Raw genomic sequence first — 251,093 nt, 5'->3', positions numbered from 1 at the left:
TGTAAAATGTAAGGGGGAGGGGGTCGAGGTCGGGCCGCGAATTTGCCGTCTATATAATTCACTCCGAGGGTATATGTATATATGAGGACGGGTGAAGAGATGATAGACTCGATGGTGGTGGTGGAGGAGGAGGAGGAGGAGCTCTGCTGTGGTACGAGTACGAGGGTTGCACAGCCGAGGTAACAACAGCCGAGCGAGAACTGCTCCACTGTTGCTGCAAGCCGCTCGGGGGTAGCGTGCACGCAAACACACCCCCACACAAGAGAGAGGGTGGCTTTTCCGCGCAGTTAGGGGGAAGGGCATATACCGGAGAGAGGGTTTCCCACTGGTGCGCAGGCGGGCGCGCACTCTATAGTATTATAGGAGCTTGGTACGTTATTTTTTTTTTTTTTTTTTATTTATTTATTTATTTTTTTTTTTTTTTTTCTTATTAAACATACACTATAACTGGTGGTGACGGTTTCTTTCGTTGGAAGGGTACAAGGGGAGCTTTTGCCCTAATAACTTTGTCTGGATACATTTTTTGGCGATTTATTAATTAACATTGTAAGTAAGTAGATACATATTACACCTGTGTTTGACAAATTCTGCAAGTGAATTTGTATCATCGATCAACAAGATTTTGTTGTGGTACAGAGCGCGATTTGTGGAAATATATAGTGAAATTGACTGTTGTTTTGAAAAAATTTCGATGATCGGTAAGAAAACTACAATATATTTTTACATTATACCCATATCAAAATATCGTGACATTTATCGGTATATTATATATTCAAAAAAATAGGATATATAGTACATGGGTTTTTTCAATAGTTTCAGTAGCTATAATATGTACCTATAAACATAGTTATAATCATTGAGATTTACTTTAAACAACCATTAAATTTATTTCGGAAAAATGCGCATCCTTTTGTGATATCTAATTGTTTTCAAATACTGTATACACGAGTGTTAATTTATGTAGCGTGCGTTTGTTACTTTAATAACAATTGTTTTTAAAAAACATAGTTTTTTTTTGTTTCAAACGATTTCCATTAGCAAGGATTTTGAAACTTCAAGTGCACCTCCATTTATATTGAAAATCACTTATACCTGTTGAATAATATAAATGGCACAGCGCTGTTGCCGTACCTTCGTTGCACCAATGAACATCTGAGATCTTTGACGCTTACCGATATCAATACAATGTCGATACAACAACCAACTATGAACACGGACAATATGTAATTTGTATGTACATCGGTATCGGCAATTTAATGACGTATTTAATTATTGTAAAACTAAAAATAGCCTATTTTGTTCACATCGCACCGATGGTGCTTCATCATCAGCAATTATAAAATTGTAATCGTTAGAGTAACGATTAACGATATCAATAGTTGACAGCTATATTTTGATTTGCGATCGTCTTTTTTCTCACATGTATCTATACAAATAGTTTATTTATCAACAGTTCATAAACAATCCACAATCGTCAATGGACAGTTTGATTAGTCAAGGAAATTTTTTTGATGAATATATTTGAGTTGCAACCAAAAAATCGTTTTGCCTTAAATACCATCCTTTCAATTTACAAAAATCGAACTTTTTTTTTTTTTTTACGAAGTTTCTATCGAGCTAGAATGCGCTCCCGCGCAAATTAGAAAAGAAGAAACAACGGCCTCTGCCGCTACTCATATACCGACAGAGCGACGTTTAGTTTAGCCATCTTTCTTTCATTAGACGATCGGATCAGATGTCAATCAACCAAGTCCCCTATTTTTACATAAGTAATTTCGAGTGCATCGGGTCATCCATCGCCGATCAGTCAAACAAATACGCTTTATCACTTAATTGCCAAATTAAAATATACCCGTAGTAGTGAGAAAAAAAAAAAAAAAAAAAAAAACCTATATATTTTTAGGTAAGTATACAAGTGGTGTGTGTAAAATGTACTCTCAGTCATCAACTCCCAACGTCCTGATGCCCAGGACCACGATTGTTAAACAGGCGTTGGAAAAAAAACACACGGCAACTTTGTTCCTGTTTCACGGCTCAGGTGAGAAGAATTTTTTTTTTTTTAATCTTCCTCGCAGCTTTTTTTTTTCCTTTTCTCCCTCTCTCTCTTGGCTCTTACAACATCAGCCCCCTCTCAGCTGTAGCTGTCTTTTCTTAACATTTTAACTGTTTAATTTTATATTTGTATAAGTCTACCCACCACACCTGTGCTGTGTAATAAAAGAAAAAGAAATAATGATTGTACAAATCTACGCCTTTGCTCCGGTTAACTCTCGATTTGTTTGTATTTTCAAAAAAAAATTGCACATCATGCTAGAAGCATTTAATTTGAGCTACGTCTACTTATTTGTCTACATACAAATGAACTTGTTTTGTTTTTTTTTTTTTTTTTTTCTACAGCACTGGTAATAAATGTTAGTGTATTTCCGTGGGCTGTTATTTAACGCTTTTTTTGGCTTTTTGTTTCCTATGTTTTGGCTTTATTATTAAATGAAGGCAGCAACGGCGAGGATTTTAAGCAATGGCTGGATATTCTTAACAGATATGAGCTGAGGTTTCCTCACTTAAAAATTGTTTACGTGACCGCTCCGATTCAGCCTTACACTCCAAACGGAGGCATGGTAAAAACAGTTTTTTTTTCTTCCTTGTCATTTTTATTAATTTTTGTTGTTAGTATATAATTTGAATTGTTTTCAAGCATAACCTTACAAGTACTGTATTTATGAATTACTGTGCATTTTTTCAACAGTCAACAAGATTAAATGTTCATACTTATGTTTTAGCCTAGTCATGTATGGTTTAATCGTTCAGCCATCTCCATCTGTGTTCCAGAGTTGAGGCATTCTATCAACCTGATATGCAATAAGATATCAGAATTGATACACAGAGAAGTATCGGATGGAACTCCCATCCACAGAATAGCTGTCGGAGGGTTTTCAATGGGTGGCTGTTTGGCCACTCATCTGGCATACAGAGTTAACAGGTCTTTAGCAGGTTGTATAGTCATGTCTTCCTTTTTGAATGTCGGTTCGTCTGTGTATGAGGTAATTTTTTGGATATCCATTTAATTTTTTTAAGTTACAGTATAGTAATAAGTAATCAATGTGTTACAGACATTAACATCTCAAGATGCTATCAATGAGTCAAAATGGCCTCAACTATTACAGTTCCATGGTACTGCCGACAAGATTGTGCCTTTAGAATGGGGAAAAAAAACATTTGATAATTTACAGAAACATGGTGTTCAAGGAACTTTTGTGCCAATAGAAGGAGCGGATCATGAAATAGTACAAAATGAATTAAGTTATATCAAAGACTGGTTATCTAATCTCTTTCCTGTGATAGAATAACTAAATAATGTAGTGATGCGTCTTGTTATGTCGTTATAGGCGTCAATGATTTTTGTAGGTTGTTTTGAAACTGAAAGTCAAATATGAATAATTTTTGATCATCAGTTGTACATATATGTGTAAGCATGAATTGAAAGTTTTATTTTTGCTACTAAAAAATAAAATAACCAAAAATGTGTATTGCCACTCCATAGTTCAATCGTAATTTGTAAGTAAAATAGGAATTATCGACATTACCTGCTCAAATTATTCATATCAAATGACTTGACAATTCTTCAATTGAAATTTCATCCATTGAAAATTGAAATACCAATTTTGTATGTTGCTCCTGATTTTATGACATGAGGATTTTAAATTTGTTACAAGTTTTTTTTTTTTGTTTCATACCTGATACTTGATGAGTATGAAAATAGAATGCGCGCAACAGAGCTTGTGTACCATTAAAAATGTTTTCTGAAAATAGAAATTTTTAAAATTATGAACTTGAAATAAAACTCACGATTTTTACAGTATATGTGATACATAATTATTTTACGATGTAAATCAAACGTACTACACGTACACTTACTGTAGTAATTATAATAACATGCATGCCTGAGTTTTGTTCTTAAATTGCGCTTTAGCTGATAAAAGACGGACACGATACCGCTATCTCCCATTGCAGTGTAAACGTCGTGTTTCAGCCAATTAAAGAAAAAAGGGGAGAAAAACGGTTTAAAATTTGTGACGAAAATTATTTATCAGAAAATTAAAAAATAGTTTTATTAGAACTGTTTTAAGAGCCTCATCGCCAGATGGCGTTGTGATGAAAACAGGTAAATAGGGACTCTGATAAACCAACCGATCTTGGTTACCATAGCGAGAGCACCGACAAACTACCTTACCAGTGGTCGGTAAGTACAACAAATCCGCAACTTGCGGCCGCAAACAGACCGGCGGCGCACGCGATCAAAACACCGGGCTCCCTCATAAAGACGAGGGAAAGTAAAAACAGAGGCGGCGTGAAAAAGGACGAAAATGAAGTAAAAAGAAGAAAAAACAGCCGCAGGACAACCCTCGACGAAGCAGGAGTAGAAATTCGCGAGTCATAAAAGTTATTTTTCTCTTGTATATTTGTTTTTGAAAACTCGACGATCGGTGGGAGAAATAAAACTCAACTCAGCTGGGAGGATGCATCATAATTCATTACGGAGCGGTAAGTAACCTCTTGTTGTGTCACGCGATCGAAATTTGAACCGAAAGAGTCCCTTTAAGTCAATAGGTATTTCGTCTTCTACTTTGTTGACATCTTGATCCACCCCGCACTCTCAATTCAATCCCACCGCTTGGCGGCCTTGGCGCTTATTTCTGTTCGCGCATGTGATCTTTCGCGTACAAACTACAAACAACTAAGTACTGTAAAGTACAGACCACTACGATTGTACATATTACGTGAATAGCAAAATATATTGCGGCGTGTGTGGGTGGATCATGTAACAGAAAAGGGAGCCTGGGGTCAATATCGGCGCGCGCGCGACGGACCTAACCTAACCTCGTCGCGCAAACACAGAGCGCGGTCTCCCTCCCTCTCTATCTCTTGATGTTTTTTTTTCTTTCTTTCCTCTCTTTGTCTATGCGTGACATATGTATACTCATATGTTGTTGTCTATTTCTGTACGAGTCCACTCTGATCTCTGTCGTATGAGTCGTGCGTTTTTTCCTACTTTTGGATTACACCCCTTATAAGGAGCAACACCAACAGCCCTGCAGAGACGATAAGAAGGGGTGCTTTAAGTAAGATCGATGATGCACTGCTGCAGAAATGGAGACATTTGAGTTAGCTACGAGCATCGGCAAGGCTGTGAATTCTGGTAAATGTTTAGACTCTTTCTTTTTACCAGTATAAGTACCATAGATACTACCCGTAGTGCACATACACACCTGGTAGCGTACACGCCTATAGACCATTGATTTTCTCATAGCGATGCAAAACCCTTTTTTGTCATCCTGCTTTTATTCATTTCATCCCCGCCCAAATCATTTGTACGTACCTTACCTGTATTGGATTTATTTAATCATACCGAGAATAGGTGACTAATTCTGTCGTGATTTAAGTAACGAGTCCCATTGACATAAGGTCTCGACATTGTTTTGCTCTATAGGATGATTACTCAATCAAAGTTGTATAATCTATTGATTTCGCCCAGCCCGTTCATTACGACTCAACGTATGAATTTTAAATTGACTTTTTTTTCCCTTTACAGACGAAGTCTGTTCCCAATCATTGTTCTATTTAAATTGTGTGATGTTCATTTGAATTCTTTGAAATGTCGTCACTGCATTACTAATACCTACTACTATTTTAACCTTATCAAATAAATTGCCTCGCGTGCTGTTGTACTATCTTGAAATTCCATTCGATAAAAGTATAAATAGTTATAACATGTATTGTTTTTGAACGATACGTAATGTTGAAGAGCTCAAACGTGTAGTTTCTACGAAGTAATTACACTAGGCAGATAAAAATCGTACTTATATTATCGCGGCAGGGAGAAAAGGAGTTGTGAGTAAAATAAGAATAAGATACGGAGCTGTTGCATAATGTGAGCGTCGTTGACGAAGCACCGATGGCGGGGAGGTACAGACAATCGAGACTCGAGTTTTTAGGCTTCGCGGCTATATATTTCAGGACTCAAGTGTCACAAAGTACTCCTTTTTTTTTCATCCTCTCCATTCCACCCCCTCCCCTCTGTAAGTACCTCCTTCCTTAATCCCCTTTCGACCTCCTTTCTCGCTCGGCTCCCAAGGTTTTTGCGGATCAAGCTCTGCCCTTTTTCGAAAATTCACCCTTGCGCTACGATTTATGCATGCGCACCGAAGTGGCGAGCTCTGCATTAGCGCCATTAGAATTTAAAATCCGGAAATTCATCTAAATGCAGTCATCGTGCGACGATATGATTCCTTGCAAATTAAGTTTTTGCCTCGTGAAGCGATCCTTTAAATGGCTGCAACTCGGTGCTGTTCAAACGCGTATTATACAGTCAATGTAATCTTTTCGCGGACGAATTATGGACCGATTATCCCTCAAAGCGTTCATCCGTGGCGAAAGCACGCGTCTTTGGATTTTCATCGCCTTGTGTTTGTACACTTAACGCGAAAATTTATGAATAAATTATTTTCCGAGAAGAGCTCAAGGTGGGGGATAAAGAAAGTTTATATATATATACACTTGGTGTGGTAAACAAAGTGTTGTTACCGACCGCTTTTGGGAAATCTTTTAAATATGGTTTGAGAGCTTCCTCATCTCTCGGGCTAAGGGCAGGATGTAGTACCGAGAGAACAACGACATACTCTTACCTATTTAATGTTTGAAACTACTTCCGACAACTCATTTGTGTATATTAACAAGGTAACTAATAGTTCTCATCAAACGTTCGAGTCACGGGTGTCTCAATAACTATTTAGGATGAGCTTTTTGATGCCAAAACGTAAAAGATATCAAAGTACTAGACACAATGACCTGTTACGAAAGTACGTCGTAAATTCAAAATGTATGTACGAATCAGCTAAAAAAAAACCTAGAAACATACAAAGAAAACTCAATAGTTCAGAGTCGCGACAATTTTTACTTTTTTTCCATACATACACGTATATTTTGGGAACTGGTTCATGTATGACAATAATCGTGGTCGTCCTACCATACTAATGCAGCAAACTTTTTTATATACAAAAAAACGATTTACTCACGGATGCCTCGTGTCTATTGACATAGTACTCCGTACCAATATATATATATATATCTGTATAAAAAGCGTTGAGAGAGAGAGAAAAGCAACTGGAGGAGCAAGGAGACGCGAAACGTGATATACATCGCCCGCGCGGTGACAACAACATCGAAAAGAATAGTAGTTAGTTTTTGTGAAGATGTTCCCGCAACAGTTTATGATAGCTAGTAGGCCAAGAGGGTGTACATTTTCACCTAGGCACACACCAGCCTTTCTTTTCTTCTTTCCAACTTATGTCATTATCCGCTACCGTTTGCACGCAGAGAGTGTCGGATTCATCAGAGCCGTGATGTACGAAATTCGCCAAGGCCACGGGTAATTCTAGATTTTCCACTTACGCGAGCTTTGGTTGAGTCATTTTTTTTGTCGCCACTTCAAATGCCGCTTCCATGTATTATTATACACATACATAATCGCACATAATCATTTGTGCGTCTTTTTTTTGCGAATTTAATAATTAATACTGCTCGTTGAAGTTAAATAAAACAATAATCGGACGAAGGTAAATGACCTTTGTATCCCTCCCATTTGTTCACTTGACAGGAGTAGGTACGGCCCATCGAATCAAGTTCGATCAAAGCTCAATTAACAATATGAGGAGCTGGAAACGAAAAGGGCGCATAAGTTGAGAAACACGTAAAAGTATTGTCCAAGGAGTAAATTTTTCAAACTCACCATATCGATTTTTAAAAAATACTAGCTTGTATAGAATGAAAATCCACACCTTTTTTACATTTACAACTTTTTGAATCAAGTCGTACTTTTTTAAATAAGAAATAAAAACCGCATTTCTTGAAAACTCAAATTCAATCACTTTTAAAAACATAAATTGATGTTTCTCAGTCAATTATGATCGAAATCGTTTGAAATTTAGTACGGGTACGTGAAATGCCTCAGCGCTGGCGATGAATTAATCAGATTTAGTTAAATTTTTTTTAATTAATTAATATTTAATTAGAAGTAGGTAGTACACGGATTACGAAGGTTGTCAACTTCAATGAAATAAAGTGTGCGGGAAAGTTTCAGCTTGACAAAACTTTCAGCGACAAAGTTGTTCCTCAATATTCGAAGAAGTTTTCCTAAAAGTTTCAAATCGATTTATCAAAAAACAGCCGAGATAGAGAACTTTGTATAAATAGAACGTGCACAGCTGACAATAACTGAGCCACGGCGGTCGCCCAGCTCAACAACACCATCAGGTTAGGCCGTCTGCTGCATGCCGATGACAGCTTATTGCCTACCATCCGTGCACGTTGTTACAAAAAGTTCTCTATCTCGGCTGTTTTTTGATAAATCGATTTGAAACTTTTAGGAAAACTTCTTCGAATATTGAGGAACAACTTTGTCGCTGAAAGTTTTGTCAAGCTGAAACTTTCCCGCACACTTTATTTCATTGAAGTTGACAACCTTCGTAATCCGTGTACTACCTACTTCTAATTAAATATTAATTAATTAAAAAAAATTTAACTAAATCTGATTAATTCATCGCCAGCGCTGAGGCATTTCACGTACCCGTACTAAATTTCAAACGATTTCGATCATAATTGACTGAGAAACAGCAATTTATGTTTTTAAAAGTGATTGAATTTGAGTTTTCAAGAAATGCGGTTTTTATTTCTTATTTAAAAAAGTACGACTTGATTCAAAAAGTTGTAAATGTGAAAAAGGTGTGGATTTTCATTCTATACAAGCTAGTATTTTTTAAAAATCGATATGGTGAGTTTGAAAAATTTACTCCTTGGACAATACTTTTACGTGTTTCTCAACTTATGCGCCCTTTTCGTTTCCAGCTCCTCAATTGCAGTGCACAAAACGCGACTGCTGTGGACGGATGGATGGTACTGTAATATACATTGTGCAATACGCAGCCGACCGATATAACTGTCATCGGTTCCAACAACTTTTGACGTACACATAATCCATACCTCCCAAATAACAAAATATCAACAACCTCAACAAAATTAGGGAAAACATGGACGTTACAGTACGATCAAATCGTCCCATATCTCATACGTATCCTCTCGTATAATCTAACGCGAGTTCAACAACCCGTTTGCGAAAACAATGCCAAATGTGCACTCACTCGCGCCAATTGAATGACATCGGCTGCCTCTCTCTCTAAACGCACGTGCGATTGTATAAATATATGCCGTACGTACATAGATGAGTATTTTCTCTCTCGCCTCATATCTATAGGAGTACAAAAGGCGCTTGAACTGTGATGCCCGGCACCATTGCACATTGCCCGCGAATTGAAATTCCGTGCCTCTTGTATTTATGTGTAAGACCTATAAGTACGTATAACATGTAAGGATAAGAGGAGGAGCTTTGTACCTTACACGTAAACCGCTGCCCAATAGGGAATACAATAGGAGACTTTATTGCGCGTAAATGTCTGCTAGTGCAATGGTGCAAGTTCAATGACGGCATTGTTCTGTGTATGCAGTGTTTGCACCGTGATATAATTGGTCTAAAAGTTTGTGGGGGGTCTCAGTTTAATATACCAACATAAACCTCGATTGGTTTTTGTTGACATTTTGTTTGTGAAGATCTCGATGAAGTTTTTCCCCGATCGTGAAACGTCAATCAGGGTTTATACTATGGTTATATACGAGACACGTGCGAGCTTGTGCCATGTATATATAGTGGGTGCGCCGTTAAAAAGGCACAAGTGGCTCTGATTGGATGCGGAAAAAAAGGAACAAGGGGTCATTCTAAGCGCGCACTGATGCTATATGTATATATATATATGTAGAAGATGGTTACGGTGCACGAGTACGTATATACTTGTTGCACTTTTTAGGTTTGGATGGAGTGGTTTTTTTTTTTTTTTTTTTTTGGTTGTTCTTTTATTTTTATCAATTTAAATCGGCTTGCGGTGCGTTGCAGCCATTACAGTCATATTATGTATACAAGCCTCTCTTGAAGGAAAGCCGCTCTGTAACATAAAGTGTAAAAAATACGCGGTACATCGGGTAAATTATGCTAGTGTATGTACCATATAAAAAAAAAACTCGTTTTCTTACAAAGAGTCCTATTAATAAATAAAAGTGTATTTTTGTGAACATTGTAATAAAAATATCGGTACTTGATGTTAATTGTTGATTAATTGTAACGATACGAGAGATAAAGGGGGGGGTGGCTTTAAACTCGACGACTAACTAACAATTTGGTTAATTGTGTCACGTCCTCTGCTGCAGTTCGGCAACACAAGTTACGTTACGTACTTATACGCACTCGCGCGTCTAGCATAGTATGAAGAAAAAGAAACATTGAATCGCGTACGCGTATGATATGTTTACGGAGTATAGTTGTAAAGAGCACGTGCTCCTGTTACCTCCATATATGAATGACAATAACAGGAAGACCGGGGCGCATTATACCGTTTGAATCGATATGGGTACACTATCGTACTCATATATTATATATGATGGTTGTGAATGAAGAATGGAAGGCTATGTACTAGCGGCAATCTGGACAGCTTCGATTGTCTCGATTCGTTTGCAAGTAGGTATAAACGGTCGTATTTAATCTCATCTGGGTGTCGTATTGGTAAGCGGATACACGCGTTGTTTGGATAAAACGGAGTCGTTTGTTTACAACAAAAATCTTAACGTATCGTGCCCTGCATTCAGAGTCTCCGACTCGGGTCTTCTTTCGATCGAATAAACTGCTAAGTCGCAGCAAGCTTGCAAAGTCACGTGTGCGAAATATCGTTACTTGTACTAAAAGCCGGAAGCATGGCCATCAGTGGTTTGCATGTTGTACCATCATGTAAACATGCGCATCCATTTTTGAAAAGAGAAACGAAGGGCAGATGTCCGATTTTTTGCAAGGAAGAAAAGCATGATCGGTAATTGCGCATCGCGCGTGATATACTGCACGTTCGACGAGTTATTACAGCTTTGCACGATGGATATAGGTGTATGTGTGTGAGAGTATATGAATTTATGTACAGATACAGAGGGAAAGAGATGTGCACTTACACGGGCACGGTAGTACATGAGTTCGCGCGGGAGAACAGCCCGCAGCAGCTATACTTACTACTCTCGGGTAACTCGAGGCGCGCGAGGTTTTAGTGCAGCTTCTGGATTCGACACGCGAACCTCTACGATGACTCATACTGTATACGGCTCTTTTACTATTGTCTCGTTGAAGAGAGCGACAAAGAGACCTTTTTAGCTTTTTCTCATAATGCACAGTTCGTAGGAGAGTGGGTGCTGGTGTGCGCGAGCTGCTGCTTAATACACGCGTATATGCATTTAAGTGCAGGTAGAGTGACCGTTGGGTATAGTTGCTGTTGTTGGTACTTCTTACTTTGCTTGTCTTTTTTTTCTCCGTGAAATCTTTGATTTTAGTTTTTCTTTCGTTTCCTCTCTGTTGCAAGTGAAAAAGTGGATTTGTCAGATTCTGATGAGTATTGATTACTGTAATCATTGTTTATTTTGCTTAATAAACTCTACTATTCAGTTTTATAGTGCATCATCTTTCTGAATTTACATTTTATTAACATCCAAGAAATTCGTTACAAGTTGAGAAGAACGTGTTTGATAACATTTATTCATACAATTATTCATATCAGGTAATTTACCCCGTTGTTTTTCTTTGATCTGACGTATAAATGTTATTTTTTATAAAAAAAATAATAATAATTTATCCAAAAAAACTTGATATTACAGACGGGTCATTTATTATTTTCTCACATTTTCATCACTGAAAGTGATTGATTTGTTTTTTATTGTAATTTTAATTGAGTTATATAAATCAACAAGCATTTTTTCCCCCCTTCAATTATCCCTATGAATACATCCAGATTGAAAATATAAATACATTGATTAGCGCTATTGTTGTAGATCTTTCTAACCCCTTTTCTAAAGTGAATCATCAGCGATTTAGTGCAAAACTATACGATGAATCAATTCGAGTAAAAGTACTACACCTACAAATTGAAACGATCCTTGACACTAATTTATTACCATTTTTACTCGAGGCTCATTCAAGAGCAATTTATTATTTACAGATGAACGTTAGATATAGGTACTCGGAACATCTTTTGAAATGACTATTGTGTCAATAATTAATATTTTTTGGCTAATAGTATACAAAAGGTGGTTGTCTGCGTTTTCATTCAAATTTAAAGTGCCAATTTATTTGGCCATTTGACTGATGAAGCGCTCAAGAATTGTTGTTCTTTTTCTCCCTCTCGAAATGAGTTTCCTCGCGCCGTGCTCTTCGGGAAATTACAAAACTGGCGTCACGTTTTAAGGTGGTGCTAAAAATACGAAACGTGATGGCTTACGTGCGACTTTTTTTTATATGTATGGTCGCCGCGAGTTTCTAGAACGTAAATTAAAGCGGATCTGTGGACAAATATTTAATTTTGTTAAAAATTTGCATTAAATGCCGGGCTTCATTAACTTTATTTCATTTTTATGTGCAACTTAATGAATAATTTAAAAAATTGACATTCAAATACTGGCTAGAGTAGTAGATTCGATAGAGTGTATAAATCTTGTAACCAAACGATAATACGTATGAATTTTACAAGCGCTGATAAAAGTTTCAGTGTAACTTAGCGTTCATTGCCCTCCAGGTAATCCGATCCCTGACCTTACCTCTTCGCGGGTTCCCTGACACGTGGAAGCCTTACACACTCGCAAGATAAATCTCTTGGTTCACTGCCAACGCCAATGCGACACGGTTCTCTTCCTCCTTTGAGGTAACGCCCGCGATTCATAACTTCCAACCTCTCGTGAAATCGTTTCGTCGCTATGAATAATCATTCCAAGTGGTCAATCAGGCCTTTGTATCTTTATAATATTTTTCCACCACTTATATATGCATAGCTGTCATTTGCATGATTATAAAACATTCAATTATTCAATTAAACAATTGCAATTTCATCTTCAATCGAATTTTATTACAATTTGGGAATAAATGTAACTGTCAATTTTAAGTTTTTTATAATCAAGAACTAAATTAAAATTTTTAATTGATTGGTATTTTTGAGTTAACAATTAAAATTGATGGTTTCGTGATATTGGTCACAAATGGCACTTTTTTTTACTTACTTATCGCCTTTTTATTCTTCAAACTTACTCCATTCATTTCATTAAAAGTTAATTGTTAATTTAATCGTATTTAAATGTAATCGTTCATTAAAATTTTTTTTCTATTAAGCATTTAATTTAATTGTTAGTTGAATTATACGAACCGATCAAACAATTAACTTTAATTTTCAATTGAACTGTAATTGCATTATTTAGAATTTGTAATTTTTTTTTTTTTTTTTTTTTTCTGCAAAATCCAAGTCTATAAAAAGATTTTATCGAATGGAATGAAGGTATCCTGTGACACAGCTACCAACCAATAATAATGCCGTCACTTGTACAATAACGTACTCCACGTTAGTCGCAACGCAATGAAAGTCGAATGGGTTGCCGTTTGTTTGTTTGTTTTTGTTTGCCTCATAGCCCCTTAATTGTATTAACCCCATTCGTCATCCCGGTTGGAACAATTATCTTGTCAAGACACCAGCCCCCTCACTCTGCGGGCGTCCGTCATGTAACCTAAATGGACCATATCCCTCTCCAAATCAAGTGTGCGATTTGGCTGAGCACAAAAACGACGCGTTGTCCATCAGACACCCATAGTGTGCCCCCGGACGGTTGTTTCGACCAGACAAATTTCTCCTGTTTTGATGGACAACGCGTTCGCACACATGTAGTAGTTATCTACCAGTGTTTAGCGCTAGCGCATCGTCATAATAGCAGTATTATTTTTCAGTTCGCGCTTAACTAGTACAGCTCGATACGAGTGTGAAATGGAAGCATCGGCCGTGAAACCCATGCATCAAAATCCTGCACGTAAGCCAAACGACAGCCATGTAGAGAGATAATTTATCGTAAAATATACTTATAACAGTTACCCCGGCAAATATCATTGCGGTAAAAAAAAAAATTGCAGACGATGTGAACAACAATTTTGAAAGCGTTGGTTATTTTTGAGGGTGCTTTTAGTTTTTCAAGCTCAGTCTTGTGAATTACAATGCCGGAGTTATTGTTTTTTCTTCTTTTTTTTTTTACATAAACGAAGTTATACCTTTTTTATAATTAACAATATTTGTGCAAGAAGTATGTGGAAAAAAATACTCTTCTTTAATACACACATCACCAGATTTAGACAACTAATATTGATTGTTTTAAAATAAGGCTGTGCTTTAAGAGCCAACTCATTAAAAAAAAAAAAAAAAAAAAAAAAAAAAAGTTCCCTATTGTACAAAAAACTCATCACCAATCCCACAAAATATTATGTACGCACACAGCACTAAATTTCAATATTTCTCTCCTCTCTGCTCCTCCTATTATCTCTCATCCTCGTCTCCCCTGACGTTTCCTCCACCTCCTCGACCCCCCTTTTTTTTTTTTTTTATATTCAACACAAAAACAATCTTCCCGCACGTGCGCGTGCGCGATCCTTGCCTGTCCTTGATTTTTTTCCCGCCCCCTCCTCCTCTTTCTCATTGTTTCCGGTGATGCGGCGATCCGTCATCGGATGCTGAACGGCCACACATCCCAACGCGACGACGCTCCGGCAACAAAAAACACATACCACCGTCGTCGCATCTCTCCGGTCTGGATTACTGTGACTTGTCCACTGACCACCACCACCAACTGTACGCCGCCGCAACAATATTCTCTTCTCGCCGAGCAGCGGTAAGTCTCTCTTGCAAACACATTTCATGTATTTATATATCCATACATATGTACGTACAATCGAGGAGCGTGTGTCGTGTTGTATACATATATACATGCACACACACACATACTCTCAACTCTCTGTCTCTGGTCTCTCTGATGGCAGTGAGCGAGCACCACCGAGTAAAGTAAGTAAGCAAAGCGCTTTGCTGACCCGATAACACTTTTTTAATAGCCGCGTACGTACTTAGTTCGACGCCGGAAGCCCAGACGCGCGGATCGCGTATACACGCTGTAGTGTATCGCGCGAGTTGGGAACTCGCTGCTTTTTTTTCTTATCTGTTTGCGCAAGTACTTTTGATTTTTTTTTGCGCCCCAAGTGCTCGCCATCACATACTTTACCTCTGTTTTTGTTGTAAGTGCACTTTTTTTCTTTTTCTTGTGGAATACGTGAGGTGCGGTGTGATGTACAAGATTTCTCGTTAGTTATTTTAGTTTAATTCCTTGGCTAAAGTGTTGAACGGTGTATTATAATTTTGATTCATTTTTGAAGTGGAATAAAAAAAAAAAAAAAAAAAAAAAAAAAAAAGTTGGGGAACGGTCTTTCGATGCCGGCGCCTTGGGTTTAACCCGATGATTACCGATGCTTCGCTAACGAGACGGGAGTAACGGGCGTTAAGTAATTGCAAAGAAGGAACCTCGTTCTCCTTCACCTTCCGACCCGCGCTTCTCGCTTTTTGCGTTCTCTTTCGCCGAGGTGTTAATTTCACGCGTGTCATGCGCGCTCCCGCTGCTGACGATGTGATTTTTATTTTATTTTATTATTATTATTATTATTTTTTTCACCCCAGTTCTTTCGTGCACACACATTATTTTTTTGCTTAAAAGAAGGGGGGGGGAAAAAACTGGAGAAAATAGCGTGCCTTTTCTTTTTCTTGAAAATCGCGAACTGATTCACACGACGTTGCGGTAATTGATAGCCGAGATAACGGTCGACCGTCACTTCTACGTGCAAATTATTATGTGTATAGCGGTAACACACGTTGTTAGTTTCTGCTATGCATCGTTCAATGATTCACGTATACGCACTACACTACAATTAGATGAACGCGTATAGACGAAGTTTTATTAGATCTCGGGAGACTGGGAGACTTTTTCTGACTCACCATGATAAATATATTATACCTTACCTGTAACTTACTCGTTTACCCATGCATACTATACAATAACGAAAAGTGCGAAATTAGCTTGAGCACCGGAAAATCCCAAGCCCGTTAAATTCACGCGAGTTTTAACAATTTTGCTTTCCAACTCTTCGACATCTCAATGGGCCTCGATCACAATGCAAGGAATTTTTACGCTACGTTGCTACAACTGCACATCATAATAAGTATCGGAGCCACAAACTCTAAATTGGTTACGAGGCGCATGCGCCTCCGGTCCTTTTTTCCCTCGTCGCTTCGCGCGCTCATCCGTGTAGGTATATAGGTATCAGGAGGCCCGACGGATTTTACCCGAGCAAATTCCGGCGGGACTTACGTCAGTCCCTCTCGAGCTGGAAAGAGGAGGCTTTTCGATCGGACGCGCCGGAGTGTGTCCGTATTCTCCTCTCGTCGAGCCCGTCGTCGCCGCGTCCTCCTCTTCTCATCCTCCTTCGCTTCAAGTGACTCGACGAAGGCGCTCGATTTTTCTCTTTTTCGACGCGAATCTATTACCAAGACTAAGTATACAAGTATCGGTTTTCTTTCGTTTGAGTCACCGCAGGTCAAAGTGCACACGATGCCCCGTACCACGTACTCACGAGCGAATATCAACCCCGAAGTTTTGCAAAAGTCGCGTTTATCGAGCACATAGCCGTGCCGAAAGACCGTTCCCAATCTATTATATCTCTGAAGGTGCGGGCCCCGTGCGCAATCGGCCGGCCGATAAAGTGCGTCGCGAGCAAACAACGCGTCATCTACATCAGTTTGGGAGAAATTTCACGGTGTAGTGATTGGAGAAAAAGAAATCGACCTGATGAGCAATCCGTTGAAAATGTCGAGTTTGAGCCCCGCGTCGAGGGGGGGCCGCCTGAATCCCAAGGTGCTTGCGGTTTACAGCAGCCAGCAGTTGAATCACTCGGGCGTTCCTGCCGAACATCAGGTACGTGATCCATACACACGTATATTTATGGTGAATCGATTTGTATGTGCGCACATCATGTCCGTGGATCTCGAAATGCGCGCAGTCGGCGTTTAGTTTCTTTTTTTCTTTTTTTTTTTTTTTTTTTTTTTTTTTTTTCCATCTCGTGCTTTTTTGATGCGCTCGACAATTTTGATTTCTGCGAACCATTGCGCGGCTTCGTTCATTCGGTCGATTGAGCCCCTCGGATTCTTGCAGCCGAGGCGATTTTGTTTTAAAATATTACGAGTTACCTTTGATTCGATTATTTTTCTCCATTTCGTGTTTTTTTAATAACGACGAGTGTACAAAATACACGATCGTGTTGGAATTATCGTGATTAACGTACGCCAAAGCGAAATGTTGTTTTATCTCGAGTGTTGAACAATAACCAAAGAAAAAAGCAAAGCCTGAAATGTGCCTATCCTTAAATCGCATCGACCTTCTTTTCGCGCAAAAAAAAAAAAAAAAAAGAAAAGAAAAGAAAAAAAATCGGCGCATTCTCAACACGGCTCTCTTTGAGACGCGCGTTCGTGCTTTTAGTTTTACCATCTAAGGGAATAATTAATCCGTTTTTTCGCCCCGCTCGAGAGAGAATCTGAGCAAAAAACCCTTGGGGGGGTAGGGAGGAGTCGCATTCACGACCTTTTTCAGCGAAAATCCGTACGCACAAACAACTCGAGCCTAAAGCAGTCTTTGTTTTTAAATTTTAATTAAAAGCACAGGGGCTAACGAACGACATTGCAAAGCCTTGTAGCGAATTATAATTGCAGGGCCTCGACATGATGAGCTTTTCCATGCAGTTGTATATATTATAAATATAATTCTTACGTTGCCACATACATCACAAGCATGATGTGTGTCGTCAACTATGAGTCATTGCGCGGAAAGGCACGCACAGATAAGAAATAAAGAGAGAAGCTGCAGGTAACCTTTGTTTGTCAAGCTCGACCAAGTCGAGCGTATTATACACATATATGGCAGTGGCTGTGCTCTCCAAGGCGTAACGTAGATTGTGGTTTTGTAACACTCACTTGTCGGAGTACAAGTAAAAATTAAAAAAGAGGAGGATGACTCGGTTGGTTTAAAATTTATGATAACCATTCATGCATGTGTACGACCGAGCATGTGCGCGACTGCAGATGTACTGGCTTGGAGAAAAAAAAAAAAAAAATACCACTGTGCTCCGTCGTGATAATAAAATGTGTCACTGTGTTATTCGCACGCTTATTGCCTTTTTCCAGTTTTTGCAGTAGTTGTAGACGACAAAAATAAATGTACGCTTGTAGTTTCAGTGAAACGGCATCTAAAAAGTTGAACAGTTAAGGTTGTTATTATAAATATACACGAAATTTCACGAGTCAACACAATGAAACCATCAAAATAATATGGCAATAAGTTTTTGCGTTATTGTTGTGTAAGTCCGATCGAAATCGTGAAAACGCGATGTGCCATCACTTCGACGATCAATTTGAGTTAAATGTATATTCATTAAAATACTCCGATTTCCGGCTTTTTGGAGCTTTTAAAAACCTTACATACGTAAGGAGTTTAAAGATTGATTTGATCATTGTTTACTCAAGTGGCTTATTGGAAAAAACGCCTGGACTTACTAACACTGAGAGAAAAATATAATAAAAATTACTAGAATGGTAATCTGGTAGTGCTCGGTCGTCTAGAGGCTTTTTACTATTGGAACAATAATTTTTGGTGTTTAGAAGTATAGTAATTTTTACTGATTGTACAATAGAAATTACTGTCCAGCAATGAAATGGTAAATAATAGGTTGGTTCAAAGTAAACAGTCCCTAGACGGCGGAACGGCACGAGATTACCATTCCAGCACATTATTATATTTTTCTCTCAGTGTTGATGCACTGAAAATCGAGACGATTATTGGTAAAGTTTCGGAACTTATGGTACTTGAATTGCAAGTTACATGCACAGAGAAAGTTATTGATCTAGAAAATGGATACGTTTAATAATAAAGCAAATATAGGTACAAACGATTGTCTACAAATATAGTTGATTACTCAATTACCTTGACGCTTGTAGATTTTCATTCAACAGATTTTTAGAGCAATTTACAGATATTCGATGTATGTATGAACAACAGTGAAGCTTCAGCTCCCAATAGTAATAACAATAACCCAATAGTAACAGTATCAGCCGTCGAAAACGTCAATCGGAAACTGTATACATGTATTTATACATACCGAGCCAAAGCGGAGCGCTTGAATTCTTGATCGTCCCGGTGATGGCCGTTATCGAAAAGCGCCGGCGGACTCTAAATCGACGCAGTAGGTATATAATATACCCATACAAATCAACTGCATGTCTCGTATTGTACACCGTAAAACCGCAGCCCCAACTAAAGATAGAGACGTAAACACTATGCATAATAGGAGGGTCACGACACACACCAAGCATGCTATACATACGGAGACAGATCTCAGCGGTACCGAGATATATAGATGGGGAAGCAAGTGAGAGACGGAGCCTCTTGCGGAAAGTGCGTTGGGGAGTAATCGGTATCACGATTATAATATGTACGCGTGTCGGTGGAAAATATGCGCCAAACTGACCGCCTTTCTTCACGTATTACGTGCTTAATTGGTGGGTAGTGCGGGCGATCCGAGGGCCCGGAGCTACCTCTTTGTCGTTCTTTTTATTGACATTTACATATACACCGCGCGACGTGAGTCCTTTTTCCTCCGAGCTAACTAGCCAAGATATGCGTCTCTGGTGACCCGCCAGATGCCATTACCCATCCTATTGCCTTACCGATTGTTGACGCATCCTCTTTACTTTTGCCTTACAAAGCTAGATCGTACAAACGAAACGCAAATTTTCTACCTTAGGGTACGTAGAAATAACTTGTGGCACGAAGCTACATAGAATCGATAAGTTCAACACTTTGGGCTCGATTACGGAAGCGTCGGACGAACCAACGACTATTATATTATCATACCTAACGCATAGGCGTACAATTTAATATAATATGGACGCCCAGCGTAACGGGACATTGAACTTGCTCGATTAAACAGTGACTAGCATCCAAATGGCATGGCCTATCGCACGCTCGGAATAACAATCACTTGGAAAAAAAATCCCCCATGATTTAACGAGTCCCATTGTACGTATATGCAATTTGTATGTACTCTCGTTATATATAGGGTGTATATACGACGTACACGTTGAGGAGAGGAAGGAAAAGGGGAAAACGTATAAGGTCGAGAGTAAAAAACGAAAGCATACTATGGGTTAATTGGAGGGTCGTTCTCGAGCCTACACGTCGAGAGGCCAAGTTTGTATACTAGTATCACTACTACGTGTGCTTGTTTCGCCTTGTACAGTGGCAACAGTATTCGTATTTTTGCAGATGAGGGTCTATAGAAAGACGGCCACTGCGACCACTTTGTTTTTCGACCCAAACACATCGTTTATTCCTCTTTGTGATAAAATTGTTGAACCCAATTGGGATACTTTTTTTTTTTTAACTCCCACTCCGTTCGCTGGAATCGAAAAAACAAAGTAGGTATACTCTTTATCCCTCCGGCGGAACGTACACCGAATAATTTCTAATCCTCGTGCTGCTAAGGCTTTGGGCAATAAATTTAGCCACCGTTCTCTCGCTGATGTTTTTTTCAGCGGCCGTGTAGCGCGTGATGCACGGCTCGCTCGAGCTCGGGAGGAGAAATAAGGTCCCAGCCTTTTCAGACAACTCCCTCCGATCGATTCTTGCATTTAAGCCATTTTGGACGCTCAGCGATACTTGTGTGTACACATAAAACACTCTCGACAAAGAAAAGTAGGTAAACACGGTGGGAGGGAGGGAGGGAGGGAGGCAGGGTAAAAAAAGGACGTAATCTCGAGTCCTCGACACAGCAGCAGGAGCACACGAGTAGCTACACGCAACGCAGCACTGCTTGTGCTCGTTCGCGCGTCCTTGACGCTACTTTCCTTTTTTTTTTTTTTTTTTTCTTCGTCGTCGCCGTCGTCTCCACGAGTGTGTTTTGTAGTCACCAACCGGTATCTGTACCCACTGCACCGTCGAGTGGATATGCAGCACACTCATGTCTCTCTGTTTTTTTTTTTTTTTTTTTTTTTCTCATCTCCTCCGTATCCGTTCTGTGCATCGGAGTGTACTACATGTACTGCAACTCGTTAAATCCGTCCGCGTGTACCTGTACGTGTTTTTTGAGGGTGGAGGGAAATGGCACCGGCAATAAATCCAAATTGGATTGGCTGTTTTCATGGAAATTATCACGCCCGCCTTGCTCCCGGTGCAGCCGGTTTAATTGATTAGCCGAGGATTGTTTGTTCTCGGGAAGCAGATACATGCCCGTATACCTCGTAGAGTTGCTCGCGTTAACCATGTTATTGGAATGTTATATTCGTGAGTGATGAGTGAGATACTCTCGTGATACACAATACGTGGTTTAATAGGTATACGCATGTGCTCGTGGAATGTTGAATTTTGATGGGGCGTTGTTTTGGTTTTTAATGCAATCGCGTCGTAAATATAGTGAAAATAATTGCATTGCCTTTTTTCTATTTTGAAGAGATTTTTTTTTTTTTTTAATAACATTTATTTCGTTCTCTATAGTTCCAATATTATTATAATCAAATGAATATTTTAATTGTCAATTTTCAAAGAAAAAATCATTGTATCCATTCACCAATCTCGTCGTGCACAACACCATACATTTCCATTATCCTCCCGTTATTCGATTTAATTAAAGAAAATTCGTCGAGCGTGAAAATAACACCAATCCAGATCTCGATAAAGGATCATGTATGTAATATATGGTGCAGTTTACTCGGTGCTATCGTTGATTTTTTTTTTTTTTCGCATAGTCACGCTGGTCATGATTTTTTTGTGTATATTGAAAGGAGTTGGAAAATAACCGATGTTTTCAATACCTATGGATATTTTTGTATACGCGCAAAACTAATTGGTCCACATTCGCTTCTGTACATCTGAATTTTTCACTATTAATCCAATCAACGCGTCTCGTTGACACCACCCGATAAAAAATCTCGTCCTTCCCGATAAAACTTTGAGACTATCTCACCAGTGATGTTTACCCTACTGTCAGTGGATGATGGGACGAGGCGCACCACGTTTATATATTATATAAGTGACGCGTAGACAAACGATGTCCGTGCCAACACAGGAAATACGAAGAGGAAGGAGGGGGAAAAAAAAGAATACGCTCGGTAGAGATAAACAGAGATCGAGTGCAGAGTACACACGTACAGACCGAGAAAAATATGGAGAATCGTGAGTGCGAGGTGCTAAGGTGGACGGTCGATGTGACGCGTGTTGGCGGAAAGACCCCCGCAGCCCGACAGACTTGGCTCTGGTTCTTCGTCCCTCCCCCCTCATCATCCCCTGTTGCGTGTAATACGTACGTGTGTACTCATACATCACTGAGAGAAAAATATAATAAAAATTACTAGAATGGTAATCTGGTAGTGCTCTGTCGTCTACAGACTTTTTAATATTGGAACAATAATTTTTGGTGTTTAGAAGTATAGTGATTTTTACTGTTGGTACCATAGAAATTACTGTCCAGCAATGAAATGGTAAATAATAGGTTGGTTCAAAGTAAAAAGTCCCTTGACGGCGGAACGGCACCAGATTACCACTCCAGCACAGTAATTTTTGTTATATTTTTCTCTCAGTGTAGATGCATGTATATGTGTAACACCTTCCCAAGGGGGAGAAAGAGAGGCTCTGGGTGTATACACCCGCGACCCAAGGCATCGAAGATCGGCGTATCGATCGTAGGGTAAACTCGGCGTTGGGGGGGTATTGTGTGACTCGTCCGAAACCCATAAATTTCCTCGTTTCTCTTACTCCGGGGGTGTATATGGTGCACTGGCAACGAGGAAAACTCCGTTCACGCCAAACCGAGCGCTTTAAACTTGTACGTGCGCTCGGCCGACGATTTTTTTTTTTCCATTCTCCTTGCGCCGCCGTCCTCGCGAAAAAAGGGGGATGTCCATTACGGGGGAAATTCACGCCTCGTCGTCATTTTAGCAGCGTTTTTCGACCCACCCGCGCACCTAGCGTCCTAGAGTCCTTTTTTCACGGAGTCGCGAAATGTTAACGGGTAGCTCGTTGTTTTATACAGATGCTACGTTTAGCTCAGTTTAGGTCGATCGTCAATCATCGTACGCGCGCATGTTACGTTTTGCATTCAACTATATCTCGAGCTATATTGTATATAAATGCTACAGTCCTGGGGAAAATAACATCCAAAATTGGCTAAGCTTTGCTTCGTAGATCCACTCGAGCGTATACTCGAGTCGGGAAATCAAACTATAGTCACTTCTGTTTGGCGTACACATAATTTTAAGACCGTATGGAGATTACCCGGGTGAAGTTGAAAAAGGAAAAAAAAATTAAAAAAGCTCATCCATAAACTTTGTAAATAATATCACTCGAGGATTTTCTTCCCATGCACGTACGGTATTAGTATAAATAAAATCGATGTCTCCCGAAAAACTTACGTTTACATTGCATTTGTCCTTGCAAAGTTTTATGAAAATCAAAAGTATTTGTAGGTACTCGCAAAGACGCGCAAAGTTCAATTGATTTCTCACTCGATTCGACTTAAAAAATATTAAATTTCAAGCCCCCTCCCGACTAGCCTCTCCCGGAGAGGAACATTTGGAAAATCCATCGCGCGCACGGGCACGAAACAAATTTTCAATGACTTTTCCTCAGACATTTACAAAGTTCTCGAGGAGGATTTGCGTAACTCAAACTTTCCCGTCTCACAGTTTTTTTTTTTTTTTTTTTTTTTTATTCATCACCCTCCCCACGCAGCTGTGCAGTATACGCGGTCCCCAATGTTTCTCGATGCAATTTCCAAAGCCGAGCGTGTCTACCTGAGGCTACCATGTATACCGCACTACCTTGTGCGATAAAGTCGAAAGAGTTGGCGCAGAGAGCGGACTCGGAATGAAATAAAAAAAAAAAAAAAAAAAAAGGAAGGAATAAACACTCGTGTGTAAGTATACATGCACGTGTTTAGACTGACGCGAGGTTTGGATTTATTTTTGGAACTGCGGTGCAAAAAAAACCGAGCAACAAGTCGTGGCAGAGAAACGAAAAGAAAGCCTTCCCTCTGCCCCGTTCGGGAGTATCGTGCACGTATTGGAGGGATCCATCGAGAATCGTATATATATTATTGCATACACAGCTCCTTATTTGTAGCGGTGCATGGTGGTGGTGGTGGTACCTATTATAGTGGAGGTGCGTATAATTAACTTATGCACGAGCACGGATGTATCGGCGGTCGCACCAAACGGCAATTACGTCACGACGAAGAAGAAGCTCACACACATATATGTGCCTGGTATTGTGTTAATTAACAATAACGGGTGTTGTATCGCCGTTTGCGCCAAAGTACAACCGTACACAGTTGTAAGTATACACATGCACCCGAGCTCTGTATTAGCAGGTCTATCTTTATTTTTTTCCCTTTTGTTAGCGCTCGTTATTACGCCCTATGTAATCAGTTCGGTTGAGCTTTGGCAAGTAAATTACGACTGTGTTTTCGCGCTAAAGATATTGCAGAGGTTTTGTGAAAAAAAAAAAAAAAAAAAAAAAAAAAAAAAACACACGGTGCGTATACTTCATTTTTACGAGGCAAAAAACGCGAGCGCCGTAGACAAACGCGGTGCAGTTTAGCGTTATTCGTTGTGCCAATTTCAGAAATAATTGTAACCCAAGCTCGTCCCGCGAGCTCAACTTTTATGCGCGTGCGTCCCACAAAAGGTGTAACATTCCACGAAGCTCAGAGCTAAAAAGGCCATCAATTACGTGCGCGTAAAATCATCGGTGCAAAAGAGCCTATACAAGACGAGTACAACGAAGCCCAAAGTAATAATAAAAAAAAGCCCTTCCTGACCCGTCCAAACAAAGGAACGACAAAACAAACGCTATAAACCCCCGCGTGGTAATAATTCCCCCGAAACTCGCACAACTGGGGTCGAAAAGTCCGTATATATACAGGCAGTAACAAGCGGCGACCACCGCCGTGCTATTAATTAACTCGCTCCACCCTCCCCTGTACTTAGACATGGTCTCTCGTCTGCTCGGCTTTGAACAATTCGCCTTTAGTCCATCCACAGCGGTACAAGGTGTTGTGCGACAAAGTCCACGTAGACTCTCGTGATGTGTTATTTGTACCTCAACGTATGCGCAGAAAGCTCCGTGTGTACGTGCACTATCGACAGGGTATGTGCAGTGGTGCTGTAAATGTATAAATCAGCAGCCCCTCCTGTGAAACGAAAAATATACGCGCACGCACCAAATGACCTATAGATGTCCCGGCAAATGGCTTCGTTGCTTTTTCTTCGTCTCTCGTGTGCACGTAACCCGCAAACAGCAATAGAGCCCAACGTATGAAACGTCAAGCTCTATAATATTACGCGTGTAGATGTGTTTATTGCAATTTGAACAAAAGCAGTCCAAAAAAGCTCTTTACACGAGTATCGATCGCCGCGGCGCATCAGAGAGTTGGCGTCCGCTTACCACGTGGGACTTTTATGGCGAGAGAAATGTCGCACAAGGACCCCCGTTGTCCAAGGGAGCCATGCAATTGCGACCAAACGTCAGATGAAATCCCTAGAATTCAGCGAAGGAGCGTCGCCGTGTTAATTGTACTTGAGCTCATCACGGTTACAAAAGGCCAACATTGAAGCTTATAAGATTATATTGTACGGATAAAGTCTTCCCTTTGGTGCTCCAGGTTAAAAATATCATTTTTGTAGATTTTTTTTTGCTGCCTGGAGTAATATGAGTAAATTCTTGAGGCTCTGTGGTTACTAATCCTCTGGTAAAGACTGCCCCCTGTATGCGAGTCTGGGGCCATTATTTACGTAATGGAAAAAAAAAAAAAAAAAAAAAAAATGGATCAAGAAAACGAGAGCGAGATAAAAACTTTTCTTCCCATTAGAATCGTGCAACTGTGGAAACGCATTAAATTTTAGAAAGACTTATCCACCAAATTCGTAATGGCTGATTACAGCGTGTCTTTCCACTTCTATTTGTCACAAATAAATAAAAAACTAAAAAAATCCTGCCTGAAAATGACGCGTCATAGCAAAAATAATGTTCCTCGAGCCAATTAATATCCCTCTTGCATTTTAACGAAAACCACTGCACCCCCTCATGCTCGTGGATATATGAAATACCCCTTTGAGTGCCCATGTATAGTTGTGAAGGCAGCTTTAAGCTATAACACTCCACACGGAGTCCAGGGCCAGTGGTGGTGCTACACACCCACACCCACATAATGTATATATAAATATACATATATCCCCTCGTGTATACATATACACATATACACATCAACCAACATCCCCACCCGAGAGAGGCAAAAGCAGCGTCTGCAGCTGCGTCAGGCGTGGTCGTCGGTGCCGCTCTCTCGCTCGGGGAAGGAGCAAAAGAGAGAGAGAGAGAGAGTCGAGCGCTCCTCCACCCAACAGAGACGGAGCTTTTTTTTTTCTCTCTATCTCTCTTCCGCGGAGCACACACATCGCTCCGCGCGCTACCACGGCACACACCGGTCGTCAGTCCGGCCCTACGAGTGCTCCGGTGCGCGTCTCTGGCGCAACAGCTTCCCTGCAGCCCCAAAGTCATCATCTCTCTCCCTCGCGCCAACAAAGTATCCCTCTGTGTATTTATACATGTACGTGTCTCTTTGCGCGGGTGGTTGAATCACTCCTGTTATCGTGCGATAGTACTTAATTTCGGAGCAGCTCCGATAAACCGCCGCGCGCCAGACGCGTGCCGTGTGTATATCATATATTATATACACGCATAATCGGCTAAAAAAGGGAGAGTCGGCGACGCGTTGTGAAAGTGCAAGCGAGTATAATATATAGATACGCATAGTACATAGGTAAAAAATGGGCACCGGCAGAGGGAGAGAATCGTGCGGTCCGGCTTTTCGGCCGGTCCGATGACGCCCATCAGCCGCGAAGGAATAAAACAAAGAAAAACCCTCGAGTGTTATTTAGTCGGCAGAGTGTGGTGCAGCTTCTTACGCCCAAGCGACTGTTGAAACGGTCGGGTATTATTTCGGTGCGCGAGTGCGTGCCCTGGTATAAGCGCGTCATTTTTTTTTCTTCTTTTTTTTTTTTTTTTTCTTAATTTTTTGTTTCCCTCCTCCTCAACACCGTCGTGAGCGATACTTTTATCGTAGTGCGTGACGTGCCAACTAATAAGCATATATAGGACTCGTACAGCCCGATCTGCCTACAAGTGTACCGTACGTGTGTGTACCGCTTCTCTGCCGTTGAAAGAGAAGAAAGAGATCTCCCAAGAGAAGAGGAGCCGAGCGGGAGAAGAATTGGCTGCTGTACGGGGGGGGGGATGAGAAGGGCTCGAGTGGAGCTTTTCTCTGTGTTACTTATCTTGAGCGTGTTTGTGTCTACGTGTGTCTATGTAGTATACAACAGGGCATCGCACGAGAACGGCGTGGGCTTTCTTGTGTCTTTGGTGTTTGATACATAAGCACTATAATTTCAACCCGGCGATGCCACTGTGATTAGTGGTACAACATAATATCATATACGGTTGTGGTAGTTTTTTTGCCCGGGATCCAGGATATCGATCATTTTGGTACGTATAAGCGTGGATTTTGTTTTATCATCACTTTCAACCCCATTCCCCGTTGTCGAGCAATTGATGATAAAAAAAAAAAAGTGCGGAGAGGAGCCAACCACCTAACCTTGCCTTGGGTTATACAGCAGCGTGTCTGCTCCGAATAAAAAGGGGGAGGTAGGAAGAACGAATAATTTCTTATACTGTGTACGTTATTTCGGCTTATATAATTATGTTGTGTGCTGCTACTGTGCGTGCAATTAATTTGTACAATAATCAACGAAGAAAAACGAAAAAGATTTATTTCGCATTCGAGATAAAAAATGGTATCAGCGAAATGTCAAAGCAAACAAAAAAAAAAAAAAAAAAAAGAGGCGGCGATGATTAATCGTGAGCTTGGTGCGTTGCCTCGCATCGTGAGATATTGATGGTGTGCAATTAACCTCCCGTTGGACAATTGAATCTTAGTAGCAGCTTGTATCACTGCTAATTGTTATTGTTCGATTCGCCTCGTGAATTGATAACGTTTTATCGTACGTGTTGTATACACTAAACGTAGGAGAAGAAAAAAAGAAAACAATTACAACAACAATAACATTGGTTACACGATGAAAATGTGCGGAAAAAAAATAGCATCATTATTAGGGACCGATAGAACAATCCTCCATTCGCCTCGAGTACGAGTAATTATTTCATCCCAGAGCTCGGTTAACGAGGCTGCCACTCAAGGCGTCGTTTTCTTGAATTTTCGCCCGTCACGTCACCCCAGCCGCCTACACGTTTGTTAAAGGAGAGTAAAAAAGATGTTCACCTTACACGCATCTCGCGTCAAACGAAGGACCCCGTCAGGCCTTTCGCTTTCTCGGGACTTTCATACACGTGGCACATAATATGTACACATCTCGTTGTACAAGGTACCCACGCCGAAATTCGAGTCCGCCCCGAGTTCTGCGCTCGAGACTCTTGCGAGCGCACTCGAGCGGGTATACAATCATGTGGAGGGAAAGAGAGAGAGAGAGAGAGAGAGACGAGTATATAAGTTACAAGCGGATAGTCTCGGATTTGACTTTCACCTCGTGGATACCGGCGCCGATTTTTTTTTTTTTTTTTTTTCATTGAATATCGCATGTGCGCGTAAGTACGCTACGAAGTTTTTCTTGTACCCACCGATGTACATCATCATGAGGTTATTTATTACTTATCTGTAAATGGAAAAAAAAAACCCTTTTTTTTGTTACTCTGCGTAAAGACATGCGTGCCCAAGCACACGTCGAAACTCACCGATGCAGTGTTATGTTCCGGTGGCGCGAAAAGCTTGGAAAAAGCCCCGTGCTCATATCGAGGGAGATAAGATCGGCAAAGATGCGCGATAAACACACACGAGCTTCATCCAGGAGACCACACATGCGTACCTATATAATATTACCTATACGGTTAAAGAGAGGGTGAGCAATTGCCGGACGATACGAACTGGTTCGCTGTTGCGTGGGTATATGGGTGAAAAACATCCCATCGTCGTATATGGATATAACACTGCTGTCGATCCTTTCCCCCTCGTGGAATTCATTACAAGTTCATCAACGTATATTTCGATTGATTTTTGCGTTTTGACATTTTGGGGTTTCACAGGCTCAGATTTATAAATCCATATACCCACGTACTTTTGGACCAATCAATTTGTACGGAAGCCGTGCTTTGCTCTCATGTCGAGATTGATTTCACGCGCTAAATAAAATGTACGTATCAGATATCGTATACGTTTGATTAAAACACGCGTGTATCCATTATTGAATAGTGTCCGACAGTACAGTGCACCCGATGAGTGTAGCTGTAGTTGGTTTGTGCGTCAATCAAATGTTTCAATTTCAGCCGAACAAGAAGCCAAACGATGGAAAACCGGGGGGTTTTCCTAAAATATCCTTCTTTTAGGAATCGAAGTTAAGAGAAAAAAAAAAAAAAAACAATATTCTACGTGGGGTAAAACTCGAACTGCGGACCGTTTCGGTTGGTGCGTGCCGTTTTGCTGAAATTTTGAAAAGAGAGACAGTAGGGAAAGAGCGCGTGCTCGTAAACAAACGAAACCACTACGCGCGCGAAGGCAAGAGGCTGCAGAGGTATCGGCTGAAAAACGAGAAACCAGACGAAGAAGAAGAAGAAAAAGAAAGAGAAAAAAGACGAAGAAGAAAGGGGAAGCGAGGGCGACCGGTTTCCCTGGCTGCAACGCACGCACGTCCAGCCGCAAGCAACGGTGCAGGCTTGCGTGCACGCATATATATACACATACACGCATGTACGCTTGCAGAAATCGAAGCATAGCAGGCAGAAGTCGGGGGTGGTGCACGTATGTTATACCTACGTTGGGTTAGAAAACAAACGCCCGCGAGAGGAGGGGCGAGCCACAATGGGTTTTCAACTATGGCTTTACACAACGCTATCTATCTCTTCCCCCCTTAACGATCGTGCCGAGGAGCGGATTTTGCATGCGCGTACAGTCAACGCGGGACCGGTTTACTTTATATTTATATCATAGCGGCCTTATTTGGGACCCCGTTCTCCCTCTCTCTATTCCTTTTGCCGCGTGCCTCATTGGCATTCTCGTGTTTCTGGGAAGCGCTTGATATTATTCCTCAACTTTTTTTTAATTCGATAGCTCAACTTATCCAAGACTCTTTTTCTGTCCGAGCCAACGCTTGGGCTTTTAATTTCAATTCAAACTATAGGCTCAGGGGTAGGACGCGCTCTCGAATTTTACCAGATAGCGCAATCGTTTTTTTTTCCCCCCCACAGATGTAATTTATAGTTTTTACACTTTTGTATATGACAGAGATTCAGGTGCACACAATGCACACTTTGATACAATAATGACGTTTCGGCGATTAAAAAGCATACGTCATTTCGTTTCTCGAGCTGTGGTATACTTATCGTAAATTCATACGTGTCAGATGGTGCAAGTAAATTGATAATACCATCAGCCGGCTGGTTACGTGTGTTTAATCGCACGACGCTTCACAGTATTGGAGAATCGTAACATGTACGTATTTTCCGCGTACAATGTGGAATTTGTTTCTTTTTCGCTACCTCGATCGGGTGAAATGTCGTTGAACGAATAAAGGAGAAGAAACCTTTTTTCATTACCGTAAGAAACAATGAGAGATTTTAATTACGAGTTTAATTATCACATTGCTGTCCTTTTCCACATTCGTACACCACTTATGTAACAGCCAGCATTGCGGAACAATGTACTCTCTACCGCCTTTCACGTATTAGGTATACCATTGTTGTTCATTGCTGAGGTATTAATATGATCCAAATGTGCCGGGTCGAAATAATTATGTCGACGCGCCGCGACTTCATTCTCGTAAAAGTGTATCAAGGAGCTGTTTGTTCGGAGGGCACTCCCCCCCTCGCGTCTTATCGCAGGAGCTGCGGGATTATTCCGGGACTGTGCTTATGACGAGCGACAAACGCGCTCCGCGTCGCTAGAGACGGGCAGGGATTTTTTAAAAACGAAGCCGGAGAATTTTTCCACTCTTTCGCGATGCTCCTTGGCTGAAGCGGGATTTTCTCGCGCTGCGATTGTATTTTTTGTCATTTTACTTCATCTTTTGGCGATAGTAAGTGCAGAGAAGTCGCTACGTGGGTAAAATACATGTTACGCGCGCAAACTAGGAGCACGAAAAGTTTGGATGATTTAGTTACCCTGGAAACTACGAATTCGGATCGAGAACGAGCCCAAAACACACCACTGTGGCACTAATTCGGACGTAAATGCACGGAAAAACGAAGCGAAAACTTTGGCTATCCTCTATACGCTTGCAACCACTGTTCGAGGTCTCAAAATTAATTGTTTACCGTGTATTATATATCCCGAAGCATGTACGAGAGTTAATTGAGCGAAATGGCGCTGTGACCCAAAACTGGAGTGGGAGAATGATCGATTTTAAGGATAAGCTCGAGGACGAAACCTTCCGGAGGATTTACCATTTTATTCGTCTTTCGCGAAAAGCTCGTCCAATGGGAATGCACGTGAATCTTGATGAAATAATTTTGCGGCCGATATTTTTCGCCACTCGAAATCCATGCGGATCGGCACACGTCAAAGTATACACACGGCCGCGCCCACACGCGGACCAGAGCTTAACCAAACACACATACACCACACAAGCGACACGATAATCGCCGGCACTTTTGCACAAACCTTCCTTTCAAAAGCCAATTATTTCTCAAACGCGGTTTCATCTCTCTCATATATATATACCGACACTGCACTCCCGGCGGTTCACGTATACACACTCCACCTTTACCCGGAATCCGTACAATTACCCCTGACGACTAGCCAGAAGAAGAAGGTGGAGGAGGCCATTAGACGGAATTACACTTTACAAGCGGCGTTTTGTCCGATGGGCCGTGTAAGTATACATCGATCGGCTCTCGTCGGGGTCGCGCTATCTCGAGTCGCGGGCCGTCATCGATCACAGAGGAACGCCAGCGTTCATTATCTCCGCTCTTCCGTTTCTCTTTCGATGGTTCGGTGCGCCAGTGCGAGGCGGCGGATTGTAGGTTATCGCAGAAACCCGCGACTCGAGGAAACCTTTAACGAGGACATGATTGACACTTTTGGCACTCTCTCTCTCTCTCTCTCCTCTTCCGTCCATCAGTTTTGTTAAGTGCTTTTAGAGGATTTGTTGCTTTTTTTTTTTGGTTTTAAGCTTTTGGGCAAACATTGTTGCAACGAAATTGCTCGTAATTGACAGTTCCGAGTGGTTTTCATGCCCGTTCCGAGTAGAGGATATACTTGCTCTGTTTTTGCCCACCTCTAGACAACATTTCGCGATGTCTTGTTTTATTTTTCATTGTTTTTTCGTACACCCAAAGCGGGGGACAACAAAACACGTGCATTCCTACGAAGGAAAGAAAATGTTGTAGACGACAAAGTAGAAGAGAGCAATCAGTACCACCTAAGAATAAGACATGATTCACTGTAACATCCAATTGTAGGTTCATCCAGTAAGTTTCTAAAAATCTCTGGCCATCACGTAACCGCCTCATCCGATTTCCTGCACCTATGGCTCCGTGTGGTGGTGGAGGCGTGCGGTCGCAGCGATGATTTTCTCGGTTTCGCGGTCTCCCTCCCGATATAATATACATGTATTACAAACTCACTAGTCACATGAAATTATATTCGTAAACACGCGTACGAGCTAAAAATAAAGAAAAAAATTAATCCGGGAGGGAGGACCATGGGAGGTATCATACACCGAGGGATAATCCTTTCTTCTCTCCGTTCCGCGCCTTCTTCGTATATCCCTCCACCCACGCGTGCGTTCACGTGAGTGGGTATCTCGATTGTCATTCATCATCCTCGAGCACACTGTCCTCTTGTTCCGCGTCCATGGTGTGTATACAATATCATGAGCCCCTGTTTATCTTATCCCTTCCACTCGCTCTGTGCCTTTTATTTCCTTGTTTCTTTACCCCGCAGCAGCAGCCTCTCCTCTTTGCGTATATATATATATACGCTCTGGTACATCGCCTCGAGGAGGATTATTCGAGTCGTCTAAATCACCGTCCTCATTGAGATGCGCTCAATGCATCCTCCTCTCGCGATGATGTGATTGTAAATGAAGATTTATGTATGGGCTTCCTTTCTGTAGTTAATTTTTTTTTTTTTTATGCACTTTTGTCGTTTTTACGTTTTTTCATCATGTACACGTATACATGATACGATGTCTTTGGAAATTCACATATCCAACCGATGCAAAAAAATGTTGGAATCAATGTTATTGTTGTTGTAAAATAAAAAATTGGTTATTTAAAATAAATTTGATTTATAAGTCGAAATACACGTACCTACGTATAAGAGGTTTACCCTTGATATTACGAGAAAAGCGAACCAAAGTTCTCTCTCTCTCTCTCTATCTACCTTTCCGATGCAAATTGCACATTTATTTGCATTTGCGTGATTAACATGAGTAAGAAATTGTCAATTGCTCGTTTCCAAGTCTCATATACTTGTAAATACGAGTAATAAACGCAGTAAACATGTTTGAAGCGAAATGAAAAAAAAAAAAAAAAAAAGGTCTTCTCCGCACTTTTGAGTTGTTCCCGAAAAATCTTTCCCCCTTCGTCTGATAGTCCCTGTTTCTCTCTCGCGCAGTCCAATGCACTCCAGTGCGAGCCAGAGCTAAACGTACAGTTCTCCAGCCCTCCGTCAGCCCAAACGAACCCCAGCCAACCGAGGACCACATCCGCCCCGACAATGTCGTCGACGGAGAACCACCACCACCTCCACCACCAGCAGCAACAGCAAAACGGCACCGCCACCCAACAGCTACTACAGCAACAGCAGCAGCAACAGAGCAACGGGCACAAAAGTGCAGTGGCATCAGGGGCGGGTCTCGCTTCCGTGAATCCATCGTCCCTCACCTCGACCCGCGCCACGACCAACTCGTCCTTCCTGTACAGCAGCAACTCCCTCCTGGCCAGCACGCGAATGGACAAGGGGAGCGCGACCGCGGCCATGAGGCAGCCGCCACCACCGACCCTGCCCAAGTACACGTCCAGCTTCAACGCCGGGAGCAACGGGACCGCGGGGGCCACGGCGGTCGAGCGGCTGGGCAAGGACCGCGAGGGTGGCGGCAGCTACAGGCTCGCCAGCCTCGACAGGCTCGCCCTCAGGCAGAGGATCCTCGACGGCGAGGCCAAGCCCAACGGCGACGCCAACTCGGTAAGGACTCGCTGATGTATAAAACGTCCAGTTTACGTGTCACTCGGTTTTTCTATGTACACGTGTATATATACACAACCTATATATATGCTCTTTCTCTTCAATGTTGGCGAAAAATAGTGAATTTCGTTCATTTGCAACATCTACCCGGCATGGTACATATTTTCTTGTTTTCATACACGGGAGTTTGGGAAAAGCTCAATCAAAGCCCTTCGTGCTTCTGTACGCACCTATACGTATATGGTGGTGTGCACACGGTATATGTATATAAATACGTGCAGTAGCAGTCGTCTGACCACCCGCGCTTGGGCTCTGCCTCGATCCATTGATTTCTATGGTGTAGCTTCGTTATCGCGTGCGATCACGTGCAGCGCAAGGGCTCAACGGCTCTTTGCATGCTTGGAAGGGGTATATTTGCTGCGGGCTATGTGTACACTCGCACGACTTTGGCTCTAATGAGAAACTTTCCTGCGAACGTTTCAATTGCGCGATTCCTTCCTTCTCGTCCAGTTCGTCCTGTTTGGCATCAGGGCTTTGCCAAGCGATAAAATTTTTTTTTTTTTAATTAGCCATCCAGGCGTGAAACAACAATCTCCGATCGTCTGGTCGATAGTTAAGTACAGGTAGCGATCGATTGATCCATTTTTCCTTGCAAAATAAAAAAACGCCACACTTTTCAAAAAAAAAAAAAAGTCACAATAGACGAGAAGTGCGGAAACCCCTTGGGTTAAACCCACTTCGCACCACACTGTGCGCGATGTGCACTTAAAAGAGAAAAAAAAAACAAACAAAAAAAAAACTTTTGTTCGGCCTCCGACGACGACAAGCTAGGCCGAGCGTATAAAAAGTTGCATTGTTACACGGGATATGGATATACCATCCTCGAGAAGAGGAGCTTACGTGTGAGAGAGGACGGTAGCCGGCAAAGGCCAAAGAAGCAGCAGTTTCGTTGAAAAAAAAAATGTATAAAATAAGTCTTAAAACGTTCCTCGGTGCAAGAAATATCGAGTTGCACATTTATAATGCACAGACACACACGCACGCAGGTCGGCGCGCACCGAGAGATATCACCCTTTCGTCCGTTCACGGTTGCTAGTTGGTATTCCAGGGATCTTCTACTTGGGTATATATTTTTCGAGTTTTTTTTTTTTTTTTTTTTCTGAAGTTAACAGCGCCAGCAGGAGAAAGGGGAGGAGGGTGGAGAAAGATACGCGTTGAAAAATTCGTTTGGCCCGGCCAGCGTACACGCCTGCCCCATTCATTAGAGCCAAGAGAGACGTTGTACTATACTCTGTACGTTGTATACATCAAAATTATTGTACAACTGAACGATGTGTGTATATGTATAGGGTAATGTACGTGCACGATTTTATGAGGGGTAATATAATACGCGTAGCGAGACGCTGGGATACTTATACTATATATAGGCCTGTATGTAAGTTACGTTAAGTCTCGCGAGAAAAATTTTATGGGCATAGCACGATTTTACGTAATGATTGCGATAAAAATGAATTTAGATATCACGTACATCTTGATTGTGCGACCGATAAAGTTTTAATTTTAATTTTCGAGAGAATTTCTAAGACTTTTTTTTACTTGAGGTGAAATGAACATCAAATTCGTAGGTACAAATATGTATTCGTCCTTCGGGCCACCTCGAACCCCCCCACGACCCCTGTTTTTGCAACACACGTCCGACGCTTTATACTTATAGTCTGGGTGCTATGGCATCGATCTACGTTGCGGTCCGAAATTCTAGGGGGGTGGGTTGGGTAGCTCCCTCGTGGGACAGAGAAGCCCCATCACCACGCGGCAGAAATGAGGCGGCTCGTAACTTGCTGTCTCTCGCTTTTTGGGGCCGTTTTTTCAACCCCCCCCCCCCTTCTTCCTTCACCCCCATACACGAAAGTTATTTTTCATTACAACGAAGGTGATGCTTCCCGTACTGATGGGGAATGAAAAATCGCCTCGATAAAATTTTTATGACGCCCCTCTGTCTCTACCCTGTTTTTTTTTTTTTACAAGTTCAGTGTCTGCGAATCTCTTGTGACTTTTATCGATGCTGTAAACAAATTTTCTTCTTCGAGACAAGCGTGGGTGGAACAAGAGAGCAAAGCCATTGTCCTTCTGTCGCGGGTGATACAGATTGGCTGGGACTTCGATATTATATACATAGGTACAGCTCATGAGACCGGAAAAAATGAGAACCAATGCACGACGTCTTCCACGAGTGCTCACAGTCACTGAGCATATCCATACACCCATACTTGCGCACGTGTCTGTCGTCGTTGTACGAAATGTAATTTGTGTGTATATCGAGGGGGAGGATACCTAGTGCAATGGACGAAAAGGACGAAAAAAAATAGTACTAAACAAAAGAGCCTTTTTTCGAGCTTTTGCAAAACAAACCAGCACGATGACGAAAACAAACAAGTTTTGGGGGCTAAAAAGCTCAGAGCTTTCAAATCGTCGAGCGAGAAAAAACAAAGCTGTCCGGCAAAACGTCGTCCACATGACTGGACCGTACGTATATATACACATAAGGCTACTGCAGCATCATATAAGCACCGTATACCTGCAGGGGGGGGTGTACACCTACACCCACGTAGTATAAATCACGAAAAGCAACCTGCGTTAAATCCGTCCATTCAGCGCCGAAGCCGTAATCTCGCGCCTATATACATTTCGCCGTTTGCTCCTTCTTCTTTTTTTTCCCCCCCGCGTCCGAGCCATGCACTCGTGTACGAAAGCCTTTTCCCCAGAAGCGGGGCCAGTCGGATCTGCTGCCTTCCTTCTCGTTCGCTTGGGGAAAAAGCTTTTTTTCCCACTCCCCCATCACTTCTGTACTTTCCATCTTCCTCTTTCCCTACACGCGTATATCGCACGGTATAGTCACTCGGGGGTGGTAGAAATCTTTGCTTATACACGCACCGCCCTGTACACTTGCTATCGGTGTGGGTATCCCATAATGCGCTCCTGTACGTATATACAGCACGCCCGACTGGGAAATTGCGCGAAAGCGAGTCAAGCTCTTTCCTCCCCCCGTTCGACCGTGTGTATGTATGTTGCTTCTCTCGTTTCACCCACTGCGTCCCCTTGTTTCGGCGTTCGAAGCGCGTACACGCGCTTTCGCACCAGCTCGCGGTGTTGCTGATGCCGTTTTTTTTTCTTTTTCTTTCCCCCGTTTTCTTTGTTTCCACCAAAGTGTATGGAGCCGACGCGCGAGGGTTGATTTAATGAACACTTTTCGCCCCGTTTTCCCCGCCACGAGCCTGTGAGCTTTTTTTTTTCTCTCTCCCTTCGTTTACCTTGATAACCAGTCCCCTTTGGTCTGCCGAGTTTGTTAGTGACTGCTATAAGGTATACAATTTAAAAAAAAAAAAAAAATTCATTGCACGAAGAGTAAAAGTTGTAGAGGTAAGAAGTCATTCGAGATTTTCCATCCACGGCGATTAGCTCCGAACGAAAAAAGGAGTCCTCTCGGCGAGAGCTAAGCGCTTCTGGCAGGGGGCAATCGCACGGAGCTCGAAATCAATAATCACCGCGGGTAAGCGCGAGAAGCTCCGGCTTAGACATTGAGAGCCACTGGCTCCCCGTGCCCCATCTCTGCTGCTCCAAGATTTCGCAGCTTGCACGGATGTATACACATCATGATGTATACGCTCGTGTGTACGAGTATTGCAAGTGTTGGAGGGAAAGGAGAGATACAGAGAGCCACGGCGTGTGTATGGTGTAAGGGAGCCTCGAACTGCACCCCATGTATATTATTCCTTGAGCGTATAGAGCACGCACTGTGTGACTCATCGAATGAAATGTAGGGGGAAAAGACTCGAGCTTCGCACGATATACTTACAACCCTCGTTGTGAAGGTCACTGGCGCGACTTTGAGAAAATTGCCTGGCGATGGGGTGGACTTACTATGTATACAGGGGTGCTACTTTCGGTACGTCCCCCAATAAAGCTGAATCCTTCGTTTACTTGTATCGCTGCAATACCAACCTTCTTTTTGTTGATTGAGAGAAATGTGAACGCCGATTGTTTGCAACTAAACATCGAGTGGTAGGTATATAGGTATATATTGCTATAGAAAAATAATGTTATACTCAACAACCTCTTTAAAGCGTCGGCTCCATACGTGTACAGAGATACGATTTTTTTTATTTTTGCCGTGATGATCCTTTGACGCGGTTGTAGAAAATTACATTTTGTTTTCGAGTAGTTGCTTCACGAGATACCTCGAAAACTGCTCTAATTGCTCTTTCGTTTATTGCAGAGGAAAGGATGTACGAGTGCGGTGTGGACCAACGACGTCGTCCCGACTCGCTGGCTCGCGAGTAATTTTTAATCAAAAGAGAGAATTCTCTCTCTCTCTCGTGTGAAATTGTGATTATCACGCGTAGTACCTTTGTTTTGCACCGCATAAATGCGGAGGTATTTTATTTTTTTTCGACAAAGGTGACGCTGCGTTTCCAAGTAAAAAAAAAAAAAAAAAAAAATGCCAAAAAAAAAATTATCAGGGACATAAAATAATATAAAATTTCTCATTTTAGATATTTGGTTTCATTCGAAGATTTGATTTGGATGACACTTATTTTATTGTACCTACACGCTTTGACACAAATAAATACCCTCTCATTTCGAAGAACAAGTCGTTCGTTTATCCCTATATATGCTCGATGTGATAATAAAAGTCTGTGTCTTTAACTTGAATCTGAGTTAAGGCTTTCGTTGACCAAAGCTTTGTATTGGTCCAACAAAATCCATATCTTTGCTGCCCTTCCAGCCCACCACTGACGCACGTACCTCTCTACCCTCGATGTATGCACGTCTCTCGATACTTTGTGGAAAATAGAGAAAGAGCTCCTCCCTCGTCTCGAAGGAACCACCAGAACACGCGTACGGTGCATATCTCGCAAAAAACACCCACCGAGATGCGTATCTTATACTATCAGAAAGAAGGAAAAAAAATAAGAAGAAAAAAAATAGAGCGCCATCCGCGCGTTGCATCTCGACTCGGCGGCGCGCGTTTCCCCGACAAAGACGCTTTTCCCTCTCTCATCTGTGTCATTGAGTCCATCCGAGTTCCGCTCTCTGCTTCGAGTCCCTCTTTCACTCGAGCTCGGCTTTCAAGCTCTTCTCCCACAGTACACACCCATGCTCGCCCGAGCGCACCAGCTTGGCTGTAGCTTTCAAATTATCGCCTCACCCCCAACCACCTCGTGCTTTTTATCTTAATTCTTTGCTTTTCCCGCTGAGGCGAGATTTGCATCCTGTACAGCGGACTCGTTTCCGGGATCGCGGATGTATCTACTCCGATTGAAATTTAATGAGTGCGCCAGAGGATGATACACGTGGATTACTCTTACACCAGCCGGGATAGGTATAGTGAAAATTCTCAACCAACCCCCTTTGTGCTTGAATCACTGTGTTTTTATATTACATAAATATGTGACAAAGGACCCGAGCGAGTCCTGTTTGTTCCGACATTGATGATATACTATTTTTCAGTAAGATGAGGATAAACCAAAATGATCTTCATGTCTCTCCAACTGCGTCAATTCTGTCGGATGGATTTCCCAATTTAGAGCGCCACCGACCCACGCGCAGTGTAGCCTCAACTTTGGGGAGGGGTAAATTTGCATATTTGTCGTCAAACTCGAGCCGAAATTCCCAGTCAAAAGGTCACATGCGCATCTCGAGCTCAAAGTTACCAACCGACCCCCGTCCACAGATGCACAAGTTTTCCAACTCGGCTGAAACTTGAGGGGCTTGTACACGAATTAATCGCGACATGTATACGCGGGCAGAGTTACCTCCGATGCACTCCACGTATATACGACACTGCGGACAGTATACTGTACAAGTGTATATAATAATTTAATTTCGTAGGTAGAGAGACGGTTCCTCGTTAGTTGTGAATCCATCGATGTCACCGCTACTAATATATTATACGTGTTCCCATGTATATAATATAATATACACGTGAAGCGTGTCTTTAAACCTGCATTAATTAAATGGTGTTTCACTCGTGAAACGCGTTGATAGACGGGAACAATTATCGTAGCTCTCTGCCGCAGGTTCTCTCCTCTCCTCGAGGATTTTGCGGGATATATAAATGCACTCTCTGTATATACCCAATACCCAACTAAGATTAGGTACGAGGAGCGAGCCGGGCCTGCACCACGTGAAAGGCAGCTTTGCCCCGTTGGTTCTCTCGCGGGGAATCTCGCCCGTTTTTACGAGCCATTACAATGGAGCTCGTTGCGCCGGCAAGTCAACACCCGGACGCCGAACCTCTGTGTATAGAGGAGGGCTCTCTTTGGGTATACAATATATTATACACTCTCGTGTGGTCATTACGAGTGCGCCAAGAGGAAGGAGGGGCTTCCGGGGTTTTCACTTTGACGGGTTTTACGGGCCAAGGCTGCGTTGTCGAATTCGTGATGTGATGTACGTGGGAACACTGTTTATATACCTAAGCCAAATTACTATATTATTATGCGCTTATCTGTAACGAGATGACTTTTCCGGCGTCCCTCTTTGTTCAATTCGAGCAATCGTTGACTCTCCAAATAGTTTTAATAGTTTACTCGATGTAATCTCGAGGATGTATCCGGTTTACGGGAATAGGTACAATTAAATGCTCCACCACAAACAACGAGAATGTATAATAATTGTGACGTTTTTGCGATTGTGTACGGTGCTGCGTTTCACTTATGGGCGACAAAAAAACAAATAACAAATGGCTTCATTGTGCCGAGATAATCGGAACGTTTTACAAACTCATTGCGTACGTAAGGTCATCGGAGAGCTGGAATTGCAAAAATCCGACGCATACCACGAGTGATCCAATAACTTTCGAGAGTGGCACGCGAGCTTTGTCGTAATACATATCACGTGCACGTCGGGCCAATTTCTCACAATTGAAAAGCCACAGGATACCCATAAGTACCGCTATACCCGTACAAATTCAAATAAAAAAAATTAAAAATGGGTCGGACAAAGGATCGAAAAAGTCGTCTTGTATACAAATATCATATCAGTTACCATGAGATGCGGGCGAGGAAGCGCCACGCGTTTGTGTATGTATGTATACATTGCAGGGGTCAGTGGAGCGAATGCAAGGCACGTGCCTTTAGGACGTATATACTGGTGCCATGCGGGCCATCGGTCGGATACATTTTGTAAGAAATTTTATTTTTTCCAAATGCACCCGTGTACACACTTACACCTTCTATGTACATACGTATTCGCGACGGTGCTGTTCGTACTTTTCCAAATGGGTACACATAACAATTTTATTTCTTTCTTTTTTGCTGGACTGCCGTAGCTGCGATAAATATCGAAAGCCCCAGTGGCGGCTATGCAGCGAAGCCGTAAATGTTTCAGTCAAATTGAATTTTAAAGGTGCACTCCGAGCAATCGAATGCTCCTCTCCTTCGCGCACGTCCTTATACACGACGCCGCTGTACGGCAAATTCCATTTGCCCCCGAGAGCTTTTATGTCTCATCGGTCGCACTTTTTTCTAAGGTCGCGCTCGACGCGTGCACGAGCAAAGGTAGAAAGCCAAAAACCGATGCACCTCAACATTTCCACGGAAGAATCTCATTACTTTGCGAATCACGTGTAGGTACATTATTATTATTCTTTTTGTTTCCGAGTCCCCGTCCGCGTTTAATTACGCGCACGAGCATCAGCGCATGCGAGCAATTTTCTTCGATTAGCTCTCCAGTGACGCTCTTCGCCCTCTCTCCGTTATTAAAAAGTACGAGAAGAAGAAGAAGGAGAGAAAAAGAAAAAAAAAAGGATCATCACGCCGTACAGGTATATATATGTACACAGTTAAAAAAAGCGCTCGTGCGCCGGCATCACCGTCACAGTATACATGTATACGGTATGTACGCTCCCCGACACACATAACTCGCAGTCTAATTAGTTTCATTATCCGACACACAATGGCTCTCATTAGGGCCCCTCCCGCTTGCATTAATTAATCATTTGCCATACATAGTATATACATACCTACCTACATGCTCCTTTCTTTTTTCTCCCCCTTTTCTGTCCTCCCCCCCCCCAACCCCCGTTGAGATAAACGTGATTTCCTGCCCCCGATGATGCTCGCCGTTGCGTAATTCAAAATGCAACGCCGTTTTCGCCCTCTCGTCCAGCTCTTTGTTAATTAAATGCTCGCGCTGACATTACAATGGAACATCGCGCTCGCGTGTTTTGGCATAATATATATATATACACTCGCTCCGTTAGCTGTCGCGGAGCACCCGAGCGTTGATGTATTATTGTGAAATTCGGTACATTATACATATGATCACTGTATGGAGTGTTCCGTAGCGTGTAAATTATTGGATACAAACAACAAGGGAGGGTTGAAAACACTTTCAGAAAATCAAAGTTGGTCCGTCGCGCGTTGCGAGGGAGTAAAAAAGAAAAAGAGGCGCAAGAACGAACGAACGTATTTGTAGAATCCGTGCTCGGCTTCGAGCCAAAGGCAGCTCCGCAGTCGATTTGGATCTTCTCTCTCTCTCTCTTCATCTCTGCAGGGCAGATGTCGGTTGTCAAAGTGTTTCCGTGCCTGCAGCAGTCGAGGGACTCCCCTCGGGAGTCCGTCTGTATTTCGGCAGGAGCCGTGCTTGGATCGATCCTCCGGACGTGCTCCAAATGCGACACTTTGGATGACGATCGGTTGAGATCGTGTCAATAAAAATCGATCGATCGCTCGAGCGCGCGTTTCGTGTCGAGTCGTATCGCACTCGGTGACGAAACAGCAGTGAAAAAATCATCCGGAACGACATCGGAGGAGGATGCAGCGCGGTGCTGTACATGTATGGAGTAAAGGATAAAATAGCACTGCAGTCGAGAGGACTACAAGAGATGCAGGGACTGCGCGACAGTAAACGATTGCCGATCCCGGTGATGCAGGTATATATACGTATGTTATAGGGCACGATCTCTCCCCCGAGGATCATGATGATGGGAGGAAAATAATAATGGGTCATTGTATATAATACCCTTGGCTCGAGCAACGATAGTATGGTGCACGTATACCTACGTACAAGTATAGATGTTTATGTGTACGCGAAAGCGCAAGGATCGTGAGAATAAATATGTACTGTGTTCCGGTGACGTCTAGTTACATGTGGAGCGTGACTGCGCCGCTCTCTTGCATCGGAGAGGAAATTCGAGTCATCGCGCGTCACTCGAGATGCATCCTTCTCCTTGTTTTTTTTTTTTTTTTTTTTTTTCCCTCGCTTTCCGCGATATTACACTCGCCGCGCTGTGTATAAGTATATGTAGCGTACCGAGCTTCTCTCTTGCCGACTCCTGCGAGCGAAAAGTTCATACTTGCGATTTGCGTTTACACCAGCGCGCGACTTTCTTCTCGAATGGACGAGTCGTGTAAATGATTTTTTTTTAAGCTCCGGTGACTTTTGTGTGTCACCCTCTTCTCATTTTTTTTTAAATAGAATTGCTTCGCGTCACGTGCATGTAGGGCGCGAGTTATTGGATTTTACGTTCACCGAGTTGAATTAAAAAAGCTTTTCACAACCGAATGTACGTATATTTGTAAGCTGCGTTGCTCGATGTTGCGAGTCTATCTTCGTTTGTATTTTATTTGCGAACTGCTTTTTTTTCCCTGGTTCGGTGCGACAGTTTCGATATTAAAACAAGATTTCAATGTACAGTGGGGGTGATATTTAAAAAACTGTTGATTCGGGCTTGATGAAATTATACGGTATTGGGATACGATGTGCGCTCGTGGTGTTTTTAAACGCGACACGTAGCTATCTAGTTCTGAATATCAATTAATGTGATTTTTATATTTGACACACGTTCTTTATCGACACATTGATTTTGAATGCTAGCTTGGGGGGAAATTAATGCAAACTCAAGGAGGTGTCGTGATTCGATCGATACATTTAAAAAAATTTAATTACTTCGTGCAATGTACTCATGATGATTTTCCATAAGTTAATACACGAAATGAAACATAATCTTCAAAACAAAACCAATGGGACGACATGAACAAACAACGTTTTTGAGATTTCTAAATCTATATCTATTATCTAGATCAGCACCACGAAACATATATAACAACCTCCCCTCCCCTCGTCATCGTTGTCACCATTGTCTTTTTTCACTCTATTTATCATCTCAGCTCGGCTACCCGTCATTTCACATGATCGCACCTCCCGCGCAGCTACATTTCATCTCCCCATTACCCATATGCATCACAGGAAAAACTCGTTCTCCTTGCCACACATACACACACACACACACGAGAACCTATACGTCTTCGAGAGTTGTTGTAACTCTCCACCCCCGGGGGGGAATCGAATCGCCGACGCGAAATTTTCAATTTTCCATGCCCGATCGCTCGAGCCTGCCCACCGAGAAGTGTGCATTGTATAGATACTGCATAGCGATGGGCCGTTGGCCTCATGGCCCGCTTATTTTTTCCATTTTTGTTGCCCTCCTTCCGTTGAATGGTTGTAGGTCGAGCACTGGGGGTCCTGTTAATTTGCCTTTCGGAGATGAACTCTTTCCCCTACCCTCCCGCAGTATCGTTTGCTTGCCCCGAAATCACTACTCTGGACCTTTTCTCTCTTCTCTCTATCTGCAAATGAAACCGAGTATATGTAGCTGTTTTGGAAGGGACTTTTTGCCACATGAGTCTAACGTTTAACTGTGTCAGTTGTGGTCATTGCACGAGTCAAACTGGAGAAAAAGTGTTACTTTTCTCACCCTCGTCGATAATGGTATATGCGAGATAATAGTCTGGGGCCTCGATTCTCAAACTCAGTGCCATTTTCCGTGAGATTGGTTTTTTTTTTTTTTTTTTTGTTCTTGTTCGATTTGCAGAAACGCGCGAGGACACTTTGTACGTGATGTCATCTTGTAATTTAGATCCCGAGGGTCGATAAACCCGAGTCGTTAAGGAGCAGCGAGCGAGTCGATTAGATCGATGCCGCGGAAAAAAGCTGTCCGGACGACCGTGGAGTCGTTGGTTTTTTTTTTCCTCGGATCGGGAGAGTCGAGAAGACGAGCGGTGTAAAGTGCAGGTGGTAGATGCGAGAAAATATAGCTTTGGCTAGAATTGAGCTGGCCAACTGAAAAACAGGATATTGAAATTTACGATGAATCAAAATTAAATTTAAAATTTGGACGAAATGGTTAGATAAAATACAGTACAGCTCTCGGTATCACCACAAGAATAACCTCTTTTGTGGGGGGATGTTGACACACGAAAATTGGTCCTATGAATAGTATAGGTACAATTCGTTTTGTAACAGTGCACACGTAAACATAGGTAGTTCGATGCCAAGCGTCAACGAAAAAAGGAAAAAAAAAAAAAAAAAAAAAAAAAATTAACAAACGAGTAGTATGTAATTTTCGTATAGGTTGTTACTATATCCGCAGTAAGGAAAAGTATTGGTTCTTTATTGAAACATGTTGTCGATCATTTTTGCATGAAAAATGTGCAATGGATACTTGAATGTTTTAATAGTCAAATACTTACTTTATGTATAACGTCATTAATGTGCCGCAAAATAAAATGTTACAAATCAACAAATACTCATATGTCTAGAATAAAGTGGAAAATATGAATAAACGCGTGACGAGATAAAACTTGGAGAGCAACGAGGGAACGATGGCACGTGAAGATTTAACGAGAATTTGATTGAAAAAAAACAGAGGGTCGCAATAAAACGCGTGCTTCAATTTTCAACGAGAAACGTGTATAAATTTTATTGCATAAAATATATACGGTACAGGGTATGCATCGCCGAACGTCGACTTTAATTTCGTTAAATTTTAATTGAGCCAACGTTTTGACGCGTTATTGCGAAAGTTATAAAGTTTTAATTGGGAAACAAAAAAAAAGTCATTTTTGTTTGTTTCGAAGCTTCGTCTTCTTCGTTCTCTGGTGACGCAACAAATACTGATGATCGATTGTCAGCCGATATCCCGATTCGATTTCGATCGGCTCAACTTTGTAATTTAATTATATGCAATTACATCAAAGTACAAAGTGATGGGTCGTAGAGGGACGGATCCACCGAGAGCCCTCAGCGCTGAATATGGAAAACTTTTCGTTCCCTGTGACACGATTCGCAAATTAGGCCCTCCATAATTAATGACCCACTTAATTAGCGATTGATAAGAGTCGTGTCCCCGATTTTTTTTTTTTTTCGATGATCCGCGCAAAAGAGACTAAATCGCGATTACCTCAGCGTTTCGGTGCATGCACGGCAAAGAGACTCATGAATGCGAGGTCATCGACTTGCGACGATGTATACCAAAGATAATGATAAAGACAAGCGGGGTGGGGGGGGGTATAAAGTTTACCGAAGTTATTCCTCTCGTTATGTATGAGGGAGAAAAATAGCTCTGAAATTAAATGTAAAAGAGCTTCGTGAATTGAGTATATATTGTGTAAATTTTAGTCCTTTTTTTCACGCGTATCTTGCGAATAGTTGATCCGAGTGTGGATTAATGTGGATCTGGTAGTTGCATGGCATTATTTATCAAGGGAGTTGAAATAAATGATCGACTGCACTAATTTAGACTTTCGAGCTTTCTCTCCTATTTTTTAAATTGAGCACGGAATTCGTTACTTTTGCACAAAAGCAACACTGTTGTCATAATGTAGGAGAGAGTCCACGAGAAATTATTTGCTGTGTATGGTCCTGAAAAAAAAAAAATGCTCGAAAAAATGTATATATATAATTTATCTTTTTGTGTGCTGATGGTACTAATTTTCAGTCCAATTGCAGTATCGTGATAAAAAAACAACCAAGTTGCGCGCTTTTTTCGAACGTACACTGTCAAACACACCAGTTACGGAGGCGAGCAATCGAATTCGGTCTGATTGATCGCTCGTTCTGTATCCAATCAACGCCCCTATACAGGGGGAAAACCAATAATCATGGAAGGAGGTAAATTTTTGTTTTCCAATTTTCGAAAATTTGTCATCTCTTACTATTGAATAGCGTATAAATAAATAAACGTTTTTTTTTATATACCTACCTTCGAACCACATGTCTGACAAACAGTTTGTGGGGTACAAGTATATTGTTGAATAAGTTTAAAAACACATCCAATACAAACCTAATAAAAAACGTAATAAGCTAGTAAAATATACATATTTTCCAATTGAAGTATACATCATACAAGTCTGCCGTAACCGAGTCATTCGTTTCATCGATCCGCATACTTACGAATTTTTCGCATTTTATGTCATATACAACGAAACGTCAAGATTTTCCGATACAAAGCAGACAATCGCCAGATAAAGAGCATTTAATTACTGGACGCATGTATGGGGTATACACCAGTATAATGGACGAGCGAAGTGTCAGTTAATGAATCGGTCGATTAAATACGAAACAGAGAGGGAGGGCCGGGGATTGGCGTGGCGAATAAAAGGAACAATGCGAATCGCGTGCGCCGGCGCGATCATTATTTAGTAATTACTCATACAAAGCAGATGGTGATGGCAGCAGCTGCAATCGACGTTTTTGTGTCTATATTGCTACAAAAGAGAGAGAGAGAGGAGAGCGCGACTTTGGAAACTCGTTTTGATCGTCGTTCGTTATCGCGGCGTTATTATGTATGCTTTTGACAGCGGCGAAAATACTATAGACTTTTGAAAAACAAATCCAAGTAGTCGTAATCTTTTTTTTATCAATGAAATGGAAAAAAAAATCTACAGCTCAAGCTCAATCTTTTGAAACTAGAGTTTTTTATTTTTATTTTTTTTTTACCTAGTCAAAACCTGTGGAAGATTACCTACTCAAAATTTAGCTTTGGTCTTCGGTACATTAGGCGATATACGTATTGTATCGTCACACTCGAAACTGACGGTGAGAGCGGAAACCCATCCTTTCTTCGAAACATAAACGTGGTATAAAAGTGTACAACATGTGCACTGTTAAAAAGCACACGCAAGTACACAAAGGCAAGTTAATTGTCGGAACGGCACTTTTTATTTACTCGATTGCCGTAATTTCGTTGACAGTGTTCCGTACAGTGCACATGTATAAGCACCTGACCGTAACATGCAAATATTGTACATACCTGCAATCGCTCTTAGGCCGATTAGCATAAATTTCACCTCTTGCTTTCTTCGTTACAATATTCGGTTTTTTTTCTTCTATTCTTTCTCTTACTTATGTCATCCGGGAAATTTTTACTGTTTTCCACGCTATCCAGAACAGCAAGTTTTACCATCCCATCAATGAAAACAAAAATTACTGTCCCGGTGACCCGGAAAAATTGAGTGAGACGGGGCAAACAGCGAAAAAAAACCCTGGACTACCCAATTTCACCGATTTGCAGCAACTGGGACACAAATGTTCCTCGGTTCCAAGTAGTGCTGCGCACTAACGTCTGATGATTTAACGCGCGGGGGTTGAAAAACGCCGAAGCTCAAAGCGAGCAACTTTGGTAAATTATCTTCCCCGGCACTTGGCAGCCAGCAGTTTCGCCAAGTGAAGAGTCGCCTTCCCACCCTGCCCCTCTCGCAGCGAATTCCAAACTCAATTTCTTCCTCTGCGGGACCCGTTTGTATACGTGTACAGTGTACATGCAGCTGCAGTCGTATACCACCCCTACCCCTCTCGTTTAGCATAAACGCGCATTTAGATATATCGCCCAGAGAGTCTGTGCGATCCTCGGCTGGAGGGTCTCGGCAAACTCATCCAGCGAGAGTTTCAGGGCTCCTTCCCTCGAACCTAATTATTGTCACTGCCATCGCCCACCCCCTCCCCACTTTGGGGCTCAAAGGCCAAAGAAAAGGGGCGGGACGAGGCATATCCACAGACGCGCAGCTCGTCTGTTTGCGGCACGTAAGACCGAGCGAGCCACTCATGACGGAAGCTACTTATCCAATTTGTATTCCGTAATGGATACACGTATACGCTACGTATATGTATATACATGGGTGTGTGCGCGGGAGAGTCTTGTGTGCATTTGCATGTAGGTACCTACGTGCAGCCATAGGGTAGATGTGTATCAAGCACGCGTGTAACGGGGCTCGCGCACGCGTGACGACCCCGACGATGTTTCAACTTCTACGAGTTTATAAACTTAACTTGCATTATAATGGGCTCGACGACAGAGCACAACGCTTCCTCTTGCGATACCTCCTTTGCTTTCTGTTTTTTTTTTCTTTTTTTTTTTGAGCGGCCTCTCGTTTATGTATACACACAAGCTCGCGTAGTCCGATTACGGACAGTGATACCCGAGAGTTGGTGCGCGAGTTTTAAGTGGCACGAGGATGGCTTTTATTCGCTCGTCGCGACCGAGCTTTTCTTTTTCGTATCCGACTGCTCGAGCTTTCGTGGTGGCTTCAGTGTGTGCACAATTTTTTTGTTCTTGCTGTTTCACACACAATTTAATACCAGGTGTAAAACTCGATATTTTCATAGCTAAATGGTAAAAATTGCCATACCACATATTATATGCTTGTGTGAAAAATTTATCGTCTCATACTCATTTGGAGAAACATATAACCTCGATTACTATTGGAAAACACGTAGTCTTGAAATTTTGTTGGATAAGACACGTTACAGTGTATACTTAGGAAACGCATCATCTGTGATATTTATTATCTCAAGTGCAGTATTAACAAAAGTGACTTTTAACATTATTTGATCGGCGCATCATCGGAAAAAACAAACTATGTTTTAAATATAATTGCCAAAAACATAATTTCATCGATCGAAAGAAGCCATTAGGCCAATCGTATGGATCGAAGACGTCGCATTTAACAGTAGTGCTTTTGAAATTGCAAATAAGTAATGTTCCCATTTATATTTATATAGGTATACTGCCGCCCCATTTAACTTGAGCTAATGCTCCATTCGCCTGTATGTTGGCGCGTATTTTTGGCGAAGAGCTTTCTTTTTTTTTTTTTTTTTTTTTTTTTTATTGGACATACATTAGCTACAAAGGGAGAAGGAAAATCGAGCTTTTATAAAAATTCGACTGACTATCCGTTGTTTTTGTTGCGTCTAGGTACGAATAAAAAGAGATACATCGGTCTACGCTGGAGCGGACGCGTTTTATGGCCCTTCACTGGCCCCTGCGTCGAAACAAAACAAAAACACAAAACGTCACGCACAGGCGCGCGCGGGCGTGAAAAGGGAAAAAATCAAATTATGTTCCGCAGCAGCCCGACCCACAAAATTCTCCCTCTCTGCGTATACGAGTTGCGTTTTCCCTCCCGTGTATCCCTCTCTTCCAGCAACTACAACACCCAGGCCATCCCTCAAGCTTATATACATACATATACATCGCGTCCGACACATGTGCCGTCAGCGCGGAACGCTAAAACTGCATTTCCCTCCGCCCCTCTCGTCATGTGGGCGCGTAGGTGCTTTATGTATCTGCATTATGCTGTCTTCCCTTGGCTCTATACGCCTGAACGTCAAACCTAGGCGTCGTCACCGAGGCCTATTGCTCGTGTTATTGCATTTCCCGTGTTGCATGTATATGTACACCGATGACACTGTGCGTACACCTGTGAAACGTGTGCGCCAACTCGTTTGGTCGCTCTCTGGTGGAATACGCTCCCGTGGAACGTGCCGAAGGTACGTAACACAATGCACACACGTGAGGGAGAAGATCGAGTGATACTTGCGTATTTACGGGAATCTGATTTGAAAAACAATACGAGTTGGGTCTGCACGTTTGTTTCACCTAATAAATTTACTCGCAATGAAATGATGCAATGAAAAGTAAAGTGGACGAGCGTCTAACTACACCCCCCCCCCATTTATGTACGTACAACGCGCGTTTAGTTGATTTAGTTGTAACGTTGATTTTCATCAAATTCGACGAATTTTCCACTCACCCACAGCCACCTCCAAATCTACAGCCGACGAAGCGGAAACAACACGCCGTTTGAGCAAACGATATCGGTTGGATTTTCGCGATCGGAAAAATTAAGGTTTTAATTGCACGCGTGAACTTTGCTTTGCGAAATTTCCTTTCCCCAACCCCGTCGGTAGCAACTAAAATGTACACTACTCGCGTACAACCCACCCCCTCTCGTTTTCGTTGAAAGAGGAGCGAAACCAACTTCCGAGTTGATGGCTCTCACTTATTTCCGGCGCCGACTCGTGAGCTGCGAATGGAAATGTAACATGAAATTGGACCGAAAGCCTCTCTCTTCTCTTTTTGCCCTTCTCACCATACCTATATATAGTCCGTGCTGTATATATTGAGGAAATGAGATCGAGCTTATATGGGATCGCTTAGCGCCCAACGCTGATTATAATTACTATGTGGATGCGTGTATTCAGGACTATTTGATGGCGATGAACGAAATCACATTGTACATGTCGGTGTATATTTTTAGAAAAGCCTTTTTTTTTTTTTTTTTTTTTTTTGAGATAGATACAATTTATTCGATTGTGTGCAATAATCTGTTTTTATTCAAAGTATTTTATATAAAAAACATCAAACAAGTTTGTAAAAACTTACAAGTGTGGTATATACCCCCTACTTACTGGAAGGTAAAGACAATCGACATCATTTTTACCATTTGTATAATATTGATTTTTTTTTTTTTTTTTTTTTTTTAAGTTGGCGTAGATTTGGTTACTTTGCAAGCTCGTAAGAAATTATTTGGATTTACATTGTAAGCGCCACACTGTCTCAACTGTTCGTAAGAGGCTCTTGGTCGCGCGCAAAACTTCGCCACGTATACATATCGATCGCCAATAAAAGCTGTATAGGTATACGTATATGTACCATCGCCGGTGCATTGTTTCACGTTTTCAGTCGGACGGACGACGGGCTTTGACGTCGAGCTTCCTGTCCGGAACTCCCGCACGTCCATCAAAGCAGCACATCCGTGCGTGCGATGCACACATTAGGGAGAGTTCAAACGCTTCTCTCCCCCCTTCAAATCATATATACACGTGCCCGTAAGATCGCCTTCAACAAATTCTTCGTCCGCCAAGCTACGAAAAATAAAACAATTTCAACCCCCCGCCCCCCAAAAAAGGGTTGTTCGACAAAAGTGACCTGAAAATGTGCAACGTTAATTTCACCCATACGTAGTTACCGGTTCCCGATTTTTCGATTATCCTCTCTCTGCAGACTGGAATTGCACCGTCAGGCAATCGAGTTTTAATCGACCCCCTTTGAATCCGTACAAACTCGCGACTCGACAGCTCGAGCATATACCAGATAGTGGTATGGGGGGAGGGTAGGGTGCCGGAGAGAGAAAAAATTGCGTCTCTAATGTGTTGCATCGATGTTCTCGTTTCAGCTGCAGTCGAAGCGCGAGTTGTTCTTCAAGGGTGACAGCGGCCTGATAACGTCCCCGGCCGCGGTGCCTGCGGCGCCTACGGTGCCACCCCCTCAGCCACCGACGATCGCCAACAACAACAACAACAACTCGGCGACGGCCAACAACATCAGCAACTCCGTCCACGTCGGTGGTCCCGGCAACAGCGTCACCACGTCGTCGGGCCCAGCGACGGCCCCCGGCCAAGCCCCGGCCAAGCCTCGGCTGCAACTGCTTAACAACAGCAATGCCCAGCAGCCGCCGAGTGACAGTTCGGAGGACAGCAATAAGCGCGAGTCCGCGAGATCCGCGGCCGAGGCCATGAGCGCCAAAGAGGCGGCCGCGCCCAGGGCCAACGTGCCCACCAAGCCCAAGGAGCTCGACGGCTACGTCGGCTTTGCCAACCTCCCGAACCAGGTGTACAGGAAGGCCGTGAAGAAAGGCTTCGACTTTACCCTCATGGTGGTCGGTGAGTACTGAGTTTTTTTTTCTTTTTTTTTCCAACAAATTGCAACTCCGGCTCGTGCATATATTATATTGTATGGAAAAAGTTGCGCGGATATTTAGGTACAAAGCCCGTTGTTATTTTTGTGATTTCCGCAGCTGTGCTTTTTAATTGAAGCAGTTGAAGTGCATATAATCAACGCAAAAGTAGCAGAGCTTGCAAAAGTAATTTATAGCTTCTCTTTGTTGGGAGCAAGAGGGGGAGCTTTCGCGAGTTATTTTTTGTAAAATGTACATATAATTTTTACACCTATACCGCGTCGAGGCAAAACTACAGGATCGACAGTCCTTTCTCGTGTGGGTACCACTGCAGGTCTCTGCGGCCATACAGCAGTCCCGGCACCAGCTGCACGTCCCCGCTGTTTGAGCAACGTGCGCGACAGATGGGAACGCGTATACTTATGTTTTCGCGGTAGCGGACACACTGTAACGCACGCACCACATATATATATATTGTACTGCTCGCTTTAGAAGTCAAACGTATAAACAGATATTGGTTTTTTTTTTTTTTTTTTTTTTTTTACAAACACATTCGTGTAATTATTATTATCTGTTTAAGTTGGTAGACGTGGTCAAGAAAGAAAATCCAACAAAAATACTTCATTTTGACTTGAAAAAAAAAAAAAAAAAACAATCGTACAAAGAAAGTCACGTTTGAAACAAACTCTACAGGTCAATTATTAAATGTCACGTTTGACTGTATATAGTGACATTGATGACACAGGATGAACTACCTCAAATGTAAAAACTAACGCAACAAAGAGTACAATTAATTTGGAAAATATTGTCCTTGGAGTGATGATAGAGATAAATGTATTTCCAGCACAGACAGAGCGATCGAAGAGGTATCTTTTTGTTGGCTCTTCCGTACACTCTCTTGCCTTGACTTTGAGGCAACACACGCCCCCCTTCATTCGCTGCGAGGCGCGTCAAATATCACACACATAGGAGCATCGCGGTAAATCCGAGAATTATCGTTTCCGCTTTTTTCTTTTTTTTTTTCCTCGCACAAACGATACAACCCAAGTGTATGTATATGATACACATCACGTGTACAGGCGTGGCTAGTCTCTTTGTACCCAATGCACCGCGTTCTCCGCGTCTGAGGAATGACGTTTACGATTCATTTAACAACTCCCGATGCTGATTCATGGAGCGCGAATGCCCCGAGACCGTATACATTGCTAATACCGCATTGTGTGCGCTTGTTTCTCTTCCGCGTCACTGAACCATCGGCAAATAATTTTATTGCAACCTTTTTTTTTTTTTTTTTTCACGTCTAACTATGCAACTTTTTACTTACTCGCGGTGCCATTATTGACCATCGACGCTGACGTAAACTTCTGTAAGTACGGAAATAAATTAAAAATGTACAAGAAACAAAGAAATTTTTACGTATCAAAGCACAAAAGCGCAAACAGACGCGTGCCTATTGTTACGCCGACACTCGTCATTTTTATTTGTTTACAGCTCGAGGGAAGTAAAAGATAACTTATACCGTATGCAATACAAAGTCCCGAGTGGACTCGATTCCAAAAGCGAGAGACATTTGGAAACGCGAGTGTCGTTTTATTAATAGCCTCTCTCTCTCTCTCTCTTTTCATCTGCCGCGCGCTGGCGCATACTTATTAAGTATATCGTATGCGCCACACTTACTCCAGTTTGGTAATAAATATCATCGAGGGACTGCAATGAGTATTTTTACAACACGAATGAGCGCAACAAAAATAATCCGTCGTGTAATACTAATGCATCACGTACGTATATATATATATGTATATGGGTAACCCGAGTGTCGATTTAACATTTTTTACAATACCCTTTCTCTGTCCGTTGTGCATAGCGCAGTGGTGGGACTCTTGATTAGCCATCGAGATTATATTATATTTTTGTATTTCCCAACGAGCTCGTTTGTCTTGAAATCAATCCCGTATTAGATACCTTCGGTTTAGCCGTCCAGTGTATATCAAATCAATCCCTGTCTACGTTTAATGGCCACCTTTGAGCTAACGATTACGACAGACATAAGCTAAACCAAATTGGATATACCTATCCGGACAATGAGTTCAGCTTCTGGCTTTTAGTTTCATTTACTTGTACGTTGACGATCATCTCAAGTTTTTACTTTGTAAATTGAGATTAATTTTTTTTTTTTTTTTTTTTTTTTCTGAGAGTCATACCTATACTTCACCATACAATGGCGTATAATGTGTTTTACTTAAATTTAAAGAAAATAAAAAAAGACTCGTGGATTTTTCTCCGTAGGATACATTTCTTACAAAAAAATCAACCACCTATATTTTATCATCCACGAGAGCCCCCCCAAATAAATAACTCTTATTCAAATCACGTATACCTACTCGTACGAGTGTGTGTCACGTGAAATCTTATCTCTATGAGGAAAAAAGCGTCCTTTCTCTCGCAATCCATCGCAATCCCTGACTCAAAAAGAAGAAAAAAAAGCAAAGATTTCCCTGAAAAACCTGCGCCTACAAGCTGGTGCGGGAAAAAGATATAAGATAAGAGAGAGAAAAAAAAATGGAACAAATAAAAAAATGTATACGTATAAAAGTGGCGTGAATGTGTCCTCAGGCGAGTCGGGGCTCGGTAAATCCACGATGATAAATTCGCTCTTCCTGACGGACATCTACGGCGCCGAGAACCCGGGCCCGAGTCTAAGGATGAAGAAGACCGTCGCCGTGGAGACCAGCAAAGTCGTGCTCAAGGAGAACGGGGTCAACCTCACCCTCACGATCGTCGACACCCCCGGCTTCGGCGACGCCGTCAACAACAGCAACTGGTCAGTATACACAATCCTTTTTTTTCCAGTGAAACTCGATTACATCTATACATACGGAGCAAAGGGAGGACATTAATCAATCGTCCACAACATTCTTCCACCCTCCCCCGTTCCTGCCAGAATCCCTCTGAATGGGAGATGCTCGACACTAACCGTAAGGGGGACAGAGTATATAATTACACTGTATAGGTACGCCAGACCGGGCCAATTATAAAACCCAAAGTACAATTGTACTCGTAGGAGTTTTTGGAGCAAGCAGGCGACGCCCTAATTTGCCGCAGTGTCGGTGAAACGCGTTTCCCCAAAAATAGCTCCGCTGAAACTAGAATGGATATTTCGGTCCCTCGATTCAATTGAGAAAACCCTCATCCAACAATAACCTGGTAATTTCATCTGAGAAGAGTAAAATATATAGTTTGTAGTAGTGCATTTGGTCCTTCCACCTGTAGGGAAAGCTCGTCACAACTTGTGTGTATAAGTCGGTACACAAAGTACACAAAGCTTTTTTTTTGTTGTTGAATAGCTGGCAGCCGGTGATCGAGTACATCGAGAGCAAGTACGAGGAGTTTCTGAACGCGGAGTCGCGGGTGGTGAGGCGCGCCATATCCGACAACCGCGTCCATTGTTGCCTGTACTTCGTGGCCCCCTCCGGACACGGGCTCAAGCCCCTCGACGTCGAATTCATGCAACGGCTCCACGACAAGGTCAACATCATACCCGTCATCGCCAAAGCCGACACCATGACACCCGATGAGTGCGTCTATTTCAAAAAACAAGTGCGTTAATACTTTATTACCATCATTACCATTACCATTGTCATGTGTCTGATTGTTTTTTTTTTTTTTTTTTTTTTTTCGTTGAGTGCTTATATATCATTATAAGCTTAGCTGCACGCAGAGTATGTTTAATTGGTCAAGAGAGTGTAATATTGTACTATACTGATCAAGAACATGTAATATATGAAGTTTAATTTCCTTGTTGAAGTACGTGCATTAAACTCTTTTATAAGAAATTGAGTGTACACTTTGGATCGTGAAATTAGAATAGAAAAATCTTATAACAAAAAAATGAAAAATAAATTTAAATAACAATGAACGTTGTAAGGGAACTTTTTGCTCAGCTGATCAATGTAAATGTACAGTTTTTAACATCAATTGTTATACCTCCTTTCTACCTTGAGCCCAATGAATATGTCATTTGTATTTTTCACCTCTTTTATTTTTATAGCATAAAAAACCATACATACCCGGCGTACAAATCAATTTGCACGCGATACCGTAGACACGGAGCATAATGCGTTTCTCCCGCCTTTGGTTTCTTCCAGATACTGAACGAAATAGCACAGCACAAAATAAAAATCTACGAGTTCCCGGACGCCGAGGACGAGGAGGAGAATAAATTGCACAAACCCCTGAGGGACCGAGTTCCCTTCGCCATCGTCGGTGCGAACACGGTCATTGAGTATGACGGCAAGAAGGTCCGTGGCAGAAAGTACCCTTGGGGAGTGGTGGAAGGTACGTACCGTTTTCTTTTCATTTTTCTTCTCCTCTCGACGCTACACGCTCACTTTACCGTGGATCAGCCGATTCGGCAAGCCACGAGCTATGATTTGTGCAGTGGCTGTCGTTGCATCGAAATCTTCGAAGGTTTTGGGTGATAGGAAAAACTAGGGGAACAAATGATGACGAAATTCTTTTGTTTTGCAGTTGAAAACCTGGAACACAACGATTTCATCGCTCTGAGGAACATGATCATCCGAACGCACCTGCAAGACTTGAAGGACGTGACGAACAACGTGCACTACGAGAACTTCCGGTGTCGCACTTTGGCTGGTCTAAGCGTCGACGGCAAACCCACAAGGGTATCCAATAAGTGAGTAACCGCTGAACGAATAAACTCTTTAGATGGATAATACGTATATGAATACAGACCACTGCATCCTCGTGCACATCAATTAGTGCGAAATAGCTGTACATGTCACTCTTTCACTTTTTAATATCACGATTAACTAGAGTGAAATCATATATTTTACTGTTAGCTAGTTAGTCACGTTTAATCGAATATGTTTTATGGTCGAATTAAATTTTAATTCCGTCATTATCAACAGTAGGGATGATCACGCATCATTATCAATATTGATTTATTTAAATGTGTGTGTACTTTCTTTTTCCTTTTTCTTTCTTTTTTTTCACAACGACACAATTGGTAAGAAGACAGGAGAACAAAAAAAAAGCTTGTGCATGCAAACTGATCAAAATGTTGAAAGAGAACAAATTTGTTTGTTTAGCCTATATATTTAGATGTTGTTTTCTTTTTTTGAAAGACTACGTTTTTTTACTAGATGTCAAAGTGTTGCTAAATAATGAAATACGATTAATAGAATTCTAATAAATATTTCACGTTGGTCAGTTTGTGCCCTCCTGGAGTGATGAACAGTTTCATGATGGTATGGTAAGTTTATTTAAGGCTAAAATCCTGTAATACAGTTTTGTGTGCACAAGTCTTATACATAGATATATATATGAAAATCTTGATTTTATTTTACATGTAATACTACTAGACCAGTTGTACGTAGTTTATAGGGACTCCCAATAGCCAATATTTTAGTGAAATTCACGATATTCGCAAACAATTATTTTTTCTTATTTTTAGTTGCATTCATTCATGTTTAGAATTTGCACGATACATATATCATCATCCCAGCTTTATTTATCGTAAAAGATCGTTTTTAAAGCATAAAAAAATCATGCTGTAGAAGGCACGAAAAACATTAAATTTCATTGCAAAAATTTGCAGTTTGCTCATTGTTTTTTTTTACACACCATATACATAGATTTTATTATTAATTTGAATAAGTCTTGATTTTAGGCTACCGTTATTTTTCAGTTTTATGTTATTGCACTATTTTTTCACGGCTTATTAGAAATCATCCAAACCTCGAAACATCAAATCACTATTTATAAGTGTATCCAGTAACACTAAAGTTTATTGGCCGACCGCAGTAGTAATATTATAAACGATTATTATTATTTTTAAAGGAACCCATTGGCGCAGTTGGAGGAAGAAAAAAGAGAGCACGAGAACAAAATGAAAAAAATGGAAGCCGAAATGGAGCAAGTCTTTGAAATGAAAGTACGCGAGAAGAAGCAAAAACTCAAAGAATTGGAAACCGACGTAAGTATTTGATGGTGAACTGTACGATTAGAATTTGAAAAATTGTACTAAAAGGAGTAAAACTTTGTATAATAGCTCCAAAAGAGGCATGACCAAATGCGACGTTCTTTGGAGCAGCAATCAAAGGAGGTTGACGAAAAGAGGCGAGCATTTGAGTCAGAAAGATCAGCTTGGGAGCAGCAGGCTGGCGTCAGTATTGAAGATTTGCGACGAAAAAGTCTCGAGGCTAATTCAAAAGAGTGAGTACATACTTTTAAATAACCTCTAGTTTAGAGATGCAGTTCCTTTTTACTATTTTACCACTCTTTTTGATCTTTACTTCATAATCTTGCAGGCCAAGATTTTATGTATCTGATAAAAGTAACTGCAAAAATGTTTACCTCTTATAATTTACATTTCTATAGTTTATCTTCCTTCGTTTGTTTTCTTCGTAGTACTTTAGTTAACCCTTCATTATTGCCTTTAATAGAAATGAGGTGTAGACTGTGTTATGATTAGAGGAAATTACTAATAATTATTAGATGAATTAGAGCACAATTGCCATTGTAGAGATTAGTTATAGGTGACATCGAAAAAACACGACTAATTACATGTTATTTATTTATGCAATCACTGCTTCTGCTTAGTTTAATTTATCATGTTGTCAATTGCTTGATAGTTTAACGCTTATGTTTTACGCTTCACTGCAATTAGGTTCATCATTTTTTTTTTACTTTGCGCTAATCGCGTCTCGTTCTATTTTCAACTTTACAATCATCCATCATTTCATGACCATTCTAATTTGAACACTAGTATTTTTATCAGTTTACAGAATAATTAACAAACGTGTGATTTATAAAGCTGTTGTTGTATTTAAACGCATGTAATAATTGATTATTGTTCGTTTTTGAATGCGCCTTTGCCGAATGATTTCTCTTTATTTAAGTAATTTTAAGTCATAGCTATATACTTTTTATTGAATGCATAAATATAAAAGTAATTTTAACGGCAAGGCTTCACTTCTGCGATATACTGATGAAATCAGTTAGTTTCTTGTAACATTATATTAAGCTTTGGCTTAAATTCGGCAATCTTTAATTTAATAACAAAAAAATACATAATGCATTTAAGTTTTTTTAACAATCCCAAATCTCTGAATAAGTATATATTATATTCTTACATAAATATGATGAGGTGTGCCTGAAACTAACTAGTTCAGAACGTGTCCTAACAATTTGCATAAAAAGTAATTGTGTCTGCTCTCGTGTGATTTTTAGTTGAGTTTATTTCTCAACCATATTCTGCGCCTGGTTGTTGCTTATGTAGAAATCATAATGGTTATTCTTAAACAGTTAGTTTAATTTTCATTGTAAAACCTTTTTTTTTTAATACTGTGTATCCGTGCTAAATGTCTTTTTTTTTGTTTTTTTTTCTTAGCTACACACTTCCTATTACTTATATAAATAGTACGCGTCTCTTCGTAAATTGAAAAAATAATAATTTTAATACATTATCCCTACACACGTCACACCAAATACATTTTTCATTCTGCTCTTATGTATTTACCACTATGCTCAGTTGTTCATGTTCTTTTCAGTAACGTAACTGATCTTTGAACCTCACCAACTGTATGTTGTACAAATAAAACCTCACGAGCTGTAACAAGTTAACTGTTTTGCTTTAAAATATTCTGAGTATAGTTATTATTGCATTGCTATGTACAACATATCAATTCATTATTCAAGTTGACTTGATTTATATTTTACGCTTTTTTTTATATTCTTGTACTCGTACAATGTATTTTTTTACTATTTTTTCTTAGCCATGTTAAATTGTATCAAAGTGCCTTCTTTAAAAATAAAAAATAATATGCTTCACCTCCGTAAACTTTATTTTAATCCAACTTCTAATTATTTACTAACGTTCTTAACATTTTCACAATAGATAATGTCCTCGTATGTATATTATTACAAAATCAAAAGTTTATAAGAATTTAAAAATCAGTTTGATACACAAGAGATGAATGAAAGTGCCAAACTCGTGAAAACTCATCGCAAAAGTGAAGCCTCGCAAAACCGGTTGTAATAAAGCTTGAAAATTGTCTCGAACGTTTGTATATACATGTTGAATGAGCCTACCTACTTATATGGTATTGTCTTGTCGTGATTCCGAGACTGCGGCATAACGCTTGCAACCTTTTGTTATTATAATTATTACTTTTGAATGTTTTCTTTTTTACCTTATTATTTCCACTGCTCTATATTTGTTGTGTGTTACCAAAAGAAAAAAAAAAAAAAAAATCGAAAACAATGTAACAATCAAAGCAATGTCCGCGTGTCCCTGATCTCTAGGACGGGATCGGTGTCGTCCGATGGCTCCGGTGGTACTTTGCGCGGCGCTCGCGGCATAGGTAGTCTACTGCGCCGGCACACCAGTTTCAAATCGCCGCAGGAGAACCCCATGCCGATACAACACCTTGTCATACAGCATCCCGAGCATCCTCAGTATAATTGATGATAAAAACAACAAAACATTGTCAAAATTTCTTTACTACCATACCATCTTAATACATTCGTTCTCTTTTATTATTATTATTACTATCGTGTTGGCTCTCTGTTTGGAAAATTATTAGTTGAAAGCAGCTTTTTGGGTGTGCGAGCTTTTTTCTTTTTTTTCAATGATGCAAATGCTAAATTGCATTTACATGTATTCTTAGAGTGTAATACATTTTTATAGTATTTTTTGTAGTTTATTACCAATAAATCGAGACTTTACTCAGCATTCCAAACATAAATTTACAGACTAAATATTAAAATATCTGTTGAAACAATATATTTTACTTGGCTGTTGGTGCGTTCGATGCAATTTTCTGACCAAAGAGCCACTCGCGCAAAGAAAAAAAAAAAAAGACTTTTTGTTTTTCACAGTTGATACCATAAGTTTTATCAGTATTTTTGAGGTTTTGTGAAAATTACATTGTGTCGCAAATAAAATAGCATGGTGTCGCTTTCGCGTGAAAAATGTTTTTTTTTTATTTTTTTTATTTTTATTACTTAACGAACTTAATGTTTTGTAAATTAACGCTCATGTCATGAATAATAACAGTAACAACCAAAAATAACATTTTACATTTATCTTTGTCATTGTACATTTAACGGGATGTGAAAGCTTTACGAAAAGCAGCTGTTGTTTATTTACTATAGTAAAATTAAAATGCTTGAGTTTTTTTTTTTTTCAACTCTTTGACCATTGGGTCATAAACTTTCACATCCCTTAAAGATTTAATTGACTTGTCGTAAGCCACAATTTAATATTATCGCCGCTCATTTTTCTGTAAAATTGTACGCGTTCAACTGCAAAAACTTGCAAACATAATTTTCCATGCGAATCATATCAATCATAAATTGTTTGATAAAATCATTTTTGTGTACGACAAAATTCATTACTTAGAAGCTAAAGGGAAACATAAAAATAATTAGTGAAGATTACAAGAGTCAGAAAAATATTTTGTCATATTTTTTAACACGACGAAGTAGCTTGTAGTCCTGTGGCATAATAACACGTAATAATTATATACACGCAATTAGCTAACAAAGTGAAGAAAAGAATGTGAAAAATTAAGAAAGCGAGAGACACTCGCAAAAATATGTTGTAAGTGACACTTAAATTAGCTCAAGACTTTGATCATAGTTAAGCCTAAATAATAGCGTGAATTTAATCACGTGTTTGTATACGCGTTGCGACTTAACGAGTGAGTTCGTTAGAACGTTCCTAGGATATATAATATACACAAATATTATATTCGTATACCAAGTACTTATAGTTATTATAAAGATTATTGAGCATTTAAAGGTGAAAAACTAAATTCACGCACGAGCACGCGCTGCACATAACGCAATGGAAAAAAAAAAGAAATCTATTGTAAACCCCGAACAAGCTGTCCGTCGGGCTTTATATGAAAAATAAATTTTTTTTTCTTCAAAACCTAATGAATCTCGTAAATAATAAGTCAGCGATGAACCGGCGGACAACTTGATGGAGGTGGAGAAAGAAAAGAACACCACAAAAACGCGCACACACAAAATTAACTATAGCTGTTCGATCACGAGTTATATTGATTGGATAATTACTAGATATCCATGGAAAACCTAATGATTTTTTTTCGCCAAAACAAAATGTATTCAGTGCTTTTCCTACGAAAGGAAAGAAAAAAGAAAAAAAAAAGAAAATAAGAATTAAAACCAAATCCTTACTAACCCAAGTTAATATTTATTTCACGCCCCTGTGTAGCGCTACATCCACCACGAAATCGATTATTACATACGCACATCATATACACTTTCAAAGCTCGTTCATTGATGGTTTTTGTTTCCAGCAGCAGTAATAGCAAAACGAAAAGTTTCAGGCGAGCCGTGTCTAAGACATGGTTCAGGCGTAAACGGTCTTAATTCGACGCTTCAAAGCGATCCTTGCGATGTCGCGAGTGTCTTTGGGAATAACCGAAACTTTTCAGTAAAAAATGTTTCTTACCTGTAACAACGAATTAACGAGAGTTGCTCTGTATACTGACAGCTGGCATGTGGCTTGATGATCGTGACCCGTGAAAGAGATATGTACGTTTTTTTTTTTTTTGTTTTGTTCCAAAGCATGTTTTCACTGTGTCCGTTTCAGCTGTGTTGGCATGTTTTTTTTTTTTTTTTTTCTATACTTTCTTCATTCGCAGTACATTTACGTATTTTTGGTGTTTAACGTCAAATGTTGAGATTTTGTTGAGTCAGCTTGAAGAAATAACACGATTTTAACATTTTATAAATTTTTCTTTCTTCTCTTCGTCGCAAATTTTGTAACGCGTCAATAATCTATGAGAAAATGAGTTTTTTTGCTAACATTGTGATAATGTAATGTATTAAAACACGATAACGTGCAGAAACTGTATATATTAGATTCAATTTGCAACAGCCATCCACTTCTCATGTAAACTCATACTTTGTATTCAGTTGTAACTGCAGTTGTGGTAAAGGTGGGCTTTGTCAGTAGTTAGATTCCTGTAAAATGGACACTATCCTAATATCATTTCATCATGTAAAAAGTTCTAACTTTTCATTTATAATTTTAGCTAAACAAAATCACGCATATGCCTTGTACCCTGCCTTAAAATACCTATCGTCTTTACTCATATTTATTGAGAAAAAAAAAAGATTTTACAATTTTCATTTAATTTTTTATTCTAAAAAATTGCTCACACTCGTATATTGGTCATTTTTTTTATTTTTCTCAAACATTGTATGTCGACAACAATACATCGCTCAAAAGTGATCCCTGCATTGCCGACTAAGCTCAAATAATGAAATTCGCGATATCGAGATGTGCTGCCACCTAAGTAGTTGATGTTTTAAATAATGTTAACTGTTGGAAACACCAAAAGTTTGGTCAATTTCATATACTGGTTTATCATCATCGGGACCTCTCATTTAATGTTATTATAGTCATTTTAATATTCTCTCGAACAAGTACTAAGTACAGTTGCATTGAAAATCTCGTTGGGACGGATAAAGGTCAACGTGCCCTAACGAGATCAGCATTTTTTAGTTAAAAAAAATTTTTTTTCACCCCCGAAATTCACTCCCTAAATTTTTCCTCTTTCAGAACCGTCGACGGTAAGGAAAAGAAGAGCAAGAAGAAAGGCCTGTTCTAAAGCGCCCCTGAACTGCGTAATTCAGCCAAAGATCCAAGAGCGTTCGTGTCGCGTATCACCCGCACATATTATACACGCGCGCGCAAAACAAACAACGCAGCGATACGCATCAAAGTATCACTAAATAAAACGACAGCTGTTATTATTTTTCCCCTTGTTTCGCACGACTAATCCGAGCCTGCCATCCCGAGAGAAGAAAGAGCCTTGACGCGCAAGCACGCAAACACCAATATTATAGACCCATGCGTGCATCAGGTAAGTCTTGAACGGAAATATGTATAAACAATGAACTTATCTATACATGCGTACCGTTGATTTCTCACGTACATTTGAATAATGCAACGCAAACGGGCCTGTTGGCATTGCCTACTTCTGTATACAATATTGCTTCGGTTATCGTTACTCTTCTCCAACGAAACTGTCATTCCGGCTCGAGCGACAAGAGGATCAATAGCTTCAAAGTTTTTATAATAAAACATTTTTTTCCGTTATGACGCTCTTTCGATGTTAGGAAAATTGTAGTATAATAATAATAAAAACAATAAAAACAACCAAGTCTTCTGCACCACAGCGTCGTCCACTTTTTTTTTCGTATGGTATAGCGAGACGCGTAAACGCGATGGTAATCATTGCAAAATGAATACTGTCATTATTATTAATTGCAGCTGTCATTTAGTTTTTTCTTTTTTTTTCCCACCAAGAGAAAAACGACGAAAGTATATGTCTATGATTAAGAGTTACTCAACGATCAAGTGCGAAAATTACTCTGCGATTGCGGCGGTCTCGGTTTTTCTGTAAAAATTATTTTGAAATCATGAAAGTAAATCCTCTGGAAAGGAAATTTTTTCGCGCAAGAACATAAATCATCGATTCATGCAGAAATAATTGAGGTGTAGTATTTATAAACGCGTATGCAGGCGCGTGGACGTATTTTTAATCGACTAAATTAACAGAGCGCAAAAGGATAAACAAAACGAGGAAGGGGTTAAGGGGGGGAGGAATCGTGTCATATACCGAGTCAAGTTGATGTGGTTCTTTGGATGTATATTTATGAAATCATGTTTAAAGTGCGAATGAGAGTGCAAGCGAGCGACTGAACGAGTGCGAGTTTTGCGCGCTGCTCGCAAGAGTTATACGATAACGGTAAAGATGACAAAAGTAAAAGAACGCCGATTAAAAATAGCTTGTGTAGCACTGCGTGTAACCGAGGTGAATGCGTCTTAAGGATGTTTGTTTCGTGGATATAATTATGCAGCTGCGCGGGATTGTTTACTTATCGAAGATTCGTGACTGTACATTTACACGCGCATCAAATCATCAAATTCGTTTTTGTTTGTTTTCTTTTTTTTCTTTTTTTTTTTTTTTTCATGAAGATTACATATTTATACCTTTTTATCGTGACAGTGTCATTAATTTTCATTAAAAAAATATAAACCCCCGACTTCGTCCTTGCACCAGTTTAAATATTAATCATCATTTATTTAATCAATCAAAATGATTTAGTGCTGTCTCATACTTTTTTCCCCCTTTGATGTTTTGAAACAATAAAAAAAATCTTTCCTCGGATCGTATTTTATTCATAAAAATTCCACATTTTAATTATTTTTTTTTCCTTTGACAATTTTTCCCTTCCTCAAGCAAGTTTCGTTAGTATTTTGTTCTGTTGAATGAAATTTAAAAATAGTGCCAAATATCTGGACTTGAGTAAAATAACTATTAGTTACCGGCAGAATCAGTGCCATTGGCTATTTCATTTAGCTTAAAACAAAAATATAATTTAGTGCCTAGAAAAAAAAAAACCAGCCATATGTCTAAAAGTCAATTCGTCTATTCCTCGTGTAAACTGCTAGATGTCGTGTCATTTATTTAACGTATTTTAAAATTTCAAACCAAGCATTCATCCCATGGCAGCAAAAATCATTGCGACAAGGAACCATTTGACGAGCGTACAGTTAGATACGAGCGGTTTAGAGCCATAATTGTCTTTGTTTTTCAATTAATTTGTTTGATTTTTACAATCACACATTTTTCTTCGAGTCACCGTAAGCAGTTTTGAACGAGTGGGGCATTCAAAATCAGAATAGCCTTTACGTATTTTTCAATAAAGTAAAGATAAAACAGCGAAAAAAAGAAAGCTACTCATTAGCATAGGTGACGGAGTTTGGGAAACGATTTTGCATTTCTTTTTCGGCTCATACAGTTGCTGGTAGTATTTGGACAAGCCGGTTTTCGGAATGGCTTTGCGATTTTAAAAATTCTTCAATGAACGTGGCCAAATTTTTCTTTTACTTTCTTTTACGAAACTAATTTTCGATTTGTACGATGTATAAAGTCGAGAGTGGCGTTTCAGCAAATCCACATTAAAAGGAATTGTATACATTATACATACAGAGTGAATTGTGAATATATATGTATAATCGTTAAGTTTAGTTTAAAATGATTTTCGAGTAAACTTTTTATAAGTAGATGTCAATGCTTTTGAATTCAATTCAAAAGTTTTTGCTCTGCTGTAGCATTGAAATTTTCAATTAATACGTGATATCTGTAAGCTGTATAATATGTTTGTCAGTATTTTTTTAATGTTTCTCTTTTATACAAGTGAAAAATGTAACAAATTTATTAATATTTTGTACCTAAATTTTTTACAACTTATTTATAAAAGAGTTTATTATCACAAAAATATATTTTTACATACTTTAATTGATGTTGCCTTAAGCGTATTTTAATTGCAAAAATATCACGAGGCACACAATAATTACGTTTGCTTTAAAACATCCAAAGTAAGTCGAATTTTCAACATCGAAATTGCACTTGCTTTAACGTGTGTAATATTGTTAATTTTTTCTTAAATAACAGTTTTAGTTTAATGATTAGAAAATGTATTTTATATGTCAACTCGAAAAAATAAATCAAGTGAAATACATATTTTTGTTTAACATCATAAATGAACGTTATTATTAAATTTTTAAACTGTACATGACTAAAATGTTTCGATGGATTAAATAAACTATATAACCGTATAAATGATGGCCGAAAAAATTTTCTTTCGTAGCAATTGACGAAAACTTTGAGCATAATTTTTATTGCAGGTTGTTTGCGTATGTTTTTGTAAATGTTAAGTGTGATGTTTATGTATTTATCTGTGAAAAAAAACTTGTGTCCTCGCGTATTATTTTCTGAAATAAGTTTATTCGATGGCTTTTTTTTAAACATGTTTGCCAGAATTTTGTACGCTTGCGATTGAAAAAAAACGTAATTTTAAATTAATCACTACGTAAGACTGGAGATATTATGAAGATACAAAAGAAAAATATATCTAAACAGAGCGAAAAACTAAGCTATTGCTGCTGTATGCTTCTCGGGAATTTGTATAATGAATGAAATTCGATTAATTCTAAGCGTCATACTTATATGAATCACAACTATGTATTTGATAAATTAATTATAAAAATGTATAAAAACCAAATTTTATTGTTTTGTTTGAATGTACCTTTTACTTTTCAGAGCTTTTAAATTACCTACATTTGCACATTTATTTGTTCACATTTTTCCTCAAAAAAAAAAAAAAAAAAAACTCATCCCAATAAAATTGTATAAAATTAACTCTCGTATCACTGAGCACAATATTTGTATGCTGTATGGTATACGTATGAGACTAATTTCTGATCTATCGTTCAAGCAGATCATCCTTCAATTGTTACCGAGAATTAATTTTTTTTTTTTTTTGCTTTATTCACGTGTACTGTGTCGTTGCCACGTAGTATACATGTGTCGCATCGATGGAATGCGAGGATCTTAATAAACGAACGTCTCTTCCCAAGAAAGTTGTCCCGACATTCGCCAGTGCACGTGCACACGTTCAGTTTTTATATACCTATTTACACACACTCACCAGCATACATCGCGTGCGATTTACACTGCTGTTGGCTTGTTCTTTGGATGTTAAAACGTTAGCCCCAGATGCTGTCATGACGTGTGTTCAGTTTTTTTTTTTAAGATTAATTAATTTTCAAGTGCACCAGCGGAGCGTAATGCAACACTATATATAAGTACCATTGATACTTTCAACGAGTGAAAGAACTTTAGAGCCGCCTATACGTATAGCTTAATAATTATTATGCCGATGTACCAAGTTTTCCGAAGTATGGCGCAATGAGTTAATATTTATTGCAAATTTTTTATTCATCAACAAATCCTACGGTGAAAAAGTGAACTGCGACATTATATATATATATATGGCTTTTGGGGCAATGATATTTGTTTACAATGATTTTTCATACTCGTGTAGGTACTTACTCGTGCTCGAAATATTTTTAATTATTCAAATTTGGTGGTGACATTCCTAAAGAAAAATTCAAATTTATCGACCGAGTAAAAGCATTTGTGTTTTTTCGAGCCGGGTCGTTCAAGCAACATGGCGGCGGCCAAAGATCTGCAGAGTATACGCGTCTTTTCTATTGAGTTTGTTACAAGTTTATTGTTATTTTGACGTGTTCTTATATACAATTGTGCATCCAGTGTGATTTTATTGTGTTTATTGTTGAAATCGTGTGTTCCGAGTCATCCGTGCTCTTCTCCACTGACATATTCTCGTAGATGGTGAGGAATTCATGCAGATGCAAACAGAACGAAGAAAAGGTTATAGCAGGCAAAGTCGATTTGCGGTGAGTTTTTTTCGGTTAAGTATTTTGATTATTTGCCATTAATCAAAGACATTTATACTTACTTGTTAAGTGATACATGTATTCGTCTAGAATATTGAGTCATCGTTTAACTCGGGAAAATACACTTACACACGTTAAACATCTCTATTTAGCTTGCGAATATTCAAGAATTAAGCATTGCGATGCTGACTTATTAAGTAGGTACGTACTTGTAGTATGTAAAAAAAGTTTTGATTTTTTTTTGCATCGCGTGTTACAAGCTTCTCAACACAAATTGAGTAATATCCCATCAAAGCAATTATTTCACATTCATAGGTTATAAATGGCAACAGCTGTTTTGCGTGTCAAGTCTCGCCCATCATGTGTCCCACAAGACGTTCAATTGATTTGGGAATTGATAGGAGATAAGAGAAGTGCGCGAGCGACTTTCATTTGTGTGTGTATAACTTTCGATTTGGCTAAATGAAGCAGCAGAGCAGAGACCCGCCGGGTGTGCAGGAACTTTCTTTTTTTACCCATTCATACTTGAACGCTGAGCTGCAAATATTCAAATTTTCAATCCTCATTCGAGCTTCTTTGATTTTTTATATTTTAGGCTTTTAATTTGTTGTTAGTTGTCACATAGATAAGCTCAAATTGGCAAATTACTTGTATGTTTGTGCAGTTGCTAGCAAATTGCTAGCTGCACGCGATTCGAGCCGAACTGATTATTTTCAAACAAGTTAAACCTGTCTTTGACGGCTTACGCACTTCCGACCAATTTAACATTAGCTCTAATTTACAAACGGTTTGCAAAACTTCAAAGCATTCGATTGATACAAGGTCACCGGAACTGAATGCTATTATTTTCCATGTTATTTGAGTCAAGTTGATACGAAGTATCTTAAACGTTGTTGCAAAATATGCTAAAAATAAGTACGTGAATGTATATTAATTGATTGTAGCTTAATTTGTCAAGGGTATCAGATAAATATAAAAATGTTATGCAGGTGATTTTTTTTTTTTTTTTAAATATATTGTACTTATAGGAGCTATATTTATTCTTTTATCATGATATTTGGTGTATTGAGATTTACTATAAAATTCGCAGTAAGAGAAAATGAATGATAATGCTGCTTAACAATATCTTGCTTAAAATTCAATATTTTTAAATTTACAAACGCGAACGTGCCGTGCGCTCAAGAATTTTCATTTTTACTTTCAACTCCATGTTTTGCTTTGTGGGAAAAATTGGCTACTCAATGGTAAAATAAATGTATCCATTTGTCAATGTACGACTCGCATATAGGAAGTTTTTCAAAAAGACATTTTTGGCTCATTTTCACTTTCTTGCTATTGTGCAAACCATATTTAAGTGTGTACAAGCATGTATATACTTTGATGTAAAATTTACTTTGGTTGACAATGGTTGTGTGTATTCACGGGAGCAAGAGTCAGGTCACGCGTCCGTGAACTCATATCTCAATTATTGTTCACGCGTTTCTCTGTATGCAGGTTTTTTAAGTGAAAAAATACACCTAACGTTCTCACGAGTGTTGCGGGGGATATCCTGCATATTTCATGATTGCTTGGTCTTCTATTCTTTTTTTTCAACAAAACATTCTAAACGCAGTTTGGGTTAAAAAAAAAAAAAAAAAAAAAATTATCATCACCAAAGAATTCAGCAAGAAGCATTTAATTTCTTTTACCTTGCAAAAAGCCGATTCACAATTGAGATAGCAATTGTTCGTAAACATTATTCGGAGCGCGTGACAAAATGCTATTTATTTTATTCAGTGTGTTATTGTTCGAAATGTTTGCATGTCACAGATTAAAGATGAATCAAGCTTCTTTTTCATTTCAAAATGTCTTGGAATATTTTACATTTTTTCGTAACCGACGCACGGACCAAATCCTACTTTTTCAACGCTCGAATATCTATCAGATGGAGTGCAAACAGAAAACTTCTTTGTGGCATCGGAAACAAGAAAAACTAAGAATCCATCATACTTACCCAAAGCAAAAACATATAAATTGACAAAGAGGTCACCCGAACTCCCAACAATTGCTTTGCAGTAGAACGTTTCAATAATCTCCAATGATGCAATCCTCGTCTTTCAGCTGTACAGACATAAGTACGCATAATAAACAACCCCCAAAGATCTAAAAGCGGAAAGCTCGTTATCATCGTCAGCCGACTGAAGTCAATGAGAAGGAAAAAAGGCACATGATTGATTGAAATAAAGTGTACTCATAATACAGATTCTTTCGCCGAGAAAGATACACAGGAGGAGGCAAACAACTCGCATCTGTGTTTGTACAAGCCTCGCATGTGTAAATGGCATAATCGAGAGAGAAACTAAGTAAATATAATATAACGCACGCACGTACCCCTGCGTTTATGTATCTGCTCCGAAAAGCCGCAACATAATATAGTAGCAGCCGGTCAACTTTTGCGCCATTCGCGCGTTTATCCTCGACCCGAACGGACGTACAATTTTGCAGTGCGTCCTGCGGCGTGCAGTACGTTCATATATATACACATATACATATATTTATTATACACAGCAGACGAAAGAGAGAGGTTTCCTGTGGTTGGCAGGTGTGTTGTTGCTACTGCTGCTGGTGGAGTTGCAGGTGCGGATTCTTTGCCGCCGAAGGAAGTTAAAAGAAGGCAGCAGCAGGAAGAAAGAAAGAAGAAAGTGAAATTGCCAGAGGCGATTGTTCGCTTGTGTATGTGTATTATACGTATATATGTATGTATACATACCTCACTGCTGTCTCTCACCTAGTGACCGTGATTTTCACTCGGGGAACGCGCGCGCGCTCGCGCGCGTGGTTGTATATATACATACTTATCCTTGTACCATAATACACACTCCGATCCGAGTGTTCTGTCTGCAATACTTATACAGGCCGCTGAGCCGCTTCACGAGTGAGTTTCACTTCTAACCTCAATATAGAGTATAGTGGGCCGTGTGTGTTCCGGCTCGCGCTCTCCGCTGTGTGTATACACGCTCCTTTTCTCTCTTTCTCTCTCTGTCTCTTTGCGCGCTTATATTATACTTACTACCACGTTCGTTCGAAGGAAGAGGAGGAGAGAGGAAGCTAAGGAATTTTTTTTCACCGCAGCTGCAGGATTCGGCAATTTCACCTGATACTTGCGCTCTGCTCCTCTAGCGCTGACAATTACGTAAAGACGAGCGGGATCTCGTTTTATTTCGAATTCCCAGCAGCAGTAGCAGTAGCAGCGCATGCAGGACAATGATGTAACGACGAGCTTTTTATCCAAGTGGATTTACCTAGTGCTTTTTTTTTTTGGTTGATTTAAAAAAAAATTTTTTTTATACCTTTAAATTTAACCAGGGGGTTGTTTTTGGTGTTGAATAGAAAAAATACTAGTCGAGAGAGGAGCGTGCAATCATGTGGCCCAAAGATGTGGGGATCAAAGCCATGGAGCTGTATTTTCCTGCCCAGTATGTGGAGCAGACGGAGCTTGAAGAGTTTGACGGCGTGTCAGCTGGAAAGTACACGATTGGTCTGGGACAGTCGAGGATGGGCTTCTGCAACGACAGAGAAGACATAAATTCTCTGTGCCTTACAGTGGTCCAGAGACTGTTGGACAGATACAGCGTGAAGCCAGAGGATATCGGGAGATTAGAAGTCGGTACAGAGACGATACTGGATAAAAGCAAGTCTGTCAAATCGTGTCTCATGCAATTGTTCGAGCCCTTTGGCAATACGGACCTCGAGGGTATTGACACCACCAATGCCTGCTATGGAGGCACAGCAGCGCTTTTCAATGCTGCATCTTGGATAGAAAGTAGTGCATGGGACGGAAGACTTGCTCTGGTCGTGGCTGCTGACAATGCTGTTTATGCCAGTGGTAGTGCAAGACCTACAGGTGGTGCTGGAGCTATTGCCATGCTTGTTGGTCCAAATGCCCCTCTAGTCTTTGACCGTGGACTCCGTGCGTCCTGCATGAGACACGCCTATGACTTTTACAAGCCAGACTTGCGTTCCGAGTATCCTGTTGTCGATGGAAAACTTTCTATCCAGTGTTACCTCAGTTCCTTGGACACCTGCTACCAAAGGTACTGTGACAAAGCAAAAACAAAGGTCAATCAAGATGTTACCCTAGATTACTTTGATGCTGTCCTTTTCCACTCACCATACTGTAAGCTTGTTCAAAAGTCATTTGCTAGATTGGCATTTGTTGACTTTATAAATTCTTCCAAGAGTAAGTCATTTGAGAATCATGTTGACCTGCAAAAGCATAGTCATAAAGCACTTGAGGACACATACTTTGATAGAGATGTTGAAAAAGCTTTCATGACATCGAGTAAAAATGACTTTGAGCAGAAAACCAAGCCTAGCTTATTTGTAGCTAATCAAGTAGGAAATATGTACACACCATCTGTTTATTCTGGACTTGTTTCACTTCTCATCAACAAACCGCTGGAAGCTTTGGCTGGAAATAGGATTGGAATATTTTCTTATGGTTCTGGTCTTGCTTCCAGTATGTATTCGTTAACGGTAGTAAAAGATATTGGTCAAAAATCGGAATTAAGACAGATGGTAACGAATCTGTCTTACATTAAAAGTGAACTGGAGGCAAGGCAACAAGTACAGCCTAAAGACTACACCAATATTCTAGCCTTAAGAGAAAAAAACTGCCACACTGTACCATTTGAACCCCAGAGTAGTATTGAAAATATGTTTCCAGGAACATATTATCTGGTAAAAGTTGATGAACTGTATAGAAGATTTTATGAAAGAGTACCAAATCTAAAATAGTTATTTATATTTTTTGTTAAAAAGAAAAAACGTTGGTGAAATTTCCTTTCAACAAAGCAATTTATGCAATATCAATTACTTTTAATGAATTTAACAATGTTAATACGTTTTGTAAACTATTGAAGCAGTGCCAAAAGACTGTTGAGTTATTTGCTGATGTAAATAGCTTTATTGAAAATTTTGATTATTTTCAATAACGTTTAGTTTTTTTCTAAAGCAAAACTGTCACATTGAATAAATATATTTCACGTAGAAAATGATAAGTTATTCTCGGTTATGTGATGATACAGCCTAGGTTAATTTCATAATTTCATAAACGTTTTTTCTTATGCATTAGTCAAGTAACTGTTTAGTTGACTGTACATTATGTCGTTTTTTTATCATGAAATATTTTTCAATGAGCCAGTTAGCAAAGAATAAAAATCTTTTATTCTTGTCTGTCAATTTTTGTACACAGAATTTATGCAGCTAAATAGAGTATATATTTCTAGATTAATAAATCTATAACGCATAAAAATAAATTAAACATCTCTAATGTGCCTTTGAGCGTTGATATTAAATAGTTTACAGGCTATCTTGAAGATAAAATTGTTATGACTGTAAATATTTTGTATTGCTGAGGACTCCTTAAAAATTGTGTCTGCCGAAGATTTGACATTTTTTAATGACTGTTATGAAGTTCTTAATCTCAATAATTTTTATAAAGATTTATTACATTATCATAATGTAAAAGATTATTTATAATAAGATCTAATGCATTAAAAATAATTACTAGAAAATGTTTTTCTATCTTTTTTTAACATATGAACAGTAATTATTGTTTTATATTTAAGTTTATTCACGTATTGTTTGATAAAAAAAAAAAAAAAAAAAAAAAAAAGATGAAATATAAAGTATTCAATTGATTTAAATTTAAAGCCTATGTAATCTTTTCCTTTAAATTGTGTGGTGAAGGTTTTACAGAAAATTATTGTTTATAGTTATGAAAAAATTGAAGATTATTTAATAAATAGTATTTCTTGTTATTTTGACTTTACATTTATTTTTTTTCCTTGAATTGCATTTTTGTTATCGAAGTTTAAATTACGATATCTAAGAGTAATAAAATGGGCAATTACTTTGTTTGTAATAAAATGTATTAAAGTGCAGCACTTGAAGTATGTAAGAAATATTTGTGAGTACTTTATTGTACAACAATTAGCTTTCAATACAGTATTGTTAAAAGCCTCTTAAAATGATTTTTATACATAAATAAAGTAACAAGTAACAATTTGGTTTTGTATCAACATCTGTAAGATAATATAGTTATTTAAAATTTTTACAAAATATATGTTTTTTAAATATCCATTATTTGAGATTCTAAGCTTATGTAGCAATAAAACATGAAATTCAAAAATTTTGAGATTTAAATCGTTATCACTAAACATGAAAATTCTGACTACTTAGCAGTCAAAAATAACCACTTTAGTATTGCAAATAAACGAGCACATAAAATATCTCGTATGAAATTCATTTTTAAATAATCATATTTACTTTGTAGGTGCTTATAAAATCTAAATTAAGTTAACGTTATCTTGCGTCCCTACATGCATTATAAAAAGAAAATTTACATTTGATCATCACTTGATATATTTTAAGGCAACGTTTCAATTAGTATACGAAAGTTGCAAGCTTTTGATTTGAAATAATGCATCACATGGCATATTTTTGGATTGCAATAAATCTACTATCATTTCTAAAACACTAAAACTAAAACTAATTAAGTATGAAAATCATTAATGAATTATAATTATGTGACACGGCCTAACTTGTGCAAAATAATAAGGCACTGAGTATTTTAAGTCAGGTCACTCAGATATTACAGTTTTCAAACCAGTTTTGGTTACATTTTCCAAAAATACATTTTTAAATGTACTTATTTTAATTTCTATTAGTGCACCTTAATATCCATATGACCAGAGCTCATATACTTTGAAAAAAAGCGACTCCACTTGTACATTGTGTGCTTATTATGCATTGCTCATCGTGATTTCAGACATTTGTAAAGTTGGTATAAAAGTTTTCCTATGTTAATGATTAGCAACAGTATTAGCCTGTTTCTTTGATCATAATTTATAAAAATGAAATTTTTCACATTTCTAAAATTGTTCAAATAACAAATTTAACTGTGCGTTACTTTGTTAATTAAAATAATAACTGGTCAGTTCAGATCTTTTAAATATTCTCCAAAAGTTAAAAAATCTTTACTCTTAATAATTTGTAAAAAGACGCGTCGTAAGTAAAAAAAAAAAGAACACTTGATAAATTGACTCACGAAAATTTATATGAACACATTGAACACGTTGAGAGATTACGTCCGTTGCCCAGTTTCACGGTATTGTCATCTTCAGTGTTGACTTGACGATTTTCGTGACGTCGCTAAAATATATAACGAATTTTAATAATGAACTAATATCCCGAAATCAATATTTTTAATGTGTAATAAACGTTGAAAAATAAAATATTCCAAAATAATTGCTCAAATTATATTAAAAATGGTGCATACCTTCAATTCCGAGGCCAAATAAAAAAATATAGAATCTACATTTGTATTTTCCTTTGCTGAAGTTTCGACGATGCGAAATACCTCTGGTAGGTATTCACTCACAGCTTCAGCTTCTGATTTTTCAACTTGTCGTGCGTCTTCGAGGTCACATTTATTACCTACGAAAAAGAACAACGAATAAGAATATCATTTCATATATTTCGAAAGACAATTGAAAATTGTAAATTAAGAAATACTAGCCTACTAAAATCAGGAGTACGTGTGTCGACGTATACCTCCTGATTTCGTCGATCCACCTTTGTAAATTAAGAAATGTCGAGCGCTTTGTGATATCGTAAACTGTAAATAAAATTATCAACCAATAAATAACATTTGTATTGTCTTACTCGAAAAAGTAAATTATTAATAACCATGTTCGAATTTCACCTAATATCACGCCATTCGCAGACCTGTAGTAGCTCTGCGTTATTGTTCGAAATCTCTCCTGACCAGCTGTATCCCAAATCTGTAACTAAAAAGGACTTCGGCAATGAACAAAAGACTGCAACAGGCGCGCCTTGTCATCATTCGAATACTATGCATCATCTAGCGCTTATCGTAATCTAATTTTTCAACGTATATAAAAGAAAAATAAATCCAATGCAAAGACAAGATCGACCTAACCTCCAAGTCGTGGTATTTGCAATGTTTTATTTGCACAAGTGCTTATAAACGATCGTGAAAAATCGGTACATACCTTGACGCGTTTACCGTCGACGAGGACGGTTTTCATGGAGAAATCGACGCCTATAGTGCTGCCGTGCCTTTGTATAAAGTTACCCGAGCGAAACTTTTGTACAATGCAGGTCTTACCAGTGCCACAGTCACCGATCAGGACGATCTTGAAGAGATAATCGAAGCCCTCGTCGTTACTCGTTGTGCTCATCAGGTTGTCGGGGTCGCGACCCGTCATTATAATTTTTTTTTATTCTAGACAGGTACGCATGAACGTATAATCACACGTTACAAACATACAAACTACACAGGGAGTTCATCAACAACACAACAATTAAAACAAACAACCCCGTCACGATTAAAAAAAAATTTTTTATTCCATAAATACCAAAACTTGCGCGCAAAGGGGAGGAGCGCGTTTGATACTAAGTACGTATTTACCTCTATATTACTACTCTTTGTTTTTATTTTGGATTCCGTGGCTCTTTCGCGCAAGCGTCAAGTTTGCGCCATATTTTTTTTTTTTTTTTTTACTTTTGATTCATTTGCTTTCTAAGTACAGGTCTGGCTTCTCCTTCTTTTCCTCCTACTACTATATTACTACTCGGTAGTATACTACTATCAGTGCCGGATTAAGGAATTTGATGCTCCGAGGCTAAAAACGTACGCAGCTCTGTGGAGAGGCATTGAAAATTAGATTAATATAAATTGATATGAGATTTAATAATGAATAAAGTTTTAGAAGGGTATTTATAGTTGAAAAATTTTATATAAAAAAAAAGAAAAAAATATTGTATTTTATTGGTAAGTTTTTCGAATTTTCAACAAGTATTGGGCAAAAGGTATTTTTGACCTTTTTAAACAATCTTTTGCGCTGTGAATTTTTATTTAAAAGTAAAATGGTCCAGAATCTTATATTTTTATTAGACATTTTCATGATTAATTAATTAGATATCTGTATTTTATAAATTTAGTTCCATTGGTTACATAAATGTTGTCCCAATCATCAAGATAAACATTTATTTATTGAGTTTTAATATTTTAGGAACAAGTTAATAATACTAAAAACATTAATATTTTTTAAATTGTCTACTCTCAATTTATGTATATTAATATAGTGAAACAGTTTTAATGTAGCTAAATTTAGTTTACTTACTTCTGTCATGGCTGATCTTTATATATTATGATTTAGAGTAGAGTGAAAATTGTTTGTAAAAATAAATTCGTAATTGATGTGATGATGTATAAAAAATGTTGTTTTCAAAAGATTACAAATTAATTTATTTTACAAAAGTTAACAAAGTATTTTAATGAGTACAAATGTATGTTATTCATATACAAATGAAACAAAATAATAAATACATAAAGAGAAAATTAGTTAACGTATATTGCGTACGTAATGCTTGAAATTCATAAAATGAGTGTTAATTTTATTTTTTGAGTTCATAGAAGTCATAGTTAATTATTTTTTATGGTAAACATTTTCGTTCCTATATGTCGCCCCCTAAAGTCTGACGCCCCTGGGCACGAACTTTTCATGTCCAAGCGGTAACCCGGCACTTACTACTGTAGTATACGTACATATACTCCTCCATTTCCCACATAGATGTCTACTCTTACGATCTATCTGCGTATTGTATAGGTGTATAGGTAAGTACATGTACGTGTAGACATAATACTAGTCAAAGAGAAAAATAGATGTAGGTATACCTGCACACGTGAATGTATGCGAGAGGAAGAGAGAGGAAACTGAGAACTCGAAGGATATGATGTGGCCTCTGTAGAGTGTACATGTAAGGTAAAACGCCCAATACTTGGACAGATTTTTCGAAACTAATTTTAACGCTCATATTCCGAAGTTAATGTGCAATACTTCCATATTTTTTAAATAATTACTTGTAATTAGGATGCCTTAGGATTATATAACACACAAAAAATGTTTTAAAATAGCTCTTAAATAATAGTTATCGTACATTTTAAAACATGTCAACTTATCGGAGTAGTTGGACAATCATTCTCGACTGTCGTAGTAGTTGGACAACCTTGAAAACCAAAAGTTGGACAATGCTGCAGTACTTGGACAAGTTGGAAAGCAGTACTTGGACAATACTAACTTAAACGATTTTACAGTTGTATAAATTACGATAAGGCACAAGTACTTATTAAAACTAAAGTATGTATTTAGATAAATACCTTATAACGAAAAAATGTTAACGAAGGGGATAAATAATAACAAATTTATTACGTAAAATTCGTAAGTAAAATTATTAATCTTTTTTCCAAAAATAATTTATTAAATGCAAGATAAATCCCTCAGGGTGCATTTTGATTTTCAACATTTTCAATTGTGAGGAATCGCACTTCTCCTTCTTGATTTGAATTTTCTTTAGAAGGAACTGCATCTCTTCAATAGCAAACGAATTATCCAACTCAATTAAGCTCTCACCTCGGTACTCAGTTTTTTCAATTATTCTATCAGTGAGATAGTGTAAAACCAATTTTACTGTTTTTTTTTTAATTTTGTTATTTAAGATTTATTTTTAATAAGACTATAATTTTTCTTACTTTTCTTTTTTGTTTTTGTTGTATGACCTCCACTTTTGTTCTTTTTCATTATTTTATATTTTTTTAAAAACATTTTTCCTCTTTTCAGAACCCATACTTCATCTGTATTTACAGTGAATTGGAGGTTAACTTTTAAAAATGTTGAAAAAACAATTTTCTTAAAGCGGTGCACCCCTTAACAACAAAACTGATTAGTAAAGTGTTTTTTTTCTACAAAGTACTTCACTTTTTATACACTTTTGTTTAAAAAATTCGCATAAAAGATTAACTACGTTAAAAGGTAAACAACTTTGATTGTATGTCCATGTACTGGCTACGACGTTTTTGTGCCTATGACCTGAAGTTGGACAAGAGCTCCACGTCTGTCCAACTACTACGAAATCGTGAGGTGTACTTGGACAGCTAATTTTACATTATAAAAATTTTTTTTGTCCACGATTACATTAGAAATATTGTTAATTAATGTAAAAGTTGTAAAATAATACCATACAGCATTTATACAAATGCATTGGATTAATTTTAACGAGCATTACCTATTATCAAAATCATAGAAAACGGAGAAAAATTATCGCAGTCTTATGGCGCCTACGGTGAAATTTAGAATCATTCGCATGTATTAAATGTTGCTGAAATTTTTTTAAAAATTCAAGTATATCATCAATAATAATCATAGCAATATTAATCTATTACGTTTTTTAAAATATCTCTTTTTTATTTGCTACAATGACTGATTTTCCACTGTCCAAGTATCGGTCTGAATTTCAGTTTTGTCCAAGTATTGGGCGTTTTACCTTAGGCGTGACTCATTTTACTTGCATATATATATAGGAATTTATCTCACTTATTTACGCTGGTTGCAGTGTATATCATCTGTTACCACTTATAACACCGAGCCTTTTTTTATGAAATGTATACAAATATGTAACTTAATGAAACGTTAAAATATTTTTATAACACATATTTTATATTAGTCGTTTTTGTTGTAGAAGCCAAAAACCGATGGATACTCATTATAAGTGTGTACGTCTATAATGTTATACTAAAAAAGATATCAAAATGAAATTATTGTAATTGATCATATTAATGTTAAGTATACACAATCCTTGAGCTAATCATATCCCAACCGTCTAGCTTTTTTATAAAATATTCATGTCGAAGAAGTTGTGGAGGAATGAGTGATCTGTACCCTGTTAATTTTAGCTTGACATCTACTGTATTATATATACCCTTTCTACCTCTTTCACTTAATGTCCTATTTGAAGGTCTTTATTGAGAAGTGGGTAATGTACTATCTTGACGTTTCCACCATAGTAGATTGAAAACAATGTTTTTCAGTTTATTGTACTCTACTAGTCAAACTTTTTTTACATTATACCCTCTTATGAAAGCGGGTGTAAATAAGGTTACAAGATTTTAATGATTTTCAACGACTTAAAATTGTTTGAAAGGAAAGTTAATGGATTCATTAACAACTGAAGAATTATTTTTATAAAACCTCTTTTTTATTGATTCTTTTTGACAATGTGGACTGAGACACACGCACTCCAAAAATTTGTATTTTTTTTGCATTACATCAAGTAGTTTCGTAGCATTAGTGGTACGAAGATATGTAGAACTTAAATTACTCTCATTAATGTGCTAGAAACAAACATTACTTTTTAAAATGTCTTGAGATGCTTAGTAATGATGGATGATTTCAAGTTCACCAGTGTAATTTTTTCAAACAGTTTTTTGAATTTACCAAATTTTTTTTGCATAACGTATTCATTGTAAATTTATGTGCTTGAGCGCAGTATCATAACAATAAAATTATTTATCGATACCTGATATGCAATAGTTGAATACAACACTAGATGTAAGGTTTTTTACACACATTATGCATTTGTTTAATCATTCAACGTATTGTGCTAATGATGGGAGTTGATGAAAGTTTTTGCATTTAAGTTCATAATATTTTTCAAACTGTACTTTGCATTAACGGTTGTATTATTCATTTCAGCAGTCGATATTTTTTAGTTTCAGCACATCGAGACACAAAGTAGTGATATGTTCAAGAAGAGATGCAACTGATTTTATAACTTTTTCCTCGTCGTTCTAATAAAAAAGCTGTCGAAAATGATGAGTAATTATGTACACTTAATTTACGTGGTATACGCTGCAGTGATGTTTTCTATTTACTGCTGATAAATTTTAACTTTGTGTGCCTCGACTTTTATAGCAACATTATTTCACCCATTAAGACACACACACATATACGCAAACTCTCGCCAAGTACACATAGGAAAAACGCTGGTGCTTTTTGCGTGTTACCAAGATTGAGGATCGGGTTCGATAGACTCTAATAGACTTTGCAGGCGGACGTAATAGAAACACTATAGTATATAGCTTTGCTCGTACAGGAAATTTTCAGTTCCTTTTTTCTTAATCAAAAAATCATTATTAGTAGATGATGCGTTGTTGTGCATCGAAAAAAGTCATTAATAGGATATGATATGGTAATTTTTTGTCTGCAGTTGTCTACTGTAAAACATCCTGTACTCGCTTTGACATAATATGTTTTTTTATAATAATACAATCATCTATCTGTATATTTAATACGCTTAATTTATTTCTGATTTGTTTTGTTTCGTTATCTTATTCATATATACATCCAACATATTCAAAATGAAATTTCTGTAAGAAGTTTCTCGTAGAAGACTTGTTCAAGTATTAAAAGCATAGAACGACAACATCTTCGAACGATGACAATTTAATCCATGTCTTGAAGTTTAAGGATAGTGCAATTGTGTTTTCAAGTATGTTATAACCTAACAATATACTTATTTTTAGTTTTTAAGTTTTTTTTTTATAGTTATTAGACACAACACATGATTTATCGCTTTAACTTTTTTATAACTCAATTATTTCTTTTAAATTCAATAAAATAATTGTTATTGTTAACTTTCAGGTAAACAATTTTTATGCTATGTTGAGATCATGGTTACTTATAACGTAGTTCCACACCAAAATTAACTAATTGTAAATAAGATATAACATTGTGAAAGTTAAAGGTTTCATTTACGAGAGATCTTTTCTCACGTTTAGTTTTTTTCGTATTCCTTTTTTTCATTTTTTTTTCTTTTTTTTATATTTATTGATTTTTAGGCATAAGCGTTCTCAACATCTTTAAAAACATACGCGTGAGAAATACCTCTACACAACATCATGTGCAATTGTTAATACAATGAAGATGCATCTAAAAATTTCTTAAACTTAACGAGATAGTTAATTGCATAGTTTTATTACTTTAATTTCCTGTTATTGACAAAAATGATTTTTTTTTAATCTTTTTTTTTTTCAGATCAAAAACCACTAAAGGCAGCAATCTTTTTTTTTATGCCTTCTTCAATTCTGATAAATTGAATAAAATATATTAACTTTAAGTTAATTTTTATTTGAATAAAAAAATTTTACTACTTATTTGTGACGTAATCTTTTTTTAACGCGTACAGTTAAGCTATGAAAGAAACATTGATTGAAAACTAATCAGCAATTTTAAAATTATTCATTTTAATAATCAAAAAATAGGAATAAATAATAGCTCGCTTAATATTTTTAGATACTGTCAGTGCTTGCCTTCTCTTGGTTTATATTATCATATATATTTTTTTATTTGTTCATATCAATCACTTGATATTCATATTTATAATATATCTATCTACTATTTATATATGTATATATGTATTTATATATATATATATATTCCAGAAAATAACACTTGTACAAAATTGACTACAGCCGATTGCTTCTATGTGTGTTTTCAGAATGTGCTTCAAAATAATTCATTTCGTGACTTGACGATTGACATGTTTATTTTTTGTTTATAAGATCTTTTACATCTTCTTAAATTAACTTTTTTTTGCATGTGCATGTCACATGCTCACGATATGGTGGGTGTAAATATTGACCAAGGGTTTATCCAAATGTGTCATACTTGCATCTTTTAAATCAAAATTACTGAGATAAATCCAGGACGTATTCATTATTTTTCTCGTTTAGGTTTTATTTTCTTCTCTTGTAAGCCGTTTTTTATATTGCACCTTTTATTTTGTTTTAATTCTTTAAATTTTTTTATTTTGTTTTTTTATTATTTTTGTTTTGTTTTGTTATTCTGTTGTACTTTTTTCTCAACTACAATTGTTTTATCTGACACACATGTGTTGATGCTGCAGGAAGCTCGTATCATTGCATGAATTATGTGTAAAGGGCAATCACTTTTTTGTATCCCTCATTAAAATACACTTAAAAGAATGACTACTAATGATTTTATAATTATTCTTCCGAGAACATTCCATTATCATTGTTATTATGTTTATTATTATTACAAGCAACGTCGTATCTTTTTAAACACATAAAAGAAAAAAGAAATCTCTTGTCATGGGATGGTAAAAACTTTGTACAGAGATAAAGGTGCAGTAAAGCCGTTACATACGATCACACGTTGACATGAAAAATTGACGAGGGAATAGGTATCACATGTACAAACTTTTTATTTTCTTTTCCTCAACTTAGGCCCACTTTTGTTGCTTTTTTTTTTTACTGTTGCCGAACTGCAACTGTAAACACTGGATATATATTTTTATCTCCAAATTTTAGTTGAAAAATACGCACCTTGAATAGTATTTTAGTATTGATTAATTTCTCGTAAGATGCGCATTTTGTACCATTTACGCGTTCGATACGAGAGCTGCATTGCAATAAGTGCAGATAAAAGTGTATTATTATTCATTAAATATGGAATTGGAAAAACAAGCTGTGACTGGAAACTAGAAACAGCCAGTTTCATTTACACACACAAAGTAATTTTTTTCAGGGTTTTCCTTATAGCTTACATTTATTCCTTCCTTTCTTTTATTATATAAAATATCCTACCATCGATTTACGTACAATCAATTGTCATTATTACTATGCAAATCCATTGGTTAAGTGTCGATGAAGTAAATACCAATAAGTGGTAGTAAAATTTACCATTTCTTTTTTAAATCTTAAAAATTATTTTCTTAAAACACAATTTTTAATTTCTGTGTACTGAAGCATGAAAAATACAAAACTAAATGGAAAGCCTTGTTAGACCACGCGTGAGTCAAATACTTGCTCGCGTATATTTTTGTTTCATAAATAAATACAGCAGCAGCCAGATATCTATTATTACACAGTCCTTTACTTATTCTTATCCTTGTCATATTATATCTAATTTTTTTCTCACACCAAAAAAGAGGAGACTCACACGCAGAAATCGTGTCTCGCGGTTATTTACAAGTCGCTGACTAGAAGTTCATCTAATTTATTAGTTCTTCAAGGATTTTTTGCTCATTGTTTTTAGTCCTTACACCGAGTTCTACCTTATCCTTATACTCTTCTCGCCTCTTTCTCTCTAATCTTTGAATGCATTTTATGACGCATCGTTTTGTACAAAAATTTAGCTTCTCGTTTGCTCTCCGCTAATTGTTATCTATTCCGTTGCCACTGGTTATTTTTATCGGACTCAGCGGTCGTCCTCGGACGGCTCGTACATACGTGGGACTCAGGGAATACACGTGTGCGTATTGGTCGCCTGTCCTGATGACGTCAGTGACACCGAGTAGTCCGAGTCGAGCACTAGATCGCTTATGCAGCCAACGATCCCCTTGAGATATCGACCTCCCGTGGTCCTCGCTATGGACGGCGCACCTCCTGTAATGATACGGTAGACAATTACAATGAGCCTTTTTTTTTTTTTTTTTTTTTTTTTTTTTTTTTTTTTCAATAACTGTGTTTGAAAATTTTTTTTTTGGCCCATCAGTATGGGTTACTGAATTACCAATTATTGTACATAGATAATTTGTTCAATAAAAACATGGAGTCCAAACGTGTAAAATTTATCAAATCACGTACATTAATTGGCGTTAGCGACAATTTAATGTAGGACTTGAATTTTAAAATGAACGAACAATATAATGACGTAAACAAACGCGTAAGTGACGCAAAACAAAATTGTTATACTCTGATTCTGTTGGTTGAAGTCAAAACGTCCAACTGAGCATAATCAACTAGATATACATTTTCCCTAATTAGCAAAAAAAAAAAAAAAAAAAAACGTGAACGATGAATTTGTCATTAAAAATTTGCGCTCAAATAAACTCGCGCTTGTACGAATCGCGTTAACGATCCGATGCGCGATAGTTCCACTCACCTACGAAGAGGCCGGTATCCGTGTTTAATTGTCTTAATTGTCCCGGAGACTCCGCCGAAACGCCATTCCCGTTATCCACGACGAGGGAAGCTCTCTGCTCGTTCCTGGAAATGAAAACAATTTTGTATCTCGAAACGTTGCAATTAACGTCAATCAGTGGCTTATTTTACTCTCGGTGTTAAGTTTTGCACACCAGGAGCCAAAGTAGCTTTTACTTGGAGAGCACTTTGACGCGGCATCAAAAATATAGCGCGCAAATTTACATCCGCTTTGAGGATCTAATGGAAAATCGCCTCAAAGTCGGGGAAAAACACATGCACACAATAGCAACAGACAAGCTATAATAGACAATGAATATTCATGAAGTTAAAAACTGAGGTGGGGGAGTAGAGAGAATGGGGGGTGGTCGCCTCTTCCTCACCTCGTTGCTCTGACCCGGTGCCAGAGATCGTCGTCCAATCTGGTGAGATTGTATCGGAGCAGCGCCCCGCCAGAGCCGAGGTTGTACGCCAGCGTGAGGTAGCCCTGGTCCAGGCCGAGGGCGAGGTAGTCCTCATTAGAATCCCTTTGTTCCCGCGTCTCCGATTGTCTTCCGCTCCAGAGCAGCAGGCCGCTGTTGCTGCTCGCCCGGAACCGCATGTTGATGTCCACTTTGTAGCTTATTATCCTGCGGGTGTGCATTGTAATTACAATTGCAGATTGTCCACGTGAGTTATGGATGGGTATCGATTCTAGCTCGTCTTTCGATTGTGCTGTTTCACGCAACGATGGAGATCATGCTCGTTATTGGACGGCTGCTGGATTATTATCCACGGCTTTTTAATGAATATTAATGATGTTACAGCAGTTGACGATTTATTAGGATTATGCACGTCGCGTTGTACTGTTTTCATCTATGAATCGTGGTTTTGAATAGCATGGGTGTTGCGTTGGTGATAGTTTTTATTTTTATTTTTATTTATTATCAAGTACGTCCTTCGTGAAAATCGAGGATTATGAACACAAATGTATCGGAATATCTCATGCCTGACTCTCTGCAATCCGATCTGCTGGAACGTACGAGTATAGTCGACTCGCAACTTTTCAATCGAGACCACTTACACATATAAAGTGCTCAGTATCAAATTTCACGAGCTCATTCTATACATCGGTAGAAAAGACCACTTGTGTCAATTCCATTTAGCGTTCAAAGTGCATTTATTGACAATTGATGAATAACTTTTGAGCATGACTTCTGAGCATTTAACTTTTTCATTAATGGCTGATAATGAATAGTTTTAGGCTACTTTATAACAATTAAATACCAAAAATCTATGCCATTGATAGTTAGTAGTATAGACGTTTATGCAAAAACAAAGCACAGTTATGATTAGCAAAGTGGATAAACGTGTGTATGTATCTTTATTGAAGGCTTTCTTCAAGTTACAAACAAAATGTTTTTCGATTCGTCCAAGTTTTATTTCATTAAATACAAATTGTTATTTCAAAAACTTAAGTACATGTCAGTATTGCTATTCTCATTTTATCCACATACGAGTAATCCTTATTTTCATCAATCGAGCCATCACATTCACGATTCGCGTACTATCCTCCATAATATTTTCCCCTTGTCATGATAGCTCGTTGTACAACAAAAAAAAAAAAAAAAAAAAAAAAAAATGCAAATCTCACCTTTTCATGATGTCGGCGTCGTCAAAGTGCAGATAGCTGTCGGTTCCAGTGAAGCTGGGCACAGGCGTTTCCGGTTGCGCCGAGCTTATCGCGTACCTCGTCGCTGTTTCCACTTGAGAACTAGTTACCGTTTGCAATTGTTGCTGCTGCTGCTGATCGTCGAGGGCGGGGCAGGGATGAGGCAGTCCGGGTCGACAGCGACAGGTGAAGCGGTCGCGCAGCGGCCGGCACTCCGCGTCACCGCACGGCCGCGCTTCGCACGCGTGACCACAGCTACCCACGTTTACGCCACCCAGAGCCTCTGCCAGAATACCCACCTGACGAACACAAAAACAAGGTTCACGCTGTCATCGATATTTTACTGAGAATGATTAAAAAAAAATTTTTTTTTTTATCATCTTAAGCTGTTTTTTTTTGTAATTGTCATATTTCAATACGAATAAAAAATGCGACGAGTGGTTCAAGTTCTCCTTGGTGAGCTTTTAACTGTTGCAAAAAAAGGTGAATTCTTTCAGTTTGCCCGGTTTCAAAGTTTCGCCTACCTGCCTGCTTTCGTTTGTTTGGCAAAGAAAAACGCGATGATAGACACACACGCCTATATCTCCCGGGGCTACAGTTAACTTGCGGAAAAATGGTAATGGGAATCTAGAGTGGCGGCATGGTAAAGCTAAAACATCGGCTTCGTGCGTTGAAGTTGCGGAGGAGGATGGAAGCGGAGAAAGGCAATGCGTGGAATCTAGATTTACTTTGGGAGAGTTCCTCCAAACTTTTCGGCTCTTTCTTTTTTTACACCACAACTACGAGTGTTTTCAATTTTTCGCCTAAAGAGATCATTTAGTCAGACGAATAGTACATCAGTTGTGGGTAGGTTATTTCCGGTACCGGACAATATATTTTTGGCACACCAACTTTTTTATGTGTCCGTCATCATGTCTATCTTATTTGTTCAAATTTTTTTCGTATACTACGCATTTGTTTGTCTATTTTTGTTACTTTTACGTTCATTATGTCGTTTGTACAATTACGTTCATTGCTAGTTTTTGCCAAAGTTAGCAGTACTTTAATTAATACATTTTCTCGTAGAACGGCAAATTTTGATCCCATTATCATACACCATTTCGAAAAGTGTCATTCCAACATTGCATACGAGTGTAGAGGGTATGTTGGATCGTTTTTTTATTCCAGACAAAGTGTCTCTGAACTGTAGAAAGTTTATAAAAGGATTATTTATGCATGTGAGTCTATACACACGCGCGTTTACGAAAATATTTTAAACTTGCCATATTTTGACTTTAAAAGGCTATGGGGTCATTCTGAAACTACTTTCTTTCATTATAAAGTGTAAAAAATGTATCTCCTAACAAAGATTGGTTCATGACTAATCAAACAAAAAAATTCTTTCTTTCTCAAAGTTTTCAAAAAGTGTTTGCAATCGTCGGATCATTGGCTTACCTCGCGTCGATTCAACACGACAGATTGTACACAGCCAACAAAGCTTGCGTTCGTCTTTAACTTTGGCGAGTACATTTCCGTCGATGGTGTTCCACCCAGGTACATGTTAAGAGGTAATGAAAGTTGGGTAAAAGCACCCGGGGCCATCATCTCTATGGCCGGGTCGTCTTCCACTTCCAAAGAGGCAAGACGACCAGTCCTCGACACTCTGATCTCGATCCACTCGTCCAGTTTAATTGGCCTTTCACTCCTGGAAGTACACATCAGTTGTTTTGTTTAATATTGTCATTCTTTTAATTTTACTGAAGGAAAAAAAAGTTATTGTTTCTTTATAATAACAATCCGATGGTATAAGCTGCTAATTATACATGTGAAAAATTTATGTTCGTCTTACAAAAATTGCTGTATTAATAAGGAAAATTCTTATCATCTAATTGTGTGAAACGGTAATGTTCAATAACCATATCAAACAACTGAAGATGTTAACACCATATTTTAAATATTAAATTGGAAATTCTATTTATAGAGGGATTATCCTTCTATTGGATAAATTATTGTACTGTCCAAGTTTCCAAAAAGCTCTCTAATTTTTTTTTCAAACATTAAATCACACCATCACCTTGTAGGTACCTACTAATTTCCACGGCACCCTGATCGGACTGCCCATAAACAAGAAAACGTTGCGTCTAGTCTAGCTCTTCTATTCCTATTACTGAAAACAGAAGCGTCGCGTGTTGTCGTCGCGGCGCGATATTATTACCTCCCCAGATAATAAGTACGGGTTACACCCCTCGCAAGTGACGTTCAAAAACTCGGAGGAAGGCACATATACCTGTGAACCAAAGAGGAAACTGCGAGAGTATGAATTATCGGTTTAATAAAAGGAGCCACGAGCACCACGAGTCGCGACTGAGCTTTCATCCGCATACATATATAATGTAGCGAGCGAACGAGAGAGGAAAAGAGACCTCGCCCGTTGATTCATGAATATTCGGGGTATTGTCTCGCTCTACCTCTTCATGTATAGAGATATACTACAGGCAACCGTTTCGGGAAGAGGCACAGTGACGGAAAACGAGAGCTACCGCTGTGTACCGATCGATTCCCTCACACCCCCACCCCTTCCGTATACGCTTAGTGCCATTAACATTAATGAACGTCGAATTATTTATACGGCATGCTGCGCTCTCGCGTAATAATGCGTGTACTTTTTTTTTTTTTTTTTTTTTACATTTACGAGCTGTCGCAATAATCGAGGCTCGTGAGCGTCAATGTAAGGCACGGGCGAGAATGATAAATTGTGACTTTCTTTTTTCAATCTTAGTTGCACGCCACATTTGATTTCAACAAGATTTCAATTAAATGAGACTCTGACAGAGTGTTTCCGACGAACGTATATTGATTCGTTTATTTTTAAGTGAAATTATTTTAAAACTGATCACAGCTCAATTTAAATTTCGTTTTGCCTCAGCATATCGTAGCACTGAACTATCGAAAGGAATATTTTGTAATCATAAATACGTTTTAATTCATGTGAAATTTTTATCCATACACAGTAATTTAGAAATTCCTTTGATTTACTTACGATGCAACGCTGTGTCGATTATAAGGAGTACGACAAAAGCAAAAAACATAGTTATGTATTGGTACCGCCTTACCTCAAGGTCGCGCATCCAGTTCCCAGGTCGAACGTAAACTGGACGTGGCCCTGTGCCAGGTAGAGGGCAATAAAGTCGCCGGTCGCGTCGCTGTGATGTCCGTTGTACAGGATCACACCGTCGGGGGCACTTGGCTTCAGCGTCACGGCCAATTCGAGCCAGGAGAGCGACGTCTCGGCCAGACCGGCGTACTTCAGGTACGAGGACCCGTTAAATGATGGCACCTGAGAGAAATGACATTTGCCGGTTATTTTTTGCTTGCCTCTCATATCTGGGATCCTCAGATTTCTTTCCTCTCCAAACGCAATTGTACTCATTCCGAATCACAAGTTGTGCACAAGGATACTTAAGGATGCTTCGTAGAATATATTATTATTATCAATCAAAGTTCAATTTTCACTTTGTTATCTCTGTAAGGGTGGATTTGGCCATAGTACATGGATTTACACGGATAACTTGTATTCTCGGAAGTAAGAAAAAAAGTTTTTAATTTCGTCGGAATGTTTCAAGTGGAAATGTGAAAACTTTTATTCATGTGTGTGCCTTTTGTGCTATTGACTTGGAAATGGGGAAACTTTAGACATTGGTTTTTCGAAGAGCGAATCAATTCGTAACTTTTGTTTTGGAAAAATATATTGAAACTCTTTTATGTTTTATAAGGGTATGACAAATTGATTTAGTTTTTTAATTAGTACCAAAAAATTACCTAATCAATAAAATATTTTTTAAACAGAACAAACTTCTCGAGAACTTTTCAAAAGTGTACTACAATAGTGTGTACTACTTAGTCATTTTTTTCATAGATATTCCAACAATTAAAATCTACATAAAGTTACCAAATATCTAATAACAATTTATGTCTTATATTCAGTTATGTGTTAAGTAAATCTATAGTAAGAAATAACAACGCATAAAACCAGCAAACTGTGATTTTATCAGTTTTATGTTCATTTCATTTTATCAAATAGAAGGATTGTACAACTTGAAGTAATTAATGTAAGAAAAAGATGTAATTTGACTTGTATTTTATTTGAATGAAATGCATTGCATCCACGTTAAAATATAGATTTAATTGTTATAAATTCAAAATTTCTTACTGACTATTTTAGTAATTCTAGAAATAAATTTATTCAATTTCTTAAGTTTAACTGAGTAAATAATTTTAATTGGACGTGGAACGATTATAATTTTATTAATCTCGAAAATTGAGTTCTCGTAAAATAATTAAATTTCAAACGAACGTACACGTATTTAGACTTCATTTTAATGAAATTAGGTTAGCAGAAAGTAATTTAATATCCATGTCAGAAAATTTATAATAATTTTGTATCAAGTAAAATGCATGTTTTAAAAAAATTTTCATTTTTCAAGCACTGTAAAATATGATGAAAAATTTTTTGACTCAAATACACAGCAAAAGAGTCGCAGCGAGTTCGCGTTCATAATCGTAAATTTCAAAATCCCTCGATTGCAGTCAATGAAAAGGGTCGGTGGCAATATTCATCGGATCCCAATGGCAATTTCACCAATGTTCTATTTTGTACCCATCAGTTTAGTGCTTTTCCCACAGCGCGCTGTCCTATCCCTTGCTCTTTGAAATATCTCTTCGATCGATTTATTTACGTATCTACCTATAGAGTCTCTGGACCAACGCGCTCGGTCCGTTTCCAACACTTCAATGTGGAATTCTGATGTTCATTCTGTTTTCGCGTGCAATCGCTAATCACCGAGTGCATACTGTGATTGCGGTCCACAAATACCCTCGTGTGTAGAGGTGAAGGGATCAAAAAAAATTTTTTTATCTACTTTTCACTTTGAATTATATACGGTTTCAAACTTTCCGGATTTAAATACACCAACAAATAAATAAAAAAATAAATAAAATTTTTACGCGATAACATTATTGGTCATTGTGTTTTATAAACTTATCATTACGTAAAATGAATGCCATCAAACGATACTTTACATTATTTATGTAATAAAATTATACCAAATTCAAAACGATGTAGACGAAAAAGTTTATTAAATTGGGTTGTATGGACAGAAAGTTTTAGTTTTACTTTAATATTAGTACACATGCAATGAAATTTGAAAAAAAAGGCAAACAAATGTAGAGAGAGTATTTCGCAACAAACGAAAAACGCACGCATCTCTGTATTACATTTATTCCTCGCGTCACGCTCAACAGAAAAAAAAAAAAAAAATGAAATACTAATGTCAAGCCCAATTAAAATAGTTTATTTCCCTGTTTCAGTCCGTTAGTCCCGAACCCATTTTTATATTCAAATATACTACAAATCGCATATTTTTCACAGCGTACGTCCTTCGTACTTCCACCGCATTATATACAGATACACGTAAGGCAGAAAACCGAGCATATTGCGCTTGCGTTCCATATAAAATCCAACCTGTGGTGCGAATGGCCATCGATGCTCTATAACCGTCCCTGGTACATACCGTGCAGTAAATGTCGGCTCGATTATTATAGCCACCGCTTCGTTAATCGATCGCTGAATTAGCGGCTCGTTCAGTTTTATGACTCAATTATCCCTTTAATATTCGTGAACTGTTATTTTTAGATGAAAAAAATCTCGGAATATAATATACCCATGCACATGAAATTCATTATTTTCCATGAGTTCTGTTTGTAACTACTAGAAATTGTCAAGTGAACGTCGACTTGTTATTAAAGATTTTTCGATCACCTGTAGGCCATGTATACAGCCAAAGACAAACAGTGAAAATTGTTGCATCGTTATTGATCGAAAGAGGATCGGGTGTTTCCAAAGGGTATTTACCTGCAGGTCAACCCTCGTCTCGCAGAGGTCGCCGGTGTATCCGAGTGGACAGAGACAGACAGCCGTGTCCCCGCCGGTGGTCAGGCACTTGCCCCCGTGCGAACAGGGCACTTTGCTGCACCTATCGGCCGTGCACTTTTCTGCAACAACAGAGACACACATTTGCGTATGGGTCTATTATTAAAGCGGTACTTTTCTGGCTTATAAAATACTTGTCGACACACCTCGTCGACAGCTTATTTTAAAAAATCGGAAAGTGCATAATGCATAAGTGGATGATGTGCAGGTTCGAGAGGTCGCAGTTTGAATGTATGTTATTCTAGGAGTTTTTATGATTTTAAACAGTTTTGAATGGACACCGAGTAATTCTCTTGTAAACGAGTATTATCAGAAATAATACGGTGTTGAGTGAAATAAATACGTAATTTGTTGCGCTGTCGATTCGTTTTCTTTACCCAGTGAAGTTTGACTGCACCGACGTCATTTTGCTTCATCAATTTACTCATTTGGATCTAATGTTTATTAATTTTAGATTTTGCTCATTCGAAACGTTATTCATTTTTTTTGTATTTGGACAGTGGATGTAGTAACTTTTTTTGGTATTTTTTTATCATTATTATTATTATTTTTTTTTTTTCAGTTCTCTAGGGATATCCGTTGATTTTCATCCGAATATTGTATCGTAGGAAAAAGAGAAGAAATTAGATAGCTGCGATTGGATCTATGAACAAAAGTCGTTTTAAAAATAACCGGACTATTTTCGAATTTCCATTCATCGACAAAGCTCGATTGAAAACTCACTCAAACCGGATGAAAATTTTACTTTCCGAAAAAACTATTAGGATTGACACAATTTGATTAAAACGTCCTTTAGTTTGGAGGAATATACATACGTCAGTTATCACTAACTGACAATTACAGGGTTTTTATAGATAAGGGAAAACCGAGAAATCTGCGTAATGAAAACCAAAAGAACACCGGTAATTAACTTTTTGATCTTAAAAAAATTTTGGGTCAACTAATACATTAATAAGCAAGACACGAGCACATAACTAAAAGAGATGCTTTTGTTGTATACTTATACCGTGGTTTATGCGTTCGACTAAAAAAATTAGTTATTAAAAAATAATTAGTATTTTTGCATGAATTATAAGTCACATGACAAGTTTACGTTTTATCAAATTTTTGCTGTTCTATTTAAAAACAACTTGTGTACTGACTATTAGTTCATTGTATAAATTTTTTTATTTAAATAAAACATTGAAGAATTTTTTTAATCCAAGCTCTGGATTTTGCATCGAAACTCTAAAACTTTTTCTAACTCAATGGAATTGTCAAAATCCAATCGTGAAAAAGTAATTCTTAGAAGTAAATGATAGTTGAACGAGAAATATCCCAAAAAAATCGTTATTAATTAAATTGATATTCCTATATCGTTCAACTGGTTGTCCCCAGTCATACAGTTCGTGATCCGATTAACATGGATTCCAAAAGTTGTGAATTTTTTGTTCCTCGCAAATTCCGGATCATTACCTTGAATTACTTCTATTCGACTGGTCGTAACTACCAGAGAAAGTGTGTACGTATACTTGCAATTGATAACTTAAAAGTTTTGAAATAAAATCCCGAATGAATGTTCCATTGTCTTCGAAAAAAACAAAAGAAAATCTGTGTAATAATCACTAAAAAAAAAAGAAGCGGTTTCCCGCAAAAGGAAGAGAAAAAAGAAAATTGCGCGTGAAACAGCATTCAAGAGATAATACATCCGTCACCCAACGACAAGGGCAAACAGAAGAGTCTGAAAAAGTCCTGTCACTGTACAGGCGAGCGCGGAAAAAAAAGGAAAAAAAAAAAAAAAAACAAGCACAAGGGGATGAAAGAAAAAAGAGTCGACATTCGATTCCACGCTGCACACGTGTTCGGGGGAGGGACGTGCGAGTGGTACAAAGGCTGTACTCTCTGCGCTCGTTGCAGTGCTTCTTCCGCTTTGATTCGCGCTTATTGTTCCTACCTCTCGTGCAATTATTTCGCACTTATAACTTCGACAGCTGGTATTTTTCTCCTCCTCTGTTTTTGTCTCTTTACGAGCTTGGCCCCCTTTTTGAGCCCCGAAAATAGCGAGACCGAGGTAAAAAGGGGGTGGGGGCGGAGTGGGAAGAAAAATGAGGCGAGAGCAAGTACATTCGCCTCCTTTACCCGGGGCCAAGTACTAATTTCCGCCTCCACCCTTCTTTTCGCGGACAAGGGGAGGCTGCTGCTCGGCAACGTGGCCTCGCTCTGGCTATTTTAATCGCCTGTTCGCTCTTTCGTCTTCATCTTCTCGCGAAGCCCGCGCGCCACATTATTGTTGTAAGCTCGGCCCCGGCTGACGTGAATGACGCCCCTCTTAACGAGATTCCCCTGGCTATACGATGTTGAGTGTCACGCCGGGGGGTTCCTTGATTACGAAATGTTCTCGGTTTAAAAGAATTGCCTACTCCAGGGCGCTACTTTTTTTTTTTTTTTTTTTTTTTTTTTTTTTCATACCCTCGTGACGGGGAAGAAGGGTATAGTATTACCTGATGTTTGTAAATTTTTTACCCTTTTTTTTATTTCATACCTCAAACGGATTTTCTGGGATTTCATAGTTCACTTTAGCAGTAACATCAGACGGTGTGATTGTCGAAATTTCAAAAAAAGCTCGGGCTTGTCGATTTAATAGACCCAGCCAGCCAGATACTGGGTTAACCGACCATCTGCCGGGCATAATTAGAAAATTTACTCAGCTGCGGTTATTCTTGTCTTTTTCAGATAATTAAAAGACCAGCCGAGCCACAGCGAAGGCACTAAATTTTCCTTTTAATTGCCTTGAAATTCAGTAATTTTCCAGAATGTAGCCCATCGTTATTTCTAAAGCTTTTTCTTTGTTCAGAGAAGTTAAACGGTTGCTAAAAAAAAAAAAAAAATCGCACGAAATATTTGATTAACATTTCAACAACATTTTTAACGATGTAATACCCTATAAAATATTAAAAATGTACTATTGTCAACAAAAAATGTCATTGCTAACGCATCATGTACCGTCATACGTGAACTGTACTAATTTTTTCTGAAATTCAAAAAATAACAGAAAATTCCTCCCTTAAGAACCAATCAACTTATTAACCCTCAGCGCAAACGTAATTAGTTGTTTCAGCAAATTTGTTAAGTCAACGTTCTAACAACAATATACAAGTCACCCTAGCCACACATGGCTCTATAATACCCACCGACATCGAAGCCGTTGAGGGCATCGCCTTGAGGTGCCAACGGGAAATGGTAGCGGTGGCCATTGATCTCTAGATTCCTCACGCAGCCGCGGAACCCTGCGCGCACTGGCAGCCGCTCGAGGCCGCTCGTGTTGCCTGGGCCACCGACGAACAGTGGCTCCCGAAACGTGATCCTCGAGAACAGACCCTGAAACGAGAAAAGGGATGAAAGCGTTATTTTTCTTCCTGGAATTGATATGCTCTGTTTTTCTGATTTTCGTGAATTTTGTCCCTTAAACGTGACCAGCTTGTACATCTAGGTGTTGAATAATGTTTGGCATCGTTCGATGGATCGCTTAACACGAATGCCTATCAATTTGGTATACTCTGGTCTGATATGTTTGAACAGGTTGTAACCTGAACGAAACAACGCATCATCCGATCCCATTTCTGGACAATTAAAACAACTAGATGATGCGTTGTTTGTTTTTCAGTTTGAGAATTTCGAAAATTTCCTCCTACGTCATGGACCTCAAAATAGCCAAGGATAGCCATTCCTTCAGAAGTAAGAAAAACTTTGTTTAATCCAACGTCCTTGGATCCCAACTACGAAAACGTAGCCTTCACAGGTATACCATTTTATTTTTCGTTAGCGTCCGTCTACCTTTAGACAAGTTTCCATCGAGTTTTGCCAGCTCGTTTGTCCAATTTCGGACGCGTATTCGGGGAGTCGTCGCTTTACAGACACGGTTGCACCGTTCCAAGCAAATTCCAAAGTAATACTCTTAAATTACGCTTAATTGGCAAACGCTGTATTTCCATCGTCTTATTTATCCGCTAATCGGTTTTAAACTTTGTAAAACTTCCCATCGCTTTGGACACAACAAGCACACCTCCGAGAGTTTGCGTTTAGGTGCGGTGGGTCGAGTTATTCCCTTTCAAAGTCGCCGAGTAAGTATAAAACTCGTCTGTGCCACCCAAAATTGTCGAGCGATGGGTACATTAAATAAACATATACAAGTCATCCAGAGCTCAAACTTTGCTCTCCCTGTCACATTTGACTCGGAAACCAATACCGAACTCAGTGATCTCTCCTCCCTTAGTGCCAAATGCACATACACACACGTGGTGAAAAAAAAAATAACGTACACATAGGACCAAACGTCACTCTCCAGTCAGTCGATTCCGTTCCGAAAATAAAGCGATCAAAGGACGGCAGGGGCAAAAAATATGGGCGCGTGGGCACGAAAAGTGGGTCGGGCGAAAGGAGCGGGTATATTTCGGTCGATACAAACAGAGACGGCAGAAAACGACGGTGGCGGTACAGATACAGACTGCCGTCTGGCAGACGTCGCGTGTCAATGAAATGGAACGCGTTAGCTCCAGCCGGTGTCTCCTCCTCGGCGCTGGCATTTCCCTCCCCCCTCCCCTGGAGATTACGGGTCGAGAGTGCCGATGAAAAATTTAATTTAATTTCCCTCGTCCTCCTATCTGTTATTATTGATTCCGGCTTTTTTGCCGATGCGCAGTCGGGAGCAAAAGGAGGAGGGTTCTGATGTAACGTAACGGAGAGAAAAGGATGAATCGCGTCTGCGGTCGTATTATACAAAGGGGGGCGGGAGGACTCTCGAGCAGGGCGTGCTTAAACGCTGTGCCGAGGGAAATGGGGGATAGAGAGGGAGATGGGGCAAATTAATGGGCTGCTTTCAAGTTCGTTCGTTCGACCCTTCCCGCTTCAATGTATACTCGTACTACCTACTCTCTTGTACCGGTAGATATGAGTGAGTGTATAATATATATACACGTGGATTTCGAAGTCCTTCTTCTACATACACACACGTGTATACTCTTGAACCGAGGGATGAGTGGGTATAGGTGTATATGTATACAATGTACAAGCTTCGACGTCCCTCGTCGCACACTTTGCTTTTTAATCTCTTTATTTTCAATTATACCAGCTTTTTCGAGGGAGAGCACGTACCGACCAACAACTCGTATAATAATTAATCATCGTGTTTCGAGGACCAGCCGCATGTACACGGCGAGCTCGCCCTTTCTGCTCGGACGAGGCTGGTTCAAGGACGAGTAGGTATAAAATTAATTTTTTTTTTTTTTTTCTCTCTCTCTTTACAATCGTGTTCGTGGAGTTTCGGGAGTCCTTGCGATTGAAAAATTATTGCCAAACTCGTTTGGAATAATATTACGTTTGCACGCTCCGTCGTGAAAAACTGTTTTTTCCTTCCCGCAAATGAATACTTATTCACCACTGAACGGCGATGATGAATAATACATACCACTTTTGTATATATACGGTACACGGTGATCAGACACACACCCAAACTTTCATCCCCTCGAGGACCAAATCGCGTACATACATTAGAAGCACGCGATGATTATTATTTTTTCCAAGGACATCCATCACCTTCGGAGAAACCCATGCATATGCCATTGCGCCTCGTACATAACACACCCATCATCGTCACCGCCAATCCTACAACCATCGAGGAAAAACAAAAGAACGACCCTTCTAACCTTCGTCAGTCCGCTGTGAAAAAAAAGCCACCCTCACGCACGCGCGTATAATATATGTATATACGCTAATGTAACTCTTCTCGATAACACTCCCTCGACTCTCCTCTGTTCGTGTTGTGTTTTACCACGTGGCTTACCAGTTTGTCTCACTCTACGGGCAGCCCCCACTATTCTCGCTCGCTTGGCTTGGAAAGGAAATAAAAAAAGAAAGAAAAAAGTCAAGCGGATACGAGAGAAAAAACGCACTCAAAGAAACGTGAATCGAGGCAGGTCGTACGGGCCGATCGATAGCCGCGATGATGTGCCGTCCAGCGGATCTCGCCCCAAGAGCTAAAAACAGTTCCGCTTGCGCGCGTGTGTATACAGGTTTATCGTGTACACACATACTCACGGAGGGTGCTTGTGAATGCGTATACAACATACGGATGGTATGGTGGGATTTTTAAATTGTGCGAAGTAAAGAGCGGGAGGGGGGTTAGAGGATATGATTCGCGTCACGTGGGGGTATCATTTGCCATACACGGTCGTCGTGTTGTAAAAGCTCGTTGGAACGAAACTGCGGCTAATGCGCGTGCGATTGATTTTCCGGTTGACGAGCTTTTTATGATGTCGCTCGGTGCACGCTTGAGATTCTATTTTCGGTCTGTGGTGGTATGAGTTGGAAATAATACGTGTCTTTGTAGGTTTTGTTTTTGCATAATTTTTTTTTATAAGAAATTTTAGTTGACTATTATTGCAGTGTCATTATTTAGTAGGGTATAACGTGTTGCTGATGTTATAGCGCTTATTATAATAATCTATACAGATTTTGCAAGGTTCATCTAAAATTGTATTCGGTAAATCTTCCCGCGGCTTGTAATTAGCATATATTAATCTTGTTTTTGCTCTAATTTGGTCATCAAAATTATAATGTCATTAATATCTGATAAATTAGAACGATAAGTCCTCTGATCATTTACATAATATTACCCATATTTATCGATAAACTGGATGTGTACTGAGGCAGTAACCAATTCGCTCAAAATTAGTTTGGTTCCACTACAGCAACGAGTATTCTGAATTATTAAATGGGAGATAATGTGAAAATAATGACATCCAGTGTATATAAAATTTTCATCGATATAAAGTTTACGTAAAATAATCTACAACCTCATAACATATATTATGGTTTACGCAAAGTCCATTATAAAAATGAGCGGGTTAACGTAGTACCATGATGTGTGTGGAAAAAATCAAGTTAAAACATTAAAACTTGATATAAATTGTTAATTTCGATAATTCTCTAATGAATAAATTTAAGCTAACATAAGAAAAAATTTATAATATTCCTTAGTGAATCTATAAAATAAATGATGTGAATTTTTTATACTTATTCATCGTATTCTATTTCACGTAGAAAAAATAAACTCAAATCTTACATTTTGTATTTTCATTGCATTTAGTAAAGGTTATAAAATTAAATAGTATTAAGTGCACTCTATTGTGTTTATTTGTTTTTGTAGTAACAATAGATAACGTTGATTGAATCATACGTATTAATATTAAGATATCTATTTTTGGTTTGAAACTATAGGCATAAATTTATAAAGTCCATAGATTCTTTTAAGATTTGTTATAACTAATAAACCTTATATCAAGTCTTCATCTTTGAACTTGATTTCCTTGCACAATATTATATACATTTAATAATTAAATTATGAATTTTATTACTTCATTTTATACTGCACACGTATATTTAACCTTTATTTCAACGATAACTGTTATGCTGCATTTGAACAATTTTTAATGCAAATGATCTCTTTTTACACTCAAGTGTAAAACACGTCTGAAACCTGTTTACTTTAAACATTTGCATAAAGTAAAAATACGTTTTCAAGATAATACGGGCAAATCTCTTTCCACGCTGATACAAGCATTTTATGTAAATTCGCCGAGACAACATATTTTCTCAATCTCTGTTCCCCCCCTTTTTTTTCGTACGCAATATTTTTCTTTAATGCCATCCGAGGAATCACATTACACGCATTTCCAACTCAAATTCTTCTCCATCGCGTGTACACGACATCATACACGGGTATGGAAATAAATGTTTCATCGTACCGCTCAACTATAACGTAAAAAAGTTCGGTTTTTACGAAACTGAAAAGCACAAATAAAAGTGTACGTTTGATGGGATCCACGGGCCATTTCATCTCTTCGTCTTTCCGAAAAGAGGAAAAAAAGAGTCGAAAAACAAGTTAACAAGGACAGGCTCACGGAACAGAGAACCAATCAAAGTCCGCAAAACGTTATTTTCCATCACCGACGAGTCCCACATTTTTTTTTTTTTTTTTTTTTTTTTTTCCGGTCCGTCAAGGTGTATAAATAAGAGATGCTGCAACTGCGTGCGGTACAGTCGTCGCTCGCCCGCTCGTTCGGTCGAATTACATTGACGGCTCGTCAAGCGTCGAATCGATCGGAAAGCCTCGCCGCGCCCGCACACACCTGTATCCCAGCCTGCACAGCGGCGGATTTCCAGCGTAGGTGGTGCCGACCGCACGACGACGCGTCCCTGCACACGGAAATCGGCGTCGCACGTGTTTATTAAATTCTGAGCCGCATTTTTATTTCCACTGGTGGTCCTGTTGGCGGTTACCGCCTGTCGGATAATGCGATTCGCGCGCGTCCACTGGCAAATAGTTTTAGACGAATTGCGTTTGGCTCCGCGTGTCGAGTGCCCGCGTGTGTACACCAACGTGACGAATGTTTTTGCGCGGGCTGCACTCGTCCGTTCTATTGAGTTTCAATCTCGTTGCACGGCTCGTGCTGGGGAAAGACTGTTTGTCCCCTTGGATTCGCTCGGTAGTCGATCTTTTTGTTGTTCCGGGGTTGGCTGATAAAAAGCGTCGCAAAGGTTGGCGTATTGGTTAGAGAATCATCAAAGTCCATGTTTTTCTTTTTAACGACTCTTTTTTTTTAACTTTGCACGTAAAGTATTTCACGTCTCGATGTTGTGTCCTCGGTGCATTTATTACAATTTTAAATCAGTTTGAAACCCATTGCCGCTTCAAATTTTAATTTCACAACAATATCACTATGTTGAAAAAGACAAGTAATTAATTTTTCAGGTACTTTTTTTTAGAATTTATGATTGAATGAACTTTTGTGCTTTTTCGTTTACTGGTGCGTAGAAAGATTTGTTTAGTCCGCTTCAAATTCTGGGTTTAACAAAATCGTGCAAATTTACGATACGATAGTAGCTTTTTCTATTTCACCAATACAATAATAAACTTTCATTACCGGATGTCAAACGGAGCACTTGTATAGCGTTGTCCGGTCCTCTTTTTACAACCTTTAAAATTGAAATGCATTTCACATCCATTTTTTGTTCATTTCGAGCTGAAACAATTTTCCAAACAAAAGTGGAAAAACAAAATAGCACGTTTACAACGGGCACTGAAATAGAAACAATGTACGCGAGACGAGCAAAACAAACGAGGACATGAAAAACGAGGCAAGACCACGCGTGTTCGTGATAGAGATTGAGCGCTGTTCTTGTAATGTACGTATAACTCTCTACTGCGTGCCGTTGCATGGAAAAAAGTTATCGAACGTTACCACGTCAGGATCGAAAAATGGCTTCGTTCGCCTTATTGTAATAAAATACTCACTCGCTTCACTATAGGAAGAAATGCAAGTCAAGTTTTTTTTATATTTTTAACCACCTCGACTACCACCTCAATTATGCGCAATTGAATATCTGTTGATTAAATGTCGTATATGATGTGGATTGCAACTATCATAAAAAAAGTTGTACAATTGAAAGTGCTAGAATGATAATTTAGTATCTTTCTGTCGTTTAAGGACTTTTTACTGTTGGTTGTCGAATTTTCGCCATTCCGGACAGTAATTTCTACTGTACTTAAAATAAAAACTACTCTGTTTTTAACAGTAAAAATTATCGTACAAAGAGTAAAAACCAGTGTCAAAATCCTAACAAGTCCAGTACTAAATAGCAATTCCATCGTAGTAATTTGTATAATTTTTTTTTCTCTCAAAGCAACCTAAATTTAAAAACTAAACTGCGTCTGACCGCATACTGACTCGTTCTACTTGAAATCTTCGGATACGTATTTTACGTTTTAATTAAGCTTAAAGAACTCGATGTAAATTCTTTTTTTTATGACAAGTCTAGTACGAAACAACAATTCCATTGTAGTAATTTTTATAATTTTTTTTTCTCTCAAAGCAACCTGAATTTAAAAACTAAACTGCGTCTGACCGCATACTGACTCGTTCTACTTGAAATCTTCGGACACGTATTTTACGTTTTAATTAAGCTTAAAAGAACTCGATGTAAAATCTTTTTTTTATGACAAGTCTAGTACGAAACAACAATTCCATTGTAGTAATTTTTATAATTTTTTTTTCTCTCAAAGCAACCTGAATTTAAAAACTAAACTGCGTCTGACCGCATACTGACTCGTTCTACTTGAAATCTTCGGACACGTATTTTACGTTTTAATTAAGCTTAAAAGAACTCGATGTAAAATCTTTTTTATACCTCGAGTATTTATCTGAAAATAACAAAAAAGAAAAAGAAAAAAACGTTTAAAGGCAAGTAACAACCATCCTTGAAAACAAAAACAACGGAAAAAAGCAACGACGAGCACGAATCAATTAAAACCCTGCCCAGCTCGGCCCGACTCGTAGAAGCGTTGTAAAAGTTTAGTACACAGACAAGGTTCGGCTCCCAGGACGCAATCGATAACGTACACAAGTATAACACACGCACATTGAGCCACCACAGCAGGGGCTGGGTACGCTATACGCTAAAGCATGCGCGCGCGCTCGGACGCGCTCGGACGCCTTTGGCCCGTGCAGCTGTTTTTTCTTTGGTAACAAATTACATGCGAACTATATAGGCGCACGAGTTGTTGGGCGGCGGATAATCGGGTCTGGCTTTTCAGGGACCAAAGGAGCAGCAAAGAGAAATCGAAGACAAAGGCAATTTACGTGTTGCAGCTGCGTGGTGGATCGAGCACCGGAGAACCAAGTTGCGCCACTACTTTGGTCGATCGATCGATCGGTGAGCTATTGTGCCTGTAGGCCTCATTGTTATTGGCCTCGACTGTTTCTCATTCCTTCCTCTGCTCTCTCGGATCCTTGGAGCAGTTTCTTGCGAATCCTTTTCCTTATTTACTTAGTATTTTTATTTGTTTTTGTTAGTTTCAATGGCTTAACCGAATTACAGTGTCGAACCAGCAGTAATTGATGCACGACATGTTGAAAACCATTGATTTTGCGACAGTGGTAATCCTTTCATCACAAATTCTATTTAATAATGATTCCAGGGTTTATAATATATATCTACCGAAGTAGTTTCCAGCAACTCCAAGAGAAATAAGTAATGCACGTTCATCGTGATAATAAGTCGAGTAGGTAAATCTTGATAATGCCTCGGAGGTTCGCAAGTCTGGAGCAAGTTATGTAAGACTAAACTGCTAACCATAATTCCTTCCAACGCGCGGTACAGAACGACCCTGAAGGTGCTTTTACACATCGTGGAGGAAGTACATTTTGCTAGCCTTAAAATTAAAATCGAATAATTTGCCATTCAAATTGAGCATATAAAAAAAAAGGGATGCCGAGAATTTAATTCGATGTGACAAATAAAATTTAAAAAACGTTTATGTGAACTATATCTGGGAAATTGAGTTCTTCAAGCGAAGCGTGATATCCATTTCGAGTCGCAACAATAGACGCAAAAGCGAGCGAGAACAAAATACGAAAACGTGGTTTAAGGTTAAAAAACACAGTTCCACCGTTACATCCGAAGAAAAACAGAGCCCTCGATTATTCGAACAACGTAACATGAACTCGATTACTGGGTGGGAAGATTTTTTGTTTAGCTTTTTAAAATTTCCTCTCGGGATAATTTAATTTTCATAGAATATGGCAGCACCACGGCACTTTTCGATCAAACTCGGGAGATTTGCCTCAACAAGTGTATGGACCAAGCGTGGGAGTGTTCACGTGTATTGAGTCAACAAAGTTAACGAGAAACGAACGCACGGGGGGGGGGAGAAAGGGGAGAGCAAGCAAAAGAAAAGTAAATGAGGTAAGAGAGCACGTGAGCGCGTGAACGCTCTTCTCTTTTGCCGGTGGAGGCTCGAAAAGTCATACCTCCACCGGTGTGCGAACTACTTTTGCCACGTATTTCGGCGAAACTTTGCGCTGGCGATCTCTGTGCGGGTGGTATGCTGTTTTTGAGAAAATTGACTCTACGTTGTACGTCAAAGACTTGAGCCGACGCTCGAGGGGTACGTGCGTGGGTTTGGAGAAAACTTGGGATTGTTCGAACATCTTTGGTGGGAAAATACGTGCGCGCCACTGGCAAAGAAATTCGGGAAACACACAAGCGCATTGGGTATATACCTATTCGCAATACTTTACTTGATTGTCTTGTGCGTCGTTGGTGCAATGCCCACATGTCACTGTACATTACTTCGGTACTTTTTTTTTTTTAATTTCATGATTTTTTGTTGCCCTTTACTACCTCACGATTAGAAGGTGCGTGTGCAAGCTTTTGAAGTTGTGACAAACAAAGAGAAAAAAAATAGTAACATCAGAGGATATCATAAGCACATGTTACATGTGAATAAAGTTTTACTTTCAGTTGCAAACACCATCCGTTTTACGTTTTAAATAAACTCTCTATTGGCGTTCAGAATTCAACTCGACGCAGTATAACTATTATCATTGCTTGAAAAATAGAAAAATCCTACAGAACTTTTGATTGCGTGTCCGATTCTATTTCACCAAAAGTAGAACCGATTAACGGTTGATCGGCTATACCTTTACGATACAGCTATACATATTCCCGTGCATATCTCGATCATGTAACAACTGCGTATGTACCATACAGTATACGTGCTTAATACCATGGACCATTGTCTCCTGTCACCAGCTCGCGAACGCGATATATTCCGAGCTTTCGAAACTTTGGAATTTCATCCTCGCCCCCGCGCCCGTACTCGTGCACCTAATACGTATATCACGGAAACACTATCCGAGCTATCTCTCGCGCCCTTTATAATAATATCGGGAACTCGGAAGCGTTGCGTACACACATATACACGAAGCGCTTGTATGGATTAACGCGCGTGCGAGAGCTGGCGACGAAAACGCCACGGGGGTGTACGTGCGCGGACAAAAAGAGGAGGGGTGGGGAGACCGGCTATTATATACCGCGTCTATAAATACTATAGGTTATGAGTTTCGGCGGCTCAATTGCATAAAGTCTCGGCTACCCGCTTTAACTGGATCGCAACTATATACACCAATAGCAAAGTTTCGCTTCGCGGCTTTTGTTGTGCCAATTACCAACTAATGGCCGGGCAGCTCTTGCTGCTCCAAAGAGGCGTCGAGAAAAAAAAAAACAAAAAAACTTTCTTTATTTTGCGGGTTTTTTTTCCCTTAATTTTATGATTCTTGGTCTCATTTTGTTGAGGCATGTCGTCTGGTTCCTTAACGAGTTATACCTCGAGGCTGTACGTGTGGATACGAGGCATCTTCAGTTTTTACGTCGAAATTAAAGAGAAGTAGAAAAACAGAGGTATGGTATAGTTGCCCCGAAGCAAAGTGGAAAAAGAAAAAGCGAGGCAGACAGACGTACCTGCGACGCGTACTCGGTGATTATAATGGGAGTGACGAGGCGTATATTCGACAACGTCGCTGTTAATGAGGGAGACTCGGGGACACAAATGTGACGCCCAACTGTACCTGGGACATCGATTATTGAATGCGGCTTTTGGGAAGTAGGTTACTATATGTATTTCGGCATACACAGGCGAGGAAATCGGAAACGACGAGGCTTTCCGTGACTCATTATTTCTATCGCGTTTGCAACCCAGCAGGATTATTCCTTAGGATTTGAAAATTGATTACTACCACTCGCACTTCGAGAAATAACGCTAGACGGGGTACGGACTTTCGATCCTCGAAACCTAGGATTCGCGTTTATTAGGTGGCGCTTTTTCACGAGAGGAAAAGGCACAACGTGAAAAGAGACCGAGAAAATTGCGAGCGGTGCCAATTAGAGGAAAATTTGAGTGACAATGTCGCTCGAAACGAGAGGTTATGATAAAAAAGGCGACGGCAACAGCAGAGAGAGAGAGAGAGAGAGAAAATCGTACCGCTGCGATGGTGCAGGATGAGCCTACAATTTTGTCATATGGCCCCTCGGGTCCTTGAGGGACGACCAACTCTGCGCGCTAACTTTGCGGGAGGGGGAGCGGAAAGAGGATTTAATTTCCGGCTCTCGCGGGCACACGCTCGCATAACGTCGTTATAATTACCGGGTTTTAGGCCTCGCAGGGGTGCCCGAAGTACGGTGGTGGTCGCTCTCTCCCCCGAGACTATACGATGTCGCTAAGTGGAGCCGAGATATTTGGTTAAAGACCGCGTGCACGTTTGCATCACATGCTTATTGGTGGTGGGCTCTTTCTTTCACTTCATTCCACACGTACTCCAGGGATCATCGGTCCTTTAAATTTGGACAGGGCATGACACTCTCACAGCTCCAAGGGAAATGATCCCTCTGTTTATGACTTTTAGCGAAGTAACGCTGTGCTTGCTTTGCTCTTCCAAATTCATATGTCTACCAATAAATGACCGATCAAGCGAGGACAACCTTATAGATCACGATCAAAGTGATTTAGCAAGTGAATGTGATACTTTGTGAATGATAAATATCCACCTGAGACAAAATCCGGATGAGCTAATCTTGTGAACTGACAATAATATTCTTTATCAACTGCACCCACTTTCCACGAGAGCCAATAAACTCTTCATAAGGCATTGTCGGTGATAGCTGATAAAAAATTTAGTCTTCAATAGTCCGTTTTGGGATTGGGAAAAGCCTCCATCGTACTACGCTTTCATCCCACTTAGACTCTCGCTTTATCTCTGGGTTAACGCGCTCATCTATTTAGCTTCCACTGTCGTGCAAGAATCCTCTCAAAGACTTTGAGAAAACAAGCCTGTAATACGGGGGTGTCGGCAAAATGATACTTTGAAGGTCGGCCTTTGGAGCGACAGAATGCCAGGGGGACCAGAAGAGGCTTTGGCTCGGCTAATTATTGAAGGCGACGTCTGTCGGTGAAAGAGAAAAGTATTAGCCGACTACTGTGGATTTGCGTTGAAATACCGCGTGATATTTTAAATCAATTATGAGCTGAAGGTTTCGTACGAGGGGGTAGAATAGGTACGGTTGGATGCCGAAGGGCACACGGGAGACAGAACAGAGAGCGGCTTTTCTTTGTGAGTTTCGACGCGAGTGACGACTGGAGGGGGGTTTATTCCCTTATTCATCGTTTTCAGGGGGTTTTAAACTCGGTAAGTTTTGAAGGGGAAACGCTCGCCGAGAGCTTACGAGCCTCTTTTCCCTCGGTATTGTTGTTATACGCTCCCGTTTCGGTCTTGATGTGTATTACATATATATGCGACTGTGTACGAGGGAACTTCGTATTGGTATTGATTTTGTAGGCGCGAGTCGTTCGGTACACTCGGGCACTTTATTCTCCATCTTTTCCAATCTTATACGCGTATATGAAAAATCTTTGTTTTATGGTTTTTGCATCATCGTCAAGAAGGGCTATGAAGAAACAAATGGCTTTTATAAAAATTAAAAATTCGCCATTATAATGTTTTTGCACGAAAAACAAAAGGATGAATTTGATTTATTTCACGTATCACGAAACATTTTGCCAACGCATCGGTGTAAACACCAATTTTCACGAACTAGAGAATGACGGAGATGCAATCGGACGGCCGTTTGACAAGAAAAAATTCACGAGTCAACCGCATGTAAGAAGGAGCATAGACACACGCAGTTCTTCGGTGGTCGGAACTTGCTTCTCACGTCAGTTCGAAACCAGAGCACATGACCAATTGAGCGTCTCGTGGGCGTCATTTCCGCTGAAAAGATGCGACTTGACGTGCCTTGGAAAAGATATTCCGAAAGCTTTGAGCGAATATTTAACGAAAGTATCGAGTATACTCGTCTTCCAAGTTAAGTTGATATTGTTACTTCAACGTTTAAATGTAAAAAATAACCGAAATTTACACAGATAGGTCTGTGGTGTAAAATAGTTGGTGTGGATTTTTGTAGAGCGATAAAATGTGCGAAGATCAACAAGAAAATACTCGAGAACACAACATTGTCAACTACGACCGGGAACACTCGAAATGAAAATGTAAGGACGGTGATGGTTGGGGATGAAAAAATAGCACGAACATCGCACTGTGGATTCGACAACTACGGGTACATCGTCCGAGACCGGACGAACCGGTGGAGCGAACGTTGCCGTAAAACTGTTTGCGAACGAGCAGCTCGGAAAAGTTGCGTGTAAGCTGATCCTGCTCCGTTCAACCTTCCCTTTTCTACTGTTACAGGAGCGCTTTTCGAATATTTGCTTACACGCATGGCAAATTTATCCTGGAAACGTAGTATACGCGCGCCTAATTACAGCTCTGCCCTAGAACTAATGGGTTTCGCTGCTTTTAATTAAAATTAATCCATGAGAATAACTCGAGTAACTCACGTTGCATATTTTTGCCTCACAAGTAATTCTTCGGGCTATCGGGCAATTACGCACTATTTCTACTTCAATCGTCTGATTGTAAAAGAATAATGATTATTCACTTTTTCGGGACGCACTTGGATTGAACATCGGTTTTTTTTGGATTTGTGCACAGCACACAGACTCGTAAACTGTTACGTTTGTCAATACAGACGAGCTGTAGTTTGCTGAAGTGCATTTTTTAATTGAAACGCTGTTGAAAAGGTTGGTCAAGTACGTGATGAAATTTTTTTTCCAAGTTCATACTTATTAGCAGAAATAATGTCTTGAAATGTTTAATTTGACAATAAAAGAAAAACAACCATTGTTCTGGATACTGTAGTGCATCAGCGTATTTGGTTGAGCTGTGTGATTGAAATAGTACGGAAGTATTGAAAAATGTAGGTGTATGTATTGAGAAATGTACGACCGAGGTCAATTTTTTCTGAAAAGAAAAAGAAAAAAAAAAAAAAAAAAAAAAAAAGAGAAGAAGAAGAAAGGTGAAAAAGACGAAGCGGAAGAAGATGCTCCCGCGGCAGTTGGGCACTAATCCCGTGTCCCGAGGCGCAAACGACGCAGCAGTCTTCGCGCGATCTTTCTCCCAAGCCCCGACGCCCTCCACCAAGAAGGAGCTATTGGCTATTTTGTAGATTCATCGAGAGACTTCGACCTCGTTTGTAAAGTGTCCTGCTTCCGGCGACATGAAAAGAGCCCAAGTCCCAGGGAGCGTGAGAAAGAGAGAGCGGCTCCATTTTGTCGCTGCTGGCGATGCATTAAGCTCAGCTATTCCATTGTCAGACGAGTCGAGTGCTTCGGAAAAATTTATTTCGAAAACACTTGAGCCGATGCTCGATAAAGAAAAAGCTTCGGCTGGGGGCGCACCTCGAGAGGTTGGCTATCAAGATGGCAATGACCTGCCAATTACCACACGTAATTTTTTTCAAGCTGATACTCTCCACGTCGAATATTCGCGTGTACTTGACCAGTAAAGCTTTCGAGAACACGTAGGTTGCGAATCCCAATATTAAGTTGATTTCGGATTAATTACTGTACGTTTAAAATGAAACTAACCCATCCGAGTCAAACGATAAAGTTATTTCTTTCAAGTCTTTAACTCAAATCAACTTACATATTGGAATTTTTCACAAAAAAGAAGAGAAATCTAATGTAATAGATGTTTGCAGCAGCAAAAATGTCTACAAAATCGCAGCAAGAAAGGCCGGAAATTCAAGAGAAAATTTTGTACCATATAACTCCAAGTGGTAGCTACTGAAATTCTGTCTTGGTAGTGGATTCAACGCGAAGTAAATCAATTTGAAAACTTTACTTGGCCACCCTCATTTGATTTTCAACTTACCTGTGTGACCAAATCACGTGTAATCTAAAGTTTTTCTAGAAAAGGGGAAAAAAAAAGTCCAAAAATCTTGTCTTCAAAAACCACAAATTCCAACCTACACATTCACGCACGTACCTTAGCGGTTTGATCCTTCCCCAACTCGGTGCTATCAATTTTTTCCGCCCACTCGCACCGAGAAAAGCTCCAAGCACGCGTCATTAACGCTGTCTCCCGCGAATTTGCTCCCCCTCAAGGTCTGCGTGAAAAAAAAATCGAAGGCATGTGAGGTGTCTGCACGAGATCTCGAAAATTGCCACCTACGGCTCGGGGGGCCGCGATCATTGGCTTAGGACGCGGGGGTCGTGAGTTACAGCGCTCGCGATAAAAGAAGATAATATGGACTCTCCTTACTTATTGCGGGAGAAAACGAGAGCTCCGGGGGAGGATAAGAGAGTTAAAAATGCGAGGGGCTGGGAAGAAAAATTGGAGCGGCCAAACTCCGGATTGTACCCCCTCGTCCGGTTTGCGGCTTTATTTTTTAAAGAAAGCACGTTTGTGTACACGCACAGTGACTGAGTTGCCTGCAGGCGACACTTGACGTTGATCCATCGCTGTTTCCATACGTCGACGCAAGAGAAACGTCCGGCGACTTTTTTTTAAAGATATATAGGCTACTTCTTCGTACAGCTTTCACGTACGACGTATCGATCGAAGTTTCCCGAGCCGGCAAAAGTAATGTCCTTCATTAACCTCGTACCTTGTTTGCATGTCATACCTTATTCTCGTCTCTTCTTTTCTCCTTTGTTCCCTCGTTGGGGCCATTATAAGTTTCACCCCCCTCCCTAACCCCTTGGGTTTACCTATACGTAAATTTCGTCGCGAACTTGCGCTGGTACGAGCCAAAACAGCGCTTGGTTATTACGCAACTTTTTTCATTTCCGAGAAAACGTGACGATTAGAACGTGGAAATGGGCAAGAAAAATTCTTGGAGGGGAGAAAGATGGGGTCGGCGAAGAAAACATAAAAAAGAGACGTAAAGCACCTCTCGTTCCCTACCTTCGTCGATTCTAACGAGCTTGCAGTGACGTCACGATTCGGATTGCGAATGTGGACAACGACGAAGAAGTTTTAATTATTTTACTTCTTACACTTTGTACCGAGTGTATATTTTTTTATCGTTATCTTTCGTTGGCTTTTTTCGTACTTCCGAACATTTGTCGTTCGTTAGTACTAAATGGGTTTCGCGCTCATGGTGAAGCTTTTTTAGTTGCGATCGATATACTTGTATTTGTAAGATTTTTTTGCTCGCTTGACCTAGTTAACTATATTTCACCATTACTGGGATTCGGTGCACCAATGAAAATTTACTCTCGGCTTATTCGATCGAGGAGGGGCTGTCAAAAATTAAAGCTAGGCACCAAAATAATTTTTTTTTTCCCTTTTAGGATTAACCAATCAAAGAAAAAATTTTGCTGAGCTTTGATGCTAATTAATATTTCTTTTTATTATAAATTAATTTAAAGATTAAATATAACAATTTAGATTTATTTTTGATACTAAAATGAAAATTATTTTATGAGTTATTCAACCAACGTAGAAGTTACTGAATTTTAATAAGTATTTACAGTAGGTTTATAAAAAAATTTTTGGGAGCAGCTATTTTGATTAAAAATCTTTTTGCAAAGTAAATATTTTAATAAATAGTTTACTTTTCACAGAAAATTATCAATGCTTATTTTAAACTCACTAAAAGTAGGCACGTAAAAATTTTCATAAAAATTTTACGGTTTTTGCGGGGTCCATTCAGCACCACTTTAAAATAACACACAAAATGTATGTCTGGGTTTTGAAGATTTTTTCTATTAGCTTTGCTATTTCACTGAAATTATCAGTTTTTGTATTCAATGACGCTTCTTTTTTTATGAAAACATTTCCATTTAAAGCTTAACCTAATTTTTACGAATTAGTAATAAAGCTTTCAGCTGCTTGCCTTTGATCTGCCCTGAACTCGTTTTTCTTGATTCAGCTGCAGCCACGCATCCCAGCGATGCCGATAGATGTTTAGTACGTTCCACTCATTTAGTTTCACGGTTTCAAAACTTCTCACAATCCCGACTCCGCTGCCACAGTCGAATCTGGAACATCAAATATAAAAGTCCCTACTTATTAATTTTAAATCTCGCTTCCGAGCTTTTTTAATACCTCTCGTTGCGCAAAATGAAACCAAAGAAAAAGCTGGCAAAAATGTAGGGTAATTATTTTATTAGGAAACTTTTGATCAATAATTTAATAAATTGAAAATTTAAGTAGGCAGTAATGTTTTCTGATTCATAAATTGAGAAAAGTGTAAATATAAATATAAATTTAAATGAAATGTAAAACAAATTTTTAACGTATTCACTCATTAATTATGGTTGAAATTTTTTGTAAATAACATGTGTTATTAATCTTGACATTAAAGTCAGGACACTTTTTCTTGGTAAACATTAGAACATTGATCTAAATTTTTTTCTTTTTTTTGTAATTGAATTAGAAATTATTTGAACTGACAAACGTGTGATGATACATTTTTTTAACTAATATTTTATTTTAAAAAAAGCATGATACTAATTTATACCGAAAAATCTGAATTATAATCAACTTCAAACAAAAAATTTAGAGTCTGTATTTTGTAATAACACCAAAAAAAATATTTACAAAATCGTTCTCATTTAAAGGAGAAACGTGATATTTAAATTCGATAAAAAAATTTCGGTTCAGTGGGTACAACTGGTGAACAAAGTTTTTTCGTCATTAAATAAAACGTAAAAATTCAAAACCAATAAAAAAAAATATCAAACTCACCCCCCGGATTTGTCCGAATATTACTTCAAAAGTAAAAATAATATCCGCTAGGACGAATAAAAAAAAGCACGAACTGTAACAAGCATAAAAATTCCACGTTTTAACAGACAAAAAAAAAATACTACCGAGAGTCGCGTTTCACGACGCAAACCAACGAGAGTTTTCGAGGAAAAACAAAATTTGGAAAAAAAATGGTAACTACCAAATTGAAAAAAAAAAAAAAAAAAAAAGTTCCTTCAACGAACGAGCTGTAGCGGGGGCGAGCCGCATGTCGCGCATCCTCGTATTACGATATTCCATCACACGCGGCTGGCGCACGACTCGGCTATTCAAACGAGCCCTCGAAATCTGGGCTCTGGTTTCACGGTCTCTCCTCCTGCACCACCCCTCGTACACACGAAATGGGTCAACCGAGATAAACGCGTTTCTGTCTCTCGGCACCAGGAAAGTCCTCTCCGGGCTTTCCTCTATACTACACCCCGAGCGCAGCGATTCTTCTCGTCGCGAAAGGGTTGAGAGTTTTGTGGGTCGAGGACACCCACACAGCGAGCGTTTCGCGTGAATAAATCGCACCCGCGACTTTTGAAAACGACGCCCACCCCTATCCCCTCTTGCCTTTAATTTACCGACGTTGTCGACTGCTTTGGCATTTGTTGTATGGCACACTAGCCGTAAGGTATTAGTCAGCCCCAGATCCGTGCCATATTTTTCTCTCCACTCCCCATTGTGTATGTGTGTGAGCTGTGAAAACAAATGTCAAGACCAATATGTACATCCAGAAGGACGCACTATGGTGGGACTCTATAACCTGTAGGCGTATACATGCGTACGCACGATCGTGTACCTACATTGGTACATATAGGTATGCGTGTTTGTTTGTCGTCAGGATTCACGTGCTTAAGGGCGTTTTTTTTTTTCATCATCTGGGTACGGTATAAACGCGGTGATTGATTTTTTTTCCATTTTCACTGTTCCTCCGTTTAACCAATATTTTCATGATATTTCCAGTCAAGCGTATCATTTGCGGGAGCTATTGGAAGAACAATTAAGCTAAATATCAGAAAAATACCTATACATCCAGCTATATCGAGAAAAAAATTTCATTTTCTGAATTTATCGACGAGATGTACAGATTTTTATCCACTTAATTATAATTTCGAAGGTTTAGTTAAACGCACTGAATAACTTTGAAGCAATATTGTACGTACACCGCTTATGCTTATGAAAGTGAAGACAAAATAGTTGGGCTAAATAAATATAAATACCTTTCAAACGGCTTCCAGACAATTTACCCGAGCTTTATAAGTATATGTGCGTATATATTAAAGGAGTCTTTAAACGCCCGTGCAAAACTTTTTTGAAGCTTTCGAATTTTTCTCGCTTCCTTTTTCTTTCGCCCCTCGGTCGCGGATCATTTCAACGGAGTGCACCCACCACACGTACACACACGCTTTGAGAGCGGAAAGTCACGCGCATCGAGGTGAGGGTCGGTATGCGCATTCATTTTTGCTCAAACTCCTTGCCAAAGTAAAAACTTGGCCTGGTTGCACGGATCGCTCCTCCCTCGTCGTACACCCGTTTCTTCGCTTCGGCTTTGCACCCCCTTCCTCCACCCCGGCACGGGTGCCTGCTATACCTATATACGTTATGCAGTTAGACGCAGTGGCTGTGCTAACGACGTCGCTATCCGGCTATCACTCCTGATCTCGTGGGCGTTTACAACTCTGCCGTATGCACCCCATATTTTTTCGTTACAGCACTTCTCTTGTTTTTATTTCTTTTCTTTTTTTCCCTCCCCCCTACTCTCCCTACTTTTTTTACGAGGAATTTTAATGCGTAAGCGCGTTTTAAAATACGAAAGAAGGATGGCTAAAAGTTTGTTCGCGGTCGTTTCGCGGGACTACCACTACTTTTTACTTCTACTTTGCATGTCGCGTAGCTTTACTTAATTATAATGGATTATTGCTTTGAGAGTCGCAGCCCTTTGCATATGTACCTACAATTTTGTCGACGAGTATTTAAAAAAATCAATTTTTTTTTTTTTTGCAATTTTAGTACGAAGCAGTTTTTCCGCCTTGAAGTTTTTACGGTAGGCAGAATCACTCGAAGCTCATTTATATTGTAAAAGTTGCGTTGAATGGAGGTGTAGCATTATGTATTTGAATTTTTCATACTGAGAGAAAATGAAAAAGTCATGGTTTAAACCTTTACTTCAGTTTTTGATATTGAAAAATAATGTGGAAAGAAAATATTTTTGTAGAGGATTAAAGGAAAATTAAAACAAGTTTACAGGACTATCATAAAACTAACTGCTCTCGTCAAAATGTTCGATTGAATTTTATTATTAAATTATAAAATGTAAAATATAATGAAACAAGTAAGCCAAACTCATTTATAACGCAAACAAATCGAACTAAAAGTCGAAAAAATAACAATAAATAACAAAACAATCTTAGGTTAATTTTAATTCGATTCAATTAATTTCCAGGGGAAGCTGCTCTAAGTCTAGATTTTCCAGTGACATGAATCACGTAGCATCGACAAAACATAATGACACGAATTCACGCACGACGTGTGTTGTTCCACGCAAATATTACACGTGTTATTGAAATTAATATCCGAATGGTGGAACATTCATCGGTCGTATGCGTGTACAAACACATCCGTGCAACGTATATGTCGAGAGAATAATCAATTTGATTAATGGGCAACTTGTTGTTTCTGGATACGTAATTTCCGAGCTTACAAGCTCATACTAGTCGCCTCGTGATTTTAAAGTTATTTTGAAACCCCCCATTTTTATGCAACATTGTCTATTTTTTGATGATGGTAGGAAGAAATGTCTGCATCTACTAACCTACATAACTGCAATTAAAAGAAGCAAACTAATTATATCGAGAAAAATAAAATGGAAACGAAGAAAATAGCAATTTCTACTCATACGCACAAGTACGATATTACTCTTTACAATTTTTCGTGTTATATTTTAATTTATACGGAAATGAGAAAGGCAGATACACTATGGTCGTTCTCGTCTTACCTGAACTCGACGTATCCGTGGTGAAGGATCAGGGCCATGAAGTCACCCTGCAGGTCGTCCCTTTCACCGGCGAGCAGCAACACACCGTCCCACGCTTCGGGCCGGAACTCGAGCTCTAGCTGGACATACTTGTAGGCTGCGTGCAACGCTGGAAACGCGAGCCAGCTCAGTCCAGTAAAACGCGGGGATCTCACTTCCGTCTCTGCAACAGACAATTCAAACTCCTGTTTAGTCCCCTTGTTTTTTTTTTTTTTTTTTTCATCACTTTCGAACAACAACGTATTTTATACTCAAATAATTGATATTAGCACCAAGGTTTGGATTTCTTGGTACTTATGGGCTTATATACATCTTCCTTTTTTTAAAAATCGTTGTCGTCCGATGATTCAATATTGAGTAAATAATCGAATGTATGAACTAAAAATGTATTTAATTTGCTAGTCAACTATCAGTGGTGCGTAGTGGTTTTAAAATATCTTCCACGAACATTTCTTATTTTAATCTGTCGCTAATATTATAGCCAAATCCAATAAATAATTAAATTTACCCGAAATTACCATTTTTTTAAATGTTGGATAAGAAGTAAAATTAATTTGTATCTAAAGGAAAATAGGTAATGGGAATAACGTGACAGTAAATTACATCATTGAAAAATGCACTTCCTTATGACATCGATTATGAAGATACGTTTAAAGGTTCGAGTAGTGCACACATAAGCGTACATACGTTGGTTGAATTTTGTGCATGAAAAAGTATATGACCTCTTTTTCTCTCTCTTTCCCTCTCCCTCTTCCTCGACACATGAGAAGTGCGAGAAACTGGAACGACGAGGGATTCCGTGGTGTATCGTGGACACGCGCAGCACACGGGTATCAAAGGAAGAAGCAAGGACTTGCGGCGAACGAGTTTGCTCGTCGTGTAGTTGCAATTGACCACCGCCACATGGGGGGCCTGTACAATATATTCATGTCCACATGGATCGATGAGTTAAAACTGAGGGGAAGAGCAAGAAATTGCCGTCTTTTGAAGAATACCGAGCAATTGTGTTTTCTAAATGTCGGAAAATACACTGGCTTTCGCTAAACGAGACCTCGTGTTTGTACTTTTTTGTGAGAGAGCCGGTCTTTTGTAGTCCAAAGAGAGCTAATTTACATGCTTTTTTTTCTTTTTTTTTTTTTTTTTTTTTTCTTTTGACAATGCTTTTTGTCGAGAAGCTCTTTGATCCAGAGCTTTGACAACATGCTGAAGTAACTGATCCATTATGCAACGCGATATTACGAGAGCCCCACATTTGTGCGGATGAAGGTGCCGGTTTTTTTTTAGCCATTTCGGTTTCTTCTGCTGAAAGCTTTTTTTTGTTTTCTTCATAAAGTCTGGAATATTTTATTTCTCCAGCGAGTTTTTCTCGACATTTCGATTACAAAAATATTTTTTACCGCTCGGTACTCTCCGCCGTAACCAGCGATTCGGCTTATGCAAAGAAAGTCGTACCATTGTTATAACTAGAAAACACAAGTAAAAACTTGAATTGTTACTGTGGGTGCTAGGTTTGATTTTTATCGTGTAAAAAAATTTTTTTTTTGTTTGACTTCACCAATTTCGTTAAAATGAAAAACGTTTGGTACCGTTAGGTCGGTGAGGTGCCGCAGGTCGGACTCCTATTATTCCTCAAAATTGACAGAGAAAAGTTCTTTTCGTTCTGCCCATTAAAAATTAAAAAGCGTTAAATTTGTAAAGAAAGAGAAAGAGAAAAAAAAAGTTGAAAAGTTTGCACTATCCGTGCCCCGCAGAAGTAGACAAATGTTCGCAGGAGTAACGCGCGAAATAAAGTATGCGAAAATTCCTGTTTACCACAAAATCATTCCGTACGGAGTCAGCACCTTGTCCTCGGGCATCATAAATCATCTTCCACTCTGACAATTCGCCTCTACAGCCACATCCTCTTCCAGGATTCTTTTGTGCGCTCGCAATTCCGCGTCCTATAGGAAAGAAGGCCATTCCAAATGGACGCAGAAAACGGGGGATGGAAATAAAGGGGCTCCTCGAGTAGTCGGAAAGGCCCACGCAAAAAAGGGGCAAGACGAGCATGAAACGAGCGGGAAGGACGATTGAAAGGTAAAAAAATATCGTCCCCCCGGCGAGCCTAGTGGAGGATGAAGGAATACATCGCACGATGTATGTACAGACGAAGGGGCGCGCGTCCTTGGTTGCAGGTCCCTTAATAACGAAGCGGAATCAGAAGGAAGGGTCCCTGGGGTTGGAGGCTGCGTATCAATCACTCGGAAAGAAGGATCAGCTTGGCAAGTGGGTGCGTATACGCAGACTCTCTCTTCCGCTCTGGCGGTGTATAAATCAAGGAGGAGAGAAGAGATTCGGGAATGAAAAAAAAAGTCTTCAGACTGACTGAATGTCGTGCGGATACGCTGGTGCGCGTCTCAGAGAAATTGAAACGCAATGGGACGTGTATTGGGAGATGTATGAGGGGTTTTTTTACGAGGAGGTGAATGGGCGTGCGGCGAAGGAGCTCGAGCTGCCGTCCACCTACTTCCACTTTTTGCCGGTCCTTTTTCACGCGGATACACAGCAGATTTTGCTCGATGCTGCGATTATGCAAATTGATGATAGATTTGGCCTTTTGTCATCGATTTCTTGTTTTCTTCGGCTATGCGCTGCCGCGTTTGAATCATTGCAATCGAGTCCCGGCATCCGGATGATTGTATTTTATTGCGAAAGGGGCAAATATGGCTTTTTTTTCTTTTGTTGGCGATTCGTTTGCCGTAAATCCAGCGAGTTTTTAACAGAATTCAAATGAGAATCGATAATACTTTATCGTTTGTGCGTCGAGAGATTAATTTTAACAGTAAACGGAAGCATGAAACAATGCTTTTTTTATTTATTACTCAAATACATCAGCCAAAATAAAATGTGTTTAAAAAAAGACAAGTTTTTATAAATAAATGTTAAAGTTTTTGTTTTTGTTTTGTTGTTTTTTTTTTCACTTTTTTAAACACACTCAATAAATTAAAATTATTTTACTTTGATTCAACTTCAAAAAGCAACTTATTTTCTTAAGACAACCAAGGAAGTCGAGATGAATGAATTCGTTTTTAATTTAATTATTTGTCACTCATTGTTTGCCATTTTTGCGTTTCACATTGCTGATAATCATCCTCTGGAAAACTCCGATGCACATAATTAACCCAAAAGAGCTGGCTTTTAACGTCCCGAAAATGCTAAAATTTATATGAAGCCAGGGCTGAAGTGCCCTGGAGTAAATTACGTGGCCGGTAAAAAATAAGAAATAGTTGAGCAAAAAAAAAAAAGAGCAGTGTTGTACGAAGCGGGTGGAATGAGACGGGGGGAGCAATCTCGGGGCGCAAAGTGCTTCATTTCGAGCTTTCTGCTGTCGAAGTGGCTTTGTATAATCCACGAGGGGCAGGGAACTGGTGTTGTAGAGGATGTATAGGATCGATTGCGAGCCGAGCGGGGGCTTCTGAGTTATCGCACGTCCCAATTGGCCGGAGTTAAAACGGAAGTGTTGCCAAAATACAAGGCTCCAGAGAGGAGCAGGCCTCGTTCGGGATTTCACGAATATAGCAACCCCGAGTGCCCTTCCATATAGCCTGTACAGACCTGGCGGTTCTCGTGGCAGATTGAAAACGTCGGAAGGGGAAGATTGGCTTGATGCGAAAGTCTTGTAATTGAGTAGCTTTAAAATGGTTTCGCTTATCATTTATGCGCTGCTATAATATTTTTTTATTTATTTATTTTTTTTTTTTTTCAAAGGCACAAAATATATGCTACGATTATTCATAACAAGCTTACAACACGTGTTTACCATTATATTTCATACTTTTGGAAAAGAATCAAAGTTTTTTCTATACAATTGGAAAGTACACCAGTTATTACATGGATAAGTACCTACCATCGAAAAAGATTCATTAGTACGTAAAACCATAAGCTCATATTTTACCACGATTGCTCAAAATGTCAAATGACAGCTTCCACGAAAATTTATCATACCAACATAGATTCCAGGAACGAAGTTATCATCCAAACAGTGTGTATGTACCCTATCACAGGCAAGGAAAAATTAAAAGCGCGCATCGATCGATCCATCGTTTATTCCTGGGACGTGCGCTTGATCGATGGGTCCAAGAAAAACAAGAATTTACTCTCACCCATTTACGAAATTTCTACGGCAGCCTGGGCTCTTTTATGTTAGAAAAAGCTCTCCCGGGCAACATTACCCAAATCACCGCCCGAAATTCCCTCCATCCGTGTCCCCCCGCGTTCTGTATTCGCGCCGTTGCTCACGACTCGGCCATTTATCCTCGACTTAATTCAGCCGTGCTGGTGGTCGCTCGTACAGCAGCACATTTCGCAAAGAGCCTTGGCGCGGCAACTGGCGTGCATTATCGGCTAACCGAGGGAACAACTCGCCGCTTCTCGCGTGCAATAATAGAAATCACACATACAGCCCGATACAATTAATCAACGCTCGACTCTCCGCCGTGTATAGTTTATTAAACACATACATACAGCGTTAGTCGATCATTTGGACACTATGGTGGTACCAACTATACGTACACGATCGGTACGAGGAAGCCACACATGCTTACGTATACGTGTATAGGTAGGTACGTAAGTGATGCCCACATGCGTGCAGTATACCGGGTGCAGGCAGTAGTTCTAATCCGATACACGTCAGACGGGATACGGGCGCGTTTGACGCTCGGTGCACGCCTGATCCGCTTACACATACATATATACGTGCGGTGTGCCCCCCCCCTCTCTCGTCCTCTGTGCTCGACAGCAGCGAAAGACCGGTGGATTCAACCCCCCCTGGCTCGAAAGTACGAGGCCGGCTGCGCTAGTCTCTCGCTTTTGAGTTTCTGGTCGATCGATGAAAGAATTTTCATATTAGATGGAGGAGCTTCACCCGAGAGAAGATTGCACTTTTCGCATCGACGCTGGGTACTCGGTGGTATTTTTGCTTTTTTTAGGGGATTTACAGGCTTTAGACGGATTGGCTGGTAGCATGCCACTGACGTAAAGTCGACGTATGGAACGTTGTCTCGTCTACGAGTAACGTTACATTGTATTTATTTCCCATACAATGTGGTGAATCATAAGTTCGTGTTTTTGCTGCGTGAAAATCAGAAGGGAATAAACGTGGCCATTGCAAATGATGAATGATTAAAAAAAGTAGTTATAGGTATGTATCTTTGTCAAACATTTATCGTTTTGATTGTACACGAAAAATTTATTCAACTTAGCTTCTTGCGGCGAGCCATCAGCGTGTCTCGACCCTCGGGAAGGGGATAACAATGCAGTGTTCATGTAGCGCACTAATAACGAGGGTATAAGCGATCGTGGCGAGCCACCCAAACAACCACAACGATTCCTCTACGCGCAGGGGGTTCGGTCGATCCTATAAATAAACGCGCGTTCCCCGGTCCCTCTCTGGCGTCCGCCTTCGTAAATTTGTGTACTACCGTTCTACTACAAACTCAGCGCGAAAGCCCAACCCCTTTCACGTGCGGCATAACAGTGGTAATGGTAGCAGCATTTCTCACTCGCGTAGTTCGCGTATGGCTTAGTGGTAATAAAAATGAGACTCTCCCTCGTTTCGAAAGGCGATTAAAACGCGCTCGAATAAGGGCTCCCGGCAAAAAGGTACGATTTACTTCGATATGTGGCTGGTGTTCCGTGGCACACCTTCAGTCGTTAAATTTGCCAAAGTAGCTTTTCTCTCGTATATTTTTTTTTCTACCTAAACTCTAGTTTCGTGTAGCAATGTTTTTGAGACCATACCTCGTTACATGTAAATACTTTGTTGGAATTTCCAAAGTTTTTAATAGTCGAGCTCGCCCATACCATGTGGCTTCCAATATTTATTGGTTTTTTTTTTTTTTTTTCACAAAATTCGCATACGTATGTTACTGCCGCGTGTATGGCATATCTCATCGGACAAATCAATTCAATTAAAAATTCCGACGAACATTCCGAGCGCAATACATTGTCAACGAAACCGAAAACTCATCCCAACAATTTAGCCGCTACTATTCCACGTGCTGTGCATCAAGCACATAGTGGCTCTTCATAAATATTTTTAAAGCTCTGAAAGAAAAAAAACTTACGTCCCGGGTAAAAATTTTAAGATTGGCCAAACTTTCGCGAAAGTTATGTTTGGCCAAACTTAAAATTTTTACAAGGGATGATACGTTGTACGTAACCGTATCAGCGGTACAAATGTAAAGGCGTACCCGCGACGCCTTAATTCTCCATGTATATCCATGCATGTTAGTAGCAGGACGTGGTTATAATAATCACGTCAGTCGGTTGGACGAGCGCATAATTCGCTCATGTGTTGTACATTCGGAGATATGAGAATAACACGCCTCTGGGACATGCGTAATCCGTAACATAGGACGTTCAACTAGCCAATCAACAGGGACAAAAGGCCTGCGTGTATTTTGTACCCTGATGTTCCGCAGTAGGTAAATAGGGGTTTGAATGTGCGATTTTCGTGTCCAAATTTGGATTTGGCTTATTTTTTTTTCGTAGCAGAATGTTTTCGTAGCAGAATTAGATAGTTTTGTTAGTGTATATGTCATAATAGTTGTTGATGTCATTTGAAGTCTGAGTTGGCAATCATCCATTTTTAACATTCGCAATGAGTTTCTTTGTTTACGTTTATATAATTGATTGTAGAGAGCACAACTTTTTTCAAGCCTGTTGCTTTTCTTATGACGAATCATTCATCACCCTTGATACTCTGCTACAATTAGTGGTAGTCGGGAAAGCTTTGTAATGCATGAATATGACACAGCCTGTCGGATATGTTTGAAATTTTGATATAATGTTTATTTAGTATGAAAATAGTAAGGTTACAACTCATTATTAGTATAAAACACGAAAGATAAAAAAACTTTTAATGAAAAACGTAAAACTCAAATCGCACAAGTTTTGTTTTTACTAGAAACACAAAAAATGAATACTAAATTATTGAAATAAAGTGGAAGAGAAATATCGTCACGTTCTACATCTCATCAGAGTGCAAATGGAGTTATAAGTCTCGCGTTTGCTGAAACCATCTGTTCCCAGTCTCTCGTGTACTTAATTGCAAGCAGATGCTCGACCACGATGTGATGCTGAATTTGTACTACTACTATAACACCAACAGCAAGGGTAGCAGTACATACAAGTAACGTATAGCATCGTCGTCATCGAGACAATGGAGGGGTGAACGAGAGAGACATTATAGGGAAACTAGGTACGTGTCGAGCACAACCTGCGGCGTACTCGTCGTTGTACAGTAAAGGAGCAGTACGCTACATATACCATACGAGGTAGAGGGAGAATTAACACTCTTAATCGATGAATATCCGCTGTGAGGTGGTAAATTGTGTTTGCAAGCCCTAAGAGATTCGGTGAGCGAAAATAAGAGAAATAGTGAACGAGATAAAGGAAAAGAGAAAATAGTGAAACAAAGGGAGGGAAATGGAAAAAGTCCCGAGTGTGGTGTGCTGATGGTATTGCTAATGGTGCGTGGAAGGGACACCCGATAGCGGTACTTTAAAGTGGATATTGTCCCGTGCCCACTACACAGAATAATTGAGCTTGATTTCAATAGAAGGCCATTGCTACTTAAGATAATTTTGTTATTAAATTAGTTCCCTTGGTAAAAAATGGTTGCAACCATCCTACGAAGCAAAGAAAACACCTTTATTGCAAGCCACAAATCTACTAGCATAATCTGCTCTTTATTATACGACAAGATTATGGATATTGTAAAGACACGAACGATCGATACATTTATGAAATACACAGATTCAACTCTGATTTTTCTCAGGTGACGCGAATACAAGACATTGTTGTTTCGCAAAGAGTAATGGTATAAAACAAGAAAATTCTTTATATTGTGTATGGGTACTCACGTATATATAATACGTAGTACAAACTCATTGGTACAACAATGAACACAGAGATGTACAGCAAGGGGTTTTCACTTCTTTCGCCGGGGGGGTTATTACTACTATACCTACGTTTCTCCGCTACCGAATGTACATAAACCTCCGCCTCTATCGCTTTTCCACGCTTGTATTTCCCTCCCCCTTGGCATCCCCATATGTATATATCCTCTCGTTCGCGTCCGCTGTGCACGTGCTCGGTTTCAGCCCCCCAAGCATTAACCGATCCGCTTCTTTCTCCACTCCTCCAACATTGGTCGTTTTTTTCCTCTCTTGTACGTATATATTAAACACGTTGTACTCTTTTCAATCGGGGTTACTGTGTGTATAATATACCTACTTGTAAAGCCATAACTCGCTCGCCAGCATATTAATAATCGCTCGGCAAATTAATACTGCACATGTGCTTCTTTCCACATTTTATCTATATCAGTACACGACTCGCTCGGGATTTCTTTTTTCCCCCGCTATTTATATACACCCCTTTTACCGGGCTTTGTTTTGTTTAAGTGATTTTTTTTTTTCAGCCAATGTGCACTCGAGCGAATATCTTGTTAACGCGGTAGTTATACTGCTGTTGCTCTGAGCAATGCAAAAGAGCAGGGAAAAATTCTTCATCCAGCAGAAATCCACGCGTCTGAAAGATATACCTACATTACAAACTAGACGTTTCGGGACACTTAACCCGCGCGCACGACTTTGCAAATAGGCCGTAAGTATTAATATCGCGATATTTTTCATTTTCCGTTGCCTCGTATTTATTTTACCCCATTAATCTCGCCCTTTATCTCTCGTTCTCGCTTGAGGGGAGTTTGGCCTCTTGCGCGCCTGTTGTATACACGCAGAGGGAAGCCCGTGCCGTGCCATACAATCTTGCTCTTCCCTGCGCTCTCTTCTCTTCCCGCCCGCCCTCTATCTCTTTCGTTTAACGCTCCGTGAATTTACGGCACTGCTGTACCTGGTACTTGGCCGGACTGCGACAATACTATATACTACGGCTCTTTCAGGAATTACTCTCGCGAGGCTCGTACCTTGACTCTTCTCTTATTTTTCCAACCCGGCTTGCAGCAGCTCTACTTTAGACTTTGACCCCGGTGATGCTTTATCCGTAGAGCTTGCAAACTGATGAAACATTATTGACAACTCTGCACTTTTTTTCATAAAAAACTTGATTTGTCGTTTAATTTTTCTATATTTTTTCGTTACAGGTAGGCTTGCGTTTGGAAAAGCGTACTTTTTTTTTTCAATTTCAATGAGTGCAGGGTAGGTAAACTGAAGTTTTATGAAACAAGTGTGATTTTTAGCCATTGAGTGATACAAAGTTAACCAAAAATGAATGACCCCTGTTTGTTGAGCCAAGCATTCGCGATGGTGAATTCGTAATTGAGCTCCAGAGTGTTCCAAAGCCGAGTGCTGAATAAAACAAAGTGACGTCACGAGAGAGCATGCCCGGCCATTTGGCGTATTTTACTGCTGCGAGGGCTCGTTCGCTAAAAATATACATATATACGCGCATCGTATTTCGAGAGTCGGTACGCTCCATTTCTATTTTGACTCTCGCTGACTATTCCTGTTCAAATATAATGCACGTACGAGAGTAATAAAGCATGTCTGAAAAACTAGACTGCCTACGCCACGAGCAGCCGACCTCTTTTACACGCGTTTCCCTTTTTGCTCTGTAGCCAGTATATATTATAATCCTCCTTCGCTCCCCCTCCCCTTTTTTTTAGCTGCATGAACAAATTTTAAATATTTAATCGACAATCCACTGTGTTATTCCATCTTTGTGTTTTGTAAATTATGAATTTATATTTAGATTTTTGGCTAATAATGATGAAGAGCTTACTATTTGAACGATAGTATTAGGAATAATTATAATTTTTGATGATAATTTTTTTTGAGCTTTGCAAGATATTAATTAATGAAGGTAAATTATTATCAATTTAAGAGAATCCATCATCGTTGTTCATTGTGCGACTATTACATTTATTGAAAAAATATTTATGGCATAATATGTGGCTGGTGTGAAAATTTCAAGTTATGCGCGTAGCTAACTTTGTGTTTACGTAGTCAAAGTTGTAGACGAGGTAAAATAATTTACATCTGTACTAAAATTTGCTTTAAATGGTTGTTTTTAAAAGATTTACTGCTGTTTTTGGGTTTTTAGATAATCATTAAAACTCCTTAAGTTAAGAATAAAAACATTTTTGTTCAAGTTTCTAACAGTTACAAAAGAAATGAAAATGATAAAGATCTATTATCGATTAAGGACTGAAACAGTCTGAGGTGATAAAGATGATGTATTTTTAATTGACTAACCTAGATTCTTTGAACTTTTTTACTTCTGTACTAATGATATACATATATTTTTTTGAAAGCCTCATTAGAAAAATTTACTGTTGCGACACATTCCAAAAACTTACATTATCTGGATGGAAATATGCAGGCAGTACATTATACAACACAATGAAAAAGGTATAACGAATGATTCCACCACAAGCAGTAACAAAAAAGTCAAAAATCCAGATTTTGATGAAAAAGTTTAATTTCTCAGGGTATAGCTGAAAATGATTTCTTACTACAAAGCTGAATCTACTTTTTGTTTAATTACAGAATCAAATTGTCACCTTCCATCGAAAATACCATATTGGAACTTTTTTATTACAATTTATTACAAAACGACGAAAAATCAAAAAAGTAATGCCCTGGTAAAAGAGTACATGATTGGTCGGTTTGGTTCAACAACAGTTACAAAAATGTCTATCCATGCATTTGTGTTGATCCTTCCTTCTGTAAAATGTGTTTTACGTTTTATAAGTACATTAACGCATTACGTGTTAATAATCGACTTTTTTTCAATACCAAACAAAATTTTCAAAAATTACTAACAATAAAAACGATACATTTTTAAACACATGATAAGTAAGTCGATGAAAAAATAAAGCCTTGGAACAGGAGCACATAATTGGTTGGCCTAACTTGAGCTCACTTGCTACTGTGTACTTGTGGTGGGGCTAGTTCTTGATTTTCTTTGGTAAACTTCAACCAATTATTTCGTTCAATTTGCTGGACGGTCGTTAATTTGAAAGATAACTACAAATTCGTAAAAGCCACCTTTTGTTCACTGCAAGTGTATATATAAGGTGAACGTGGATTGAGTTTTCAGTACAAGTCACACCACCGGAGCAATAGTAACTGTAAAGAGTTTAAGACTACGAGGGAAAGATGAAAATCTTCAGCTTATTGATTCCTCTACTGTCGATGTATCAAGTCATTGGTAAGTATTTTTTAGTTTACCGTTTAAGATCATCTAGTTATTGTTGTAACACTAATTAATTTATTTGAATTTAATGATTTGAATTTTAAATAAATAAATTTACTAAACAATAGTTATCAAAGTTCCAGTTTTCAGAGTGAATTATGTTGTTTAGAGAGAAACTTTAAATAAAACTTGTACGTAACAATTTTTTACTTGAATCGAAATTTTTATCAACAAAATCCATGGTATAACACCGCAAGTTTTTTTACATAGCATATATTTCGGTTTGATAGGCGTAGTTATTTTTAGATTACTCACACTATCTGTTTATTATGCATTTAACTAATGCTTTGTACTATTTCTTGTCATATTAAATAGTATAAATTTATAGATTTCTCTTAATGTTGAGCTATTGATGTATACCAAGGTTTGTAATACTCATGGTGTGAAACGTTTCTGTTGTAGATAGTTTTATCCTTCAGGATAGGTCTAGATCTTCTGGACCCATGGTTCCGCTTATGCGATGGAGCCACCCAACCAGCATAACTCAAACAGGTTTCGAACAATTTTTTTTTTTTTTATTTATAATTTTTTTATAATCTAAGTGTTATACAGTGTAATGTAAGCACATAACTAAAAAGTATTATTTTATGTGATCTTTTATATTGATCATTCATTCCTCGAATAATTAAGTTCAAGCAAATAACGTATAATGTTAAAGAACATACTAAATTACATGCAAAGTTATGTTTATTATGGCAATAATTTGTTTAAGGCCACGCAGAAACTTCTCTAATTACTGATTCTGTAGAAATTATAAATAATTTAAATTGTAAATGTAGACTGCTAAAAATGTGTCATTATAATGAGTAAATAGAAACTCACTTTTATATATGGGACTAAACACAAAAAGAGTTAGCTCATTCTTGTTATAAGTAATATATAAATAAATAAACAAATAAACAAATTAATGGATTGCTTATATAATAAGCTAACAAATACTACATTCTGAATTTTATTTACGAGTAAACGGATAAAGATAAAGATGTTTTTGTATACATTTATAAATAAACAGTAATTTATGATAAGATGTTATTACTCAAATTGAAGTTTATATCAAATAATTACTCTGATAAAAATATCTCCATAACTTCCCTCTTATTCGTAGAAATGTCATTATAAATGAAAAAAAATTTTAAATATCTAAAAATTAGTTTTTTAACTGATAAGCGTAAGATGTAAATTTTTTTGCAAAAGGGGAGATTAATTTTTTTATTTTATTTTAAACGAGGAATACATGATATTATTACTTTGAAAACAGTTGAATACAAAAACTCTACGAAAAGCGCTTCAGAAACACCATTAACAAAATCGAAGCATCTTAAAATTACTGACTACGAGTTGAATGATGTTTTTCACAAACTCTTCAAATATGATTACAAACCGCTTCAAAATTACAAGATCAACTTGTACAAAAAGTCAGATGAGTTGTAAGTTTAGCATTTATTAATATGATCAGCAAATTAATAAAAAGTAACTGTTCTTGTTTCATTTAGTTATGTTACCTGTTGCAGATTTTTCACTGTTAATCCAGAAATCTTTGAAGTCCCAAGAAACAAGTACTTTTGTTCAATCTACGAAGACTACGGTCCACTAAAACCAAAAGAAGTTCTTAAGATTACTGAGATGATCGTGAAAAACCAGAACTTGCTATTGGACACGTTTTTTGACAACACCACAGCGGTACTGTCTACCGCAATGGATTTTCTAGCCAGCAAGGGCTTCCTAAAAAATGATATCAATGAGTACAAAAAGTGTTTGCACAATCTGTGGTACGGACCGGTCTTGCAACCTGATTACTACGCAATAGCTGAATCTGAAGCCGACGGTACATTTATCACCGACGTACCAAAGGGTCCTTACAACTGGATCTGTGCAGCAAAAATGGAAAAACAGGGAAGATTAAAGGTTCCCCTAAAAAAATGGAACACCATTTTCAAGACAGTCTACGTAAGACATATTTTTTTTTTTTTTAATTTAATTAAATTTTTGAATAATATCGAGACTAAAAAAAATCAAATTGTTTTGTAGGGAGAAAAAATGACGCTCGTAAGCTTTGACTACATGACATTGGATGGGCTCTACGCCACACCTCAATATATTTTGGTTGGTACATCACCTGAGTTAGACTTGGCCTTGTATACGATCTGCTTCTACGCGAGACCTAACGCTGACTGCTCAGTCTATTTCGAAAATGTTAAATTTACTGTTCATGTAACCGTTAATGAATACTTAGGAAGAAACTTCATTGACGGCATCGACTTAAGAGCTATTGATGACAATGAATAACAACAAGGGTATCGGCCGTTTATAATAGACATTTTTTTTCACACAGATAATAGACATTTTATTGCAAAAATTTCTTAGAGGACTAAAAATAAATGGAAAAAAGGAACTTTTTAAAGATCGACAATATTTTTAGCCAATAATATTTATGAACGTTGTAATCAAATAGATGTCATGAATCGAAAGAAAATATGACCATTGAAAGGCCAGAGTGTTCGAGGACTCTGAAATGTTTCTTTTTTAGTGAAAAGTAAGTTATTATCTCAGGGTACAGGTATCACCAAGTGTAGGGGAAATATTCTCATGAAAAAAAAAAAAAGTTAAAAAAATGGAGAAAAGGCCGGTTGCATCCTTCTGCGTAATCTACAGTTAAAAGTCTCGGGTACGTCAAAAAACCTGCAACATTAAGCTTCCAAGCCAAAGTGCTTGTCGCGTGAGCCAATTTTCGTCCAAACAGGGTACATCCAGGTGTACAGTTTGATTTTGTAAACGTAGGCTTGGATTACAGCGCACTTATCCAAGTAATGTATTCTGACTTGAAACTTATGCCCACAATAAATGATACTGTTGTCTACAAGAAAAAAATTTTTAATATTCAGATTCTTGATATGTGTTCCAACGCAGGTTAGGCTATTTCGTATCAAAATTAATTTCAATTCCTGTTCTGTGCTTTAAACTACAAAAAAAGTATAATGTGTTGTACATTTTCTCGATACTTTTAGTATTAAGATGTTTCTGTTAAGGGTTTGTGTGAGTCAAGTTCTTTTTGTCAAAAGATCGCCACATTTAACTTATTTGGAAAGTTTCTCGAGCATAAAGAATAAATAAATTGATGTATTACAATTAGTTATTATCCAAACATAACCTGTATGCGATGTTAAATAGATTTTGACAAGAATAAATAACATGTAATAACATAATAATATTCTCAAATGTATTGATAACGACTTCACAATCGTACTATACAATGCAACTTAACTTGGTTTTTTTGATAATGTAATAAATAAATTATTTTCTTGAATTGCGTACCATATAAAAGTAAACGACATTTCAAAAAATCATCGTTAAATTTGTAAGAAAGAATATAGAAAATGTAGTCATTAACAATTGGTTTTTAGAGATTATTTCAGAGAAAGTGTTCTTGTGCTTGATAAGATAATTTTTGAAAAAAATATGAGGTAGTGAGAGATTGTCGTTTAGAGATATCTCAAGATTTAGTTAATGTGGTTTTAATGTGCTGGCCTAGATTTTTTAAATTCATCTACTGTAACACTACTGATCCAAAACTTATTTTAAGATTTGCTTCTTGAACAGTTGTACAGCGAACCCCTTTGACATAAATGTCAAGTGTAAGGGGTGGGTGAGTAGAACATATTAATGTCATACAATTTAAAAGTATATCACAATTGGCAATAGAGATTTGTAATAAAATCTTTACTTGCCATTAAGACTATTATGGACCCCAAAAATTTTTTTTATAGTTTTTATGTATCGAACGAAACAGAAAAAAATAATTTCTTATGTCCTGTACAAGATAATAACTGAAAATTTCAAGTATTTAAATTAATAAAAAAAATAATAATCTGCCAATATTAATAACGAATCAAGTATAACTTTTACAAATGATAAACTTAGTTTCAAAACGATATAAAAATGCACACTCTCAAATTTTAATTTTTATCACGTTTATGTGGCTTAAAAAAAAAAAAAAAATTATTTTCTACGTCTAAAGTCAACAGATATAAGCTTCTTTAAAAATTTTTTTTGAAATTTTAATTTGTTGTCCAAGAATATGGGTACATTAGTTCCCCCGTAAAGTGGCGTTACGTATTACGATGTCATGCATGTATTAGGGGATTATACTACCGATATAAATCGACTTTTTTTAACGTAGAGACGAATTTTCATCTTCCTTAGCGGTTAGTCGACTTGGTATTTTTTCAATACCAAAAAACAGTTACAAAAATTTCTAACAATAAAAATAAATGGTCCTTAAATACATGAAAAAATAAAGACTTGGAACAAGAGTTTATGATTGGCTGGCCTAACTTGCACTGTGTACTTATCTCGGTACTCATAGTGGGGCTAGTACTTGATTTTTATTGGTAAGTTTCAATCAATGATTCAATTCAATTTGTTTTTCGGTAGTTTGAAAGATAACTACAAATTCGTCAAAGTCACCTTTTGTTCATTGCAAGTGTATACATAGGGTAGACGTGCATTGAGTCTTCAGTACCAGTTAGACTACCAGATTAGCAGTAACAGCAAGTACTTCAAGACAACGAGAGAAAGATGAAAATCTTTAGCTTTTGGATTTCTTTACTGTCGTTATACCAAGTTGTCGGTAAGTATTTTTGATAAAAAATGTAAGTTACAAGATCAGCTAAGAAAATATTTGATCATATGACAATTATCATGATGTAATTGATTGAACGGTAGATAATGACTTATTATGTGTTTTAAATTTTTTATGCGTCTTGTTTATTTTCCATTGCGATTTTAGTGAATTTGAATGTATGAGAGGTATTTTTAATATCTCATATGAAATTCATTTTTTTAATCCATTAATATATTAATTAGTTTTGCAAAAAGCACCAAATACTACAGTAGGGGTCGTTCCATACTAACTGTTGTGTGTACCATCCCTCTGGTATTTAAAATGATGTACTGGAGGATTTTATGTTTTGTAATGATTCAGAGAAATTAAAAAATGTTTTTCGATGTGGGAACTTAAAATTTTTAGATTTGTTCTTGTACAATTTAAACAAAATGTGAAACAGTTATCAACAATAAATTTTGGAAACTGGATTTCATTCATCATACGAAGGATACACTTTTTATTGAATAACCCCTCAAGTGTACTTCAGTAAATTTTTGATCTAGTATTTTGTGAACAAAAAGAGACTATATAAGAAAAAATGTCATCATGATTGACAAGATAATTTGTGAAAAAATATGAGGTAGTAAGAGATCGTCATTCAGAGACATGACAAAGACTTAGTTAATGCAGTTTTAATGTCTTCGTCTGGATTCTTTAACATCCATTGTTACAATAATTATCCAAAATTTATCTTGGAATTAATTTACTTGATTCTTTATTTCGTACATAGATTGTAAGACTTACATGAATAGTATTTATACGATTCAAAATTTAATATGAATCACGCAATATAGTGGATTAACTTCAATAAAACCCCTTTGATATAAATGCCAAGTACAAGGGGTAGGTGTATAGAACGTGTTAGTCATATAATATGAAAAAGTATTCCAATGAGAAATACAGGCTTTTAAAAAAATAGATATCTACAATTACGTCTGTCACAGACTAAATAATTTTTTTTATAGTTTTTATTTATTAAATGAAATAGTAGAAAGTAATTTTATATCCCCGTGCAAAATTGTAAATGACTATTATAAAAGATAAATTTAGTTTTAAAACGATACAAAACTGCTGGCTTCAAAGTTTTAGTTTTTAGCACGTATGAGTGGCCTGTGAAAAAAATTATTTTCTACTTTATAAGTCAATAAATATAATCTCGTTTCTAAAATTTTTATGTAATTTTAATATGTTGTCTAAGAATTTGATTATATCCTTCCCGTAAAGTCGCTGTAGGCTTTATAATTATATTTATGCATTAGGTGTTCATTCCACGTTAAAAATCGACTTTTTATATTAAGTCAGATTTTATTAGGCAATTAGCCGACTTGGTATTTTTTCAGTATTAAAGAACAGTTGTAAAATTTTTCAACAATAAAAACAATACGATCTAAAATACGTGATAAGTGAAACATTAGAAATGAAGCCTCGAAACAAGAGTTACATGATTGATTAGCCTAACTTGAGCTCACTTGCTACTGAATACTTGTGATGAAGATAAAGTGTTATTAATTTAAGTGAATCCATCATCGTTGTCTATTGGAAAAATACTTATCAAGATAATATGTGGCTGTTTTAAAAATTTCAAGTTATGCATGTAACTGACTCCATGTATACGTAATCAAAGTTGTAGATGAGGTAAAATAACTTATATCCGATTGTGCTAAAATTTGTTAAAAAACTCGGGCTTGTCTCGAGAGAACGAGCGTGTGCTTAAATAGTGGAATCATCCAATGTTATTTTGTTCGTGAAGTTGTTAAATATTAGTTCTCATAATATGCAAGTGCAGTTTTATCAAAAAATCTTTTTGCTTTTGCCTTGGACATAATTATTTTGAGTCTCAGTCTCACGAAAAAATAAATGTTGCAAGTCTTATAAAAAAGCTATTTTTTGGTACAAATCGCGATTGTTTAGTTGATCCTTTTACTATCGTTTATTCGCTTGTAGTTTATTTCATCAAAAAATACGCGGTTAAAAATGTTGAAAAAATTTATAGTATTCTGTCACTTTAAATAATTATTTTTAAAAGTTTTACTGCTGTTTCTGGATTTTAAGATAATCATTAAAACTCCTTAAGTGAGGAACAAAAACATTTTTGTTCAAGTTTCTAACAGTTACAAAAGAAATGCAAATGATAAAGATATATTATCGATTAAGGACTGAAACAGTCTGAGGTGATAAAGATGATGTATTTTTAATTGACTAACCTAGATTCTTTGAACTTTTTTACTACTGTACTAATGATATACATATATTTTTTTGAAAGCCTCATTAGAAAAATTTACTGTTGCGACACATTCCAAAAACTTACATTATCTGGATGGAAATATGCAGGCAGTACATTATACAACACAATGAAAAAGGTATAACGAATGATTCCACCACAAGCCGTAATAAAAAAGTCAAAAATCCAGATTTTGATAAACAATTTCATTTTTTCAGAGTAAAGTTGAATAATAATTTCATACTTAGTTTTTTTCATTACCAAATGACGATTCAAAAAAAAGTAATGCCCTGGTAAAGAAGTACATGATCGATCGGTCTGGTTTACTGACTGCAATGTAGTCTTAGTAAAGGTAGTTTTTTTTTATTGGCAAACCAATGACTTAATCCATTATGTTACGAAGTTGTTAATAAATATCAACTTTAGGTGCACACATTCGAGAAAGATTCACTTTTTATACAATTAGCAATTGAATATGTACGTATAAGATGAATATACATTGTTTTTAACTATTTTATGCAGTTTCATGATTCTTCCTTTTGTAAAATTGCATTGTATTTTATAATTATACTGACGGACTAGGTGTTTATACCAGAGATAGAAATCGACTTTTTTTCAATACCAAACAAAATTTTCAAAAATTACTAACAATGAAAACTATACGTTTTTAAACACATAAGTAAGTCGATGAAAAAATAAAGCCTTGGAACAGGAGCACATAATTGGTTGGCCTAACTTGAGCTCACTTGCTACTGTGTACTTGTGGTGGGGCTAGTTCTTGATTTTCATTGGTAAACTTCAACCAGTAACTTAATTTGATATGCTGGACGGTCATTAAATTTGAAAGATGGGGACATACACACGTTCGTCAAAGTCACCTTTTGTTCACAGCAAGTGTATATATAAGGAGATCGCGGATTGAGTGTTTAGTAGCAGTCACACCACCGGAGCAATAGTAACTGTAAAGAGTTTAAGACTACGAGAGAAAGATGAAAATCTTCAGCTTATTGATTCCTCTACTGTCGATGTACCAAGTCATTGGTAAGTATTTTTTAATAAACTATGTAAGTTAAAACAGCTGCTAAGAAAATATCATTCAAATTATTTGTTAAAAATTTTTAAGTTAAACATAATTCCACTTACGGTATAACAATATTATAGTATGTCATGATGTAATGGACTGAACTTAATGAAATGATTTATTTAGTATTTTTAAATTCTTATTGCGTCTTATTTATTTTCCCGTAAGCTTAAATGTGTAAGAAGTATTTTTAGTATTTCATGTAAAGTTTAGATTTAAAATTTTTTAAATCCGTAAATGTATTAACTGGTTTTACAAAAAGTACGACATACGTGCACATTAAATACTATTGTATGGGTCATTTAATACAAAGTGTTGTATACTATTCTTCAGCTATTCGAAATAACGTATTGGTTGATTTTATGTTTTGTAATGCTTCAGAGAAATTAAAAAACTTATCTGGAAGTGGGGCCTTAGAGTTTTTAGATGGATTGGGCCTTATGTAATTAAAAAAAATTTGAAACAATTATCAATACTAATTTTGGATATAAGACTATATACATTATACGGAGACTGCACTTTTCATGAAATGGCCCATCAAGTATGCTGTAGTGAATTTTCGATGTAGTTTTTTATGAAATGAGCTACCTATTTTACATACTTTTAGTTTGTAGTTGATGTATTGAATTGATTAAGTTTGTGGCTTAATTTAACGTTATGTTTAACTATTAATGTATACCCATATTGTGTTTTGTAAAATATTTCTGTTGTAGAAAGTTTTGTCATTCAGGATGAATCCACACATTTTGTATCGATGCCTACCTTACGAAAGATCATTAAGAGTGACGAAAATAATCCAGGTTTTAATATTTTTCTTTAATGTTGAGGGTATTCTGTAATTCTGAACAAATAATGATTTTGTTTATTGAAATCGATGAAGGGTAACCGCAGTTCAGTTGGCTGAGTTGTGTTTATAGTTCGATAAATACGTTAGCCCTTTTAGCTTATTTTATATCTTAAGAATAAAAGAGTATGATATTATTCTGTAGTTACTTTATTGTTAAAAAACTAAAAATTATTTTTCAAAGCTTGACCAAAATTATTTGTCATAACCTATGTCTATATACCACTTATATTTTTATTTTATTAATCTCTTGACGATCAAGTAAGATAATATTTCTTCTATGATTAAATGACACACGTCCTTAAAAACGTACATGCATGAATGTACGCTCTAGATATCGCTCCGATCACTATTCTATTACATTAGCAATTTGTTATAAACTGAAAATAGATGATTCATCTCCTTTTTTTTTTAATTTTTGTTCGCTAAAAAATGTGAGTCACATCTATAATCTATTTTCAACTCCGACCAACATTTTAGTGTTATAAGACAAAATGAAAATGTGTTTGTTTTTAAAAATGACTTAAATGTATTATTTCTCTAGAAACATCTCAAAAAAACCTAAAAAAATTATCAACAAAAGCTGAACATTCACAAGTTACTGACAACGAATTGGATGATATTCTGCGTAAACTTTTTGAGCACGACTACAATCCTTTGGAACATTATAAGATAAACTTATATAAAAAGACTTCTGAATCGTAAGTCAATTATTGCCTTAGTTAACACAATAGTTCAGTTTATTAAAAATTAATAAAAAACGTATTTATTTTATTTTTGCTAATTGCAGATTTTTTATTATGAATCCGACAATTTTTTCCGCCTCTAGAAACCAGCATTTTTGTACAATGTATGAAAACTACACGTTACAAGGATCTACAAATTTTTTGAATTTAAGTCAGGCAATTCTAAAAAACCAGAACTTGCTAATTGATGAGCTTTTTGACAACACCACATCAGTGCTATTCACAGCAATGGATTTCCTAGCCAGCAAGGGCTTCCTAAAAAAGGATATCATAGAGTACAAAAAGTGTCTGCACAAACTGTGGTTTGAGTCCAACCGGGGGTTCGATTGCCATACAAATAGTAGATCAGAATTCAATGTCACCTTTTTCACTGAGTCAATTTATGGCCCTCACAATTGGATCTGCGCAGCTAAGATGGAACAACAGGGAAGATTAAAGCTTCCAAATATAAAATGGAACACTGTTTTTGAAACAGTCTATGTAAGCTATCTTAGTTTTTTTTTAAGTTTTTAAATAATACCGGATTTTAACATTAGTAATAATCACTATTCACGCAAAATATCGTTATATGTGTTTTGGATTTTACAGGGACACAAAGTTGCCCTTGTAAGCTTTGATAGTTTGATATTGGATGGTGAGCAAGTGACAAATAAACCTATCTTGGTTGGCACGTCTCCCGAGTTAGAGATGGCCTTGTATACGGTTTGCTACTTTGCGAGACTTAACACTCCTTGCTCAGTCTCGTTTGAGAAAGTTATATTTTCAGTATTGGTATCCAAAAAAGAACTCTTTAATCAAAAGGCTACTGTTTGTGCCGACATTAGTGTTATTGATAAAGTGGAAAAGGATCGTTCACACCAAAACACTTACAATGACATGATTAGGGAAATGTTACACAATTAAAATCACTTGGTGGAGAACAGAACTTAAATGAAGAAAAAGATTGATTAATGATCTACAATGATTTGATCTAACATTGATTATGGTAACAATTGTCATTCAAACAAGATGAAATAAATTCGAATTAGACTTTTTAAACATAGTGTTTTTTCTAAAAATTTCCCTTTTGTTTCCCCATTTACTTGATTCCATGGTCATATATAATGTTTTAAAACTGACATTTGGCTTAAAAAGATTAATTATCAGGAATGTAGACACTTTTTTTTTTGGTTTTTTAAAAATCTTTTTAATTTCATTTTATGCTATTAATTCATTCAGGTTTGTTCTTCAAACTAGTTTAAAACTGCGCTTATTAGCATTGCTGCCCCCACACAAAGAAAAATACAAGGTTAAAAAAAGGGGGGAATAAAAATTGATTGAATATTTGTCCAAACAGGGTTGCCCCAAAAAAGTCGAGTCATTGTCATTGTATAGGTACTTACAGGCGGTGCGTCAATTCAAACGTAAATAGAGGGAAGTTTCGCGGTGAGAGAGACAGTGGTTGTGTTAAGGTTTCGCTCTTGCGCTACGTACGCACTCTCCCGGAGACTTATCGGGTCTTCGCCAAGTGAATTAAAAATCGCTTGAAATTGCCAAAGTTTTTGGGGGTTTTATCTGGACTCGGTCAGCTGAAAACGAGCTGATTTGGTCGTAAATTTGGATTGTTTCCAACACGTGGCACTTGCAGTAGCTCCATCAAATGCTACAATTTTTTTATTCCAATTGCAGGAAACTCGGTTAAATGACTCACTATAAGTTTGTCTTACGGATATGCTCCTAACTTATGGTAAAATAAATAGAAAATATCATCTTTTTATTAGACTACCCAAGACATCGATCCATAAAATTCCAGAAGCTCTGTGGAATCACGACATAGCCTATATTATGTATCTGTCAGCCAAAGCCTCCACGCGCACGAAACTCGCAAATGAAAACGAACTCCAGTTTGGTGAGGCGTGAGCCTAAGATAAAGAAAAGCGATACTCGAATCCTCGATGTGGCACCTAAAAAAAAAGACAAACCAGGTAACTGCGTATTTTATATGTACAACCACTTCGTCTTGTATTAAAGAACAACAACAACAACAACGACGACGACGACGAGGAGTCGGGGTAAGCCCACCATTATCGATCTCTCGCACAAAGTTCAGTGTTCAAAGCCGATGCGGCCACGCAAGGTATGCCGTGCAAACACACGTTTGTGTGTTACATACCCTTATACGTATATATACACACGTGGGCACAACATCGTTGTACAGAATATATCAGTGGAGATCGTGCGATACGTGTATAAGTACGTGTATAAACCGAGGCAGAGTCGGCGCTATCCGGGAATCGTCGAGCCAACCTCCCCCTCGCGCGATACACCTCGCCTATATATACGTACACATAACATCCCTCCCGGCCGAAGCTCTAAGTCTTCCCTAAGAGGCTACGTAGGTACGAGAAGCCAGCGATATAACGCCGGGGAGGAGGTGGCTATAAGTGGACCCAAGGTGGGAGAGGAAAAAAAGGTACATACAGCCATGGAGGGGAAGAAGGAGTGTATAAGCTGCCGGGGAAGAGTCGTCGCCGTAATGCACACACTCGTGTGTATATTCATATACGTAGGGAAGGATCGCCGGGAATAGTCGGCCGTTCCATTATGAATGGGAGTGTTACGTGTGGCGTCCAGGCTTGCTTTTCTGTTTCCGTGACGTGTTACCGGGGATTTTTGCTCCTAATGGGCTCCGTTCGCCCGAAACCACCAGACGAGCAATAAAACAGCTTGGTTTTAGATACATCCTACGAGGGGGATGGAATGTTATCTTTAGGGAGAGGAGGGGGGTGATTGTCACCTCGGTCATGATTATTATTTATACGATGGATCACTCGTCAAACAAGTATTATCGTCTAACACGTGCTCACATGGCTGTATTGCCTTACGATTGTTTTGTCTTCACCCCCCCACTTTTATCCAGACATACATTTATACACACGGTCTTGCATACCCACACTTTTATGTCTGATTCATCAGGAGATAAGCTATATTGAGTTTATCGCAAATAAAGAAAAAAAAAAACGTCAGCGCTTATTACGAGTTATCGTTGGCTTGTCGCATAACTGTGTGGTATCTCGAACTTGCCATTTGCCAAGATGGACGTACATGTGTATATACGGATGCACTTCATTAGCATGTGCACGACTCGCTGGGGTCATAATCAGGGTAATAGAATCAGCCGAGGTGAAACGAGGAGACACACTGGAGAACCACGAGAAAAAGTAACAAAGGGGGAGAAAAAACGAGGTCCTGAAACCAAACTGAAACAGACGAGCACGTGAAAAAGTGCGTAGGAAAAGAGTGGTGCAGCCAGATATACGGACAAGGAGAACAAAAAAAAAAAAAAAGAAGACCTCGGCTTCCCGTGCCTTTGGTGTAGTCTTTTTTTTTCAACGGAGTGGGGAGGGGGTGGAGGGTAGTTTTAGAGCTAGTTCGCGTTTCGTACGGGTGAAACGAGAGGAAAAAAAAACAACAACCAGGCAAGTACGTGCGGCTGACAAAACCAGTGTGGAATCTTTGTACGGAATTCAGCGCGATCCCGGCCGGCGTTTCGAAAATCAATTTCGAGCACCCGTCCATTACTACTACCCTCCTCGAGCTTGACGAAAGAGACAGCTCTAATTTTTTCCTTTTCTCTCGACAACACATTTATTTCCGACAAACATCAGTTATGCGATTTTTTTTTTCTCTCTCTTTTTGTTATACAGGTACACAGAGGTTTTAGATAGATCTCGTTAGCGCCACTGGAGATCATCACCTTATGTCCAAAAAAATGAATGAGAAAAATACGGAAAATTGTTATCCCCAAAACCTATGTTTGTCTAGAAACGACACAACGCACAAAACGACCATTGTACGGCAAAATGACGGTACATAGTCCGAGGTGTACGTGTATATATATATATCGGAAGGTAGGAATTATTACCTTACATGGCAAAAGCTCGGTGCGCGAGTTAAACAGGCCGACCGGTTTTCCCATTTGAATATGAATCTCCCCTCTCGTGGGTATATATGTGTGTACACAGTCGGATTATCGTTTTCCACGGGTCCCTCGAAATCGATAAAACGCGCGCAAGCGGTCACAAGGGCCAAACAAACATCGCATATAAATTACGCGAACCGCGTAGCGAGAGAGAGAGAGAGAGTGGCTTTGCACCATTGCAGGGATTATTCAAATACCCTCTTCGCTACGTGTATCGGGCTCGATTTTCGCGGGCGACGCTACCCCCACACGCGAGAGGAGCCACAAAACACATCCGAGCTTTTGAAACATCGACCCCCAAACGCCGGGGGTAAATAAACGCGTGGGTGAGAAAAGTGGAAGAAAGCACCGAGGCCTCCAAGTGGGTATATGTATATGCGCCTACGTGTACTGGCGCGAAAGGGAGAGGGGATGGGGAAGGAGAAAAGCGAGCCTGGCGTGTATAAATTTTCCAGAGGTGAGAGCCGCCACTGTCGGCCCGGGAGTTTTTTTCCTTCCACCCGTTACGGCCGTATCGATCGATCTCCCTCTAGCTGCTTCCACCGCGCACGCCACGCTCCGTGGGTATACCTGCTCGCACCCACACACCAGGTTACTGTTGCGTGGCTCTGACGCGATACGTATGTATACAGTAACGATCGTGGCGTTGGCAGTAGGCCGTCTCCTTTTTTTTTTTTCACCTTTTCCTCACAGCGAGTGGGAGGAGGCGCGAAGGAGCGTAATAAAAGTTAGGTGCGAGGCTTTCCCCTCTCTCGCGTCGTTACCGGTAATTGTCCTGGCGGTGTAAAATCTCGCTCTTAGCCGGGGCAGCTAGCTCGCGCCTGCAGTAACTCTGCAAAAAGTTGGTAACAATGGCGCGAAGGAGCAAAGAGGAGGAAAAAAAAAGAAAAGAAAATAATAAAAACTCGCCCGCACTCCGTTTCCTTATTCTTTTCCCCCGCTGGTGGTGGTGCTTGTAAGGGGGTGTGGGGGTGGAAAATGAATTTTCTCGCGAGCACGCGGCAGTCGAATCTCGGCCTAGCGAGGAAAATGCGTTTACTTTCGCACTCCGTTCCGTCTCGCTGGGGGTGTACGTATATACATCGAGCTCACCTGGTGGTTTTTTTTTTTTTTTTTTTTTTTTTGCGACTGCGAGTTTACGGCTGTACCACTGAGCTTTGTTAAAAAATGTTTCGGAGCAAACAATTTCTTCCATTGTTGTACCGTTCGGCCGGGACTTTTTTATTTATTTATTTGTTTGTCTCTTTGGCCATGGAAGCGAATTTTTCGTGAAATTATACGTTAAAGGCGACCATTTAGGAGAGAAAAATTGTTAAATAAAGTCACGCGTGAAGTAGATTTTTCAAAAATTTTTTTTTTTTTTTCACCTCCAGATTGGGTACGAAATTCATAACATTAGATCCGAAAAAGGTATTCATTTTGATGGAGAGACTCGTGGTAGTGATAGATCGTTTAGCAGTCCCCTTCAGCTTCGAGTGGATGATCGGATGATGGAAGTACAGCTGCGGTGAGCAATATTCAGTCGTACGAAATTTGTACAGACTTTGCCGAACCTATTTTAATGGAAATCAACTTGTTTGTTCATTTTATAATGGGTTCAACGAGAAAGAGGTTTTTAGGGTGCATCAATACAACTAATATTTTGCTTCGATTAAAAGATAAATGCACGTAAACTTTCGAGTATATCTTATGTGTTTTTACGTATCACCGAGTAATATTAATATCATCTTCATTTGTAGCTGTATTTGGTTATTGATTTCATCAAACGTACCCCCTTCTAAATCCCACCCTAAAGTTTTCATGGATTCAAGGTGGACACACCATCAGCTATTAGATAAAACAATTTAGAAAAGGCAGGTGGAGCAACAATTTTCAAATGTTGATGTAGTATTGCATCGCGTGATGGAGAAGATATGTATCGATGACATGATTTTTTTTCATGATCCAATTGAAGTGCATGTTTGCATGAAATAAAACTCTCGTCAATGGTACAAGGTGCCAAGTCGAAATACAATGTAATAATAAAAATTTCGGCTGAAGTAAGTAACACACAGCTCGTGCAGAAAGTTGCAATTAAAGTAGAAAAGTTATTAGTAGTCCAGCATGAAATAAAAAGGGTGTACGAAAGCATAAAATTTTCTTTCGATTAAATGAAACTGTACCTCATCTGCGCGTAAACACTTGAAAATATTGCATTTAAAAAACATCCTTTTGCAAAAAAAATCGCGCGTCTGAACAAACATGACGTTGTCGTACGGAAAGAGCTTGCAAGCTCTCGGCAAAAACAGAGTTGTCCGATGCGAGAACAAAAAACTTTTCTCTTCAGCGTGACGTGCACAAACTTGCTCGTTAAAGTCTTTAAAAATCACCACAATGGAGCCACGGCACACACCCCCACCGGTCTCGAACAGGAGAAAGCTAAAAAAAAGAAGCAGCAACAAAAGAGCTCCGGGCTTTGCAAAAAAGCGAGGCGATCGCACGAGAAAACCAAGCGTAAGGCTTTTTCACCGACACCGTAAGCGTATTATTGTACGTACCTACGTAGGTATGGGACAAACTTGGATGCTCCGTGGCTGGTGGACAAAACAGAAGGGAACAATGGCCAAGGACTGCCGCGTATTACACGCCGTACGTACCTACATGTATGTATACGCTCTTTGTTTCTTCTTCCGCTGCTACTTTGTACCGGCTGTTCCTCCCTTTCTTCGTTTACGACTCTTATCCTTTTTCTCTCTCTCTCTCTCTCCACGACTTTCCCTTGCTTTTTTCTTTCAAAAAAATTGCCACGGCAGGACTTCTCTCTTTTTTTTTTTTTTTTTTTTTTTTTTTCTTTTTGCCCGCGCTTACACGCACTCGTAGCGATCGTTTTTACGTATGCATTCGATACTTTCGGGATTTACATCGAAAATTTTATCGATTGTCGCTTTCGAGAAACTGTAATGAAAAAAAAAGTTATCTAAACGAGAAAAATGTGTCAAACTGTGAGTGGTAATGAAATACATACCGAATGGAGCCAAGGGTTTTCACATATTGCGTACATATACGTGGGTAATTCAAACATGGGCAAAGTTAAGGGGGGGTAAACCGGGAAAGTTGGCCACTAGATCTCTCCGCGAATCAACAGGACGATTTGTCGAATGTTATCGAACGGCTCTGCGAAGCTTTAGGGGATGAAGCGCGGCGTCGAGATGAATCTGATCTCAAAATTAGAGAATCCCCCTTCTCTCTTGCGTTGTAACGGGTCGGAAGGGCCGCTTTTGTGGACACAGGAATCTCAGCTCTGTTGGAGGAGGATGTATACATATACGGCGACGTTCATACAGAACCCGAGTTTGATCCCCACTATATTATAGACCGTCCGTGACTGGAATTTGATGGGTAAATCTTATTTTCAACCCCGAATGAACGACGAAAAATTACGAAAGTTTCGCGAATAAACCCAGACTCTCGAGAGAGCCACGGTTTTAATTCACGTCTCGACTGTGATTAGCCTCGGAGAGCCGGAGAAAGAAGCTCGTTTGGCTCGTAAAAAGATGACGAGGGCCAACTTCAGAAGAAGAGCCGTGGGCGCTGGCATCGAGAAATCACGGCAACCGGAGACCACAACGACAATAGTTCGAAACGAAAAAAAAAGCATAAAGCAACAGTTTCATCATTAGCTGCTCCTAACGACTCGAGGGTTCTTTTTTTTTCCCACCCCAGTGCAACTGCGTCGGAGAGGCGTCGTTAAACGGCTTTGTACAATTTACTAGGCTTGAAACAGTTGTCGAGGCAGCAGCTCCTCTCGATGCAAATGTGCGCCCGGGAAATTGCGCTTGGGACTACTTTCAGACGTTCGCGAGCGGAGATACGTTGCGCGGGCACAGTCGAGAGGCAGTTTACCTAATGGGAAAACGCTCCCTTCCCCGTGGCCGGCATTATCGTATTTATTTACCAACGACGCGTGCCCAACCCCCCCTCCAAGCTCGTAACGGTGATGGTGATTCTTGGAAATCAGCTGCTTCGCCATCCCGTGTCGTTGGATCACCTTTGATTTTTTCCACCATATATGTATTCACTGGTTATTATATTAAATGCACCGTACACCGTGGTGAAAATTTTGATCAAGACGCAAGTCAAAAGGACTTGGATTTTTCATACGTCGATGCACCCAAAGTGGTTATACGCGCATACGCGAGGAAAGGAAGGGCGAAGACAGCCGAGACAGGCAGGCAGGCAGCCGAGTTTCCATCTACTTTCTCGCTCCTTCCCTCTGTACTTGTAGCTCCATTTTCCTCCACCACGCTTGGTTGAAACATTTTTGTACAAGTATCTCATCTGCGAACACCCCCATTTGTGGTACCCATTAACATCGAGGGGCAAATTTTGCTCTTCTTCTGCTTCAGGGAAGTTTTTTGTTTGTTTCAACCCTAAAACGTGTAGGTCGTGTGAAATGTTGAAAAAAAAAAAAAAAAAAAAAAATAGAAAGGAACGGGAAATCGGAAACAGTCCTCTGGCCCTTCGCTTCCGGCGGCGACGCTCGTCACCAGAGCTGTAACTCTGTGAAAATCGCTAGAGATAGCCAAGGTAAAAATTGGTAAAAAAAAAAAAAAGCAAAAGTAATGGAAGGGTACAGGAAAAAATATAGATAAAAAGAGCGTGCCCTCGCAACGCGGCATATATATGAGCGGGGGAGAGGGGAGTTGCGATTTCCGACGGCGACGCTTCCCGGGATCTCCCGATCCGAGGGAGCAGATTGTTGCGTGTGTAATTCGATGATTTATGTGTGCGGCCCTCACGCCGGGTATTACGGAAGGGATTTCGGGATTGCTCTCTTTTCGAGATGTTAATCGCTGCCTCCTCTCTCTCGCCGCTTCTCCAAAGGATTTACGGAAACGCACGCAAATAAGCAGCTTGCCTGATGGAGGGGGTGGAGTGCAGTCGATTCATTTATGCAACTTTTTCTTTCCATCCGGTAGAGTTCATAAAAATGTGTTTTTAGAAAAAATGGAGTTTTCTCGGCGCAAAGGCAAATGTGGAAAAAAAGGAAGATCGAAAAAAGAGACTTTGGGTGGAAGAAAAATTGAAGAGCAGTCGAGCGGGTTTTCTTTATAAGAACGTAATGTCACGGAGGAACGGAGTCGACGAGTCTGTAGCAGCGGGGGGGAAAAAAAGAGGAGGAGCAGAGAAAGAGTAATTGACAAGCAGCCGTCGTCATACTTGGTCCGAGCAAAAGTCGTATCTTCCGGTGTGTACAGTATGTACCAGCTCGAGTGCACGTCATTTTTGATACATTGAAGTTCGTCGTCTCCGCGGATGGGGAAAGGAAAAATGTAATCTCGACTCGCGAATCTTTCTTCTTACGAACAAGTGGCGCGGGAAACGAGGCAAAAGGAGCAGGCACAACGTATAGCTGGCAAGCTCGAAGGTATACATACATCTCGAGGAGTTCGAGTTTCACGAATTCTTCGATGCGATTTCACCAGCGCAAAACAATTTCCGCGCCATGTAACATATAGCGTCGTCAGCGGAAAAAGGGAGGATCCCTCGGAGGAAAAAAAAAAAAAAATAAATCGAAGGAGCTACGCGTACACACACACAACCAGTCATCCGGCTGCAAATTGTTTCCGACCATCACGAGCGCTTTAATTGAGCTCCCGCAACTTTGCCCGCGTAACGAACGGGCCGACTGGCGATAACTCAAACAAATACCCAATTATGGAGGCTAAGGTAAAGAGAGCACTGCGAGCAGAGGCACGTTGGGAAGACGAGGAGAAAAATAACGAGAAAGGGAGAGTATAGGGACCCTTGATTTATGGACAAACTCACCCCCCTCCCCCACAAGTACAAACACGAAAGAGAAGTCGAGGTGCGGGGGGAGCGAGTCCCTTTGCGTGCGGCTAATCTGCAGAATGATCTAGCGTGCGACTCCGTCATTTTGGCCGAGAGCCAGACGCGACCTGACCACTGTTTGATCGGCACCCCCCGATTTACTTATTCTCCTCTTGTTTTTTTTTTTTTTTTTTTTTTTTTTTTTTTTTTTTTTTTGCGGGATACTTGCATATATTGTGGGTGGATATTATGGGCAATAGGCACGAGATGACCTTTTGCCGAAGAGCAAGCCCTCCTTACTGTCTTACGATGTGGTATTGACGATTCACACTTGGAAAGCGAGAAAATATTCGTTCCATGTAATAATATCGCTTGTGTATACCCTTGAGCAGACCAGAGTAAGGGTGAATAATTCAAAGATTGAAACAGAAACGCGGTTGAATTGGCCGCTTGATCGGTAAAATTGCTGGATTAATCGCCCGGTGTTTATAGACACAGTATGTTTTGCTTGATTTGCACGATCAGTGTCTGATGGTGGCGCGACACAATTACTTAGAACTATATGTATAGGTATACGTGTGGATAGCAAATGAAATGTTACCATTTGTGAATCGTTTCTTCATTGCATGGTGATTTAATTGCTATAGTTATTCATGAAGTTTCCATTTTGCGTCATATTTACCCGTCTGGTCGTGAAATACATGAACGAATAAACTTTCCAAGTGGAAAAATCATCTGCGCTTATCGGACGGACATTATCGACAGCCTCGGCGTCCCCGGGACACATCGATAGCTCGCTTTCAGGTTACTTCCCGTGAGTCAGGCAGTGGGCTCTCCCTCTTGTAAGGTACTAACTTTTTTTTCTTTTTTTTTCTTCTTTGGAGACCGAAATAAGTTACGGGAAATCCCGGGCGTGCGCATAAAATTAGAAAAGTTTTGTGACGTCTCACGTCGACAGGTTGCACGTCCCTGCTCCAAACGTAAACCATTTACATCGACGTCACCGAAGGCAGCTTACGACCAAGGGAACCAAGGACAAAGTTCCCCGGGGCTTCCGTCGATCCGTCCTCTTTCCTTCTTCCCCCGTTTCACTCTTCACTTGGTACGTGTGTATATATTATATACATGCGATGCACGCGCGTTGTCTAGAAATGTCGGAAACTAGGGTGACAAGCTCACGGAGAGTATACACTTGGAGGCGTATACATGGATGACATCGGGACCAATTAAGTGCGGGGCTTTACGCCAGAACTCGCCATCGCAGTGGCTTTTGCGTCCTCTTGTTTGTAATTCCTTTCCCCCGCCCTATGCGCTCCCTCCTCCTTCATCCCTTTTATTTGATCCACTCGGGAAACGGTACGAAATGGACAGTAAGATGTGTTGGGCAACACCATGTACCTATATACACTCTCTCCTCCTCGCCCTCCTCCGAGTTCCGCCGCTAACTCGATTTCGGTGTAACTCGGCCAATTGGGTGAATTGCGTATCGAGAACTGTTCTGTGGACTATGGTTCCGTTGTGTGTCCGTGTAAGTGGAATGCGTAGGTCGAGCTTTCATGGTACTTGATTCTTTTTTTTTTTTTTTTTTTTGTCTATAGCCAGTGCCATTATTCGAACGTGTAACTCATCGAAAGGGTTTACAACAATATTGGACTCTACGGAATACGTATAGCATCGTTGTACTGATAACGAGGGTACTGAAAGTTGATTGGCATCGAATTTAATGAAGTATGTATTTTTACCTACATGAGTTTGAGATTAAACTTTGAACTTTATCATAGTGTCGTATAAAAGCTCATTGTATATGGTTGAAGGAGTGAAAATGTTAACTAACCGAAGCGTAATTTTGAGTACTATGCTTATATAATGCAACAACTCGATTACTTGAACGGCCAATTTGTGGTGATTTCCGATAAGACCTTTCTCCAAGAGAAGAACACTTTTTAAAGAAGAAAAATCAGTTCGAAATCTCTTGTGAAAGGTTAGACGATCGCTAATTTATAATACAATTCTCGACTATGCGATTTCGGCAAAGAACTTTACGAGTCAATCCCCTCGTTCGATCATCCCCATAATTTTCCCCACTTGGAAATTCCCCCTTTTCACATTTAAAAAAGTATTAAAAAGAAGAAGAAGAAGAAGAAGAAGATGGTACGGAGCTCTCCGATCAAACGACTAATCAAATCGGCTCGTTAATCTCAAGAGAGTCCCCGACGATTTCAATTCGGCTCGGTTTGACGCTAAGAACTGAGTCGAGGAAAGGGAAAAGAGGTTGAGGAAAAAGGGAGGTCTGCTGCTGCTGCTGGTAACATTTCCGCAGAAAATATGAGGGTAGAGAAAGAGAGAGAGGAATTGCAGCGTCTGCTGTCGCCGAAAACTTGGCCGTCCGCGCTTTCCCCCCAAGAGAGAGAAAGAACGAAAGCTTGTCCTCCTCGTTGGCTCGATGGTTGCCTAATCGCGAAGGACACTTGCAAAACTCGTTTGGAACTTTTGCCCTGTACTTCTCCGGACTTTTCTTCTTTATTCTCTTTCTCCGCCGTTTCTCTCTCCTTTGTCCCTTTCGTACGTGTAAGATGCCGCCGACGAGGAGAGAACATCAGGCCATCTCTTCCACTTTCCTTGCAGCAACAGCCCTCGCAAGTTCGAACTTAAGTTGAAAAAAAAGAAAAAAAGAAAAAAACCATGGGAAAGCTGGGAAATAGTTTGGGGCTCGAGTTAGGGGGGGACGAAAACAAACCGCCGAGTTTGAAGGAGAAATGAGACAATTACCGATGGAGATATAGGTAAAGACCGAAGGGAGGGTGGATTTGGGGACCAAGGGAAAATAACCAAGTTGTGAGGGGAGAAGCGACAAACTGTCCGGGCTGTCAGAAGAGAGGTGAAAGGGACGAAAAGACAAACAAAACAAGAAAGTCGCACGTGCGCGGCAACGAAACGTCGAGAGATTTTTCCTGGTGAAAACTTGCTAGTCTCGGAGTTGCTCTTTCGTGTGTACAAGTTACGTTTGTGGATTATCCAGAATGACTTTATTACGAATAGTTAAACACTCGTTTTTGTTTAACAATTTATGAAATTAAATGTAATCTCACTGGTCAAATCCACTTTAAGAAGTGCATATGGACATTTAAGAAGCTAGCTCTATCTTGTGCTCAATCGGCTGCACAGTAAAAAAATCATTTACTTACACCCAGAATTGGTAGAGGCCGTGTACCGTATAAGCAAAGGAATGAAGAATAGGAGTATGATGCTAGGCCAATCTGGCCTACATGCTCTGCAGGGACTATAGCTTATAACTTTCCACATTATTAGAAAAGGGGCATTCATACAAGTGATTCTCTAATCTAACGGCTTAGTGGATAAGAAGGCCTTTGGGAAATAGGGAAGGCTTTGCTCTAGGAGGCATTATCTCGTCGACATTGAGGTGCCTAGTGGTGGACAGGTCTTGGATTTTCTCTCCCAGATCCTCCGACACATGTGAACGATTTTTTCATTCTTACCATGCAAGATTTATAACTTAAGCGTAATGTAATACATGCTTAGCCGTACGTAAATTCAATGCAGACGTGTAGAGTTGATAATGTATGTGTATCAATCTTTTATTCTTGAAAACTAACAAGTAACTTCTAGCCACTAATATCTTTGTGCAGGTGATAATGAACCTAATACAACGTCTATTACAATCTTTTTTTTTCTTCATTTTTTTCCTTTCTCCTCTAAAGCTCTGGATATAAATGCAATATTCATCTTAGAAATAAGATGAGGATTTTTCAGGAGTTATAAACATACATGTTAATCAAATAAGTCTAAGAAAAAAATCTTGTAGAGCTAATATAAAATCCACACAAAATATTACTATAGATTCTCAGGCCCAAAAAACGTCTAAATACGAGGGGCTGCACACTCTTGAAGTCATTGAAAAAAACTTTGTAAGTCATTCTAAATCTTTCAAAGATTTCAGAAGTCTCCAAAAGACTTCAGACTTTTTACCGGGACTTGGAGAGTGCATATAGCTTAAAATCATCAAAAAAGACTTCATTAGTCATTCTAAGTCTTTCAAAGATCTCGGAAGTATCCAAAAGACTTCAGAGTGCGCAGCCCCTCGTCCACATATATACGCCAATGAAGGTTTTTAGTCACAAGCCACAAAGTATTACACTCCAATCTAAGTGAACTGAAATTTATTTGAAATACAACATAAATCATTTCACGTGTCATTTTGATAAGAGATGCTGATGTACATAAATTTTTTTTACAGATTTATGGATCTATTGGAACGTAAGACAAGGCATATCGGAGATACACGATCGGTAAGTACTTGCAAATTTATAAACATATAATTTGACCAAAGATAAAAAAACGTTAAATATCCCACCGTACCTTTGACTTGCAAATTTCAGCTAAGCATGAAAATTTCCACCACACTTATCTAAGAAAATGTATACCCATCAAACGTGTGATGTATACGTAGATAACCTGATTTGAAGTTAGCATCAATATTCAATACAACAGCCCCTCTCATAAAGACTGCGGTACAGGCGAGCACTTTTTATTCAAATCCACAGCAAAATTCGACGTATTTATAAGTCACGAGGCGGGAAGAACTTGCTGTAGGGTGTACGGGCGCACACGTATATATACAAAACACGCGTTCACCGAGGGAGGGTGGGTGACACATCGAGGGTGAGAGAATAGGTGCCACGAGGGACAAAGACAAATGGTGCGCGAGCGGCACTGGAGTCGGAAGAATAAGTATAGGGAGGCGGCAAAGAGAATCTCCAAAGATCAACTTTCACCTTTGACTCGTGCATATCGAGCACACTGTCGAGATGGTGTATTTTTATGTCGTAACTTGTAAGAAAAAAAAAAAAACAACAACAACAACAAGATCACACGTCTCGTGGCATCAGCATCAGGTGCACGCGTACAGCACAGTGAAAAATCGAAAAGGCCAATTCCGCGTGCCCTTGGGTGCTCGATTTTTCCAGCTCGAGCCAAGGATTTTCTCGCAAGATGACTACCCACCTCTCGCTCTATCTTGGTACCATCGAAAAGGGTTAAAAAAAAAGGGTGATCTCGGATCACACTATCTCGCAAACGTTGCTGATGCTTTTACGGACAGGAAAAAAGGGGGTCATGAAAAATTGCAGCCACGAAAGATTCAATTGGCAGTGGAGTCGAATGAAAAAGGGATTTCCCGGTGATCCAAATCTTGCGAACCGAGGGTGTGCACGACGATGACGACAGCGACGAAAAAAAGTTTTGCTTACCTGCAAGCTATAGCTTCGTCGCCGCCTCAGCGATTTTTCGGCTTCGCGAGAGATGTGTTTTGCTTCTTTGCATTACTTACTTTGCTCCGGCCTGCCTCGCTCGTCTTGAAGTATCGTGCACGCGGGGAGGCAAGGCGGACTAAGAAGGGGAACGACGCGCGAGAGTTCCCCGAAATGGAGTGGAAGGCAAGCAGGATTTCGAGCTCGTTTGAATAAGTGGTCTAAAAAAAACATATCTCGTTTTCTTTTTTTTTTTTCCCCCAATTCGCTCGCTCTCTAGGACCGTGACAATTTTTATACTTGTCTGACCGTTGTTGACTTTTTCTACTGAATTTGCTACCACTGTTTTTCAGTTGCGTAGAAGCATTATTTCATTTTATCTCAAAGTAAATTATAGGGTGGACGATCTAATGGAGTTTGAAATTTACGTCACACATCCTGTAACGCTAATCGTTGTAAATATTATTCGATGGAGTGTTTATCAGCTCCACTGAAATGGCTCGCCAAATGCAAATAAGTGTAATTTTAAAAATAAATAAAACCAGCTACAACATTTACGAACACTTCGATAAATGTATGTATCGAGTATTAAGTATGGAAATCAATATATAATTTCGTAAATTGTGTCAATGCTCGTCCATTTACGGATCGTAAATTTACTCATTTAGCTTTGCGATGTGTTCCAAAAAGACTCCTTGTTTAATTAAATTGAATTTGTCGAGATTTCGAGCACAACCAGAGTCCAATAAGAGATACGTCGAAAGTATTACACAGCCCGTTTATACACATACGCCAAAAATAAACATGTAGGTATATACGTACCTGTACACAAAGTGGTTACTTTAAAGCTCATAGCGTCCATTAGACTGATTAAATTGATTGTACTACTGCTAATCCAACGCACACACCCCCACCCATACTTCTTGCAGAGCTCCCTTTCTAATAATAATTTAATGGATAGCGTGGAGTTTCGTGCTCATGTAATACAACGTATGCGTACCGGCCTTTGAAGAATTTTCACGAAATTTCAGCAAATAGAGGTTCGTAATACGTGGGCTCGCACTACTTTGTGCATGATCCCATGATCTGTTTGCTCATGAATCACAATGAAAAAGGAGGGTAAAAGATTGGTGTGCCATTACTACTACCGAATTCATTGGTATTCATTCTTTTCGTGAATCCACAACTAAATACCAGTAGATTATTTATCATCGAATAATCATCTATCTTATGCTCTTGCCGAAGCATACACAAGCTTTTCAATTACGGGCACACCCAGTGTTGGGGTGTATGGTGCCATGGTCGTGTCTCGAATCGAGCTCCGTCTAAATGACATCTCCAAGCTGCCCAGCCAAGTGTTGAACGCGATCCCACGTGGCGCGCTGCTCGCGCGCTTTCGCGAGATAGGAATACACAAACGAAATTCAGCCGAAACAGGGACACAATGTAAGGATGATTGGCCGAGAATGGCATCCATTACGTCTCGGGTGGCGGTGTACAGGAGAGCGGTTTCCCCTCCTAATCCTCTTCCCTCTCGCGCCCTTTGTTTATTCATGGATCGAATAAGCCAGGATTAGCCCGTTCTCCGAACATATATACACGTAGCTGCGTTTTCCCAGCCAACGACCAAGTCGCTTTACTTAATCGAACCGTCTGTGTACGTAAGTATATACATATACGTACCTGTACGTGTCTCAAGAAACGCCAACCAGATAGACCGGCTTTGCCCCATATGTACACACATAGGTACGGTGTAACTTACACTGAGGTGAACGCGCGTATATAGGCAGCGAAATCGTGGTCAAACGTATTGGGATAAGGGTACGAGGAACTAGGGAGATATAGGTACACAGATACTCTGAGTTGGTTGATTCGCGCGAGAACGGGGCTATCGAGTCGACGCTACCTCGAGTCGAATGAAGTAACGTCAAGTTTCACTTCCGATTCAATGAGCTTTGCAGCCGATAATACTGTAAACGTCGTACGGGACAAAGATCATATATATGTAGAAGAGTGGACTTGAGCTAATTCTCTCTTTCTTTCTCCTTTGTAATCGTCAGTTCTTGCTAATCTTGCTTATACCAGCCACTGCTCTAGCCTGATTTCCTGTATGTACCTACCTATGTTGGCATCAGTCTGTATAATGTTGTCTTTTTATTTGATCGCATGATTATTGTCTTTGGTGAATCCTTGTGGGTCACACCATAGGTGGGATATACACGAGCGGTAGACTGTTCGATTGAGAGGAAAAAAAGCAGATGCTCGTGTGATTATAAGCGTGAGTGCCAGACTTGGTACGCGTTATCATTGATATGTGCTACTGTGTGCCCATCTATGCGACGAATGTTTTTGCAAGGAATTTTATGAGGTCGGCCGTAGAAATCTTATAGTATATAGGAACAAGAGCGTTTTGGAGCCAGCAAGTTCCACGTCACTGGTTTCTCCGTGTATAGGGCGACCCGTATCGTTGGAATATCGTGCGCACACGTCACGAGCACCACAGCTTTCGTATCGCAATGTGGTCAAGAGGTATACCCATATACCAAGCGTGTCTCTTCTCAATATCACGCACGTATGTGGTCGAAGGAACAAGTGTTAACGAAATATGCGGGCTTGCGGTCGTGAGTACAGCAAAATGGCATGGCTTGTGTGTGCTTTGGATGGGCTTGTTAGTCTGTCAGTCAGCGTCGGTGATTGTACTGATACGAGGTGAAAGGATAGCGATGATGATTTTGAAGGCTGCTCCACCATCATGATTGATAAGCAAGAAATATGAGTTGGTCTAGAGTTTCACGGCAACATGATTTTTAGGTCTTGAGTACTTACTTTTGGATTAGAGTTTTTATGCATGTTAAATCACTTTTGCCTTTTTTTCTGTTACACTCGAGTTTACGTTGTAATTGCGATATCATCAAATAAATAATGAAATTCCCATACATCTTTAACTTGATGATGAAACTTGAATCACTCGCAACATTCGGTATCCATCAACATTAAATTTGTAACACTATAATTGTTTTTCGAGTAGATATTTTAACTTTGGTTCAAGATGAGTTGCAATAAAAATAGCATTTAGTTTAGACACGTATAATACGTTTCGACACTTCAATCAAGCAAACGAGTACGTTGTCAATCAGAAAATGCGATATGCATGTTGTTGAACCTTAAAACACTACCAATGCCTGTACCACTCACTCTCACCTGGGAAGAGAAAAAAAAAAACGCACATGTTCGGCAAATTTTCCTTTATCTCCGCTGCTATTTCCCCCTTCCCATCTTTGACGCGCTATTTTTTACGACCGACAACGGGGGATGCAGTTTTTGCAAGTAGCAGCAGCGAGCGCGTATAGATGGTTCGGATAGGGAGCGACATGTGTGCGCCAGCGCTTGATCGTCGCGTGCGAGTCATAAAGGCTTTTTTCCCCTCCTTTTTTCTGTTTGCAATAACAGCCGGGAAAAAAAAGAGGGTGAAGGGTTGTTTTTCAGTGGAAGCTAGAAAATGGCTTTCGTAGAAGAGGTGACGCTCGACGGGGACGAAGTGGTAATTGCAGAGAACAGTTGGAAGAAGGCTTTCAGTCATTATTCTCACGAAAGAGATGTTTAGGGGTGATAGTTAAAAATCGATGAACGCGAATAACGGAGCATCGTAAAACTTTTACGCGCCAATATTTTCGTTTAGCTGTTAGGTTTGGAAAAAAAAAAAAAAAAATGTTTTTCATTATTTTTATGGACCTACAAGATAAATTCTGAAAATTGCTGGATTTAAAATTAATCGATCGCACGAAGCCCCAAATGGCCGATGCAGCGACGATCAATCAAAAGTCAAAGCTTCATAAGTTATATAGGTATATATATGCGGTAGCGGCACTTACCGCGCTGGCATCGATCGCCTCCCCGGCCCAGAGGACATTGGCATCTCTGAACGGGCGTCGGTGTACCATCGGCACTGGCACCGGCGATGCTCGAGCTGCTCCTCCTTCTGCGTCGTCGACGTTCAGTTTCGGGATCGACGAGTTTGACGCCGACGTCATTCGTGTCCCGTGCCGTTGAGGGGTCCAGCTCGACGTAGCAGCTGCCACCCGGTCCGCAGTCCAGCGTACAGGACGGTTCGCCATTAGACGAGCTATCCGTTGACAGTGCCACGGGCAGCTGTTGCCGCTGCTGCCTTGTGCTCGGGATCCAGTTCTGTAAAATTAATATTGGAAATACGGATGCGATATTGCTGCAGGGTTTCATCATTGTTGTTGCTTTTTTTTTTTTTTAATTTTAACTGAAAAAAATGTATTTCCGATTTCTTTTGTGGCTTGTACAATAGGTACTTTACACGTTTTGTGCAAATTACAAGTGTGGTAATTCATTGATGAGTTGTTTTTTATTATACATTGAACACGTAATTTGAAATCTAGTATCAGTTTGATATAATCATAATGATGTACTAAAATTTTGTATACACCAAACTTACATGTGTCCAAAAAATTTAAATAGTTTAAAACTTCCTAAAACTATAGCAGCCATTTTGCATTAATATGTATTTGATGTAGATGAAGTTTCTAAAATTTTCGTGGCCATTTATGATGAAAATTTTGTTAACAATAATAAGTTACATTTTTTTTTTTAAATCGATAATTTTTAATCATCTAGTAAATTTTAAGTTTAATCTTTAGTAATTTTGCGACGTATAATTAACAATCTTTTTTTTTAAGCTGTCTTTCTAATAATTATTTATAACACTTAATGCTGAGAGCTTTGCCCAGTCTATTGAATAATTGAAATTAATTTTTTTTTATGTTCGTGGCACCTATTCGGTTTGAAAGTACATATTTAATATTTTACCAAAGTCATGAATACAAGGAAGTTCTACTGAACAGAGTTTTGCATATTTCATGGGCTTCCATGCATGAGTAGTAGTGCAATATAAGAATATTGACATTTATGATCTGCTGGGACGAGCTCGGTATATTCATTTTTGCGATGGAAAATATTACTTCTGGGCATTGCTCCTAAGCTGAGTTTTTTGAACGGCAGCTTATCAAGGATCAGAATTTTCATCGAGATATTAGTATTTTTGTCATATTTTTTTTTCTATCAAAAAAAAAAAAAAAAAAAAAAAAAAAAACTAGGGCCCAGAAGGTGAATCCATTCTTTATTAATAAAATTCATTAACTACTCCGAAGTAAAATAGTTAATGATTGTTTCAATTAGCTGTACCTTATGTTCAATTGTATACAAAGACGGATATTAATTTTATCTTGTCTACCTACCATATCATAAATGTTTGATATAATTTTAAAGACTTTCGATTTATTTTACAATGATGTTTGATACACAAAGAAAAGTGATAGTAGTTTCAATTTATGTTTCTTTATCATCGTTAATATCAATTGTAATAGTGATAAATGTAAAATTAAGGTAACCATTTTTAACTACCAATGAAAAAAATGTTTTACAAAATGCCTCGTTAACTATTCCCGTAATCAATTCTGCCTCATTAATTTCATATTTTCATCGTGTATTATTAGTGATATACCTGTACACTGAAGTGCAGTGCAACATTGAATTAAATCATTGGAGCCGCACATGTAAATCTGACGTTTTATTTAATAATGAAATAATTATGAAAATTTCCATTGAAATCTGTCAGTGAGACTATATCGCTTATCCATGCATGAGACAAAATACAAAAATGTTGCAAGCCAACAAGGTAAAATAATAATGTGAGCAAAAGTTTCGAAGTATTGAAAAAGAAGAATGATAATAATAATAAAGTACCCTATATTAAAGTTCCATCAACGAAAAAAAAAAAAAAAAAAAAAGGTTTTTCCTGTTTGCGATGTAACGTGATTTTTCTCATAAAAAGCGGATATTAAAACCAGAGAATACAGTGTCAGGCTCGTGCAAACACACAGAGCGCGCAATACAATGTCCCAACTCGCGCCAGCCTGTTTTTATTATTATCACTTCTTCGCGTCCGTTAATATCGACATATTGGTTTTTAAATGCACGTCATATTCAAAAACGACATAAATACCTACGTATATAAAGAATCGAGAGCGACACTTCGATAAAAGCTTTTATTTGCACTGTACACTACCACTTATGAATTATATGAGGTAAAAGCAAGTTGTAGCGTACGATGCAAAATTTAATGTATACCTGAGGTGTCGGTGGTATTTTATCCTCGTCGGGAACCTCGTTCGTCTCTTCGTCGTCGTACGAGAGGTGTGACTCGTTCGAATTCGCGTTGCCTCCGTCCAGATGTATCGTAAAAGAGGCTCCTCGCATGTATATCACATCCTCGCCCATTTCTTCGTCCTCGTCGTCGTCCTCGTCGTCATCGTCATCGATGTCGGATACCTCCGGTCCTAAGATCTTTGACGATGCGGCCTCGTTGGTACTTGCTGCCACTTCAGGCGGTATAATGCCTTCGCTCGTCGAGGACGATGTCGTGTTTAGCTCTGCGAAGAAAAAATCAATACATTAATAGAGAGAAAAATTGTAAAATTTAAAGTTTAATTAATTATTTTTGTCGCGTGAAAAAATAGGTACACTTTTGAGTATAGATTTTTACTAGAAAAAACTTGGCAGCCCAAAAGGTTTCTGATTAAAAAAGTTGATTATTTTTGACCATGACTAAAAAATTTGAGAAAAATTCGACTTCCTATAATCACTATGCTATTCAACCCTGAATTGAAACAGCTCTGTCTTTTCCCAACATAAACTCTCATGTGGACCATCAAGTGCAACGACCCCCTACGAAAGTCCCTCGCACCCAATCAACACCCACACCCACACACACACACACGTGGAGCACTTACGTCAAACGAAATTCGTTTACCTGCCGGGAGAAAGCAAAATTCAATAATTCCACGCCCACGATAAATATACCCAACAGCCTCGCCGCCCTCCCATGTAACCGGGTAAACAAGAGGACAATGCAAGCTGGCGTTCTCAGCTGCCTGCTCCTCCTCCTCTTTGGCAGAACCCCTTTGCGCACAATGAATGAACGAACGGACAATTCCCCCATTCTGCTGGGGCACGAGCATCCTCATCCAAGAACCAAGCCGGGAAACACACGCGCACAAAAGAAGCTTTCTCTCAGAAACCACCCTCTGGTTTTCTTTTTTTTTTTTTTTTTTTTTTTTTCTATCTAAACCCCACCATCATATCCGCGAGTATAAGCCACTGTTGTTTTGTTTTTTCGGGCTTGGTTCTTGTTACTTTTTTTGCTGTTTTGTTTCTGCAGAAAAAAACTGCCCGGTGCACCATGAAAGGGAGAAAAGCGCGTGCCTCTGTCGCCCCCATTGTTCGGGCCGACAATGGACACGCGTGTTATCGAGCCGAGGGCCGGAATGTAATTTCGATGGGCTCATCTGCCTCTTCGTCGCACACCCGAGATCAGGAGGCTCGAGGCGGTGTATGTAGTGCTGCCGGAGAATAACGCTATAGCGGAATCGATGATGGCTATCTACGGTGCGACGCACCACACGGGCACTTGACTCCCTCCTCCCCCATTTTCGATCAAAAGCAAGTGTTTGGGGGCCGTGCTGCGAGACTATTGGCATGGGGGTCTCACCTAGGCGAATTCATGGAGCCGTCGGTCGGGGAAGGCACAAAGGAAATTTGCCGGGCTCATTGAGTTATGATTGAATTGTTTGGAGGGCCGACGAGTGCGCATAAGTACGCCTCGGCCGTTTAATCGAGTGGCGCACTGTAAATCCATACGTGTTCGCGTTTCGAGCGTGTAATTGAAATTGCTTGTTTTTATAAATTGCATGTCGCTCTTGTGTTGTGCAAGAATTGCAAGTGCAACCAAATCCATGGTGCATCAAGTATAGACTGGATACTGTGGTAAAAAGCTGTGGAATCAAAACATTTGGCTGTTGACGAATTATACTAGAGCGTAAAATCCCTGACAGAAATATTTCGCTTCCTGTGTAGCCTTCTTACGTCAATTGTGGTAGAAAAAAAAAAGGTTTAGTCCATAATGATTGGCGAAATTGTTTACGATTGTAAGATTTACGTAATGCATCATTTCAGAAGGAAAAAACTCCAAAATACACCCTTCAAACGTATGCTTTAACACACTTTGATGTACAATGAATGCATGTGCAGGTGCTTTTTTCTAATCGAGTTGGAAAAAACTATTAGCGACGAGCAAATCATCACCCTCCAATCTCTTTCAAAGCTGTCCGTACTGGAAAGTAGCTTGAATTTAGGGGTTGAAAAAAAAAAAAAAAAAAAAAAAGACCGAAGGATGGGAGTTTTTCATTTCGTCGGATATCTAGATACAGTAGAATAATCTCGCGTCTGTCACAACGTGGCACGTGAATGGGGCCCACCGTAAAATTGAAACGGACGCGGTGCCACGATGGTATAGGCAGAGGAGGGACGCCTTCGGGCTGTGTACGTTATATATAAACGCGTATTTTCCGTCCCACTCACGCGTCAAGATTTTACTTCGCGGATACGATGTACATGCGTCCGGTGTCTCTATAATCCGTATATGCTGGACGCTTGAAATTCCACATTCTCGCTGTGAGGGGGACTATGACTGTGCTCTGGTGAATACTGAAGAATTGATGGCTACACTTTGACGCATCGAATCGCGTTTCCTGTATATTTACGTGATGCAGCTGCCTATGATTAGGATGTAGTAGAATGAAAGTGAGGCAAACTGGCGCAATTCAGAGTTTTCACGTGTACACAGCGAAATCAATAATGGCCTTCGACCACCAGCTTTTGTGCCATCGATGGGGCTCTTTTAACGTTTTTTACAAAAGAGATTGAAATGGCAAAGGGAACATATATATGCTCGCAAAGGGTTTACGTTCAAGTGGGATTGAAAGTATTTCTGGGGCCGAATGGCGTTTTTTTTACAAAAGTGCCGTTTTCAATTTGTTTCTTTTTGCTACCATCCCTCTATCACCACCGCACTCGGCATCATCAAAATTTTCGGTCCAGCAAAAGTTTCCTCATCTTCTCGCAAAATAATCCACGAGTCAGCGCTGCCGAACCAATTATATATGCGAAGACAAAGAAAGCGAGGAAGGAAAAAAAATGGCTCTCCCCTTTCGGTTCCCCCTTGTTCGTCGGATTCCAAAATCCCGGGCAGCATATATAGCTGCAGCCAGTCATTTCTCATTAGGCCCGAGCTAATGAATTAAGGCTCCGCTATGAATCGAGTAATTAACGATTCCCGCGCTACTACCATTCCTACTGTGTATGCGCATAGGCTACCGCGAAGGACTCGCGGCTGCGGAAAAAGAGAGGAAGAAAGCGTACGCTACATTAATTCACCAGTTCGTTGCCCAACTCTCTCTCTAGATTTTTTTTCCTTCCAATTCCGTGGACTCGTTGGCATTGTAAATTCCAGAGGAAGAGTAAGTTCAACTTAACTCTCTTTTCCCGGGCTTAATTTTTTTTTCTCTCTTTTGCCTTTCCTCTCCAGCTTGTCCCTCTCCCCTTCTCCTTTTTTTTTTTTTTTCATCAACGTGACGACAAAAAAATAAAAAAAAAGAAGAAGAAGAATAAATCCATCCTCCATTGGGCAGCGGCGCATCAGCAAGCTGCGGATCCTACCTCGCGCAAAGTGAGTAACGGGGGAAAGGAAGGGAGATGGATAGAAGGAGCGCGACGAGGGTGGGATGAAATAGGAGAGAAGTCGACAGAAAAAAAAAAAAGAAAAAAAATAGATTCGTGTCCCGCCGGCGAGGAGCGGAAAAGGACTTTCTGGGCGGAAAAACTCGGCAAGCTGCGGACGGGAATGCATATGAGACGAGGAGACGAGGATGGAGACTACACTCCTCCCTCGTCTGTGCATATATATGTATGTGAGCAAGAGGGTGTCTGGAGCTCCAGGGGCTGCTGGCGGCCACTAGAAAAGTACGACGACGACGATATCCAAAAGTGGCGTCGTCGTCGTCGCGACCTTACCTTCGTGTAATACCGTATACACATCGCCAGTACTGGCCTGCTGAGAAAACTTGTGCGATAAATTTCTCCCGCGTGCTCCGCGTACGCGGTTGGATTTAGTGAAATGCCGTTTCTCCACTCGTACGATGGTGTGCGTTTGTACGTGTATAGGCATATATATGTATGCACCGTCGAGGAGGTAAAGTGTGCGGCTTGGGTGGGAAGCTGTACTTGTGTGCGGGCGCGCGAAAAATGCGAGCTTCGAGAGATTGAGGAAAGAAAAGGCGAGGGAGGAGGGAAAAAAACGAGGTCCTTTCTCCCCATCTGCTCTCTGGCACCGCCAATTACATGGTACTGTACTGGGCTGGATTATGTGCGAAATTTCGCGGCAAGACCCGAGGAGCGAGTGGTACAACGGATGCTGCTTTTTTTTTTTTTTTTAGTTTTAGTTTTTTGCTGGTGTTTTTTTCCAAAGAACGAGGTTTTCGAAAGCTCCGTAGACGGCAATTAAAGTTTTGCAAGAAAAAACAGTCGAGAACACTCTAGGAGCTCGAGATTTTTGTTTTCTCGTAATTTACCTTTTTTCTGTCTCTCTTTCTGTTCCTTTTTTTCTGGATGTCAGTTAAGTGTGTTTTTTTTTTTTTTTTTTTTTTTTTTTTTTTTCATATAAGCATCTTTGAGTTTGGAGAAACTTTAATTGTCCATAGCTAAAATGTGCACCAGTTCAAAAAATCGCTAAATCGTTAATGAAATGAAGTGGATTTTGTGGTCTATTTATTGAACGGAGATTAATCATCTATTGTTGATGAAATGTTGTTCTTTTTTTCCATTTAATTTAGTAAATTTGTAATTTAATAAATTTCTGTTTTGCGAATCGAAAACTACATCTTCCATTAGTTAAATTTCCACTCAATTATGACTTTTTTGCTGCATCATTTTTGAAGATGATAATATTCTCAAGTATTATATGGAATTAGAAATAAGTCAGAAAAGTTATTTGCGTATAATGAACGTAATTAAAGTAAAGAAGCAGACGAGTCCTTATTTTTTCGCTGAGAAATCGAGTTGCCAAGACTTCTGGCACCCACTCTAGAAGCTGAAAGTAAGTTGCAAGAAGAGATAGAGAAGAGGGAGAGAGAGACGAGGCTTGTGATTCCCCAAGATATTGCTGGATTCTGCAGATCGATTTGAGTTTCTCAAGAAACTTTATTTATTAAATACGAAAAAAAACTGCCGATGGACGTGAGAGAGAAAGAGGGGCTTTTGATGTTGCGAGTTACTTCGTCGAAACGAGGATTACAAACTTTAGAAAAGAAAAAATGAGCAACTTTTTTTTTTTTTTTTTTTTTTTTATTGCACTCGACACAACTTGAAGATGTCTTCGATGATTTATTAAGTTCAGTATATTTTACTTTTTGATTTTTGTACCTATTCGTAATCAGTGCGTTATTTAAATGTACCATAAAACGATGGTTAAAAAATCGACTCAAAAGAGAGTACTTACAATACACAATTTGAGTATTAAATAATGAAGTTATACAATTCAAGTCTGAGATGGATAGTAATTATAGTAACAAATGGTAATGGATATTAACCCATTCATAAAGTACAAATACTATACTACATGTTTTGTCTGTTTAGCCTTGAATTGATACAAATTCATTGCAATCTACGTTTGTTTTCGACAATATAATGACAATTTATTTTATGTCAAATTTCTAAGATTTTTTAACGCTCAGTAATAATCCAACATACTTCATTGCAGCTATAAATTGGAAAATTAAAAAATCGGCTTTTCCCTTAATTTTCAATAGATCGCGTCACTCGCCACGACTGAAAACAAAAACAGTTATTAAAAAATCTACGTCATAGCTCTCGTGCGCGAAACAGTTTGATACTATATATTGCACAGCATCGAGAAAACGCATCTCTTATCTCGCGGAAACAAGGCACTCTCTTGCACTATAGAGTCATTAACTTTTCTGCTTCAAGGCCGCACGTGAACGCACGAGGAAAAATAGCATGCCGCGCTATACTTACCATACAATACCATCTCAATAACGCAATCGCAATACGATCGTTCGATACATGTGTTTTAGTTCCCCCCTCCCCATTTTTTTTATTCGTTTACTCTATTTTCGCGAGAGCAACCAACTAAGTCATATAATCGCTCTGATGCACGCCTGGGGATTCCTCGGCTTCTGTGCTACCACTACCATTATTACTACTACTATACCAAGTCTCGTTTCTCTTTCCTCTCGGTTATTTACGGTCTTCAGCCTTCACGGTGAGTGTATTATCTAGCGTGGCAGGCCGGAACGGTGTGATTCCCAAGTGAATGAAGAACCGCCTGGTGATTCCCCGCTATAGTGATTCGAGTTTGCACGCCGGCGTTTGTGTATATAAAGATCTTTTATGCCGGTGTCCAGCATGTCGCAGCTTCAGCAGTTGTACGTTCTAGTTCGGAGGAACATCTCCCAAGTGGGTTGCTGTTTGCGGTTCTTTACTTGTGAGTTTAAGTTAAATATTTTTATCATAAAAAATTTCATCTTATTTTTATAACGTCAATGGTTAATGACCAAACTTTGACTCGTTGAAATTTTTTCATTACTTCAGCAATTCAAACATGAAAGGCTATCTTCTATTACTCGCCCTTGCGGTGACAATCCTTGCATCAACTGCATCATTCAACAGAGGAACCATGAGACCACCTTACATAGTAAGTTATTCAAGAATCTTGCTAAATATTCGTATACCAGAATTACTTATCTAAAAACATCCGTGTGTCGTAAAAAGTTATTTCCAACCTTGGAAAAGCGAATATTACTAATATAAATCTGCTATAGAGTTATACAACATGAAAATTCTTTAATTAATAGAATCATCATCTTAAATAAGTTACATCTGACGGGCATGCTTAAATGTTATTTACAGAACCGTCCATCTATGCCACCAACCCGCTTTAGGCGAGAGGCCGATCCGCAGAATCGTGGTTCCATCACCGTTACTCAAAATAAACCCTTGAGTGGCCCAGAGCGTCGACCATCTTACAATATCGACTATCAGCACAACATCTGGCAAAGTAGGAACGGTCAAGTCACCGCTGGCGGTGGAGCTCAAAAATTACCTGGTCAAAGATGGGAACCCCAAGTAGGAATTCAAGGACGTTGGCGTTTTCGTCGAGAAGCTAACCCAGAAAAGGGACATGGATCCATTACTGTTACCCAAAATAAACCCTTGAGTGGCCCAGAGCGTCGACCATCTTACAAGATCGACTATCAGCACAACATCTGGCAAAGTAGGAACGGTCAAGTCACCGCTGGCGGTGGAGCTCAAAAATTACCTGGTCAAAGATGGGAACCCCAAGTAGGAATTCAAGGACGTTGGCGTTTTCGTCGAGAAGCTAACCCAGAAAAGGGACATGGATCCATTACTGTTACCCAAAATAAACCCTTGAGTGGCCCAGAGCGTCGACCATCTTACAAGATCGACTATCAGCACAACATCTGGCAAAGTAGGAACGGTCAAGTCACCGCTGGCGGTGGAGCTCAAAAATTACCTGGTCAAAGATGGGAACCCCAAGTAGGAATTCAAGGACGTTGGCGTTTTCGTCGAGAAGCTAACCCAGAAAAGGGACATGGATCCATTACTGTTACCCAAAATAAACCCTTGAGTGGCCCAGAGCGTCGACCATCTTACAAGATCGACTATCAGCACAACATCTGGCAAAGTAGGAACGGTCAAGTCACCGCTGGCGGTGGAGCTCAAAAATTACCTGGTCAAAGATGGGAACCCCAAGTAGGAATTCAAGGACGTTGGCGTTTTCGTCGAGAAGCTAACCCAGAAAAGGGACATGGATCCATTACTGTTACCCAAAATAAACCCTTGAGTGGCCCAGAGCGTCGACCATCTTACAAGATCGACTATCAGCACAACATCTGGCAAAGTAGGAACGGTCAAGTCACCGCTGGCGGTGGAGCTCAAAAATTACCTGGTCAAAGATGGGAACCCCAAGTAGGAATTCAAGGACGTTGGCGTTTTCGTCGAGAAGCTAACCCAGAAAAGGGACATGGATCCATTACTGTTACCCAAAATAAACCCTTGAGTGGCCCAGAGCGTCGACCATCTTACAAGATCGACTATCAGCACAACATCTGGCAAAGTAGGAACGGTCAAGTCACCGCTGGCGGTGGAGCTCAAAAATTACCTGGTCAGAGATGGGAACCCCAAGTAGGAATTCAAGGACGTTGGCGTTTTCGTCGAGAAGCTAACCCAGAAAAGGGACATGGATCCATTACTGTTACCCAAAATAAACCCTTGAGTGGCCCAGAGCGTCGACCATCTTACAATATCGACTATCAGCACAACATCTGGCAAAGTAGGAACGGTCAAGTCACCGCTGGCGGTGGAGCTCAAAAATTACCTGGTCAGAGATGGGAACCCCAAGTAGGAATTCAAGGACATTGGCGATTTCGCCGGGAAGCTAACCCACAAAAGGGACGTAGCAGAGTAAACGAGGCAAAATCTCCGCTGGTGGTGGTATCCAAAAATCCCCAGGAATGAAAATCCAGCCCCAGGTTGGAATTCAGGGTAGATGGCGCTTTTAAAATCAACCCTCATTATCGATGTAACTACCTGCCGCAATAATATCTTCGACTGCAGTAGTACCAGCAGCTATGAGTGATTTACCAAGCGAAATTACCCAATCCTCGTTTTTGCTTGAAACATTGACTTGTCAAGCCTCGTACAGCAGTTTTTCTCGAGGCTCACCGGTAACTAAGACATTTCGACAAAATCAGTTTCCCCATGTTAACTCTCCGACCTGCTACCGTGGCTAGGAAGAAGTTTACGCTGGAGCGTGACTAGAATGCATGTGGGTTTTCGTGCGCGCTCAAACTCAAGTACTCGCCATCCATCATCATGTGCCAGCAATACGTCGCAACTTTTGACAGAGAGTTCCCTTGCTCTGTACTGCTGGTTGCTGCTCTCCCTTAGACCGAGAAATACCAACTTGCCTCTCGGTGTTTAAACGTCGCGGAGTCCCCGTGATGGAGTGAACGAAAAACAACGCCATAACTCCTTCCCGGTAATTAATAATGCTTACGCTGCCAGGCTCGCGTGCGTGTCATACGACACGTTTTATTTATAGCCCTCACGTGAGAGGATTACCCGTAATATACCTAGATGCTGATGCTCAATGCTGCCAACCTTCCTCGAAACATTATTTTCTACGACGATGTAAAAGATATGTATGTTTTGCTGTAAATGATAATATAGCTAATGAATAAATATTATTCGTAATAAACAGCTACAATTGAATATTAACCTTATTTCATATCATATAAAACTCCGAAAAAGAGTCCCTGCACACTCCTGGGTATACTTTAAAAGCCAGAAGAGGGAGAAAAAAAAAAATTAAAACCTTAATCGAAACGAAGTTACATTTGAAATCCTTTAATCCTAGACACTAATCTCGTACGAAGCTGCAATTTTTTTCCAAGCTCGCACACATATTAATTTCATCCTGATGGGTCGTAAAGTACACCTGGCCTCTTCGATTGGAACCCCTTTCTCCCCCGAGAAAAAATAAACGCCCTGCACTTTTAACCCAAAACCGACCCTATATAAAACACACACGCGCAAGGGAGCGTATATGCATGTTGAATTTTTGTTTTATTTTCCCTCCGTTCCATACAGTTTGTTCGAAAAAACAAAGCAAGCACGTGCCGAGCGTGACGTGGTGATGGACGAGCGCTCGCGCAATGAGAACGTGTACAGGAGAGAAAAGAGGAACGAAGAATTATGTACATGTGCATACATATACACCACCGGAGCCCCCAGAAAGGAGATTATCGGGAAAACATTTATTGTTGTACAGTGTCGAAGAATGGCAAAGACTGCGTGCAGAAATGTTTGAACTCGGAGTGCTGGACCGTGAGCTCCCGGCTCTCGTGGGTGCACCTTTGAGGAAATGAAATATCACCACCGGCCATCGAGTGTAAACTAAAAGCGTTTGGTTCCTTCTACTCTCTTTTTTTTCTCCCCATCACTACCCAGATAATCCGGGCAATAACTCTCCGAGCTCTGCTTAGACATGGTGTGGGTGCATGTGTCCGTAAAGGCTTTTTTTTCTTCGATTTTTTTCGTTTCGTTTGGAAAAGGCGGGGATTACAAATACTTTTTCTCTTTTCTCGGTCCCTCGAAACATTTGGAGTTGTCATTGTACACGTGCACCGATAACATTCTTCCCGAGGTGTACGTGGCTTTTACTCCAATTCCAGTAGGGGAGGGGGACACATTCTCATTTGTCAGGTACATAACTGTGTGTGACCGTTACTGAGCCGTTTGACGGGTTATTGGCTTTTCAGTGTTGTTGATTTGTTTGCGCATCGAGCGAGTATCGAGTATTGTGTACGGGAATCATTGTAGTAAATTCTCAAGAAACATGATAGGATATACCGAGGCTAGTCAGTATTATGTTGGTTCGAAGAAAAACAACAGAATTTTTATAAATATCGATATCATTGGAATTTACTGTATGTTTATTCACCGCTGTCACTTTTGATAAAGAGTTAAGTTTCTCTTTAAAACTAAAGCACTCTATCATTCGCTGCATTCCAGATACAAACATAACCAGTACCATTGATATCAGACACAAGTGAATTAATAAGTATATGTCTTGGCAAGGCTATTAAATAATTCTCTGTTGGTGACCCGAGAAATTATTCTTAGGAATTATTAACGCGACAAGGGTTAGCTGATGAAAAAGTGATGGGAGGGATGACCTACTCGTATTCATGTTCTATAAATTATATCTTAGAGTCTCTTCTGATCCGATCTGATTTCACAAATTTTGAGATTAGCCAAAGAAATCAATCGATTCATTAAACAACTGACCCCACTGTAGCCCAGTAAACATGTAGTTTGTACGTTTAGTTTGTAGAAAATGTGACTCTCACAAACCAGAGCAGTGTAAGGTGGTTGGAAGAAAAAGCTTTTTCAGACCTTTGGTGATAAAATAACGACATACCCATACGCGCTTGCAAGCACATAACTACATGGTACAAACTTGGTTCGCAGCGTCATGGCTTGTCGAGAGTATTAAATTTGAGATCTGAGGCAGTCGTGGCGGCAGAATAACTGGGGTGGATGCGAGCGCGAAAACATAGCGCACACACGATACGTTTCACTAATGAGGCTTCATTGTCTCGGTGTGCATAGGCTGCGATAACGTTCTCCCTCCTTTAGCTCTCATCTCTTTTTTTCTCTTTGACTCGACATTCTTTGTGCGGTAATGCACATACGATTTGTGTATAGGTACTACTATTTACCGTCGCCGTTGACTGCATTGTCATTTTTGTTTTTGTACAGTTTTAGAATATATTATACGCATAGAGGTAACAATTTAACTTTACTGTGAATTTTCGTTACATTTTGGAGAAAAAATTAAAGTCTCAGTAAAGTTAAAATTTTAATGGAATAGTGTGTCAATGTGTGACATGTGAAATGAAAAGGATTAGAAAAAGAAAAGAAAAGAAATAAGAGAAAAATTCAATGTATTAGCTTAGGAGTAAGCTTAAGAAACTCATAACTCGGGTAGTTTAGTGTGAGAAAGATACATAAACAACAATAATAATAATAGTGACAAAACATGGACAGAAATGAGAAGTTGTGATAAAGTCACAGGTTATATAAGAAAATAGTATTTAATGATATACAATGGTGCTAAAAAATGTGTTTATGTATCCTGCAAGTGCGAAAAAACTATAGCAGGCATATACGCCTGTAAATATAATATGATTATATCAAGGCAAAGCATATGATTAAAACCGCATGCGTGAATTTACGGAAGTTTGCGTAAAAGCGGTGTTTTTATGCATGAAAAAATATTTTCCAGCGATACTTGGTCAAAGGCTTCACTCCTTTTGTGCACAAAGAGTCGAAAAACTGGACGACAAATTGCCAACGACGCTGAAAAGGTCACGGTAAGTGCGGCATTAGCTTTTTTTTTCCTTTTAATTTTCCTTTTTACTGCATACATTAATGATATTGTGAAGAGCATTTGCATAAGTGATAAAAGAAACCAGAAAACGATTGAAAAAAAAAAAAAATGTAAAAAAATGATTTACCAAAACACGTGTTAGCAATCACAAAAAAAGAACCCAGTTTTTTTAACAAACTGACTTTCCGTAGTACTAATAATTATATACAGCTTGAACAAGTTTATTTTGATTTACGTGCAAAAATGTAAACGATAACACTCGAGCAGTCCCGTTGTGAAGTTTTCCTTTATTAAATATGCAGCCCACGCATAATGCAACGGCGCATTGGAGCTGCATCTAAAACCCAATACCCATCCATAGCTCGACCCCAAATTTACCAAAAAATTTACGCAAAAATGACTCCGTTGGATTGCTTTACATGCAGCGAACAAAGGAAGGCCCGTTTGATTATTGCTGGCATGAAAGTGCGATACCGTACAACAGACCCTCGTTACTCTTGCAAAGCTACACGGAACACCCACGAGTTCAACATTATTATTTAGAAACTTGGCTTTATCACAATATCCATCTCATCTCCCTGTAACATTATACACGTATAATGCACCGAAGCTTGCGTTGTATTTTGTATATAGACGCACCCAACCGCAACATAACGAGGTAGCTGCACATCCAACCGAGAACGTGTATACATATATACATACATGTATCCTGGAATGCAGCCGCATCGGCAACGGTTATATACACATAAAGACGTCTTGATATTTTACCCGAATAAAGCTACGAGCCAACCAACAACTCGCCCCGACTGTCTGCCTACCTCGTCTACCCACACGTTATATCGTCGCTCATGCACCCAACGTTTTCTCGCGCCTCGGATCCTGGGAATATTGTATGTGCATACGCGCAACTATTCGCTCGAAAGTTACTTTACATCGGCTTCCCTCCCGAGAGAAGCTTTGGCTTGACGAGCTACTAGCTCTCGGGCTTCGTTAAGAAATAAATGACGCTGCGGTGTAGTGCCGTCTCAGCTTCTTGTCTAATGTATATATTTTTGGTTTTTTTTTTTATTTTCATTCTATGTACATCCACTGGAATTTAGATCGATTGTGTCTACCAACGTTGAAAGGTCCTTTTATTTTAGGACCTTTTTTAAAACGTAAAACTATAAAGTCAAGTTTAATCGACAAGCATTTTTTTCACGCGATTAATTTTAACACAAAAATGAGGTGAAACCAAATCGTACCCAGTGTTTTTTATATATATATATATATTTTTTTTTTATGACTCTGTTTAACGTAGACGTGATTTTCAAGGATAATAATTTAACGGCCTGGTTTTGATAGAAAGTCCCAAAATACGTGATTTCGCCAGTGACATGGTGTATAATGTCAAGTAAGACCAAGGAAAAAAAAAATAGTAATAATAAATACATTACCGCTTGTGCGGTAGAAATTGTACCGAGGTGAATTTCACATTTGTGCGTACATTTGGACTCCCCTCGCGAACTTTATGGTTGCATCATGAACCCGTTTTGAGCTGCAGCACCTTTACCATTATTATTCATGCCGCAGTGAGATTGTAAAGTTTTTCAAAGTCTCGTCCGCAGTACTGTGCGTGGGACACCAGCTCTTTTATACATGGGCTATGAATAATAGGTTGATTTATCACTATATTGAGTTTGAAAAACTATGCCGAGAAATGGGTCGTATTGAAATCTTTTGGTTAATTACACGTATTCAAAGATAAATGATTGAATTCGAATTTTTGTGTAATTCCGATGTGTGTTTATTATAGTATTGATGATAGTAATGTAATTTTAAATTTAGAAAATCAAATGATTAGTTATCGTATCATGAAAATGATATTTTTAAGCGACCTTTGATCTCGAGTAAATTTTTAAATATCAGTGGTGTATATTAATTTTTTAACAATAATTGAAGTAAAGTGATAATTACTGATCCACAAAACTTTAAAATAAAAATATACAAGAAGATTCCTGTTCTTTCTTGGCCAAAGTTTCGTCCTGTTACAACATTGCATTCCTTTGACGTTGTGGATGTTTTAATTTTTTCCAGCGACTCTTTCAACAAGATAATTTTCAAAGAGCCCAAAGCTACAGAGTGGAAAACTACGAAAAGAAACAAACACGTAATTAAAAGTTTGGCACAACGCGACTAATTCCATTACAAAGGACAATGAAACAAATGAAGGCGAATCTTCAATATCGGGGCTTCGAAAAACTTTCAAGAATCCTGAAAGTGTCTGTGTGACAATTTTCCTTTGATTAAATCGCAAATGAAAGACAAACCCTTTGTTGAATCATCGAAATTTCAATCAAAGAAACCGAAACGCCCCGACAACGCTTTGATCCAAAGTCTCCCTCATTGTTTTCCCGTGATCCCGAAACTATGAGCATCCAAAATGTCCTCCAAGACAAGTAGGTAGTAAGAGAAAAGCACCGCGGGATGGCCGTACATTTCCCATCGGGACCCCATTAATTAGAGCTCTCGCGCGCGCAAACGCATGTATATATAAACCCGGAAAGCAGGTCACGTAAATTCCGCAAAGCAGAAAAAATGGCAAGGAAGAGGAAGGAGGGAAGCCCACCTATACATTTCCTCCGATCACGCGCACATGGAGCCAGGAAGGATCCAGCGATGCGTGTCACACGGAGCAGCGAACTTTGGAAGAGGAAGGTCGAATGTTACCTAAGAACCCAGCCATATTCCTCAGGAGGCCAACGGTGCACAGCTTCGTGATGATGGTATAGTTGTATATACCTCCAATGCGGAGGCGGTACACCACAGCAGTGGTGCCGGTTGTGCGCGCGGGCGTGTGGGTGCTTTTCTTTCGTGGCGTATGGGCGTAAGGTACGGGGGAAGCTCGCGTGTCCTGTTTTACAATTCCCGCGATGTCTGGCAGTCCGAAGGGAAGGTGAGGAGGGGGGGAATTTCGTGCCTTCCCCGGGGAACTCGAGACCGAGGAGACCGCGAGCGCGGGAGTATAGCCCGGCTGCCCTCAATTCTTATACTTACGTATACGGAAGACCGTGTGCGCGTGACACTTTTGCCGAGGACACGGGGTGAAGCGAGAGGATGGGGGGGAGAAGAGTATAGCATGACAGCGATGACGATGCGCTACTCGGAAAATATCGGAATGCCGTTAGCTCGTGCGTGCGTGTGTGGCTTATCTGTATTTTTCCGTCCTCCCTTGTACATTTTCTGCTTCATATAGGGTATACTGACCGGAGTGTCCTCCCTGACCTCTCCACGCTCAACCCCTGGGATCGAAGGTCTTTTTTTTTTTTCCTCGATAACCCTCGTTATTTTGATCAATGACTAGGGGCTTTTGATGTATGTGGGACCCAAGTTGCCCCGATTTTCGATCGTAATTGGATGTAATGATTTCTCCTTCCGCATTGATCATTTTGAAATGTAAACGAACTCGTGCAACGTGCTTTATTTCTTCAAAAGTGTTTGTTGAAATGAAAAAAAAAACTCACTGATGTTTGTACCTCAAGACTATTTCTCAAGTACTTGGTGTGGCTCAAACAAGATTATTTAATCCTTTATTGAAAATATAAAAAATACGATGTTAAAACGATAATTCCTATGAGTTTAAAGCTATGCAGAATAGCTTTTGAAAGCTTTCAGGAATATCGCGCTTCCATTGTTCAGCAAAGTACAGCTATAATTAAATTTAATTCCAGCCGAGTTCATCAAGCTCCGCTGTACACATTACATTCACGTATTACATAACGTATCGCACCCGTCATTTCGTTGTCTTCTTTTCACAATGATATCCCACATTGCAATGTATTTTAAAATTCATTAAAACATATACAAAATATGTACACATGAAGGTTGTACGCGTTTACAAGCAGCACACAAGTACAGGTATATGTAAAAAGTGCAAGAAACTCACCAGCGCAGCTGTAGCCGTTTTTGTGGAGTATGTAGCCATCCCTGCAGTCGCACTCGTACATGCCGTCGTGCAGCTCGTAGCACAGCTGTTCGCACGGCGAGCCGTGGCCGCATCTTCCTGCGAACAGCCAAGAAGATAGAGGGTAGGTATAGGGAACAAGAGACACAGGGCGCGCAAGCTAGCATTAATTTTACCTCTACTTCTCCCTGCCAAGGGTATATAGTTACACACACACACATAAACGTACATACATACAGTTATTTTCTCGCTGAGCGAGCGAGGGGGCTTGGGCGCGAGATAAGGCGATTTATAACGAGGACGAATGACGAGCAGACGGTGGTGGTTCTGGAATTTCGGGAGAAACGGGAATGGCTGTCCGTGGGGGGGAGGCGAGGCGCGATACAAATACCGGAGGTGCAGAGGAAACGTCGATATTGCGGCGAGGGTTTAATAAATGCTTCAAAGATGGATGCCCCTTGGTAGAATCCCCCCCCCCTCTCTCTTGGGGGAACGGGAAGAAGTACTATGCAATTTCATTTGTTTGCCCGGCATTTTTTTAATTAGTACGGGAAGGAGATGGAAAGGGGGTGTATGCGCTGTTTGCACTGGAAATGGCTTTTGTAATTAGTTTTTTCTCTTCATTTATTTATTTTTTTTAATGGATTGTCAAAAAAGAGATGGATTTATTGAGAGAGCAGGTTGAATGTTTTCAACGTTAAGGAGTCGATCGAGAATCCAATTCCGTCTTAATTATAACCGCTCAATCATTTTTCTATTGCACTATTGTTCTACATCGTTAAAGTACACCAGAATCTAATATGACAAAAAATTGTAATTGTTTCTTAACCCATACCATCCTACGATCTTTTTTCGTTGGTGAGCGGGCTTTGGGGTGTCTTTACATTGAATAACTACACAATGAAGCCTAAGCAGAGGACATATGAACATGTTCCTTCAACAGTAAAAAAATGCCATTACCCTTATGAGAATCATCATTCAATAAGCCGATGTAAGTCCTTAAAATTTGGGTCGTCAATTCTTTGCACTTGAGTCAGGTAAATTTTAATATTGTAACATTTAAAGAGGGCATGAGTCTTTAAGTACTCTTCGATATAGGGATGGGGTTGGAACCAATTGTTCAAGTTACGCAATTTTTTTTAACGTCGGTATTTCAATTAACCCTGTCAAAAAGAACGACATTGAAATTACCATTTCTAAAATAATTGCTGTACGAGCAGACACGATGCTACCGCACGAGTAAACCAACTGACACCCAGCTTCAAGCAGATCTACATGTGAGATAGGCCCACAAACCCATATTATATGTGCGAGTACACCCTTTTTTATAAGCATTCGGTCTCTCTCCTTCCTGGCTTGTAAAGTGCTCCCCGAGAACGGGTCTCTTTAAGCGCCAAGATGAAAGGAACACGCCGACGACGCCAACTCGCTCCTATAGCCCTCTCTCACCCAACCATTAGCTCCAAAAGTGTCTTGCTCTTCTTTTTCTTTGAGCCAGTCCCGCGTTTGCCCCCTGGTTATACCACCCCACGCGTATATACATATTTGCGACCATGTACCACGAAACTTTATAATTTGTCCCTCTGTGTATACACATATATATTCGACTCTATACTTTTGTCACCAACCTCTTCTGTCTCTGTATGCGGTACGTAAGAATCCCTGGACGCGCCATAAACGAGCTGGCTACCGCAGGTAGAGATGGTATAGTGGTCGCGGCGTGAGTGCGAAAGATGGTCCGCCTAATGGCTCATTCTGATTCTCGGACGACCACTTCCTCTCTCTCGTAGCGAAGTTGAACTTCTTCGGCGGAGGGATGGAGGAGATACTACACCGGTATAATGGTTGCGCCAACGATTTTTTCGTCACGACAGGGAGGAGTGGAGGGGCTCTTTCTCTGCTCTTCCGATGCTTCTTTTGGCTCGATTTTGTCCATCTAGTCCTTTCCACCCGCACCCGTAAACTCGATGGTGGAGCGTCATCTTAAATCTTCCTCTACCCTCCAACAATGCTGGAACTCTCGTTCCCGAGTTTTAGATTTACGGAGGAGTTGCACCTGCGCTTACCCCCAAATTGCTGGATGCAAATTTTCTTTCAATTGCTTACGTGAATTCTTGCTGATTTCTTTTTATTTAGTGACTTTTTTTTTTTTCCTTTTGTCGTAGTCGGATCTAAACATGCAGTAGCTTGCAACGATCGATAGGTTGGGTTCATCCTAATCTATAATGCACGCGTACATGATGTACTGGTTTCTGGTAGCAGTGGAAGACAGCGTAATTTGCATAGGAGTGCAATAATATCCTTATACTTCGGAAATTTAGATCGCGTCATGTGAAATTTACAGCGACACGGTGTGGAACAGTCGACGCTTTGTCCGTTGTTAGTTTCTCCGGCAGGTACACATGTATTATTCAGCAGCAGCATCGATCGGAGGAATGTGATGTGCGATACTGCGCCGGTTCGATTGCTTTTCTACATTATCGGGTACGTGAGTGCAAATGGAGTATAGACGAGAACCCTCTTTTTCATTGTGATGGTGTGTAATTATAATACCGATGATAATCGTCAAGATTGAAGGATTATTTTTTGGAGTTGAGGAAACGTACACATTTTCAACAACTCAATGGATTGCAGCATGGCCGAGTGGTGTATTAATTTCGCCAGAGTATGTATGAAAAGTGCAGTAAAAAATAATGGTTATTTCAAAGTTTTTACTCATCCCTGAACTTTTTTGATGGCTTCATGTTTACGCTTGGAGCGAATTTCATAGAAAAACTTTTTTGCTATCCAAAAAAACGTCCGTTTATACAGGCTGAAACTTTTAGTTTATTAAAAATAAAAAAAATAAATGTTTACTGACTAAACAAATCTTGATTTTGTAAATTTTAATATTTTTCATGGAAGAGCGAAGTTATTTTTTTCAAACAGCCTCTTGAGCTTTCATTAACACGATGAAGCTGTGACGATCTTGCCTGCGTGTTGATCAAAAAATTTTTTTTTAATTTTTCCTACATCGTTTTGCAACCCTTGTGAAATAAAAACACAATTTTCCACTCGGCACGATTTTTTAATCAAGCAAAAAACACAGCGGTGCAACTCGTAAAGAACACGGTTGGCCTATATTGCTTCGAAATTTCATTCGCCCCAGCGCTGAAGCATCCACTCGATATAACGAGGAACAAACGGACCTGCTGAATTATTTAGCGTAGCGATCGAAGAGCAGCAGGCTTGCATCGTAACGCATGTTTGCGCATAAATTCGGCCAAGGCTGTGCACGTGCACGTGTACGTGTGTGCATGTAGTAGCACCGGAGCAGCAGAATTTCGCGGTTGGTCGAGTAAATGATGAGATACCACACAGTAAAGGGGGGTACACGAGATGTAGTCATTGGTCATTGCGAGCACGCAAGATGATAATGATGAGAGGACGATGGCCAATCAATACGTCTAAGGGCATTATGCGCGCACCCATCAAGTCCTCGTCCATCTCGTTTACAATCCTCCACAAACAATCAACTTCATTGTATATACGCCATGTATTTCGTACCGTACAGACAATCCTAAGTTTTGTTTTTGCTAGATTAATGAATGTTTTTGCACTATGATTACCATAATTTTCACGCGATTCCCTTTTTTTAGAGAATAAGTACATTTTGTTACGGTGTCATGGAATTTCTCAATTTAAATGATTTGCGAGGCCCCGTTGTTATTATATTGTCTCGAAATTGTAAGGAAACCGGGTGCGCGGCATACGTTAACAGATAATTGCCGACAAAATTTCCGGCTCCGTTAATAATTACCGTGCAATTATACGCGTGCATGACGGCAAGCTGGAGTAGAGGGCGAAATTAATATCGGAGAACTCGATTCCGCAAGCTCGGGGGAACTTGCTGCTGTATGTTTTAATTATTGAAAATTATGTACACGCATTTTTCTTTTTGATTACTGTGTATTTCAAAAATCAAAAAAAAAAAATTCTTTGACAAAAAATCGAAATTTGCCAATCCAACAAATATTAAATCATTTTTCTTTCTCTGCTGTAACATGGACTGCTCTAGAAAAAAAAATGCATGACTTTCGTGTAGAAGAAGTACTTTATTGAAAATAAAACTGAAAGTTTTATGGTATTAAACATTACGTTTCAAGTGAAGATAGATGATAGTGTCGAAAAATCTTTCTCAGAGCAAAAATCAGCTGTTTTCATAGTCGAGTACTTTTTAGCCAATATTCTCATCAGTTTTCATCATTATCCGCGACATAAATGGGATTTCATCTATACGTGAGGAGGAAAAAAGAAGAAAAAAAAAAGTTCATTCGGCAGAGAAATCGCATTCCGCGAAAATACCGATGAAATTCAAACCTCGGAGATTCATTTCCTTTCGCGAACGCGCGCCTCCGGATAATCGTATTCCACCTGCTGATAATCAAAATTAATCCAGATTCTTGACACGCACTCAGTCTTGCTTTTCTTCCGTTCGTATACGTATAGAGCGTTTGCGTCGTATCGCAAATGAAAATCCTCCCCATATAGTAATACAGGTATCGCTTATCCGATAATATACGCATTCCACCATTCGCTGCATGAGTTGACAGGCACTCTTTTATATTTATGTACGTGTGTGCGTAAATTGGATGCACACCAGCTTCTATACCTTTAGTGTAGTATACCTACAGACCACTTATATCATGTTGTACAGAATAGAGGTACTCGAGATCGGATGTAGAGATATGGAAAGGGGGAATAGGAAACATCGCGAAAATTCGTAAATCTCAATACGCGAGGTAATAATCTCTAGAGTCACGATTTATTGCTGTGAAATACAATGCACAACCAGTTTTAATGTTGTCAAATAATAAGATTTGTAAAAAGAGGACAATCGCATCCTGCTTACTCTGATTGTGTGTATCCATGTTTCCCCCCCCCCCAAAAAAAAACGAGTTTTCGCACAACTGTCCCCATCTAAAAGTAAAAAGTCGTTGTTTTGAAAATGATTTTTGACCCAAGACTCTCCCTTTCTCTCTAAATTTTATTTTCCCGTAATCTTACGTGCAGCCCTTTCGCGAGTTGACGACAAAACTTTCGTTCGAGTCGCCAACGGCTACATCGAACTTTTTACCCTTGCGACAACTCGGAAAGAAAGAGAGAGAGAGAAAAAAAAACCCAGCCACGCCCGACCGAGCTACACGGCAAACATCATCACAGTCCAACGGACCGACGAATCTGTAGCGAGTGTGCGTGCGTGCAGACTTGATTTAAAAAAAAAAAAGGAAAAAAAATGGTTATCCAACGAAGCCCACTTGGGTACACGAGAGAAAAAACTCGACACACCCCTTGGCCTCGAACACGTGGTACTGGCAGAAGGTATGGAAAAGGTCGACCGCGCGCTATCTATATATGTAGGTTAATGGGCTGCCGACGAGCCACGCGCTGGAGGGCTCGTCGTACCTACTGGTCGGCAGCGGAAAAAAGCTTCGTCGCCGAGTCCCGCGAGGGAATTATCGGCTCGCTGCAGCCGAGCAGCGGTACACTGTGGCCAAGCCCTCGGGGGATAACCACTGCCTTATACTTTTCTTGCTGCTCTGCCCCTACTGTATTTACACGTGTGCTACTGAAGCTGTTCATGTACCTCACCACCGCTACCGTTTATGTTGTTCGTACAAAGTTGATGCACACACACACGACTCGTCTTTTTTCCTCCCTTCTCTACGTCGTTCGCGTCAGTAAAAGAGGATAAAGTGGAATCGAGGTAGACTCGCTTTCCTCTACGAGGTTTTGTATATCTTTTGATTGGATCGTAGATGGCCAGGAGATACGGCGAAAGTGACCATACGTTTGAAAGTTTACGCAATGCTGATTGTGATTCCGTAGGAAATAATCGTGCCATGGATTCACAACTTGTAATCTATGTTAAAAAACCACAATTGTTGCTACGGGTGTGGCAATCATATGTGTAAGAAAAATATCATCAAATAAGACGTCCAATGACAGCTGGTAAATAATTAAAAACAACGTTCAATGGCGATACTGTCATATTTTTGTACTTATCAAGAACAAAAACAACGTCTCTGCCCAAATCAGGTACAAAAAAAACTCTGACTGATGATTTTATTTCATAACGGTTTTACATCCCTTTCGTAAGAGTCAGAGTTTAATAAATGTAACAATATGACGGTAACATTGGACGTTGTTTTTAATTTTAAAAAATGTATATATATTTACAACATTATATACAAGTAGATCGCAAACAGGAACACGTCTATCTAGTTTTCAACGTTGGTAATCCCACGAAGCTACTGAAGCGTTAACCCTCCCCTTTTTTGTAAAAGAATAATTCAACCCGAGAGCAGTTGGCAAAACAATTCCCCATTTTCAAAACTACATTAATAAATCAATCGAAAAGCCCCACCGGAAGCGGCTGCGGAAAAACCCAGACCTTCGCTAAATAATTCATCCGTAGGAGATGGAGGAGCGACACCAGTCTGGGCTACGGGAAGCCGTTGTTGTCGTTGTCGAGAGAACCGCTGCAGCTGTACAGCCGATGGGCTCGAGTAAAAACTCCGTGGAACCTCTACCGGTGTACTCGGGACCAGCTGAGCCGATGCAGCGAGCTAGCTGGCTATAGCTGCGGGTTTTTCCACCCCACTCTCCTTCCCAGCGTTGCCATGGCAATATGCTACTCGGACACGTCGCAGTCCTTCCTCCAGAAATAAGTAGGGACTCGGGATTTGAAAACGACGACCAGAGCTTAGGCTGGAGGGGAGAGAGGAAAAAAAAACATAGCGAGTTTCTTTATTGCGAGGGTGATAAGAAGCACCGACACGCCCAACACCTTGCACGCCAACTTCTTCGATCTCCCTCTTTTTCCCGCCAATGCTCTACACTCTTGGCCGCACTGATACTTTCTTCCTCTACTTGGCTTACTTTTTTCCTCCGTGTCCTTCACTCGACTCGTATGTTATCGCTACGGCCGATGATTTCCGTGTCACGGAATCTTATACCCGAGGGTATTTAATTCCGAGTTAAGATGACCCTTGGAGGGATGGATGCAGAAGAGGGCCGATGTCGGCACAAACCCAGGGTTTTTCACTTGTCTCCGTCCAAGGGTGGCTTCGTTCACTTTGGAATTAAACGTTATACATTTATTTTCCCAGAATCCATCTCGTTGGCTTACTTTCATTTTAACATGGAGCATTTAATACTTGGTTAATTGAAATCGTGCACAGAGCAAAAAAAAAATACATATGTATGTCAATCATCGTTTCAAACACCTCGACGAATACCTAGTTCCGTAGTTATGGTTCCACCGGGAAGTTGATTTCATCCATCCACCCGATAATCATCAACTGTGTCAAATGTCCTGTCGACAAGGTATTTTTAAATTACAAACCCGATTAAAGCAAATTCCTTTTGCTCACCTTGTTTTTCATCTGTTGTTAAACACTCGATGTATGTTTCTCTGAAAAAACAACTCTGCGTCCTTTTATCCACCTATTACTTGTTTTCGTGAAATCTCATGCAATAAGGACTTACACGATAGAAGGAAAAAAAAGTCGCACACATTGCTTTCACCAAAGTAAATATACTTCTAACGCAGGTGGTCCTTGGCCAGGAGGCTCTACAAGTAGAGTAGCGTATGTTCGGACTTGAAAATACCGACCACGACAGTACAAGTCACACAAAGTCCAGAATTATAAATAGGGTGTGAGCAAAAGAGGAGAGACGAATGAGACACACGCATATCTAGTAGTAAATACACTTTAGATTTGCTTTTTTTTTTTAATGTCGCTCAAGAGACACTTCATTAGCTCTGGTACTTCACAATTATAAAAAGTACCTCCACAATGATCCCATAAATCCCAATATTTATAAAATCTAAAATCATCATCAATGAATCTCCAATTTGATCGAAATTTCATGCCACGTAAGACCATCTATATGATTCAAAATAACTAAAGGTACAGGTGAATATACTTTTGAGTACAACTAAAGCAACAACGCATCACAAGTCTCAGCGCGTTGACGGGATTCGCAAAAGCCCCGCAGATTCTCGTACGATCCCAATGCGTACGTTTGGTGTCACGTGTTTACTTCCCACAAGAATGTGTCTGTTATTTCAAACATTTCGTGCATCAGTTGCCTGAAGACGCGTGAAAGAAGCAAACAAGCAAACGTGTGTACGCGCTCGCAGAACCATCGCAGTCTTGCTTTTTTTTAAATCCTTTTTCTTCTTTTCACAACTCGCGAGACCTCGCACGACAGGGATTTCAACACTGGCGCATTGCGGGGGCTGATGGATTGGAGTGTGAGAAAAATATAGCTGCGCGGGAACATTTGTGTTGCCGTATGCGACGAAGGAGTTATCGGCACGTGCTGAAACGTATCTATGCAAAAAGTGCGGAAAAGAGAAATTCGTAAGAAAAGTGGCAGATCTTGGGGGTTGAGTAAGACGCATAGCTGGTGATAAAAGCTGTACCGAAGCGTTGTGGCACATTTCGTTGAATTGGAGGGAAAATGTGCTTTGATGACTGCGATGTGCAACGGGTTACTGTCGATGTCAAATAGAGATATCCGAACTGGCTGAAGCTCAAGTGACTCTATCTCTCTCTCCCTCTGTGCGACAACACAAGTTAAACAAACATTTCCCAGCAGTGAATGTTTGTCTCCATTTTCCCGGAAATCATTCACGTTCGGTCGAACGGTAATTGTAAAATCACTCAATCCGAACAGTTAAACATATCAGTACTCTAGCTTCTACCTCAAGCTTCGTGTTTATTTAATTAAAAATTTTTTTTTGTTTTGTTTAACTCAGTCAATGAAGGTTTTTTGGTTCAATATTTTTGTTTCGTCCATTTATTTTATTTTAAATTAATACTTTTTTTGTTTCGATGAAATTACATGAAAACATTGTTAATAAATTAAAGATTGTAATGAATTGGTTTAAATATTAAGTTAACTGGTTTTTAGTATTTCCACAATAATAACAATAAAACAAATTGTGTATTTAGCAATTAACTTTAAAAACATCAGTTTGATGGATTATTACAAGTACAATTTTTGTTTGTTCTTCTTACAAAAAATATAGTAATTACAATGATTTATTATATCAGAATGTAATACATAAATATTTTCAACATAATATTCATAAAAAAAAACATTTGTATGTACGGTAAAAAAAAGTTTATTATACGGAACAGCTCAGCGTTGTTTTTTTATGCGTATAGGGTCGCATTCCCAGATGTCAATGTAGAGAGTATGAGGGAAACTCGAAATTCTGAGACGTTCGTATGCGTAAGATGCCTTTGCTTGACATTCTTGGGCGCCAGAATATACAGTTGAATCACTCGACGTAATTTTTATTTAATCTTGATAAATTTCAATTTTGTAAAATAATGAAAATATGAAAATCAGTTTTAATTGTAAAATTACACGTAAGATTTTTTTCCTAAAAATACTCTGGAAAACCAAATTTTGAGAATCAAAACGCTAACTAATTCATACATTAGTTCGGCCATTGCAAGCGAAAATTTATCGCTTGAATTTATTCTAACTTTAACAGTGACGTGATATCGCGATGGATCTAAATTATGCAAAAACATGCCTCAACCCTCTGCCGAGCGAACAGCGATATGTTTCGTTACAACGGAAGAATAATAATGATAGCATTATCGATAATTTATGCAACACGAGTTTGTCGTTTATTCCGCTGCATACGTTTCACAGCGACATATATCCACTTTCAAATTAAGGTAGTTAGCATCGTGCATAAATTTTCTTATTTCTCCGTGAAAGTGTATCAACTACAAAAAATATTTTAGCTTTCTTTTTTTCTTGACCCAAATAATTTTAATAATCATTAAATTATTACATCTACACGAGTTATCCATGTAACATGTATTTTTCTAAAGGTTAGACATAAAATTTTCATTAAATGCTGTACATAAATAATGCCTACAAAATTTTTTTAACATCTAAACAACTAAATTATATATAATCAAAGGAAAAAATACGTATACTGTAAATATAAGGGTGTTAAGCAACACCCTTGATGCGTGTAGTTAAAATCGCTATTTTTTTATAAAACGCTTTGCGGTAGAGATCAAAAGCCCTTTAGTTATGACAAAATCAATAACTCATCAACTGTTTTACCATTAATACCAAATCAAAAAATGTTAAACAAAAAAATCACAACACGAAGGCTGTGAAAGTGGCAAACATGTTTGTTACACACTTTCAAGCGTACGAAATCTGTAAAATCCTTCTGCAGGTGTCGAGCATCGATTTTTTCCATTGAAAAATATTCATTCGATAAAGCTGCTCATAAATTGTTAGTAAACCTACAGTTTTATTTATCAAATGCTTATTAACATTTATTAGATGCAGTTTTTCAAGCGTAGATAAATATGCAGTTCAACTGAAAAATCCAACTCGATTTCTCGAAATGCAACCCTTGGCGTAAAATTCTACATTCCGATAACTATAACGGGCATAAAATATGACACGGCTAAGAGGGACGGAGAAAAAAAAGAAAGAAAACAGAAATAGCCTGGGAGTCCAAACCTTCTGGTATATCTTGGCGAATCATATCCAGGTCGATGGGTCCATCATCATCATCATCTCTTGGACAGCTAAAGCTGCCGCGCGCGAGACCATGGGACTCGATGGGACAATCGGCCGATAATTGCCTCAGCAGTGTAGAGCCGTTAATTTGTGCGATTCTGCCGATGCAGTAGTCAGCGACGGATGGTGCACAAGAGAGAGAAAGAGGAGGAGGGGAAGACGCGTACAGCTGCTGCTGCGCGAGTACGTGGAAAAAGCTCAATTAAATCTGTCGCGTTCGTCTCTCTTAAGCACGTATGGCCCAGGTTGGACACAATAGCGATGTGAAAGAGATGGAGAGATCACTTTGCACTCGGAGAGCTAAATTGATAGCCGGTAGGGCGTAAAGGATTGACTTTCAAAAGGCTCCGTGGGGAGCTTGGCTGGATATGGTGCAGGGGAAAGGGAAGGCTGGTGGAGTTGTTTATTCACTGAGCGGCGTCTGTTTCCTTTTGCTTCTGCTACTGCTTTCCCGTCATCAATTTTTTTTTTGTTTTTTTTTTTTATTTACTTTTTTATCACCGGCAAGCTTGCAGCTTGAGTTTTATCTTCGAATTTGGAGCGTATAAATCGAATGATGTTTTTTGGGCAAGATCAATGGATTTTTTTTGTATAGTTCAAAGAGTGGTATACAAATTTGATTTGATTGCGTTCAAGTAGGCTGATTAGTAATTTGATAAAGTTTGTATACTTTGAGGGTAGTTATTGGGTTATTTATTTATTATTATTATTTTTTAAATCTCATTTGGTGATTGTAGTCTACATAGCTCTGAAGTGGACCTGATTTCAAATAAAAGTATCCTATAATTATTGGTAATCCATATTTCAACCCACTAATTCTCAATTCATCCGTTCACAGCAAGCATTTATTTAAATTGATATAATTGAACAGTATTTATTGTATTTTTATCTTTATTTTTTTAATATAGTTTGTATTTATACTTAATTATTTTCTATTTATTACATACATCATTACCGTAAATGTATTGTCATTTTTTTCAGTTCAAGTAGTAATGTCAAGATATGGTCAGACACATGTATTTACATATTTTGGAAGGTAGGTATTGATGACTTCGAGACAATCCCTTGTATGTTATCACATATACATAATCCGTCGATTTTTATATTTTCAAGTAGAAAAGACAAGATGTGGTCAGACACCGGCATCTTATAATATAATTATTGTCTATACTTTTACACTAATACCATTGATTTTATTAATATTATGCTTTTCAAGTCGCAATGCGCATATTTAGATACATATACTTGCGTATTCCGTTAAAGACTATGCAGTTACTGTCATCGTACGTTTCAATACAGTTATACCGTTATCTGTCAATTTATTGCTTCTCCAGTAGTAATACTAAGTTATGGTAAGACACACATTTGCGTACTTTATTAGACGCTTTGATTCAAAAATTCTATAATTTGCATTATTGCAATAATACCGTTGCCTAGCAAATTTTTTCTCATTAAGTAGTAATGCCAACGTATGGTCAGACATGTGCACTTGTGTACGTTATAGGAGGCCGTAATGATTTGAGATGTCTATTCACATAAATATGTCATTACAGCACTACTATACTATTAATTTTTTACTTCCTAAAAGAATTCAGCATAGTATTGGATAATACACCGAAAGTCTACGAGTAGTAATGATGCTACATCGTCAGCCACATGCAGTTGCCTATTTTGTTGAGAGGTTTTCATTTAATAAGGCTATGTCATCTTAAATGTTTATGGAAATGAATTCTTTTGAAAATTTACACTATGTACCTAATAAAAAATAGGTTTATACTCGAATTGTGTAAAAATTATAGAAAAATCATGTCAAAACACTAGAAAGTCTTATTCTGAAATATTTTTTATTTTTAATTAATTAGTCACAACAATCTACGCGCAATACAAATTGGCGTGTAATTCTATTTGGGAAACTACAAGGACTGCGAGAAAACCACAACTAGAGAGAGAAGGAGGAATAAAGAGCGCCAGAGAGAGGGAGCGTGGGGGGAAAGTTTACCGTGCTAGCGTCAAAATTCAATTTAACTTGAGTCTCGCGCGACTTGAACGTCGTGTGCAAAATTTTCCTAAAATATTTTCCCCCGTCTCTCTTTCCTTTTATCTTGTGGCACGTAAAAAGCACTAGAAAATTCAAATACCAAGCAAGATACGTACAGCCAAGCGTTTACATCGACACGGAGTCAAGGGGGCATGCGTCGACTGGATCCGAAGGAAATATCATAACCACGGAGGGAAAGTGGTATATACAAAGGATCGAGCAAACTACAGTGGCTTCGAAAACGCCAGCGCCTTCCTTGGCTTGCTAGCTAGCAGCACCAGCAGAACGGAAGTTTCACGGACGTTGTTATCCACCGACTACAACGACGACGATGCTACAGTGGGCCCGGGTGGAGTGTCCCTGCCGCAGCCCACCTAATCCATCGCCCGGAACCCATTAGAAACTTCCTAGATGGTTATATCCCGCACACGCCAAGTTTCCCCTTCCCCCCCCCTCCTCTCTCTTTTCCTGTATTCCGTGTCCGCGCGCTCGTGTACTCCTCCGTAAAAAAACTTTCCGTCTCTGCAGGAAAAGATCGAAAGAGGAAGTGTGCAAGCTTTCCTGCTTTATCTGCAGGGTTGGCTTGCGCTTGCGCGTGCCTAGCTTCTTCCGCGTTATCTTACCTCTCACATACATACAAATTCACTGTAAAGTTGTACATGCAATCACTTATTTCTCTTTGATAGAGGCAGAGAGAACTTTTTGTGTTCGCTTGGTATTCAGACGTAACATAGTGAATGATGCGTGTGTACTAACGATATGGCTTAATTAAAGTCTCGGTTTAATTGTGCGCTGCGGAGGGAGAGAGATCATTATGGACTTTTTTGGGCTCGGCTGCGATATAGTCGTTACGTTGTACGCGCGGGCGCCCCTGTTTAATAATTAACGCACGATGAAAGCTGCTTTGTTTGACTTGGCTGCTGCCGTGGGCTTCGGGCTTTTAGCTTTAACGAGCTTCTTATATAACATTGGAATTTATTAATGTTCATGGTTTGGATTTTTGTTATTTTTTTACCTTGTGTGCTATTGACTGAAGTTTTTTTTTTTTTTTTTTTTTAATTAATAATTCTGCTGTGATGTATCGTGACGTAATTTTCAATCTGTACTTGAATTCGCATGTTGTATTTAGGTGATTACTGTACTTTCGAAAATCATTAAGTTGTATAAATAGCACGTAGTTAGCGATCACACGATGGTGGAGGTCACCTTTCGTATTAAAAATAATCAAAGCTTTCTGTCTTCATACTATCCTTTGATGTAAATATTTTTAACATCGCACTTTATCGACTTTTATTTACTTATTTCGATAGAGCGACTCAGGCTTCATTGATTTAATAATAGATGAATACAAAAATAAAAAATCGAGCTAACATTATTTTTGAGTCAACTTCTCATGTGGATGGAATAATTTTTTTTTTATTTCAGTCCATCGAAGCTTACGTTTGTATTTTCAAGCGGTAGCTACCATAAATTGTCCGTGCGTATATCACAGTGTTTAGTATCCGAGTATCCTCTTGGATAAACTGAAACAGGCGACGCAGTATTTATTTAACGAGAACGGGAGGAGGAGCATTATAATCTCAACAATTACCTCTTGTTATTACAGCGTGAATTTTGTCCTTTTAGGAGGACCAGTGAAAAATGAGAAAAAGCGCAACACAGTGTGGGCGGCGAAATTATAATTTTTCATTTCTCGTCCCCGAGGGCCATCCGTTAAAACATTTATTACGGGCAATTACTCTCTCTTCCTGGCGTTGCTTTCATAAAGCCGCTGGAACGCTAAGAGGGGCGGAAGAGAGTGGGCTGCAACCCTTTTTTTGTGTCCCCCGCCTCGCTTACGCTGGTGTGCTTTTTAACTAGATACCACTTCGAAATTCCATTTTAGGGATGCAAAACTTTTTCTCTTTTCTTTCAAACGCAGTAATTAATTTATAATTTTCGTTTGATCCTTTTTCTGAGTGCACTTTTCGTAATAATTGCGTACGGAATCGTACATACTGTCCCTTTGACATGTTGCAAAATTCTATTCTAGTTCAAACAATATTGGACTATTTTGTCTGTTGATTTCTTTCTCTTTATCTCATACCGATTTTTCGTATACTGTATTAAACTGAGCTACATGTGCATTTAAATTCCTGATTTTTTTACATGCCAAGTGTGTAGAAAGTAGTACGTCTTTTGATTTTTGACGTTTTGTTTCTTTGAAACATTGGTCTGCTGAAAGTCTGACCAAAACGGCTTCATACTACTTGTTAAAAAAAATAAGTATCTTGAGAAATTTTGTACCATTAAAAAAAACTATTAATATTATGTTTCTCTGGAAACGTAAACATTCATTGCCTGACAATAATTAGCTTGTACTACTTAGAAAAAAAAATTTACAAATAAAGTCATGAGAAATGCTGGTTCATTGGTGTTTGGACAATCTAAACTGATTCTCTTCCAACAAAGTATATTTTTTAACAGATCAAGTTCTAATTTGTGTAGTTTAAAAGTGTATTTTATTAACAACTGATGAACAACATTAATTTTCTCGAAACATCCGATAAAAGAAAAATCAATCAAAACGAAAGGCACCCGTTTGACATTCCATGGATGGCATTAGAACAATTAGAGCCTTAATAGCTGTAATCTGCTAGCAGCAGAGACTAGGGAAACCGGAGACGAGATAATATCCCATTATCGCGCTAATAGCCGACAATTGTCGATGTTGCCCTTCCAATTATAATTAGGACATTGCTGCGCTGGCCGGTTTCCCGGGCATAATCGCACCCTCGAACCCACTCGCACATGCACAGGGGTGCCATTTGTACTAATGATCTTTCCACGAATCAGGTATCTCCTTCGGTGCGACTATTACTCGCGCATACAACTGTTAAACGAGTCGAACCAGTACTTTTCGCACGCAAAGCTGCATGCAAAGCTGCACATGTACGTGTACACATCGTTGTCTGCGGGCAAAGTCCCTATATGGTGGGAGGGATATATTGGTGCAACTTGCTGCATACGTACACATTTGCAGGTCGCGCCTGAGCAGCCAGACGTTGCCTCCACCCCCGTTTTTTAGCGTACATCAATTTTACGTGACTATTTTTATAGTGGGATATTTCGTTGAGTGTACCCTAGCATATATACAACCACGTTGCAGTAGCGGATCCTGTTTGAAAGGTCTTTTTTGCAGAGCAGCATCGGTACTCTACAATACCTTCGTAGATGAGATTCCGCTTTCTCAAATCTTTTGACCTCGAGCCGATGCATTTTCGAGGTTTTGTGTATGTGCATAGCATCCCTGAATCAGACGACGTTTATTCAATACATGGGACCGAAGGAGGAGGATGATCTTTTGTATGGAGAGCACGTTTTATTAGACGGTCGGGACGACTTGCAAGCTACGACGACGCCGGCGACTCGCTTTATTGACTTTCTTTTTTTCGAAGAATTAGATTTTTCTTACATTCCCTCTCTATTTTTTTATTCCTCTCGGGTACGCTGTCCTATTCAATCCTACCTGCTGCTCGAAATTGGTTTATTCGAATACGGAAATGCGATGCGTGGAAATACGATGGTCTCCGGCTTTTTAATTTTTTCCCCTCTTTCGTTCCTCGCACTGAGATAAATTGATAAATTTTAATGCTCCAGAGATCGGCGTTAATTTATTAAAGTGCATGAGACAGAATTATAAAAGGGGGAGAAGGAAAAGATTTCCAGGTCACAAACAAAATATACGTACGCTTGTTCTACACAACGTACGACCCATCATATTCGTTATTATCCGATTCTTCTATTTTCATCGTGTTTCATAACGTCAAAGTAACGACAAATACTTGTAAAGTTTCTACAGCCCATTTCATCGATTTAGAAAAAAAAAAAAAAAAAAAAAAAAGGAATTGAGATAAGTCACTACGTGTAGCTTGTGTGCGGTGGCGTGTTAATTGCAATTACGGCCATTCGTCAGAGATATTTTGCTTGATTGTCACTATCGTTCCACCGTATACAGCTGCATCGCAGATAGCCCGTTGGCTGTCGGCATTGTTGCTTCCAATGTGCATGCACATAGAGTGAAGATTAATGGGCTTCGGCGTCCATATACAAATACGTGCGTACACGTGCGCAGCGGTGGTCTATGAAGCTGCATCGCATAAATAATGGCGTATGCATACGGGTATTGCTAGAGAAGCCCCTACTGTGTAACCGTACTGTAACGACATTGTAATACTGCCTTGCTTCCTGTGTCGCAGGGGTGGTGTGCGCGTGTCATTTCCGCGTGTCGTATTCGACGAATTTTGCGGCTTCGCTGTAGCTATACGTATAATACATCGACGTAGCTCACGGTGTGCTGGCATTATACGTACATACTTGCACGTTGGGAGCGTCGATCTCACCAGGATGCTGCATTAGTTGCCTTCGCGTATCGTTACGCTTGAATTGAACCAGGCGTCTGAAATTTTTTCTCTTGTACCGAACCCGGGGGGCAAATGCAGTTGAGAGTTGTGAAATACACCTTATAGATGTATACATAAAACTAGATACATATGTACCTACTTACATTCAGATTCTAATGTTGATAAATACTTGTACTTTTTCGTATGAATATCGTTGTATTTTAAGTTTCAACTCAGTTACTTTTCACATGGGTGCTTATGAATTCTTTGAGAGGACAAAAACAGTCAAGAGTTGGATACTCTTGAAATGCCTTGTTGACTACTTTTTCATAACAGTTATGTTATGGTTTGTAGAGACACTAGCTTATGTAGATATTGATATTATAATTTAAAATGGTAATTTTGCCAAACATTATTTTTCCTACCGAGGGCACACCTGACCCTCAAAAAACGCCTGATGTAGAAAAAAAAAAGGTTGTTTGAACACCCCCATGGAAAGTTTAAATTCTCTGTACCGTCACAATGGAACCTGACTTAAACACTTAATTTTTAGCTTGTACACGCAAAAGAAAAGCATACGCATCTCGGCCAGATAGTGAAGTATCATCGTCCGTGTGGCTGATTTTCGGCCAAGCACAATTCAAGGATTTTTTTAAAAGTTATGGACATATTAACACGTAAAACACAATAATGAGTAATAAATAGTTATTTACGTAACAAGTGCGGAAAAGCCGATTTTCCACACGAGTCGTGAGTAACTGGCACAAGTGGCTGGAGTTGACGGGAACAAGTGCCAGTTGAGCACACGAGTGCGTAGCACGAGTGTGATTGCAAGGCACGAGTGTGAGTCTATCACACGAGTGTGGAAAATCGTCCCGTACGAGTTGCGTACAAAATTTTTCGCAATAAGAGTGAGGAAAATAGTAAATAAGTTGATGATTTGCAAGGAAGGTTGTGCGGGGTCCAGGGAACCAACAAAAACATTTTCAAAAAATTTTACAACTGTAACAAATTATGTTAAAGGATCCCACACCAACATAATGGGGTTGTGGTTCCCAACGAAATTTTTTAAAACTTTAATATGATATAGTTTAATGGAATTATCAAAAAAAACTCATTAAGAAGGAATTTTATTTGAGAGTAGAAACTTACACCGGATAAGATTACGATAGTTGTACACTGACGGTATCTTGATTCCTTTTCCGAGAGATATGTGGTGTGTAGCAAAAATTTTTTCGGTGTGTGGAAAAACCTTTGCCGCACACCTTTTCCGCACACTATGCGGGAAAATCGATTTTCCACACTAAAAATAGTGCGGAAAACGCCTATTTTCCGTACACTATTGCGCGAAATAGTTATTTACGTAACAAGTGCGGAAAAGACGATTTCCCGCACGAGTCGTGATTGACTCGCACGAGTGGCCGGAGTTAACGGGAACGAGTGCCAGTTGAGCACACGAGTGCGTAGCACGAGCCGCACACCTTTTCCGCACACTATGTGGGAAAGTTGATTTCCCACACTAATATCAGTGCGGAAAACACTTATTTTCCGCACACTATTGCGAAATAGTAGTTTTCCTACGAGTTTGAAAAGTCTTTGTTTGCGAACCGAGAGGTTTGCGGCCCGAGCCGAAGGCAAGGTTCGTAAAGGAGACTTTTCGAACGAGTATCGGAAAACTGCTTTTTTGCCCGAGGAAGTACCAGCCTCCCAAAACCACCCGAGGGCGGAAAAAAAATTATCTTTTTCAATGCAAAATTTATCATCTCACTTGAGGACGTCTTTGTTAAAAATCCACACTTTAAAAAACTTTTTCTCGAAATTTTGTGAGTTAACCTATCTTTACATGTTTAAGAGTGAGTTTTTTTTCCTCCATTTTCATAATATTTATAATTTTTAGCACTGAGGTTTAACTTTTTAATTTGTCAAGAGACTCTTAGAAGTGAGTAAAAAAAATTTCCGTCATACTTCTATAAATTTACTCCATATTGATTTCTTCTTGGGCACGATGTAATATAAAACTTACGATAGCATAAAAACATTCAATTCACTTAACACCGTTGAATGCATAATTGATGTTTTTAATGGATTTTAGTCGAATTTTTTATTTACTATATTTTGTATCAACTGTGTGATATTGAAACGTGGTGTAACGTTTGTCAACAACAAATTTGAAGTAGTAAAAGATTGAGAGTGTAAATTTTAAGAAAAAATACTACAGTATCAGCTTTACAATAGCACAATTGTGTTTATTTAATTATTTCCATTTAATTTAAAATGTAAATACAAATATTATTAATAACTAAAGCTGTATGTGACAAATGATTAAAGCATTACATTTTTCAAACATTCTTTTACATTTACCACCAACATTTTTACAATCACGTTAGCACCATCATTTTTGTGTATATACCAGAATGTGTTTTGGTATGTACACTAACCGTCCCCATTCTTTCAAGCAAAAGTAATTTTTTTACTCTGTATAAAAAATTTAAAAAATTTAGTCGAACGGAAAAAAATAAAAATTCATAGTTAAAAAAAAAAGATAATGATTGAATTTGATAAAATAATTATTCTTATCAAATCCAATCTTTTTATTTCAAATAAAATGTTAAACATTATGAGGGTGCAGAAATTTTCTTTTATTTGAAGGATTAAGTTGCTAAGTGTATAAGTATCCTCGTATTCCACATTACTCACTAAAAATTTAAACAACTTTAACAGTATTATAATCAACACGAGCAAGGTACTTTGATCCACAGTATTCACTTTGCGTTACATGAATGGTTAATTTAACATTGCCAATAGTGACTGAGCAGTCGGTGCTAGGTCTCACGTGGTAGCAGACGGTGTACATAGCCATCTCCAATTCTGGTGACGTACCGATCAACATCGTATTCTTCATCACCTTATTGCCGTCGAATAACATTTTTCCAAAGCTCACGTGCTTTATTTTCTTACCCTATAAGTACAAAACACGTTACGTTATCGTAAAATTTGCTGCTTGTTTTAGTCAGAAAATTAGTATGCTAACATGACGGAAAAAAACGATGTATAACATGAAATTGTCTCCAATACATTCCTCTGGTAGGAGCTTAGTATAAAAAAAACTTTAAAGTTAACGAATCATGAAAATGACTTACAACGCCAATATTTAAAGTATTGATCAATCTTGCATTTATCAATTGTATTTTTCCCTTTCTCTCCATGTCAGCTGCGTAGATCCAGTTGTAGGGGCCACTATATGAGTCCGTGACAAAGGCAGCTTCGAATCCAGTGCTGCCTTGTATGTAGTAATTGGATCTCGAGAAGGACTGAAACCATAGTCTGTGCAAATGTATTTTGAAATCGTCGACATCATTTCTGACAAAGCCCTTTTCGGCGAGGAAGTTCATCGCGTGGGTCATTACTGTTAAGTCGTCGTGGACGATCGAATTTACCAACAAGTTCTCCTTTGTTATAAACTCATTAACATTTGAATCTAGTAGCTTGATATCTTCGTACATTGACAAGAAGGGTTTGATTTCTGGAAAATTGAAAATTCTCATCTTCCGGTCAAAAAATCTGTAATTGGTGGAAACGAAATAACAGTAAATGGATGATTTTATTAAAATGAACGGTTATATTTTAAGTAGTCAAAATTGGTTTACCTCCTAAGTGGAACATTCGAAAAGTTTAATCGAGGATTTTCAAAGTCAGTGGTATCACTTGAAATGAGTTTATACAGGATATCAGCGACATTTTTGTCGGTAACAGATGGCTGTTCAGGTATAACTTCTATTTTAAAAAAATTGTTATATTATGTTTTCTGCTACTTCTACGATTTACCATTTTTATCAGCACATATTTTTTTTAATGCTTATTTTCACTCTTGGTTGAAAAGAAACTAAATTTATCATTGACATAATTGACATACAATTGATTCTAAACTAGTTGTGAAAATAGTCAACGTTATATCAGCTGTGTGCATTATTGTGTATGCGTGTACCAAATTAATCTTCTTAAAGAATTATTTTTATGACTGCGTAAATACGTGATTCTCTCAACATTCGAATTCAGAGATAAGGAAGCTTTTTACTCAATTGTTAAATAAAAATGAAATTTAAAATTCAAGACGAATAAACAAGTTTTAGAAAATGAATTTTGTGTAACCATTGATAAGCTTTTTGTGACGATTTCTTGCAAGAATAAAATTTACCTCTAAAACAAATCATTGTACCACGTCCTCAACATGTAAAAAATTAAGTAATTTGTAAAATACGTGGATATATTGATATGATTTTAGCTTATAACTTATAGCTGCGATAAATAATATCACGTTTAAACGAATGACTCAAACTAAATAGTTTATATAAAAAAAAATACCATAAAACATTAAAAAACGCTCTCTTTGTAATGTGATGGTAGTCTAATGCAGTAAAAATGCTGAAAAAATTTTTGTCTTCAATAAAAACTGACCGAATGTATACCATCGGCTTTAATGTCAAACTCGAAGCTACTTACAAAATTTTTAGTCCACTCAGATTATGATTATATGAGTTGGTTGAAAAACTTGATGACCTACACACATACTTACACACGTATATATCCCATATGATATATATATATATATGTCATATATACCATATGACAAGGATTATACGTATACTGGGTTGCAAATCAGTTTTACATTGTAAATAGAATCGTTGAATACCAAATAAAATGACAACCGTTTGTATCATTGTAGTGATTAACGATTGAACACATTCATCAATCATTGTTTAAAATAGTGGCAATGAACGATTGAAATTGAAATTAATCGTTTGTTGCGACCTTGTAAGTATAAGATTAACAAATATGTGAGACACTTGATGGGTTCACGTTATGTCTATGATATCATTCTATAGATATTTTTTTTAAAGCATTACAATTAAAAAATCACATTAAGCTTCATACTACAAACATTTCCCAAAATTCATGTATATCTGATGAAGGTCATTTATCAAGTATTTCAGTAAAAATGTAGCTCATGACATGAGCGTTTTCATTCGTCGGGAAAAAACTTAAGGAGGTTTGGAAGAAAAGTTAAAAATATAGAATCGTGTCAAATAAAATGTAAGTTATATTTAAGCATATCAGGAGTGCACAAGAATTTTTTCAGATTTTCCACTAGGGAAAATTTCGAAAAAAAAATGATTGAATGTTAGCAATGTAATACGGTCTCTTATGAGAGGAAAACATGGTTAGGTTGCCTTTTAATTAAAATCAAGGTATATTATAAATGTATTTGATTAAAAAAAAAAGACACATTTTTATAGACACTTTAGTTCAAAAGATGCTCGACAAAAAAAATTAAGCCTTGCGAGGCATTTTTCAAAAATATAATCAATCGCAGACGTACAGTTTCAAGTTTGTATAGAGTGCAAGAGGAGGTGTACGATAAAGGGGGTATTGCCCATTCCTCGCCTCTCTGAATGATACTTCGAAATCTCCTTAAAGTGAAAGTTAATCTTAAACTTAGCACAGCGAGATTTTAATGGGACGTGCCAATCTGTTAGATATTTATAATGTCCGTCAAATTTTTGGAAGTCAAGGTTATTTGTCTCAAACCTGGTCTGTCTCTAAACTGCTGTCTGTGACCTGAAAAATGTGGCGGCATTCGTCCTGGGCCTAGAGGCCCCATAGGTCCACCTTCAACAAGATGACAGTCTGTAACAGAAATTATTTATAATAGTCATAAGTTTTTTATAGAGCGTACATTAAAAGTTCATCTAAATAAAAAGAAAATTATAACCGAGAGCATAAATAACAGAAATATAAGAGAAACTACGCATTTTAACTTACTTTAAATATGAAATTTACTGTTATTACCATGTTATAACATGCATTATTAAATATTCCGTAATATAAAAAGCTCAATTCGTAGTCGCATACGAGAAATAAAAGCTCATGGGTTCTATTGAAAAAATAATACTTGTCTAGCTCGTACAAACAAACACGTCTTACGTGTTCGGCTAAAAAAACACGACTAGCTACCAACGTAAAGGTGTTTTTTTTTTATTTTCATGCGTATCTCGAGAAAAGTGGAAACAAAACAAAAATTTGAGAGGATATTAGTCATCATGATCATATATGTAGGTACAAATAAAGAACCATTAAAGTGTAAGATCCATGTCCCAGTCCTCAGTCATGTCCCAACAGTTTTTCATTTGGCTGATTTTTGCCTAATAAATTTTTAAAACACAGATAAGTTTGGTAGTTCTTCAGTTTCCAAACAATTACTTTTTCAATATAAAATAACGTCCACATCCAATTGATAATATAGCGAAGGCCTATAAAAGAAAGAAGTGACCGACTATTGCGACATTTCGTTTGCTTTAGTGAGCGATTACTGGGATACCGACCTTATTTTAAATCGGTACCTATACTATCAAAAATTTTACTAACTTTTTAACTGAATTAAGTATACTAACTTTCGTCTAGGTTTAGTACGTTGTACTTAAAGTTTGAGCCTTATGTTTTCTGTTTGCTTTAGTATCCAGTGCCCAAATTGAGTTGAGACTCATCGAGTTGTACTTTTTTCCAGTCAAATACGTCAAACAAGATTTTTTTTGTGAGACCAAGTTTTTCTTTCTTTCGTTAGGACTTTTAATATCACCTAGTACTTACACATCTTGGATGATTTTATTAAAAACTACTTTTCAAGTGCATCAAAAATTATTTTGGATAAAGTAATAGAACCTAGATTTCTGTTTTAATGATATTCATGACTTTTCATTACTTGATGAAACATCGAATTTAAATAACTACCTACAAATACCTTATAGAAATTTAGTCTATTACATGATGACAAATTATTGTAACGTCGTGTCATAAATTGATTTTTATTGTAAATAGTATTTTGAACAAATAATCAAGGTGCTATAATTCTCAAAAATTACCTGGTGATCTTGTAATATATAAAATACTTTCAGTAATACTTACCAATTACTTGGTACAGCGACAGTAGAGGAATCAATAAACTAAAGATTTTCATCTTGGTATTATTGTCTCAAAGTATTCGCAGTTACTGCTACTCTAATAGTATGACTTGTACTGAAAACTCAATCCACGTTCACCTTATATATACACTTGCAGTGAACAAAAGGTGGCTTTTACGAATTTGTAGTTATCTTTCAAATTAACGAGCGTCTAGCTAATTGAACGAAATCATTGGTTGAAGTTTACCAATCAAAATGAAGATAAAAAACCAACTCCACTACGAGTACACAGCAGCTAGTGAACTCCGATTAGGCCAACCAAATTTTTTCTCAGGGTCATCATTTCGCATCCACCATCTCTTTATGTATTTACGTACATACTATTGTTGTTGCATAAAATGTTTAAACTATCGTTCGGTGGAAAAAGGTACAGATATGGATAATCATGAGGAAAAATGACAATCAGACTCAGCCTGACCATTAAAAAAAAAAAAAAAAAAAAAAAAAAAAAATGATTTGACTCTCGGTATTCAAGAAATCTACTGAATTGTAAAGGCAAAGAGGATGATTAGACTGCGAAAAATTAAAGCAATCATTTTGATAATGAATCCTTAGTATATTTGTTAATAGAAAAGGGCATGGATGGTTTTAAGGGTGCTTATATAAAAGGAGTGCCGCCATCTACATATGCAACAATCAATACGATAATAGATGTATCAATATTGCTTGTATACCTACTAGAGTCACATGTAATATCTAAAATGGCAGACAAATACAAAAACATTAATTTTTTCAAGACAAATATTTATTGAAATCGATACAATAGAAAAAAACCAATCAATGAAATTGAAATTCTTCATCCTGCAGTGATAAGTATCTCTCTCTCTCACACACAGACAGACACTTTTGTCCAGAGTACTTGTCTTCGATTCTAAACTTGAGGCTACATACATTATTTTGTCTTAATACGTGGTTTTTCGCCCTCCACAAAACTCTCTGTAAGTAAGAAAGCTACTCGAATTCAATCAAAATTGGTAATAATAGTTTTCATATCTCCTGACATATGTCATAAGGCAATCATGGGGCTTCTTCTGCTTGCTGTGGTATGAATTCTATTTCTTCTACTAAGAGCACAGTTAACGTCCAAGAAGAAAAAAATCACCCCAAGTAAGAAAAACTATTTTTTCCTTCTTATTTTAATCAAAAATGTTTCATGTACTTTTACGACGTTTTTTTCGTAAAACAATATATTTTATTGAACAAACAGAAAAAAAAAAGATTAAAAGCTTATGCTATTCCGAACAGGTCAGATTATTTAAAAATACAGGGAATCGGGACTCATGAAACTATATTGACGAAATATCGTACATACATTTTCATTACTAGGCATTATATTTCTTTCGGTGACTTCATAAAATTTTCTGATATCTACCAGAAAATAATCATGTTTTCAAGGCAAATCGTAGTAACAAAATTAGAAAAAAAAAAAAAAAACCTCATCGAATCTTACAGCGTTTAAGATAACAATGACTCGTCGTCAAAAAAAAACTGAAGCCACTTCCACGCTTTAAAACATGAAGTGATTATAACGTATTAATCTCAATTATTCTACTTTATTTAGCAGTATTCTCTTTTTTTACAATTCTAAATTATTACTGACTCAAACATTTATTCTTGAAAATTTATAGAAAAAATCCATCCTTGCAACATTTTCAAGAACTTGGATTATCAGCCTTTGTACTACAAATAAAAATAGTCTCACCTTACATGTTGATCCTTATTGCATACACTTTGGTAAGGTTACGGTATTTTATATTAGATTCAAACAAATTTTTTTTGTCGTTATAAAATAAGACTGTTGTTACATGTTGTACAAAGACTAAAAGTGTCATTTCTTGAGTTATGTGGTAGCAAAATTTATATTCTCTATAAATTTTTAAGAAAAAAAATGTTTAAGTAAGCCATTAGTGTGACAATGTAAAAACAAAGAAAAATTCGTATATTACTAGATAAATTAAAGTTATTGAGGTCAATACGTTATAATCATAGTATAATTTGAAGAGTAAAAACAGGTCTCATTATGTCGTTTGTTGAACATGTCGTTCTGCTCTCAGTTGTTTTCATAATGACTTGAGGGTCAGTGCCTAAGCACACGATCAGTAAGAGCTAATTTTGGGAGTACGAATGAAAACTCCAAAAAATCAGGTGTTAGTTTGAGCAACATTTCGTTGGTCTTAACGCCAACCTTATCAGGCACAGTCTATATCGTCAAGACGATCGTTACAGACTGAAACGAAACGTTGCTCAAACTAACACCTGATTTTTTGGAGTTTTCATTCGTACTCCCAAAATTAGCTCTTATTGATCGTGTGCTTAGGCACTGACCCTCAAGTCACCATAAAAACAGGTCTCAACTCCCAAAATTGCATCGTTCTGAAAAATTACAATCAGTTTTTTGTATGTAACTTTTCAAGTGAATATCTTAGCTCCGTACTTAGTTGAGGAAAAGGTATAGTTCTCAATAAAATAACTTTTGACAACTTGATAATTTTGTAGCTGCACAAATGGTGACTAATGTCAAAAAGGCAATCACTAAACCCGAGGGATTCCTTGTGCTTACCCTGGTTGGATGTGCACCAAGTGCAAATCCTATTTTTCCTACTGAGGGCCCACCCGAATCAAAGGCGATAAAAAATTCGATTCCATAAAAATTAATTCCAATCAATGTTAACTTTTTTTACTTATAATAAAATATTAAACATAATGAGGATACAGAAAATTTCCACATTACTCACTAAAAATTTAAACGACTTTAACAGTATCATAATCAACACGAGCAAGGTACTTTGATCCACAGTATTCACTTTGAGTTACACGAATGATTAATTTAACGTTGCCAATAGTGACTGAGCAGTCGGCGTTAGGTCTCGCGTGGTAGCAGACGGTGTACATAGCCATCTCCAACTCTGGTGACGTACCGATCAACATATTTTTATTCCTCACAGAAATTCCTTCAAATAAGATCGTTTCAAAGATGACGTGTTTTATTTTCTTTCCCTGCAAGTATAAAAGTCGTTACAAAATCGTTAAATTTGCTGCTTGTTTTAGTCAGAAAACTAGTATGCTAACATGACGAAAAAAAACGATATGAAACATGAAATCAACTCAAATACATTTTTCTGGTACAATTCCAGTATAAAAATATAACATTAAATTAAAAGAAACGTGAAAATGACTTACAACGCCAATATTACAAGTATTGATCAATCTTGCATTTATCAATTGTATTTTTCCCTTTCTCTCCATGTCAGCTGCGTAGATCCAGTTGTAGGGGCCACTATATGAGTCCGTGACAAAGGCAGCCTCGAATCCAGTGCTGCCTTGTATATAGTAATTGGATCTTGAGTAGGACTCAAACCATAGTCTGTGCAAATGTGTTTTGAAATCGTCGACATCATTTCTGACAAAGCCCGCATAGGCGAGGAAGTTCATCGCGTGGGTCATTACTGATGGTTTGTCGTGGACGAGCGAATTTAACAACAAGTTCTCCTTTGTTATAAACTCATTAACATTTGAATCTAGTAGCTTGATGTCTTCGTACATTGACAAGAAAGATTTGGCTCTTGGAATATTGAAAATTGGCATCTTTCGATCAAAAAATCTGTAATTGTTGATGATATAAAAAACAATAAATAAATGAAATCATCAAATTTAACGGTCATATAACAAATCGTCAAAATTGTTTTACCTCCTAAGTGGAGTTTTGGAAAAGTTTAATCGAGGATTTTCAAAATCTGTAGTGTCCCAAAAAATGAGGTCATGGAGGACATCAGCAACATCTTCGTCGGTAACAGATGGCTGTTCAGAATTTACTTCTGTTTGAAGAAAATTCATGTTATACATTTCCTTTACTACTTGAATTTATATATATATATATATATATATATATATATATATATATATAGTCTTGAAGTTTAAAACTAATTTTTAGGCTTCATTACTTTACGAGATTGTCTTATATTATGTTACAAGAGAATAAAGTGTAACCTAACGCTTAAATAATGTTTAATATACTATTAGTGTTTATCATTAGTACAAAACATTTATGTATGTATATTCATATAATTGCGTTGGGAAAGTGTACCTGTTAAACGAAATCAAAGTACCTCATGACATGTATCGTACTTAAGGTGGTTCTTTCATAAAATGATTATGAACAGAATAGCATGAAATCTTGAGGAATCATTCATTGAGTTACAATACACTACCCCTCAAAATTTCTGAGTAGGCTGATGAATATAAAAGCAAGAAAATGATAAATGAAAATTAAATTCTAAGCATGTGCTCTTATGGCAACTAAGCATTTTTTTACTGAAAACTGTAGCCTAGTTATTTATTTACCGAACGTAATTAAGCAAAAAACTGACACAGTAAAGCTTATACAATTCCAAACATATTGCTATCTCAAAATATATATATATTCATGGACTTAATCAAAAGATATTAAAAGAAACACAGGCATACATTTTCGTCTCCTATGTTAAAAGCATAGGCAAGCATCCACTGCTGGTATTTTGAGGTTTAGCGCGAATTTTAGATAATCATCCCTACGAACTTTTATATCGTATATTATGATCTAAAATTTTGAATCAATACTTAATTTGCCTCAATAAACAATATTAACAAATAATCGTTTAAAATTTAAGCAGCATTAATAAATATCAACTTGACAGTCGCACCTTTGTCTCGGGAGTCATGAAAGAACCACCTTAAGACGTAATACATGTCACTAATTTGCGAAATACATTGGTGAATTCACATTATTTACATTAGTAGTTCAGCTTCAACATATAATTAAATATTTAAATAGTAAGTTCGAAGTACGTAATTCGAGTTGAAGAAATCAAGAATCGAGATCAACTAATTAAAAACTCATTGATCACGTGGTCTTATCTACTAAAACAGTTTTCAGTTTCTTTATTGATGACCATTTTTTTTACTTCTATTAGAAAGATTCGAAATCTATTTTATATGATAATTTGGATATTTTTTGTTATCTGTAGTGTGAGAAAAGTGTGGCAAACGAAAAAAACTACTTTTTATCGTAAACTTTAAATAAATTGCCATCTGTTACTACGTTACTAGACATATAATATAGAGTTCGTGAGTAGTTAATAGATGACTATGTCAGAAACATTTATAATATCGTTTTGTTGGTCTTTTTTAAAAGCAATGTAATAAAAAAATCTCATTAAGTCTCATCTCCAAATCCATGTGTTTTTATGTGCTTCTGTACATGAAAAAAATAATTTCAGACCTGGTCTGTTTCTAAACTGCTGTCTGTGACCTGAAAAATGTGGAGGCATTTGTCCTGGGCCTAAAGGCCCCATAGGTCCTCCTTTGACAACATAACAGTCTGTAACAGAAATATTTCAAACTGTAGGAATAATGTTACATGAGTGTACATTAATAGTTGATCTACATAAAAGAGGAATTATAATCCAGCTGCATAAATAACAAAAATTTAAGAGAAACTACGCAATATAAGTTGCACATTTACTATAGTTACCAGAGCGCGCGGTGGCTCAGTCGGCTAGGTCGTGGATTGGGACGCGGGAGATCGTGGTTCGATTCCCGGCCAGTGCGACTTATCGGGCAAGTACCTCTGTGTATTTTCACAAGTGCTTTTTCACCACGCAATGCTCCTCGAGGAGGGTTTAGGCGACCTCCTCGCAGCAAAATTGCCTAATTTCCCCCTACCCCCCTCCTAGTAATGTGAGGCCTCCTATCCCTCTTTCCCTTCCTTCTCCTAAGTGCTAAGTGCCCATAGTAGTGCTCTTATTAAAGGAGCCGGACGTAGAGCACTATGATATAAAAAAAAAAAAAAAAAAAAACTATAGTTACCATGTTAAAACATGCATTTATAAAAGTCCCGTAATGTAAAAAGCCCATTCAGTGGTATTTTTCTTTTTTTAAGATTAAATGGCTCCAGAAAAGCATAAATAGAAAAAAAATTTAAGAGACTATTGATTATCATAATTCTATTGCATTGTATAAATAATCATTAAAATATACTTTCACTCGATATTGCAGTGCCTACTAGTAAAATTCAATTGATATTTCAACTGAATAGGCCATGCTAATTTTAATCTAGGATTTAGTTAGGACTTTTAACATGATCTAGTACTTACATTTCTTTGATGATTTTATCAAAAACTACTTGTTAAGTGCATAAAAAATTATTTTGGATAAAGTAATAGAATCTAAATTTTAAAAAAAGGATATTGATGATTTATTAAAAGATTGAATCACCTACGATGACAATAGACATTCAGTCCATCACATAATGACAAATTATAGTATCAAAACGTCATGAATTGATTTATACTAAATGGTATTTGGAACAAATTATCAAGGTACTAATTCTCAAAAATTACTTGATGATCTTGTAATATGGTCAATTCTTTTACATACCGAACACTTTTTGATCAACCGATCTCCGATTTGTCACAACCTTTTTTTTTATGGTTTCTATATCTTCCTACAGCAATAAGAAGCGAAACAATTCTCATTGCAACAACAAAAAACTTAAGTGAAAATTTTCAAGTAGAAACATTACACACTACAATAATGTGTAAAAATTATCAATTTTTATGAAATGTCTTATCGTATAAAAATTTTTATCTAGAATGACCTAATGAATACCGTTGTTTTTTTTTGACTGTTCAAGGCAAGAGAATAAGGCGTGAAGTGTGTCTAGAGCATGATGGGACGAGCTGCATTAAATAAATTAAAATATTTTTAATTGTAGTAATAATTATTCTACTCTTTCAAGACCTTTTTTTTATCACATAAATATTAAGTTTACAAACAAATTGCTATTTGCATTGAAAGAATTTAAAAAAGGAAACTTTCAACATTTTTTGCAATTTTTACAAAAATTTTGAGGTTATAGCGAGAACCGGTTTAGACAAAAGTTGTAGATTTTTTTAATGTCTACAACTTTTACGTTAAAATTTTTTTGGATACGGACGAAAGATTTCACTTTATCAGCAAAAAATTGTTTTTCTGACGTGACGCGCTGTAAAAATTAATTTTTTTCTTATATCAATAAAAGTTTCTCTTTTTTTTTTTTTGACGGTTTTTGTTAGTAAATTTGATGCAGAATGAGATAAAAATACGTTAAAAAGTTAGAAAACTGATTAACATTGTTAAAAACCGATGATAAAGTTTAAATTTTTGATAACAATTTGAATGTGTTCATATTTTTAATTAAAAATATTTTAGTCCCTAAATTTAATCCTTTAGCTACAAAAGTTTAATGGATAAAAATTTTATAGCTCTCATGGATTCGGAGTTAGCAACTGTTGAAAATGAGCCGAAAAGTCTAAAACCACTTGATTTAAAAACATTGAATAACTTATAGTAACGAAATTATGCGAAAAAAGCTAGGACACTTGTCTCGTTTTTTTTTATATAAAAACCAGAAAAACAGTTTGAGACAAATTAGAAATGAGTCGGTAAAAAAGTGTTCGGTTCGTATATGAATTGCCCATGTTATAAAATACGTTCTGTAATACTTACCAATAACTTGGTATAACGACAGTAAAGAAATCCAAAAGCTTAAGATTTTCATCTTGCTAATGTTGTCTCGGAGTCTTTGCTGTTGCTGCTACTCTGTTGGTGTGATTTGTACTGAAAACTCAATCCACGTTCACCTTATATATACACTTGCAGTGAACAAAAGGTGGCTTTTACGAATTTGTAGTTATCTTTCAAATTAACGAGCGTCTAGCTAATTGAACGAAATCATTGGTTGAAGTTTACCAATCAAAATGAAGATAAAAAACCAACTGCACTCCGAGTACTTAGCAGCTAGTGAGCTCTGATTAGGCCAACCCCACATTTCTCATTAACCTACTTTTCACGCTTGTATTTTTTCCTTTGTCAGAAATTTTTTTTAAATGTTGTAAGAAAGGTGGGTTGACTGTGAAAAAAAATGTACAGTTTTAGGATGGTTAGATAGTGCAATGTTTACTTTTAAATAGTTAAAGTGGCTTAAAAAAAATGGCGGAAAGCTTAATATCGTCTCTATGAGGAATGTATGTGCTGGGAAGTTGAATGTCAGGGTACAAATAACAAAGTTGGTATATTACTAGATGAATTAGAATGATTGAGATCAATACGTTGTAATCACGTTAAGATTAAAATTGTACTTACTTTTGTCTAAGAAAATGTAACTTTTCTTTAACTAGTTATGTTGATTGCGCTTCGTGACTATATTTTTATACTCACGTTCATATTATTCAACAAGTATACCACCTAGAAACTAAAAAACTAAACTTTAAATACTTACCATGGGTGGAACAAAAATCAAATATTTTTGTTAGTCAACTCCTTCACAGGGGATATTAACTTTTTAATCCCTTCTTAGCCAGCTCTCTGACCGTTCTTTCGGCGTCAAGAAACAAAAATAAACAAAAGGATAAAAGCAACTGAGCTACATCCGTTACTCAGGGAGTCATCTGTAACTAGAAGTACAGGACAGGAGGGCATGTAAGTGGAAAGATAAGGGAAGGAAAGGGAAAGACGCATGCGCTGAACAATAAAATTCAAAATGAACAAAGCTCCCGGGGCCTGGAAGAGTACCACGCCATACTGCCATACTTGAGACAAAGCGAACACAACCAAAAGACTCTCTCTCTCTCTTTTTTTTCTGTTATATTTTTCAAGACGAAAGGGATAGTAAGTAGTTGAAGAAGTCGTCCGTAGGGGTAAGCGGAAAGGGCCGAGTAGCACCTTGTCGCTTCTGCTTTTGTAAACATACGGTAGGTTGGGTGCTAGCTATGGTATAAATATATAAAATGCGAAGCGATGCTCGTATAGCAGTCTGTTGGCTACTTTGGCAGAAAAACAATTTTCGGAAAACACAATGAGCGTTATTTTAACGATTTCTTTGTCAGAAAATTCATTATCTCTCTTGTCTTTTACTTGATAATCTAAAATTGTTAAAGTGCCATATATTTTTTGACCCAAATACTTTATCATATCACAACTAATCGAGAAACAACTTAATACGAAAAGCATTTTATCGTTTTTCATGATAAAGAAATCGTTCGAAAAACGCTGCGGAAAAATTTCAGCTTTTTTTCAATACTTCAAATTTCATCAGACATTGTATTTTGAAATCTAATATCTTTTAAAATAATCTCTCTTATTACACACTTATAAAACATGTCTTTGACATTTTTACCATGAATGGCCCAAGGGATTTTTTGTGCTTGCCCTGATTGGATGTGCACGAGGGTCCATCCAGTTGTACAATAAATACAATGGACATCAAATTACTTGTAGGTTACCATAAGTTACTATTCTTATTGATCATGTATTGACAATCCGGATGGATAGATCAAAGCTTCACTGATTACACCATTCCAATTTTATGTCAAAACCGTATTAGTCCGGGAGCCAGGGTACTTTTCGTAGCCGATGGAGGTCTATGGTTGCACCAAAGTTTTTTTTATGTATTTTGATGCGCTGAATCCGATTTTCGAAGGTGCTTGGCTGTAAAGTTGGCCGATTAATTGTTATAAACATTTTTTATAAACAAATAAGAAATTTTCATTTTTTTGACATAAAAAAATTTTTTTTAGATTTTTTGGCCAATTTTAAGACAAAAAGTATTCTTGTCATTTTTTCGTAAAACCCTTCGTTTACGAGTAAAAAATTCACGAAGTTTCGAAAAACAGGGTTTTTCACGAAATTCGACCATACGTTGCACATTCATTAATGCATATTTTTTAATCCAACACGGCTTAAAACTTTCGTATAATATAGTACTACAATAATATGGAATGAGCAATGTATGATTTGAATTGGATTTTTATCTAGCAATGCCTCATCGTTAGGTCTATTGCGCGCTTACGCGGTAAGTATGTACTGGAGACCACGCATGAGAGTTCATTATGTTTATTTATAAAGAGCTGCATTTAAACTTTCTTCCGATATTCTACTGTAAAAAGGAAAAAGGGTAAGTAGTAAAACAAGTTTATGCAATGCAAATGATAAACTGAGACTAAGAATTCAGTTAATTTAAGTTAATATGTCACCTAAATGCTTCATGTTGTAAAATGTACAAATTGTAGATAACGCAGATATTTGGGTTATTGGGAATTATTTATGCATTTATTAGATTCTTGTTGCTAAAAACATGATAGATAAATAAAAAAAATTTGTTTTCAAAAATAAAAATAAAATTTTGTTTAAACAAATTGTTTAACAAAATGCTACCTAACAATTTTTATGATGTGTGATTCTTTAGACATTTAAATAAGGAGTGAAAATATCGGAAGAAAGTTTAAATGCAGCTCTTTAGAAATAAACATAATGAACTCTCATGCGTGGTCTCCAGTACATACTTACCGCGTAAGCGCGCAATAGACCTAACGATGAGGCATTGCTAGATAAAAATCCAATTCAAATCATACATTGCTCATTCCATATTATTGTAGTACTATATTATACGAAAGTTTTAAGCCGTGTTGGATTAAAAAATATGCATTAATGAATGTGCAACGTATGGTCGAATTTCGTGAAAAACCCTGTTTTTCGAAACTTCGTAAATTTTTTACTCGTAAACGAAGGGTTTTACGAAAAAATGACAAGAATACTTTTTGTCTTAAAATTGGCCAAAAAATCTAAAAAAAATTTTTTTATGTCAAAAAAATGAAAATTTCTTATTTGTTTATAAAAAATGTTTATAACAATTAATCGGCCAACTTTACAGCCAAGCACCTTCGAAAATCGGATTCAGCGCATCAAAATACATAAAAAAAACTTTGGTGCAACCATAGACCTCCATCGGCTACGAAAAGTACCCTGGCTCCCGGACTATATCTATTAATATTTTGATTCAAAAACTCTATCAACTCTCTATTGCAGCGTGCGGTGGCTCAGTCGGCTAGGTCGTGGATTGGCACGCGGGAGACCGTGGTTCGATTCCCGTCCAGTGCGACTTTTTCAGGCAAGTGCCTCTGTGATTTTTCACGTGTGCTTTTTCACCACGCAATGCTCCTCGAGGAGGGTTTAGGCGACTTTCTCGCAGCAAAAATAGCCTAATTTCCCCTACGCCCCCCTCCCAGTTAATGGGAGGCCTCCCATCCCTCTTCCCTTCCTTCTCCCATGTGCTAAGTGCCCATTGTAGTGCCCTAATTAAAAAGAACCAGACGTAGAGCACACTACTAATACAAAAAAAAAAAAAAACTATATTGTTTTGCAAAAACATTTTTTATTTCAACGCTGCAGTGTCATCCTCTAGGAATACAGACTCAACGTAGGCCTTTGCGAAGATTAAGATGACTTACAAAGCTCTGACTAAGACCAGCACAGCTCAAAACCTTTGATAAGATATAAAACAAACTGAAATTGATAATAATGCTACTAAATGAGCTCTCAATACTCTAAATGATAAAAAATATGAATTGTTAAAATAAACATCCTATTATCTGAAACAGTCTGCACATTACATTCCAAACAATAAAAAATAGCTTTGTTAGCCTACTCTTCAGTAGTTTCAAAAAATTAGGGTATTTTTCACTAACATTATTTTTAGTTATAAAACGAACAATCAGTAATTAAGTGCAGTTGCATCAAAGATATGCATATCAACAGAAGCCATGTACTTTTTGTCACCAAAATCTTGCACTTTCTGCTGGATTAAAAAGTTAATGTCTTCCAGCCAGACTGTACATGCTTTCTTTGGTCTAGATTTAGCTAATAAAAATTAACAATTTAAATAAGGTTTTAACTCCAAAAGTACTTGTGAAACGTTTGTTGGCATAAAAGTAAATTAGGATTTAATAATATCTCGAATACAACTAAAAATGATTGCCAAAATGTTGGTTTACAGAATCACAAAATAACGTTGTATACAGTATCAATTTTGACTGTCATACCGTATTCAAACGTATCAATATTCCGATAGAATAGTCAGGATTAAATTTCTCAATTAATACTGACTTATCATGTAATTTAAATTGCTCATTCAAAAATACTTACCAATAAGTTGGTACAACGACAGTAGAAATATCAAAAAGCTCAAGATTTTCATTTTTCTCTCGTTGACTCGAAGTATTGGCTGTTACAGCTACTCTGATGGTGTGACTTGAACTGAAAAGCCAATCCACGTCCATCTTATGTATACACTTGAAGTGAAAAAAAGGTGGCTCTAACGAACGCGTATCTTATTCTAAATTAAAAAAAACTTCACAAATATTTATATACATATGTGTCACATACATGATTTACGCTTATATATATGGAGCGCGCGGTGGCTCAGTCGGATAGGTCTTGGATTGGCACGCGGGAGATCGTGGTTCGATTCCCGGCCAGTGCGACTTTACGGGGCAAGTACCTCTGGGATTTTTCACATGTTCTTTTTCACCACGCAATGCTCCTCGAGGAGGGTTTAGGCGACTTCCTCACAGCATAAATTGCCTAATTTCCCCCTACCTCCCCTCCCAGTCATGGGAGGCCTCCCATCCCTCTTCCCTTCCTTCTCCAAAGTGCTAAGTGCCCATAGTAGTGCCGTTATTAAAGGAGCCGGACGTTAGAGCACTATAATATAAAAAAAAAAAAAAAAAAAACTTATATATATGGCTGCAAGAGTCACACCTGTTAGAGTACTGTATTGAATGACATCATCTTTAAAAATTGAGTTTGCTATAACTGACAACTAATTTATTGATTAGATTTTCAAAGTCTTTGAGCTCAGTACCCTTTAAAATTCTTACTGCTATTTAAAACATGATATTTCTGAAGTATTGACATTACTTTTGTTAATTAATGAATGCATTGATATAGTCATACTAACATCTAAAATTTTATATTATTTTTAAAAACTGTAAATGTATCGACACTTACAACAAAAAAAGTGCCAATTGGATCAAGCTGAATGAGAAGTGAATATTCGATTTCAAATAAAAAAAGTCAATCAAAAGTCATATCTACAAAAAAAAATTGAAGTAATTTGAACGGCAGTAGACATATTTAAAAAAATATGCATTCAGACTGATACATTCATATCGCATTCTGATTTCATGTGCGAAAATAGCTTTTAGTTTTTATATTGCTATAAATTATGATTGTCTTGTACCTCGTTAATTTTTGACCTTCAAGTTTTCTTATTTGCAGATAGTGTGAGAACTGTCCGAATTTAGCACGTAGTGCAAAATAACATTTTGTGTACTGTGTGTGGCTAAAGGTATGAAAAAAAGGGGTACTCTAGCATCGGCTTTCGTTATTCTAGCATCAAGACGAGGGCACACGGTCGGGATAGATGCCCATGAAAGAGAAGACTTAGATCCACGGTAGCACATTTTTTACCCTCTTCCCTTGCTAAAATTTTATGAACAATCGGGTCTTCTTGCTTGCGACCACCTTAAGCTATCGAGTTCCCTTATAGCGGTAAAAAAAAATGTACGAAAATTCGCCCAAAAAGTGAAAAAATAGTATTTGTTATATCTGGTGGCTCATGTCGCCAGGGCAAGCACCAGATCCAAAAGACTCCTTGTGTTTGTCCTCACTGGGAAGACCAAGTACGCGACTGATATAAAATAACATAAATTTTTTTAGATAAAATTTAATAGTTTCTGATAAAATTTAAAGAAAGGACTCGGCTGTTTGACCTTGGCCGAGACGAAAACTAAAAATATTTTTTGACATAAACCTGGAACATGTTATTTATTAAAAGTATTTTTATTTTCAAAAAATACAAGGATATCTAGTAAACAAGCAAAAGATTTATATTTTCTCCATGAATCTATAGTATCTTTTGCTGGTTATCCTTATTTTACCTCATACTCTGGCACACAGTGCCAAAAATCTTTTCACTTCAGCTTTCACTTGAAGCGAAAATCATATCCTAGCGACACATTTTTATTTTCACGCTAGTCGAGAGTTTCGAGCTCCTCTGATGTTGTCGAAACCCAAACCCCAAATGGATGACTATCGTGCCTTTCCAATGTACCTACGCGTACACCTGGACTCACACGTACGTACACTTGTCAAGAGCCTCTTGGCCTAACGACTCCTGGCTCGCCAAGAAAACGAGCGTGCCGCTGCATATATAATACCACTAGTACTATTGCACCACTGTTACGGTACAAGATAGTTGGGCAGAAATTTTGAGCAATCGAGCTTTCGTGCAAACTATTTTAATACAAGTATTTTTTTTTTTTTTTTTTTTTTTGCAACAATATATATCTAACGAATGCAATGTGAATGCGGGTGTCATTGCGGGGTACAGGTAAATGGCGCTCTTTGTCCCTTTTTGATTGGACTGGGAATGTTATTCGTATAATGCTTAGACCCTTTTGCACTTTTGCTATAGTTTTGACAAGTGCTTCGGGGAGAAGGTGAGTCTGTTACACTACTTTTTCTTTGAAGCTACAGCATCGCCAATACATGACTGATCAATGGTCCGTACGTAGATGGTCCATCATGCGTGTATGCTTAGGTAGCAAACTGTACAATACTCGCAGGCTATACCTGCGTCGTGTAGTACATTGATGTTGCTTCCTTCGGGAGCTCTGAGCGTTTTACCGTACATCGATGCAACTCGGTTTCAATGTACGTGAACAAAGGCTTATTTTTTCTTAAAAGATACGCACGCGAGACTTTAGTTCGATACTTTGGTTGGGTCTGATCCCTTTATTTCTGCTGTCATTTCGAAGCAAAGAAAAATTTGGATAGCGTCTTTCTATTTTTTTATTTTTTTTACTTTTTTTTTTAACCAACTACGTGATTATAAAAACTCTTTGAGGTGAACGGTTTTGAAAAACCAGGTTTTTTAAATAGTTTTTACTATGTATGAGCAATCGCTACGAATTCGGATAAAATACCATTTTAGTTAATTACCAGAGTAAATTTATATCGTTATTCACGTAAAACGTCAAAATGACTCAAATTATTTTTCTATAATAAAGGATGTCAACACAGCAGCACCAAAAATATAAATTATCATCGTGCAGATATTTGCAGGTGGTGAAACAATGAAAAAAAAAAAATGAAATTAAAAAAAAAGGTACCAAGTTGAACGCCACCACGTGAGTCTCGTCAGCGAGAAATCCACCAATTCACGAATACGAAAAGTTTCAGACACGAGTATTCGTAACATAGGGTGATTAAAGTCATAAAGAGCTGCCAGGATAGCTCCATTAGACCAACTTGGTCGGTAATATAAAGCACGGAGTAATTTCACGCGCACCCATAAAATTTAATATCTTGATGAGCACGATATATACACCCACACGTCCCAATTCACGCGCACAGGTACGGGCATATCCGTACGTATTAAAAGTTTTTAATGAATCCATCCCTTTTTCTTTTTCCATTTCCACGGACTCTCACACAAGAGGAATAAATTATCCGCGAAATGGCTTCACGGCTGAATTTATGCTTCAATTACCATTGTCTTCGGCCACGGGAAATAAACACGCAGTCGGCAAAGCCGTAATAACAATAATCCGGCAGGTTGGCCTCCTCCGAATCAACGAAGAGTGGTCAAATGAAAAACAAATCATCTCACCCTTTGGCCCCGCAAGATATATCAATTCTTATATGAGTGATACTCGAAATCTTCATCGTGTAACCTTAGGACGATTACAAATACATTTTGTTAGCCCTCGAGCACTCCCCTCGCACGTGTATTCGAGTGGTCCGAGAATTTCATTACGGCCAGAGAATCCCGTGCCGTCGATTGATCAACAGCGCTTATCTATACAGAAAGCCCCAAAGAATCCAGCCACGCCGTAGCAACGCCGAGGTATATACGTAAGTCACGGGCGCATGCCCAGCCGAGAACTTGGAGCTTCCCTCGGAATATCTTGCGATCTTCCCTCCATATAACAACGAGAGGTGGCGAGACGTGAATTGATAGAGAAAAGGGGGGGGGTATTTGGGCGCAAAACCAAATGCAATTTCCTCCGACAACGTCCTTTCGCCGCCGTCTGACCTAACGCGGACCTCCTCCACTGCATACCTCGTACGCGGGTTCCCCTCTCGGTTTTCAAGTTCATACGTGCCAGCGATAAAGAGCACATTGTTTACCCACAGGGAAAGGGGAAACTTGCCCCTTCGCGCGTTGAGCTTGCAATTAAATACTCGCGTCTATCTCTCTCGCGTTACGGTAAGTCGCGAGGGGACTGGCTGCCCTTACGCACCCCATACAACTAACGTATGCTGGCCTTTTGTGAGTGAATCGTGGGGCTGGAGCTCGAGCCCGTATGTACATGTTTGGTATACAAGGGGAGGAAATTGAAACGCCGCTTTAAGAGCTTTTTTTTTTTTTTTTTTTTTTTTGCTCGTGAGGGAAGAAACGGGGCTTGGGTTTGCCTCTATGGACCAATTGGCATTCAGGAGGTTTGTCAGTGGTGAAGGGACAAACGTAGGTGGTAGATCCCGACAAGCAATGACGAAAGCTCGGAGTGATCTTGCTGAGAAAGTCGGAGCTTTTACGAATTGAGGGGTGTAAAGAGCGTTGATTCCGCGAGCTGTCACTCGGGAAAGTTGAACCTATAGCCACTGAGTGGCAATTTCAAGTTGGTCCCCCCTCCCTCTATGACTAAAATCAAGGCAAACTCGGAAGGTCCGACACCGCGCGCAAATCCCCTCTGTGACGGGCATCATCCCTCCGGTAATTGGGCCATCGGTATTCAGCTCACTCGAACCATCCACCATCGGGGTCCAGAACACACGGGGGCGCACAACTTACCTTGAAAGGCAGCCTCGAAGCTAGTCTTTTCCTCGGCTGAGGTGAGCTGCGACTGCTCCCCATCGAAATCGCTCCGAGCGAGGTTCGGCAGCGACAGTAGTAGAAGACAGCAGTAGTAGAGCAGCAGCCCGCGGTGGAGATGAGACTGTCCGACGGCCGGTGCCGTCATCATCCTGCTTTACTGCTGCTCCTGCTGCTATTGCACCGTCGGCGCATACAAACTGTCGCACTCGTGGCTACAACCGGCCTTTCACTATATGATTTCACACTGTACGTGTACGCACTGCGCAAGATAATGATGGCACCGGTACACACGGTAACACTTTTTCTTTTGATTCGGCGTCTCTGTGTTTGCCTCCGCGCTCACTGCACTCGCGACACCGTCGTCATAGTTCCCGGATCGAGTCGAGTGGAGGGACACAAAGAAGGGAAAGACGGGTCTCACTGTTTTCACCCTCGTCCCTCTGGACACTCGAGACTACTCTCTCGGCAGTGCGTATTTATACGTGTGCCTGCACTCGGCCGATCTTGTTTTTCATACACACGTGCACGTCGATAGGCCTCTGTGCTTCCACTCCACGTACGTATACATGCACCCACAGCTACAACCTCGCATGGGTGTACGGTTGTTTGTTTGGCTCGGTGGATTCTGGAGGTCGAGTGCCTCGGCTGTTGTTGTTGCTGCTGGACTCCCCTCGGTGCATATATACGTGCACTGTCTGTGGACTACTCGCAAGCAGAAACCTGCGGACGTGCACGTCGCGTCAATATATATATATGTATTTGTACGCCTACTCTCGACCGAGAGAAACGAGGGCCGGTGCTCGTGGCCTGAGGGGGGAATATTAGCCGCGGGAAAACGTTGCGTGTGCTTTGTGCTTCTCTTGGGTCAAGGGATATATCCTGGCTGTATTGATTAACAATTTGGGAATGTGTCTATGTATGTATATGGAAGATTATTCTACTCGAACGAAATGTTCTCGATTGTACAACGTGGGTTATTCGGAAAACCAACAATTAGGGCGTAATGTATTCGTACCCCGTGGAAGTAGGGGGTGGAAAATGAGGATTCGTTGGTCGAGCGGAAAATCAAGTGCATACATCCGAGGGAAAAAAAAAAAGAGGAGCTCCCTCGTAAGGTGTATAATGAACTCGCGCAACATAGCGGAGCAAAAGTTTTAAGGGCGCGTGGGCGAATCTTCGCGTTTGGTAGTCGCGGCACATCTCGTAAGGGATGACGAAAGTTTTTGAGGGAGGGGGAGGAAACAGAAGGAGCGGAGGTTCGCGACGATTCTTGGACTTGTCGTGTGTGGCCGGTCATGAGGGGAAACCCAATTTATCTGGAAAAAGTTACAAACTGCTTTGATGTTCTACGCGCACATTGTTGCTGGTTCGCAAACGTAATGTTCACTAGTCAAGTTTGTTCTTTTTTTAAAACTTTTATTATGGAAAGTCGGCTCGTTTCTTCGGAGAAGAAGCCATTTTTATCCGACACCCGAGAGGCTGGAAAGCTTTTCCATCCATGGGATATTTATTATCTTTTGTACAAATCGGCGAAAATATGCTACGACGGAATGTGAGGATCAACTCCCAGCTATGCTTTCAGTTGCTCGTATACGTTATTAAGTAATGCAACACGTTTTCGCCAAGACCATAAGAGTGATATAAATATCAACGAGAAACTCCAACAGCCCGCAATAGAGACGAAAGAAAAAAAAAAAGGATCTCAAAGCTCGGCTGCTCTTTTTACCAAAAAAAACATAACGAGCGTCGTAAACATACCACAAAAACTGCAGCGCACTCCATCCCGCCAGCTCATTACCATCCCACACGCGTGTCCGAGAAAAAAATCCTAGCCCACTCGTGGTCTTTTGGCTACGAAAGAAAAAAAACTTCTGTCGCACAGCAAACACCAGTGAACGCAAAAGACCTCATCTCTCGTCCGAGCCACGTATGATTTACACATTGAAAAAAAAAAAAAAAAAAAAAACTGACCCTTTCGCACTATCATTTCGAGGCTCAGCATCCCCCTATATAGATTCCATACTTGAGGCACAAAACCGAGAGCTCTCGCAACACCAAACACGGACGTGGCCACGAGTTTGCTCACTGCTCTCACCCCCCCTCCCTCCCCTCGTTTTTTCTCCCATCGCTTGTTGGTACGCGTTCGCGCGCAGCCTTTTCGAGCCGGTCAAGCTGTTCATTACGGCGGATGAAAATGTTTTGGCGTACATCGTCCGTCTGGCCCGTCCATCCAAATTGCAAGATTGCGCACGTTGTGTTATTCCTCGATTGGAGTTGAAATGAAATAATTTGCTCTTCGATCCTTTTCTCGTGATTATACGACTTTTCCAGTGTAAACAGTCCACGAGGATACCAACCACCACCAGCCCAACGAAACAATATACGCCTGCCCTTAAATGACAATTTCTCGTATTACGTGTGAACGCGACGTCGCGGCCATCAATAATAAACGACTATCGAGTTCCCCCCCCCCCCCCGAGGGAAGAAGTAACCGGTACCATCCATTCCCAAGAGCCTCGCGTGCGTGTTGAGCACACATATACAGAAAAAAAGAAAGAAAAAAAAATCTGCCTTTGGAATCGCCAGCTTGGAAGAAAGTGAAGGAGAAAACGAGCGGCCTATCGAGTGTCGTTGTCGTGTGTACGAAACGCAGGGTGACACTCGATATCCCGCCGCCACGTTGATGTAAGAGCACGGCAGACATCCTTTGGCGAAGCGATACCCCTCCTCCCCCCTCCGGGAGAGAAAGGGGGGAGTAACGGGATACCCAACAGCGAGGTGTCTTTTTGAGTAACTCGATGTGCCTTGTGCAGGCTGCTTCGCACGCGAGAACTCCCGTGTATGTCCGATGGAATTTCACGTTTTTCGCTGTTGTGAAATTAGTTTAGGGAGGGGAAAAAAGCGTATACGTTGACTCTCGAGTATTTAAAACAATGGAGCTTGGGAGTGTTCAAAGTTAATGGGAAAATTAAGAGCAAGCGAGGATGCTATACGGGAGAAGGACGGTGGTACGTTCGATACGGAGGAGCAGCGAAACTTTGAGAGATGGAAGCGGAGGGAAGAAAGTTTTAATAAAGTTCGGGATCAAACGACTGGCGGGTCTTTCGTTCGGTGTGATAATATTGTACACTCGTACTTTGGTCCGAAGGCTATTATTACGGCACTCGAGTACACGGTAAGAGCTTTTTCGTGCGCGTGCCTGTGTCGTAGAAGTTTATTTTTTCCTAATTTTACTCCACGACACGTTTTTCGGGGGATGTGCGATAAAGTTCGTTAAAATTGGAAAAACAGAGGTAGTATTTCGCGTTCCACTAAATTGATTGAAACCTTGGCAATCGAGCGGTTGACAGCTATGTGAAAACAAAATGAAATTTGACGGTGCTTTTGTTCCGCAGTGGCTGTTATCGGAAACGCGCCGCATTGTTTCGTTTGTTTAAAAACGGCAGGTTGTTACGGCACCGTTTAGCCCTACGAGTAGAAGTATATTGTTCTTTTGTCTCCAAGCAAACAAATAAAAAACATCCCACGCGTAAATTACTCCGCTACCACAACAGCCCTGGGATGCAATTTGATAATTGACGGCTGAGAGCCGAAAAAATAGGGAAAGAAATAAAATAAACCCACGCACTCCCTCGGATCCCCTTTTGGATCCCTTGGCGATCTCGTTAGTAGTGCGTACACAGGAGCTCCTCGAGCGAGTAGATGGTCAGTACGGCGACGTGCGCCGAGCGACACGCTGGTCTACGCTCACTCTCTTTCTCGCCGGAGAAACTGGCCACCGACCGACCCCCGGAGAAAATGGCCACAGGCTTTCTTTATCCCGCAACTCCTCTACCCCCCTCCCCCTTCCTCATGTCCTTGGTCGGAGTCCTCGACGCCTTGTCCGTCCCTTGTTTTACCAGAACTCTTTTGGGTAAACAAACTAGCAGAGCTACGCTGACTTGCGGCCCAAGAGTTGAAAAAGCACACGCAAACGCACTTGGCACGTATACATGCATATATAATTACGGGGGAGCTTTGCAGGAAGCTCGCGTGGAAAACGGTTGACCGCCTAACGAGCACCACGGCTCCTTTTTTCACTCGGTCGTCCTGCACTTGCAGGAAACCCCGACACGTACACACACACGGGCACACAGCATGAAGCCAAACGCACAAGATCACTAGCTGTTGTTGTTATACGTGTACACACCTCTCCCTCCTCCAGTTACGTGTGTGTGTGTGATATGCACACGATGCACACACAAGGACGGACCGACACTCGCGTAAAGAGAGGAAAACGAAAAAAAGAAGTTGGCGAGCGGTAACGCGTGAGCGCCGGCCGGTGTCTTCGGTCGAACTGAGGGGGGTCGGACGACGGTGGCGCCCCGCGGGCTCACTACCCTTCCCGGTGCCTTTTCCTCGCCAACCACCACCACTCGCTGGCGAGTCGAACCGAGCTGCACCGGAGCCCCGCGAGCTACCCTCTATCTCTCTCCCCCTCCTTCGGCTCGCCACGGGGGCTGCGGAGGAGAAGCTATACTCTCTCTGCCTCTCCTCCCATTTCTATTACTCCTGAGTTGTGCTTTCCCTACGTCTCCCCCCCGCTTCGTCTTCTTCCATCTTCTTCGCCGTGCCAGTGCAAGAAATAACTTTCCGCACCCCTCGTACCACCACCACTACAATATATGCGTATATGGTACCGTGCCCTGGTGCTGGTGTGCGTAAACCCAAACACTCGAGCGGTATAACGCACGTGCGCTCGTCACCGAGTTGCGCAATGGTCACACATATATATACACAGAGCTGTGCCTTCGAAAGCTCGTATTCTCGCGGTAATTCGGATCCTCCGAACGCATCGCTCGAGTGTGTAAGACCGTCCTTCCTTCGAGGGCTCCGATAGCGAGCCCGCGTGCACATCTTCTTGCCTTTCAATTTCCAAAGTTCGCGCACTCGCAAATGGGTTTTCGCGCGGCTGCGCGTACATTATTAATATCATTGTCATTATTATTACTCTCCGCCCGACGGCTCGAGACCAACACCTGCAGCCAAATAGAATGTGTATTTCATACATACGCGTACACCTTGTACTCAGCGCAGATTGTACAACTGCGGAAATGGGGGATGTACTATTCTTCCATCAGGTTCCCCCTTCCGCGTAACCTTCCATGGTGGCCGCCGCGCTCTTTTTTTTTTTTTTTTTTTTTTTTTTTTGTATCTCCCATCGAGCATTTGATACCCGCACCCCTGTTGCTCTTTGTGCCCTGCATCCCGTTTTGGATCAAAAACGTGCCAGAGGAATCGCCTCGCTCGCGTTCTCTGGACCCTTGTGTTTCCTTTTTTCATCGTCAACTCGGGGCGCTTTTTAATTCGAGGACGGCAAGGATACCTTGGACCTTTCGAAATTTCTGAATACCACTTCAGGGATGGAAAAAAGGGTGGGGGGGGGGGAGATCTCAGAGTGCCTGATTTTTCGGTGCTGAGCTGCTTTGTGCTGGTCAAGGAGCAGCGAAGCAAAACCCTGTCTCTTCTGCGGTGTATTGCTTTTTTTTCCATTTCTCCTCCCGAGACGCTATGCGACTCTTTGATTTGCTTTGACGTGCTCTTGTGGATGCGAATTTGATTTTTGCTTTCTTTTCCAAGGCTTTGTACCGATGACGAAAAAAAAAAAAAAGTTTTGTTTCTTTTTTGTATTCCTTGCATTTTATTCGGATCCAGAGTATGTCTTTGACAAAATTGACTACTTTGATATTGACAAAAGTGCTTATTCATATGATTAAATTGTTAATGATTACACAACAACACGAGGTAATGAAAAAAGATTCACCTTGATTTACTAGATATATAAAAAAGCTACGTTTTATTGTAAAATAAAGTAACATTTTTCAATTGAGTAATACAAATTTTCCATTGAACATGAAAAATACTCAATCACTTTCAATCGATTTAATTTGTGATATAGTTATTTATGACACTTTACTTAAGCAAAAATATTTATTAATTTTTATTTCAAATTTACATACCCTAATATACATAGTAGTGTGAATCTCTGCGTCGTTTTAGAGTATTTTCAATTTCTAATTTTGAGTTCTATTTGTTTGACAATTAATCATTTACGAGCTACGCCAAATTTCTTACGCTATCTATGTATATGTATAAATTACATACCAATTGCAAAACTTATTAAGTACACATAAGACTACGCGTGAAAGGTATATAAACACATTGCAAGTCTAATACTGCAGAAAGTGACTTAAATAAATTTTATTGCTTACCTATGATTTTGTTCAATCTTGTACCGATAGAATATATTTATTAAATTATAAATACGTAATGCTTGATATAAGATCAGTTGACTTAAACTCTTACGACTTATGTAGCTATGATTAGATAATTTTTAAATTTGTAATGTTCATGTTTATCCAATTCAAAGTAAACACAAATCATACAAATTATTTTACTATGAATATTACTATGATATTACATGATTGCACCCTTGTTTTAACTCATACGCTATTTAATCTATATTATTTTTGCTTACATTTTCTAAAGTTACTTTATAACCAAATATTTTTCTCAAAGAATCGATTAATTTACATTTTGTAATCGTATAAAAATAAATATTGGAGATAAAAAAAAATAAAATTAATAAACAAAATTTTGCTTTCGAAAAATTTTAATAAATGTTCTCTTTGAGTACATCTGTCCAATATAGCATAAAATTCAGCACTGAAAGTCCTTTGTAATGTGATGTTAAATTATTATATATTCTGAGGATTTGAAATTAACTTTTTACCCTTATTATATTTGCATTAAAGCGTACTCTTTGCTTTAATACAAAATATTTATTTTTGTTGTATTATACCTACATTAAGCCAATAGATTTTAAATTATTGGAATAAAAAAAAAAAATTCGCTAATTTGAAGACAATGAAAATTATCCAAGCATATATGTGCTATAAATTTTAAACGATTATTTTTGATTCCTCACTGCTAAAACAAAATTTAGAATAGCCATAATACTGATGTTCCTTAAATGAAAAAAAAACTTTTTGAAGACTAAAGAATTGAAGGTTCTAAGGAAACTCTTGTATTTTCTCTTAAGATTAAATCTCGATTCCAACGAAAAGCTTGAGTGGGTAAAGATTATTCACGTTTCCAATCTCCTATCCAGCCGGTAGAAATGAGAAAAAAAAACCTCCCGACTTAATCTTACCTTTTACAAAAAAATGACACTAAAGCCGAGGAGCTTCTTTCTACAAAACTAATTTTTTCTTTTACAATGCAATTTCTTAGAAAACATTGATTTTCCGTGATAAAAATAAATAAAATTGTATTTTGTTTACAGATACATTGAGCTTTTATCAAATTGTAAACATAGCAACGTCAATTTTCTTAAAAGGAAAAATTAAAAGTAAGTACATATTGTCCGTGCCCTCTTCTCACACCAATTTATCTTTTACGCACTTAACGAATAAAAATACCAACAAGTGATAAAATGCAGTAAATACGTAAGGCGATTCCTCGTTCGCGTTGCAGAAAATGGCCGCACGAAGTGTCCGCTCTTCACCGACGAGCGCTCGAATCAATAGAGAGAAAGAAAGGAAAAAAAAAAAGAATCTACAAAACGGACTTGGCGATCGTCAAGAGCTGCACTTCCCGAAGCAAAGCTCCTTACCGCGTATCAGCTTCTCTCTTCTGCCCGTAGCCGTGCAATACCATTTTCTACCTGTTCTAGCCTTTTTTTTTTTCTCCTACTTCTACCCCTCGTACAAAACCACTCTGCTACTGCACTCCTTTCCGGCGTTTTACAGGACCGAACACTTTTCGCTCTTACGTCGAAGTGCAGTCCAGCGTCTAACGTGAACGATGCGATAACCGTACGCGAATTAGTCTCCGTAGCGATATGTGCCTTACAAATATTGCTCGGTTATCGGTTTTTTTTTTTTTTTTTTTTTTTTTTTTTACAAAGTAACATTGTGTCGTGTGTTTTTCTGTCTTATTTTCCAAGCCACTCGTTTGATGTATGAATTTAGGTCAATCGCTGTATTATACGAGTAGTGGGCCACGAGGTCCCCCCCCTCCCTTTCTTCTGTGTGCCAAGCACGTAGTTCAACGCGAAAGCGTAGTACGTTCGCGTGGAGGAAATGCAAATTGACCATAACAATAATATTAATAATAATAATAGTAGTAGTAATAATAATAATGATAAAGGTGAAAGAAAACGGAGCAAGTGGCAGCAGTGGCTTAACATTATGGCACACGCACCGGAAACAAGTGATGTACATGTAAATCAACCAAGGTAGTGCGTAAGTTCGGGGTTGCGCGACACGTAGTACACAAAGTACGGGTATATATTGTACAGCGAAAGACTAACAACGAGCTCGAGGTACATTATGACACGCACACGCTTTGACGTACACCTCGAAGCTGCGGATCGATGTGAGATTTGTATGCCCCGTTGCGCGCGATGAAACCTCCTAGTTGTTCTTGACCAAGTTGACGAGGTCGCGCCAGGAGTCGCCTATGGGGGCGAACACGACGATGAGTACGAGGGCCGTTACCACCGCGGCCATCACCAGGAAGTAGATGCCGAAGACTAGCTTCCGGAGAGCCGAGCCCTATAAATTTTGAGGAATTAACAAAAAAAACATTTTTTTTTTTAATTGCAGGGACCTCCTAATGAGGTGTTACATAGAGCGGAAATCGAGACTGACGTTGCTATCGATTGGCCGCTAATTACCAGCTGAACCCGGTCGAAAGGATTTGCTTTTTCCACGCTCATTCGTCTTTTTTCTCTGACGGAGGGATTTCAATTTAAAAAGCATCCAGCTTATTTCAGTGTTTTTTTTTTTTTTTTTTTTTTATGTATTTAGGTGCTTCGTGGGCTATGTAGAGGTGAGAGAGAAAGGTAATGGGGAGCCCGTGAAAACTGTTAATGCTGTTTGAATATGAAAGTTATTTGCACGAGTAGGCGAGACGAACTTTTGCGTTAAAGGGGAAAAAGAGGAGTTGACGTAATTACAGAGTCGCCGCGTACACAGCGCGTCGCTGCCTCGGTTTTATCGTTAATGTTTCGAGATTTACTGTCACCTTCCTTTGTGAGGCAGCACATTTTTAATTAAATACTCTGCAGAGTATAAATCTACTTGCAAAATTAAAACCAGCAGTTTATGAATTTACAGTATTTTTAAAGAACAGCATGAACCTTTTGTACCATGTCTGACCAAAGCTTGACTCTTACTACTGATCGAAGATTATTGCGTTTGTCGAGAGATGAGATTTTTTTTTATTGTAAGTTTTTTAAAACGCATGAAAATTTGGGCATTTTCTATGATAATATACGATTATGGAGACGTAAAGCACGTCCCCAGAGTATCATCTCTTCTTTTCACGACCTTCACAAAAAGTACAGTTTATATACGTGATAATGTTATGCGCCATATCTTCGTTTCATACGTACTAAATTACACGTTTCTCGTAAAATTTTTTATAAATTGATTTCCAAAGTATTTACAATCTCGTTATTTAACCGATAATTGCCTTTCATTCAGAAGCAACGTTATAATGAAGTTGGGGATAATTGACGTGAGAGAAAAAAAGGTTTTTCAACTAGCGCAAAAATCAATTCCCATTTTTTTCTGCCCGTATAATTTTTCATCACGAATAAATAATGCGAGATCCTACAGGGAGAAGGAAAAATAATTTTCACTCGGAAAAAAGTAATCTTCAGTGGGAAAAGCACGTTTTTCCGAGTGGCCTGTTTTTTTCAGTTAATCAAATAGAGTTGCGCTGGAAAAATGTTAATGAAAAAAAAAAGGGGTAAGGATATATGGTATGGGGGCGTAATTTCCACCAACTTACCGGTGCGTCTCGCCTGGCATCCACGTGCGACATGGAATTCCGGCTATGCACGTCCTTCATGGGGAAGGAATTCACCCTCTGACTGCCCTGTCTGTCCGATGCGCAGCCGGCGAACTGCAAAAAAATGCAAATCTTACGCTCTACCGACTGAAGCTCTCTGCTCTGCTGCGCTTTCTCGCGTAAAACGCGTCTTTCACTCGCTCGCGCGTCTTACGGGGCTGTACAGCTTTAGCCACGCCACGAGCAGGAAATTTCACCGAGAACCCGTCGTCGCTGTGACTGCCATTTCGTTATGACATCAGAGCTGGTCTGACGTTAACTTGACACTTGCACGCCAAAGGATTTTCGCGTTCGGTGATATAGTTTTTGCTTTCAGTACCCCGCGTTACGAAATTGGTCGAGTATATTTTTAACCAAGTGACCGATTGTAACAAACCCGTTTTATCGCGTTATCATCAGATTTAACGAAATTTTATCACCAGCCTGGGGTTTCGCTTTCGTAACGATGAAGCGTCTGCGCGCGCGATGCAAATAGAGAGACTACGAGTAATTTAATTTGTCGATATTTCGACGCGCACCCACTCTGATGTATTTAATCGTAAAACCAAAATTAAATACTGAATGTGTAAACTATTTATCCAACGCGAGTGCAGTTCTTTGGTAAACGTATGTAGTTAAGTAATTGGTTGCGTATTACTAGTTGTTTTAGGTATGGCACACGGGCGTAGCAGCGAAAATTAAGGGCTGGGCCGCCGTATTAGCTTACCGTGAGGAACAGATGAGTCAGGACGTGGAAGGCGACGTAGCCAACGAGTACCCAGTCGACCCAGTCCGGCAGTTTTGCCTTCGTCAGGCGCACGGCGAAGAATATGGCGATAACTGCAAGAAAAAAAAAAGCCAATGAAAAAATTTTTTTTTTTTTTTTTTTTTTTTCATGCAGCCCGTATATATTAATTTTCCTGCTATTTCACTCTTGGTTAAACAAGCTTTAGGATACTTGTCGGGGTGGTAGTTTTTGACAGCCACAGCTTTGACAAACTTGAAGTCGTCCCAAAGCGGCCTTAAATGAAACTTCGTTACGCCACTCGCGAGTTTGCCACGCGTTTCAATTATCAGGCATTTCCAGAGACGCGCCTCGGCCCTTCGTTATTTTGATACAAAGCCACGCGCGTCTCGAACTCTAACGAGCAAAGTCGTCCCGTGTTTAAATCTGGATTGGATATTAACGAAGTTGAAACTCCGCCCCGATTCTCCCCCTTTTCCCGAATCATCCGATTATCAATTTAGCTGGTAACCCGAAACTCGAGAGCTCGAGGAAAGCCTATATGCATGTATATGTATACACGTGGCGCGCTCAGCCTCCACTCGGACGGACTTACCTTTGCCCCTTTCGCAACAATCAACTTGCCGAGGCGCTTTTAATCGACCCGCTAACTGCGTTTGCGGATCTTTTCCCTGAGGGAAACTTGATTTTCCGCGCCGTTTGAAGCATCGCCGAGTTGATTTTGAAGTTTTGGCGCGCTTCCAAAGGCAAAGAGGTGAGGATTTTTCGAAATAACTATATCTTAGCAATTCCCGAGTGCATGCCAAGCGAAAAGGGTTAGAACCAAAAAAAACCGGAATCCGATTGACATTCCGCAATGAACCCACTAAAAGTGCGACAAAGCAATCTATGAAAACACCCTTTGACGCTGCTACTCGCGTAGGTAGCAAAAACGAGGCCAAAGGCAGTTTTTCCCCTCCGCCCCAAAGCGTCAAAGTCAAACTCAAACTAGGATACCCCAGCGCGTCCTCAATTAAGCAGAGGTGGTCGGGATGGATAGCTCTCGGCCTGAAACTTTCCCTCGACGCTTCGGGCTTCACCTCGTCCATCCCCCCCCCCTCTTTCGTTTGAAGAAGCCCACAAGTACACTCTCGCATTCCAGTGCAATTACAAGGTAGGCGCGTGTGTGCGTAACTCACTCGCGCATACGTGGGCGGCGTTGCCGACGAGCCAGTGGACCCAATTGAAGAGGGCCCGCCTCGGGGCGCCCGGGTGGGGCCGCATCACCGCCATGAACGGCTGAACGAAGCAGAGGATGTTCGTCGCTATGCCGAAGGATCTATGGTACACTTCCGTACTGAGGCCGCCCACCTCGACGAATATCAGGACCGCCGCGGTTATCGACATCGCCCACGTCAGGAACATGAACACCCGGTGCCACTGCGCATAAATTTTACAAATTATTAAAATTACTACTACTACTACTGCTGCTGTTGGTTAAACATTCTTGTGTGGTTGGATGGCAAATCAGTAGAACAGTCCGAGTTTGGTCAGACGGTGCGCAAAATCTCATTTTTCACGTACTCCCCCAGATGGCAAATTATGTTGCGGCTGTTTTTTGCTGAATGCCATATCCTGTGGTGTTTTACAAAACTATGGCTCATCAAAAAATACGTTTTTTATCATTTTTTCGTACAAATTACGACCACAGGCAAGAATTTGAAAAAAAAAATTTTTTTTTTTAAACTGCATGCCACTTGAATTGATTAAAATTGGTATACTTAAAAACAACACGGTACAAATAAAGCACACCCCTGGAACTCGGACAACCCTCCTGAGTAACAAACGAAACCGTGACTCGAAAGGCGGGGGCATGAGAAGCAATAGTCGTACCGCGAACCAATGGTCCTTGCCGCACAGCTGGGACGCGAGCCAGGTTTGCCGGTAGTAACGGGCAAGGAGCATGCCAACGGAGGCGGTGCCCAGCCAGGAGACTATCATCAGGGCGCCGTGGAGGCGCGTCAGGAGCTCACTGGCCGACTTGAGGGTGCCGACGTCGGACAGGAATCTCGGCTCGGCCGAGCTCGCCATTGCCAGGTCGTGGTAGCCCACGCTGTTTGCTGTCGAAGACATTGACGTTGGGTTATTGCTTATCAAAAACTGGACAAAAGCTTGGTTAGCCTGTACACATCTCGAGTAGTCTATTTTTACATTGGCACACGCGATTCATGACACACACTTTTCCCCGAGCAGAAAAAAAAGAAAAAAGAAGAATAGCAAAAGAAGGGCGTACGTTTCAAATCGCTTCCGATGGCGATGAGTAAGTGGTAAGGCTTGGCCACAAGGTCGAACCGCTGGCCCTGCACCGTCGTCAATTTGTTGCGCAAGAACTTGCAGTTGATCACGCCGTCCTGGATGGAGCTCGATACCAGCTCGACTGCCGCCGAAGTTTCGTTCTGCGAAGAAAAGAACGAGAGGCGTGTGAGTCTCATCTTCTGGCTCTGTGTATGTATTCAGCACTTACCTTCGGGAGCCTTATGTTATGCTTGCCTTCGTTCCAGGATGTGTGCAGGACCACCCTCTCGTCCTCGTTGACGCACTCGGCGACGGCGTCGTCTCCCTGCGTGCGTGATAATCGTTTCGGTAACAACCAACGGGGGATTTAATGTTTGCCACGAGAAACGATTGAGTCTTACCATCTTGTTGTCCTCGGACAGCCCGACTGCTACGTACTTGGAGTTGCGGGACTGCATCTCGAAGACGTACCGCTCGCCCTGGACCAGAACTGAGACCGCGGCCATGCAGTTTTTCTGGTCCACGCAGAGGTCGGGCGTTCCGAAGCAGTTTTTCACGGAGCCGCAGCCTTCGTAGAACAGGTCGTTCACGTCGTTGTCCTGAAGATGAAAAAAACCGTTTGAGGTACAGTTAAATCAACTCCCTTGAATTTAAAACGTTCAATTGGGGCTACTGGTTTTTCTTGTATATTTACCCAGTTAAAATAATAACTTGTTGCATTCCCACTTGGTGCTTTCGTTTATTTGCAACATTTCGTGCCATGAATCAATAGTACGTCACATTTGAAAATAATACGATACAGGACACGCTGTACTAATCGAAAAAATAAAAAAAAAAAAACAATGTTTTCTCCAGTTACCGAGATACTTGAAAAAAAAAAAAAAAAAAAAAAAAAAAAAAATTAGTCCTCGATTGGCTACAATAAGATCGCGTAAAAAGAGGACGTAAGAATCCTTCAACGTCACCCAGCAGTCATATAACTCGTTCACAAGTTAACAACGACACCAAGCTTCAAAGCCCCGTTGACGCGAGTGCAGGTATAACACACACCTGTACAACTCAGTTGGGCGAAAATTGTCGCGCGACGCAAGTTTAAATTAAAGTCTCGACATCGGGAAGCAAAAGAGATAGAGAGAAAGGGAGGGAGGGAGCAAAGAGGAGGAAATTTCAAAGTGGTACAGCTAAGCAGGGCTGCGGATTAAGCGCCCGTGCGGGCGTGCGGATAAGCGAGTTCGAGCTCCACCCGGGAATACTACAGAGTAAATATTCAGATTAAGTTTTTAGCGACCCGGAGCTCCCTCTCTGGCTCTCGCGCTCCTGTTGACACTTTGTTTGAGCTTCTTATCGGTGCCCCACCCCACCTCCCCCCCTTCCTAGGTGTACGGTGTATAAATATTGGTTGATCAGAGATTGAAATAATTCGCTGAAAAACGGCTCAATTTACAGGCGCACGCGCGATTGAACACCAAATTCGCGTAGCTGCTACACAAACTTTGCAGTACTACCGAGCGAAATTTGCAAAATTACCACGTGTCTCCCTCTCCCCAACCAAATTACCCGATAAACTCTGTGCTTTGGTAAATCTCTAGCTATAATCTTCCAATTTTCCCTTTCGCACACACACACGCGCGCTCTAATGGACTCGAGTGCGATAGTCAGCCGTGAAACTGCGAGGGGATGAAAGGCTTTTTGTTTTTTACGAGTGCAGTGCTCAATTAAAGATCGATCCTCCGGAGCGTAACTGTGTGCTCTAGAATTTCCTTTTTTTCTCCCCTTTCTCCCTCCTTTGAACGCACCTCCAATTTACGGAGGCTCGAAGAGCAGGAAGAGGAGACTTTGCAGAGGAGAAAACGAGCAAGGATATTAACGCCGAGCGCCGCTAGTGTCCGGATGAAGTGCCCGACGGGAAAATTAAATCTTGGTGTGATTTATCAGAGAATTTTATGGCCCACTGTATGTGTCTTGTTTCGCTTAATTGATGGGGTCGTGTGTATATATATATTTTTTTTTTTTTTTTTTTTATATTATAGTGCTCTACGTCCGGCTCCTTTTTAATAAGGGCACTACTATGGGCACTTAGCACTTGGGAGAAGGAAGGGAAGAGGGATGGGAGGCCTCCCATCACTGGGAGGAGGGTAGGGGGGAAATTAGGCAATTTTGCTGCGAGAAGGTCGCCTAAACCCTCCTCGAGGAGCATTGCGTGGTGAAAAAGCACATGTGAAATATCACAGAGGTACTTGCCCGAAAAAGTCGCACTATGGCCGGGAATTGAACCACGGTCTCCCGCGTGCCAATCCACGACATAGCCGACCGAGCCACCGCGCGCTCTGTGTATATATATATATATATATACCTCGGAATCTTTGAAATGTCACGAGATAAGTAAATAATAATCTTTTTGAATCCCACTTTTTTACTTGTACCTCGCGACTCGGCATCAAGTTGGAATAGTATAAGGAGCTGAAAATTAATAATCTCGAAAGTACATTGTTTTTACTGCATCTTTTTCCAGGTTGATAGTAGAGGATTTACTGCAGGGCAAAGTAAATCCGCCCGACTTAGCTGAAAACTATGGTCACGAGTTTGTATGCCTGGGCAATTTTCCCACTTTACATTCCTTCTATGTACGCACAACCGAGATGGCACGAGGACTCGGTCGTACTATCGCCGGAAAAACAAAGCTTTTGGCTTGGCAGATGTTGGTTTGTGGCTCCGAGATAAATACTTGGAGCAGATTGCGCTGATGGATTGTAAGAGCAATAAAAAAAAAAAAGTTGGTATACATATCGTTTTCTATTGTATCAATTCGCGATGATTCCATTACCAAGGCAAACAAGCCCAAAGGTACTTTTGACGTTTAAATTATAAAAAGGAATTCATTCTGTCGGGAAAAAAACAAACTTGTGCAGCAAAAGCTTTTCGCCCGCGCTTCGCGAGGGTCTAGGTATAATTTTGTTTGAAATTCAACACACTTTTAACCCCGAGTTTTCTCGTTCGAAATATTATCGCGTAGAGTGAAATTTCAATTAAAAACGCAAAGCGTTTCCCCTTGAGCTTTTTCGCGATTTACTCCGGGCAAACGTGTGGAGCACGATTCAATCGTGATTAATCGAAACTCCAAAATTAATCCACTACAATTAAAATGCTGGGCACCGTTGTCTCGAAATGTTTATATTTTTGCTGGAAAAAACGTCCATACGAAGCCCAGCCGAGTAAACATCTAATTTTCGTGAATTAAAAAAAATGCCAGCACCGCCCTCGTGGGTGCACACACGTGAGAGAGCGCGTTAGCGGCGAGTAGGTGTATACTTTTGAATTAAGCTCCTTAAACTCTCCCTCCCGGCGACCGATGCAATTAAAATAGTTGCACGTTCGCGTGCTCGAGCAGCTCTCCCGCGCCCACACGTGTCCCCTTTTTCCCCCCTCCAAATATCGCACGGGCGCGCCGAAAAGTCACTCTAATTTTCCAAAATAAAAATAATTTGCGCTAGTACTTTATTTATATATTAAACGTGTACATGTACAACCCTTGGATCTTCACCCTTATAATTATGCGTGTGTCCTCCACAATTCACGTCACCATACCTGTGTATTGTAGTAAAAAAAAAAAAAAAAAAAAAAAAAAAAAAAGTATCCGCTCGTAAAACAGAGATGTACGGACGTACTCACCGAGTTCTCCGTGGTCGGGCTGTAGTACGGTGGAGTGGTGACGCGTGGGAACGTGTAAGTCGAAGGGGTCGAGTGTATCTCGATGGAACGTTTGACCACGGATATGCGGGGTGACTCAACGCCGACCCAAAACACGTCCCACGTCTTGCAGATCGTCGAGCTGTGAAAAAGAGAAACATATTTTGACACATTTTTTGCGCAAGTGGTCAAATTTACAGCTCCACTCGTATGAATGTGTGTCATCACTGGTATCTGTGCTCGAGGAGCCGCGCACTCATCGAGTCAAAAGTCACTTGAAACAATTGTGCAAAGGAATTTTGATGAACGCAGCAGTGCTATTTTACTATGAGACATCGTTTGAAAAGTCACTCGAGAACGAAAAATCCAATAGGCAATCGAAAAAGCCAATACACCCACGGAGCGCTCCAATGAGCTGTGAGCAATGGAAAGGCGAAAATTGTATTATTTCTCGCACTTGAACTTTTCCACAGGCAAGCGAGCAGGAAAAAAAAAGGTGCACACGCGCTCGCTCGTGATAGTGCCGAAAGAGAAAGCACCCCTATGCACGTGTAACTACCGGCGTTACAGGCACTCGATTGTTCAAGAACGCTCGCACGCAAAACGTACAGTTTTAAAACGAAACAATTGGCCTTTTCCATCAACCACTTGGGTTTTTTTATTCTTATTGGAAAAAAAAAAAAAAAAAAAAAAAAAAAAAAAAAAAAAGAAACAGTTATCGTACGCCTTACTTGAACACGATGGTTCCCTCGTACTCCGGTGGCGCTTCCCAGTCGAGCTCGAGATTGTGAACCCTCTGCGGCTTGACGTGAGTTACGGCGTTCTAAATCGATAGAAAAAAAAAAAAAAAAATATTATTCCTCGATACATATATATTACATAATATTATGATTTCCCAACTTGTCCCCCTCTAACTAACCTTCAGCCCGGTCGTGCACTCGAGATGTCGCGCCGAGTCATCGGGCAGATTGCTAAACTCGCCCACGAGTTCTCCGGTAGCGATGTCGCGCGCCAGGACGATGAAGCCCTCGTACCCGTAACCTTCAGGGCTACCGAGGATCAGCCGTATCCTGCCCTGGCCCCTGGACGGCAGCAGCTGGTACGGTGCATTCGACTCTTGCGGCAGCTTGTCCTTGTGCAGGGGCGTCATGGTGTCGCAGGTGGAGAGCGGCGCTCCGCTCGGGGAGCCCTGGCTCGGCCTTGCCGTGAGCGCCAGGAGCAGCCAGGAGCAGCCCAAGGCCAAGCTGACTTTTGGCTTCATTGCGGGTCTTTTTGCTGCGAGAAAAGAAAGACAAAAAAAAACGAGTTGTTATTTTCTATTGCGGTCGAGTGTGTCCAGGAGCGAAAGCTTAACTGTACGCTCACAATGGGAAAAGTGCTGTTTTCTCTTGGATTTCTTTATTAGCCATCACGAATTAAACGTGTAATGTATGTTATATCGAGTTCGAGCCGACTGTGATGCACGAGTGCAAAGTTGTCGCTTCTCAACAACGTATGCCCGTGCAATAATATGGTCCAGCCGTAATTGGAAGTAACGGCGTGGCATTACGAGTACCTTTGTGTAACAATATGGGGGTTCAAGCGTCGGTAATGAAACCGATGGAGCGCCACGTAGGCGTACAAGCGGGACGATGGCCTTGGCCGGTTCGCTTGGAAAGTGTTGACGTGAATGCTTACGAAGGATCGTGCACAGGAATGTGTTTTTCGCCATGATGGGATGAAAGGCAAAAAGATATACTAATGGGCAACGAAAAGGTCGGTCGCGCTGTGCAGCCTCGCGGTGTTTATTCTGGTGATACGATATACTAGAGAGAGAGTCATCGATGAGTTATCTCTATTGGGTTGATCGGACGTGACGTTATCGGAGTGTCCAACACCGGTGTATGCGTCGAATCTCAAAATCGCATAAGTGCATGATAGATGCACGTGATCGGCATACGAGCGAGTTCAACGATTATGTCGTCGATTGTGGCGATTTAGAGGATCCCACGCTGCCGGGACATACCTAATTGAGCCTCGTTTTGGGAGGATTTTTTTTTTATTTTTCACCAACACCTTTGAAATAGCATCAACGACAATGATCGGTAATTATGTACGGCGCGTTCGGGCTCGAAAACGCAATTATAACGTCCAAAGGAGGGAAATCGGTCCTTCAATTACCACTACGTTTGCTTGTGTATACAAAGACGTTACACGTTTACCTCCTCGTATAACATAATATGTAACATGTTATTCATGTACGGGAAAATAAACGGAAGTCGGCAGACGGAAATCTGTTAATCAATACACTTACCGAGCCACGCATAGTTTCTAACACGGGGCGAAATTTTTTTTTTCTCTGTATCCAACGACACAGTCGGACAGAATACAAACGAAACGTACTTCCCTGGTGAGAAAAGAAGCATCAGGTACGTGTGAGAATAAAACACGCGCTTGGAAACGCACCGCACAGTCGTTTGCTGATTTCTTTGCTCTATTTTTTTTTTCACTCTTTGGTATATATATATATATATATATATATATATATATATATATATATATATATATATATATACCATAAGGAAGCTTACGCTTGACCTGAAAATCCTATTAACTCGCCTCGGCTCTCTTTCTCTTTCAGCACACGAGAGCTCTAAACCACATGCTAATGCGCGAGCATCAGCGGTGCTACTTGTACGTGTATACCATTTGTAACGTGCACCGCTGCACTTTTTCTCGTTGTGTTCTTTTAAGCACTACCGTGCGCTATCCTTTTCTCTTCGTATTGTCATTCGTGTGTGTATGTGTTTCTTTTTTTTTTTTTGCGGCTATACCACGACTTTTTTATCCGTCCAGATAAATTATCCAAAGCGCGTCAAATGTACTCGCCCTGTCTGCATCGCTTGTACGTTTTACACGTATTTGGCATAGCGTCGTCCTTTTATGATATTTTCTGATCTCTCTTTTTAATGTATGTGAAGCCAAAGGAAATACCTTTGAAGTAGCTTCTTTGAAATAGGTGTTTCATGGCCTGTTTGAAAAAAAAAAGAAAATTTTGACTGTGGTGCAAAAGTTACTATAAATCAATTTCAAATTTTTTTTTTTTAATGACACGTCTGTTCAGTCATACTTTGAGTCTAATTTTTTTTCCAACAAATCAAGGATAAATCGGCTAAATGAGTTTCATGCATATACGACACTTTGTAAAAAAAACGTCAGATAATCACAATGACGTACGGTATTTATTTTGCCGTACAATGAAGCGACATGAATTTGAAGCAAAAAATGAAACAAAATAGAGAGAAATCCTCATTCGCAAAGAGCCGCGGCGACTAAAAACATTTCCACGTGGAAATCAATTTAATGAGATGGTTAAAGCACGAAGTAGCCCCTGTCTAACTCACACATGTTACATAAACACCGAGCCCGTCCAAATCCGAGTTTATACGCACTGTCGGATGAGCCCTTGTAGCCGCGGAGCACGCCAGCGACGATCTTTAATAAATCACGAGTGACTAGCAGCTTAGAGCTCTCGTTTCCAGTTCGCCGGGAAAGCCGACCTTGCCTGGATTCAACGCTGACCGCGATATTTCTTGCCGCCTGTGTTTTTACGCTCACATAAATATAGACGCCACGTATATATACCCGTACGTACAATATACCCGTCGAGTTTTCCCTCGCGGTTGCCTTACACGCGCACACCCAGTCGCACAAATGTTAAATGCGCAGCCGATTTTTCATTGGAATACCATTAGGATCATTGCGTCTTTGTCCATGTATATAATATACGTACACACTTGGATGAAAGGACGATTTTAATTGCATCTGCTCTTACGTGGCGGCAAACCCGATCTGCGCGACCGACCGATGTAACTCGTATCGCCGTATCATCGAGAAATAAAGTAAAGATACGCTAATGGACCATACAAGCATTAGTTTCCACTTTGTAGCAGGACAATATTTGTCACCTCTTTTCTCCAAATTCCGCTGATTTCCTCACTACGCGGTCTCGAGTCAACGTTTGCCAATCAACTACATGCACATGATTATAAAAGCTTAGGAATATTCATCACCAGCGACATACCTCATTACGTATAATATATGTATGCATGTACAACAAATTAACTCGCTCGCTCGAAAGGATGACTCGGCGCTCCAGACGCGCGTATATGTACGATTCTATATCGGTTGCACGCGTACGTGTGCACATCCTCGAAAACGTGTACGTACAAAGATGAGAAACGCGTAGCGAGGGAATCGGTTCGCGTGTACATGTATATAGATGGATAGCGATATAAATCGCTAACGAAGTCTCGGCTTTCTGAATCAGCAGTGGCGCGCGGGTTATCGAAGGTCCTTTTTTCCCCCTTCCATACGGATACACGCGAGAGAGATGACGCATCCGCGTGTATATGTATATAGGTGATTGACGGATACAGCCGAGGTCTCGGGATGTTGTATTTTATCCTTGTTTTTTTTTTTTCTTCCCTCCCCTCACCGTGTATACACGTTTAATTGGTCATTGGTGGGTATAAATCGGTAAATGGTCGGTGACGCGTTATACAAACGTCTCGATTGCGCAACAATTGTGCCGCTTATTGCTCAGTACTTTGGCATCTGCAGGAGTCGCCGAAGAATTCATTCGAGCTTCGACCGCACACCCGATGAGCGTATATATAGCTGTGGAGAAATGAGACCAGGTGACGTCCGGAGACGACCAACTCCAATTGCAAAGCCAAACGTGCAATCAGACTTTGACATTGGCTCACTTTTGTCCATTGTGTCCGCCACACTCGCGCCCTTATGTATAACGTATAAATAGGTATACCTGTAAGTATTGTGAGCTCATAATGCGCAAGTCGCCGAAATTCGATCGGCATCGGTGGAGGCTTTAAGTTAATGGGCCATCAGTGGGGGAGGAGCACAGAGACACGTCACCCGCTCGCGAGCCGATCGAAAGAATTGATGAATTTTTAATGCTCCTGCAGCTCATGATAATGATGGTGCGGAGATTAATGGAATTCAAATGTTCGGTGTGTGGTTAACTCCTTTTTTTTTTTTTTTTTTTTTTTTTTTTTCCTCCGTGAGTGCATTGGTGTGGGATATATCGTGCTAATGAAATTTTCAATCGCTCGAAAGAGAGGGATAATGGCTTTTTTTTTAATATCGAGTGGCGCGCGTACAGTTGGCGAAACTGCTGCGCTTGGTGATTATTCGTAATTCTCGATACGACACGCGTCCTGCCTACGAGTTTGTCGACTTGGCGCTGTAATAAATCGTCGAATGGAAAATTGATTGTTTCGTTGAAAGGAGTAATGCTTGCCAAGAGGGATTTTTTTTTTTCAATCGGTATTATTTTTACATTAGTTTAATCCAAGTGCATTATGGTTACGTTATTCTTTCACTATTGCAATTAAATATCCTGAAAAAACAATACTAATCCCTTTTTTTTTCTTTTTTGTTTCAGGGTCCAATACTTAAAAATTATTCATCCCGAACATGGCCTGTGGTAAGTACACGTAACTCATAAATAATTACAACTGTATATTGATACTCGAAAATAAGGACACGTGGATGAATTCATCCGTATGGTTATTCAGTTTCAAGTTATTTTTCCCCGTTTAAATGTACGAATGATGTCCGAAATTACGATTATTTTCAAAGCGACATTTCATACCCAGTCATTTCAAATTAATGCCCCACTGGTGGAATGAATTTGAAATAATCACGAAGGCATCCCCGACAGAGCTCCATCCCGATACGCCTTCCAATCATTACGCATATTTGCAGATTCTGATTTTGTACCCGATAATGTGCCCTCCAACCCTGAATTTCATCGCAGCCACAAGCACAAAATATCCTATTTCCCTCGCTATGACATCGACTCTACCCTCCCTCCGCAGTTGTACTGGTCCGTTTCACGAGGAGTGAGAGGAAAAAGGGGACGAAAAAGGTCGCCCGAAATCATTTTTCCCCTCCATGGAGTCGTCGATTTTTTTCTCAAACGCTGACGCGACGTTCGATAGCGTCCGATGGCACGTGACACTAATTGTCCGACTCGATGAAAATTTATTACAACTCGGGCTATCCTGTCGACGTACCGCAAAATGATTGTCCGCTGTTTTTGACGTTTTATCGACGCGAATCACTAGCTTCGTTATCGAACCAAATGAGCGTCGGCTACAGGTATATACCCTGTATATACGTTGCACGTCAAACTCGAATCGAGGTGCTTTTTTTCCAGACTCGACTCGGCGAATATTATATGATTTTTCCCGTGGGATCATTACAATACCGATGATGCTGGCACGATGGGAACGCCAGCTTTTTATTGCTTTCGTATTTTCATCCGTATTGTGCTCGGGATATGAAAAGCGTGTATACAAGAGGCTTTTGCGATCGCAGTCTGAGAACTGGTATTAAAAAAGAATTTAATCATCCGATGTTGCTCCGTTTGATTTTATTTCGATGAAAACGTGGTATCTATTTTCCGATACTATAGAGTCATGAGGTTGGATTACGAAACTCTTTGGTGGCACTAAAATATTTTTTTATAAACAATTAAACTGAAAATAAATGCCAAACTTTAAGAAGTTTGTAAAGTTCTTTAAAAATTTTGCATTAGCAGTCAGCAATAGTTTAGTAATTTTGCGAATATAAAAATTTTGATGTTAAAGGGTGCTATTTGATATAGTGCCTTAGTTTCATCAAACACCAGGTATATTGACTACTTATACTACTAATACCACATACTTTTTTTTTCATCCTAAGGTAAGAAGGTGCAAATTATAAAAATACAATGTTTAAAATGCATGTGATATAATTTGATTTAAAATATTGTTTCCGAACTATACTTGATTATAATGCTTCAAAATTACGTAAAATACACATGATACAATAACTACTTATAAATGTTGCAGTAAAACCTATCTTTTGTTATTATAATTTATTAAAGTCATCGCAAGATCTGAAATGGTTATGTTAATCGATGAATTCATTGTGGGTTGAGGGATTAGTTGCATTAAATTCTATACAATTTTACATGTCTGCCGACATGAAACAACTTATTGTTTACTATAAAATCAAACGGTATGAATATTTGCCGTTATGAACGATACACAAGGCAACAGTCTGTTATTCGGGTAATTTATCTTTATAAATACCTTGTAATATATTCGAAATGTTTATTCATCGAAAATTCATCGATGCGGTATTATTATTGGCCATTAAAGATCGTTAATTGGAATCTCATGGTGGCACGTATACACATTCACCCTGACAAATCCACCCGGTACTGCAATGGTATAATAAAACTCAAATAACGCACCACCCAAGCGTGCATAAAGGAATAAAAATGAAAAAGAGAAGCCAATGGCCATCGGCCAATAGAGCAACCCACGGCGCGACCGCGCCATCGACCAAAACTATTTGAAAAAATTCAAACCAGTCATATGAGCCCGAAGGAAATGAAAAAAAACGAGAGCACTCGCTTGGTGTACTGTATACATGTATAAGTAACTAATCGAGTGACCAAAGGAATGCAGTCACCCATAACCGCTCGGATAAATGGCACCAATGTACGAACGAGCGGGGGAGGGAGAAATGAGTGCGGAGCTACTTTTCCGCGGCCCGTACTTTTCGCGTCGGCATATATATTCATCCTACTTTATGGCACGCGTGCGGTGAGCGGTGAGATTTCCCCTTTTTTTTTCTCTTCGCTACACGAGGAAATCCACAAAAAATGGCCCGTTTTTGTCCCCCATTTTAATAAAAAACATTTTTTTTTTGAGGCACACCTTCGAGATAAGGCTCGTTTCACTCGTAATGTTATGTATTATGAGAATAAAATTTTAAACACGGGTTTCAGTGAGAGTAACATTCTTTTTCAGTGATTCACATGTTAAAATTGTATATATACATATCATCTACGAGTTCAAGATTTTTGCCTCATAGTACATGACATTAAGAGTGAAATGAGGCAAATTTCAACAGGGGGGCCTCAAAAAAATTTTATTTATTAAAATGGGGGACGAAAACGTGATATTTTTTATGGATTTCCTCATATGTACGTCTCTCGAGCTGGATCCCCCTTGAATGCTTGTGTACGTGTGTGGAGAGTGTACTAGTATTGTAGGTTTGTGCACGTAAAATATTTCGAGACTCGCGTGGAATCCCGTCTATGCCGTGGTCACACTATTGTTATTTCGAAATGTATGTGTGGGTTTGTGTTGATCAGCGCGTCTTTATGGAGATAATTACGTCGCATTCTCCACTGCAAAATACTGGTTGTTTGAGTTTTTATGGAACTCCATGTAAAATGTAATGCTGATTAATAATAAACAAGTCCCCAGTGGGAAATTGTTCGGTAGAAAGAAAACAAATAAAATGAAAATTGATTAAGAACTTTTTGATTGTTTATTAATTAAATTTCATTTAATCAAATTTCAGGTGACAGTAAGCGAGTCATTCATTATTTTTTTTTTGCAAATTTAAAAATAACTTTATAAGCAACAAGTGTTTTGTGAACAATATTTCTTTTTCAAGTTCATCTTCTACGTATCATGTTTGTATGGACTGATTTATTTGACCAAATATGGTTGGCGTTACATGTGTTAACCACAATGTGAAATAATTTGAAGTCCACGTACGTCCATTATAACAAATTAACAAGTGATATTCATTTTTTTTATTAACTACTTTTACTTTCACTTAGTTTTCACATCTACCGGAAACTGTGACAAGATAGAGATAAATTGCCAGTACCTACTTCTGAACTACATTCATCCTTGTATACCAGTCAGACCATTTGGTACGATTAAAAAAAAAAAATAATAAAAATAATCCAAAAAACGGTTGTGAAAAAATTTCTAATGATCTATGCTGCAAATAGCTGCTGTAGAGTTAACACCGTGAGCCAATTTTCTCAAAACAATCCGAAATTCCAAAAAATCGGACCGACTCCTCTGGGATGTTTTTAGCCAGACTCGTAAAAATCCATTCATCCACCGGCAGATTTTCTCGCCGCGCTATCTACTCTTACAATCACCTCAAGAATCAAAATCTTCGCGCCATGTACCGCGTCAAAACATCTCGTTCTCATTACCCAACAGCAGCAGCGACAACAACAACAGTTTGTATAAAAGCAGCATCATCAGCCAAGCCATCACGGGGCAGAGATTTTATTCTAATCGGCAGCGCTGAGGGAAGTGACGCACAGGTATCGCTATACTTGTATACTATTGTTACACGTTATAGGACTCCCCTGCTTTGACTGTATCTGACTCCTCCTCTCTCTGTGCTCTATTGTTCCTTCACGTGTGCGAACTAAGGAGCACAAGGCTTCTCTTCTCCAAGAGTAAGTGCACACAATGGTGTGCGTGCGACTGATGGATCCTCCGTCTGCTATACTCAAATTAGCATAATAGCGTTTGGCTTGCCCGAGACTGTGTCTGCCGAAGGCTCGAAATATTTACTCATCGCTGGAGCACTTTGTGCACCCACGTGTATTTATATATATGGGTGTTCAGATACAATACGTTGCACAGCATTAGACAGTTTTGGAATTGGGCGGTGCTCAAGAGAAAACTCATCAATTTAAGATGGGTACAACCAATTTGATTGCAGCCTGTCGTAACTGGGTTTGTGGTTGGGGTGGAGAAAAATGCAATTGGTACATGTGTTCCAAATATACGTGCAGGACCTTTCTTTAATAAGAGCCATTTTTTTTCTCGCCTCAAAAGTATACGGTTGGATCTACCCTGGAATTATTTTCAAGTCTTTCGTGTCAATATTTTCAGAACATTTTACCAACACCATGTTCAGATGTGGCAATTGCACAACTTTTATTGTTTTTAAATTCAAAGATCTTTTGGATTGAGAACAAATGGCCTCATGGCCCCGAATGGATCCAATTGTTTTATTTGAACCTGCAACGCTATCAAAAAGTCGAAATCTTTAAAATATACGAGTGTGATGAAGAATAAGGTGAATTCATGCATTTGTATCACTTGAATAATTTTTAGTCAAGAGGAATCGTGTTAAACGCGAACGAAAAAAGGACAGTTGATTGTGGAACGGTACATAAATGTTTATATCCGTTCAGAGGTCCAGTGATACAACGTTCGTTGCAAGTAGGAGCATAAAAAATGAAATGGTAATTAGACTTTCCTTCTACGAGTTGGTTTGCTTTCCTCGAAGCACATATATAATTATATTCTGATCAAAAGAACAATACCGTCAAAGCTGTCCTGAAAAACTATGGTATTTAACCTCAGAGATTAATTTAACCAGTTGATTTACACGATCCTTTGAATGACAACGCAATCGGGATGCTTGCGTGTCTCTTGTAGCGAAGATCTAATTGTATTAATCAAGTGTCAACATCAAAGTTCGTGCAGAGCGAATCCTCGGAGTTGCCGGAAAAATCGAGTGTTGTTCATGTTTCCCAACAACACCGCATTGTTGAACAAAGTTTAGATCAATGCGCTTAACATCATCAGAACTGCAGTATACCTATGCAACAACCTACCACCTAGAACTCAACACGCACTACTGTGTTGGTTATCAGTTGGTGAAAAAGCAATGTTGAAAAGAAGGAAAAAGTCGTCGCGACTAAAAATATATTCTCAAAGGGGAATCCAGCCGGGTTGTCGCGACGAGAAACGCCAGCACACGCTTGTATACGTGCTTTGGGCGTCGCGCGAGCCATAAGCACCGCACCGACAACGAAGACGGGCTTGTTTCGATCTCGTCGTCGTCGTCCTCCTTCTCCGTTCTCCTGTCGGCGTGCTGCACTTTCCAAGTTATGAAAGTTATGATGAAAGCAGCACTCCGCTCGCGAGTAAGGCGCAAACGCATGTAGTATATACTAGGTACGCGTGGGACGACACGGGGTCTTTGGGTGATTACGGAAATTGCTGTTATTTAAAAGCCAAGGCGTACGAGCACGATGACGCGTGTTTATCCTTTGGCGGGTTGATGAACTTTGTTGGCTGTCATTTTTTCGCCACGACTCTCCGGACATTTGGATGGATTAATTTTTCTTGGTGCGTGGAACAAAAGGTGGCGTCGGGTGTTGGGGTGGATGTGTTTTTGCGAGAGCCACGCAGAGGTGAATATTGCCTGTTTGGAAAATCATTGCTACATAAGAAGAAAAATACAAGGATGAAATCGTTCGTCGCCCTCGTTGGTGAACTGCAGTGATTCAGTTTTTCCTCTGGCACGGCTACGGCTTTTGTTTCCCCGTGAGCGTGTAAATATTCAGAAAGAAAAGTTACAAATTGAAACACCTTACCCCATGTGGCTGTAAATGACGATTTTTTTTGTGTTTTTTCAGGACTTTAAATCGGAAGCTTGAGGAGGTTCAATGATTTTCTCAAAAATCCAGGGAAATAAGCCATGAAACTATCAACAGAGTGTCAGCTGAAAACGGCGCGAATTTTTTCACCATCTTCATCCACAAATTTTGTTCATCCATGAAATTTCAACTCTTGATACATGCAAGCTCTTAAGGATAACAATAAATTTGATTTAAAAAATTTGTGATCAAACATTTTTTAAAAAGATGCCCATTCAGTAGTTCCCTGACACGATTGTTGAAAGTTTTACTGCTTTCTCTGCATTTGAGAAAACCATTGAAACCCTCCTTATACAGTATACGCTCGCAACTGAATCACAACAGTGCAGTCCCCGACTATAATACAGCGGGTTATCAAAAAACTCAAAAACTCGGTATGAGTAAAAAACGAGACACCAGCTTGATTATTCTCCCCCGAGCGTGTTTGGCACCGTTATCGAGACCCCTTTCGGTCGCAAGGCACGTGCCTCGTGCGTATACTTCCTCCCGAGCTCGTTGCCGAATTTCACGCAGCACCACAACCAAAACCCACGCAATCAGGGGCGAGATGGATACCGTCTGTTATTTATTAATTTTTTTCCACCGAAGCGAGGTGTGTGTACAAAGAAGGAATTTCCCGCGGTCCGAACGTTGCTATGGAAACGGTGCTGCGATGTGCACACGAAACTTTGATGTACCGCGCGTGGGTGACGTAACGGGCTTGTGTGCCGAATTTCTTTTATTTCGTACGCAACCCCTCACTTTTTTTTTTTTTTTTTTTTGTTGCTGGGAACATTGGACGACGGATTGCCGTCAAATGTTTGAAGTTCGGGATATTTGAACGATACCGAGAAAATGACGTATCAGAATTTTTGGCGTGTAAAAATTTATTCACATCTATCGCACTGTGTACCCATGTGTGCCCATAATGTATTTTGCGTCAACATTTTCTTACCGGCAAATAGATATGTAGTGATTACAATTGATCGAAAAATGTTTCACGAAGTTCGTAGATAACTATCTCACGGATTTTCAATAAAATCAAAGAAGCCCCACGTGCTCGCCAACCTTTCGTAGATCCCACGTAGAGTTGCGCGGCTCATCGTTTTTTATTGTCGCGCCATATGCTTCCGAAGGTATATAGTTTTGTTCGCCGGTTCTCGTACGGTTTTTTCCGAAAACTCAGGTCCGAGAGTTTCTTTTTATTTTCCATTCGCTCGCACTCGTCGGAAAAGCGTGCGCGTCCAACGTGTGGATCTTTTTTTTTTTTTTTTTTTTTTTTACGCTGGGCGTCTCCGGTGAATTTATTTATTCATTCAAGGTTGTTAATTTTAGCGAAACTTTTTGAGGTGCATGACCTGTTGTTTTATGTGGATCAATTTTTGTCGTACGTTTAATCCAATTTACTTTTTTTTTCACAGGCTTTTTCTAAAAGATTTTACGACGAGATGATAAAAAACGTGTAATAGTGTTGTACCCTTTTAGGGCGCTATTGGTTAACTATCCTTGACAGACTACAATTTTTTGTTCCTGATAAAAAAAAAACAAAATTTATTTGCAAAATAGATTGGTTGGCAGTACAAGTGTTTCCGAGAAGTAAAAGTTTCCAGAACATCATTGACGTGATTCACCGCAAATATACTTTTATAATCATGCAAACATCTCTCCTCGGTGAGCTTCGTAATAATTTGTTTTACCCACATTGAGTATTCGGAGCTTACGAAATGTGGGAAAATTTGCTCGAGTACGATTCATATTGCTTTGATAAGATAATCTAAAAGTGTAGGTGGAAAAGAACCATTTTTACATGAAACTTTTAATTTGTATTGTAACTTAAAGTAAACTGTAAAAAAAAATTTTTACTCTGCACAACACAGTATACACGACGTGTTTATTGCATGCCTTACGTAAAACAGCGTAAAGCAAACCATATTTACCCAGGACATGGATTTATTGCTGTACTTACAACAATTAATCCTATGTACACAAGGCTGCGAGACGATGTTTGAAAATATTGTCTTTGTTCTTTCAAGTGGGAGTTGGTATAGAGACCGTTTCTACGTGCACAAGCTTATAGTCCAGCAACTTCTTTACACAACACTGTGCACGTCGATGTTCATTTATTCATGTTGTTGTTTTAAAAAAAAAGTATGATTTACAACGTTATGCGATACTTGTATCAATGAGTTATTTTCTAATATCGAAAATTGCCTTTAATCGAGAAAAAAGTGTGTACCCACATTGTATTTACTTGGTTTGTCGGCAATGTCAAATTTATAATGAGCCCAACTAGCCTCTTGGAACGACACTCATTTTGGTATTCCGCTGCTTTGAGAGCAAAATGTCAATTGCAAACATGACATATACTTCAAGGCCGAAAAAAATCGACATCCAGTGGTGAGAGTGATTCAACGGTAGGAAAAAACTTTTGCGTAACCTTCGATTTTTTCCCGATCCCAAAACTATAAAAAAAAAAAAAAAAACTTTATTCAATCAAGCTCACGCGGTAGATCAAGTGTGAGAGTGCACCGTTAAAAACTTACGGATACACCTAGTTTACAATCACGAGTTCAACGACGAGTCATACCACTGTATAAGAAACAATAGCCGATTGCACGCGCATTATGTTTTATTTATGAACGCGGCGTACATTACTCTTGAATTTCAAGCAAACTTGAATCATACAAAGTTTAATTACAAAAATAATCGTGCCACAATGATTATCGATCGTTATCTTGGCAGTCGATTTGCTTATGCGTATCTCTTTGTATGAATTGAATAACATCGCAGAATATTTTCGTATTTTTTTTTTTTTTTTTTTTTTTTTTTTTTTTTTTTTTCTTATAAATAAGTCAGTGTACCGACTTCTTTCAGATATAATTACAATTTGCCTTTTCTCTTAACTACTATTTTTAGATACGTGCACAGAAATGTTCATATTTGTATAAAAAGTTATTGAATGCTGAAGAGAGTGATTGAAACAAATGCTCATGTTTCATCAGAACACGATGTTGGGCCGTGATCGATGATAAAAAAAAATATATGTGTACCTCTGGCAAAAGTTTGCCAATCCAAGCATACCAAGAATCTTAAAGTATCATTACGATGGTGATTGACGACGTTGTAATTGGACACAATGAGTTTCGTTTTATGTTTTACAATTTATAAAATCCACGTTTTAACTTTATACCTACAAAATAGATTTGGACACGATTTTATGACGGATTTTAAAGTACTGAGAAATAAAATTTTACTCCGACAGCTCAGTGCATCGTTTTTACTGTAGAACTTTTTTTTATCCTCACTTTTATCCATAACAATGCTCCGCTGAATTTTTCCAATTAAAAATATTTCTACGCAAACACTTGGACACACTGTTTTGTGAATTTATTTTACAATGCACTATAAAAACTTTGTTAATTACTGCGTTGTAAACAGAAGTAAGAAAAATTACAAATAATGCATTTTATTGCCAAAAAAAAAAAAAAAAAAAAACTATGATCACAAACTATTTGAAACAATATCGATAGCCAAGTCTAATTAAAAAAAGAACCACTGAAATTTCCAACGATGCAGCGTACCAAGGCATTATTCAACATACGTATCACTTTCATTTTTAAATTACATAAAGCTCGGAATGCGCGGTAAACGAGATCCACATGCTTGCACCGCCTTATGCATTATTAATCACATGTATCGTATGCAATATAACTAATGCAATAATTCCATCAGCTTCCTTTCATTCATTTTTTTTTTTTTTTTTTTTCAACTACATCTTTAGTACCTCGACAGTTAGAAATCAAACTCATCCACGCACGTAGCGCTACACGAACCAAAAAAAAAAAATTTGTGATTCAAAGGGAAAAAAAATAGGCACCTACTACCGATCGTATCCCAGCGCGAATACTTAATTGTCACACGAGCTGGGAAACAAAAAACTCGCGTCTCCCGTGATTTCTCACGCAGAGCCGCCCCGTTCTCCCATTGAGCAGAGCCTCACGGAACAATGATAAATCTTTCCCAGGAGAGGAGTAACGCGCAGACACCTCCTCGAGGCGTCGTGTATACACCCGCGAAGGAGGAAACGCAAAGGCCATTGTATGTGTACTAGTTGGGTTGGAAGTAAAAAAAAAAAGATGAAGGTTTCACACTAAACTCGGGAGCAACAATACGCTATATATTATATCGTATATACTCACTCGGGTCTGTATCGTGTGCGTGTCTGGTTTATTTTGTCTCCCTTCCACGTCGAGTCTCCAAGGCTGCGATTAGACTTACGGCGAGGACCGGCTGTAGCACTGTTTACCTCTACGTCGCGACGCGCTAGGAAAAGCAAGAAAAAAAAATTATCCGTTGATAACACACGCGGAAGAGTTATCCACTTGATCAGCGGATGACTCACGGATTTGCGGATGATCTTAACTTCGGTACTTTACAGATGGAAGATACGGGCGCACACTGTAATCTCTGCCGATCTCCAACTGTGTACATCACTCGTCACGATAAAAATCCCTCTCGCGTTTCCGAAAAGGTGGAAGAAGGGGAAGGACAAATCTGCACGAAATGAATAAAAATTTTACTTTAAACGAGGAGAAAGATAAAAAAAACAAATAGTCACTCGCACTCGCGGCACCTTCTCAACTCTAATACTACTGTGTACACAAATACAGGCTGCCTCCACTTGGTACTCTCGACGTCCGTCACCGCTCTGACCCGCTCACCGTCGTCCCACGCATTGTTTTTTTTTTTTTTTATTTCAACAATTGAACACCTGTTTTCTCGAACGTGTATGTGTATATATTTTTATACCCAAGAAGCAGAGTCACCGTATACTCGTATACACACAGCGCGACTCTACCGAGCTAGTACTCTCGAGGATACGCTCGGTCGCTGCACTGCGGCGGCCCCGCGATCGAGAAAGGCCCCCTCGAGTCCAAGGTGCTCTTGGGAGGGGGTGAGAGAACCTGGTGGGGGGCCCTTACGACGCTGTCCTCTCGGGACTTTTTTCTTTTTTTTTTTTTTTTTTTTGACGGATCCAAAAGTATTTTTGATCTACCGATCTTTATTTCGGGTTGCAGTATGATTGGCGTCGTATATATTGACGCGGAGATACGTTCGTTGCTGTTTTTTTTTTTTTTTTTTCTATTTTAGTTTCGAATGGGCGGTCATTGTTTCCGAATCGACAAGTCCGCCCACGCACCATACAAATAACCCGAGTACAGGGGACCCGTGCTGAAATCGGTTAACTCTCGCGAACAGCCAGCGTGGAGAGGTCAGTTTGCTCCAAAGTGTGGTGATGCTTGTGCCACATGCATATGCGAGATTATACGTGTATATACATACGTATACACAAGAATAAAAGGAGAAGGAGGTGTTGAAAGAACGAAAGAGAGGAACGCTCGGGCGAACTGTATAGTTACACGAAAGAGAGGGAGATGAGAGGCGAGAGCAACCGGTTCAGGATCGTACGTAGCGGTTGGGATTGCCTTGTCCTTCTCCTTTCGAATACGTATGGTGTATGGAGGACAATGATTGTGGCGCTAAAATCACAAAACATGTATGTATATATAACACGTATGTATACGTAAAATCGGCAATCAAACCATGCAGAGTTACATAAAAGGCCTTGTGGAATACACCTGATGCTCGCAGGAGGAATTCGTTACGTATTTGTGGAAAATATATTACACGCGTGTGTATAAATAATTTTACTGCATCATATAAATATTATATTATCGCGTACAGTGGAGGAATGAATACGGGAGGCGTTCGCGTAACGCGCATCCACACACACGTGTACCTATATATATGTAGGCGCTTCTCTCGCGGACGTATATAAATATATATACTGCAAGAGCTCCATTGTATGTATTATGTAAGTGCATGCATGTGTAACTATACATTATAGTGCGCATCGACAGGTGAATGGGGAAGAATAACATTTTATGCGCGCTCGCGAGAGCGAGAAATTCCCATTGCAAGTGCACCAACCGGGAGGGGGGGGGTTCCTAAATGGGATGAGGCTCTCTATCTGCTACGAGTATCTGTAGTAGCTCCGTATACGGTTTGTATATAGCCGATGTTTTGGCTTTTACCGATCATTTGCGCGCCCGGTGAAACGTGTTCGGTGCAAATGTTGGGCTTGTTCGTTTCAAGGAAGGGGTATATTTAATGACGAGCATCGGGTGCTGTTCAACACGAATTGATTTCAACCCGACCTACGCTATTGTTCTATTTTCTTTTTTCGTTTCTTGCCGATCGCGGCTGCGCCCGATTATTTCAATAATCGCACCGTATACCGATCTATTTCCCATACACTCGGTAATTACGTAGCAAGTCCAACAACCGAGACTTCCATCGATGTATACCCACTTGAAATACACTTTTCTGCTTAAAGAGAAGGTTTTTATAAGGTTTTTCCGTATCGTCATCGTTTGTTTATTCATCTCAATATAATCACTTCGCGCGAAATAACATATGACGAAAAGAAGTCAACAAAACAAGCGATTTAAGATAAAATAAGTGAAGGTCATTCGTTCCCTCGCGTATGGGCCTTTCCCTCATTTCACTTGGATATACAATACTTACGCTCGCCACCTTATGCCCCGTCTCTTTTTGTATTCTCAGTTAAATACGAGCTTATGTGTGTATAATATACGCTTATTACACATACATAGATTCACGCGCGTTTGTTTTTATTGAAAACACAGAGTACCTATACATGTATACCTCGTACGTGACGCCCTAATGGTAAATCGCAAAAAGATATAGCACTACCCGTATATAGGTATGGAAGTGCGCTCAAAAATACCTTTAGGTGTGGGAAAAGCGGCTAAAATGTTGTGTTTGTGGGGTTTACGTTTGTGTGGCTGTAGTTGCGCGTGTGGGTGATGGGTTGGATATGTTGGATCGGCCGATTGTTTTCGGGGCTGGTGAAAGATTTAACGCTTAATTGATTCCCCCCGTTTGTCGATTGAATGCGTTGCGTATTTGCAGCTCTGGTCTGGTGAGTCCCTTTTTTTTTTCATTCAATCGAACGGAGCAAGTGATAATTATTTTTTTGTGTACTTTCATTGCTGGATCACGATTTAAATTAGTTGCGAAAGTACAGTGTTTCTGCAGAGCCGACGCATTAAATGTATTCCATATGCGTGATCGTACTCGAGTATCGCTGAAGTTGGTAATAAACATAGTGTCATTTATTTATTTATATGAATTGCGAAATAA

General features: G+C 39.2%; 9 protein-coding genes across 14 annotated transcripts; 6 read left to right on the top strand and 3 right to left on the bottom strand.

Annotated features, from left to right (window-relative positions):
• The first annotated feature begins 1,705 nt into the window (after positions 1 to 1,705).
• LOC106640697 (lysophospholipase-like protein 1) lies at positions 1,706 to 3,859 on the top strand. Of its 2 annotated transcripts, XM_014354807.2 has the most exons (5): positions 1,706 to 1,769; positions 1,904 to 2,038; positions 2,494 to 2,618; positions 2,781 to 3,041; positions 3,111 to 3,859. In XM_014354807.2, the coding sequence occupies exons 1-5, from the start codon at positions 1,736 to 1,738 to the stop codon at positions 3,345 to 3,347; spliced, it is 792 nt and encodes a 263-aa protein (XP_014210293.2). In that variant the 5' UTR covers positions 1,706 to 1,735; the 3' UTR covers positions 3,348 to 3,859. The 2 variants fall into 2 exon arrangements, with proteins under 2 accessions (XP_014210293.2, XP_089447472.1); XM_089591346.1 differs by having other exon boundaries at positions 1,713 to 2,038.
• Positions 3,860 to 15,089: 11,230 nt separating this feature from the next.
• pnut (septin 7-like protein pnut) lies at positions 15,090 to 66,109 on the top strand. 3 transcript variants are annotated; one of them, XM_089591700.1, is made up of 10 exons: positions 15,090 to 15,223; positions 16,799 to 16,950; positions 52,624 to 53,110; positions 55,738 to 55,945; positions 56,469 to 56,721; positions 57,270 to 57,459; positions 57,652 to 57,817; positions 58,984 to 59,119; positions 59,195 to 59,358; positions 61,450 to 63,305. In XM_089591700.1, exons 2-10 carry the CDS (start codon positions 16,825 to 16,827, stop codon positions 61,610 to 61,612), a joined length of 1,893 nt encoding a protein of 630 aa, XP_089447826.1. In that variant the 5' UTR covers positions 15,090 to 15,223; positions 16,799 to 16,824; the 3' UTR covers positions 61,613 to 63,305. The 3 variants fall into 3 exon arrangements, with proteins under 3 accessions (XP_089447826.1, XP_089447825.1, XP_014210308.2); XM_089591699.1 differs by having other exon boundaries at positions 16,704 to 16,950; XM_014354822.2 differs by lacking the exons at positions 15,090 to 15,223; positions 16,799 to 16,950; positions 61,450 to 63,305 and adding exons at positions 27,380 to 27,615; positions 33,755 to 34,324; positions 64,745 to 66,109.
• Positions 66,110 to 71,887: 5,778 nt separating this feature from the next.
• On the top strand, positions 71,888 to 75,090 carry Hmgs (hydroxymethylglutaryl-CoA synthase). 3 transcript variants are annotated; one of them, XM_089591203.1, is made up of 2 exons: positions 71,888 to 71,959; positions 72,827 to 75,090. In XM_089591203.1, the coding sequence occupies exon 2, from the start codon at positions 72,860 to 72,862 to the stop codon at positions 74,231 to 74,233; it is 1,374 nt and encodes a 457-aa protein (XP_089447329.1). In that variant the 5' UTR covers positions 71,888 to 71,959; positions 72,827 to 72,859; the 3' UTR covers positions 74,234 to 75,090. The 3 variants fall into 3 exon arrangements, with proteins under 3 accessions (XP_089447329.1, XP_089447328.1, XP_089447327.1); XM_089591202.1 differs by lacking the exon at positions 71,888 to 71,959 and adding an exon at positions 71,968 to 72,705; XM_089591201.1 differs by lacking the exon at positions 71,888 to 71,959 and adding an exon at positions 71,968 to 72,741.
• Positions 75,091 to 75,785: 695 nt separating this feature from the next.
• Positions 75,786 to 77,897, bottom strand: Rab19 (RAS oncogene family member Rab19). The gene is made up of 5 exons (XM_014354765.2): positions 77,515 to 77,897; positions 77,205 to 77,289; positions 77,019 to 77,117; positions 76,779 to 76,936; positions 75,786 to 76,651 (listed from the first exon to the last, which is right to left on the bottom strand). Exons 1-5 carry the CDS (start codon positions 77,728 to 77,730, stop codon positions 76,544 to 76,546), a joined length of 666 nt encoding a protein of 221 aa, XP_014210251.2. The 5' UTR covers positions 77,731 to 77,897; the 3' UTR covers positions 75,786 to 76,543.
• A 6,975-nt stretch (positions 77,898 to 84,872) lies between these two features.
• Positions 84,873 to 216,720, bottom strand: LOC106640715 (pikachurin). Its single transcript, XM_023390881.2, has 14 exons — positions 215,944 to 216,720; positions 175,162 to 175,278; positions 159,476 to 159,777; positions 157,195 to 157,507; positions 117,431 to 117,632; positions 113,537 to 113,681; positions 97,096 to 97,282; positions 93,848 to 93,987; positions 91,050 to 91,273; positions 89,392 to 89,641; positions 87,940 to 88,256; positions 86,690 to 86,935; positions 86,269 to 86,372; positions 84,873 to 85,769 (listed from the first exon to the last, which is right to left on the bottom strand). The coding sequence occupies exons 1-14, from the start codon at positions 216,113 to 216,115 to the stop codon at positions 85,621 to 85,623; spliced, it is 2,868 nt and encodes a 955-aa protein (XP_023246649.2). The 5' UTR covers positions 216,116 to 216,720; the 3' UTR covers positions 84,873 to 85,620.
• On the top strand, positions 130,319 to 131,130 carry LOC149374995 (endoribonuclease Arlr-like). The gene is made up of 2 exons (XM_089590909.1): positions 130,319 to 130,675; positions 130,757 to 131,130. The coding sequence occupies exons 1-2, from the start codon at positions 130,352 to 130,354 to the stop codon at positions 131,012 to 131,014; spliced, it is 582 nt and encodes a 193-aa protein (XP_089447035.1). The 5' UTR covers positions 130,319 to 130,351; the 3' UTR covers positions 131,015 to 131,130.
• On the top strand, positions 136,519 to 139,282 carry LOC149374994 (uridylate-specific endoribonuclease B-like). The gene is made up of 5 exons (XM_089590908.1): positions 136,519 to 136,653; positions 137,407 to 137,493; positions 138,082 to 138,238; positions 138,328 to 138,763; positions 138,872 to 139,282. Exons 1-5 carry the CDS (start codon positions 136,602 to 136,604, stop codon positions 139,184 to 139,186), a joined length of 1,047 nt encoding a protein of 348 aa, XP_089447034.1. The 5' UTR covers positions 136,519 to 136,601; the 3' UTR covers positions 139,187 to 139,282.
• On the top strand, positions 165,851 to 168,489 carry LOC149374993 (uncharacterized). Its single transcript, XM_089590907.1, is given in 3 exon segments — positions 165,851 to 165,953; positions 166,169 to 167,738; positions 167,741 to 168,489. Coding segments are annotated over 3 exon segments (1,764 nt in total). The 5' UTR covers positions 165,851 to 165,860; the 3' UTR covers positions 167,842 to 168,489.
• A 6,969-nt stretch (positions 216,721 to 223,689) lies between the features above and the next one.
• On the bottom strand, positions 223,690 to 248,406 carry LOC106640639 (ferric reductase 1). Its single transcript, XM_089591118.1, has 13 exons — positions 248,269 to 248,406; positions 248,066 to 248,189; positions 233,472 to 233,827; positions 233,284 to 233,375; positions 232,535 to 232,694; positions 229,267 to 229,464; positions 229,095 to 229,190; positions 228,864 to 229,026; positions 228,464 to 228,690; positions 227,770 to 228,010; positions 226,574 to 226,686; positions 225,808 to 225,921; positions 223,690 to 224,564 (listed from the first exon to the last, which is right to left on the bottom strand). The coding sequence occupies exons 3-13, from the start codon at positions 233,811 to 233,813 to the stop codon at positions 224,424 to 224,426; spliced, it is 1,887 nt and encodes a 628-aa protein (XP_089447244.1). The 5' UTR covers positions 233,814 to 233,827; positions 248,066 to 248,189; positions 248,269 to 248,406; the 3' UTR covers positions 223,690 to 224,423.
• Between the last annotated feature and the right edge of the window lie 2,687 nt (positions 248,407 to 251,093).

This window comes from Copidosoma floridanum, unplaced genomic scaffold (genome assembly GCF_036245765.1).
Source record: "Copidosoma floridanum isolate Cflo_tuat_1 unplaced genomic scaffold, Cflo_Japanese_pri ptg000013l, whole genome shotgun sequence".
In the NCBI taxonomy this organism is placed as follows: Eukaryota; Metazoa; Arthropoda; class Insecta; order Hymenoptera; family Encyrtidae; genus Copidosoma; species Copidosoma floridanum.
Note: the sequence above shows the minus strand (reverse complement) of the source record. Positions and strands in the feature narration are given on the sequence as shown.

Coding starts and splice junctions, on each gene's coding strand:
- LOC106640715 (XM_023390881.2), bottom strand. CDS start 216,115: ATGATGACGGCACCGGCCGTCGGACAGTCTCATCTCCACCGCGGGCTG. Junction 88,257..89,391: donor TCGTGTTGAATCGACGCGAG/GTAAGCCAATGA, acceptor TGTGTTCGTCAG/GTGGGTATTCTGGCAGAGGC. Junction 86,373..86,689: donor CACCGGGTCAGAGCAACGAG/GTGAGGAAGAGG, acceptor TTTCATTTCCAG/GAACGAGCAGAGAGCTTCCC.
- pnut (XM_014354822.2), top strand. CDS start 33,857: ATGTCGTCGACGGAGAACCACCACCACCTCCACCACCAGCAGCAACAG. Junction 57,460..57,651: donor CCCTTGGGGAGTGGTGGAAG/GTACGTACCGTT, acceptor TTTGTTTTGCAG/TTGAAAACCTGGAACACAAC. Junction 57,818..58,983: donor CCCACAAGGGTATCCAATAA/GTGAGTAACCGC, acceptor TTATTTTTAAAG/GAACCCATTGGCGCAGTTGG.
- Hmgs (XM_089591203.1), top strand. CDS start 72,860: ATGTGGCCCAAAGATGTGGGGATCAAAGCCATGGAGCTGTATTTTCCT.
- LOC149374994 (XM_089590908.1), top strand. CDS start 136,602: ATGAAAATCTTCAGCTTATTGATTCCTCTACTGTCGATGTACCAAGTC. Junction 137,494..138,081: donor GAGTGACGAAAATAATCCAG/GTTTTAATATTT, acceptor TTATTTCTCTAG/AAACATCTCAAAAAAACCTA. Junction 138,764..138,871: donor CTGTTTTTGAAACAGTCTAT/GTAAGCTATCTT, acceptor TGGATTTTACAG/GGACACAAAGTTGCCCTTGT.
- LOC106640639 (XM_089591118.1), bottom strand. CDS start 233,813: ATGAAGCCAAAAGTCAGCTTGGCCTTGGGCTGCTCCTGGCTGCTCCTG. Junction 229,191..229,266: donor TGTCCGAGGACAACAAGATG/GTAAGACTCAAT, acceptor TCACGCACGCAG/GGAGACGACGCCGTCGCCGA. Junction 225,922..226,573: donor TGACTCATCTGTTCCTCACG/GTAAGCTAATAC, acceptor ATTTTTTTGCAG/TTCGCCGGCTGCGCATCGGA.
- LOC106640697 (XM_014354807.2), top strand. CDS start 1,736: ATGTCAATCAACCAAGTCCCCTATTTTTACATAA. Junction 2,039..2,493: donor GTTCCTGTTTCACGGCTCAG/GTGAGAAGAATT, acceptor TATTAAATGAAG/GCAGCAACGGCGAGGATTTT. Junction 3,042..3,110: donor TCGGTTCGTCTGTGTATGAG/GTAATTTTTTGG, acceptor AATGTGTTACAG/ACATTAACATCTCAAGATGC.
- Rab19 (XM_014354765.2), bottom strand. CDS start 77,730: ATGACGGGTCGCGACCCCGACAACCTGATGAGCACAACGAGTAACGAC. Junction 77,290..77,514: donor TCGACGGTAAACGCGTCAAG/GTATGTACCGAT, acceptor AGTCCTTTTTAG/TTACAGATTTGGGATACAGC. Junction 76,652..76,778: donor ATTTGGCCTCGGAATTGAAG/GTATGCACCATT, acceptor TATATATTTTAG/CGACGTCACGAAAATCGTCA.
- LOC149374995 (XM_089590909.1), top strand. CDS start 130,352: ATGATCGTGAAAAACCAGAACTTGCTATTGGACACGTTTTTTGACAAC. Junction 130,676..130,756: donor CCATTTTCAAGACAGTCTAC/GTAAGACATATT, acceptor ATTGTTTTGTAG/GGAGAAAAAATGACGCTCGT.